A 275000-nucleotide genomic window follows, 5' to 3' on the forward strand; every position below is an offset into this window, starting at 1 on the left:
CATGTCATGCAACCTGATTAAAGTTAATTTTTTTATTTTTTTTTATTTTCACAGTGCATGACATTATGGTTAAGCATGGTTCACACGGGACGATTTTAAAATTGTCGGCCGATTTTCCAAACCTGAGAGACCCCACACACGGGGATAAAAAAATCACGGGTCTAACAGTTTTGGTCGTACAGTGTGTGGTGCGTAGCCACACGGCAAAATCAACACATCACACACGAACCGATTTGACTCCCGAGCATTCCCAGATCAGACGGGAAATCGCGCAAAATACCTCGAGATCAAACGTGACTTCAGAGTAAACAATCATGGCGGACGAAGAGGATGCAGTGGCAATAGTTTGTAGTTTGTTTTTAACCGGAAAAAAACGTTATCAGAAGAAAAGGCGATGATCTCCGACGTCCACCGGACTTTCTGGTGCGCCATGCCGCCGGCTGTTTTGATTATGTTTCCCGGTGCTTCCTCGCCGCCTCGCTTTCTGATTGGCTACACTCCACAGTCCACAGGCTGTGTGCTCTGGGGACACCACACACGAGGAGAAATCGGGCCAAATAAATCCAACATGTTGAATATCCCCGATTTGAGATCGGAGCGGTCCCGACGTCATTCCGAGCAGACGAGAGCAGCCTTAACACACCACACACGGCAGGAATATCTGATCAGATTATTTTACGATAATCGGAGCATCCTTAAGATTGTCGGAAGGAGTGAATCGGGGCTAAAATCGGCCTAATTATCCTGACGTGTGAACCAGGCTATAGTTAAAAAAATTATAAAAGCCTAATTCATTCTGTTCATCAAATAAATCGATCGAGTCTCTTCAGAAAATTTGGACTAAACCACTCAATTTATATGGATTATTTTTACGATCTCTTTATGAATTTTTTGAAGCGTGAAAGTGGTAGTTGCGTAGCTGTCAATGGAGGGACAGAAATCTCTCAGATTTCATCAATAAGATCTTCATTTGTGTTCTGAAGATGAACGAAAGTCTCACAGATTTGGAATGACATGAGGTTGAGTAATTAATGACAGAATTTTCATTTTTGGGTGAACTATCCCTTTAAAGGAGTTCATAAAACATAATTTTTACAAAGGCCTTATGTTCTGCAATGATCATCTAGTGCCTGTTTTTCCTCAATTGGATCTGTTTTAATTGCAGTTTCTGTAGTTTAGGGCAAGACAGACAATGTAGGAAACACACAGCCCAAGCAACACTAGTAGCCTATTATAGCCATTAGCCATGCTTAATTATTTACTGCTCTGGAAGGTTTAAATGTGCCTTTCAACCTGAGATAGCCTGAGAGGGCCTTCAGGCCAGGTACTACACATCACAGCAGGGTGCTCTTAATTTTATACCGCCTGTAAACTAATTCAAAACAAAACCCCACCGCATCCCATATCCCAGTGAGAGAGAAATTGAGAACCAGTTGGCACACATCGTAAGCACACAGATGCCAGCCACATCCATTTGTGTGTGTAACGTGTAACGCGTTGGCCTTCCAGCCCTAATCACCAGGGATGATGTGATCATGGGCAATAACACAAGATCCCCACAACATAATCAAAGCCCCTCTTGGGATTTTCACTATTTCTCACCCATATAAGTTTCATCTAGGGGCATTAAATTTAACAATGCCCAGTTCTTGAAGCCCTATAGAATAGAATTCAACCAATGTCACATAGAGCTGCATGATTAATCGTTAAAAATTGCGATCTCGATTCAAACACCCACACAATCTCATTCTCACTCTCCTTCCGCTGAGCCAAAGAGAGCAGTTGTCATGTCACAGTAGGGTTTGCACGACTTCTGTTTTAACTAGCAAGTCATCTAGAAAAATAATGGAATGTGGAATATTTTCCTCAAAAACCTTCATTTCTTTTTGACTGAAGAAAGAAAGACATGGGGGTGAGTAAATTAAGTGAACTAATCCTTTAAACGTGGTTGTTGGTATCTAATGGATGAACTTGTTTATTTTATCACGTGCTGTCAATCGTGGTAAAACCTCACAGTTTTATGGATAACGCCATGCTCATAATTAAGCAGAGCTCTAATCTTCTGACTGAACAAAACATTTCAGGATTCACACCTGTAAGCAGTTGCTGCTGTAAATCCCAAAAAAGTGACTGTGAACACTCAACGCAGACATAGTAAACACCTCTCCTAATTAGACCTACACTGCATAAACCTTATCTTTTGTGATAAATAATATGATTGGGTAAAAGTTCATACATAGATTAGTTACGTTTATTATTAATTCGTAAATTCTTGGTTATTATTTATCGGTAAATTAACCAAAGGGTTAATTAACTATTCAGAAATAAAAGCACTAAATTAATGGGGAAGGGGGATTAATTATTCGATCAATCGGAAAATAATCATTAGATTAATCGATTGAATCATTTGTTCCAGTCCTAGTTTGAACAGGACAATTCGAGACTCACACCTGAATGCGGTGTCACTCCCATAAATGACCGAACTGTGTGTGTGAACGTAACCATATTAAGGACTCAAATAAAGGACTGGCAACCGTATTATGTTGCCGTGGCCTATGTCGGAAAATCCACACATATAGAGCTGGTTATGTGATGCAAACATCTAAATGTTTTAGTATAGAAATCACACTTTATGGTAATAGCGAATTGAAGTCATAACACACTATTATGCAAAGAACTGTGCTGTAATACTAATTTTATAAATCATAACATTTGTGTGAAAAGTAATAATTGTTGGTGTTTTGCTGCCACTAGTGTGTGTTTAAACCGTAACCTGCAGTGAACTGTATAGGGACGTTTTTGGTGTGGTAGAGGCACGTTTTTCCAATGAGCCTGTTTCCTAAAGAAATGAAATTCAGGTTCACTATATGTTTTCAGGATTTACTTTAGTTTACTTTTCAGTTTCTTGAATTTTCTTTTTTTATTATTATTATTATTATTATTATTAGGCCTACATCAGTTACATGAAGGACAGGATCTCACTAAGGTAAAAAAAAAAAAAAATGCTTGCTTCATAAAGCGAGGCAAGGCCAATCTACTGCCATGCCAAAGAGGACAAAAAGAGGGCCTGTGGGACTTTTATAACAATAGCAATACATCACTGCTCCAATTAGCCCTATTACATGCTCAATTAAGCAGTTCACATGCATCATCTGTGCCAAATATCCGTCAACACATGTACTTGGATAAAACAGCACATAATGACTTTTAAAACATTACATTAGTGCACATTATGGCGCCATTCAGTACGACAATATTTATGGTAGTGTCACGGTGCTCTTCAGTGACAATAAAAAGATCCAGAATTCTCTGCTTTGTTTTGCCTCAAGGCAACATTACAGGTCTTTGACATAAGTATACAATAATCAAGATTTTGAAAAATAAGATTGATAACCATTTAACATCAACCCAAGGATATGATTCACGATGAAATCTTAGATATCAATACATCAGCCTACCATTTGCATACTGTATAAAATCCAACCCTGATTTGCATAGGCGTACACATCGCTCACTCTTATGATGGAAAAAGTGACATATTCTTAATTCAAGAAGCATCCCCCACTCTGCTAATATGTCATGGTGCATTCCCAAGGACCCGAACGACACAGAATGGATCTGAGCGTAGATATGGCCGCTGGGTTTCCCTCCTTCCCATTCTTTTTACTTCCCACTCGGCTTTGGGTTTTTATTAATTTTATTTAATTATCCTAAAAAAGCCCTTTTTACACCATAGCAGCGCCGCCGCCACTCCACTCCCCAAGTATGAGCTATGTAATTTAATAAAGCTCCATTAAAGCGAGGATTTGATTAAAAAATTAAGCTGCCACGATCACCCCTTCCCCCCACCCCAACTTAGGATGAGATCCAATATTTCACATTATGAATATGTCAAGCAGAAATTATCACCGCGGGACAAATTAATAAATTTCACGGGACCTCTGCGATGACACGCGTCCCCATGCGGAGGAGACGAATGTATAGAAAGTTAAAGAAAAGGAAATCTAAGTGTGAACTTCTTCCTTTATCTCAGGTGTTCCGCCTTTTTTCCGCTCTTGTCTTTCCCATCATGCTCCATGTTCAAATCTCCTCTCATAATTCCCCATTTTCCACTTCCTCCCTCACCATGGGACGACTGACTGAGTCCGAATCAAATTACTCAAATGGAAGTCAATTTTTACCTATTTGCCACGTATGACGACACTGCCCTGCAATTTCACGAGGACCTGAGTAAAGTCCGTGCTGCAACTTTTCCGGCTAAGCTTTGGAAAAACGTTCCTGTTGCCTATTGTTTATACATAGTGTAGCGACCCTTTGAAATCTCATCTGCCCCGCTGTCCAGGCAGAACAAGCACGCTGTGTGTACGCACAAAGACTCGCTGATAAAGAAAACGTGCGAGCTGTCAATTGCCATCGGTCACGAGCGAGACGGTGGGATTTTGGAAGAGAAAAAAAAAAAAAAAAACACAGTGCAGTTTAAAGTTAAATGGCATTTTTGGCATTACAGTTTTGGAGGAGAAACATAATCTGTGCAATTAATGCCTGAAAATTATAGCCTGGATCTAGTAGTGGTTTGAAGCATAAGTTATTGATTTTGAAATGAAAACCTGTACTCTTCAAGGTTAAATCCAGTCTACCCTCATTACGGCTCTGTCCTTGAGAGGGCCCACATTAGGGGCCGCAGCGAGGAGGAGAGAGGGGCTGCTTTAATGAAGGTGAATTTAATGGGATTTAATGTAGCTGGGGGCAATGGAGCAGTAGAGATAGGGTTTTAACAAAGAGCCGGGGAGCAGGGGTACAACCCAGAGAGCAGCCATTTTCCATTCTTTTTATTTATTTCACCATTCAGCCAGATGGGATGAAAGCACACCATGTCTTAGTTGTAAGTGGGTCCCGCGAGTCAGCACTTCCTCTTTGCTCTGGAGTCAAGCCGGTAAAAAAGAAACCTGGCTTTTCCACCCCTGTCATCTACACAGCCTATTGTACAGACCAATATAACATGATACGATTTTTTTTTTTTTTTAAAGGATCCGAACCTGTTCCACACACCTAACCCCTTTACCCTGAGCCGTATCTAATGATACATTCCAAAATTCTTCTTGAAGAATGCATTTAAATAATTTACGAGTCACTGATGTGAATAGACACACTCATTTTGCAACCGCTCAGCACGCCTTGGCTCCGTAAGAGCTGTGGAATAATTGTTTTTATTGTACGACCAAGTTTACTTTTCATTCCAGACGATCCACTGTCTGCTGCAGCATGGCGTAACCACTGTTTTCTTTCTTTCTTAATGTCAGACAGTGGTTATGTTGCTCATACAGTACTCATACAGAAACAACCAGTGTTGTTTTAGCATCATTGAAATATTATAGTTTCTTAATATTTTGAATTAGACAATATTTTTATATTTTCATTTTCATTTTCATATAAGTTAAAGTTTTTATAATTTTGATTTTTTTCAATTTTTTTTATTTTGTATTTTTTGTTTTTTTAAATACGTGTATATAGGTTTTATTAACTTTTAGTTTAATTAGCTTTACTTATTTTAGTACTTCAACTTCAACTAAATAAAAAAATTAAATGTTGCTTTGGCAACTAGTTGAAATAAAATAAGCATTATTATTATTATTATTATTATTATTATTATTATATTTCAGTTTATTTTTATATAAAAATAAATAAATAAAGTTTCCAAAAGTGTTTTTTTGTAGCGATGCCATAGAAGAACCTTTTTAGTTCCCCCAAGAACCTTTCAGCCAACAATTCTTAAAATAACAATTTTTTTCTTATAAAGAACATCTTTATTGCTTTATAGTTGATTTATTAAATTAAGAACCTTTTGTGCATTAGAAAAATTCCATGAATGTTAAAAGTTTTTCTCATGGAACCATTGATGCCAATAAAGAACCTTTATTTTAAAGATTTTTTTTAATTTTTTTATGGTTTCAGTTTTAGTTAACGATAATAACCCTGGATTGTACTCGTGCCTCCTGCTGCCTTTCGCAAAAGAGACTCCAGACAAGCGGCCATTCAAGGAGTTGTCAACTTTCAAACCTGCTTCCATTATTAATTATGTGTAGCTTGCATAACAACTGTTGAGGCCCCATCGGATGAGTCAAGCTGCACACTATATCGCTGAGGTCACATCTCTCTCGGCCGTGCCCTCCGCTTCTCATGTGCTTGATGAAAACAATGTGTGCTCTCTGCAAATAACTTTAAACAGCCCGCTTCTACGGTAATGCCCCATAAATATGCCCAAATCTCGAAAAGCAAAAATAATTACTTTCATACCTTGTTCTGAGGCCGTTGCACAGATTCATTTCTCTTCCCAACAGCACACACTTTTCTTTTCTAGCCTCACAAATCAGCCTCCTCCGAATGCAGGGTTGGGGTGCTTTAAAGAGCACAAACAACACATTAATTAGAACTGTCAGCGCAATGAAATTGCTCATAGATTTCTCTGTAAGGTTTCTGTAAAGTTTCATAATAATAATAACAATAATAATACCAGGCTTACAAGTAACCCATTACACATCACTTGGATTTTTACTCATATGCCTGGCAGACAGTCTAGTCTAAAAATGAATTACAGCTCATCGCCAACTTATTTGACTCACTTTCCCTTTGAGGAAAAACTCCTGAGATGAGTTCATCCAACGTGCTTATGTTGAATAATACCTCTCCGCATTTTAATCAGCAAAACACACTGTTGATGCATCACTTCACGCACGTTCTATGAATCTCAGAGGAGCCGCTCAAAAATTTTGAAGAAAACAAGTACTCTGTTGCTAAGAGGTCAAACTCCGGGTATATAATTAAAGACATACACCTAGCGCAGTGGTGGGTACGTGAAAGGCATAATTAATGTACAGGCATGCGCTTCCAACTCACTGATCCTCTGCCAAGTTCAGCATGTGTGGACATGATGCTCCAGCCAAGGGCACTGGCGTAATGATGGACGGAGCAAAGACATCGTCCAAGACACACCTTGCCCTTTAAACATTTGCCGAGCAACAGGGATCTCCGCACGACAGGGAAACCCCAAGTGTCAAAAGTCACCAAGCATCTCAAATGTGAATAGAGTAGGAGTGGAATTCGAGCCCCTGCGCAATTCAAAACCATTTCCCTTCACTCTTAAAAATAAAGGTTCTTTATTGGCATCTACAGTTCCATGAAGAACCTTTAACATCCATGGACGCTTTCCGATATTAGAGGTTCTTTATAGTGGGGAAAAAGTTATTTTGTTTAATAAAATGCTAGTGATTCGTCTATAGCATCATTGCAAAAAAAAAAAAAAAACACACACACCTTTTTGGAATCTTTATTTTTAAGAGTATTGGACTGTGAATTTTTTTGTTTATTAATAATTTATAAAATAATAGTTCAATTTAATTAAAAACTGGAACAAAAATTCTAACATAAAACAAGATCAAGTTTTATTAAAACATCAAGAAATATTTTAATTTCAGTTAAAATCACAGCTATTAAGTAAAAGAGCTGTGTAAAAGGCCTATAAAATAACTGAATATATAAAATAAAGAGAAATAAGACAATGAAAGTTTCATTACATGAAAGTACTTTTGACCCCGAGCCCCATTCTCGCAAACCTGAGCAATCCCCTCAAAAAGCAAAGTCAACATTAATTGTAAAGAAATTAGGAAACCTTGTCAAACCCGGTTAATCTTTTATCCTTACTAAACGACGGTGATCACAATAAAACAAGCTGCATTGTTCGCACATCTGCATTTTCCATTTAATCCTTGACTTTCATTGGAGCTGTCTGTAATCCCTCAAACATGACTAATGGGAAACATTAAGTACAAGTTCAGGAACAAGTGGTTTTAATTAAAAGCTGCTTCATAGAGGCCTTGAATGGCTGGAGTTTTTTTTATTTTTTTATAATTCTTCAGAGGGGCCAGCATGTGTTTTCCCTTTTATTAGCAGTTACGGACATACTCGGTCCACACAAGGTTTTGCACATTGTCTGCAGAAACTTAAAAGCCAAGCATTGCTATCTAAACCATATTTCCTTAGCGACTAAAAAAGTGAAGAATGACTGAAGGGGAAAGCTGATGTAAATGCTGGTGCAAATGGAATGAAGATGGAGCCGAGTTCAAATAGCCACATTTAGAAAATAGCACATCTTGTGGGTGAAGACTAAACAAATGGTTAAAACATGCTGAGTGGCACATCGGATGGATATGGGAGTAAAAAAGAAATAAAACAACAACATTTTTTTTTTTTTTTACTGCTTCCGACAGAGGAAATAGTTAGATCTCTGCTGGAATCTTCATGGGAAACATTCATGACCTTGTGCTGACAGCAGTTTGTTCCACCCACATGTAGTGAACTCAAGTTTATAAGAGTTAATGAACACTACTGCCATAGCAGTTTTCAGTGTGAGTGTGTGACACTTTGACCCCACATTATAAAAGCATGGTAGTCTGCATATGGGTGTAATCACACAACCAGATCATGGCCTATACTACGTGTCACGGCCTTAAAATCCCACAGATTGCATATGAAAGAGGATCGCCTTTAACTTTAATCACTGGGGATGCCGTTTGATTGGACTGGATTTGGCTATGAAACTATTTTAGTTGATAACAGCATTATATTTTGTGTTACAACTGTGATTCTACAAGCCATTTTTATTGTACTTTATACATATACTTTAAGTAAGGAGATTTTGAACAGTAATACAAAACATAGGCTAAATAAAACAGGTAACATAATCAGTTACGTAATCAGATTACTTTTTTTTAAAGTAACGACATCATATGTGAGTTAATGTTTTAAATAGGTAATGCAAGTTTCTTTGTTTTCCCATTTATTGACTGACAGCTCTCTTGTCCCCATATTGAGAGAAATCGTGAGTAAGTTCAGAGGCGCTGTGTGAACATGATGGTTATTGTAGTTCTAGACTAAGGGCCAGATTTACTGACAGCTTGCGCCAGCGCAAACCCTCTTTTGGCTTTAAAAAACTACTGTCAGGATTTACTAAAGACACGCAGTGAAAAATTAGAGCTGAACAGGTGTGGACAGTTATTTTTGCGGCTGACCTTATTGCATATGCAGTTGTGAGAGTTTCCCTTTCAGACGCAAAACTTATGGGAGGACAGTATTTAAATGAACCACACGAGGTGATTTACTACGGTTTGCGACTTTGCGCCAGTCAATTTACCAGTATTTGCACCATTATTTCAGGCCTATTTTATTATTCAAAATTATTTTATTTTAAAAAGCCTGTCTTAAACCACACGGTAATTTGCGCTGCTCTTAGATTGCGTTGGTCATTATGGAAATGATCCGGTTGCGTCTGTGTTCATTAATGTGCACGTCTTCAGTAGATCATGCACAGCATTTTCCACTCCCATCGGCGCTTTTTGGAATTGCGCTCTCGCGCTAATTTGCCGTTTAGTAAATCTGTCCCTAAATGTGAGCACAAAACCAGATTCAGTTCAGTATTCCTCAAAATGAAAAAAAAAATATTTGAAAAAACTGTGAAATGCAAACTCAGAATATTATGCAAACCTGCAATAATTATATATGTTGAATAAAACAAATACATTTATGAACCAATGTTTTTTTTCTGCTGACTGAAATTCGTCCATAAATTCAACCATATTAATGAGCAAAAATGACTTTAGATAAACATCACATTTGTTCAATTATTATTTTTATTGCTGAAGTAAGAGTGTAAAAAATTGTTTCCACTGCTTCCTATTCCAGATTGGCAGCACAGCTGTAAGATTGGTTTGAGCTGCGCCCTCTACTGCACAGGTGTGAATTTGCATTTCCTTCAGCCTGAGGCTTATTCTTTTTTTTGTCATAAATTTTCCAAACAAGAAAGCCCAGTCCAGGTGAGAAAAAGTAACGAAAAAGTAACGTAACGGATTACTTTCTAGTGGGGCTGCACGATTAATCGAAATTCAACCGCATCCGATTTGGCAAAGGCTGTGATTATTTTATGCGCAGCTTCTCAGTGAAGCACGGCTCTGTGACCAGTAGTAAATGCTCCTCCATCTGAAAGCCAGAGGACACTCTCACGCAGAAACTCCAAATATGTCACACAAGTCATTCCAGGAAATCATACTATCGCTGTAGCTGAATAAACAGAACGCTTTGATTGATTAAACATGACACAACTGCGACAATATACGGTTTATCCAACCCGATCTCACGTCAATTCGTACGTATTTTACGAGGTGGCTAATTCGTATGAATTCAAACGACCTTACTCCTACGAATTCGTACGATTTTTGCTAAATCATACATATTTTACGAGTTGCCCAATTTGTATGAATTCGTACGAATGACCTACCCCTGAGGTCAATTTGATTGAGCCAAACTGGTTTAAGCGCGATTTCATGTTAACTGTGATTTATCGTGCAGCCCTACTTTCTATAAAAAGCAACTAAGTAATGCAATTCGTTATTTTTAGGGAGTAACGCAATACTGTAACACATTACTTTTAAAAGTAACTTTCCCCAACACTGAATATTATAATAACATATTTTTGTTATATTAATTATATTATATACAATTAGTGTTTTAATACATTTATCTAATTACTTTGTATTACTATATTTTGCAGTGAAAGTAGTGTAGTGAGAACAGAGTGGATATTTTCTGTCTCCATTTTCAGCAATTTAAAAACTAGATCCATGAACCTTCACTTTGCACTATACATCACATCATCTATGGCTGTACTTGTGGCTAATTCTTCAAAATCACTTCTGAAAGTCTCACGTAATCACTTCGATCACTTAAAATTTCCAAGTCATCATATCAATCCATTGATGTACGCAGGGGCCTTTTCTTCATGCAGGTCATGGCTTTGCACTGGAATACTATGCTTTTGTCCATCTGCCCGGAATCTTCCCCTTGTGTCTGCTTAGAAATGGCGGACAGCGCTGAACGCTCAGCATGCTCGTCTGCATCTGAAGATGTCTGGAAAAGCCATTGGTCCGAGCCCATTTTTGGAGTGTGCGCTCTGAACTGCCTCCCGGACTTGGCGGTGTCCGTGACAGGTCCTCTCCTGGTGAGCTTGCTCCCATGATGAATGGCCACCTTTCTATTCTTTATTGCTCCACTAAATCATACAACTGCCATGTGTTTATAACCCATTTTTGCTGCTTTTTTTATCCCTCCTCCATTTTTGGGAATTAAACTACAGACGTCTCGGTTTTTTTTTCTAATAAGGAACATGTATACTTTTTGCATGAAGTTTGCAGTCTTCAAATGCACTTATGCAGATTCTCTTCAACAAACATCCAATAAGTATGTGCCCACATTCACTTTCATGGAAAGGTGCGGTCGGAATTGTCTGTGGATATCAGTGGGCCTCAAAACACGATCCGTCTGAAAAATCTGCAACTTCATTACTGAAATGGTACCAAATGGAACTCACAAAAACCATTAAGTCCCTTCAACTAAAACTCTTGATGCTCTAACTAATAAAGTGAATATTTGGAGTGGTTCAATTTTGTTGATAATTCAATTGTGCAGAGCTTAATGACTAGATGGTGCAATGCATCATCGTCCTGTATACCACAAAGTAATTCACATTCTACACCTCCTGGTCATGTATTTTTATGCTCAGCTTTTTTCCCATTAGCAAACTGCCTCAGTAATGATACAGTGCATTATTTCAGCTATTGCTTTTGCAGAATTAACTGAGGTCTGTATAAAATATGTAGCATGGATCTGATGCATCTCCATAGAGGATGTAATCATACTCTCTACTGCCTTATTACCTCAAGATCTGCTCATTCCAATTGTTTGCATGAACCTGAGCTTTGTAAATAGTTACGTATACATAAATATGTTACTTTCATTTTTGCAGAATTCTATAGAATTCTAAGCCTGTATTTACCTAAAAGCATACCTTCATTTGACTCCACCAAACAAACGATTTGAAAAAGCAAGAGTTTTCAAGAGTTTTGCTAGGCTGCTATATTAAGCACCAGAGATATAATTTATGTTTGGTTAATAGCCCTAGCTGCATTACGGGCAAGGTTGCGACAGCACTGAGCAACAGCCAAGTCCGATTTTGCTGCTCTCTACACTTTACCTTTCCAAACTGCACAGGCACTGACTCTGAAATACAGCTGCTCTCGCGCATCAATCATTCTTCAGTCCACACATGCAGACAGGTAGAGCTGCCTCGAGTGCACCTGTGAGGAGTAAATTCTGGTGCACTGACAGAGCCTTACACTGGCTGGACGCATTCAGATTTAAGACAGGTGAGCCACTTATTTTAGTCACTTAATGCATAGAAGAGAGCACTGCAATCTGAACCTTTTCTTGTAATGGTAAGACATGTTTTCATGCTGTTCCATCATAAAAAGGTGCATGTGGTTTTAGGTCTGGCATTTGGTCTGCTGAATGCTCTTCAAAAATCTAAGTGAGGTATTGATGTATACTCTGTACTTTGTCTCCACCTAGCGATGAAATGCAGAAACAATTTCTGGTCAGTGTTCATTACTTTAAATTTTTTTAAATTTAAATTAAAATAAAATGCATGATTATTCAGGATTAAAAAAATAAATAGCATAAATTAATACATTTCAAGCCAATAACCTAGAATTCAAACTTTTCTGAAATCATTTTTAAGTGCGAAGCAGCGATAACTTGGGGACTATGGCACACTTCTCAGCTGTGCTGTGACTGACAGGTTTTTATGAGCTATCAATCATCTAAAGCGTGGTCTGTGTGTGTTGTTGTGTGCTGAGGGAGGTCTGACCCACAGCCTAGCGTGACATTTAGAGAAGGAGCGATGCTCACCATGGAAATCCTATTACAGCAAAGCATGATGGATCTTTCTATTTTTTTTTGACTAAAAATGTAACGTGCAGCCTGACATATAATTTGTAATAATTTGTCAAAATAAAATGACTACGTTCTATCCTACTCCAATTTATTTTTATTTTATAATCTTTTCCATTTTAAATAGCTCTTTTTGGTTATTGAGCTGAACAGTGTACTATTGTAGTGTAATATTGTACACATTTCTGTAATAAATTATCTGTAAGCTATCATCAATGGAGAATTATTATCATTTTGCGAAGGGGTTTAATAGAAATATTGTTCTTAAAAAATATATTGTATAGAGCACAATATTTAAAATACATAATTAAGGAAATTTAATCAGAATGTCTTGCAATTTTGGATAGCACAGACCACTACACCTTTCAGAAATCACTGCTTTATAACTCAAGAAAATTACCCATGGGACCTGCATTTTACTATGGTCATTAAGCCTTGACCCAAATGTTTTGAAATTTGAACCAAGCTCGTTTATTTTTCAAAAATATTTCACACACGCACACAAGTACCTTCCCTCTTTACTTAAAATAGACATAAATTGTAAGATTATTACTAACACTGATGAATAAACAGTAGGGCCTATAAGGTAAGGCAGTCCCAAACTAGTTTTTGTTAATACAATAAAGGTAAGTTGGTATGAGCCACCAAAGTCATGAAAAATACAGAAAAAAAAGCACAAACTGAAAATACAGTGGAAATTTGGGTAAAGGTTAAAGCTATAATTAATAAAGTAAACCTAAATTGGTAAATTAGGTTCCCAAGTAAATTGGGATCAATATGAGTTTAGAGATTCAGGTCAAATGATTGTGAAATAATGATTATGTTAAAACATAACCAATACCATCAGATCATCTTTTCTCGTTGTTCATCTGGCTGTTATAACTCAGGTACAGCAGCCAAACAAACTCTAAAGTCAATGATTTAAGGTCAAACAGACACAGATCACCATAATGGTGACTTACAGTTTTCTCCTTCAGTGATTCTGCTTGTTAACATCAGGTGTCTTCAATGTTGGCAATAAAAAAAAATGTAAGGAATTAAGGAATTAATTTGATTAATTATTACTCAATTCTAATTTGTTAAATTTAATTAATAATATTGCTTGTAATCTGTTGCCACAATTTTATTGATTAGATATAGCGTATTCATTTTTACAGTGTACAGTTACTATTTAAAATGCACAATACTAACAAGAACGGTTAATAAAACATATGGACTGATCCTGATGAACATAATGAACATCATATGGATGCATGGTAATTCTTCCCAGCTAACACGATGTACCAGATACTTTTTGGTAATTTCGTAACTTACTAATTGACACGTAACTACAACGTTGCATGCTCGTCATTTCCTTTACTCTTTATATAAAGGCCTGGTTTCACAGACAGGGTTTAGATTAAGCCAGTATTAGGTCTTAGTTCAATTAGGACATTTAAGTCGCTTTTTTAAGCGTTCCCCTTTAACATTACTGGTGTGCATCCTGAGACAAAACAATGACAACAACATATTTTAAGATATGACAGTATAAGTTACTAACAGCTCAAACATGCATTTTAGTCTAGCCTTGTCTGTGAAACCGGAGGATAGAGAATTGGTGTACGTCTGACAGGGCAGGACAGTTTGTTTTTTCTGAGGTGAGAGACTTATTTCGTAATAATCTACAAAAATAATGTTAGAATAATGTCACTGACATAGCCTGACAAAATCTAATTTGACAGCAGATACTGAATCAGGAGTGTCAGGGTTCTGTCACTTCGGTCTAGTTAATTTCTTGGTTTTGTGACAGAGCTCTGACACTCCCTGTTTTGTCTCGTCTCTGTGTGAGTGCGCGGTTCCGAGCGCGCTCGGGCCGTGCACTCACTTGTCTACGTGCCTTGTTATATGTGCGGGGCGTGGTGTTTGGATCCCGACACGTCTGTCTGGTTAGGTTTCGGTTCTGTGTCGGGATTCGGACATCAATGCTCCGCGTGTTTGTTTTCTTTTGTGAGCGCACGGAATGAGCTTTCGCTTGTTCTCGTGCGCTCTGTCTTGTCACGTGAGCGCGCGCGGTTTCGAGTTCGCTCGAGCCGCGCGCTCTTCTGTCTGCATGTGTTTTTTCTTGTCTTGTGCTGTGTAGCACACAGCTTGTTTTTCACTGGCTGTGTGCTTTCATGTTGTCATGTTTTGTGTGAACACGTGGCTTATGAGTTTTCACTAGCTGCGTGTTCATGTCTCGTTTTGTGTTCTAGTCCTGTTTGTTGTGAGCACATGGCTTGTCATGTGTTTCCTTGTGCCATGTGCTCTCTAGTCGATTGTCTAACCCCGCCCACCTTGTTACCTGATTATTGATTCATTTTCCCCACCTGTCCTCCCTCGTTACCTGCTTTGTTTGCTCTCCCTATTTATTCTCCTTGTGTTTGCAGTCCTGTGCTGGTTCGTCGTCGTATCTATGCTGTGTGTTTCCCTGCTGTCAAGTCAAGCTGAGTCAAGTCTAGTCTGTCTTGTTTTTCCCCCTCGGGGTAGTTTTGTTTGTATTTGTTTTATTTTATGCTTAATAAAAGCCCATTTGATCTGCACGTGAGTCCTCGCTACTTCCACCTACCCAAACCCTGACACAGGAGGACTACACGTTTTACTTAAACTGCGTCTGACAGAAGAGTCAACAGCGTTCACGCACGTCTTTCAAAATTATAGACTAGCATCAGAAAAACATTTAGAATCACATTTGTTGTTGTTGTTTCTTTGACTGCACACTGATATAACTACTTTCTCTGGTTGTCAAATGTCTGTGGAACATATTCATAATTAATGTGATGAACTACACCTCTGCTATGACACTTCACATATATGGGCATGTGATCTACCAGCATCAGCTGTGCCACTTCACTGCCATTCACAAGAAGAAGAAGAAAAGAACCAAACAATATAACAAGCAAACGTAATACTACAAACTTAATGATGCAACATATCACAGAGCATGTACATTCGATGACCAATCATTCGACAGCTGCGTCATATTGATGAGATATGATCCAACATTAATATGGACGTGTGTAGAATTAGATGGGGAAAAAATAAAACCAATAAAACAAAAGATTAAACCGTTTAGATGTGAAGTGGCAGCAACCAGTGTTGCCAATTCTGCTTATTATTATTAGTGATTTTGGGCTTGTTTTTGTTTTATTATAATTTTTCAATAAGTCACAAAAAAATTCTGAAAAAAGTGGCTAAATTTATGTCTTAAGAGTTTTGAGGACAATAAATTCACCATTTTTAATCCAGTGCATTTGTCATGATGAGATGGTTGCTTGGTTCTGAAATAACTTGCATTATGGTGTTGGAGGACTTTTTTGAAAGGAACAAAAACAATGTTTTTGGCAGAACATAGAAAACTGGAACACAATTCCTTTCAAAGGGGTGTGTATGGATTCCCTACACTCTTAAACATTCTTTTTTTTTTTTTTTTTTGGTTACACATAGAATATCCATGGAATCCACCACAAGAGATTTTACACAAAAAGAAAAAAAATGGTTCTTTTAAGAACTGTTTACTGAAAGGTTGGTCTGGGAACCAAAAATGGTACTTCTATGACATCACTGCCTGACAAAACCTGGCAACACTAGCAGCAACTATTAAACAAGACCAATAGGTGTCAGAATAAATCCAAAACCAATGGTCCCATTTAGAAGAATAAGAGATAAATATAAACAAAAACTAACTGACGGCACATTTAAATATCCAAATACTTTTGGGGGGGGCACTGAATAGTTTTCTTATTGATTTAGTTGATAGCTAGGCCTAATACAATTATGGTGAAAGAGCTCAAGTTGATCTTATTTTATCACCAGCAATGTGATCCAATTTTAATGTGGCACAAGAGAAGGAATGTAACTCAATAACATGTTATCATGCTGCCTTTGATCAATAGCACCATTGACCTGATAGCAAATGTACCAAAAGGGCAAAGTTTGAAAATAAAAGCTACTGGCTTCTTTTCTCTTGAAGAAAGAAGATGGGAATCGGGCCACCAAAACACTATGCACACTTAACAAGTTCACACTACGCCTGCGATCCTGCTGTTGGCCTCTGTTCTACTCATGGTAAGGTGCGTCTTTTAAACCCAAAGCAAATAAACCAACAACACTATGCTGATACATAGCTTTATATGATTTCCCACTGAAAAGTGAGTCATGTTTACCTGACCCAGAACCCTCCCCTTTATGATTCCCTCTACACTGATAAGAGAACAGCACACATAGACATTTGGCAAAATCTCAGCCTGTCTATCAGTCTAGCTCTGATGAGTCTTGGACATTAATTACTGTTTCCTCAGTAAATCAAAGCGCTCCTTCAGTCCCTGGATGCGGGCAACGTACGGCTGAACAACGGTCTCTGGAAGACATCTATGTGATTCCAACATTTGAAGTCCATTTACAAGGAAGGGCAAAGTAATAGATCCAAGAGCACTATGATATGCAGAGGCTGAAGTGCTTACAAGCTCGGATGGACTCAAAAAGCCGCTGGGTGAAACGCTAGTGAGCTTTACAGTGTGCTGTTGATTCTCAGATACAGGCCGAATCCAGACTTTACCATGAAGATCTCTGGGACTTCACTCGACCTGAGCGTAACCGACTATGGAATAACCCTGGACCCTACATTCACCATGCTAGAGTTTGACGGTCTTCGTGTTCTCCCTGTACAAACAGGTACGTCTAACCTTTGGTCTGCTGACTCATTACCCAGTTATTGACGCAAAATAACAGTGATGAATTCTGAAGACAAGCCTTGTTCTATGCTTGGAGACCCTGTTGAAAAGGCCAGCTGGGCTAGTTAATAGTGCTGATGAACCAGCTTAACCATGTAAACCTGCATGGTCTTTCTAATGAATCAAGGAAGTCTAGCTGGTTTAGTTAGTTGGGTCACTGACTTACTGTATAAGAGCGTCCATGACAAAGTAAAGGAAATATCTTTAGAAAATTATTTAGAAATGTATTTTTTGTATTCCTGTTGGTTTCATATGGTCTTGAAAAACCTTTGTACCAATTTTAATGTATTTTAAATTACATTTTTTCAAGGTAAAATGTATCTATTATATAAATATCATGGATTATTAATGAATATCATATCAATAAAGCTTTTGGCCATCACTTGACAAGTTCATACCTGAACTAATCTTGCTTTGACATGTTAAAAAGTTCAAATATTGTTTTCATATTTTATTAAAAGGCGTATTGACCTTGACATACAGTCATGAGTGTCTTCAAGGGTTCTCTCTAGGATTCATCATTTTATGTACCACATGACTTTGAATTTTTAGAAATAATAATATAAAGAAAACTATAATATAATTATTTTAATGAGGCATTTTCTTCATTATGATATCAGGACACTTGCCCGGACATTCTTGAAATTAAATGTAAAAAAAAAAAAAAAACTATAGATTAAAAAAAAAAAACATAAGTGCCCTGCCATTGACCTATCCTGGTGCACCATATCCCAATGGCTACAGTATGGTTCTTTATGGATAGATGATCCTGGTGCACCATATCCCATTCTCGTGACCAGCTTCCAAAACACAATTTATCCTGTTGACCAGCAAAGTTGGCCTTTTCAGCAGGGGAGACTTGTTTGAATATGATTGATATTGCATTTGAGTTGCATATACACTACATGCACGGCTGACTTAAAACATAAACACAAAGATAAATGTTTAAAAGCGGTCTGTCAGCAGTTTGTATGCATGTCTGCTGCCAATGAACATGGAGAACTGTAATGCAAGCCAAGTAGAGCATGTGTTTAACCATTCTCATTTTTAAACTCTTCCATACTTGAGTGTTTAGGCCATTTGCTCACAGAGCAGAGCACTAAAAGTAACTTCACAATGACATTAGGTCCTATAGCATGAGATGCTGCTATTTCAATTACTATCTGGCCATAAGAGGACTTTTCAAAAGGCTGTACACACACCACTTCAACCTGTTCCTGCTTTCCATTATAATCTCATTTTCTATAATCATTAGAAGCGCTGCTGATTCAGATATACTGGATCCATCTTACCAAGCACACATGCGTGGGTGCCAGAAGCGTTGCAGACTCTTAATATAATATAACTGGCCTTTGAACCCAGAGGCGTTCTGTATGTTAGAGGATATTACCTCTCTGAGTGGGTATAAAGTGCAGGTTATTATTTGCATACATTAGGCTTTATTCCTGCATCGCCTAAGTGAAGATGTGACGTTCACTGGCTTGGGATGCAAACTGGTGGCAATCAAATACAGAGCCCGATTTAATGCAACACATGAGGGAATTGAATTAAATTTTAGCTAACACTGCGAAATTACCTAGGAAATAGATGTAGACGGAGTCTTTTCACTGACCCGTTTAATTAAATGGAGTTTCTCTTTCGCAAAGTAATAAGTACAGACACTCTGACTCGGAGCGGATGACCCACTGGGTTATTGGACACATTTCCTCCGCTGATTAAAAATTGCAATCATTTACATCAGGTGTCTGTACAAGGGGACTGCCAATTATCTCAATCTCAGTCTCAAATGTAGAAAAAAACTAAAAGCAATATTGTTAACTTCAACCAAAAATATAGTTAAGAAGCTAAAGTTCAGATAAGTTCAGTGTTATTGTCCCTCCCACATTAAAAAACATTAAAGTCACTATGAAAAGTAAATTTTTTTATAGAATATTGCAGTATTTAGCCGTGCACTTTTTTTTTAAATCCATGTGCCCTCGTTATCTTTAATCAAAATAACTTCCCCTCCCTCTTGCAGCAACATCTCATTTCTTCTCTGATGATGTGTTTAATAGCACAAGTGCGGGACAACCTGTCACTCACATGAGATCCACCAATCGTAAACCACAAGCATCCAATCATCCAATCAATTTCCCATGGACCCACACATTTTTTCATGTTCGAGAAGCAATTTATCTCAGATATATGTCACAATACATTAATACGCAAGACAATCGCAACTTTGGTTTCATCAACTTTAAGTAAAATTAAAATGAAATCTGCATGTATGTGACTGTACATCAATAATGAATATTTCATTTGCATAAAAAAAGGTTAAAGATCCCTGCGTTACATGAAGAAATACACAGACAAGATTAATCTGTATAGATTTGCCTTTGAGTAAAGAGCTCTAGGTGATAATTACTGATAATACACAGACAAACTTGATTAGATGGTCAAATTTAGACCACTGGATCCATTCAGTTTTCCACTTCACAGAAATTGCTACAGAAAGCCTCCAACAACCAGATACACTATTTAGCTATAAATTATAAGATATATTTTTTCCCAAAATGAAAATTCTGTCATTAATTATTCACCCTCATGTCGTTCCAAACCCGTAAGACTGTTGTTCATATTCGGAGCACAAATGAAGATCTTTTTGATGAAATCTGAGAGCTTTCTGTCCCTCCGTTGACAGCTATGCAACTACCACTTCAAAAAGTTCATGAAGAGATTGTAAAACTAATCCATGTGAATGGAGTTCAGTCCACATTTTCTGAAGAGACTCAGACGCTTATGAACAGCTTTAATTCAGATTTAATTGAACTTTTATTCAAATATAAACATTGATCAGCGAACATAAGCAGAAGCTCAACCGAACCTGCTTGACGCTTGAGAACAAACCTCATTGGTTCTTGCTGAAGCTCAAACGTGCTGCGTAACACGAGAATAAACCTCATTGGTTTTCGCGTGTCAAGCGAACATGCTTGAGCTTCGTTTATTACAACTGATGTTTGACTTGATGAATGTTTATATGTGAATAAAAGCCAATCTGTTCATCATATAAAGCGATGGTATCTCTTCAGAAAATTTGGACTAAACCGCTCAATTCATATGGATTAGTTTTACGATCTCTTTACGAACTTTTTGAAGCATGAAAGTGGCAGTTGCGTAGCTGTCAATGGAGGGACAGAAAGATCGCAGATTTCATCAAAAATATCTTCATTTGTGTTCCGAAGATCTTACGAACGAAAAGTCTTACGGGTTTGAAAAGACATGAGGGTGAGTATGACAGAATTTTCATTTATGGGTGAACTATCCCTTTAGAGAAAATCTTTTTGTTTCAATAAATAAGAAAATAGTTTTCAACTATGATGATGATAAAAAAAATAAAAAAAAATCTTGAGCAGGAAATCATCATATTAGAATGATTTCTGAAGGATCGTGTGACACTGAAGTCTGGAGTAATAATGCTGAAAATTCAGCTTTACCATCACATTTTTTAATATATTAAAAAAGAAAACAGTTATTTTAAATTGTTATAATATTTCACAATATTACTGTTTTTACAATATTACTGTTTGTTTTTGTTTTTTCTCAAACAAATGCAGCCTCGGTAAGCTTCGACTTCTTTTAAAGATTTTACAGAACCTGAACCCCAAACTTTTGAATGGTACTTTATATGTGGTTAAGATGATATTTCATACATCAAAATCTGTTTTCTCCACTCTTTTTCCAACTAAGATCCACTAATACCAGGCCATGCACCTCCATCAGTCGCAGTGCCTGCGCCGCAGCAGAGCAGCATGAATCTCTGTGCTATCTGTGCAGACAGAGCTACAGGAAAACATTATGGTGCTTCCAGCTGTGATGGCTGCAAGGGCTTCTTTAGAAGGAGTGTGCGCAAGAACCATGCCTACACATGCAGGTGAGAATTAACCTTCAGATTCATAACTGTCCGCTTTACACACTTACCATTCATTTTTAATTCATCTCTAAACCTGCTAGTGTGGTCTCTGTGAATTGATGTTGTACAAAGCAGAAAGAGAAGTAACCGATAGAAGGGTTAGAAAATTAAGATTAAGATTTCAGATACTGTTTGGTATCTGATACTTATTGAGAGCACAACGAAAGCCAGTGTGGATCACATAGACATTGGCTGTGACCCAGGCATTCACTGAATTTAAAGGGGTGGTTGAATATGATTTCACTTTTCTAACTCAAGTTAGTGTGTTATGTTGCTGTTTGACAACATCTGCAAAGTTACAACGCTCAAAGTTCAAAACAAAGGGAGATATTTTATTTTAAAGAAATTGCTTTTTAAGGACTACAACAAACTGCTGGTAGGGACTACACGACATTCCTCCCGGGTTATTGACAACATGAACCCTAAAACGTACATAAACCCCGCTCCCGGGAACACGATTTGTAGATTATTAAGACAGAATATGCTAATCAATGACTAGAAGATAACTACACATAAGCTACATAAATTCACCAACTAACCATTCAGAAATGTCACTTCTTCTTGAGGCTCTCCATCTTTCTAACTTCGATTTGAACATAAAAGGCTAAAAGTTTTTGAAATTTTCACTGCGTGTCTGTGTGAGGTAAAAGGACATGAGCTGTTGAAGCTCCGCCCTCTGTGCTGGGAGCAGCAGCTCATTTGCATTTATAGAGACAGACACAAAAACGGTGTGTTTTTGCTCACCCTCAAAAAGGGACAACTTTAACATGCTATATAAAAATATCTGTGGGGTATTTTGAGCTAAAACTTCACACACACACTCTGGGGACATCAAAGAGTTATTTTACATCTTGTTAAAAGGGCATTATACCACCCCTCTAAAGGTATACTACTATGGCCCTTTTTGCAGTAAAAAAAAAAATGCATGCATTTTGAATAAGAATGTTGTTTTGGTTGTGCTTCGGCTCTGCGTGACTGTGCGGATGAATATGGTTATCCTACTGCTCGTGCTCATTATTATTAAATGTTTACAAGTCCTAGGTTTAGATGGAAAGGATCTCAAGCTGACTAGCTGAAGATTTTACTGTACCATTAATAAAAAACAAGGTAGGGGAGAACCGGGGCGAAAGTAACGCGGGACGAAAGTAACAAAGCGATTTTCTCAGAGCCCTGACTATATTAGCATTTCAAGCTATGACAGCACGTTCAGTACGCAACCATTGACGGAGCTGCCAGATATCACGTGATTTCGTCATCGTTTCCCGCAGTTAGGTCCAGTAAGCAGTTTTCGAGTTCGATAAGTAAATTACTGAAGCGGTACTTTTTTTTCTAATTACAAGATGTGTTTTTCGTTTCATGTCAAACAGTAATGATCAATCTACATGTTATTAAGTGCTGTAACACATCCTGAAGTTTGCCTTGTTAGAGTTTTTCAGTATAAAAGTAAATCGGGTTTAAACGTCAGGAGTTCCTGTCGGGACGAAAGTAACACTTGTTACTTTTGTCCCGCTATAGTGAAAACAAGTGTTTCTTTTGTCGCGCTGCTAATGTGGTGACTTTCTCTGTGTTGCAGCATTTATTAAAACATGTTTATGTCATATTATACTAACAGAATATGGCAAGATTGAGGGTCAGTAAGACAGATAGAGGTCTGATTCAGCCAGATGTTTAAGAGAGGGCGTTCACATTTAAATCAGCTGATTTCTGTGTCACCATTCCATTTACCTTAGTCACATTTAGGTTTTAGCCATACCTTATAGCTTTTCCACCTCCACCTATGTATTTTCAGGGTTTCCATCCTGATGTTTTAATGCAGATTTTAAATTTATGCATAAAACCTTGATGGAAACATGACTATTGTTACATTATGTTGAGAATTTATATTATGGTAATTTAATTTAATTTTCATATTGTTCATGTTGAAAACACATTTTATCAAATAGATTGACATTGCCAATAAAAAAAAATATTCTAAACAATTCAAATTTGTACTGTTGGGTTATTTGAAACATTGATGAAACTGAAATTTAAAATGAAAATGTAAATTAACAATTTTTTACAAATATAAAGGCCAAAATATGTTTGCAGTTACATGTTAACAAGGTCATATACTCAGGTATATTTAGGCTAATAAAAAAAACAAAAAAAACAAGAGTAACACAAACAATCTAGCTTGTATATTGTTGTGTTACTTTTGACCCACCTGTGTGTTACTTTCGTCCCAACTGACGGGGTCGAAAGTAACATGAGCAGTCTTAAGTTCAAAGTGAAATTATACTGAAGTCCTTCTACATTTTTACAAAATACCACCTGGTATTGATAGACCACACTTGTGAGTGACTGACCACAGCAAAAATATATCTCTGTCTAAAACATCATCTTTTCAAATTATGTTTTTCTGAAAAATGGTACTTTCGCCCCTGCTCTCCCCTACTTAAAAAAAATACCAGTAACCTAGAATCATAATGATATGGCCCTTCACAATGATGCTTTACAACAAACTCTGTTGGAGAAAATGCCGTACTAACCTGTTGAGTAATAGAAATGTCATCTCCTCGTCGCTTTTACAACATTTCAAATCCCTCAGTTTTCGCCGAGCCATTGTTGATTGATTCTCGTTTTATTTCGAGCCCTGTCGCGTTCTCTCATTGCCAGCAGACTCTCCTCTGTTCGGCGTTTGTTTAAAACAGGTGATTTCCCGAAGGTTTTAGAATTAGCGTGCTTCATGTCAACCGTTTTCACCGCTGGTTGTGACAACTACGCAACTCCCACACACCATACATGGATTTCTCGGCGACGTCATCACTGCATGCGCACGCAACCAGGAGGCAGAAAAGACCCGCGGCCTTCGTACCAGAGTAACGTTAAAGGGTTTAGGGTAGGCTAGTAGCAGGTGTCGCTAAATCAAAATGCTAATTATCATGTTAGACTAAGTTAGTAATGTAACAGCCAATGTTAGCAGTGCAGCATCTATAGAGCCCGAATTTGCTTTTATATAAGTTAACCTTGTTTACGTTACTTTACGACCTGCAACATTTCATGACTTCACACATGTACGTGGCGATAATATTAAAAAACTTACTCTAAGCAATGATGAGATCTTGCCGGATCCCTACGCAATACATGACGATCTTTGGATTGTGGATGACAAGTGGCCAGCAATTGTATGGCCTGATATATATAATTATCTTATTCGAAATCCATACACTACTGTTCAAAAGTTTGGGGTTGGTAAGATTTTTATGTTTTTGAAAGCAGTCTCTTGTGCTAAAAAATTCTGTAAAACAGGAATATTATTAAATATTATTGGAACATACATTTTAAAATGCATTCAAAAAGAAAACGTGTAATTTATCAAAGCTGAATTTTCAGCATCATTACTCCAGTCTTCAGTGTCACATGATCCTTCACAAATCATTCTAATATGATGATTTGATGCTCAAGAAACATTTCTGATAATTATCAATGTTGAAAACAGTTGTGCTGCTTCTTATTTTTGTGACATTTTATTTAGGATTCTTTGATGAATAGAAAATTCAAAAGAACAGCATTTATTTGAATGTCAAATTTGCGATCTAAATAGCTGTTTGAAAAAACAAACATGTATTTTTTTCACTGTTCATATGTGGTTGAGCAGTTAAACTCTAGTATGTGCTCATGACAGCACATAATCCACCGTCAAATCTTTGATTTACAGTAAGTAACGTTATATGTGTGCAGTCATGAAATGTTGCAGGTCGTAAAGTAACGTAAACAAGGTTAACTTATATAAAAGCAAATTCGGGCTCTAGATGCTGCACTGCTAACATTGACTATTACATTACTAACTTAGTCTAACATGATAATTCATACATGCATCACAGTATGTCCGGATTTTGATTCGTAAACAGTTGGACTTTTTACATAATGTTATATTAATATGAAACACAAACAAACAGATCCAACTCTGAAATTGCAGTTTATTATTGAGTCAACAAAAAATTACAAACAATGCGAAATCTACGTTAATTACAATGTTCTTTTATTCTTTTATTACAGAACTCGGCATAACGGATAGCGTTTTTTTGCCTCCTGGATGCGCGCGCATCCGGTATTGTTTGTATACAAGAAACCCGTGTATACAAGCGTCAAAGTAGCCTGAGCAACTTCTTTCTGACGAGACACACAAGCGAATGACGCATGTGCGCAATTTCCCCACGAAAACCATCCCGTCAGGTCGATAAAATAAAAACTTATAATAGGTTTAGCATAATGAATCAGAAAACACGATTAAAAAAAATACTGATGATGTTTTGACTCCTTATTTAAATGTTGTTAATTTTGAACAAAAATGTTTCATTATAAAAAACATAATTCATAATTTAAAGAAAGCAGAATTAAAATCAATCCATAAAAATATTATTAGCATTTTCTCATTCACAAAATATAATTGACAATAATACAGATAGCATTTTTGTAGTATTTTCAGAAACATTGTATTATACATAATATATAGGCTACATTAAATTAATATTGAAATACAACCAATACAAATGGGGGTAACACTTACAATAAGGTTTAATTTGTTATTTTTTGTTAACTCCATAAGTTAACATGTAGCCTACTGAACAATAGAAAAAAGCTCAATGCATTTTAGTCTGAGACTATCTTAAATCTCATCTGTGAAACCGGGGGATAATTTGTTAACATTAGTTACTGTGCACTACATGTACAAATGATCAATTGTATTTTTAACATTAACAAAGATTAATAATTTTTTATTATTATTTTTTAAATAGCCTACATTGCTCTCTGTTTAGCTCACAAATAAGACCTTGTTTTAACGTTACTGAAGTGTATATACAATTTCTCTATATGCAATCCTATACAACAGAAGTTGATGTCAGAGCTTATAATGAAAATGTTATTTCACAGCTCCACAGGAGTTGACTGACACATTGTCTATGTCTTATATTTAAAAAACACCATCAGAAGTTGTAAGAGCATGACCTGAAGTGTTTCATTGGATCTCTTCAAATGTGAGAATTATAGCAGCCTATGTATTTCTGTCTTTCTTTGTTTAAAGGTTCAGCAGGCAGTGTGTGGTGGACAAAGACAAAAGAAACCAATGTCGATACTGCAGACTTCGAAAGTGTTTCAGAGCCGGCATGAGGAAAGAAGGTAAAAGTATGAGAAAAGTCCATTTCATTTTAGTTTATGATGCAGAGTTTAAAGGCTTTCTTCAAGGTCACAGATCTGGACTAGGCCTACATATAAACTAATTGAGTTTTTGGACTTATCCCAATACTTATGAATGTCTGCATACCTCTGTGAATTCAAGATATTGAACAATTGGGTGAGCTCAAACTATTACAATAAGGCAATTCCCAAAACCATCATATAAATTTTAATATACTCTCAAGGTGAAAAGCAAAGAAACAATATAAAAGTATCTGGGCCACTGATTAAAATCTTTAGAAAGGTATTGTTCTGCTCCATGCATGAGCCTAAGACATCTTGTTAAAGTTTCACAGTGATGGCTAATGTCCTTTGTCCTTTCCATTTATTGGAATAGAGAATGTACTGTCCGAAGGATGAAGCTGCATCCATTTAAAAAAAGTAACACAGCTCCAGAGATACAGTAACGTTGAGTGATCTACCTGATGGTATCTGAAAAGATCTAATAAATAGTACTTACTACTCTTTTTGTTTTGGGCAGGGCTGTTCTTCAGATTAATGTTGAAAAAAGGTATATAGTTAACTGTTTAAACACAATACCTGCCCTTGTAAAAAGTGCACTGTATCATAGTTTTAAAAAAGTAATTATTACAGAAATCACATGCTTTAAAATAATATATTTAAGTGCAATCTGAATGTAATGTTTTCATACACTCAACTGCATGTTAAGTGCAATAAAATGAAATGTATTCAATTATATTAAATGCGATTAAATAGTATTAAATGCAAAGTTCTTTTCCGGTGTTACACTGTGACAGTAACTGTGACAGAACTTTTAAATTAGCATTTGCTAAATTTGGACTATTTCTATTTAAAGTGCATGATCTGGCTCCATTGTTATCTGTTTTCTATAAGGAAACACTGGTAAATTGCTATCATCATTTTTCACTGATCTTGGCTTGTGTCTCTTAGCTGTTCAGAATGAGCGTGACCGTATCAGCTGTCGTAGAGAAGGCCAAGCCATGGGCACTCTCACCATTGATGTGCTGATGCAGGCAGAGGCTTTCACTCAGGTGAGCTTTCTGATCAACTTACTTTCAAAACATTCACATTTGTGAACAATATTCCTTTCTTTCAAAACACACTTTAATACCTTACAATACCTTAAATGTATTGAATAAAATGATAAAACCCTATAACCACAATTTAAGAGAGACAACGATTAGGAGGCCTCAACAACATTTTAAGGTGACCCCATGACTTAAAATGGACAAAACAAGCATGAAAATAAGCTAAAACTACAAAAAAATCAAGATATTTCTTATTTGAATTCACTTCTCAACAACTGTCTTGATGTAACATTGGTTAAAAACAATATGAACACTGAAGACCATTCATCTCCTAAAACATATGGAAATCTGAAGTTTAATTATATTAATTTTTAAATTAATTTAATTTTAATTTACAGAAACGAGGAGTGTTCACAGATTAAAATAAGATTTGAAAACAAAACTAGAACTAGAGTTCCTGAGTTGAGGCAACTAGAGTTGAGTCAAAGGCCCTGTTTACACCTGGTATTAAAGGTGAACTAAGTATCTTTTTTACCTTAACTGAACAGCTTCGGAGTCATTGGAATGGTTATATTACTTATTTCGGATTGAATGGTGGTCGTTTCGCAACCCCCTGGTGCCCGTGAGCGGAAAATCCGCACTTGCAACTTTGAGCCGGCGGGCCGCCGGCCACCGCGTCAGGAAGTATCGCGTGATTTTAGGTCTCGCGATGTAAACAATTGCTTTACGGCCAAAAGAAATCTGCTAAAATGCTGTCATTATTGCGCTCCCTCACGCTGTTCGAACCCGAATGAAGAAGACGTTTTAAAGAATGTCCCATCTGCTTTGATGCCGTTGATCTACTAGCCTCTGGTGTCTGAGAATCGCCAACGAGTTTTTACAACAGTGTTGTCAAATATCTATTCCGAAGCTGTGGGGGGAGCTCTAGAGAGAAACCTGCGAGCAAAAAGCGAGAATACAGCGAAGAAATCCCGAAACTACTGAGCCCTGCTTTAAGATGTGATTTGGTCGATCGGATCACAAGTAAATGAAAAGACACATAGGCTACCTGGTGTTTTAATCCGTCTCTTTTGTCCACTTTCAACCACTTCTGTCCTGATTTCTTCGAGGGGAGGGTCTATGTGCGGGTATGGGCTTTTTCAGATCTTTCGATCTAATCGACGAAATAAGCTCACGTAATTTACATATGAACACGACCAGAGATAACAGAAACACACACGGAGAGCCTGCTCTGACAGCCGTAAAACCACACTGAACGCGGTGAGTGTGTGTTAGAAATCAGGAATGGTGAGAGAACATTGTGTTTGATACGTTTTCCATCTTCAAACCAAACAAACAAAGTTTAAATCCCATCTGGCTAGAGCGCTTCCCATAAGGTTTATGCATTAGGTCAGTAGGTGGAGAGTAGACGGTCTTTTGTGGCTATTTAACACATTCGACTACCTCTGGGAGTGGTCGAAAGTGGACAAGCTCAAAACGTTTTAGACCCCGTTTACACCTGTATTTATTTATCATCCACTTGTGATCCGATCGACCAAAACGCATCTTAATACCAGGTGTATACCGGGCCAAAAAGGTTGAGAACCACTTATTTACCTCATACATTTTGCTTCTTGAGTTGTTTCAGCTTCAGTTTATGGTTTTATCCACTAACTGTACTTATTCTGCTATCTACAGAACCCCTCCCAGAATCTCATGAGGGACATCAACAGCAAGAAGATCGCTTGCGTGGGTGATGTGTGTGAGTCCATGAAACAGCAGCTCCTCCTCCTAGTGGAGTGGGCCAAGCGTATCCCTGAATTCTGTGAGCTATCGGTGGATGACAGGGTAGGCCTGTTCCCAACTTGTTTGATCATGAGCTATCACTTCTTGTATATGGCAGGCACCAAGTGTCTTGTATGTTGATGTGTGTGTGCAGGTGGCGCTGTTGAGGGCTCACTCTGCAGAGCACCTCATCTTAGGGGTGGCACGACGTTCACTTCCTTACAATGACATCATCCTGCTGGGTGAGTGAGTGTGTGTGTGTGTGTGTGTTTTAAGTGTTTTTTGCTATAGTTTCAGCCCGATGCAGTTATCATTTTCACATCCTGTGCCGTTGTTTAAATAGCTAATGTATTTGCACCCATCTGTGCACCCATTGATGTGCTGGTCTGAAAACGAGGTGTGATCGGGCGCATTGTTGGCACGTTGCTATTTTGAGGCAACTGAAATAGACTGCGCAATTGACCAACAAAATCCTGGTCTAAAGTCAATGGCACTGTATTTTTGGGGGTATTTAAAGGGCGCGTTAGTAATGTGCGCGGCAGTGCGCCTATAGGCGGGTCCACAACGCACGTACACTCTGCTTATTACACACACAGGGAGGCACAGCAGCATATAAACATGCCAAATATTAAAAATAAAAGTATTATAATGTAAAATATGAATATTGTGTGCATAAAGATATGGTGCAATCCAGTTTGTCCCGTAGATGGTCTGCACGCGCGCTTTAACCTCGCGCACAAGCAGATCCATTTCCTCACTAGAGAATCGTTCAGTTTTTCCACTTGCATTCCGCCATGTAAATAGCGAATCCGACAAGGCGTGAGCGCAACTGGCTTTTAAAGGGAATTGGAGATGAGACTCTGATTGGTTTATTGCACGTTACACCCAAAACACACTCATTACTCATTAAAAGAATAGGGAAAACCCTTTTAGACCATTTTTCCCGTCGTTAAACTAGCAAAAGTGGATTTGGACACACCCTAAGTGCACTTGCGCCGTGCGCTTTATACCATACGCTTAGATCGTTAAATCGTGTATATTGGGAAAAGGGTTATAAATAATTGATCAAGTTATAATCAACACATTTTCAGTACCAGAGCTATTTCTGAAATATACACCTATGTGCTTTAATGACATCATAGGAATATAATTTTTTTTTAAAGGTACAGAGCTCACAAGGTAATGCATTTGAATGACCCAAAAATGGCTACCTTGTACATGAGCATGATTTGTCATTATACTGTGTTTGTACAGGAAACGACTTCATCATACCTTTTAGAGGCACTGAGCAGGAGATGTCAAAGGTAGCATCTCGTATCTTGGAGGAGCTTGTGAGACCTCTGAAAGAGCTGAACATCACAGACACAGAATTTGTCTGTCTCAAAACCATTGTCTTCTTCGCCCCAGGTTAGTCAGGGATCATCACTTTGTTCCCAGTCAAACACACTGTCTGTGCCAGGAGCTTCTGTGCTTGTTCCTGGCACTGATTTGTTGTACTGACGTCTTTGGTTTCATGATGTTTTATGAGAATCTATTAATATCTGGGACATGCTGGTGTGGATTGTTGAGTTCTAGACTTTCCTGCCTGGAGGTCTGATTATAACAGTGGAGCCAGGCTGGTCAGTAAGAATTGCTTTGTTTAATTTACTTTGGTTTGAGCAGAGGTTGTCAATTTTTTATCTTCATGTGTTTAACATGAAAATCTAAAAGCCTGAATTTTTTAAGTCACCCTGTAGTCAATCTTTTTACCCCTTAAAACTCATCTTTGATCACCAAAATTACATATTTAAGTGTTTTTTCCTTGAAATCAAAATTCCTTCGTGCCTTAAAATAGTTTGAATGTAACTCTACACCCATGCCTCATTTAGCATACGCGGTACTATGAATATGCAAATTTGCCCCACCTCCACTCACTCACACCAGCTCAGAGATCCACTCGTTGACGATCACAAGTTGATGTGATTGGTTACAAGGTAGTTTGTGACGTCAGAAACACCATCGATTTCAAGGAGAAAAACTTATGACTTTGCACATGGTTTGTCTTAAACCATATTAAAAACTCCATATAGGCATATAAACAACATTAAAAACTTGATTTTCACCACAGGGGGACTTTAAATATATACTGTATTACAGATATTTTCTCTTTTTTTCTGGTCACACTTTATATTAGGTGTCTTTACTCTGTACTTAAAAAAAAAATTGTTACAATGAACTTATTGTGTTCTTGTTGTATTGCAAAACACTTGTGCTGCTATTGAGGTGGGATACAGGTAAGGTTAGCGGTGGTATGGGTAGGTTTAAGAGTGGGTTATTGGGTAAGGGAAGGGTCAATAGTGTAATTATAGATTAACATACAGTAGATTATAGATGTAATTATGTGCAGGTATTTTTAAATATAAGTACAATGTAAAAACATGTACACAATAAGTGCACTGTACCAAATGATTAATTTAAATGTTAGTACATAGTAGTTAAAGACACTTAATATAAAGTGGGGCCTGTTTTCCTTTCTCTACTCAAAAGTATTTTAAACAAAACACATTTTCTTAAATTTCTTAATGTAATAGGGTGTCTGTTTGCACTAAATGCAAATATCCAGCAAAGGCTATTTACACTAGCTCTGCCCACAATAAGCATCCATTTATGATTTTAATAAATATAATCATATTCACTGAATATGTTGTTATTGCATACTCTTTCGCAATGTACTGCAATATGCTGAGGTGCAAATAGTATTTGCTACTGTGTATAAATAGAATCTAACAATATTTACGCTTAGTGCAAAGAAAATACTGCTATTTTGAACGATGTAAAGTTTTTGTGCCAACATTTTGAGAACATTATTAAAGACCATATAACTCTGAAAGGATGTTCTATTAGCATTACTGGAAGAACATTTGTTCATAACTTTGAGAGAACCTTGCCAGGTCGATCTGAGAACATTCCCTGTTAGCTTGGAAACAACTGCATAAAAGAGTTGGACAGAATTCAGAACAGAAGAATTGGCTTCCTTTCAATTCATGAGTTGGAATGCATGATTTTCCCACCTTAAACCAGTTCCAGCCATTTGTCCAAAGACTTTAACAATTTGTCTGAGTTTGTTGCTCATAACAAAAGACATTCTCACAGAAATACCAACACTGCACATACAAAAATCTGTTATCCATTCCATGCTCTAAACATTTTGTTTAACACAAAACACAAAAGATCTCTCAATGAGCTTTGTTTTGCAACCCGATCTGTGTTTCAGATTGCCCTGGACTGCAGTGCGCTCAGGCAGTACGCCGACTGCGATTCCAGGCCCAGGTGCTGCTGGATGAGTCCACTAGTGAGCAGCGAGGGCGGTTTGGGGAGCTGTTGTTGTTGCTGACCACACTTCAGAGCGTGGCCTGGCAGATGGTGGAGCAGCTGCAGCTCATGCGTCTCTTGGGCAAAGCCAATGTGGACAGCCTGTTGATGGAGATGCTCCTGGGAGAAGAAGCAACCAGAGGACCTGAAGCACTGCCGGCCTCAGGTACAAAACCAAATGGGCTTTGTCCCGAAGGAAAGAACAATCATAAGTGAGATCTCTTTAATATCTAAATGATATCTTCTAGCCAGCAGTGAGAATAAATGGAGAGCATATTAAGACACTTGCTGAAGTCTCAAGCGTCCCAGATCTTTCTCCTGACAAAAGTACACCAGGAATCTCAGATTTGTCTCCATTGAGAGAGTTCCATTAATGTCGCAGACACTGGTCAGATTATCATGATATCAAAGACTGCAGTTACAAATCGAAGATCTCATTTCTCATCAAATTCTTGTGCTTAATTGTATTGAATGCACTTGTAGTGTACTTCAAATCTTAAATGTCTATTTTTTCAAACTTATTGTATTTGCATATAATATAATATTAATGAAATAAAAGGCCTTAGAGTAGGTGTACTTAGAGTAGACCTGCCTGACTGTTTCTTAACACATTTAAGTACAATTTTTAAGTGCATTTAATCAATAATAATGCCAATTTAAGTTTTACTTTGAAGTACATTTTAAATCATTAAGTTTCAATAATAATCTTTTGGGATGCTTTAAAGAAGTTTTACTAGCAGTATTTTGACCAGCAGTACTGAGTTATTCAATAGTACATTATAAGTTAATATATTTAAAATGTACTAAGTTCATGATTACAAATGTGAAAATACAAATATATTTTAAGTCACATACTTATGACATTCAAGTATATTTTAGTTTACTATAAATACACTGCACATTTCCAAGACAAAATAATTATGAAATTATAAATTTCAGCTAATTGCATTTAATATAAATTTAAACTACTATAATACATGGTCATTTGATTGCAATTAACATGCAATTAAGTGTCAGAATACATTAGCCTGTTCACACTTAAATATATTTATTTAAGAATATGTATTATTTCCATATTAAGTACTTTTTCTTTTTTTTTTAAGTATGCCACTTCTAGCTCATACTCTATGTCAAAAATGGTCTCTTCTATGTTTATTTCTCCCAAGGAATTTTAGGAGAAACATCTGAGACAAAGTTCAGTCAAAAGTCTAAGATAGCTGAGAATTTCATAAACTCCTGAACAATAAAGTGTTCCTCTAGGGTTGCCATACTGCTGATTTGGGATCTGTATATAATCTCTTGGATTTAGGTGAGCAGAGCTGGTCCTGAGACATTATGGAGAGAGTTACTGTAAACTTTTTCCAGCATAAACTTCATTGAACTCAGAGCTGGTTAAGATTCCATAGGAGATCTCAGTCCAGAGTCCATCTGTCTCAGTCTAAGCTCTCGAGCTAAAGATAAGACTCACCATTAGCGCTCTGAGGGAGTTGAGGCTCTTTCTGACTTACCTGCAGTTAAAGTATGAATGTGTTGGAAATGGAAATAAAACAGTCACTTTTCTGTCTTTCTGTAGAGTCGAATCCTGAGCCACTTATATTCAGCACAGCTACAGAGTCTGTCCTCTCCAGAGGAATACTGACGGAGCATATCCCAATGCATAACTTCACATCGGTGATCCTTCCTGTACCCTCTTGTGAGTATTGCAAGCTCGGGTAGTCCAGCTGTCAATCTTATACAGTTTAAAGGGATAGTTCACCCTAAAATCTCAATTCTGAGATCATTTAGCAACATGTCATTCCAAACCTGGATGGATTTTTGTACCTCTGGAACACAAAAGAACATATTTTGCACAATGTCCATGCTGCACTTTTCGATACAATAACAGCAGTGATCAGGAGCTGCTTACTGTTAAAAAATAATAATAATAATAAAAAAAATAATAAAAAAAAAATATATATATATATATATATATATATACAAAGATTATTGTAATACATTTTACAATAAATATTATTTCTTTCTACTTTAAAAATTCATGTTTAATTCATAGTGTTTCAAGCTGGGTTTTTTTTTGTATAATTGTATAATTGTGAAATTCACAAAGTTAGATTTATTTACTATATATGCCAATATATGGGGCCAGTATACTGTTAATATGAAGGAATTATCCATATGGACTTTTTATAGGCATTTTAGCTGTATTTTGATTGTGTTTTAGTTAAAGGAAATGTCTGTAAATCTAATGGATAATGTCCTAGCGGGAAATTACAAGTGCAGGGCCTAAAAAAACCTAACTTTTTTGCCAAGAACATTTACCGGCCATAAATATTTTTTACTAGTTTTGTTTTTGAAAAAACAGGCAGAAATAATACCATAATTGTAATACTCTCTAGTCCAATTGCCATACCACAGCTATAACTACTAGCCTGACTAATATATAATTTAAAGACAAGTGAACTGTACAATAACAGAAAATCAAGTTACAAGCAATAGCAGAAGTAAATACAATAGAATACAAATTAAATGCAGTGCTTTACACTTTTTTTTCCAAGGACTGTAGGTCTAATAGTTTTCAGGTACAGAAATTAAATAAAGAAATCAAATGTAAAATAATACTGCATATGTCAGGAAGTAGAAGCGGATTCAGTAGCGAGTGAAAAGACTGTTTCTCGAACAATAACAACAGTGGTGAATGAATGGGTCAGAATCCGAGGAGATGGCAGGTAACAGAGGCACAAGGCAGCACAGGGACGCAATGGGCAAAACCGATCCTCCGTGGGTCACCGCAGGAACGACCAGGCAGCCAGGGACTGGCCCCTCATTTGCGGTCACTCGTTTGCATTTCCTGTTTGGAATTGTGTCCCTGGCTGCCTGGTCGTTCCTGCGGTGGGCCAGGGCCAGGGCCAGGGCCAGGGCCAGGGCCAGGGCCAGGGCCAGGGCCAGGGCCAGGGCCAGGGCCAGGGCCAGGGCCAGGGCCAGGGCCAGGGCCAGGGCCAGGGCCAGGGCCAGGGCCAGGGCCAGGGCCACAAGAGAAACCAAACAATCTGACAACACAGGACGGAATACACAGACATTAAATAGCTGAGCTGACGAGCCGCAGCTGGCGCTAATGAGCTGATCAGCACAATCAGCAGAAATACCCACAAGGACACACACACAGGGAGAGAGAATGAGTCAATGAATCCATGAACCATGACAGCAAAGTCTTCACTGTATAAATGAAACAATATACCAATATACAATATCTTTCACATATATTTTAGGCCTTGTACCTTTTCCATTTTTCTACTGATTTTTTCTTACAGTGCATAAACATAGTGAATATGACTTGTGAGCAACATTACAAGTATTTTGAAGTCATTCTGTATAATAGCTCTGTGCGATCACAGCATCTCTGTTTTCAGAAAAGTATAAGACTTGAACAGCTGGAACCTGGCACTATATATTTCCCATAAATAAATCTAGTCTCTGATCAAAATACGTGATGGAACGCTGACTTATAGTCATCTTCTTATTAGTTATTCACTTTAATTCAGTTCAAGTTTATTTTTATAGTGTGTTTCACAATACATATAGTTTTTAAAGCAGCTTCACAGAAAATGCATGTTTTAATGTTACTTCATTACATATAAATTGCATTATTAATGTGACTTTTGTCTGCGGCAGGTCTTTCTGAAGATCCCCTGATACCCACACACACTGGGCCCGAGGTCTTCACACATGGACAAGCAGCAGACATGCCAACTGTACACACATGCCTTTAACCACATGTATAAAGGTTATCCAGACATGACTAACTTTATACACTTAAAGGGATAGTTCACCAAAAATGAAAATTCTGTCATCATTTACTCTCCCTCAAGTTGTTCCAAATCTGTATGAGTTTCTTTCTTCTGCTGAACACAAAATAAGATATTATGAAGAATATGGGTAACCAAACTATGGATGTCAATGGGGACCAGAAACTGTACATTTTTGGGTGAACTATCCCTTTAAGACCTTTACCTCTGATACACATGTGCATTGCACACAGAAACTAAAATTGGGGACGAGGAGTCATTGTATTTTACATATAACGAGAACTGCTTAATAATTGTGTTAAAATCTAACAGTGTTAAATTTTTAATGTGAGTGAAAAATTAACAGACAATAAAAAGCCTCCAAGCTGTATTTTGTATTGAGATCACTGGTAAATGATTGTCTAATTTATTGGAAGGTGACATGGCGCGTACATAAACATTACAATTCAACAACTCTCATGGGTTCATGGTTCAATCAGATACCAGATGTCAAACACATGAGAGTTGGTCTGTCTGGTTGGTTTCTACTTCAAAATATCACGTCTTCTTTTTTTTTCTTTTTTTTTTTCTAGACCTAAACATCTATGTTGTGTTATAATATCATGTACATTTCTCTCATTTGTTTAAAAAATTTGCAGGAAAAAAGTTTTGCTCTTTTGCTTAGACTTACGTTTAGTGAATATCAACACTATTTTTATCATATAATTTACTATGTGTAGTAATGAAACTGAATTGAAATTTGAATTTACATTTTTAAACAGGAGCTATAAAGACAAAGTTAGAAAAACAGCAAGCTTAAAAATATCAGACCAAAACGTGTACAAACATATTCACCAGAGGGCGCCAAATGCTTACTATTTTCAAAAGCTTTTCCCATGACAGGTATGCTTTCATGTTTTATTATTTGTAAAATATTTTTTAAATTGTATTATTTGTTATTTTTTTCCACGAATATACAATTAAAACAAGTAGTCACAATTTAACAAATTATGAAGTGAGTTTAACCCATAAAAAAAAAAAAAAAAACTTTACCTACAAAAACTGTACAAGGAGGATAAAACTAATCTGAACATGTGAATACCTTTAAGTAGTTTTAGATAAGTAATTTCAGATCATCACAGAGAAGGTGCATTTTACCATAATTTTTACCATCACTCCACTTCTTAAATTGCCTGTGTATGAAGTTACGGGTTATTTAAGAGCAAATCTCTGGATTTCTCCGTTCCTCAGTAGGTTAGAAACAAGTTAAAGTTGTGTTGGTCAGTATTTCAGGTGGGATAATCTGACTCATCAGCAGAAGAGGGGCTTAGTGGGCGGCTATACATCAATAAAGAGATGGAACAAGAAATATTTGCCCCCCTGGCAACAGTAGCCACAACGTGAGGATCTGTCCAAATAAGTAAGAACTACACTTGTTAACAATTATTCAATAGGACCTTCTTTGTCAAACCAATGATTTCATAAACACACAGACACACACTTGCAAAACTAATCATAGCTAATGGATGAGTAATTCTTTCATTGTGCCAAGTTTAATAAAAAAAAGAATGTCCTTACCTGTGAAGACACGTCCCCATGCAGCTAGCAAAAAAAAAAAAAAAACTGCCACCATTTTACATTGGTGTTTCCATAGGCATTGTGAATAAGATGCATTTATGCAATAATAGAATGATAAATCATGACAGGAAAACACGTCCGTGAATTCCCTGAAAACACATTTTATCACAGCAGTAAGTAGGTCACATATTTTGTCAGTGAGCAGTAATAACCTGTTGAGAGCATGTTTGTAATCCAGTTCAGATTCAGATATAATTATTCATTTCATGCTTTTAAGAGCCCTCTAAAAAAATCAGATCTACAATAAGATAAAAAATATTTGCTTTTAAAATAAAATAAATATGACGTAATTAGGCAGCACTTTAGAATACTGTCCAAGACCGCAACATAGTGTCGGCCCAGATTCGGCTCACATCTGGTATGCGTGGAATCCTCATGTACCGGATGTGGCCCGGATCTGACCCGACACTATGTTGCTGTCTGGGGTTCCATCATTGAAGGGGTGGTATAATGCCCCTTTTTACAATATGTAAAATAAGTCTCTGTTGTCCCCAGAGTGTGTATGTGAAGTTTTAGCTCAAAATACCCCACAGATAATTTTGTACACCATGTTAAAGTTGTCCCTTTTGAGTGTCAGTAAAAATGCGTAATTTTGTGTGTCTCTTTAAATACAAATGAGCTGCTGCTCCCAGCACAGAGGGCGGAGCTTGTGTGTTAGCAGCTCCGATTACTTCATGCAGACACACACTAAAATGTCAGAAACTGTTCTGCCTTTTATGTTTAAACTGGAGTCGTACAATGATGGAGAGACTCAAGAAGAAGTGATAACATGTAGAATGCAACAGGACATTTCTGAATGGTTAGTTGCTGAATTTATGCTGCTGATGTGGAGTTAACTATCTTCAAGTCATTGATTAGCATATTCTGTCATAATAATCTATAAATCGCTCGTGTGGGAACTGTTGTAAGATGCATACAGAGTGACATGCTATTGCATTTGTGTTCCTGCATCTGTAGTCCTTAAAAACAATGTAAAACTATAGTGGATTTAACATTAAAATTTAACATCTAATGTTAAAATATAACCTTCTTCCTTTATATACTTTGGTCAGTTCAAGAATTATGCAATTAAATATTTATTTTAAAGAATTAAAAGAGCAGTTTTTTGTCTATCCTTGTATTTTTGTTTGAAGTGGTCGAGGTTGATATGGGATTTAGAAAATAATTAGAAATGCAATACTTTTCAAACAGGGTAATTGGTACAGTATTCTAATTACACTTTTTTTAGAGTAACTTACCCAACACTGGTCAGAATGCATAACTACAGAATGGCTGTGAAGACTCATTTTTAGGATAAATATAATAATTTAAGATAAATATCTTAGGCTTGTGTCAACTGCAGACCTTATTTCAGGCATTCAACCAAAAACCCATAAAAAAAAACAAAAAAAACATTGACTTCAGGACGATGGAACAGGAAGTGTTAAAATGCTAACTCGTTTCTGGGTTTTGACTTACAAACACATGTCATCTCTGCAGCGCTCATTGGAGAAAGAAACTTTTTTAACCCACGTGATGTAGTTACAGCATATATAAGCAGGGGATAAATTGACCATGCTTACCTGCCAAATCTTGACCTATTGGTTTTTACCAATTTCTTTGACAAATCAAGCCTGTCATGAGTAAATATTCCCTTTTTTTGCTGTAACAATCCAAACTATCTAATATGACACCTTATATGACCCAGTATCACTCTCTGCAAGCCCTGTCATCACTTTTGAGTACAACAGCAAATAAAAAGTGTTTTTCCGTTTATTGTAAAGGTTTTATTCATTTTTTTTTGCTAAGAATGAACCACAGGTTTCATTCAAGGAGATAGAGACCTCTTTCTTCATGGCTGTACAGGGCTGCTGACTGGTGTTGAAGAGACGTTCAACATTCTCCAAGAACTTTGGGAGCTTCACTTATTTCCAGCTGGCTGCCTTTCACAACCCTTTCTCTGGGCTTTTCCATGCTGCTTCAGTCCTGTCTTTGCTGTCGTCAGAAAACAGGGTGAATAAATGACAAACCGCACACTCCCCATTAGCACAGACCGGGTCTTTCAGCATGCTGTTGGACTTATTGACCCGAAGTCTTGCTTCTGTTAAACCTGTAAAACCAGGTTTCTTGTTTTTCGGATGTTGCTGTAACTATTGGCAGAGCCAAGAGTTTCTGCTGGAAGGATAACTTGATTTCGCCACTACATTTGGCAAGTCAGTGACATTATTTATTAGTTTTAATATTAATTTCATGTAGATATCTAAAATAAATTTTTTTTTTTTTTAATCTTAAAACAGACAAGTGCCCTTTAAAATAAAAAGTTTTACTTTAAAGTACATTTAAAATCATTATGTTTTAATTAAATGTCAGGGTTATGTTCTGTTTTCTATAACCCCTTTCACACAGAGATTCCGGAAAATACACGGATAAAGTGACCCGGGATTTGATTCACACTGCCAGTGATTTGCCGGAATCAGAGAGTGCATTCACACACAAGCCGTAAAAATCCCGTAAAGACACGTGACATCGACGTGACATGTAATGTCTCAGCAGCGTCTTAAGTTTGCTTATGAGCTGTGATTTCTCTCTCGAGAAACCACGCTTGTGCATTTTTTTCTCTGATTCGATACATCATTACGACACGGCATTGATGACAGCTTTTGTTCACATAGCGCACGTTCTGGGACTGAACACGGCAATGTTACTAGGACCCTAACCCGGCATCAATCCCGGGTCGTGTTTGCGTTCACACAGAAGGCGTTCTGGCAATTTCCCGGCAATTTGCCGGGATCATCGCGCTGTCAGAAAGGGCTATATGTCTCACTGTGACCCAGCTTCTCAGCGGGTTCGTTAATTAGCTCATTAGTTCCTCTAGATGCTCTTTGTCCCGTCTCCGTCCGTGTTAAGGTGTGTTATGTCTGTTTACCTGTGAGTTTTGTAGATTAAAGATTGCTTCTGTGAATTACTCGTCTTTGTGCGCTTAATAAACACACGTGACATTAATCGTTTTTGTCATGCTTTGAAGTACACTTCTTACTTACAAAAACTCCAGTATTGCAATTGTCATGTGTCTTATACATTTTCAATAAAAGAAACACACTGATTGGTAATATCATGTTTTCATATACTGGCAATGACCATAATGATGATGACACAGTCAGAAATTAATCAGTAGTGGGAACGTCTGCAATGTAACCCTCGTTCCCTGGATGAGGGAACGGAGACTTAGTCGATCGTATGGGATAACGCCTAGTGAGCCCGATCACTCTGATTACTCTTAAAATCAAGCCAACAAGCTTTGGCAGGTGTGTAATCAACGCCCCGCCTTACCCTGCGGGTATAAACACGGAAGTGGATGCACCTACCAGTTGTTTTTCGCTGAGGAGCAGATTGTGCCCTAGTCAGCGGTGGTCCAGTAGAAGTGGCAAGGGGACTAAGTCTCCGTTCCCTCCTTCAGGGAACGAGGGTTACATTGGTAACCGAGACGTTCCCTTTCAGTCGGGTAACGTTCGACTTAGTCGATCGTATACCGACTGTATGGGATTCTCTAACACGCCACTACTACTGCCACCTTCCAGTGCCTAAACACAAAGCTGCAAGAGCCTCCGCATGGCGGACGGTCGAGCTTAGGTCAGGAAGTCACTGCTGTTCCACAGGACCACTGGGAAAGCGTACCTTGAAGGAGAGGTCTACGCTGCAAAGCCACATCTACATGAGAGTAACATGTGGAAAACACGCCTAAGCGGGTAGTACAACATATGGGATGTCATTGAGGTGGCTCCAGCCGCAGAAGGGGGGGGGAGACACAACCAGTCAATGACGGCAGAGGTGACTCTGCCGAAGGAAGATACAAGCTTACCGTAGGAAGCATGCCGTAGAGAAATACACATACGGGATCACCGTAGGGATCACAATATATGGGCCCCACCTAACACAAGTTTCACAAGCATACAAGTGATAGGACTAGTATCAGACACTCAGCCACATCTACTACCGACAGGGGGCTCGGAGGAACTCAATAGGGTTCCGTAGAATTCACCAGAGTAAATTTACGCACTTATCCAGTCCAAGGAGGGGAATGGCGTAGCAAGCCGACACTAAACTCAGGCTAAGTGAGGCTGACTTCAATGAAGGAGCCTACTAAGCCGTGAGTTCAGTACACATTAGTGTAATGTCGCACAACCCCTAACACAAAATCTGTTCAGCGAGGCACCCATGTCGACGCTTAGGAAAGAGCACACGCTCCAGATGGAGAGACTCTTAACCCAAGTGAACACGGTGCACCTTGGACTTCCACCAAGATGATGGCCACACATTCCCACGTGGGCCAACCATTGCACTGGGAACCGCCCTCCTTTCTGCTGGTCCCCTAACAGACAAGTAGTTAGTACAGTACCGAGACTTTGCATTCTGTTCTGCCACCGCAGAGCGAGAGAAGCAGAGAAAAGTCAGGGCTGGGTCTGCCTCCTCCGAGGCAGCGCTCGCAGGCTCACTATCTATTCCCATTACAGGAGAGATAGGAGCCTTGGCATATATCCAGGCCAGGGTCCCCAGCAGGAGTAGCCCTGGCCCGAATCCAGGCACACTTCGTCAACTGAAATGATGCAAGTTCCCACCTTCTGAGGAGTAAAACACAATAGGAGAACTGTTACTTAAAACAGGTTTTTAACTCGCTACCTGACTACTCAGGGGACCGAGTGCATGGCACTGGAGAAGTCTCCGAGAAGGTAAGAGCTATGCAAGAAGGATGACCCCTTGCATTGCTCAGGAACCAGACGATCAAATTGTACCCCCCTCAGAAGCCGCACCGTGACGTGCCCATGAAAACATTGTCACCCAGAAAGGTGGAGCGGAAGCCGCACCCCATGATTCTAGTGCAGGAGGGAAGTGACAAAATGACCGAACATCTCAGGGGTTCTTATTTCTAAGAACGCCAACGAACCGGTTCTACTTCGGATCACAAGCAGGCCTCCAGTATGGAGGGGGCTCACGCAGAAATATTAGTATCCATAGCTCTTTCAGAGGTAGATACTGAACCACCACAACCAAGCTGCCGTTTAGGGCTCAGTGTGGGTGCCATTGATGCCCATCTCTGAGTGACTCAGAGGAAGTCAGAAGGCTCTCGAGGAATAAGTCTAGTTGGGTCGGAACGGGGCAACTGAAGACTGTTCCATTCTGACATAGCACGCTGACGTGCAAGAAAGCTCACCGGGGAACGCCCTTAGCGTGAACCCTGGCGTCAGTTCGTTCCGATACAACCACTATCCCCAGTGAGTAGCGAAAAGATAGGGGAATACCCAAAGCAGCACGGATGACTCAGTGCAGCCCCGAGAATCCTCCCTACTGACACCTAGGGGGATGGGGTTTCCACTCTCTTATGACGTTTGCTATCATGAGGCCCTGAGGCGGCATGATTGAGCAGGCCAGAGTTCTACTGTGGAGAAACGTACCCAGCTTCAGCCCCATCGGAGGTAGTGGCAGGCGAGTTTGGACCAGCGAGGAAGCCCTTGAATTATCCTCGCTGAAAATCTAGGCGAAAAGATGCCAATGTAGTCTGACACGCCCAATTTCACTGACTACATGCGTTATACATGGCCCCTGCGCTCATGTCCCCAGATCTGGTCTAGAGTCACTGACTCGAAAACCAAAACCTGTACACGGCTAAGGGTTTAGTAGCACACCACTTGAGTGTGCTACTCTGCCACGGCCACTAGCGAATCTGGTCATAAAGTCAATGTTGAAGCGGTCAACACATGGAGGAAACCATCCAGGATGGCTGCGTCTCACACATGCCCGGGAGCCACTGAAATTAATCAGTGGGACCCTTTCTCACCCCAACACTGACCGGACATGTCCCCTGAGGAACATGTAAACCAAGTTCACCTCCAGACTAAGAAAGGTTCCTCTTTGTTTAGGAAAGGAACCCCTCTCAGTTGACCTGCGAACCCCACTGGCTATGCAGCACTCGTAGGGTAAGGACCTGTACCGAGACCTCCACCCCAGACGCCAGGCACGGGATGACCCATGTCTCACGGAAGAGTGGAGCCCAAAGTACTGATCCATTAGGTCCTTCGTTGCAACCACTGAAGGACCACAGTTTTACCTGCTGTATGAAAACTGAACGGGGGCTTTTTGTCTTCCAAAAAAAGGCCCAAACAGTAAACACAGATCCCAATGAACTCACTGTAACCTAAGTATTACAGAAACGGATCCCATAGAGACCCGTTTCCATATCGGCTGGAGGAATGGCCTCACCGCAACCCTCACCAGTGGGAAGCGATGACCACGCTCGTCACGGTACTACCTGCACACATAGTGACACAGGCAGCAGCGGACCGAACGGGAGCCAGACGAACTGAATCGCCTTAGCAGAGTCAAAAATACACAAACCAATCGAGACGATCAGGAACACTTTTCAGCGCTACAACTGACCACCCCAAAAGGCTCAGCGTACCAGACCTACTCAGAATGAGGCAACGGTTCGGAGGCAGAGACCTAGTTTCAGAGAGCCTGTAGGCGGCCAAAGACCAGGTCTGCCTCTTTAGTTAGCAGCAGAGTGCGTGAGAAGGCATGAGCGGGTCCTCGAACGCATTACTGCTAACTAATGAAGCTGAGTCTCTAGCATAAGGAAAAAAGCTGAAACAGCCAGGAACACCTCACGGCGCTACACTGGTGAATCAACAGAATTCCAGATACCATCAACCACAACTTCAGTAAACAGGGACTCTACTCGGAAGGCCCGTAGGCGGCCCGAAACTGAATCATGTGTACATGTAAGTGCACTTACCCGTTTCCCTCGTTTCAGAGGATCCCAAAATAGCGTGAGACGCCCAACCAATACCGAATCGCCATAATGAGGGCTGGTGATACAGACGTGGCTGCTACAGCTGCCTACAGCTCACCTACAGCTCACCTCTGCTAGTGCTCAGGGATAAAGAAATTTGCTCTTTCTTTGAAAATGTAGGTACAGACATACACAAACAAAGACTCCCCCCGGTCCTCAACCGAGGGGAGGGAGTGAACCGGTACCATCTCCAAGAACAAAATCCCATCCCTGGGCGGCCCACCTCACTAGCGCTTGTGCTTGTGCTTACCACCTGGCTTGGCAGCACCTGAGGTGGGCGGAGCACTACGCCTGCATCTGGATCCACGCTGAGCCCCGGGTGAAGGCTGCCGCACGTGCTCAGTGGGAGAAGAGGCGGTCGCAGGGGGACACCCTCGGCGACGGGCAGGCGGAGGATCTACCAGCAGGCCGTCGGGGAAGGATGTGCCGGATGGCCTCCGTCTGTTTCTGTACAGTGGAGAACTGTTGGGTGAAGTTCGACCGCACCCAGAAACGCACGGATGAAATGGCATCTTGAAAAAGACACACAAATCACAACCGTGTTTGCTCTTTTAGAAATCGGAGCACAGGGGAACAACCACGGCAACACTCGAAAGTGAAGCACTCACTACTTCCGCCCTCAACCGCGTCAACAAAACACTCTTACTAAGAAGAAAATGCTGTGGAAACAGCTGAAGAGAGCTTCCGTAGCTCGCGACCACCACTGCAACTGCTGTAAACACCGACACCAGAAGAGTCTTCCAGAAGAACACTGGCACACTCGTTGTATAGTTGCTCGATCAGAGACCATCAGAATGAACCGATCAGCTCCGAAACCGGGGCGTTGATTACGCACCTGCCAAAGCTTGTTGGCTTGATTTTAAGAGTAATCAGAGTGATTGGGCTCACTAGGCGTTATCCCATACAGTCGGTATACGATCGGCTAAGTCGAACGTTACCCGACTGAAAGGGAACTGGATTCAGTGCCTTAAAAAAACAGGTAAAGGGTGCATGGGTGAGTAGATTGATAAGAGTTTGAGTGGTTTCCCATTATATTAGCTAAGGTGTTTATGTTTTAATTTTCCTTGACAATTTGCTGAAAAAAAAAAATGTTTTTAATCTATTTTTGCTATAGCTTTAGGGAACGTACAGTAAATAAAATACTTCCACATTCTGCTCCTGAAACAGATTTTACAGCGATTGTGCAAATAATAGTTTGACTAACCCTGTGATTCATTACATTCCAGTCACTGTAGCTCCATCTGAGTGTATTAAAAGCAGTTTCCATAAGTTTGTCTAAGCGTGCAATTCCGGCACAGTAGCCAAAAACTGATGGAGAATAAATATGCTCATATGCTTCAGATAAACAAAAGGGCAGAAAAAAGCTGTACACGTTTAAAAACAACAAGAGTGGCAATGATGAATCAAAATGAACAAAAGCAAACTGATGCATAGACTGTAATCCAAATTATCTAATTTCTCAATAAATAAAGCATGTGGAAAACTTCAAACCACAACCCATCTTCAAAATCTTACTGCTATCCAGAACAGATGTTATCCATATCTGGATTCAGTGATCTGTCCTGGATTTTGCAGTACTGTACAGGTGTCTGCTGTTAGATCATGACATAAAGATTTACAGTGGCTTAAATCCAGTGACTGTTTTCAGAGATATCAGAAATCACTTCTGCCTCAAATCCCTCCTATAATCTTTTTCAGTGAAATGCAGCTGAATACATGTGGTGGTTCATGGATAGTTGTTGAGTACATTGTTTTTACGTGTAATAGGTGTTATATATATATACATACATTCGGAAAAAATTGGAAACGATCCATGAATTGCGATGCATCAATAAATTGTCCCAGCCCTATTAGTAAGGGCTAAGGAAGGAAACAGAAATTAAAAACCTGAAACAATGCAAACTAAACAACCATTGCTCTGTCTGAAATGGAATACTTACTATATATTATGATAAAAACAGTACACCAAAAGAATATGTCCGAATACACAGTATTCGAAAAACAGTAGGTGAAGTAGCTGGCTCTTTGGTGCAGTTATAACAACCTGGAGCTGAACACGCTCAAAACAGTGGAGATGATCGTGGACTTCAGGAGAAACCCCCCTGCACTCCCTTCACTCACCATCATGGACAGCACTGTGACTGCAGTAGAGTCATTCAGGTTCCTGGGCACCACCATCTCTCAGGATCTGAAGTGGGACACTCACATAGACTCTATTGTGAAGAAAGCCCAACAGAGACTGTACTTCCTGCGTCAGCTGAGGAAATTCAACCTGCCACAGGAGCTGCTCGTACAGTTCTACTCAGCTGTCATCCAGTCCATCCTCTGCACTTCCATCACCGTCTGGTTCGGCTCTGCTACCAAAACCGACCTCCGTAGACTACAGCGGATAGTTCAGACTGCTGAGCGAATCACTGGCACTACCCTTCCCACACTCAAAGTACTGCACTCATCCAGAGTGAGTAAAAGGGCTCGCAAAATCACTCTGGACCCGTCACACCCAGCACACTTTCTGTTTGAACTGTTACCGTCTGGTCGACGCTACAGAGCACCGAGCACAAAAACCACCAGACACAGGAACAGTTTCTTTCCCCAGGCCATCTACCTCATGAACACTTAAATGTTCCCCTACTGTGGAACAAACATGTGCAATACTTCCCTCAGACATTTCATTATAGCACCTTATAACTTTATATATATTTATAATTTATAATCTTTTATTTCTATTTTATTTTTATTTTTTTCTATTTTTTATTTATACTTATGTTACTTGTCACTTGTCTTGTCACTTTATATTGTATGTGTACTGGAAGCTACTGTCACCAAGACAAATTCCTCGTATGCGCAAGCATACTTGGCAATAAAGCTCTTTCTGATTCTGATTCTGATTCTGATTCTGAAAATTCTGCGGATGACCTACTACTTCCAAGATTCAGAAGTGCGCTTTTGATGGACACTTTACTGTCCCATGAGTCCACGGGAGAGGATTTGTGAATGGCAGTGAAGCGACGCAACTGACGCTGCAAGGTCATGTGATAATGACAAAATGGTGGATGTAGAATGTCCGGATTACATTCATACTACACATATTTATACTATATAATACATACTTTTTAACGGTCACAAAGTAAATTCAAATTCAAATTACCTACTCCGACAGTACAGACGCATATATTAAAACACGAAACTGAAACTACGTTACATTACATGTTACATGACTTCTATTGAAAGATTAAAAGTGCTGACAGATATTGCAGTCATCTTGGACCTACCGATACCTAGTGATGTGGATGCAGCATATATAGAAATACTAGCAGTCTGTCATGATTAATTTATTGAAAGTGTCCAATAACAGGGTTACTGAGTTAAAAGTGAGAAGCAAAAGTACTATAAAAGTACTAAATATATTCAGCAGGTCATGTGATCTCTACATGACAGCCCCCATGAGGAGCTCAGAGATTCACTCGTTGACAATCACAAGTTGTCGTGATTGGTTAGGCTTACAAGGTAGTTTGTGATGTACAAAAAAGGTTATATAAGCGCCTGAAAGAACCCTTTAAGATTCCATTCAGAACTTTTGGGTGTATGATGCTACTTTTTTTTGAGTACGTGTGGTTTCAGTTGTTCCTACATTCTTTCTACATTGAATTTAGAATAAATGTTAGTAAGAAACTTATTGGTGAATCATAATTTGTTCAAGAAAATGTTCATACAAGAAAAAGTTTTGTTATATTGACCCTTATATTGTTTGGGCATGGTTTATGCAAATGATTAAGCTTTGGCATGCAGTCACTCATTTAGAATGAATGTAACTTTTTACAACAACAATAAAACATTGCTGAACTTACTTAAGCTGGACTGTGACGCTATTTTTTTCTGGAAACAAAATTTGTTACATTATTTTCCTGTTATCTCAATCTGTATTGTAAAAAGTGCTGTATAAATAAAGGTGACTTGACTTAACATGTGACTAGAACACTCTAAATTTATTAACATTAGAAAGAGGTTAAGAACAAATTCATGTGCATACTATTGTTATGAAATTGGCTACTATTGTTGGAAATTGATTATTTATTTATTTTTATATTTTTCTCTACAAATATTAAATCATGCAATTATACGTGAACGAGACCCAATGTTTATCAGCTTTTTCATCATGCATTACATTTCTAAAATGTGACAAAATCCATATTGTTCTCCAAAATTGAGGTTTGGCCATTTTTCTTCAGAAACGACTGCTGGCACTTGTGTTGTGTTTGCACTTACTTTAGCCAAAACCAAAAAGCTTAACATCACTACCCACTGCAAAGCCTGCTTTCAGTTGAATATGTCTAAGAATAGTGTTTTGGTGCTATACAGACTTTATGTGAGGGCATCAAAACTAGAGCCCAAATGTCAAGACAACACTGTGGTTGAGCACAGTGGGAAAATTATTGTGTCTCTGTCTGTAATTCTTTAATCAAAGAAAAGTTGTTGGTTAAAAGCTCAAAATATCAACGCAAATATGACGACACAACCATGAAAATATAGTGATCACAGATGGGAGGAGATGCTGATTCACTAGCCAAGAACGAGAGAAGTGGGGAGAAGTAAAGTGCAGACCTGTCACTTGAAGCCAAGCATCTCAAAACCTCAGAAGCCATGGTGGAATTGGCGCCTGTCATAAGCATTCCCAGGTGCCATGGAAAGACAAGGACCAGAGCACACAGACAAAGACAGAATGGTCAGCCTGTAGCCTGGCCTGATTTTCATTAAACTCTGCTGATCCGTGTCATAAACAGCTCTGCTCTGGAGATATTCTCCACACAGACACTGTGCCCACAATAACACAACCATCACGTTCTGAAAGTCAGCTTCGAGTCTTCTAAAATAAAATACAGTTCCCTGTCTCCATCTAATTAATGTAGCTGCAGTTACCCAACAGCAATGGTATGTGATGACAAGCAAAAGGACCAGCAGAGCAATACATTTAAACCACACAGTTATTCCTAATTTTTTCGCCCACTTAAGATATGCCACTTTAAAAACAGCAGCGAGAGCACAAAACAAAAGCACCTCCCATCTGCCCATATGTTTATAACGGAGTTGCAAGCTGTCAGCTGTTTTTGCTCTGTCATAAATTACAGCAGCCTACACTGTGCAAATTAATTTATGAATTTGTGACAGAAACCAGTTTCCTTAAATTAAGCATTTGCACAGACGCTAAAGCTAATATTGGCCTCAAACTTCTTAAAAGGTCATTGCTACTCTTAATAATAGATAAATAAATAACGATCAAGCCAAAAATGGGTTGAAATAAGGAAACTATTTACTAACTCAGCCTATACCGGTTTCTGTGATGTGTTTGCAGATTAATGTTGCATTCTGTAGATTTTAAGCAAGCATTAGCAACTTGAGCATCACTATTCTTTCAACAAATCTTTCCATCTTGTGTTCCCTTGTGAAAAAAAAGAAGTACACTTTAGCATACTTTTAAAAAGAGCAGAAATAATATACTTTAAAAGAATGTACTTAAAGTGCGAACTGAAATTAAGTAGAACTTAAGTATATCTTTATGTAATTTCATAAGTCTTTGAAATAAGGTTAAAGGTGACATATTATGCCCATTTTCACAAGATGCATTATAAATCTTTGGTTTCCCCAGAATGTGTCTGTGAAATTTCAGCTCAAAATACCATCCAGATAATTTATTATAGGTTGTCAAAGTTGCCCCTTTTTGGGTGTGAGCAAAAACGCGCCAGTTTTGTGTGTGTCCCTTTAAATGCAAATGAGCTGCTTTTCCCCACCTCAGATCAGAAGACGGCCGATCCTTTTACACGATCACTCCAGCAATAACAAACGCGGATTTCACTCATCTAAAATCTCACAAATAACCAGTAGCAGAGTGCAGGAGAGACTCAGGAAGATGTTGCAACTTTTAGACACACCTGGACGTTTCTGAATGGTTAGTTGATACATTTGTGTAGTTGTTGTTGAGTTACATTGATTCATCTCATCGACTTGCATGTAGGCTACCTCATGTTTAACTTTTACACAAGTTGACACAGTTCCCTGAGGTCTTTTTAAGACAGCTGTGACATTTTTTTGTCAAATAGTGTTCAGTGCTTGTCTGTGCAGCCGACGACAGAGCAGTTTGCATGCTTTGCTCGAACTTTTGCCATTGAGTTAGAACTGATTACACTGTTGTCGCTTGTGAAAACCAAATGGCGGCTCTGTGGGTGAAAACGGGCAAATATAGGGGTGGTAATAAAAAGATCCACTTCCTACTTCAGAACGGGAGCGAAATCTGATCGGCTTATTTTTTAAATGCTTGCAGAGAAAGTGAGAGGGGGTAAAATCTCTGCGTGGCAGGGGGAGCTGCCACTCCACCTGTCACTCAACCCGTCACCGCTAGGGGCAGCTGCCACTCGACCCGTCACCGTTAAATGAGCCTGCCACTGGACCCGTCACCGTTAAATGTGCCTGCCCCGGGACCAGTCACGGATATATGTGCCTGTCTCTGGACCTTACACAATATATAAGGTGTTTTTTAAACAAAATGCAGCACGGATCCCCTGTAGCCAGCGGGAGCCAGAACGGTACGCACAATAGGTCAATATTCACCCAATATTCAACATTAACTAAATGCTTTTCACCTGCCTTGCAGCTACTACCAGGCACTCCGACTGATGCTATCAAATAGACAGTTAAACATGCATCCTGCGTTTACTTCTACTTTTATTTAGCCCATTTGCCACCTTACTTTATATTTTTTCCGCCGTTTAATCCAGAGCGCGAGTCTTGACACCTACGCGTCGCGCCAGCCACAACCTAGCGTCGCGCCTGCCTCAAGATCTCTCACTTTTTAAATCTACCAGATCTCAATTTGATGCACATGTGCAAACAGACAGCTGCAATCCTGCTCTTATTTGCCATCTTATCTTTCATTTTATTCGCTCTTTTTGTTCATAATGGAGCACGTGTGTCAGCTCCAAGCGTCTCGCCTGCCTCAAGATCTCTCACTGTTTACATGTACCAGACACTCCGATTGATGCACATATGCAAACAGACAGTGCAATCCTGTTCTTTATCTATTTGTCATCTTATAAATATTTTATTCCCTCTTTTTGTCCATAATGGAGCGCGCGTCACGTCACCTAAGCGTCGCGCCTGTCTCAAGATCTCTGACTGTTTAAATCTACCAGACACTATGATTGATGCATGTGTGCAAACAGACAGTAATGGCGCTTTTCCATTACCAGTACCAGCTCAACTCAACTCGGCTCGACTCGACTCAGCTCGGCTCGGCTCGCTTTTCGCTCCGTTTTCCATTGCAGATAGTACCTCCACAATAGTACCTGGTCTTCATAGCGACGCTGCAGGAAACTGCCGTGACTTAATCTTTTGCGAGACGCGCGAGATACACCCGCTACCCACACACACAGGACAATGGAGGAAATCGAGTGTATGCTGTTTTTGGATGTTTTTGTTTTTGTTTTTGCTGTTTTTTACTCAGGATACTCCGTCTGGCGCGTGCAATAATGATGCAGTGAATAGTGACGATTCTCTCTGACCAATCAGCAGTCTGCCGTGTTTTCATGTCACATTTTAGTATCGCCTCAGCTCGCTTAGAACCTCGCTGGAGGTGGTACGAAAACAAGTACCTGGAAGCAGGTACAGGTACAACTTTTACACAGTGGAAAACCAAACAGAGCCGAGTCGAGTCGAGTCGAGCCGAGGCGAGCTGGTACTGTGTAGTGGAAAAGCGCCATAAAATACTGCTCCATCTTATCTTATATTTTATTCGCTCTTTTTGTCCATAATGGAGCGCGCGCGTCACATCACTTTAGCGTCGCGCCTGCCTCAAGATCTCTCACGTACCAGACACTCCGATTAATGCACATGTATAAACACACAGCAAAATACTGCTCTTATCTTATATTTATTCCTCTTTAAAAAAAAAAAAATTTTAAACTCGCGCCTGCCTCAAAATCTCTCACTTTTACTGCTTGATATACTTTACTTTTATGAAGGGAAAAGCATACGAAGATTCCTCACTACATCAGTTTGTTTGTTTTATAGCTCAGGCCTATCTATTTGAATTTATTTTATTTACTTTTTTTTTTTTTGCAAATGATTGTTTTTATGGTAGATCATAATTATTAGGCTACTTGTGATAGATAATCTGATAAAGGTCTATGTAGAAATTACGGTTGTGTCAACCAAGTAATTAATGTCCTATAGCTCCCATCTTTCGCATTAGATGTTTGTGTGAAAAACTGTCAAAATAACAACTGGCAAGTGCAAAATATTGCCGTGTCCTCTCTTTTATTTGAATAATTTAGATTAATCATTAAAATGCTGTCAATTTCACACTCTAAATTCAGTATATGAGTCCATTTGTGTTGGATTTGCCGTACCGGTGTTGATTTTTTAGCTGCCACTGGTAGAGTCACCGATTGGTAAAACCCCATGCACTAATTTCTATTTATTTGAATTATTTAAATAAAATTTTGTTCTTTGCCTGAACAAGTTTTTTTGTTTGTTTTGTAGTTCTCACTGATGCAAATTCAAAGACCTCATCCTTAAATGTTGATATTGTGCAATATTCTGTAAATAAAATAAAATTAAATAGCCTATAAAACAAACAAATCGATGTAGTGAAGACTTTTCGTCTGCTTTTCAGCATGTCAATCGGAGTATCAGGCAGTAAAACAGTGGGAGATCTTGTGGCAGGTGCGACGCTATAGTGGCTGGCGCGACAAGAGCCACGAGACGTGCTCCAATTCGGGCAAAAAGAGCGAATAAAATATAAGATTATATGACAAAAAGGTAAATAAGAGCACGATTGCACTGTCTCTTTGCTCTCGTGTATCAATCGGAGTGTCTGATAGATGTAAACAGTGAGAGATCTTGTGGCAGGTGCGACGCTATAGTGGCTGGCGCGACGCTAGTAAGAGCCACGAATTCAACGCGCTCCAATTCGGGCAAAAAGAGCGAATGAAATATAAGATAAGATGACAAAAAGGTAAATAAGAGCAGGATTGCACTGTCTATGTGCTCTCGTGTATCAATCGGAGTTTCTGGTAGATGAAAACAGTGAGAGATCTTGTGGCAGGTGCAACTCTTAGGTGCCGAGACTGGTCCGTGACTGGTGGAGTGGCAGGCACGGTGACAGGCGCATATAACCGTGGCAGGTGCATATATCCGTGACTGGTCGAGTGGCAGGCGCATATAACGGTGACTGGTCGAGTGGCAGTGGCAGGCGCATATAACGGTGACTGGTCGAGTGGCAGGCGCATATAACGGTGACGGGTCGAGTGGCCGGCGCTTATAAGGGTGACGGGTCGAGTGGCAGGCGCATTTACCCCTACCGTTTACCCCTACCATTCTGGCTCCCGCTGGCTACGGGGGATGAGCGCTGCATTTTGTTTAAAAAACACCTTATATATTGTGTAAGGTCCAGAGGCAGGCGCATATATCCGTGACTGGTCCCAAGGTAGGCGCATTTAACGGTGACGGGTCCAGTGGCAGCTGCCCCTAGCGGTGACAGGTTGAGTGACAGGTGGAGTGGCAGCTCCCCCTGCCACGCAGAGATTTTACCGCTACTGGAGAAAGTCTTACCAAAACAGAGTTATTGGGTTGTCATTTTTCATTTTTTCTGTGTTGGTAGATGCACTGGGAACCCAATTATAGCACTTAAAAACAGAAAAAGTCAGATTTTCATGATATGTCCCCTTTAAAGTCTTAATGTGAACTAAAATAGATTTTACGCATATATAATAATAATTTGATATCTTTAATATAATACTTTAATATAATGGATCTACAAGTCATGTATTTAAATATGTTTGTATTTGCACGTTTGTCATGATAAAGTTGCAATTTTCAAATATATGGACTTTAAATGTAAAACTAAAAACCGTTTACACGATACCGGTTTCAGCTAAAAACAGATATTTAAAATTTATTTGTATGTGTTTTGAGCATATTGGGGGCCTGAAAATGCAAACATTTGAAAACGCATTTCAACGTTTTTGAAAACGATACTGTTATCGTCTCCGCGAATTTGTGAAAATGGTGACGTCATGCACATGCCTGTTACTGTACGTGTTCAATCTATAGGTGCATAGTTTTTCTTTACAGAGTAACATAGTAACACTGGCCTGGCACCATTATACAGCATTTTTACTCGTTTTCACAGATTCGTGTGAACAGGAATCATTTTGAACTTTTCCATTTTAAGTACATCATTGTTGTGTAAAACGCTGTCAACACATCAAAATTAGATTCTTCTTTAAGGCACAACAAAAGATTATTAAAAATACAAAGATTTAAAATGTACTCTGAAGTAAGGCCCACATTAAAACACTTTTTATAGAAAATAATAGTAGTTTTCATCTCATGTGAGTGTACACCATTCAGATGACTCTTCAGATGACTCTTGAATTTGGTGATGAAAAGACAAGGCAGATTCATCAAAGCCTATGTTTAAAACTTCTGTATTTAAACAAAGTCCATTTCTGTTTGCAATCTTTATAATAAGATGTATAACAACAAAGCACAATAGTATGCTGAGCCAGCGATTAGTCATAAAAACAAAGTCTGACATCTTGATGTACGTTAGGCCTCTCAGTAGTGTTTCAACAGTAAAGTATTAGAAGCCTTTGTATAATAACAATCTATTGTTAACCAAATATGGTTATGACATTATGAATCAGAGACTGAAAGTCTGTGTGATTAACTTGTAATGCATAATGACTTTCAGTTGTGGTCACAGTTTATCATCTTAATTAAATCCCTTGTCATGCCATTCCCTTAATGTACAGTACATCACACATCATTATCAGTTTTTGTATATGATAGCTACAAGTGGCTTTATCTAATTATATAGGTGTGATATTCTTACTTTATTGTTTGCCTTCTATCCATACTATGAATCACCCTCAATTAAGGGTTCTTTATTGGTATCTGTAGGTCTATGAAGAATATTTAAAGCGATCCTATTATTTTTTTTTACATGTTCAACTTTTACATGTTCAATGAGCTGGAAAAACCAAACTCTAGTCAGACCAATCACATCGTGTATAGAGTCGGTGGGCGGGCTTAACTTAATGACGGCAGAGTTGTGACGGTTCCACGTGAATTCCCTGCTACTTGAAACAAAGAAGAGCTGCTGCTGCTGGCGAACAGCGGCCTTTCGAATCGGCTTTGGCCGCGACTCTGGAAGACTTGGAGTTCAGCTTTTCTTTAAGAAAAGAACAAAGAACGGCACTTAAGTCATTCTTAAAAATGGAAGACGTGTTCGGAGTTTTGCCGACCAGATACGGCAAAAGTTTAATCTATCAACTGGTTCTGGTTGTAGCGCTATCCTATTGAGTGCAGAGGGAATTTGAAAGACAACCATTTATCCCACCCCTCAGATTGTATACCAATGGTGTACAATCTGTACCAATGGTGTGTTCCCAGACCCAACATCTTGATGTGGGTCTGGCTTGTCAGGCTACATTCCCGCCCAAGGTATACGCAAAATAAATGGACGAGGTCTAATTGAGTTGCATTAGTAGTGTGCTGAAACTCGTGATTATGGTAAGGGGTGTAACATTTCCCAAACGTTTAAAGTGGTTGACCAATCACAACGCACACTCGTCCAACCGACCAATCGGAGCAGATTGCGCTTTTCGGAAGGATGGGCTTCATAGAGACTGGAGTTTCTTCTTGAAACCATTGATGTCTTTATTTTTAATCGTGAATTCTTTAATTATAAAATGTTCTTCAAAATTGGTTCTTTTAAGAACTCTGAAAGGTTCTATAGGGAACCCAAAATGGTTCTTCTGTGGCATCACTGTAAAAACCTCTTTTAGAGAAGTGTTTTTGTGCAATGAAACTGGCAATACAGGCATTATAGCACATAACTCCAAATTTCACAGGGTCTGGGCAACTATCACAGCCTCCTCAGAATGCCTCGAGTTGTCATTGTCAATGTTGTTTAACAGGAGAAGCTCTTTGGACTTCCCTTTTGACTATGTTTATGGATGGCTCCCTGAATTAGTAGTATGTCTTTCTGCCGATGTTTGTCCAGAGGAAATCTAGGATCTGGGGCACTATAAATTACAAAAATGGAGCAGGGTTATTTAGGGCACATGGGCAGCTGTGTTTGATTTGACAGAGCCAGAATGTGTGTCCAGCCTTGTCTTTATTGTCTAGCTAGATCATTCACAATACCAGTATTTGCCTGGCATGAATCTCTCTTATAATGAATGATGGAGCATCCCAGTACAATGCCAAATCTGTGTAGCTTTCTCTCAAGCTTATTGTACAATTCGGACACTGATCTTTCAGTGTAGAAAATCTGAAGATGTATAACCTCCCTGCAACCCCCAGCTCACATTTTCACCCTGAACCGCACACTCACACATGGAGCCTGGCTCTCGAGGCTGAGATTTGATTGAAAATAAGGAGCAAACGGGCAAGTCTTGGCAGCCCTTGTACTTTGGCTTGAATTGAGGCCTCTAGCGCACCTGATTACATACAGAGCGACCCCAGAGGGAGAAATGTGCACAAGCAGTGAGGCCACAAGGCAGGAGAGTACTTTTCCACTCATCTGATATAACTGTGTCTGCTTGATTCTGAAAGACCACTTCTAATATTAAGCAATAACATTACATAATGTAGAATAATACAGTTAAATACAGAAGCTTTTTTCTCTCAAATGTCATTTGCAAAGTACATAAAATCTGTCATTTCTTTCTCGTGTCACATTTGTATTGCTGCCTCTGCCCAGCAGCTCATGAAAGCTTGTTTTAGAGCTCAAACAGTGAAGCCAGTTTCGGAGGGTTACATTTTAGATGTATTCTAGTACAGAATTACCTGTTTCCATTATTTTTACATCATCCGGAACTGGAAAGAAAATCTGAAAGTCTTATTTACATTATTATTGATATTAATAAATGCTCTAAATGCTCATTGTTATGTTAGTCATAACAGACAGTATTGGCTGGCATCTGTGACAATACACAGATGAGCCAAAACACTGTGACCACCTGCCTAACATGCTGTTGGTCCTCCGTGTGCTGCCAAAACAGCACTGACCCGTCAAGGCATGGACTCTACAAGACCCCTGAAGATGTCCTGTGGTCTCTGACACCAAGACAGCACATCCTTCAAGTCCTCTATGCTGTGAGGTGGAGCAGCCGTAGATCAAACTTGTTGGTAGCACATCCCACAGATGCTCAATTGGATTGAGATCTGGGGAATTCGGAGGCCAGGCCAACACCTTGAACTCTTCATCATATTCCTCAAACCATTCTTGAACAATGTGTGCAGTGTGGCAGGGTGCATTATCCTGCTTAAAGAGACCACTTTCACCAGGGAACATCATTGTCATGAAGGGGTGTACCTGGTCTGCATCAATGTTTAGATAGGGGCATGTGTCAAATTTACATCCACATGAATGGCCGGACCCAGGGTTTCCCAGCAGAACATTGCCCAGAGCATCACACTCCCTCCTCCGGCTTGTCGTCGTCCCACAGTGCAACCTGGTGACATCACTTCCCCAGGCAAATGGCACACATACACGGCCATCCACGTCATGTAAAAGAAAATGGGACTCATCAGACCAGGCGTCCTTCTTCCTATGCAGCTACACAGCAAAGTTTTGTGGCACATTCCTCCCATTGCCATTATTTTAAAAAAAAATTGACATGTACCACAGTAACCTTCTGTTGGCTCGGACCAGATGGGATAGCCTTCATCGATGAGCCTTTGCTCCACAATGGAGACAGAAGATGCTGCCAGATGTGTTTATGCAACACAAGAGTCTTTGGTGTGTGATCCGAAAGTAGCCCCGGTTCAATTACCCGGATGAGCGGACTTATAAATGGCACTAATTGACCAATAAGAATAAAGTATTTCAGAGATCTGGGATCAGTGATAATAAGCGATGTAAACACATCCACCTTTTTTTTCGCATAATTAAGTTTATTTAACAAAGTTTGTGAGGAGCACGTTCAGGTCGACTCACTCTTGACTGGTTCCTATTCCAGTCAAAGGGGGGTAGTCTGGTACGGACTTTGGAGCCCTCCCCCGGACAGCATGCCAAATAAGCATAATTTACTATATCTGATTTAATGAACGTGTAAACTCTAAGAACTATAAGAGCGGGTGCCTAGCCATTTGTACATTTAATGTGTCTGGCTACAGGTGTCATTCGCCTCCTCATTATGCTGCTTGATACTGCAAACTGGTATTTCTTACCATATTATTTGAATGTATTGTCTTAATTATAAACTCAATGTTAAAACTTTTAAAACAAGCAACTTAACACAGGAGGAATATACCTTACCTCATTATGGATTGATTTTAAATATTGTGTTGGACAATTGTGGCTCTTCAAGTCATAAAAGTTGTGAACCACTGGTTTAGAGGAAGAAAAGCTGCTGTGTAGCCTTGTGGTTAAAGCTCAATTTGTACTTTCTAAAGTACAGTTAATGTAAAGCAAGGTTTCTCAAACTCGGTCCTGAAGGGCCACTGTCCTGCACAGTTTAGCTCCAACACTGATCAAACAAACCTGAGCAAGCTAATCAATGTCTTCAGGATCACTAGAAACTCACAGCTAAGTGTGTTTGATCAGGGTTGGAGCTAAACTGTGCAGGACAGTGGCCCTTCAGGACCAAGTTTGAGAAACCCTGATGTAAAGGAACCAATTTGTTCTTTATAAGTATACCCTAATGTTTTGTAACGCACATGAGTTTTGAACTCTCATGTACTGGAGTGTGTTGGTACTCATTCAAGTTTCAGAAAAATACTTTCTGTTGTTGAGCAAGAAGAAAAATCTCACAGCACATCATCTGTCATCTAGCACAACAGCTCAGTGTGTAGCTGTCAATCTGAGTACAGAAGCTGTCGACCGATGATTCCTATTCTGTAAATAACCATTAACAAATACTACAACTCACAGCAGCGCACATTTATTTATGTCTTCAATACTGTGCTGTGGTTTATATAGGTTAAGTCAGTAGCTAAAGTGACTAACAGTCACGGATTGGGACTTTCTTAGTCAGTATTACAGTAGCTGTGTGGTTCATTGTGTTTCAGTTAAGGGATTGCAAAGATTTGGCAGCATTTGTTGGAACTTCCTAAGAATGATTTTGATTTAAAAGAGGAAGAACAAAACACAGTTAAAAAAAAAGAAAAAAAAGAGAGGAAGAACACGTCTTGTCTCTCCACAAGTGTCCTTCTCTCTTAGAGGAACGTGTTTACAACACAACCTTGCCAGATGAGTCTGTACACACTGATGTGAAACCCAAAGTCCTTGAGACTTTTGTCAACAGGTATTGGCTCTTTTACCAAAGGAGAAAAATGTACAATATGTGAAAAGTATCTCCTTTGCTTTTGTCAGACCACGCAATACAATTTTTAACTCCAAACTTTCAAAATGACATTGAAAATAGGAGCCATTACTCAAAGATTTTTAAATTACTCAAAGATGTTTAAACAAACAAACTGTAGGTCAGTATACTGCATGAAAAAGTAAAAGACAACAGTAATGTGTCAGGATGCTATAAGATGCTCTGTACAAGAGCCAGGAAAAAGGCTTAAACTGCAGGATTCTTCCGAGTAAAATGCTCTCTTCAGAGGAGATAACCATGACTTACTGTTGTGGAAAAACAAGGCAGTCAGGGGAAACATGTGTAAATCAAAATAACTCTGTAAGAACAAAATGGTCAGGGTAATACAGGGGCTAAACTGTAGTTGAAAACATTACCCCCCCCCCCCCCCCCCATTTACTGTAGTTGAGCGCTTTCTTACCCATTTCAAACTAAAATCTTTATGAACGCACAAAATAGGCCCCTGCTTTATTTCTTATTCAGAAGATTATTTTTATAAATATTTGTATAGTTGTTTTTTAATGTCCTTTGTTATATAGGCATTGGTTCTGAAATAAAGTAACATCCAAATAATTATAACATTTAAAAAAACAAAATTTCAATAAATTACTAATTAATACAAAATAATTTGAGATTTTGGTTATCATTCATTTTTATTTATAGACTAATAGCTGGACTTAAATTGTTTACTGGAATGGAAATACTGATTTAGAATCTTTTTGTATTTTATTTTATTATTTTTAGTTTTATTTATGAACAATACAGCGCAAAGAGAAGGCGTGTTCCGGCGCAAATGTTCCCTGGTGCTATTTTGCAGGTTTAGAAAACAATTATAATAGCAATCCGCCATGGAACAAGCGCGCCTGCGCTTAAATGTGAGATGACGCTGTGATTGGTTTATTTCACGTTAAGCCCAAACCACACCTATGAATAATGAAGCTACTTCAGAACAACCCATTTTAGATTTGCGTCGGGCGCAAGAGTAATTTATCCCGCCGGTATAATAGCAACAGCGCCAAAGACCCGCCCACAAAGTTACTTGCGTTTCGCGCTTGATACTTGCGTTTCAGATCGTTAAAATAGGGCCCTATAACTGTAAGTAGTAAAACACCATAAGTTCAAACCTGCACAATTTTGGTGACCAGCTTGGGTTCATTTTCATCAAAATGAATATCAACACATAAAAAGTGCTAATAGAATAGAATAGAATAGAAGCTGTTTTGGTCATGTGATATGACACTCATAGACTCACTTATAATCAAGCGTAGCGTCAGTTCTATCAGGTCACATTAGTCAACTCGCATCAGCTGACTTTTAGCTGATCCATGTCTACCTATAGGAATACGACGCCTATCACTGTATACATATATAAACTCCTTCAGTATTATCACCAGCTATCGCGTTTCTCAGGAGCTAATTACCCTCCTCCATCCCCAGCTCCTCCTCTCGTCAGTCAGGATTTGGTATTCTGATTCCCCTTGAATCAGAATAAATTCTCGAATTATGTTGTACTTTAAAATCTTGATTAATGATATCTGCAATACATTCATGTTGGTTCTGTTCTGTTTACCCTAAGGGGGGTTACTGCTGCTCGCCCTGCTCTTATCCATGCTAGACTGCATGGATGCGCAGGGAGTTCTTGCCCAGAACAGAACAGAACCACACCGCCAATCCAAACTGTATGCTAATTGTCAATCATATTTGACGATAGTGGTCCTGACAGAAATGTAGATGGCAGCATTCAATATTTACATTCTGGGTGACAAACAACAAAGAAACCTCAGAGAAAATTGACATCTATTGGAATGGATGCTGTGTCTAAACGAGTTAGAGAGACGTGAGGGATGTGGACTTCTGGAGAACTGTTTCTCTGTAAGTCGCTTCTTTGCAGCTGAAAATGCCAGTTCCAAGAATGGGGATTTTGGCTGGAACTGGAGCTGCTGCCCCCTCCTCTTTCAGCATACGTCAGCGGCTGGCCTCAATGACTCGTTGCCCATGTCAGACTGGTGTTTTTCCTCCTGGGAAATAAAAATATGAATCAACAAAGTTGGGGCACTTGAACTCTTTAAAGAGCCAGACCCTGCGACGACCAACATGTGTGCACAGACGTCACAACAAACCAGCTATATAGTTAATTTATAGTTCAGTGGAACAACAAACAGCTCAAGTTGTACCTCTTATAGTCATCTGTTTCTTGTAGTCTTCTAACTATATGCTGTTGAACAAATAAAGCCATTCACATCCTACATGGTTAGAATAAGTCAATTACAGCTTAAGGGAATATAAAACCCTTTGACTGAATTTGATTAAAAACGTTCCACGTATGGAGTTGAGTTAAACTTACATTGGGAGACAACTTGTTATAGTCTTTGTAAAAGCCATGATGTTTTAGTCTCAGTAGGAGGAAAGCAAAGTGGATACAAGCGAGTATCATGTCGTGGGCTTGTCTTTGTTTCTTAATTCCAGCACAAAAGGCCTGGAGAGACTGAGCCTCTTGTGGGGTGAGTAAACTCGCCTCACTACTAGTCTTGTCCTTTCAGTCTGGGAGAGAAACCTTTCCCAGAACCTTTCCGATCAGACTCAGGGGACTCTGTAATACGCATGTGCTAAAGTTGTACAACTCAACCGTACATTGTAAGCTTATCAAAAATAAGCAGAAAATATAACAGGGACTCATTACCTAAACCGACTGGCATTTGTGTTGGCAAGATCGGCCACCCTATACAAAGACTACGTCACAACTGCACAATCAGTGTTATGAGAAATTTTCCTTATGATTCCGGTTTAATGACGATCATAATCGTTCTTGGAATACAGTCCCTCTGATGATAAGAGGGTATTTCCAATGAGTCACACTTTGATGTGTTCATAGAAGTGTTGTTGTAACATCATATATTAAGGGTGAGTACTAAATATTAGTAGACATGTTGTGGTTTCTGTGTCTGGGTTATGTATTAGTCAAGTGTCTTACCGTTTTTTTATTTTTTTATTTTTATTAAGAAAATGGGTTTTTAATGTACTGTGCTGTGAAAATGAGATGTTTAATCAATGTTTGAGATGTTTGACCAACCAATCAATCAATCAACGAAACAATCGATCAGTGAATGAATGAATGAATAAATTATTATTAAACAATGAAAATGATAATTAAAAAAAATGTATCCCTTCTAATATTTTTTTAAAAACTAATATTTTGAAAGTTCAAATGTGTTGTGGAAAAATGCTTCCAAGCCCAAAGTTCAGAGAAAGAAGAATCTGTTCAAATGTACACGGGTGATTTTCCCCACCAGTTATTTTAACTTTAAATTTATATATACAGTATGTGTCAATTGGGTTCAAATGTTTAATGTTCGTGCAAAGATTTTTATGAAGACAAAAATTGATGGTATAATGCATTGGATTTTTCCAAATAAATGTAGTAGTGTGTGTGTTTTTAGACACATTAAATGTATATTTTATGAGATTTGCAGTACTGCAGCAAATCAGACATTTTGCTCAAACCACACTTTTACCGTAAACATTTTAACAGTAAAACATAACACAAAACACAAAGTTAAAACGGGTCCTGTTGGTACTGAGAACCATCTCCATCAAACAGTTCAGTGTTAACTCATCTCAAAGTCTTTCTGCAGAGTCGTTCTGGGTTATGCAATATCCATTAAATTAAATTTGTAAGGATGCGATGTTCTCTGAAAGGACATTTATATGGTTTTCTCTGTTTGAACTTTAATGGACGAACTTTATTTTGTACACTGACAGCAACGTTCCTTCAAACACTGCAGTGGGCCTGAAAAGAGGCCGTGCTCTGGAGGGAAGAGGTGGTATCAGAGCCTTTCAGAGCCCATCCTGCAGACGCCAACATAATCTTCTGAGACTCTCATGAGCATATGGTGGCAATAAAAGACTTGACATCCATCAAACAGCACCTCACAATAAGCCACCACACCATCAATGGTCCAAAACGTCGCTGAGATTCAGCTTGTTGTTTTAAAAATGTGTATATCAGCAGTACTGTGGGACTCTGTGCATTAGCAACGTGGTAAAATGCTATACAGGAATAGAAATCTTAAACTGTAACATATGTCTTGTCTTCCCACCATGAAAGTGTGTCATTTTGGGGAGAAAATGAGCACATTAAACTGTAAACCAAAAAACAGCATTGTGGTTAAATTGGTCCTGAACCATCGACTCGTTTTCCATATCCATCAGTCTTTGCATCATAAACGGTTTCTCCTCACTAAACAATTGAAAGCATTAAATGCATAATTTATTTACACATGAAGAATTTGATATAACCATATTTATCTTAATTATCTTTTGATATTATTCATCTGGAAATAGGGAATAGAAACATTTTGTACATTTATTAGTTCGGTGTGTATTAATCTGAATGCAATTTGCATAGTTTGGGGAAATTACATTAAATTAGTTCAAAACATTGAATGTTATGTTCATTAAAGCTATTACATGCTATTCTAAAGATTCCCCCAAAAATTATATTCATAAAAAAAAAAAAACTGAATCTCCTACAATACCAACGTCAAAAATCACCTTAATTTTCTCATAATATACATTGCAGCAATACCTCTTTTCTCACAGTGTCTGAAACGGTTCGATAAAGGATTCAGTCTTTCTAAACCCTAAATCTAAACTCTAAAGCCTACTCTCCAGTGATTGGTCAGATGGCTCAGTCTATTGTAATTGGTCTACCGCTTACAACGTGAGCCGTGAGCATGTTTATATACTGATTATATAACGTATCTGGAACATATGTGTGCATATTTTTTGGTTTTAACAGTGTGAACAAATATGTGCATATTAGTGATGGTGTTCCCAGATCTCAGGTGATTTACTGCAGCTCTTCTACACACCAGATACACACCATTTCCTTTGCTTCTGTTATTGGAGGGCCCTATGTGTCTCTAAGGCCCCTCACCTTTGACCGCTGTTATAGTATGATCCTTAAATCCTGTCTGAATGACATGCAGAAACACAAGGATGTACCTTAACCTTTCTGTACTTTAGAAGTGGCATCTGGATATCAGGATGGTTCAAAGACTGTTAATGACCACCAGGCCTAGGTAGTTTTTCTGCATCTTATTTTGAGGAAAAATCAGTGCAATTCTGTAAACCGTGTTAAGAAGAGCTGAAGTTCCCACACATTTCCCTGTGGAAATCGGAGACAAAGAACTGTGTATAGCTCTTTTTTTTTCTTGAGGAAACTGAATGTAACAGATAACATTGTATTATTTAGACTAGTTCACTGACTCTTTTATTTTTGGTCATGGAAAACCTGTAAATAAATAAAACTAATTTTTTTTCAAATGGAATATGGAGTGTGCTCAGCTCTCAAATATTTGATCAGCACTTTGTACTCTTTGTTATGTTCCAAGGCAAGTAGCCTGACATGTATTTAATGTATTTTTCTTTCAGCTTGCTTGACGCAATAAACATTTGTCCTTTTCTTTTTCTTATCTTACACATTAGAAGCTTTTTGCATAATCCTATGAATGAACTGAATCAAAATCAAAATACTGAGTCAAATCATCTAATTTAAATGAATTGAATCGAAACTCATTCTGAATCAGATTGAATCAAATCATTCTGAATTTGCAAAAATCACTTCTGAATCGAATTTAAAATTGATTTGTGAATCAAATAGATTCACTGTTTACCCAAACACTCAATTTCTGCACTTCCATGAATGCTTTCATAATGACTAACACAGTGCAAACTCAAATAAGAGTTTCAAGTAATTTTTTTGTAACTTTCTGAATAGCGTGGCATTGTGCAATAACGCCATGGCCTAATTTTTACTAGAAAGAATGATTCAGAAAGGAGGAAAGATTCTCAGTTTCCACAGACACTCCTCCAGTTGTCTGTTCTCCAGCATCACCAGACCTTATCCCCTCCTTTCTCTCATTCTCCAGAGTTCATTTTGATCAAAGAACTCATCGTTTCTGTTGAGTTCTACTTAAATCCTATGTCCTCCTCCATGACTGTCCTGGTCTATCCTACGTCTGCCAAATCATCAATCCAGCTTAAAATCGGTTTTGAAATTGGTAGACCAAAACAAAGACCAGACTTCTGGGATAAATGAATATGGCAAACATAGTACTGCAGTTCCCCTCATAGTTTTGAAAGTATGCCTTGGCTTTGCTCATCCTATTTTCCCTTTCCAAGAATCCTCACAAATACTAATGCAAATCCTGCAATAATTAAATCTCTCTTGCATGCAGAACAACAAACCTCCCTGGAGTTTTTGGGTTGTATATTCTCTTCATGTCAAATGTCTGTATTGAAATTAGTAACCCTGTGAACCTATAGTGACTGAGCTAAAAAGTTAGAAGTTGAAAACGGTTTTGTTCTGTGATTCAGACTGCTGACTGCTGCCTTCGGCTAGATTGTTTCCATCATGCACAGCATTGGCTTTATAACCAAAGCATGTGAATTAATGTCTCTGAGTCATCCCAAATGACATTTTCCAATGCTGAAGTGTCAAAAACTCAAGTCGCAAACTCAATCAAACAATCTTACAAGTAGGGCATTGCAGCTGCAGTAACACATTTGGAAAAATGTGGGACTGTTAAAGATTTTAATATACAATTTGATAACCTAACATAATAATCTCATGATCCTAAATATATGGATATTTAAGTTTGCATTTACCATTAAAGATGATGTGCATCACACGAATCACCGTTTTTGCATTTTCCAATTCATTTCACATAGCAAAAAATGCCCCATTTCGAATTGCACGCCGCCCCGGAACAGACTCATATTATTAACAAATGTCATTTCCTAGATCTTCTAGCTTTAAAACACGTGTTGTTGAGGAAGCACAAGCAACCGTGAAATGCCAGGGTAAGAACAGCTCTCTTTAATCATAGCTGAAAGATTTATGTTGTCCAAAGTAAAAGATTTCAGACCCTGATTATGACCCGTTACAGGTAATCATTAAAGTCATTCAAAACAATAATACATTCCCCTTTATCCACAAGACATTGAAATGTGGTTTGACAGTAGATTAGCCCTGTAGACTCTGGCAGAGCTTGGGTGTCTTAGGACAACACTTTTATAATAATATTTGGTGGAACAAAATAGAGAAGTATAAATCTGAAAAGCAGGAAATTGTAGCAAATGTCTCAATTTTGCTCTCATTGCTGTTTAGAAGGAGTTAAGACATTTAAGAGATCTCTTTTTTTCTGTCCTATTAATGTCATCATAAAATCATCACCACAGCAGACATGAGGTTTCTATATACACCCAACACTGTTCTTGCGCTTGTCGGTTATGTTCCAGAGAGTATCCGACCCTTTAAACAGCAAGCACTTTCAACAACAGATGTTCAATAAACACAGGTCTGAAGTGTCAGCATGTTTAAGCATTCGGAGATGCTATTATGGTAAACCTGGCAAATTCCTTCTTGTCTCCGTCATGAGGAAGACCAAATTAAAGGGCTGAACAGAATCATGTAACTAATGAAAACCCCCTGTCTACCATAATAAAAAGTTAACAAAATGTCCTCAAAACAATAATATGCAGTTTTTCGTTGTTTTTTTTTTTTTTACAGATGAGGGCATGCCATGCAAACTGTCCATGCCTTAAATAGCTTTCTTTCATCAAGTGGCAGAAGTTGTGTATAGATTTTGATTCTCATTTTAAGAGGTTGCTAAGCCAGTTTATTCTTGATAACTACCCTTGTGAAAAAGAAATGCGCTTTCTTGTATTAAATGTGCAGTTCAATTCTCCCAGCTAAACAAAAAAAATGTTCTTCGAATGTTTTGCTGACATTCCCATTATGTTATGAAAATGTTATTTCTTTTTTTTTTTTCTTGGTTAATGTGAATGTTAGAGGAAAATTACATTCTCTTATTTTTGAAAATGTTATTTCTGAATGTTTTCTGAACATTCAAAATGTCCAGTTTTTTAAAAGTCCTTACATTTACATAACTTTTAAAGAATGTTAGTGAAAGTTATGGGAACGTTCCCTGTTAGCTGGGATGTTTCTTAACACACTTAAGTACTCTTTTTAAAAAGTGCTTTTGAGTAAATTTTAAATCATTATGTTTTAATAACCTTTTATAATAAGATGTACACTTATTTTGAAGTCATGTCTAACATATTATTACAAATTGCACGTGTTATTTGATATTACATTTAAAGTTCATATATTTTAAATATACTAAATTGCAACTTTATAATTATAAATGTGTATAAAACGGATATATTTAAAGTTTTCATAGAAAATATATTTTAGTTTACCATAAACACTTCAGTACATTCAGCAGTTGCCTAAACTTTAACAATCTTTCAAAGACAATAGAAGTAGGTCAAGATAAGTGGGCCAAAATATACCCTTTAATTCAACCAACTGCATTTAACATGAATTTTAACTATATTGTCATGGATTATCAAGGATTATCTGTTTGTTTCAGTTATGGATGGTTTTATCACATGTTCTAGTTTTCAGTTACTCATTGTTTGATTATCTGTCACACATGATGTTCATTTAGTTAATTAGTCTGCTCTTGTGTTTAAGCCCTGTGTTTCTTTCACGCTTCATCTAGTTCAAGTATCCAAACTCAAAAGAGTATTTTGTTTCTTTGAGTTTGTGTTTAATAAAAGTAGCTGCTTTTCTTTATTGCTGTAGCCAGCACCTGAAAATTATAAATTTAAACATTATAAATGCAGTTTATTATATATAAATATAGCATTGTTTTTGCATTGCCTGCTGTGACTCCATCATCGGACGTCCTAAATGATTTAGCAGAGTTAGACGTGTTCCTGGGTCAGCATATTTTGTTGATCCTGGAACAACATTCCTGTCTGAAAATTTGATCCTTACCATATCCCAATCTCTAAACCTAACCCGACCCTTAACTTATCCCTATGAGGGGAATGATAAGTGAATAACACTGATATAGAAGCTCTAACCCTGGTTGTAAGCCCTAAACTTGACGTAAACTGTAGACTTGTCCCTCAAATCTGATTGGTTGATTAGAATGTTGTTCCAGGATGAACAAAGATGTTGATCCAGGAACATGTTGCACTACCTGCACCGGGCCAGAGAGTGACATAAAACATGCATCTCCATGCGCTTAGACAACCTGTTTTATAAACTGTTCAGTAAGAATGTGTTCTGGCAAAGAACCAAACTGTCACTCTCGCTGAGAACTGTTTGTCCCAGATTTTGGACAGGCCTCGTTCAGTCTAGCTCTCTTCCAACAAAGTACTTGCTTTCAGGTATTCGTACCAAGAATTCATTTTATAACATGTCGCGCATCCACCGATCACCCCGACTGAAGTCTGAATCATTTATATCGAAATATCTGTGATCTGTAAACTCCCACTATTCTTTGTACACTTAAAAAGAGACAGTATGAAGTGTCAATGGAGTATGTGATGAGTCGACCAGTGCTTGTGTGGTCTAGGGGAGTTTTTGATATGGTTCTCAACATATCCTGTTTATTGGACAGTATTTAAAAAAAGTCCAATGACCTAAATACATTTTTTTCTGAAGCAAAAGACAGACACAATCTTACTTAGTATCATAGATTTTTATAGCCTTAGTTTCAATTTGTGCAAAAAACAATTATCTTCTAGCTTTAAAAAGAAACCGAGGATATACACTGTCATCCTCTTACAATACTGACAATACTGAAAACAAAGCACAAATCTGAATATTTACACAAACCATTTTTAAAGACTGTACAAACATCATACTCAAATATATTGCTGCACTGAGGTAACCAATTCAAGAAAGTGGAAAAAGTCAAATAAAAGTAGGTGAAAAGTACAAAAGTAGTATGCTCTTCGGCCCATATTCCATATAAGAACATCTATATTTAGTCTGAATCCTGGACTCTGAACACTATACAACTAAGAAATATGCATTTAGATAAGACATACTGTAGACCGTAGTCTCTTTCCTCTCAGAGGTATGACTTTACATGCTTTCAGCGTAAGTACCTTTTTATAATGTTGCAGTATAAAAGTGGTTTAAACAAATCGATGTTCAGCCGCCACTGTTCACTTGAGAAATAAAAAATAAGTTAAACTTCCAATGAAATTGCTTTTAGCAGTAAAGTCGGACTCTGGGTTGACATTTGATTCTCAAGTGAGCACATATCATGTGTCACATTCATAAATATTTGGTTCTGTTCCACGTAATTTGCAGTTCTGAGCAGGGATTGAAGGACGCATAATAATAAATTACAAAAATGAAGGTGCCATAATGAAAGATAAACCTAAACATGCACTCAGTGACGCTGAATTCTCCCAGGACTGCACACTGTTTTAATGTTTTTGCACCTTTACCATAATGACCGAGTAGTGTTGACTCTGGAATGCTCACATGCATTATGAAGGGAAGTTCTCTTTTGCTTGGAGTTCTGCCTCCTTTTCTTTCCCATTTCTCTGCATAGCATCTGTTTGCCCAGTCCAGGTCCAACAGATCCACACTACTGTATTGTACACACTCAACTACTATCGCTATAGAGCGCAACATTTCCGGAAGTAAAATTCCCATTCATTTTCTTTACAGGGAAATTGATTTTAACAATAACAATAACTTTTATATTTACATATTTGTAATATTGTGATTCATCTTGGAAATGGTTGGTTTGGTTCATTACTGAGGTTTTCTCAGAAAAATATACTTCTCGAAGCAAAACCACACAAAAAAAGGTGTGCGGTGACTGTTGCACGCTATTCCTGCTCTGGCTTCCAAAAAAAACTGATTTGAAATAAAGCAACAACATTTTTTTAAAAACTGTACAGATTAAATACAGTGTAATCAATATGCATTTTGTATGGAAATGAGAGATTTTGCATGTATTCAAAACTAATAGAATATAATCCAAAAAATAAAACTGACTTATTTGATTTTTAAAAAACAACAATGATTTAAACCAGCACTGCTGTTAAAATACCATTTCTACCACACTGCATTTTGTTAAGAGTTGCATGTGTGGTCAAAATATTATTCACAATTGTATATAAAACCTTTGGAAGCCCATGGATTGAAATAGTTTGAGAAGACTTTAAATGTCTTTAAATGTCTCTTTCCTCCAAAAGTCAGAGAAAGATGGAAGGTTGCATTCCACTTCTGTCTTTCGAGAGTAAATCTTTTGTGTCCCGTCAGTGGCGTCTCACTCTCTAACAGCGAAGACACGGAACGAACCACCTTCTGTATTGGTTTTACTGCAAGACAGAGACAGAAAAAGAAACAATTAAAAAAACTATTTAAAAAAAACACACAATACATGCTACTTTATGAATAGACCCTTGTGCAACATATTTTTTAAAATATGCTTAAGTGCTAACTGAATGGGCACTTAATTTGATAAAAATGTTAAGTGTTATTAAATGAAAAGTGTAGTTTAAGTTTATATTACTGTAAATGCAATTATCTGAATTTTAGAGGGATTTTTTGATCCCCAAAAGTAGGACTTAAAGGGATAGTTCACCCAAAAATGAAAATTCTGTCATTATTTATTCACCCTCATGTTGTTCCAAACATGTATGACTTACTTTCTTCTGCTGAACACAAAAGAAGACATTTTGAAGAATGTTGGTAACCAAACAGTTGATATGGGCCCCATTGACTTCCATAGTATTTTATTTCCATACTATAGAAGTCAATGGGAGCCGTCTGGTTACCGACATTCTTCAAAATGTCTTCTTTTGTGAAAGAAATTCATACAGGTTTGCAACAACTTGAGGGAGAGTAAATGATGACAGAATTTTCATTTTTGGGTGAACTACCCCTTTAAGTACATCTTTATATGTGAATTCATAAGTACTTCTATTGTCTTTGAAATATGATAAATGATAAAGTTGCAATTTAGTAGAGTTAAAAATGTTTACTTCACATGTAATGTCTAATAATGTCTAATATTTCAAATGTATTTAAAAATAAAACCTTTCATTTGACATTATTACAAAGTGCACTTTTTAAAAGTGTAAGAAACAGTCGACTTTAAGTACACTAAAGTGGCGTTTTATTTCATTAATATTATCTGCAAGTATGTGGTGGGGTGGGGTGGGGTGGGGTGGGGTGGGGTGGTGGTGTGGTGGTGTGGTGGTGGCGCAGTGGATAAGACACATGCCTTTGGTGTGAGAGACCCGGGTTCGAATCCACTGTGAGACACCAATGTGTCCCTGAGCAAGACACTTAACCCCTAGTTGCTCCAGAGTGGTGGGGTAGTGGTGGGGTAGTGGTGGGGTAGTGGTGGGGTAGTGGTGGGGTGGTGGGGTAGTGGTGGGGTGGTGGGGTAGTGGTGGGGTGGTGGGGTAGTGGTGGGGTGGTGGGGTGGTGGGGTAGTGGTGGGGTGGTGGGGTGGTGGGGTGGTGGGGTAGTGGTGGGGTGGTGGGGTGGTGGGGTGGTGGGGTGGTGGTGGTGGGGTAGTGGTGGGGTGGTGGGGTGGTGGGGTGGTGGCGCAGTGGATAAGACACATGCCTTTGGTGTGAGAGACCCGGGTTCGAATCCACTGTGAGACACCAATGTGTCCCTGAGCAAGACACTTAACCCCTAGTTGCTCCAGAGGCGTGCGACCTCTGACATATATAGCAATTGTAAGTCGCTCTGGATAAAAGCGTCAGCTAAATGAATAAATGTAAATGTAAATGTAAGTACAGATTTTAAAAATGTACTTTTAAGATCTGAAGTCCACTACAAGTGCACATTCATTGAAATTAAGCACACTTCTTTTTCACAAGGAAGGACAGTCAGAAAGAAAACGATAAGAATTCAGCTTGGTCTGATCATCTTCTTAACTCTTGTAGATGTTCAATTCAAGAGTGTCAATGCCCTCTAATCGACTACAATGATTCGCGTACCCGCTAGATTCAGGTTAGCTCTGGAAACCATGACATTAACACTGGCTCAGTGCTCGTCTCGTGCTGTGGTTCCATTCAGTTTTCTTCCAGCAGCCATTATTGACTACTGCTCTTGGCCTGGCCTTGGCCTTTTCATTTATTCATAAATGGATTGGCCTTCAGGTGCTGGTGTATTGGACAGATGTGCTGTAATTATCCTTGACCGGGACCACTGAGTCAGACACCAACAACTTTTCCATCCAATGGTAATATGGAGAGCATGTGAATACTTCCCTGTTAATAAAGTTCTCACGACGGGCTGCCCCCCATTTCCCCTAGATTGCATCATATGAATAGCGTGCGGTGAGGAGAAAATCTATCCAAGCTGTCAGTGAATGGCTTTACTATGCTCAGTTTATAGGCCGGTCAAGGCAACTGTGTAAGAGGCGAGGATCGATTCCTTCGATGATGGTGTTAGATTTCATTACACTGGAGCCGATTTTGTCGATTTAAGCACTTTGCGCGCAGCATTGGAGAATAAGCAAAGAGTCCCTGTGTGGTCCATCCTCGATGAGAAACCACACCATTACTCTTTAACCACTAACGTGCCACAGGCAGATTTGGCCCATCATGGCTTTTGACCGCTGAATTGAGTTACTGAGAGAAAGCAAAGGGAAGAAACCAGAGCAGAGGTGAAGCGAGAAACAGGACGTGTACCTCTCGGACTGGATTCCATTCTTCATGGTCCCGGTGTAACTTTTCCTCTTATCCAGAGCCAGGAGGTCCACATATCCCCCGCCGGCTTTGATCACTCCAGCGTGGATAGCAGCTCGGCAGATACTGGAGCCCTGGACATGAAGAGACAAAAAGCGTATTCTTTTAGTCGGCATCCTCTCCTGTGCCATTCTCTCATAGAGAGGCTTCATTAGTAGTTCCGTTGATTGATATCATGCTTCCTCAAAGCAAACACTTGCACGTGTTATATACTACATGCACTACCGGTCAGAGTTTGGAATTTTTTGAGTTTTTGATGTTTTTGAAAGACCAGCAATGCGTGTTCTGAAATCAGCTCAGATGACAGGATTTCACAGAGAGTATGTGCCCATTATACACTACGCAACTTCCGTGAAATCTGTCAACACAAACTGCCAAAATCTTCAGATTGCTCCAACTTTTTTGCAACTGGTGTCAATACCTCTGTAAATCAAAGCAAAAAAACTGGACCAGAGTTGCAAGTACGAGCAACAGTAATAGTGATGCTTGCCATAGCACTGTGCAGCTATGTTTTTCACTCTCAATTCCACAGTCCTTGAGATGTAAACAGTCTAAAGGAGCCTAGACAAATGACATCACTTCGAGGTCTACAGTACACACACCAGCAAGGCCAGAGCTCAAGAGCTCCAGAAAAGGCAAGTTGGCCAGACGCCTGGCAGCTTCAGTGTGTGTATGAACTCTCTGGAACTTCATGTACCTACAGTTTTTATTCTTTTAACCTGGAACGTAGGTTCAATTCTGTCTGCTTCTGTCCACTAAACACTTCACTATGACCCTAGAGGTTACCCCGGTTTAAAGTAATGAATGTGCACAGCTCATCGCACACGTCTGGGTGGCATTATCTTATAATACTCATCCAATTGCTCATGCATTATAAGTGCACTTTCAATCAAAGGCTACCTTTACAAATGACCAAGTCCAAACCACTGTATAATGAGGGTTAATTAGTGCTTGCTGGAGAGCGTGCTCTGATCTGAGGCCAGCTCGACAGACGCTCAGCTTTTACAGAGGAATGTGGCCGCAACAAGGCCAAAAGGCAAGTTCATTTGAGTTCACACACCACTTAACAGCCAGGCCAGGTCTCTTCTCCGGTGAGAAAAAGACATGTGAGAGAAGCGAATTATCCAGATTGCAGAGAATCTTAAGTTTAAGTAAGAAATCATTGAATTGTTGCAAATGTAAATGTCATCTTTTCAATGAATCTAGCTGATCTATTTCACTTGGTCATTCACAAATTGGACTGATTCATCTCACAGATTCAATGATCCGGTCACAGGGTTTTCTGAATGTTTGCTAGAGAGAAGTTGTTTGAGGTTATCAGTGAATAACTAGATTTCAGTCAGGACCACTTTGAGAATGAAATTTATTGACAATCTTTGGATTTGGCGAGAGGCTTAGCCTCAAAGGTGCTCGAGCTGCCATACTAGACAGCTTGAGATACATCCTTGAGACACAAATCCCCCAAACCTTTTAATAACCAAATGTTTCTTAGCATATGTTTACAGAAGGAGATACAATGATTACATACATAGAGTGAACTTACACTGTCTAAGCTGTTCCCTAAACAGTTAAGTGTTCCATAAGGCCAAGACCTGACCTCAGGCATGCATGAGTCAGTGTAAGAGAGCTGCTCTCCAGCTCCACTCACACAGCTGCTGCTCTGTGGTCAGTCAACACTCTGGGAGAGAAATTAGTGGCGACAATGGAGCCCACCTCCACCAACTACTCCCTTAAGACTCACACAGACAATTCCCGCGGTCGACCCTCACCACAAGAGTAGCACGCTCACTTTAGCCCCATAAGTGCTTGACTACGAACGCCTGTTCTCCCTCATTTCCCATCTCTCAGCCCTGTAACGCTCACGGACAGAAGCGGGTACTCACGTCAGCGTAGATGTTGCTGCCGACCACTGGAGCCCAATATGAAGGTTCGTTTATGCAGTTAGCTTGGCAGAACACTCTGATGAGATAGAGATTAAACTGGTAAGGTGCATTAGAAAGTACTTCCAGATGACCTATTATAGAGTGTAATCTATATGGTGAGTATAACAATTCTTTGTACTATACCTTGGACAATGAGAGGTTGACGTCTTGAAGGGACAAATCTCTGCCACTGTCGTGTAGCAGTCTATTGTTTGCTCTAAAAAGGAGGAAAATACATCATTGGTGAACCAGACCTTCTCTCAAAGATAATGAAATGTTCATTATTATTAATAAAATAATATTAATATATGAATTACAATATACAGTATGTTATAAATATAATAATTACATTCATATAATACTATTAATATCAATCAATAGATCAATTATAATATTTGCCTTCACATAATAATACACTTTAGTATACTTTTAACTCAAGTCAAGTCACCTTTATGTATATTGCGCTTTATACAATACAGATTGTTTCAAATCAGCTTTACAGTGATAACAGGAAAATGATACATTTCAGCTGAAGTCATAATTGTTTAAATTTAAATTAAATGCAATTAGTTGAACTTAAAAGTGTTTTTGACCCACTTAAGTAGTACATCTTTATATGGAATTTCATAATTCTATTGACTTTGAAATATGGTCTACAGCTGAATATACTGACAAGTATTTATGGTAAACTAAAATATACTTAAATGTAATTTCTATTAAAACTTGTATGTCATGTGTTTAAATATACTAGTAATTACACATTTGTAGTTATGTGATTTAGTACGTATAAAATATAATAACTTGAAATGTAATATATCTGATTGCATGCTGAAACAATTATAAGGTCAATGAGAATATTTGCATTTACACAAGAATTATTAAGATAAAACAGTAAAAATCCTCACCTTCCACTTTTGACACCATAAATGCATTGCCAGGTTTGTATTTACTACAAACAAACGGAAAAAAATCACAGAACACAGATTAGATTTAATAACTATCAATGTGGATAATTAATTGTGGACAAACTTAATTGAAATGACTATATCATCATAACATTCAGACTACCTGAATGACTCTACGCCGTTCTTAGTTGCCTTTACAAAGAACGGGAAGCTGTCTTTTCTTGTGACGTCAACAAGGCCTCCATTGTTGTCAATTATTCCATAGTGGATTGCAGCACGGCAAATACTTGATTGCTACAATAACAGGAAGAATTTTTTTTTTTTATTAAATAAATCGAACATCATCATCAACAACAGGACAGAGTAACACTTACAACATCATAGTACAGCGTTCCCCACACTTTCCCCTTCTTATTTACACAGTTGGCTGGGCAGTTGTACCTATGAAAGAAGAAAAAGACCACCAGTAAATTTTCAGAACTTATCATCTATTAAAATCTTCAAAGAAACATCTACTTCATTCAGACTGACCTATTGCAGGTTGCACCTTTACATTTGTCCCTCATTTTTGTCTCACACTTAATAATTTGGGCTGAAAAGCAAAAATGAATACTTTAGATAAATGTACATTATTACTAAAGTTATATTATTTGAATGGTTTTAAAATATAATAAATGCTAATAATTGTTCAATTATTATTATTATTATTAATTATTTAATAATTATTCAGTTGTTTTATAATTTCAAGTAATATTATTCACACTAACCTAGATAGGTAGTTCTTGTAGTCTTGGGTGAGGAAGGTTTGGCATTTACAGGTTTTTTAGGGGAGAAAGGCTTGGACTGAGGCTTAGTTGGCGTAGTTTGAGGCTGTATCGGCTCCTGAGGCTTCTCCACCTCATTCATATCTGGAGACTCGTGACGATCAGGGACTCCTAAAAACAAAAAAAACAAAAAATTTGATTTCAATCTTTACACCTTCTTCCTATGTGGAGTAGCGTATCAAATTAATGAAAGTATAATATGCTCATGTAAGTATATATATATATTCTGTTTGTTTCATGTTTGAGGTTAAATAACACAACCTCTGCCAAAAGTGTTCTGCGTGTGTTCAGCAATTACAATATAAAGCTTACAAAATGTTTATCATAAACTGCCACTAAGACCCAGAATCTGCCCTACCAAAATATATGGTCAGGAGCTACTACTGGTTATACCTTTGTAATCATTCTTCTATCCTCATTCATCATCCTCACCTTTGTAACAGAGGTTGTCTCTGCAGCCTCCTCCATAGCTTGGTGGACACTGGGAGCAGGGGCGGCCATGTTGGTACGGGGCTTCCCCGATCCAGTTTCCCCTAGAAGAGGGCACAGGTTCAGCATGAGTTTGGAAATTACTGCAAAATCTGCACATTTGACTGAGCACTCAAAACACATTATCACACACTCTCACGGATCTCAGGACTGATTTAGGAAAACAAACCCCAGCTGCCAAATTAAATCATTAGCTTGGAAAAGAATAGCATATTCTGTCAATGTTTTCCTTTCCAAAAATCCTTCATTTACCTTTCCATTTTCCAAAGGATAAAACTTTGCTTATAGCCTCTATGTTTTGAAGGATGGAATCTTTGCTTAAAAAAAGTTTTGTTCCATATAGGATAATCATCAGGAATAGTGATTAGCCATCTGGTGTTAAGTGAATAAACATCAGCAGAAACAGCACAGTTACTGGTCTTACTTTGGCGAGTAGTTGCAGACGAGATAGATCGAGTTCTCCCAGACCTCTCCCCACACGTTCATACGTGGACACATGTGTACAGCACAGCCAACACGATTGGTTGTGGCCCAGACCAGCTGCAAACGAAGAAAAATACAGTAGTATTAGTGATGTTTGTATTCAATATTCCTAATATTGAACCTTGACATGTAAGTTGAAGCAACAACAAAAAATCCAATAGACTTACATTGAGGATGGACCCAAGCCAAGTCTAGAGCTCTTTTTACTTGAGCTAGTAAGCAACCATATACAACATGTTTATATTAGGTTTATATTAAGTGTCTTTAACTACTATAACATTTCAACTAATCATTTGATACCATGCACTTATTATGTACATACATTTGTACATAGTACTTATGGGTAACAATTTATTTTACTGTGTCATTGTTACACATGTTACATGTAGTTACTGTAGTAATAACTATAAATTATGCATAATTACATGCAATTAACCCTAAACCAAACACTCATCCTAAACCTAACCCCATAGTAAGTACATGTAGTTAATTATTATTACTCAGTACTTGAATGTATAATAACATTGTAACACAGACACCTTAAAATAAAGTGTAACCTACTTATTTTTTAATCTGTAATTAATATTTGTAGATATTACACGCCTACCCCTACCCATTAACCCACTCTTAAACCTACCCATACCACCAAACCAGTCCCTAACTTTACCCGTATCCAACCTCAATAGCAGCAAATGTGTTTTGCAATTCAACAAGAACACAATAAGTTCATTGTACCAAACAATTATTATTATTATTGACGTAATTACATAGTAGTTAAAGACACCTAATATAAAGTGGGACCAAAAAAAATATTTTAGTATGCACAAAAGATGCAGATCTCTTTGCTGTTATTGGTGTTGAAAGAATAAAAAAGACATCCATATCAGTTCCCCCCAGACCAGAGAAGGAAGTGTTCCCCAACAGGAATCGGGCTCCGTTAAGGGGCAGCAGCAGAAGATTGATGGGGCCACGGGGGCCATGAATAGAGACTGCCCTCTTTCATTCTGCACTGAAGGGCGGAAGGAGAAGCACCTCAAGTGTGACCGGGCCAGTTTCCTGAAAAACGTGTGTGATCCTTCCCTTCATCCACTCTTATCCACACAAACAAAGTAATGCCTGCGTGCAGCCCATTGAGTTGTGGTCAAGGCCCAAGCTGATTCGCTTAAACACAATAGAGTTCACTGGGTACAGTTCTGCAGCACGAGCCAAACCATTTGGCTGTGAAATGAAAGGGAAGTGCTTAGTCAGGCCTTTTTCTTTTTTCATACATACAGTTAAACCGTAGTGGGGTTGCATCCAACCCCGTCGAGCACAAGCCGAGGGAACACGTCTCAATGCTCCCTCGGGAATGCACTTCCTGTACAGGAGCAAAAAAAGAGGCCACAGGCGGTGTCGGCCATGGGACAATGATACAGCAAACTAATCAGTCTCAAAAAACACAAACTCATGTTTATCCCTGATGGATCGTTTGGCAGAGAGAAGATTGAGGGGCCCTTGCACAGCACGTGAGAGAGGAGCAGAGAGGAGGAGAATTGCTGCGTGGATTTGGCACGGATCCCCTACGACTCTGCATCTTCAAAAGAATTCGGGTCAAACAGGAAAATGATTCAGGAGTCAAGGAACGCTTTCCAGATGCTGGTGACCTGCTTTTTGAGGGCCAGCAAGCTGAGAGAATGTGGGACGAACTCATTCCAGTGAAGTAAAGTCTGAGAGGACATGAGGCCATTGCCCAACCCCTCTCTCTTTCTTGTTTTATTATTTTTTATTATTATTTTAATTCTCAATTTTCTCTGTTATTCTCTCTCAGACTTTGGTTTGCTTCTCTTTCCTACTTTTCTTTTCTTTGTGCATTTTATCTGCTTGATCTGGCATGTTCAATATGTTTTGACAGTATCAACATTCTTTTTCAAATGCCAGCATTTAAAGAAAAAGGGATAATAAGCTGTTAAGAAGTGTAGAATGAAACAGAATGAGGCCTGCAGCAAACCACTGGTTACTTACCTACAGTGAATCTAAATAGTATTTGGACATTACAAGGGATAATTCCCAAAAAATTCACCCAAAAATGAAAAATTTGTCAACTGCCCTCATGTCGTCCAAACTCAAACTTTCATGCATCTTCGAAGATATTTTTAATGAAACCTGAGAGATTTCTGTCCCTCCAATGAAAATCCAGAATTTGGCAATAAGAAATCGTATATTAATTGAGCGGTTTAATCCAAGTCTGAAGAGATGCAATCACTTTATATGATGGACAGATATAATTAGCGTATAAGCATTGATCAACAAATATACATAGAGCATCAGAATCTCATACATTACATGCTTGGTGCATGAGAAAGAACCTCAATGGACTGTCAAAGGATGGACAAAACTTATTCATCATGTGTCATTTTCGGGTGTAATTGTCCTTTTAAGATTAATTTACAAAAGCATTTTTAGGACTCGCTTAGGTGTCCAAATACATTTTGGGGCCATTATATATTACATGTGTGATACAAGACACTGTTCTGTGCCAGGTTAATGAACACCAGTGGTCAAGGCTGCACTCCATATGCTGTTTTCAATGGCACTTCTGTTTTAATGCAGGTCACACATGCTACTTATTAAACACCGCTAGTGAGGAGTAAACTCAAGCTAGCAAGTGCACACCTTCGCACGCGAGTTTTAAAATCATAAACAAGGTCATGTTGTTTAGTCTCACTGGGATAATTGTTAGCCAACTAATCTTTCTCACTCACTTGTGTGTAGTGGGTGCACATGGGTCCAGAGCAGCGCTCAGGGCACCACGGGTTGCACTCGTGCGGGTAAGGGTAGGTGTAGTCCTTCACCTCATCGTACCAGGCCTGCACATGGTAGGCAGGAGAGCGGTACCTATCAGGAAAGAGACACAATTATTTCATATGATTATGAGTATCACACCACTACTTAAACAAGGGGCAGTCGTGGCCTAATTGCAGGGGCGCAACTACCCAGTGTCAGAGGGGTATGCAGCAACAATTTTGGCAAAATGTTGAAAATAAAGTATGTTCCCAGATCTGAATGAATAATTTCAATCTCTAGAGCCTTTTTCAGGCCTGAAATCACAATTTTAGAATTCTAATATTCTAATATATCCATGTTTTCCATAACTGTGGCCATTATTAGCACCTTGCGCAACCGGTTATGATACAGGAACAGACTGATATGGTCTTTGTAAATGTGTGTGTACTCATACCTTCCCCAGTGCACTGCAAGGTTCTGCCCGATGGACTTCAGGAGGTCTTGAGGTCCATGTTCCCACTGGCATTGTTCCGCCCAATAGGTTGCCGACTTCTCCAGTTCATCATCCCAAACCTGGTCATACACACACAAGCTAAATCAAACTCCCAGCAGAACACAACAGATTCATAATTCTCACATGTTTGAACTGAGACTTTAACAAAATACTGAACATGCTGAGTTTTATTCCCAGATAATTCCCTTTGCCTTCCTCTCACTCTTCATCTTCAATATAGGACTGGGAATCAGGCCCAATACAACTAAAATATTGGTTACATGCACACACATCAGAGCTTGGCTCACTTCCATTGTAAACCCCCAGCAATTAGGGTTAAATGAGACAAATTTCCCCAGCTTATTTCTCCACCTGTAGGGAGAGAGGACTCACTTCGCCCCACAGAACAGGGTTCTTCACCTCTGAGGAACTCTCAGTAAATTTCCAACTGCATTATGGGCACAAACACTCACACATTCTGTAACCTCAGTTCTAAAGGTGCTGTTTGGGACTAAGCCACATTTCTGAAACCCTTACTTGTTCGCTGAGGCCTGGCAGCGGTTCTGAAACCCCTGCTTGTGGTAGACTCCTGTCTTTCTCAAAGGCATCAGCCCAACTACATTAACCATAAGGCCTTTCTCTTTGTATCTTTCCCTTAAAAACTCACTACATCAACATTACATTCACTTTCAATGTACCATATGCAAAGGTACACAGGGCAGAGTAATAAAGCAAGGCTGTGCTCTCAGTAGGTCCCCAGAACACCTATGATTAAAAGATGATTCCTACAAAAAAGTTTTTAAAACTCAATTTCCTACAATACTTTGCATTGGCATACAATTAATGCTGCCATCTTGTGCTATCGGAATTATCGTAAACATGAGTTTCCTAGTTAAAAATTGGACGTGAATGCCCTCTCAAGTTGTATTTACCACTGAGAAGCTCTGGGATAATTTTAATTTCCAAGTCTCTAAGAATAATCATAATTATGCGTATTGTATGTTTTATACAGTGAAATTAACCTGTATTTTAAATTCTGACAATCTAGATAGCTCGGTGACTGTTTATATGGTTGTCAATGAATGGGACGCTAAATATCATTTTGGCTTTAATATGATTTTCCCAATAAATAGGCAAGAATAAACCTGATGTCTTCCATGATTCCTGTTCTTTCCAACAACAAAGCACTTGATTGCGACGAGCTCGTACATAACTTCAGAAGTGGGAATTAGAACATTTCCGATTGCACATGAAGGCAGCATAAGGCCTTCAAAATGAGTCAGTCTTTGTCAGAATACAGCTAATGTGCAGCCAATGTCTCACCTTTGCAATTAGCTTTATGAAAAATATTATTCATTAAATAAATCAATTATATAGGTTGTGTAACAGTGTAGGAGTATCATCTACTGGTACAACATAACCAAGCTTTTGCTTCTAACTGCAACTTCAAAAAAACGTATTTTGTGTTCCACAGGAAGAATCGTACAGGCTTGGAACAACATGGCCGCGAGTAAATGGTGACAGCATTGTCGTTTTTGGGTGAACTATAACTTGTGAAATAGAAGTGCACTTAAATGTATTGAATGTGCACTTGTAACGTACTTCAAATCGTAAAAGTGTTTTATAATTTTTTTAAACTATACCTGTTGATAATATAATACTAAATAAAAGGCCGCTTAAGTGTACTTAAGAGTACATTTTCATGACTATGTTTCTTGACACATTTATTTTGATGTTTTGACAAAGATACTAAAGCACATGTAAAATATTTTATTCTAATTTTAACTGTAGTGTGTTATATATATTTATAGTTAATACATTTGAAATTGCACCATCATTACAGATGTGTTATTACAAATATATTTAAATACATCACATGCATTCAAGTAAATGACATTCAAATATATTTTAAAGGGTTACTTCACCGTTTTTTCATATTAAACTATGTTATTCCCTTAACTAAGACGAGTTGATACATACCTCTCTCGTCTCAGTGCGTGCACTAAATCGCTGTCTTGCGGCGAAACTTTGTTAGCACTTAGCTTAGTCCAGTTCATTCAATATGGGCCAAGCAGAGAAGCTACCAAACATCTCCACGTTTTCCCTATTTAAATACAGTTACTCGCTTAGTGTAACTCGACCTAGGACGGTGACACAAAACAAAACGTTGCGCTTTTCTAAGCGTGTAAAATGGATAACTATATTGTATGGCGGAATACCATAGCAAGTGCTTGGAAGCACTTCGACTTCGGCGCAGTAATATCTTCACTCGTGAAAAATCCTCTCACCGGCCCCCGCTCCCTCTAGTGAAGATATTACTGCGCCGAAGTCGAAGTGCTTCCAAGCACTTGCTATGGTATTCCGCCATACAATATAGTTATCCATTTTACACGCTTAGAAAAGCGCAACGTTTTGTTTTGTGTCACCGTCCTAGGTCGAGTTACACTAAGCGAGTAACTGTATTTAAATAGGGAAAACGTGGAGATGTTTGGTAGCTTCTCTGCTTGGCCCATATTGAATGAACTGGACCAAGCTAAGTGCTAACAAAGTTTCGCCGCAAGACAGAGCGATTTAGTGCACGCACTGAGACGAGAGAGGTATGTATCAACTCGTTTTAGTTAAGGGAATAACATAGTTTAATATGAAAAAACGGTGAAGTATCCCTTTAAGCATGAATCATGTGATGCTAAATATTATTTTGGCTTTAATAAGATTTTCCCAATAAATAGGCAAGAATAAACCAAGAATTCAAGGCAATGATTAACCATATTAGGCAATAATTACCCATATTTCAAAGACAATAGAAGTAACAAATTAACTTGCATATAATGTTGTAGTCCTCCTTAAGTGGGTCAAGAAACACTCTTAAGTTCAACTAACTGCATTTAATATAAATGAAAACCATAATACATTTTCATTTAATTGCATTTAAAATGCAGTTAAGTGTCCGAAAACGTAGGGACAAAAAAAAGGGAATCCCTTTGACACGTGCAATTTCAAGGCAGCATACAGTACCTGCCATTTTTGTCACATAACTGAATACTGTTCCAGTAATGTCACTAATCTTTGGCTCTGTTTTCTACCTGTGTCGTGACTCCTGTCTCAGCCGGCGGCTATAAGCAGCAGTGCAATTGTCTCCACAGTAAAAAGGCACCACACCACGCTGACTGCTCTGCATCCCAGTGAGTTCATCTTTTCCAGACAAGATTACACTTGTAAAAGCAATGTCTCTCCCCATGAAGCCTGTATTTGGCCCCTAAGCAGACCTAAAGATATTTACTGCACCAGAAAAAAAGATGACTGATGCTAACACAAAACGCAATTAGTATAAACCAGGGTCATTAATGCAGAACCGAGTGTCGGTTTTGTACAGCTGTGTGGTCGACATAAAAATACCTTTGCTGCAGACTAAACTCACAGCATCTCGGTTCTAAAACCAACTGAACTGTCTTGCTGTCTTCATTGACAGTTATATTCTAACGCAGCAACTGAAATAGAACCTCATTAGTGACGGCTTTGATACACTCTTCACTGGGAAACTAGACAAACTAATAGGATCTAATGTTAGCATGTTGCTAAGCTAACCCTGCTGAAAAATGCATGCTGGAATCAGCATGAGACGCTGGTTTGCTGGTCCCCAGTTTGCTGGACCAGCTATTCCAGTCCAATTTTGTTTGAGACCAGCATGACTATGCTGGTCCACCAGCTACTATACCAGGGCTAACGAGCATAATACCGCTTGGACCAATATGGAATTCATGCTTGTTTATGCTGGATCTGTCAGCAGAGAACAGAGTATTAATAAGCGTAACAACCCTTGGGGAAAAAGAAGTGTGCTTAATTGCGCTTTGTATGCTTACATGTACTTCATTTTCACAAGGTAATACATAGCACACACAGAAATGTTGGGTAAAATAATGCATTTTAAAATAGATTGAACTGTTTTTAATTGATGGTATTTATTAATGAATGAATATCAAGAATAAATCTGCCATCGTTGGTAAAAATGTACAGCTTGTCACATTCTGAGGTTTTCTTCTCAGTGTCTCTTTAGCCAAAATTAGTCAGCATAATGTTATTGCCTACATTTTGAAGCAATCTTAGTGTCTGCCGCACACTTATGATGGCGTTAAAATGCTTTCTAGATAGGTAACTCCCTAGGTTTTGGAACAGAACCTTCTGAGTTTTCAGCTCAGTTAATTTTAGTGTCTTTGTACAGACCCTTGATGTTACAGTAAATCATAATAAAGCTGGATGTGAGTAAAATGACATTCTCACCATGTACTCCATGTTGGAGGCAGTCGGGTACACCTCTCCTCTCAGCTTGTTGTGCAGTTGCAGGATCTCCTCCCTGTCCGTCCACTTGATGGCTCTGCGAGTGCGCACAGGCACTTCAGCTTTTGTGCTGTTGGGTTCCAGCTCATCCTGGTAGCGTTGCATTAACTGCCTCAGCTCCAGGGAGTCGGGAAGGAAGAGGGAAGCAGACAAGCTGGCACCCAGGAATATCAGGGCGATGGAAACGAGACTGTTCATGGCAGCGTTGATGCTTTCAGGGTCGGATCACAGTAGACTGCCTTGTGTGAGCTGGTCTTCAGTGCTCTGTTCTGGAAAATCTGGAAGGAAATATGGTTTCCATGAGGATAAGTGTTGGGAAAGTTGTTGGAGAAAACGATGGATAGTAAACACATGTCCATGTGTTTACTCAAAAAGAGAAATTAGTGCTTCAAAGAGGAATTTGCTAAATTGGCTACATTAGTCACTCTTATTGCATCCTGACTAAACATACACCACAAACAGATGAACCCAATTACAACAGAATCTGAGTTGCTATTCTGGAACTACATAAGATTCATCCATCCATGTTTTGCAGTAACTGCTCCTTTGTTTAAACTCTGCTTATCCATTAGCTGAATCTAACAAAAAGATGTCCAGGTTACATTTCACATCCAAATCAGTAAACAGGTAATTTTGCATAAAGCAAGCACAATTTTAAGATTCACTGTGATATCACTTCGGGAGGGCAAATTCTTGATTTAATTAAAGTAATAAGAATTGCACTTAATTGTCATAAGAATATGAAAATAATGTCAAAATGCAAAACATCTTAATGGTCCTAAAAGAGACAATTCCTTGTTGGTTTCTTATGATGGTGCTGTGAAATGAAAGCTTTAGCATAAGTTCTGCCAGGAAGACTCAATTGTTACGTCACTTATTACCTTCTCATCTATCCAATCGTGTTCTAATACTTGTAAGTATAAAAGATCGGTTCTTCCACATGTCTGAGTTCGCAGATGCTGACGCCTACATTCACCTCCATCCTCCCCACCACCACCAGGATGGTCCCTTCCCATTTCTCCCAGGGGGTCGGCTGCGCCCCTGCCTTCGTCTTCAGGGAGGAAATGCAGATTCCCTACCCTCGGATTGCGAGCTACGGACGGGGCCTACGCCAAAGAACTTTATATCATAATACTTGCTTGCTGGGCTGTTAATAAGTGCATACTTGTTACGTTATTTTGCCTCCCGAGTAGTTCTGGCAGAAATATGACAGACAGGAGTTTTTGATAAACAGAATTCAACCTTTTTCTTTCTGCTGAATTGACAAAACTTGCTCAGATGAAATTTGACATATATCCTCACTGGAGCAGCACTCACACGTGAGATAATGAAATGGTCCACATTGAGCCACATTAAATTAATAGTTTTTGCTCTAATTTGAAGAATGTTTATTGTTTGTCATAGTCAGTTCGCCCCAGTTTGGACAAGCCAAAGGCCTCATCATTACAGTGAAAACGATCAAAGCCCCTCCATAACAAAAACCCATTGTATTCTTTCATCACTACTCAAAAGACCAAACTACTAAGCCGGATCTCCTTTGATTAGATTTGTTAGTTTGATGGAACAGCAGGTCTGTTTGATCTCTGCATGTTCAGCATCCATCCATACGCTGAACTTTGTTTATTAAACTCATTAATATCCTGAGGTGACAGTGGGACAAAGGATAATTAATTAGCAATAAGGAGAGGAATAAATCCACACTCAAGCAGTGGTTTCACTCACACATTTATCAAAGCAGATTCTTCTCTGTCCTAGACTGACTTTCTCTGGGAATGGAATTGTCCTGGATTGGACAGTGACTGGAGGAGGTGCAAGAATGGGAGCGAAGAGCAAGTGAATTAGGGTTATTTATTGGAGGAGATAGAAGAGAAAAGTGGCCACCTCAAGCCCACACATCTAAATGCAGATGAGCCAAACACGTGAAACACCAAGCCCCAGAATCGTCCTGCTTATCAGGATTTATAGAACAATCCAAATCCCTCTCATTTTTACTTCTCACACTTTCTCACTCTCTCTGCAGAGCCTTGACATCCAGCACCAAGTCTGAGTAAACACAGGCACTGCTTCAGTTCCAGCTGCCTCCCTTTCTTTCTCTCTAGTTCACATTCACTTCTGCTCATCCCTCTCCTGGATTTTTATACTATGACAGACAGAGCAGCCAGGAAAATGCCAACCGGGCACCTAGTCCACATAAACATTGGCAGGTGGTCCATCTGCACTTTATAAGGCAAAATGCTTTTCAGTTTGTGCACATTGTGCTTTGCACAAATATTAAAGTTTAAAATGGCAAGAGATTGTTATGACAGCATGACAGTCGAACCACATGCACATTTTCCAGTTTGGCAATGTGTGCAACTAATGTCCAAAATCATGCTCAAATTGCATTTTGATACTCATCACCTGAGCTCTTAGATCTATATGCTGATAAACACTGACTATCAATGGTTCATTACCAAAAAAGGAGAAAAAAGCTCCTCTCTTGATACTGAACTTCAATTCACTAAATCCATCTAAATGCAATTAATCAAGAATGCCTATGTAAAGATACACTCTCTCTGTGATCTATCTTTTATATAATAAAAAGTCAAAAACATAGTTTACCTAGTCTGAATCTTCTCCACGAGATATTCCAGAGGTTGCTGCAGCTCAGTGTCTTGCGGCTGGAGTATTTTCCTTGAAAGTCAAACAAGTGTGAGTAGTTGAGGCCGTTTGGCAGCTGTGGACTCGGACTGACTCTGTGGAAGCAGCTCAGCTCCTTTTATAGAGAAGGAGAGGAGGGGGAGGCTGAAGAAGGCTGTGTTCTTGGCGAAACTCCGTCGCTCTGACGAACGATGTCGAGATGAAAACGCAAAGAACATAAATCATCTCAAACCTCCTCCAGAGACACAGAGGATTAGTCAACACCACACGACAGCAGAATGTTTGTCGACGAGTTATCATTTTGTAATATGTCATTAATTCTGTCAATACATTAATGGTTATATAAATGCTTACAAATATTTAACACATTTTGCTCCAGCTTTTATTTTTTTATACTTTGCACTATTATGTGTGGTAACCTGCTGTTAATTTCAATTCCCTTTTATATATATATATATATATATATATATATATATATATATATATATAAGATAATAAATACAGGTGTAATATAAATACAGGCTCTATATAAATATATATTTAAAGAAATTAATACTTTTTTTGAGCAGGGACATGGACGAGCTAGCAGGTGCTTCAGCACCCCCAAGAAAGACCAAAGCTCCCCAATAGCAACCCCAAAAATAATTTCTGGAAGCAATTACATTCAGGCTGTTTTATATGGAAGCCCTGAACCACATGGTGAAGAAAAAAAAAACTAAAACTTATCTTGTTATTTCGACATAATAAGTAATTATTTTCGACATAACATCTGTTATTTCGACATAACTCGTTATTTCGACATAATAACTCGTTATTTCAACATAATAACTCGTTATTTCAACATAATAACTTGTTATTTCAACATAATAACTTGTTATTTCAACATAATAACTCGTTATTTAGACATAATATGACATAACATTCTAATCTGCATTAAGCCACATGAAGCGTTCTTATAAGGGTTTTTTATGGGAGGAAAATGCTTGACGTGTAATTAAACACGTTAAGTGTTTTCTGGGCTCATCTGATTTGGGCTCATCTGATTCTTTTGTGCAAAGTATAGCCTACTTTATTATGATTTTAGTATCATAATGATTAATAAATGCACGCACAATTATGCGTGAACTTGATAAATGTTGCAGATATGTTTTACTATGCACAAACAATTAAATTGATCAAAAGTGACATTAAAGGCATTTGTAATGTTAAGACTTCTGTTTCAAATAAATGCTATTGTTTTAAACTGCCCTGCATATCCACCAGAGGGCACTCCTCCCGAGACCACTGTCATTCTGTCCTGGACTACACTTCCCATTACTCTCTGCCTGGAGTCATCATGCCTGATTGTTTTACCAGAGTCTCCAGCCGTCATGGATGCCATGCCAGAGTCTCCAGCCGTCATGGATGCCACGCCAGAGTCTCAAGCCGTCATGAAAGTTGCATCTGCCATGAGTCTTCTCCAGAGCCCACTCCAGCCCATAAGTCCGCTCCAAAGCTCCCACCAGCCCATGAGTCAACTCCAGAACCTGTTTCAGCCCATGAGTCCCCTTCAGAGCCCACTCCAGCCCCATGAGTCCGCTCCAGAACCTGCTTCAGCCCATGAGTCTACTCCAGAACCTGCTTCAGTCCATAAATCCACTCCAGAGCCCACTCCAGCCCCATGAGTCCGCTTCAGAACCTACTTCAGCCCATGAGTCTACTCCAGAACCTGCTTCAGTCCATAAATCCACTCCAGAGCCCACTCCAGCCCCATGAGTCCGCTCCAGAACCTGCTTCAGCCAATGAGTCTACTCCAGAGCCTGCTCCAGCCCATGACTCTACTCCAGAACCTGCTTCAGCCCATGAGTCTGCTCCAGAACCTTCTTCAGCCCATGAGTCCCCTTCAGAGCCCACTCCAGCCCATGAGTCCGCTCCACAACCTGCTTCAGCCCATGAGTCTACTCCAGAGCCTGCTCCAGCCCATGACTCTACTCCAGAACCTGCTTCAGCCCATGAGTCTGCTCCAGAACCTTCTTCAGCCCATGAGTCCCCTTCAGAGCCCACTCCAGCCAATGAGTCCGCTCCAGAACCTGCTTCAGCCCATGAGTCTGCTCCAGAGTCCACTCCACTCCATGAATCCGTTCCAAAGCCCACTCCAGCCCATGAGTCAACTCCAGATCTCGCCCCAGCCCATGAGTCCACTCCAGATCCCGCCCCAGCCCATGAGTCCGCTCCAGAACATGCTTCAGCCCATGAGTCCTCTTCAGAGCCCTCTCTAGTCCATGAGTCCGCTCCAGAACCTGCTTCAGCCCATGAGTTCACTCCAGAGCCAACTCCAGCCCATTAGTCTACTCCAGAACCTGCTTCAGCCCATGAGTCTACTCCAAAACCTGCTTCAGCCCATGAGTCTACTCCAGAACCTGCTTCAGCCCATGAGTCCCCTTCAGAGCCCACTCAAGCCCATGAGTCGGCTCCAGAACCTGCTTCAGCCCATGAGTCCACTCCAGAGCCCTCTCTAGTCCATGAGTCCGCTCCAGAACCTGCTTCAGCCCATGAGTTCACTCCAGAGCCAACTCCAGCCCATTAGTCTACTCCAGAACCTGCTTCAGCCCATGAGTCTACTCCAGAACCTGCTTCAGCCCATGAGTCCCCTTCAGAGCCCACTCAAACCCATGAGTCCACTCCAGAGCCCTCTCCAGCCCATGAGTCAGCTCCAGAACCTGCTTCAGCCCATGAGTCCACTCCAGAGCCCTCTCCAGCCCATGAGTCAGCTCCAGAACCTGCTTCAGCCCATGAGTCCACTCCAGAAACTACTTCAGTCCATAAGTTCACTCCAGAGTCCACTCCAGAGCCCGCCCCAGCCCATGAGTCCGCTCCAGAACCTGCTTCAGCCCATGAGTTCCCTTCAGAGCCCACTCGAGTCCATGAGTCCGCTCCAGAACCTGCTCCAGCCCATGAGTCTACTCCAGAACCAGCTTCGGCCCATGAGTCTGTTCCAGAACCTGCTTCAGCCCATGAGTCCACTCCAGAGCCCGCTCCAGCCCATGAGTCCGCTCCAGAACCTGCTCCAGCCCTTGAGTCCACACCACAGCCTGCTCCAGCCCATGAGTTCGTTCCAGGGCTCACTCCAGCTCAAGAGTCCCCTTCAGAGCCCACTTCTGCCCCAGACCTCTGTCCTGTGTTGGCTTTAGCCTTCATGGTTGCCACACCAGAGTCTTCAGATGTCATGGATGCCACGCCAGAGTCTTTACTTAATTCAATCTGCTCATTCACATCATTCACATGATTCTCTGTAGGGCAGAGCTGATTGGTTCCTGCTGTATCAGTAGCCAATCAGCTTGCTGCTCAACCTTCAAATACTCGGTCAGCATTTGCTGTAGCAGTTGCAATGCGCTTTCAAAAAAAACTTCCACCCTCCCCAGCTCCACCTGTATAGATTTACTACAGGTAATTCATGTACGCTATATTGTACAGCAGCAGCATGTCTTACTTGCTCACAGCAGCGTGTCGTGTATGTATTGGCAGTAGCAAGTTCTGTACTTGCTCAAAATTACATCTGGATAAATAATTGAACCATTAAATGCATGAACCATCACTGACTAATAAATTACAGTATGGCTATGTGTGTGTATGATGAAAGCAAACCTGTGCTTCTGCTCTTATTGGGTCTTTAGTTCACATCTTCAGACAATATAGTTTTATATTTTATTTGTTATATAACTTATTTGCCTTACGAAATAGGTCCAAGTGGAGCAACAAGATTACTGTTTCACTCTGTCATTACATGTTACAGATCTGTCATTAACCCTAACCCTAAATCATTCAGCAAAAAAACCCTGAAGCAACAATAGTGCATTATTGGCAACATCTATATTCTTGTCTTTACTTGTAAGCTCTAGCGTGACGTAAACATGTCAATAAAGGATATGATTTTGAAAGTCTAAAATGATACTCTGAAATGCTTTTGTCACAGAAGTCGACTACAAATCAGATGTGGCTATAAGCAAAGAAACCCGGCATGTTTGGAAAAAGCTGAGTCAGATGGATTTGCTTGATGTTTGCCCACCACCAAATATTTCACATCCTCGAATCAGGCAATATAGGGTTTAGATATTTGGCACAAGGGTGTGCAACTTTGGATCATATAAACCAGAATAGGATTAGTAACTGGCTGACAACTTCTAAATCCAAAGCATCATGAGGTTTGAAGACACCTTAACCCTATAAAGCCTTCTGTATCATATTTGATACACAAATTTTTAAGGCTTTTAGAGTATCAACATGATCAAAACTTTGCTGAAAAAATTCTTGTGCACAATCTACTACAGGGTACACCTTCTGCTGTCTGATTGATAATTTATATTTTTTAGCAAGTGAAAGGCCTTTTATATCATTCTAAAATGTCTTTTATATCATTCTAAAATGTCCACAATCAGGTCACGTCTTTTTGATTTTTTATATGGTTAGTAATATTTCAAGAAGAACACTTACTGCACTGAAGCAATTTAGGTTTACTTGATTGTACATCAAACACATCAAAATCCTTTTAAAATGTATCAAATATGATACTTCAGGCTTTTGAGAAACGTTTATTTGTTCATCTCTCATTGGATTGCATACAATTTGATTGTATGCAAAACTACAGAGCTTTGATCATAAAACTATAGCTTTTAAATATCATCTTACTAAGATATATTATTGAGACATATAGAGTGACAACTGATATTTATATGCTGATTAACATTACAAGCTATCAGAACTTCTTGGACGTATAAATATCAGTAACTGCACCAAATTGTGTATTTTTGTTCAGTTTGGGCCTCTAAATAAAATTAAGTTTTTTTTCCTCCATGAGTGAGAACTCCATATTCTCACTATATCAAACTTTAAGATCTATAAAAGGCTAATGTATCAAATATGATATTCAACAAAAAACCCATATTTTTGCCTAAATTTTTCGGACTATTATTTTATATATCAGACTTTACAGGGTTAAGATGTTATTTTCATGTAATTGCTATATATATATATAAATATAGTAATATGCAATATGTATTGGGCATTTTATTGACATTGGCATAGCGATATAGCAAAAAATCCTCATATATCAGTACAGCACAGTCAATAACTGCATTTGGTCCATCAATGTCTTGTTAATATGAAATGTTAGGACTGGCTCTAGTGATTGGTACAGTAATGCTGACCTAGCAGCCACATACTACCTTTTTCCAAACCAGACTTATTCTCTACTTTGTGTATTCAAATCCCTTTTTCTTTTATGAGAAAACTGAGCTGTGACACTCTAAAGTCCAAGCACAACAATCCCAGAACTCAGTGGTGAGAGAGGAAGCCATAATCTCAGGCTTATATAGCCGAGTTTGAGGCTCAGCCATTGACCTATTAAACATGATGTTTTTTTAATGAGGGGGGAAATACGGGGACCAGCGCATCCCATTTTGCGTCACCAGAGAAACCTTCAGTAAAAGTCAACCGTTCAAACACATTGACTGTGCTTTTTTGGCTCTCAAACGGCAAAGGGTGTCCTTGGTGGTTCCTTTTCATTGTGTTTGCACTGGCTCCTTCAGATCAAGCTGTGATTCATGGACAGCCACACATGGCAACATCACAATTGTGCATATAAAGATGTTTTATTGGCTTTCAGGAGCATAAAAACAATAACTGCGAATGATTGGTTTCTATTACGTTGACGTTTTATTCAGCAGTTTATATGTTCAGGCAAGATTTCAACAACTCCCCTAGAGAGAATTATGGTATGTTTACACGACAACGATGTATTAAAAACGGAAAAGTTTTTCCTTTACGTTTTCCACGCACAGATGACAGCGTTGTCAAAACGATCCCAATCGTTTAAAGTCGGCATGAAATCAAATTTGACAAATCTTCTTTTTATATGTAATATTGTAGTGTTTATTATAAATGATTTATCTGTGCACTTCATTATTTTTTTTAAATTCATGTACCCTTATAATCTTTAATCAAATACATTACCCTTCCCTCCCCCCTCGAAACGACCTCTCTTCTCTTTTGGTCACGTGCCATGGCGAAAGGGTGCGGCCAGAGCCGATGAGGGTGCGGCTATCGGTGTCTGTCTCGTTTCAGAAAATTTAAGAATTTTAAAATTTAGCTGCTCGTCCTCGTTTTCGTCGCCGGGCTCCTCAATAAAAAAATCCTTCATGGGAGGGTAATGGTGGGGAGTCCGGTGGAGAGAAATCCTCCACAACTGAATGTAAACTGGCATTCAAATCTGCCTCCATTTTGTTTGCAACGCCCAACCTCCAACAATCCAATCAATTCCCGAAGGACGCAATCAAGCCCCGCCCTACATTTTTTTCTAATTTCAGAAGCCGTTTCACTCGGATATACGTCACAACAAGGAAAAAATGACAATCTCAACTTCCGTTTCATGCCGACTTTAACGATTAAAATCACTGTATTCTGCTGTCAGTCCAGTAGGTGGCGATGTCACTTTGTAAAGAACACGTAATACGCATGTGCATGACGTCATTGTTTCCACAAACTCATGTTTTTGTAGTTTACATCGTTTATATACTGTCTATGGTTTACATGGAGATGATAACGTTTTTGTTTCGTTTCGGTATAGTTTTCAAAAACGTGAACTTTTGAAGCCCGTTTTCAAAAGTTTGCGTTTTCAGGCCCACAAAATGCTGTTGTTGGTGTAAACGAACAGCCAAAACGTTTTCTTGTTTTAGTTTCTGGTGTCATGTAAACGGCCCCTTAGCTTTTAGAATAGCATACTAGCACTCTATTATTTCTGCATTGAATTGTACAGTATATTGTATTTTAGTGAACATTGTACATTTACATTTTCTTTTTGCATAGAATACGTGCATGACCTAATACAATTGGCAGATCACTGGAACATTACAGTACATTTCCTAAATGAACATACAAGAACATTCATACAATGTAGCATATTACTGCTTGATACATTTTAAGATGATTATGTTTAATGTTGTTATAGCATGCATTGTGGAAAAAGAACTTTAGCATATTTTTTTACCCTTGTGCCGTGCTGAAAACCCTGACAGATGTTGTGTTCCCGTGTTGTGTATTGGATTTAATCTTTTTGCCAACTTGTTTTCTTTCAGTTAGGACAGGTTTTGTATTTCTTTTTGGATCTGTTTGATCATAGGCCTCCTTTATCTGAGCTCAATTTGTATGAGACTCTATATTATACATTTTTTGATAATATAGATTAATGATAGATTTTTAAGCAATTCTTTGTAGGCCGGTCATTTTTGATCGGGAACACCACATTTGTATAAAGGTCGAAAAAAGAATCAACAAAAATTACAAATATTCTCAAAAAATTTAGTTATACCCTGGGTGAGTAAAGTCAGTACATTTAGTGTGATAATGTAAACTAGCATTTTTGGGGAAAAGAAAATCCTCTCCGGGTCAAAATGACCCGAACACAACATGAGGGTTAAAAAAAGAAAAGAGTACTTACTATATACTTTTAAAGAATATACTTAAAGTGTGAACTGAATGTGATGTTTTCAGACACTTGATTGCATGTTAATAATTTATCGTTATATTAACTGCAGTTAGCTGAACTTGTGATTTTTTTTTAACCTATAAGCAGGACTTAATTACATCTTTATATGCAATTTCATAATTACTTATATTGTCTTTTAAATATGGTTAAAGTGTGCCGAATGTAATGACAAGCATTTATGGCAAACTAAAATATACTTTAATGTAATTTCTACTGAAACGTGTACGTCATTTGTAATGATTGATAAAATTGTAATTTAGTACATTTAAAATAAATTAACTTTTTTATATTAAATGTATATAAAATAACATTAAAATTATAATCAATTACTTTACATGTGGTTTAGTATGTTAGTCAACACATCAAAATAAGTGTACATCTTTAAAGTACTTCTGTGTAAGTGTACTTTAAAACTTCAATGTAAAACTTGTTAATTTGACATTATTACAAAGTGCACTTTTAATAGTGTACTTAAGTGTGTTAAACAGTCATTGAAGTATATCCTTTAAGTACGCTTGAGTGATCTTTCATTTCATGAATATTATATTACCCAAGTAGTAAAAAAAAATTTTTATATATATATATATAAACATTTAAGATTTGAAGAGCACAACAAGTGCAAATTCAATATGAAGAACACTTCATTTTCACAGAGCATATTTCAGTAGGCAGTATTAGCAGTCAATTCTGAGCATATTTCCACTCTGGGGTATTTATTTTCTCAAGTAACCACTAGATGGAGCTAACCTTGATTTCCACACGAAACTTCAGATTATTGCAGTTCGTGGTGATTTATAATCCTCCTTTGGCCCATGTTGATTCAATTCTGAATACCAATAATCCGTTCTGCACACAAACACTAAAGAAAAAAACTGCATTACACAAACATCCTCAGTCAGTTGTGCTGCAGGACTGCATTAGACTACATGTAATCAGTGATGGTCTGAATGTAATTCCAGTGTTTCCTCCGGCAACGATCACAGATCGCAGTCATGACCTTGACGGAGAGAAGCTTTGGTCCAGATGGCGACCGGGAGTGTGTGGAGGTCACGCTTACCTCGGCCTCATGGTCAGTTGTTTATTTGGTGAGAGCTGCAGATCCTCTATGCCCTACAATGTTTATTAGCTTCCCTTGATTTAGTGGTGCTGTTTGGAGACTCTCTCAGTGAGTAGTGAGATGAGAAGAAAACCTGCGTGATGTGAGAACACACGGCGACAGATAAATACGACCTAGGTCTCCATGAGGGCAGTGAAAATATCAAAATAGGAAGAACTACTACAGATGCATCGCACTACTAGTGGATTTAAAACTTTTTTAGCTTATTTTAATGCTTATTTTAAATAGTTTTAAGTCATCTTGAGTTCCTTCTCATTTGAGAACCACGGCACTAGATATAGAGGAGGAATAGGTGGCTGAAACCAAGGGGTTCAGTTAGCCCCTGCTGGGTAGAAGGTGTAACTACACCATTTAAATTTAGGCTACACTCAAAATTGACCATATATCCTTTAAAAAAAAATGTTTGCAAGCAACACATGATAGCAAATATGTCATTCTATTTAAATGGATCTTTATTTCTGGCTGCTTCTATTTTGGGGGCTCTTAAGGGAATAGTCCAACCAAAAATGTTGGTAACTATACAGTTTCGGTTACAATTGACTGATATTGTATGGACAAAAAGTAAAATGGAAGTCAATGGGAACCAAAACCGTTTTATCATCAACATTCTTTAAAATATATTTTATGTTCTGCAGAAGACAAACATACAGGTTTGGAATGACATCGAATTGTACCTTTAAAAGCATGAAATTGGCTCTTTTTATTTTTTACTCATGTTGCCTTTGATGATCTGGTGACTTATTTTTTTATTTGTGAAAACCATGACACTACCGTTCAAAGGTTTGGGGTAAGTAATAAATAAAAAATAATAATACTTTTATTCAGCAAGGATGCCAGCAGCCATATCACCCTGTAACCCAAGACTGGTTGCCCACTGAAGCTAAGCAGGGCTGAGCCTGGTTAGTACCTGGATGGGAGACCTCCTGAGAAAACCAGGTTGCTGCTGGAAGAGGTGTTAGTGAGGCCAGTAGGGGGTGCTCATCCTGTGGTCTGTGTGGGTCCTAACACCCCAGTGTAGTAATGGGGACACTATACTGTCAAAGAGCACCGTCCTTCGGATGAGACGTAAAACCGAGGTCCTGACTCTCTGTGGTCATTAAAAATCCCATGGCATTTCTCGTAAAGAGTAGGGGTGTAACCCCGGTGTCCTGGCCACATTCCACCCATTGGCCCTTACCAATCATGGCCTCCTAATAATCCCCTTCCATTGAACTGGCTCTATCACTCTCTCTCCTCTCTCCACCTATAGCTGGTGTGTGGTGAGCGCACTGGCGCCGTTGTACTGTGGCTGCCGTCGCATCATCCAAGTGGATGCTGCACACTGGTGGTGGTTGAGGAGAGATCCCCTGATATGATTGTAAAGCACTCTGGGTGTACAGTAGTACATATGAAAGCGCTATATAAATGCCTCATTCTATTCTTCATTCTGATGCATTAAATCAAGCAAAAGTGACAGTAAAGACCTTGATAAAAAATTGTTTTTACTTCAAACAAATGCTGTTCTTTGAACTTTCTATTCATTAAAGAATCTTGACAAAAATGTATCATGTTTCCACAAAAATATTAAGCAGCATAAAATGGTTTTCAACATTGATTAACAGAAAGATGAATAGATAAAATAAATAAATACAATTATACAAGGTTAAACATTGAACATAATCTTTGACATATATAAGACTTATGACATATATAAGGCGTTTATAGATACAGATGACTTGTCTTGACTTTTAAAACAAAGCAAATGTGGCTGTGATGACTTGTTTCCAGTCTTCGGTCTCTCATGTTCTTGCTCAGACGTGGACGGGCTCTGATCTCTCTGGTGTGGCGCTTGAGTTCCCTGTCAGGTTGGGGTTGGACTTCAGGCTTCGGGTCGAGTCTCCAGCTCAAGCCCTCCACCAAGGACAGCAAGTGTGTTCTTTCCTATCCAATACAAAGATTATATGAACAGGTCAACTCAAGAATGATTTTTCAAGAGCAGTTTTACAACAGAATTGAATTCTGTTTGCACTGATTCTGTTATTTTCCTGTTTACCATGAAGCCGCTTTGAAACACAATCTGTATTGTACAAAGCGCTATATAAATGAAGGTGACTTGACTATAACAAGAACATTACAATGAACACAAATTTGAAAATCTCACTACAAACAATCCAGAGTTGAAGACAATTGATAATAATCCTACTCTGTTACACTTCCTCACACCTGAAATCACTGATCGAGTGAATCTCCTGAACTTCTCCAATCTACAGTAGATCATTTCTAATCCACTGATGTTGTGACATCTGCTCTAAAGTGGGCCGTTTCGTTGGATCCCGGGCTAGGCACTGGCTAATCAGATCCCTGCATTCTGTACAAATGTTAATAAGGAGAAAGCTGGTTAGTCATGTGACTTGGAATCTATGAAAACAGCATCTAAAACGTGATTAATATAATGTAAAATGTTCCTTATCTTTAACTGTATATTTTCAGAGCCTTTACTGTGTGTGTGTGTGTGTGTGTGTGTGTGTGTGTGTGTGTGTGTGTGTGTGTGTGTGTGTGTGTGTGTGTGTGTGTGTGTGTGTGTGTGTGTGTGTGTGTGTGTGTGTGTGTGTGTGTGTGTGTGTGTGTGTGTGTGTGTTCACCTCTGGATAAGTTGGAATTCTGAAATGTAACTTTGGCTTCTATGATTTCTGTTCTACTGCAAAAAGGACGGGATGCTTTCACCATCTCATAAAACATCACTCCTAGAGCCCAGACATTTGCTGGGATGGCGTGGAATCTGGGTTCTGTGAAGACTTCAGGTGGGCAGTGATCCTGTATTCCTGTAAGACATTTGCACATTGTTGAGCTTTTTTTCTTAAAGCGTCACTACGTTCAGGTTTCCACACTCCCAAAATGCTCACCAACGTATACGTCGCTCTCGTAGCGCTCACTACTGAATAGCTGACCGCAGCCAAAGTCTATCAGCTTGAGGTCTAACGAGTTTCTCTTGAACAGGAAATTCTGCGCTTGAATGTCATTATGATAAACGCCATGCTCGATGCAGTGATGAACTGCCAGCACAGCCTGTCGCATGAAGACCCGTGCTACAGTTTCACGCACTTCAGGATTAAAACGAGTGATGAAGTCCGGCAAGCTCTCGCAGGGTTCGGGTAACTCCATGATGAGAGTGAATTTGCGAGGGTGTTCAAACCACTCGTAAAGTTGTATGACGTAGGGGCTTATGGGTTCTCGCCTCATCATTAGCAGCAGCGCCACTTCTGTAACGAGAGGTTCAGGATGTCCAGGCTAGAGAAAAGCAGTAGACAGAAGGTTAGCTGGCTAAAAATCAAGAGAGTTCAAAAGAGCCCTTAAAAGAGCTCAAAGTTTTTTCTTTTGTGCCTCTAGGCTTATTTGTCAATCACATTTACACCTAGTGCTTCCTATTTAGGTGTATTAACTACAGCAATCTGCACTTAAACAACTAAATACATATTCAGGTTTTGGCCGACTTACAATATCAAGATAAAGAAAGTTGTCAAACTTGCGCATCCGCTTGATGGCAACCTAAAAAAATAAATAAATAAAAAACAGTTTCAGTAACAGTATTCAAGCATCTGACCTTGCACTAAGTATTAAACCATCTGTAAATTGTTTTGAATATGTTTTGATGCACACAAAAGCAAAATGTTTGTACAATTCGGAAAGATTTACCTTTTTGCCATCAAATTTGCGTGTTCACCTGTACACACTGCCAAACGCTCCACGTCCAATCATCTCTCCCGCTTTATAGAGAGACTCAAAGGACTCTGAAAAACAAACAGAAAAATATGAGAAATATATATGAGATTGTTTTATTTAAAAAATATCAGTCCTGGTTGTGCCGAGAAAATAATATTAATATGGGGAAAATAATATGAATATTCTCTGAAAACAAGCCTTAAGATATTTTTAGTGGAAAACAAGACGGCAATACTGTTTAAAATAATGTCGGAGAAATAAGGACTGGCGATTTACCATTATTTGGCTCGACGTCGGACAGATCTGGTGCAGGTGATGATGGATCAGGATCAGGTGATGATGGATCAGGATCAGGTGATGATGGATCAGGATCAGGTGATGATGGATCAGGATCAGGTGATGATGGATCAGGATCAGGTGATGATGGATCAGGATCAGGCTCTGGCTCCAGATCTGCTGGAGGGACAAAAGGCTCCACAACATCCACAGCACAACTGTGGCAACAGCAGCAGAAAAAACCCTTCAGTCTTCCACACCCCGTAGAGGAAACGACCAATTCTTTTCCTCTTCCTTGTAGGTTTTTCTGAAATGAAGAGAAACATCTTTGATGTTAAATTAATGATATCATGACATAACTGACATTTAACTGTTAAATTCTTATCTGTAATGTTACAAATCCAAAGTAATGGAATTATATCCAAGCTACCCACCTGACTTCTCCCAAATGCCTCCATAAATGTCCCAAAATCATATTTCACAATATTAATAGTCCTTTTATTTCACAGTTTTTATTTATCACATAAGCGACTCAGTAATCCTCGGCACGACGGCCATTTGGACAATTTTGTGAGTATTTGACAATTCAAGTGCAATGAGTCAGAAATATAATTCTATTGGGGATGGAATGCTGTCTGAGAATCGTCTTTCTGTGCGCGTGTTTCTGGTGCATGTATAAATAACGTTTTTTAATAAAGTTAAGCAATCATTATTTCTAAATGTTCCCTGAACGTTCATAACGTCCAGTTTTTTCAATGTTTCAAAAATGTTTTTTCTTGGTTAAAGGAACATTATATTTTATAATTTTGCATTATGGGAACGTTACTTTTGAATGTTCTCTTAATGCTCTGAAAATTTTCCAATTCAAATATAAAAAATAAATAAATAAATAAAAATCAAAGAAAGTTTCAGCAAAATTCAGCTGAACAACAGTAAATGTGACCGGACATTAACATGCTAAAAACTTGAAGCAGTTATGCATGAAATAGCAAAATCTCTATCTGTACACTTTACACTGCCCAGTCTTATTTCAGTCTCACCTGTTGAGCTCTTGTTCACAGGAGAAGCCTCCATGGCACCCTGAGCAGTTCGGCCACTTGAAGTCTCTGTTGGCTCGACAGGAACTTGACCCGGCAGTGGATGGCACCGCCACCCTTTCATGCTGTCGGAACAGGACAAACCGCAGCCGCTGCCGCTGTCCTGTTCGCTTCGGCTCTCCGAAATATCACCACTCCACACTGCCTCTTATAATTATTTTTGTACACAGGTTATACTAGTCTCATTATTGTACAGTTATGTTTTAGACAGACTCTACTGTCTGACTTTACTGACATTAATGTGAAGAGGGGGAGAAAACAAGAAAGCTAAACTCTTAGTGCAGCCAACTTTATGGATATAAGAACTCTTTACAAGATATCTAGTTTAATCAAAAAGCATATGTAATTTATTGAAATCATGAAACTATTCATGAAACAACAATTTATTAACATTAAAAGAAAAAAGAACCATTATTAATAATTGAGCACCAATAATAATTCACAATAAATGAGCACGAAATCTGCATTTTACAATGATTTCTGAAGGCTCATGTGACATGGCCAGGTGATGAGCGATGCCTGGTTTCCTCCAGACATGATGCTCACCATTCAGGCCAAAGATTTCAATCTTTATTTCATCAGACCAGATCATTTTGTTTCTCATGGTCTGAGAGTCCTTCAGGTGCCTTTTGGCTAACTCCAGACGGGCTGTCATGTGCCTTTTACTGAGGAGTGGCTTCCGTCTGGCCACCACCATACAGGCCTGATTGGTGGAGCGCTGCAGAGATGGTTGTTCTTCTGGAAGGTTCTTCTCTCTCCACAGAGAAACGCTGGAACTCTGTCAGAGTGACCATCGGGTTCTTGGTCACCTCCCAGACTAAGGCCCTTCTCCTCCGATCGCTCAGTTTGGCCGGGCGGCCAGCTCTAGGAAGAGTCCTTGTGTTTCCAAACTTCTTCCATTTATGGATGATGGAGGTCACTGTGCTCATTGGGACCTTCAATGCTGCAGACATTTTTCTGTACCCTTCCCCAGATCTGTGCCTCGATACAATCTTGTGTCGGAGGTCTACAGACAATTCCTTGGACTTCATGCTCTGACATGCACTGTTAAAGGGATATTTCACCACTGGAAAGATGAATGTCTATTTAAATTGGGTCGTAGAAATGTGAAACTGAAAAGACAGCGTTTTATCATGAGATCCCCCTATGGGCAGGGTGAAAACATGCGGAACGAGCTCCTACTACTGGCTGTAGTCTCTCGCCTCTAGCCAAAAAAGCCTGTGATGACACTAAATTAAGATTTTTGCGCCATCCAAGTTTTTTTTCTAGACACACAATACAGAAATCTCTCGTCTCAGGGGGACATGAGGGAGGGAAGCACGGTCATTCGAAAATACTACCGGGTTTCTACTGATACAAAGCTTAATGCTAATCGGTGAAGTATCCCTTTTACTGTGGGACCTTATATAGACAGGTGTGTGCCTTTCCAAATCATGTCCAATCAACTAACTCCAATCAAGTTGTAGAAACATCTCAAGGATGATCAGTGGAAACAGGATGCACCTGAGCTCGATTTTGAGTGTCATGGCAATGGCTGTGAATACTTATGTACATGTGATTTTTTATTTTGACACTTTTTTATTTTGAATAAATTTGCAAAGATTTCAAACAAACTTCTTTCACATTGTCATTATGGGGTATTATTCGTAGAATTTTGAGGAAAATAATTAATTTAATCCATTTTGGAATAAGGAGCAAAATAACAAAATGTGGAAAAAGTGAAGCGCTGTGAATACTTTCCAGATGCACTGTATGTATGTGTGTATATATCTCAAATTAAAAAGAAAACTGAAACAAAACTAAAAGGTAATTGAAAATATGAATAAATATAATAGTTCATAAATAATAATAATAATAATAATAATAATAAAGTAACACTGCACGAAACAAAATCCCACATGAAGGCAAGTAAATGAATGACAGGATTTTAATTTAAGTAAATTATTCCTTTCAAGAGATTCCTCTTATGAACACCTAGAAAAAAAAAAGTCATTCTTTCTTTGGCATTTCTCATAGCTCAGCAATAACTTGACCACGAAGAAAGAAGAAACCACTTAGAATGGTGTTTCCAGTGAAACAGTACATTAAATACATAATGTTCATTTCAAACCGGCGTCCTAACGCCTACTACCGGAGCACTGTGCCAGGATCCACACTGTAACACGGCCATTAGAAACAATTTGTCTGTTTTGAATATGCTGTTCTCCTTGGGCTGAGGCACATGTTTGAGATTCCTGCGCACTCCAGACTCAATGCCTGCAGTTTGTTTGAGTGAGCCGGATTCAGTGCCAACGCTGGATGGGGAAAGAGGGAACTGCTCCATGTCAAATGTTAATTATGGGATGGACAGCAGCACCAAGACAATTTATTGATGTAAGAACATGTAAAAGATCTTTCCTCTTTACTAAACAGAATTCCTTTAAGGTCTGTTCAAGCAGCCAAGACAATCATGAAGTAATACTACATCATTATAAGAGCCCGCAATCAGAGCCCAATGTATAACTGTGATGGTGGGTATTCAAGTTACAAATCAGCAACAGCTTTAAAGACCCCAATGAAATCAGAGTTTTGTGGCTTTTAGTCCACGTGTTAGCTTTCAGCTAACCTTTTTTTTTTTTTTTTTTTTATCCATCCAAGGCCTTGTTTACACCTGGTATTAAGATGCGTTTTGGTAAATCGGATCACAAGTAGACGAGGGAGACACGTAACTGTTTACACCTGGTGTTTTAATACGTCTCTTTTGTCCACTTGCAACTACTTCTGTCCTGATTTCTGCGAGGGGAGGGTTTATGCATGTTTTTTGGGGGGGGGGTTTTCAGATCTTTCGATCTAATGAAAATAAGGCGGCGCAATTTACATATGACCGGAGATGACTGAAAAACATACGGAGAGCATCAGCTTTCGTTTCTTCTCCGAACGCTGAGTGTGTGTTAAAGGCCAATTTATACTTCTGCGTCGAGTGAACGCCGTAGTGTACGTCGTAGGCTACGCACGTAGGCGACGCCGTCGTGAGCATTTATACTTCTGCGAATGTCTGTGTTGCTCTGCAGTTACACAGCCGAAACGCTAGTTGGCGCGGGTGGGTTTTAATGTTCCACTGTGTTTACATTCCTCGCGGCTGTTTTGAGTTTAGGTTTCTACGAGCAATGGCGACTGAAGGACAGGAGTCATACAGATGGCTGTATTTCCGCACTTCTTCAAGCAATCTCTCGGTCACTTGGTCTATTTCCATGGCTCTTCACTGATCTTCGGAATTTAAAAATGGCGGGCGGGCGGTGCAGAGTGCAGAAGATCATTCCGGAAATGCGTAGGAGGAAACGCGATGCTATCCAGCCGACCAATCACAGATCTTGCGGTCCGCGTCGCCGCGACACGTAGTTACATTTTTGAGGAGGTGCGCGTCAGGGTACGGCGAAGGGTACGACGTATGGTACACGTCAATGCGTATGCTACGCCGTACCTTCTACGCGAACCCGACGCAGAAGTATAAATTGGCCTTTAAAAATCAGGAATGGTGAGAGAACATTGCGCTTGGTACATTTTTCGTCTTCAAACAAAACTTGGGTCTCCAGCCGACAAAGTTTAAATCACGTCTGGCTAGCGCGCTTCCCATAACATTTACGCGCTAAGTTCAGTAGACGGAGAGCAGGCCGTCTTATGTGGCTGTTTGAACACATTCGATCACACAAGCATGTACACTACGAAAGCAATCCGGCCAATGCAGGTTTTTTTTACTACCTCTGTAGACCCCGTTTACACCTGTATTTAGCGTCGTCTACTTGTGATCCGATCAACCAAATCACATGTTAATACCAGGTATAAAAAAAATACATGTTTTTAACATGATGCTGGAAATAAATCAGCTATACCATCACAGGTATAAATTACATTTTAAAAAATATTCAAATGGAAAACAACTATCTCAAATTGTAATACTATTTCACAATATTACCATTTTTACTGTATATTTGATCAAATAAATGGAGCCTTGGTGAGAAAAAGAGACCAAGATTTTCAAAAACAATTACCAACCCGTAAGTTTTGAACAGGAGTGTGTTTGCATATTTTATCAAATGTTTATAATAAATAAAACATAAAATGTGTAATTACTATATAATACTGAACTAGATACAAATCAGTTATTTTTAGGAAATGTATTATTAATTTAAGATATAAATCAGTTAAGATGTTTTGCAAAATTGTATTATAATTGTATTGTAACTAATGAATTTTGTATAGGCCTATGTGTATATATATATACACTGCTCAAAAAAATAAAGGGAACACTTTTTAATCAGAGAATATCATCAAGTCAGTTAAACTCCTGGGATATTGATCTGGTCAGTTAAGTAACAGAGGGGGTTGGTAATCAGTTTCAGCTGCTTTAGTGTTAATGACATTAACAGCAGGTCCACTAGATGGGCAACAGTGAGACAACCCCCAAAACAGGAATGGTTTTACAGGTGGAGGCCACTGAAATTTTTTTCCCTACTCATCTTTTCGGACTGTTTTTCACCAGTTTTGCATTTGGCTAGGGTCAGTGTCACTACTGGTAGCATGAGGCGATACCTGGACCCTACAGAGGTTGCGCAGGCAGTCCAGCTCCTTCAGGATGGCTCATCAATACGTGCCATTGCCAGAAGGTTTGCTGTGTCTCCCAGCACAGTCTCAAGAGCATGGAGGAGATTCCAGGAAGACAGACAGCTACTCTAGGAGAGCTGGACAGGGCCGTAGAAGGTCCTTAACCCATCAGCAGGACCGGTATCTGCTCCTTTGTGCGAGGAGGAACATGATGAGCACTGCCAGAGCCCTACAAAATGACCTCCAGCAGGCCACTGGTGTGAATGTCTCTGACCAAACAATCAGAAACAGACTTCATGAGGGTGGCCTGAGGGCCCGACGTCCTCTAGTGGGCCCCGTGCTCACTGCCCAGCACCAGGGAGCTCGATTGGCATTTCCCATTGAACACCAGAATTGGCAGGTCCGCCACTGGTGCCCTGTGGTTTTCACAAATGAGAGCAGGTTCACCCTGACCATGTGACAGACAGGAAAGGGTCTGGAGAAGCCGTGGAGAATGTTATGCTGCCTGTAACATCGTTCAGCATGACCGGTTTGGTGGTGGGTCAGTGATGGTCTGGGGAGGCATATCCATGGAGGGATGCATAGACCTCTGCAGGCTAGACAATGGCACCCTGACTGCCATTAGGTATCGGGATGAAATCCTTGGATCCATTGTCAGACCCTATGCTGGTGCAGTGGGTCCTGGGTTCCTCCTGGTGCACAACAATGCCCGGCCTCATGTGGCGAGAGCATGCAGGCAGTTCCTGGAGGATGAAGGAATGATACCATTGAAGGGCCACCACGCTCACCTGACCTACATCCAATAGAACACCTCTGGGACATTGTGTTTCGGTCCATCTGACATCACCTGGTTGCACCTCAGACTGTCCAGGAGCTCAGTGATGCGCTGGTCCAGATCTGGGAGGAAATACCCCAGGACACCATCCGTCGTCTCATTAGGAGTATGCCCCGACGTTGTCAGGCATGCATACAAGCACATGGGGGCCATACAAACTACTGAGTACCATTTTGAGTTGCTGCAATGAAATTTCAGCAAAATTGACAAGCCTGCTACATCATTTTTTCACTTAGATTTCCGGGGTGTCTTTGAATTCAATCCTCTGTAGGTTGATCATTTTCATTTCCATCAAACGATGTGGCATCCTTTCGTTCATAACACATTACCCAGTCCATATTAGTATAGATATCCAGCATCACATTTTTCCCCATTGAGATCTGATGTGTTTTCAAAGTGTTCCTTTAATTTTTTTGAGCAGTATATATATATATATATATATATATATATATATATATATATATATATATATATATATATATATATATATATATATGTCTCACAGCCCCCATACCGAATCTTAAACTGTATTATAACATTAACAAAAGAAAATAACATTTGATTACATGTGTGTGAGCAACAACCAAACCTGTGTGGAGAACCATGGATGGGAAGCTCTTTCGGCCTCCTAAATGATGAGACAGCCTTTAAGTCAAACAGTGAGGCCACGTATCCCAGAAACCGCACACTGGACCCGCAGGCAGCCAACTGAGCCACAAGAGCATGCAGAACGGTCAGACTGAGAACATAACTATGGCAGAAATGTTGAACAACACACAAAAAGAAAAGAAATTTTGAAATTCAACCTACTTTGGTTAGTAGGTTAATGCATGCTAAGGAGAATAGCAAGGATCAGTTTCTCTTTATTTTTATTGTTTGCTTGTGGTTACTCTGTACATTCCTCAGGAGAGGGGTGACATGTCGTGGAAAAGACTGTTGTTTGAACTGCCCCATTCAAAAGGCCTCAGATATATCTGCTATAGAAATAAAGCTTTGCCACTATTTATTTTTTATTTGAATGGTTGACAAAAAAAAAAAAAAAAAAAAAAAAGGCTGAAGGTCAAGGATGAGACAGCATTTAGTTTGTATTTAGCTCAATTTGCCAATGCATCAAGATCTCAGAAGACAAGGGTTAGGAAGCACAAACTGAAAAGACAAACATCATTTGAACTATACACTAGGACTTTCCCTGACCGACATACTGAAAGAAGAGAAAGAAACTGTCTCAAGGCATGAACTTTTACATGAAACCAGATTTCCACCTTGAAACAGACAAGAGAAACAAACAAGACACGATGAGCGAGTGAGTGAATCAAATATGACTTAACAGACTTCAACACAATTTAACCAACACACGTGTCGCACTCCAACAGCTTGAGGCGGTCAGGATGCAACAAAGCGAACGATGCAAATTGATTTGTTCTTTGTGTCAAAAAGTAGCGCAAACACACCAGAAATGGAACAGGGCATCAGTTAACTGTCAGAAATGTGTCGTGTCACTTCGCGCCGCATCCAGTACACAGCATCTCTGTTTATAATGGTTTCTATTTGCTTTTGCTGTGTCGCTCGCATCTCGTGTAGTGTGTCAGGAAAAGTGGTTTCCAAAAGCTCCTCCTGACGATGAGTCAGCTGAAATCAAGTCAAGTTCTTGAATGGTGCACAAGACGACATCCAAGTTTGGGAAATTGGGGGGGAAAAAAACTTAAATCGTACATTTTTATCTTCCAGCAATCATGAGGCAACAGTATCTGTTTATACAAGTTCTGTATCCTTTGGTTTTTCTTGGGGATGCATTCCTTGTGTCCTTCTGCAGATTCAAATAAACCAAATTCAAGAAGTTCATAGGGACACATGGTAAAACATGACTTGGCAACTGTAATCACGCAGTTGAAAAATGCCAACCTCTTATGTACACAATTAAATCCCAAAAACTGTAAATGAAATGACCAGAGACTGGGATTACATGCATTTGAATGAAGATTCTGACTGCAGGGATAAAATAAGCTCGTTCAGCTGGATGTGAAATTCACACACTGCATTTCTAGAGTGGAAAGATGAGTTCACACCAGCCTAACCTGTGGTCAGAGGCAGGAGTGTGTGAAGAGCTCATCTCAAAGGATCTGTTCCTGGAAGCGACGTGTTCACTTTCAACAATCGCCAACAACAAAGTGCATTTGTGGGGGCTGTCATGCACCTGATCGCTTGTGTAAAAAGTTTGGATATAACAAGTGGTAAGCCTGAAACATTCCCGGAATTTTTTTTTTGTTATTAGAGGCATATTCAGAAACAGGGTAATGAACAAGCCAACAAAGAATGTGTGCAGAGATTTTCAAACACTCATTCAAACCACTTTTATTTTACAATTTAACTCATTTGATGATTCTTTCAGCGACCAACAAAAGTTTGTAATACTCTCCGCTCAATTTACATCAGCTTTCCCTGCAAAAATCAGTGCAGAATATGCAAAAGGTCTGCATATCCTGCCTGGGACTAAGCAAATAGAGCAATTTTACTAGTAGTTATTAAATGCATAAAAATGTTCATGTCAGTGGTACTTTTATTTTGTGGAGAACAGAATTTAAGTTGACAAAGCAAAAAAGTCCAAATGAAATAAGGTCGAGCATAGTACTTGTATAACTTTATTCATTGTTGTGCTTTAACCTTGGGTAATTTCCTTTCAAAATATCAATTTAAATGGAACAGAAATTGTATGCAAATGGGGAATGAAGCAAAAAAAAAAAAAAAACTCAAAATTCAACTAAATACAATCAGGTGTAATATTGATGATGCAAGGTCTCTGAAACAGATGCAAACATGATTTGTTGTTTGTGCACATCTACTGTTGCACTTCAGGCTTCATCAGGCAGAGCTGATCTCACCTCGTAGCAACAAAGCGAATTAACTGCAGTAAGAGACACTTCTTGCTACCCATTCTGAGATGATATCCTCAGAACTGCATACGGAGCCTCAACATGCATATCCCAGGCTGACTGCTCCGAGCGGGCTAACATACAGAATGAGATGCAAACCAGATGTATCTCAACACAGCTCCCTCTCAAACTTGGCAGGAGTGGCTCAGTACTTGCTGCTCTACTGACATCAAAAGGCAGTCAGTGGACAGTGGATACACTATTCATATGATACAGAAAAAGATCAAACAGAACTAATGAAGGATGCCGAGAGGGGGACAAAAATAAATGCGAGTCAATGTTCATGATGGAGTCTCGGACATCATTTGTATCTCGCCAGCATGAATGTGTGAAACTACACAAAGCCTAAAGAACAAGAGCAATTCCCCCAGGGAGCTGATCAAGGTAACCGCCGACCCAGAGTCAAATTTTTGTGTTTTTTAATACTTTTAAAACTTAAATATCTGCAAGAAATGTGCAAACGATGCACATCCGCATTTTAATCGACCAGTTTTATATTTTAACGTGCACAAAGCTTTTGTAATCATTTATATCCTAAAGCGCATTAAAACTGTAAGATAGTCATTCTAATCCTACACCCAAAAATCACACTGAAGGTCAAACAAAGCCAATTTTAGTTTTTTTTTCTTTTCTTGTTTTGCTTTTTACCATTTCAGCACACTGCAGCACCTTCCCGCTATCTTGTTTTTTTCTCCCCATGACTCGAGTGGAATCTGAAGCATCAGGATTGAGAGAGAAATGGGGGAGAGAAGAGGTTGTTGTGGTGGTGGTAGTGGTGGAGTTGAGTGTCTTGCTTGTCGACAAACTCCTACATTGAGATCTACACAAATTTTGGTAGCTTGCTGGTGTAGGGCCACTTTGATGCTCTAGTCAAGAATTTAACCGGCTCCACTTAACTGCTGCAAATTAGGCTGACAACTCTCCTTGCTAAAAGGCAAAACACTTCATATTTTTTTCTATGCCATTTTAAAAAAGTAGATTAAACAAAACAAAAAGAAAAACAAAAAAAGAACGATTTTCTCCAGCAGTCCATCAGCCTCGACTGGTTTGAGTTCTTTCCGCGGGGATCCACTCTGGCCAGACAAGATGAGGCTGTGAACATAAGCAGTGATTCAGGTCTGTTTCTCCGAACTGGAGCGCTCTGCAGTGCTAACATTTCTCCCCTCAACTTCTCCAGACCCAAGCAAGGCCGTGTGCAAAGGGGGGAAAACACTATTACAGGAAAGTCTTTAGATACGTCTCATGTCTTTTCCTCTTCCAAAAAAGAAAGAAAGAAAAAGTTGGAAAAGCTGGCTCTCTGGAATAGCAGGGTTAAAGGAAGGGAGGACAATCGTGAAGTTGGGCAGTGTTCCTGTCGAGACACATGTTTTTTTTTGTGTGTGTGTGTGTGTGTGTGTGTGTGTGTGTGTGTGTGTGTGTGAGTGAGTGAGAGAGAGATTGTGTGGATGTCTGCATGTAAACGTATGTTTGAATGTACGTGTGCGCGCGCGCATGTGTGTGTTGTACGAGTATGGTTTCTACAGCAGGTCCAGACGCCGGTAGTACAGCAGGTAGGCAGTGCGCTCTGCAGTCTGCTTCACCACCTGATGCTGATTGATGATCTTCACCGCCTGGTCATCAATGCGCAGCCAGCCGTTCAGACCGATGTGGAAGACATCTGTAGTGTAGTGGCCACCAGTGGCACTGTTCCCATGGTGATAGACGACTGCGGGAAGATACAAAGGATTTAGCATGTACAACATTCATTTCCATTCAAATTTCCAGGGCTGGGCAAAATGTGTCAAACCTAAGACTTTGCTGCCCCTTTTATACCATGGTAGACATTTTTGTGGAGCTAAGTGAAAATTCAGTGGTGGATGCGTCCAAAACATGAGGCAGAAATATATGGCGTTTAACCATTTACAGAAGTCAAACAATGTCATAACCTCCAGCATTTCAACTGGTGTGCATATATTGGCTTTGTATAATAAAATCATATTGAATTGCAACCTAGGGTCTTTTTGTTAATCTACCCGAGGCAAACTTTCATTTAAAAGCATAATTAGGATGGAAACACCACTTTTGAGTTTGACCGTATTTTCGTTTTCGTTTTTTTAAAACAGTAAGAAGGCTCGACAACATGAAACTTTGCTTGAAGTATCACCAGGGGCTCTACACATGAACTCGAGTATTGAGAACATTGTGTACACAAAGTTTACTAAAAAGAAAGATTTTGAACAACTCACTGTAGCTGTTGTTGTTTCCGTCCACCAGCATTTTGTCAGTCAGTCTCCGAATGAGTTTAGGTTTCTACGAGCAATGGCGACTGAAGGAGTCATACAGATGGCTGTATTTCCGCACTTCTTCAAGCAATCTCGGTCACTTGGTCTATTTCCATGGCTCTTCACTGATCTTCGGAATTTAAAAATGGCGGGCGGGCGGTGCAGAGTGCAGAAGATCATTCCGGAAATGCATAGGAGGAAACGCGATGCTATCCAGCCGACCAATCACAGATCTTGCGGTCCGCGTCGCGTAGTTACATTTTTGAGGAGGTGCGCGTCAGGGTACGGCGAAGGGTACGACGTATGGTACACGTCAATGCGTATGCTACGCCGTACCTTCTACGCGCACCCGACGCAGAAGTATAAATTGGCCTTTAGTTCCAAATAAATTCCCGGATAATTAGTTTTTTCGTTAGTGAAAATCAATATTGACCTTGTATTTGAAAAAGGATCCTCATAAGAAACAATACTAAAATTCAGAGTCAGTTTATTCACATTCGGAGATCGACTATTTTTGACTGACAACATGCCGGCGGACAGAGTTTACTAAAAAGAAAGATTTTGAACAACTCACTGTAGCTGTGTACACAATGTTCTCAATGCCCGAGTTCATGTGTAGAGCCCCTGGTGATAGTTCAAGCAAAGTTTCATGTGTCGAGCCGCCTTAGTGTTTTAAAAATAGCGATTTTGATGCTTTCATAGTCGTGCCCCTAGCACTCCCATTCAAAAGGCAATTTGATCGAAAACAAAAATAGGGTCAAACTTAAAAGTGGTGTTTCCATCCTAATTATGCTTTTAAACTAAAGTTTGCCTCGGGTAGATTGACAAAAAGCCCCTAGGTTGCATTTTGGCGAGAGTTACGCTTTAAGACAGATTTAGATTTAAACCTCTACATAGAAAGTAAGTAAACTACAGTCAGAACTACATGGTATCAATAGCCCTTTAACATTCATCGTACAGTAAAAGCAGTCAAATACAGTCTTGATAGGACACATGCACTTTTTTTATTGCAGTAAAGGCTTGGCTGCCAGTAAAGTTTGGTAAACTGTAAGGAAAAGTGATATATATTGTGTGCTATATCAGTGGCAATTAAAAGAAAAGTTTAGAGACAATGGCCCTCATTTATCAATCTTGCGTAGAAACGGGCGTATATGTTGGCGTAAGATTATGCTTACACTCCTCTCATCGCCTGATTTATGAAGCTGTGCGTACCTTTGAAATCCAGGTGTACGCAATACCTGCCCTTGATAAATGCCGCGGCTGAAAACGATCGTCATTAGAATAACACGCCCCTATATATTCAAGTCTCCGCTTCCCCCACGCCCTCATTTTACGCCATGGACACACGGAAGACGGCAAAGAAGAGAAACTTCTTTGAGAAAGAGAAAGCGAAACCAGGGAAGTGGAAAGAAACAAAATTGATTTCTAGATTTTTATTATTAATGACACTTATTGTTATTTAGAAGAAGAATGTCGTTATTATTATTATTTGTATTATTAGGCTATTATTATTTAAAAGAAGAATGTCATTTTTATTATTTTGTCAGTCTGAATAATTTTGTTGGTCATTGAAAGCCTTTCATTACTGAAGCCAGTCCGTGCACACCTGCCGGGCCTAACCCTGGCCTAACCATCGTTTCAAAGAATAGTACAACGGCGAGCGCGTCGAGTATAAACGCCTCGTCCGTTTGGGGAGGTGCGCGCGCAGTCTGTGGAGACTCGCGCTGCGGAGCCAGGCGAAAGTATTTAACAAGGCTTGAAACGTCAGGTAAAGCGCACAGGCTCGCAACTGAAGGAATACATATGCCTACAAATCAAATGCTTTGGTAAAGTCACACAACTTAAACATTGAAGTCCATGTTGCACAAAAATAAACACTGAAGTTTATAATTAGCCTACTATGTTGTTTGTTTTTTTTTTTTTACAGTGGGTCATAATATATCATATCTTTTAGTTTGTCAGTGCGTTTTGTGGTGTTAGGAATTGTTTTTCTGCGCATTCCCGCACTCAAAACGTGCGTACACCACCTCCTGAGCTGGCGTAGGATTTGAGCGTGCCGTACGCCAACGTTCATATTGATAAATCTCAAAGTCACCGTGGTTTTGGGTGTACGCCAGGTGTACGCTGGGAATTTGGTGTACGCACTTTTGATAAATGAGGGCCAATGTCTCCATTTTCCACCCATACCAATGTTCAAACATGGGGAAAACAGTCAAAATAGAGGCTTAAGGGAAATGTATTGGTATGGCAACTGATGCTAGGGGTTACTGGAGAGGCTTTAGAAAGGAAAATAAACGCCTGACAGCAATTCACTCTTGGAGGCGGGGGGAAAAAGGTGAACATTTCCCACAAAGGAAGGCCATGTGTGTTTAAACAGGTCAGTGAGTCACGTGTGGTGGCAGTCAAAAGAGACAAGGCCTAACTAGTCAGCAATAGGAAGGTGCTAGAAGGACGGAGGTGTACGTCTTGACAGCTTGTTGGAAGCCAAAATAAGGGAAGGGAAGCCTGTCATGTAAGCTCATATAAACAGGATTAGTATCAAACTGTGGAAATGGTCCAAATGACAAATCACTGGCAAGGAAATGTTACACAACGCTGTATCCAACTTATTTTGCAATGCGGAAGCTATTTTCTGTGAATGTGGGATTGCCAATTCATTAGTGCCTATAGGTAAATAACTAGTAATAAGTGCAGCAAACAGTAAATCTACTTGCACTACAAACCAATTTGTTTTGTTTTTTATGATGACAATGCATTGAAATATGAAAGTTTGTATATAGACAAAGGAATAAAACAAAACATACCTGCAAAGAGCCTGTAGGTTCTTTGGCCTTTAAAAGTTTTGCCCCGCACCCCCGGTGACAAGAGATCTGAAAATCATGAACCATTTTAATATGCAGCATATTTACAGAAGGCCAACTTCAAATATTAAGACGATCCATTTGCTAGTTCTGAGAACCAGCATTAAAAAAAAAGAAACTCATTAAGAAAGTTAATATGGAATACTGATCTGAAAAGCGTCCAGATGGACTAACATGCAGACTGGCATTTAGTGACTGACATGTAGCCTACTTTCATAAGCAGGAAACCATTCAGAATAGTGAAGTCTTTATGCTCGCTCTTGTTTATTTTGTTCAGGTTCATATTTAGTGCGGGAACCTGGTCTCTTTGTCAGGAGCAGAATTGAGAGCACATGCAGAGTATTGCTCTCACACTATTTTCACAGAAATGATTTACCAACTTGGAACAATCCATTAAAAAAGAGGTTTGTGACGTGAAAATAAGGAAGAGAATAGACTAGACCTGCATAGTGCATGTGCACAAAATTATGAAAGCGTGTGGAGGATAGAGACTGCAAAGAAATACGAGCTGCTCTGAATGATCAAAGACCATTTCAGATGGGCATGACACAGATAGCCTATAGCTTTGTAAACAACTTACTTTTGCATAATTCCTAATATTAATACATTATATATATGATATATATACACACAGACACAAGTAATAGTTGAATACAGGTTACTAAACAGATAAAATGACAGGCAGTGGGATGCAGTTGGCAGAAAACAGGAATTTTCCTCCTGATGTCACCTGGTACAGAACAAGTGCAACTGAAATCATGCAATCCACAACTAACTGACTAAGTAGGTGAAGCCTCCTAAAAACAATGCGATATCAGCAGAGTGTTTCAGTGGATAAAAAGAAAAATGAAATGAGCACCTTTACTGATCTCCAGATCAACAGGGTAATCAATATTCTTGACCAGTTTTTGACATCCACCGGTCTTCTCAAAGACAAATCTTTTGAGGTGAAGCACCAGCACTGGAGGAAGCTCTTCAAGAGTCACTCTCCGGCTGATCTCAATCTAAAAGCAGAAAAAGACAAAGAGGGCAAGAAAACATTAAACATCAACACAAGTCAGTCAGAATCAAATTTAAAGTGTGTCATCTTAAATGTTTAAATACTTTCTCCTATCCCTTCAAAATAAGAAGAGCGGACCATAAGCAATTTGTACACTAAAATGTTTTGTAATTTTAACAAGAAATACTGTAAAAATGCTACAAGTAAAAACCTGTCAATTGGTTAATGGCAAATTTCCTTACTATATATTGTGAACTAATATATCTAACAGGAAATGTTGTAATTTTACAGTAAAATATTGTTAAAAGTACAGACTGAACATAACTAATTACTTGTTGTTTATTCTATGTACTTTTTATTGTGGCATTTACACAAATAATAAGATCCTGGTCATGATCTTCCAGCACGGTTTCAGCTGTGCGCTCCTATTCTATTGCACATGCTTAATCAAGACCTGTCAATCTGAGTGATCAAGAAAGATCCAAGCATGCTCCAGCTGTAAAACAATGTCAACTGGTCTCTACCCACTACACCAGTGATCCAGTTTCCATTGGTTGACCTTTCAAAAGACGTTGGAAAACACCGTCATGATCGTGACACGTTCAGATCCCGAAAGTCCTATAGCTTTAGCCAAGCAGCATGTCATGTCACTCAGTGATCTACTCATATCTTTATTTAGAGCAAGTGGTTTTGAACATGCGCAAAAACATCATAAGACAATGTGATCCGTTTTGCGAAGTTACAAACAAAAACTTTGCGCAAAAGCATTGTGTGCATTTTCATTACAAATACTTTGTATACTTTGGTCTATAACAAACAAATATGCTTGTATTCTCCTAGTTGAGACCTTTTCAACGATATGACAAGTCTATCCGTTATGTACGATGCTTTTACAGATCACAATTTCAAGTAAAGCAGTTATTTTTACTCTATGAAAACAGAGCACTTCTAGTTTGGTCATTCACTGTAATGTCAAGCTTCTAAGCTTTAGAATAACATCTATTTTTTGTTGGTTAAGTAACGTGATAGCTTGGAGGCCATTACATCAATAATGTACATTTGGGTTGTTACATCTCATGATTAATGATAAATTAATGTTTATTACATTATTACTGTGTCACATGAGAAACTGCACAATAAAATCGAGGGACAGACAGACAAACAGAAAGACAAAACAAGATGACAGCTACAGATTTGCTTACACCAGATATTAAAATCCTTCTCAGTTATGAAGGGGAGACATAGCAACAGTATAGGGTGCCAGGTCAGCAGTTCACTGAGTAACTAACTTTGACATGTCTGTGGGAAATTGTTTACAGTTAATGATTCTCACCTCTTGCTTGCTCTTAGTGGTGTAGCCCTGAACGGACTCCCGCGCCACCAGTACCTCCAGGGCCTCCTGGACTGTGCGGATCTTCTCTGATTGGATGTCCAACTGCAGCGTGAAGAAAGGCTGCAAGGTGGCCGACTCTTTTGAGCTCTGCTGGTATACCACAGATCTAAAAAACAAAAAAGTAAAATGGGATTTAGAAAAGACAGGAGTGTGACCAATTTTAGAGGTAATGAGTAAACCATTGACTCTGTTACAAGAACAAAATAAAAAGGTCAAAATCAATTTAAGAAATTGTTTAAATCACATTGCCTAGGGCAATTGTAGAAGAGAATATGCTACTATGAATCTGAAAGCCCCAAAATGTATTTCTCACAGGAAAGCAAAAGAAGGGCTAAGCTATGCAATTAAATTCTCCAACCAGGCTACCAAAGACTCCATAGCCAAACCATAGACGCAAATGCTAAGAAAAAAGCTTCATCTAATCCTTGACGCCCCCACACGTTAAGGCGTCTGCGTTTCTGCAGCCACCAAAATTAGCTGGGCTGTGGTGGTGAACCACAAGCCTTGTTATTTAGCAGTGAATTGTTTGTAATAGCTGTAGCCACATAGCTTGGAGGAGCACCAGGACAGCAGGATGGGCTGAAGATAACACCAAACTTACCAAGCACTTGTGTCATACCACAAACAATGTGAGCCAATGAAAAGGCCAAACCTGGTGCCATGGCTTTACTTTTCCACAAGTTTATTTTTCTTGCAGAAGAGCTGCACCTCTGTGGTTCACCTCTGTGGTTTGATGCGTCACAGAGGTCAGTGTCTCACACAGAAACTGTTAAGGCCCTGATATACTTCAAGCGGAATCATAGATTGAACCGGCGTGACGTCATATCGAACAAAATCAGGCCAAATCAAAGTTTGTGAGGAGTTCATTTTGAGAGTGCTCTGGGACTCCACCCACTTTGACATGGAAATCTTCACCGGTCTAATTTCCTCGGTTCAGTTTGTCGAGATCAGACTCGAGTAAAAACATGAACACACTAAAGATCTGCGTTATAATAGAAATTATAACACTGATTTTTCATGTTTGATACTGTAAAGCTGCTTGCATTTAAGCAATCTTTTGTATTAAAGTGCCACATAAACGTGAATAGACTGGACTTGGCCAAATTGCGAGATTATGCAAACATATCCACGTTGCTATGATCAGATGCTTTTTTTAACTACTGTTTTGCCACCGCTGTCACTTTATTTGTGGGTTTATTTTGAGATGAAAGCACGTAGCACATATTCATATAAATGACGCACCCAGCATCATGGGCAGCGCCTGGATGTTCGATGAACTTCTTTTTACCCCTAAGCGAAGAACAAAAAAGAACTTTGTCATGAGTATATCAGGGCCTTTAAGAGGACAATGACTCTACAGCAGTGGTTCTCAAGACTTTTCAGGTCAGGTTCCACGTTTGAAGTTATGAATACCCACATTGGAGCTTTAATACTGGGGATAACACAGAGGACCAGCCTGAGAATCACTGCTCTACAGTATCTAGAAGTAGCTGACATGGAAACATGCATTCAAAGCCTACCTGATGTGGCCACCGAATATGTCGGTGATAGGTGTGCGGATGAAATCTGCCTGCCGGGTGATGGAGGTTTTGTTTCTGGGACCGACCTGTTCCCACTCATCATCACTACCTTCTTCCTTCTCAGCAGGGTCTTCCTCCACACCAGGCTGAGACTCAGGCCCATTTGGCGTAGGGGCTTCTACTCAAAGACAGAAACAGACATCTAGTTAATATGAAGCAATCAGAAACCTGACAAATCTAGAGTGGGCAGGACACCAGCTGAGAGACAATTCTCTTGCAAACACTGCAGAAATTAGAAAGGAACATACTTTCTTCTTGTGGAGAAATAAGCTTCTTCAGTGCCAGCATTTCCTCATGCAGTCCGTTTAAAATGAAACCAAGGTACTCCTCTGCATCCTCTTGGCGACCCTGAGAGAAAGACAGAGAGATCATTAATACATGACAGACTTTACTCATCCACCACACATTACGCTACACTTACTGGATTTCAAACCAAAAGCAGTTACCAGTCAGACAATGACTAAGCTTTTAAATTAAGGTAATACTTCCAGATATACTGGCATTCAAGGCACCATATGCCTAATAAGACAACAAAATGATAATTACAGCAATGCTTATTTCTTAACAAAACTGGAATAAGAATAAATTCTCTTATATTTTATCAACTGTTGAAATCATACACTTTTAAATCTAAAAGGCATCAATGGAACCTTTCTATTGTACATTCTTTATAGTGGAAATCATATTAAAATGCATTGCGGCAAAAACACCCTTTTAGAACCCTAATTTTTATGAGTTAGGCAACAAGGGATATGCTCATCCTCCGTATACCGCCAGCTAAGCCAGCTTTGTTCAGACACGCTGTCGTTCTTCCACATCCGAAAGACTCTGTATCCACTGATTCAGCTCATTAATGGCTGAGGAATGCCATAACTGAGGGCTTTATCTTTCTGCTTTAATCTGTTCATTAGTTTCCTGACTCATTCCTGAATGTTAGTAATGTGCAGACATATACAAACAGGGATGGAACAGGAAGGTCCTGTCCTCAGGTGTGCCAAGTACTGGTGTCTATCATTCTGACCTCATTGTTCAGGTGCCAGTAATTGTGAAACTAAGTGACTAATGAATTGTTGGTGGCAATAACAACCAATCATTACCTAAACTAGATTTGTAATTGTAGTTGTTTTCCCTGTGTACCACTGGGGGCCCTCCAAAAACAGTGCTGGGGCCTTACCAAGTCCAATTAAACAATGGGCTTTATTGTAAACCGTCCAGTCTCGATGCTGCTTACCTTCTCAGAAAGGCTTGATTTGATGAGGGTGAGGAGTTTATAGATGTAGGTGGGTTCAAAAGGAACACCCACTCTAAGGTCTTTCATTATCTTCTCTCCAGCAGCTACAAGAGAAGCAGAGGATAATATAATATATAAATACACATGTGAAAAAAGGAATGTAAAGATGTTGTCCTTCATTATCTCTGGACAGACATTACCTTGCTGTTTAGCCTTGGAAGGGACAGGCATATTGCTGAACTCATTCACAAGCCGAACACTACAAGACAAAAGAGTATGGTCAAAACTATATATAAAAAAAAATTAATAAATGAACTTCCCTGCATGCAGTAAATGGAATTAAACAGCCTAACACAGTCTGTAACTAGGCTAATTCTTTAGAAAGCAGGATCTCTTTAGCTTTAGGGCCACACTCCAAATGTTTATAGCAATTTATGAATGTGGCAGCAAGCATACAATACTATAAAAAAGTGAATTTGGTCCAAAAATATCACAATAAAAATGATTGAATTTATCAAAAACTATATGCATTTGTTGTGTTTTGCACAAATTTGATTAAAGTAAACCAAAATGTTTAGTTGAGGTCAGGTCTGCACATTTCAAATGAAAGCAGCCACCCAGTTACTGCATCTGATTTGATTTATATTTTCATCTTAATTTGAAACTTTGACACAATCTAAAATATATTATCATTCATTTATTATGGACAATAAATCTGGCATCAGTGTACGAACAGATGCTTCCCATTATATAACACTTGACTTCAAAACAAAAAAATTTAAAACCTGTAATGCTTTATTCTGATTAATTACACAACTATTTCACTCTTGGCTCATCCAAAGTAGGCTATAGTTTTCTGTTTGGCATCTTGACCAGTTGACATTTCTATTGACATACCATGTAGGTCACACCACCCACCCAACTTATTCAAAAGGGGGAAAAAAATTATGGTTATTATAGATGCAGTTGCCATGATGATGATGACATCAGTGGGCCGCAAAAACATGGCTCAAGGGCCGCATGTGGTCCACGTTTTGAGTAGTAACATATTAAGATTGATCACATTAGTCCCTCTAATGCCAATAAAGTCTTAGAATAGATGATATGCTTTGACATTCCACATCATATTCATATAAACACACTGTAATAAAAATGATAGTAATATTTAGGACAGAAAAAAGCCTGAAACTTACAAGTTATCCATCATGGGTGTGGATGTGCAGGGTCTCTGAGTCTCACTTAAAAGGGGAATAGACTTCATCAAATGATACATGGGGGGACACGCAATCAGGGCCTGCAGGGTCTAAAGCTGAGAGTCAAGTGACAATAAACAAATAGGACAAGAAAGGCTTGACGATTCATTATTGTTTAAACAGCTCAATAAGACTGGATGATCTGAGGCAAAGAAAAAGGATACAGCATTGATATAGCACCAGTTTCCCTTGTTTATCAGTCCTCTTGGTTGCAAAGACACTGGTTTGTGTATCAACTTCACATTCTCAATTAATTCTGATGGATGGAAAGAAAAATAAATCATGTTTGTGAATGAAACACTAGGGAGGTGCAAAACCACATATTTTTAGGATTAACTAACAGGCGAGTTGCCCGAACAACTAGGCAGTCTTCACGAAAGCCCCGTATAGCCGCGTTTCCACCGAAATTACCCGGAAACAATTTGTACCAGGAACTTTATCCCCCAGACCTGTTGCTGTCTGCATTTCCATCGCGGTCTAAAGTACTGTGAAGATTTGGCAAATTAGTGCGGTGACATAGGACTACGTGCGACTTCTCAGCTCCCACTGGATTTCATCCTCTGCATTTAAGCTCAAAGCCTTCATTTAGACCCTGAAGTCAAACACACTGAGTACCAGCCCAAAGTCACAAGTTCCTGGGGAAAGTTCCTGTGGTGGAAACGCGGCTCATGACTAGTCTACCTGATTGTTTTTTGGGACACATTTACATGAGATCTTTCCATTCAAAAAGACATTTAACTAGATACAAAGTCTAAAGACACAAATCTAGACAACCATCATAATCAATCACTAGAAGAAATGGAAAACGATGTGATGTTCATTACTCCAACGTTGCTGATGTGACTGATGCACATGAAGCTGATTGTGGAAAAATGATGAGATTTATGTACCACGCCTAGGAAGGGAGGCTGAAATAATGCTACAGCTCCCATGGTAACGTGGAAATCTGAATTTATCATATTTTAATAGAATTAAAGTAGCATGCATAGCTGAACTAAAAAAAAATACAAAAAGCAATCCATTTATCTTTCTTTGGACAGTGGGGACATAAAAACATTTTGGAACCCATTGTACTTTTGTAATGTGATGAGAATGTCTCAGAAGTAGGAATGCACCGAAAGGAAAATTGAGCCTAAATTTGGGTGCATCCCTACTCAGAAGCTAATTTGGCTATTAAATAACATCAGAAGAAAAGGAAAGTAATTTGATTTGAAATGATGATGAATTGTACATAAGACCAGTAATGTGCATAGTCAATTTTTCGTTTCATGTTGACTTAAGTTACAGTAGCAAAAAAAAAAAGAAAAGAGAAAGACAGCTATGGTCATGTAAATCTAAATAATGTCACTAATTTAAGCTTGTATTATTGCATGTCTGTGGCTGGATAGATTTAAAACAGGCCACATCTAAAAAAAAAAAAAAGAAAAAAAAAACCTAGTACAGAAATTCATCAAAATGCATAACGGCACTCTGTAGATTTATTCTGAAAACTAAAACATACGAGGGCAGCCAATGGTCAGGAAAAGAACAGATTCATCTCCACTTAGTGCCTGTCCAAGTGTCTTACATCAGGGGAGATTAGCGCATGACAAAAGGAATGCTGATGGAAAGACACTTGTTGCAGCTTTTTTTGCACAAGTATACATGTATAATAAAAAACAGATTCACATGTTAATAAATCCTATCATTAACTGCTTTGAAGAAAAACACATCTGAAATAGTGATATAAATGCCATCAATCAAGCAGATGCTCTTCCTGTTATGCAACAGAACATGCATTTACCCAGGAGAAAAAGTCTAGAATGTTTTAGTGCCACATAAGCCAATTCTAATATCAACAGAATGTGGCCCATAATAATTTGGCAAGTCTACACAATACACCACACATCTGTTTAAAAAGTCAGATTGAAAAATTATCACCATGTCTTTTTTTTTTTTAAAAGGTCTTGCGCAAGATTTCTCATATTTGAGGAACAGCAGGGGAAACCCAGAGAAAGATTTAATGCAGTGTAGAGTCCCAGTGATTGGTTCCAAGGTCAAGAAATAATTGTAGAGGTGTGTTGAATGAACAGTAGCCATTGTAGCAAATCAACACTCAGGCTCTGGACAAGAAACCTCCCTGCTTTTGTTCTTCAGATGGAGAAACATTCTGAACATTGTTAACAATATCATGGGTAAACTAAACACAGCACCTTGGTGGGCCTTTCCTCAAAACCTGTCATGATTCATTTGAGCAACAAGTTGAGGAAATGCGGTTTTAAAAGAATTGTGAGCAAAAAGGCCTTGAAGTGATTAGGGCCCACAGAGGAGCTTATGGGTGCCGCCTACAGATCAGCAAAACAGGCTGCCGCCGCCATCTTGTGGACAGAAACATGAACCACACAGAATTAAAAAGGAATAGTTCACACTTAGATAAACATACCGGTACTTCCATTATTCACTCAATGTTCCAAACCCAAATGCTGTTATTTTCTTCAAAGTAATACAAAAGGAAAATCTTAAGAACATTTATGCAGCCCTCTTCCATATAGCAACAAGACGTAGTGACCATGTCTGTCCACCTCAAGAGACACCAAATTCAATTTGAAAGCAATCAAACAAATGATGGCAACATTCTCAGTCTATTTATCATACACCGCTATTTTATGGCTTCAGAAGATCTGAAATATAGCACACAAGATGAACGGACTGCTTTCATGGTGCTTTTTTTAAGCTTGACAGACATGGTCCCAATGAACGGTCATTGTAGGCAAAAGAGCAGCTTGAAGACTCTTTATAGTAGGGCTAGGGGGAAAAAATTTGATTTTTCGATTAATTGTTTTTTTAAATGTGGTCGATTCGATATCGTTCTTTTTTTGTACTAATTTCCTCAAACGTTGGACATAATATATGATTGACGCTAACCTTATTACTAGTCTTCTACACAAGATGCCATCCTCTTTTTTTACCTTGCACGATGTTACAACGGGGACTATGGCCTTTCATTCCGTGCTTAACATGGCGGAAGCAGGTTCAGTGTAAAAGACATTCCAGACAGTACTGCATGGTCACTAAAGTTAATAATTTTCACGTGTTTTTAAGCCTTGCCAATTTAAACATTCAAGCGCAAGACGACGTGAAATAACTCGCGTGCGATGCGTGAGAAGTTTTGTGCGCGCACAGAAAGCTGCTTCTCAGACAACGTACTAATAACAACAAGTTCTCTTTCATGCCTCCTTTGCACTTGAACAGACAAACTCACAAAAATGTACCTCAAAATGCCCGTTTAGGCGAGTATCCTAATAAACAGTTAGTTATGTCTTAAGTGAACATACACAGTTAAGAAAGAATGTGTAACAGTATATTGTATCAGTGCATTAGTCTTAAAGTGACAACAGCCTAATAAACTACGGTTAGACCTTTCAGAAATAAACTGTTAGAAGTTTTTTCATGTACATTTTTTTATTTGCATCTTTGTTCTACTGTAATTATTTGTCCCATTACTTGTAGTTTGATTATTTGTTCTTTTTTTATTAATTTCTGTTTACTTGTCTATAATAGCGTTCATAATTTATTTAGTAGTTTTAGCTGTGGTATTGAAATTATGTAAATTGCGAAATTTCACCTTATTACAATACAAAGATATATGGGTTTAAAAACAACAAAAACAAAAACTCTTTGGTGGGGCCAGTGAAAATGTTTCACTGAATCGAAACGAGATCTTGCTAATCGGAATTGAATCGGGACATATGTATCAATTCACAGTCCTACTTCAAAGACAGAAATTCATTAAGATAAATGATTATTCAGAAATTTCATTAAGATAAACGATTATTCAGAAATTTCTTTAAGATAAATCATTAAATTTAACAGATTAAAACTGATGATTTAAAGATAATATGTTAGTTAACTGACATCAGTTGGCTAATAAATGAGAAATATCTACAGAGTGAGGCCTTGATCATGTGAACCAATGATACAAAAATACTTAAAGGGGTATATTAAGGGGAAGAGGTAAAGCGATTTGTTCTAGCGCATCAAAGTAGTATGGTTGAGATTTTGTTTACCATATTTTATGTGCTTTGATCAATGTGAATAAAAGCCTAAATTAAAAGACTCTTCAGAAACCTTGGATTATATCACTTGATCCATATGGATTACATTTAACTTTTAGTGGAATGGACCTTCAATGGAGTGACAAATCTCTCCGATTTCATTAAATATCTTCATTTGTGTTTTGAAGATGAACTAAAGTCTTATAGATCTGGTACATTATGAGGGTGAGTAACCGACAGTTTTCGTTTTTTGGGTGAACCATCACTTTAGGCAAGCCAGCATTCGCTTAAAAACAGACAGTTGATTGGCATTTTTGTGCAAAACAACATTCTTTACAGTTTGGACTCGAAACCATTAACATTCTCATATCATTTTACCTGCCAATTTTGGGGCCATAGGGTCTTCAGACACAGGGACAGGGCCCTCATGCACCTCATTGACCTTTTCAGGCAACTCAGAGGCAGCTGGAGTGATCTCGACAACAGCAGGCACGCTCTTCACCTCAACATAAGCCTGAGGACCTCCAGGCAGAGGCTTGGAGTTGTGGAAGAGGCTGGCCCAGGATTTCGGAGGGTTGGCAACAGGCGCTGCAGGGGGAACAGGCGAGACTACCGGCTGAACTTCAGAGTCTAAGGAAAGAGGGGTAACAGAGGAAGAGGACTGCACCTCGCCCATTTCAGACGAGTCTTGGAGTTCATCTGCGGCTCCAGCAGCCGAGGCAGTCTCTTGCAGCCCGTTAGCCTCCCCCGAGCCCTCGGCCTCCCTCTGATCAGTAGTAGCAGGAATTGTGGTTGTGGGGGTGGCCAGAGCAGCAGCAGGGGGAAGAGGAGATGGTGGAGAGGAGCTGTGTCCTCCATTACCCAGGAGTACTGGGCTCTCTAAAGCTGGGGGTTCTGCATGTTGCTCTGCAGTCCTGCCACCCTGTGCAACCCCACTGCTCTGAGAGGACGAAGAAGAGGAAGTAGACAAAGAAGCTGCCCCGTTTCTGTCTGACAAAGAGGCAGCTCCACTCGTCAAGTCCAATGTTGAATTGTCAGGGCTTTCACAAGTCCTCTGATGGGAAAGAGGGGCGGTTTGGGGTGTGGTGGATGTTACAGAATTTGGGGGGATGAGCTCAGCCTCAGCTAGCATGTCCCCCATCATGTCCTCTGAACCCAGGAGTGAAGCATTTAAAGTATGTCCGTTAACGAGGCCTGATGCCCCCACTCCATCTGTGGCCACGCCGGTGCTGTTGGAACCCTCCAGGTAGTTGTAGTATCCTGGCGGACGTTTTTTCTTTTTCTTCCGTTGTCCCAAGCCACCCGAAACCCCATCCATGTCTGAACAGCTCTGATGGACTGAGGTCTCGGAGTCGTCGCAGCATAGGGAGTTGAAGTCGGCACCATCTGGGATATCAGCGACCGGCGTGGCTGTGGGAAAGGCCTTCTGAGATGGTTGGCAGCCTAAGATGAACTCAGGGGCCTGAGGATTAAGAGTGCTGGAGACTTTGTACAGTGAGTCTCTCACTGCCACAGGCTCTGCATTTATTACCTCATCCACACCAAACTCGATATGCTGGTAGTCCTCTCCTGCAGATCAAAACATCAGTTAGATTGATGCACATAAACAGGCTAAACCAAACTGGCATTTCTATAGTTAACTTCTCGATTTTAAATAAAAAGATACAACTTAGTTTACAGTTAGAAATCTTATTCTGATCATTCAATAAGCAATACTGAAGGCTAAAAACATGAACAATGATGATTTATTTTTTTTAGTTTTTTTTACACAATGCATCATGTAGTTATTAATCAAATACAAAGAATCTGATTTAAAAGTGGCTGTGGTACTGAACTGTGCAGAGTAAGCAGTGAAGGATAGTTTGAAGTGAATGAAAGCAGCGTTAGTGAATGCAATTACTCTGAGACTTTGGGTCTCAAAATTAGCAAAAATCAATGATACCAGAAGTCATCACGGGAACACAAGTTCCCAAGCAATGGATACATGAATAGATAAGACCACATTCTTGTTAGTATTCATTTTAGATTTTATTTTAGGACAGCATGAAGGACGAACTCATAAGCAGGTTGTAGACTGTCAAGTTCTGTTAGAGGTCCTGAAAGACGGTCCATGAAATCACATTCTTAGTCCACTCTTGAGATGTGATGGGCTTTGAGACAGAATTTCCAGAAAAGTAATATAAAAAAAAGTTTAAAAAAAAAAAGTGTCAAAAGCCTCCCATCAACTCCAAGCACTGCAGGTAGATGCATATATGCGCCAGAGAGACGCCTGGCACCTAGGCATGCAAAGCTCCAAAGATTAAATGGACAGGCAAGAATAAGTAAGGGTTTAAGGTAGATAAAGGGGAAGGTTTAGAAAGCTGTCAGTGTTTAAGACCTGAGTGTTGAGTTCTGCAACAAAAACAGAAGAGTAAGGCGCTGTGTAGTGGACCGAAAACTCACCGCAAACCTGCCGTCTCAATGATTCCGTTATGTAAGGCACAGCAGGAGTGCAGTAACCTCCTAAATAATTGATACAGATGAGGGTGAAGGTCACAACTACCTGAGAGGGCAATATGATACTGTCTCGGGAAAGATTATTAAGACTACAGAGATGGGCACGTAGCCTAAGGATGTTTATATTCAACTCATTGATGAATGAGGGCCATTCTACCAATTAATGATTCGGATGTGAATAGGACAGATGAATATTATGAATTCTGTATTTCATGTGTGAAGATGTAAGCTATGGTCAATGGATAATACATGAAAACCAATCTGTGCGCTTATGTGGGCTTAATTGTGCTAAGGATCTCATATCTGTATCTCATATCTTTATTTCTGTGTCAGTATTTGTAGGAACATTCAGGTGAGGCTTTGATCTTACCTGAGGAATGGCTGATGCAGGAGACTTTATCATTGAAGGGGGGAAGCTGATAAGAAATTAGCATGAGATCACTCAATCACATGAATTCAATAAAAGCACATACAAACAAACATTTATTCCATAACCTATACTATAAATTTAAATGCATGTTATCTAAACGGGTAACATTTGGAGTGGAAGGCCAGAGTTTAATCTGCAATGGACCACTTGCACTGAGCTTCGTGACGCACTTCCGTTCGGAAATAGTACGTCTCCCTTATTTCCGGTTATGTTTACTTTCAATGTACTGTGGTCAATGAGTTGAACAAACGGCAACTAAAATGAGTGTCCGCAATAAGATAAAAAAATATGGCAATTTTTATTGACAGGAGAAGGGATATTCTGATGTTTACTGTAGTGTTGTCAAAAGACCCGGTACTTCGGTACCAAGTCGGTACTAATTTTTTTTAAACGTCACGGTACCAGGTTTTCTCAAACCCGGTACTTGATGCGCGTGCATGCCCGAAGCGCGTGCAGTTGCGTCCTCTTCATAAAAGCGCTGATGGCGATCGGCGGCGGTGCTGCTGCTGATGTGGTGCTGATGTTTTTGCGCGTGCAGATACGTTATTTCAAATGGCGCGCGGCAAGTGCGCTCATAATAGAAGCGGCGCGCTCGCTTTTCCATGTGCGTTCATGGATGCATAGCAACGACAGACGCCACGGGAGTACAAACGCTTGTGCGAACTGCGCTCTCCATGACGACGAGGAAGTGTGACATAGGCCTATTAATTGATTTCTAGCCCTTGCATTAGCTTTACTACTAGATATATTTATGGAGATGAGAAATAAAAAGCCGTCATTAATATCAGTCCGTCAGAAAAGCAGTTCTAGTCTTATTCTTGGCTGGATAACTCTTAGCAGGTTTAAAAAGCCCTTTTAAAGTTAAATATGAATACAGTTTTGGATTAAATAAAAGTATAGTCAAGTCAAATAAAACATTTTATCTCCTGTATAGTTTGGTAATGCTACAATAAGATACCATTCATTAACATCACTTAATGCGTTATCTAACATAACACATTGAGTGAACAATATATTTTTACAACATTAATTAATGTTTGTGAATGTTATTTAATACAAAACACTTGATTGGTCATGTTTGTTCACTTCATTCATTGTGCATTAAATAATGTTAACAGAAATAATGTTAACTTTTGATTTTAAAAATGTATTTTTAAATTAACCCCTAAAGGAGAATAATTGCGACAGTAGGCCTATATAACTATTGTTTTTTTTTGTTAGGTCATTTTATCTAATGTTATCTAACAAATGGAATCTTATTGTAAAGTGTTTTTAATACTACAGTTTCCATCTTTGTGATATACACTTTAATATAATGATGTAAATTTAATCTAAATTAAGCTTTGGTACCGAAATTGGTACCGAGAACCGTGGATTTTCACTGGTATCGGTACCGAATACTGAAATTTTGGTACCGTGACAACACTAGTTTACTGTGTGCAGAATTTTCCAAACTTATCAGAACATGAAGTTTTAAATCCAACCCAAGCCGATCTGAGAAAGCAGCGGGTGTTGAAAATACGCCATTATTTCACCACAGGGTGTCAGTGTTCATCTAAACTAGTGACTGCGACGCTGAAGTGTGTGAGAACAGATGAATAACATCAGTACAAACCATAGATATCATAATAAAGGCTAGATGTCTTACAGCGGAGTCACTTCCGGCATCACCGGCGGCCATCTTGCCACAGGGAGACTGTGAATTAAGGTGAGTGATCAGCACGCACACAAATCCTCTTATCTCGCTGAAATCTTGACGGATTTACAAACGGGTTTCTTACAAACGTTATTAATGTGGCTATAATTCTTTCATATGGAAGTCCATTGTTATAATTATTCATATGTATGCAGTGTCATAACTACATCTCTGACGTTTATAACAAACCAAACCGTTTGAAAATCGGTAGAAAATTGAGCAAGTTATGGTTATTTAAAAGTACATGCACCATGTTACGAGTAAGCGAGCTCCCTGTGGCAAGATGGCCGCCGTGTGCGGACGTCGACCTCCATTGGCCAGCAGCGCGGACGAGACATCTAGCCTTTATTATATGATATCTGAGTACGAACCACGAACATTTATTTATTTGGATTAAATATTTTAATCATTCTGTGTCATTTTTCAATGTCAGTCTTTTCACTATTTACATGTTAATGCCCAAAATGCTATAATATTCAAAGTAGTTGACTGTCATTCTCCTCTACGCTGTGTACGTTATTGATTAAATAGCCTAGCCTATATAACATCGTTACAGGCAAATCGCCAGCATTCATTCATTGAACTATTATAAAAGACTGGAATAAACACCAGCGCACACAAGCAATCCTTTTAATAGTCAATTTCATTTAAAAATGTAAACCCAACAAGTATGAAATGTCAGAAAGAGAAAAAAAATTGTTAATGAGAAGACAAGCATATAGGACTGCTGCAGCTTAGTGGAAAAATATATTTAGCCTATTTATTATTCAGAATGTACAGCTGGAAAGAAAATATATTTATAGGAAATGTCAGCAGGCTCAAGATAATAAATACAGAGATCATTATCCATTGTTTTAATCAATTGGCAGCTATAAAACAGTGATAATCTGCATTCTCATGCATGTAGGTGCGCTGAACGCTCTAACCGGAAACTCCCGATATGTACTAACTAGAACGCAGAAGTAGTTGTGCAAGTAGTCCATTAGAATGGACAGCAAAGGATGAGCAATAAACAATGACTCGTGCATTTTTTGTACAGAAGAAAAGGAGGGGAAAAGGTGGATAAAGAGTATGATGGCATAACATGTAATAGGCAAGATGGCAGTGAATTTCAGTATTTGAAGTTACATTTCCCATATTCCTATGTATCAAAAGGAAAATTAAATGTAAAATTAGGCCTACCACTTCCATTTCTTATACTAGTAGTAACATTAAATATTTAAAAGGCTCAAAGAAAGATTACACTGAAAGATTATAAAGCACATTGTTAATGAAAATTCCATTTCAGATGTTGCAAATTGTGAGAACAAACACATGACAAATTACACATGATTTTCAAAATGTAATTTCCATTGCAAATCTCAAACATTCAAATTGTACAAATTATGCTAAAGTTAAACTAGGATAGAAAAAGGCAAACGCAATAAATCTTTAAGACTGCCTAACATTTCATGTGTTTTAGATGTGTTCACGTGTCATTACTTACCTCAACGTAACAGCGGGGAGTCACAAAGAACTGATTGAACTCGTCTGGACTGAACTCCCCAAAGATGTACTGTAAAAAGAAAAGAAAAGAAAAAAGTGCATAATGATTAGGTGACACTTAAAGATTGGTAAGCATTGATTTTGACTTGAACCTGTTGATTGCAAACACTTTGCAAAACCTCTTTCTAGCATTATGGCATCCTCTAAGACTGAGGTGGTTTTTTTGGCATGAGAATCAGCATTATAAATGTGTCCATAATTTAAATTCAGCCCACTTATTAAAACACAATCAAAGCTCTGTGTATGAGGGTAAATGGGGACGTGGCAGCCATTATTACCGCATGATTGCAACATCAGGTTGGGTGAAAGTAAAGAGCAAGTTGGAAAGTGATGAGTCATGCAGCATGGCAAAATGGCTCCCTCATGCCCCACTTTACAGGACAACACATTGGCAGAGAGAGAGAGAGAGACACCCTTCAAGCATTCACTTTGGACAATGTGTAACATTTTATGAGTGTGGAAAATTAAACATTACTGAATGTATTGTGAAGGTTTTTAAAATTGACAGTTACTTAGTGTGGTGTGATCAGCCTTTAGGACTAAAATACTTGGGATGAATTTAAAACGTGGATTATAATTACAACAGTTGCACTTCATTTTACAGTGCATGCACTTTCAATGCACTTACAGTGTCAGGGCTCCAGACTAACATTTGAGAGCAGTGTCACCAGTCACGCTGAGGGGGGGATTGTTAATCAGAGGCAATTAAATTACAAAAGTACTGTTGTTTTGTTTTACTAAGTGCAGTTAGTAATATTAGGCTACATGTTTATTTCTTGGAAATGAAATTGACAGTAAAGCACTGAGCTTGAGTTGAGATGCAGATAAAATTTACTTTTACACAAACAACCTAAGTTTTATAGGGAAAATTCAAATTCTACTCTTACTAAATGTACCATTGTTCTTCTATAGTATCATACTGAACTGATCGACAGCTTCATTGATTATAAAAGGAGCGCTCTTAATTTTTTTCTCTGTAATTCTTCGCAATTTGAAGTTTGTTTTTCATGAGATTTTCCTATGTCATCCTTCAGTACAAAAAGTGTTCAACTTTAACCACTTACACCATGAATGCATTTTTTTTTATGATTTCACGGCTAAGTGGCACTCTTAAAAGTAATAGCTTATAACTCTACAACAACAACAAAAACAATATAAACGAGTGCATGGTCTCATTTGAAAGAACGAGGTTCTTATGTTACATCACTGCTGAAAAAACCCTAGAAAAGTGATGCCATTTATTTATTTTGATGTTATTGATGACTATTAGAAAGTATATTGGAAGCTCATAAAATCAAGCTGCATCTGGGCCTAATATTGTGTTGATATCTCAAAGCAATCAAAATTTATGGCATTTGGAACAATGGTGACCTTTTTATCAAAAGTCCAAAAAATAAAGAGAGATCGACCAATACATAGTTTTCCCGATATTCAAGCATTTTCCCATAATCGGGTGTCAGTTTTGAAAATCGGATTCACAGATAATGGCGCCATCTTGTGGCTGTTTTGAGAATTGCGCTTAAAGACAGCCTTTAAAGCACTACTTCTGGGGAGGGATGAGTCAACAACGGTGTTCAAGGGTAAAATAACTTGCATCCCTTAATAAACTTAACAGCCACTGATGCACAAATGAGATATGCATAAATAAAACAAATGTTACATAAATGCTTGTTTGTATTTTAAAATTGGTGCTAAAAGAGACTAACTCACAGAGTCTTATAAACCAGCCATGAATGAGTGCATGTTTGAAATAAAAGCTCTGAACTTAACTCTCTCTCTGTTGTCTATGCTCATCATTAGTCTCGTGAAGTCGTGTTCATAGTGCCGTTCACTCACTGGTTTGATGATCAGATGCTTCAGCATGGCCACCGTATGTAACTTAAGATGCACTTGTTTAAAACTCCTTAAATTATATTAATGACTACTATATAACATTTATTTAGCTAATAAATGTCTAAATAATTACAGCTCTGTGGAAATTAATTATCTCCGGGAGAGATGTTGTGTAAACGCACAGATAAAAACAGCGCTCTGTCAGCAGGCATTTCACAATCTAGACAAAAACATTAATAATTCTGATAACATGCCAGATGAGATGGACTCTCATCATCCATTTTTTTTCGGACAATGTTTACGTATTCCGGCGTGTTCCATTCTCTTCACTCCGCTCAAAACGAATGCTTATTTATAGGGAGATGATAGACTCCCCTGTCATTCATGTTCTCCATTTGAAAACATTAGAGTTTGTAAATTTATTTCGACTTGTTAATACGCTGTTACAAATAAAAATGCAACAGCGGTAATGTTTAATTCAGTGTTTTATGCTTTTTTTAATTTGTTAGAATTATATATTCTATTACATAGAATATTTACATATATCCATTACCTGTTCATTTACCTTATAAAGATTTTATTTAAAAAAGACACTTTAGTGACAGTACACTTTTTTTGCACTCTTTAAGACTATTTATTGATTAGTGTGTTTTGTTTTGTATGTAAGGAGGGAGAGAAATTACAGTATTTAAAAGGCGTTAAATAAGTATTTACAAGTAGTTTGTTCAGTTCAGTACTGTTGTTATTGTCAAAAACGGAAATAAAACAAATAAATATCGGTTCTGCATATCGTTATCGGGCACATAAACATGCAAATAATTGGTATTGCTAAAAAAAAATAATAAAAAATTATTAAATATCGGTCGATATCTACAAAAAACCCTCTCCAAACAAGAGAGTTTTACTGAACTACTTGTGTAAACGCCATGGAGCATAAAAATATGTATAATTACATAGAATAAGTAACAAGTAATAAGATCTGGTTGATGAACGATGATGTTCCAGCGCTGATTCAGCTGTGTGCTCCTATTCTACGGTGCACGGTAAATCAAGACCTATCAATCAGGGCAATCGGCCCAATCCAAGCGCACTCCAGCTGTAAGACTGTCTGATTGGACTCCACACATTGTCCCAAACCACTATACCCACCCTCACCCAAGATCCAGTTTCCACTGGTTGAAGTTTCAAACGATGCTGTGTCATAATTGTGATGCATCGGATCTTGGAAGCAAGCATGTCTCGCCTCCAAATAAGCATGTCTTTTCCCTCCGTTAGGATTTTCTCAAGATCTACGTGTCATGTTATGTTGGGGCTTGTTTGAAAATAAAGACATGTTTTACTATGGTTTACTGATGTTTCGCAAATTTAAATGGCAAAACGTAACAAAAGCCTAATCTGTGTACTGTTGTGTGCATCAGCAGCAATTTTTCATACAAATACTTGCTATAGTTTGGTCACAACCTGAAACAATTATGCGTTTTGTATTCTGCTATGTGAGACCTTTTCAAAGAGATAGATATAGATATAGTTAGATATAGATATACAGACACACGATATCAGTGTTTCCCCTAGGATTTTTTTTCCGGGGGGTGGTAGAAACTACTAGTGTCGCGCAGCGGGCGTTACGGATACGTGGTGTTGTCATAGCCTTCAGAAGTTGAGTAATAAAGCTCTCTGCCAGACCTGTTTTATACCATAAAATTAAAAAGCATGTCTGATTAATTTAAATCATGAAACTTATACAACATAAAAAAAAACATCTATGAATTTTAGGGCTGGACCCGAATATTCGTTCGGTGGGTTGGTATTCGATTCGAAAATTTGACATTCGAATATTTGGTTTTTTGGGGTTGGGTTTTCACACCTGGGATCCCCCGCGAAACGTTTGTCATTCGCGCAGGCCGGCGACACACTGGCTGCGTGGTGTGTCCGGTTTTATTTCGGCTGCCATGTTAACAGGTTGGAGTTTGCACACTGCCTGCGTGAGACACAGGCGCGGCTCGAGCCACGCGGAAAACGCGTGCATGCTAAAAATAGAACCGACGCCTGTTCCAGCAACGGGAGTGTTCTGTGGCTAGAGCGCAGAACAGCGGAGTGTGTATGGACCGAAGTGCATGCCTGAGCTTGTTTTGGGTTAAGCTGCGTTGCTTTGACATTGTGGAAAATAGAATAATAGAAACAAAATGTATTAGCATTTTTACCCGTTATCATCAATCTAAATTAATCTAGTTTTTAATTTAACTTAATTTCATTTCTCTTTATTTAAATTTAGTTTTTCTTTATTTAAATTTTATTTTTCTTTATTTAAATTTCGTTTTTTTCTTTATTTAAATTTCATTTTTCTTTATTTAAATTTCATTTTTCTTTATTTAAATTTCATTTCTTTATTTAAATTTCATTTTTCTTTATTTAAATTTCATTTTTCTTTATTTAAATTTCATTTTTCTTTATTTAAATTTCATTTTTCTTTATTTAAATCTACCCTTTACTGTGTCAGTAATTTGTTAGTCAGAAAAATTAGACTACCTTAAAAATATTGCTTAATTTAACAGACCTGTGTGTGTGCGCGCGTTTAATATCACTAGTGCGTGTCCGTTCTCGGAGCAGATAAGCCCTGCCCACGTGAGGTGCGCCGCTTCCCGCTCGCGCTGTTCTGTAGTTTACTAAAAGTTTATTCATTCTGAATGTCACGTCTCACGTGTCCATCTATATTGCACCAAATGTGACACTGTACTCCCTTGTGAAGTCGATTGGATGAACGGTTCTCGAAATAATCAAAATGCAAACGGACATACAGACACAGAGATTCCTGCCTTTATTAGAGAGAGCCTACCGAATTCATTACTACCGAAGCTTCGAAGCTCAAAAAATGGTATTCGGAACAGCCCTAATGAATTTCATCTTTTTTTTCTTTTTCCTCACACAAATTCAGTATTGTGTTTATTCTGGTAATCAAATGAAAAATAAAACATGAATTTAATTTATTTTAATCATATGAAATGAAACAAACTTTGCACAATGAGCTTTACTGTTAAAATTAAAACAAAAATTGTGATTATTCCTTACAAAAATAGTTGATAATTTTTTTGTATTAGTGTTAGTATTATTATTACATTGAGACACATCTAAAAATTCTACTGTACAACAGTAATATATTTCTGTCAAGTTAAACCAAACAATTGGTTTCAAATTTTGACGGGTTGGCGTGAAGACATTTGTGTTTATGACATGAGACAGTTTCTCTCAAATGTAGGGCTGGGACGCCTACCACGGGTCTGAGCTCGTCACCACCGCAAAAACAATTAAAAAAAATAAATAAACACTGGCCTTCACATGTGTTCACGTTGTGTCTAATGACATGGATTCATTGATTATAATTAGTGTTGTCACGGTACCAAAATGTCAGTATTCGGTACCGATACCAGTGAAAATCCACGGTTCTCGGTACCAATTTCGGTACCAAAGCTTAATTTAGATTAAATTTACATAATTATATTAAAGTGTATATCACAAAGATGGAAACTGTAGTATTAAAAACACTTTACAATAAGATTCCATTTGTTAGATAACATTAGATAAAATGACCTAACAAAAAAAACAATAGTTATAGGCTATACTGTCGCAATTATTCTCCTTTAGGGGTTAATTTAAAAATACATTTTTAAAATCAAAAGTTAACATTATTTCTGTTAACATTATTTAATGCACAATGAATGACCAATCAAGTGTTTTGTATTAAATAACATTCACAAACATTAATTAATGTTGTAAAAATATATTGTTCACTCAATGTTATGTTAGATAACGCATTAAGTGATGTTAATGAATGGTATCTTATTGTAGCATTACCAAACTATACAGGAGATAAAATGTTTTATTTGACTTGACTATACTTTTATTTAATCCAAAACTGTATTCATATTTAACTTTAAAAGGGCTTTTTAAACCTGCTAAGAGTTATCCAGCCAAGAATAAGACTATAACTGCTTTTCTGACGGACTGATATTAATGACGGCTTTTTATTTCTCATCTCCATAAATATATCTAGTAGTAAAGCTAATGCAAGGGCAAGAAATCAATTAATAGGCCTATGTCACACTTCCTCGTCGTCATGGAGAGCGCAGTTCGCACAAGCGTTTGTACTCCCGTGGCGTCTGTCGTTGCTATACATCCATGAACGCACATGGAAAAGCGAGCGCGCCGCTTCTATTATGAGCGCACTTGCCGCGCGCCATTTGAAATAACGTATCTGCACGCGCAAAAACATCAGCACCACATCAGCAGCAGCACCGCCGCCGATCGCCATCAGCGCTTTTATGAAGAGGACGCAACTGCACGCGCTTCGGGCATGCACGCGCATCAAGTACCGGGTTTGAGAAAACCTGGTACCGTGACGTTTAAAAAAAAATTTGTACCGACTTGGTACCGAAGTACCGGGTCTTTTGACAACACTACTTATAATGACATGCAAAACTTATCGTCAAAAGATGGAGCAAATCCGACCTTTCGCAAGTTGGGGAGCGCAATGTTCCATGACACATAATAACATTCCATTCGTAGGCTATTGACTATAACCCCTTATTTACACTCTGTGGCGCGATACGGCTGCGACGCGGCTACCGGTGCTGATCGCGCCCACTCTAGTCAATGCTTGTGTTTACACCAGCCACGACGCGGCGTTTCAGAAGCGTCTCTCCGCGCCGCTTCGCTAAATATAGGCGCCTAGTCTATTTTCGGCGGACGCCGCGTCCAAGCCGCACCAAAAAAATAAATAAATAAATAATTTTCAAAATAAACACCCTGTGCAGACTCCCAATTATATTGCAAATGTCTTATAGCCTATAATTTGAAGCCCCAAAAGCAGGACCTCAGCTTTTAATTGCGCGTGCTTATTTAACACAATTCTCTCACGTGAAGGTTTGTCAACCCTCGCAGAGTCGCAGCAAGTGCACAGCACCAGAGAGTAATCTTGACGGCACTTGCAAGAAAATGGATAAGTAGGCTACATAATCAAATTCACAAATATTACACCATTTAAACATTATTAAAAATACATAGGCTACTGAGTTACTAAAACAATCTTTGTCAAAGAATACACTTGTATGTTCACAGTTTTTGTTTCCATTTGTTTAATTTCAAGATCTGAGGTGAATTATCCATTGTTGCTTGCTTTTACAGCTACAAAGCTGGAGCACTAAATGATATTCAAAGTCACATTGCATGCTTTTAACATTAAATAAAGCACATAAACAGTACCTGAGATTATCATTGCCATGTTTGTTCCAGAAAAAAAAAACTGTGGGGAGGGGGGTTGAGGTTTAAAGCGGTTTACCGCTATACCGCGGTAATTTCTTGCTTTTCAACCGCGGTAAGAAAAAATCCATACCGTCCCAGCCCTACTCAAATGAAGCGGTTAAATGTTTAAAAAGTGCAGAGCGGATCTAGAGTCTGGAGCTAAAGTTCATGCATTCGTGTATAAAACATCATAGGCAAAAAACAGCGCGAGCATCACACGTGCTTCAGTGTGTGTGACGGCTCTGGTCTACACCATTCATCCACATGCAGGATTATTATTTAAATAGTCTTTTTGAGGTTTAATATTCACACACACTAGTCTATTGCGATTTGATTTCAAGTAGAGAGAGAGAGAGAGAGAGAGAGAGAGAGAGAGAGAGAGAGAGAGAGAGAGAGAGAGAGAGAGAGAGAGAGAGAGAGAGAGAGAGAGAGAGAGAGAGAGAGAGAGAGAGAGAGAGAGAGAGAGAGAGAGAGAGAGAGAGAGAGAGAGAGAGAGAGAGAGAGAGAGAGAGAGAGAGAGAGAGAGAGAGAGAGAGGGTTTGTGAAATTACATCTCGCAGAAAGTTCTCTGTATAAAAAAAATCTGTATAGATTAATTTACTCATACAACCTACATGGTAAAGTGAATAAATGTTTGCTGAAATTTCCCACATTATAAGAGCGAGACCTGCGAGAGTGATTAAAATTATGCACAAAACCCGCAATCCGCCACCGAAATTCTAGCCCTGCTTAATACATGGCGTCTGGTCATATAATGGTCAGACTAGGGATGCGCGGTATACCGGTACTGCAAAAATACCGGTATATATTATATTTCAAACGGTACAATATCATAATTTTGCTCAATTCGGTATTTGATGCGCTGCTGTTTCGAAGTTCACCGCTAGGCGGCAGTGCGCTACCCAAACTGACGCGGGTCACGCAAAACCGGCAAACGTGACAACGGAGGAACACGATGGATCAAACAGATGAAGCTCATTCTACACATACTGTCTATGATTCTACACGCCCGAAATTAATAAATAAAGAGAGCAGTAGGAGTGAAATATAGCATTACTTTGCTTACAAAAGTAATGAGAAAGGTGAAGCAACAGACCTCAATGCACCACTCTACAAACGCTGCTTTAAATTAGCCACGGGAGGCAACACAGTCTGGCTAAGCACTTGTCACTTGCTCATCCTGACTTGTTCAAAGAGTTCAGAGATCGACAGGTGAGCATCATTCAACTGATTTAATTTAGACTTCTATTCACAACACTGATCAGCGCACATACATAAGAGCATATCAATTAAATATCATACGGTAAACACGAAAGCTCAAATGTGCTTGCATGACACGCTAGAACCAATGAAGTTTAGGTCTCATAATTTTTGCACATTCAAACAATCATATATTAATTGAATTTGAATGAATAAAGAGATTAGTAATATTCATTTTAGTATTAGTGCTAGTAAAATTGCTAGTGTGGCGACCCCTAGGAATCAGCCGAGAGAGAAAGAGTAATAGTAGTAATATGGATATTAGGCTACTAATATGAATGTTAGAATAACACTTTACAATTAAGCTACATTTGTCAACATTCATTAGGTAACCTGACCTAACAGTATTTTATAACATGTATTAATCTAGATCAATCAGTAATTATTATTTAAATATACTAATACATGTTTAGCATGTTAACATTAGCCTACTTAATGCAATGCATTAAACTAATATGAACCCAAACAGTACTCAAACCAAGATGAATAAATGCTATGAATGTTGATAATTCTCTGTTGACAGCTAATGGTTAACATGTCATTTCATTATTCTATTATTATTCTATATTAATTTATTATTATAGATATTAACCTATTTTAATTGTATCATTTCAGGTTTTTTCTTTTCTTTCCAAAATCAAAATTTAACCTAGGCTACTGTATGTTCCCTGACTGTTTTTTTTTAATTTATTTTTAATTTTTTACATTTTGATACTTTTTGTTTGCATATTCGGTACTGCAGAGTTTCAAGCAGTGTTTTTTAATAAAATAGTTTCAATTCACTTAAATTTTGAGGCCGGTTATTTGTCACCTGTGGTATCGATTTAGTATCGATACCGAGGTATTAGGTTCTGGTATCGTACCGAAACCAAAATTGTGGTATCGAGCCATCCCTAGGTCAGACCATCCAGTAGATAACCTGCTTCCTCTGTAAAGGCTATAATTACCTTAATCCTACAAGCACTAGCAGTTTAACTAAAAGACTCTTGCACTTAGTTAAGACTAATCACTACACTGACTAACCAAATAAAAAATAAAAAAAGCTTATAATAAACTTAGGGGAACTTTAGGGGAACTGAAAGCGTCAGTTGAAAACAAGGCACAGCAAACGTGCACATAATAGCCCTTCACATTCACAACTAGCTGCATAAAAAGGAGAGCAAGAAAAAAAAGAAACTGCAGTTCAAGCACATGTAACCGCTTGTAAATTAGCGACCTACACTGCTGAAACGGCACCACAAGGGACAAACAGCAAGCAGTAATCCAATGGCCTGTGGATGGCGAGTACAATCACAACAGAAAGAATGTGTCTTTGCCCATTTTCCACAGGCGTGCCACACGTACCACACTAAGCTCCCCATCGCTGTTCATTTGGACAGGGGATTACCACAAATTAGCCATCTCAACCCTGTACAGTACGAGTAAATCACTCGCATATGCGACTAAATGATAAATAATGTCTATCATTAGCCATTGGCTAATAAGTTCTTAGATTTTACTCGCCTGTGTGTGTGTGTGTGTGTGTGTGTGTGTGTGTGTGTGTGTTAGAGGCTAAGAGTAAGTTTAGCATAGATATATTTACTCGCTCTGAGCGCTTGAGAGTTTTGCTCTTCGTCAAGCGATCTGTACTATTTCTAATGAACTAATGTGAAGGTGCACGACTCGCCGGCGCTTTGCCTGTTCCTGTTCTTGTAACACTGAAGTTTAACAAGATGCTTGTCAGAATACGCTAAATGTAAATACTCGCGGGACTTTCTAATATTTACAGATAAGGATATAGCCACTGACATGTTTTCCTCAGCACATAACTTGCATTCTGAGGCATTAAACAACTTAAAAAAAAAAATGCATGTCAAAGCACGAGAGGGCAAGACGCAGTAAACACTTATTCACTACCGTCAAGCGACATGATTGGCTGATGGTTTCTGAGAACAGCGTGCAGACGCGACTAGTCTAATCAAATTTGTTGTCGATTTTTCTCACTATCGATAATAATCGATTATGTTGATTAGTTGTTGCAGCCCTACATCAAAAGAAAATTCACAGAAAAAAAAAATAGGACGATCGCAACTTCTGTTTCATGCTGACTTTAACATGACAATTTTTTTTTTTTTTATCTTAGTCAAATCTTATCTTCCAGTACATTCAAGTGATAAAACACATTTATAAAGAAAGCAAGAGCTACAGAATGTGCACATTGGTTTTATGTAAAATGTGTCAAACAAACCCCACAGATAAGGACCAGCCAGGCGAGTAACTGGATTTTCTGGTTTCAGCCCTTAAGTGCATAACTAGTTCTGACATCACCATAAACAACCATTTCCACATTCAAATGGTTTTTGATATGGCCTCTCTTAGCATGGTATGGCGAGACCTTTATATTGCTCAGACCAGCAATATAATGAGAATGGCAATGCAGGTCAAGCAACTAATCAAATTGGCTATACAACCAATTACTGAATCACCATATTTACATTTGCTTCAATGCTTCTTTAGAGCAACAAATCTCCAACCATACAAAACTTACATCATTTGAAACATACTTGCAGTGGTAGCCGGGCGGAAAATCCTCCTATTATCCATGGCACAAAAATGGTCTACTACATGTGACAAACAACAAATAAAGTGTGACTTTTAACAATGTTTTGATAATGAAATTCATTTTGATTACATATATTATGCATTGAAAATTAGGTTTTAAAATGTATTGATATTACAGCATTTAAATGGTAGAGTTCTCCTTGCTTTGTCAAAATGTCTCTCTGTGAATGGGACACTTGGAACTATGCTTCTTTTAAACTTTGACCTGCTGCCGAACTTGACCTGAACTTTCTCCCTCAGCACTCGCACTACTATGCCAACAGCATCACTGAACAACTGGAACAGAGAACAAGCTTGAATCTTAGTTTTGTCTCTGCATTTCGTTTCATTGTTGACCTCTATTGTAATTTCACGTCAAATTAAGTGAGACATAATAAAGGCTGTTGCATTTACTCATTGCCATTTCAGGCTAAACACTAATGCTGGCTAAGTTACCTGTAGTGCCATCTTCCCTTCCTCATTTAAAAAAAAAAGCATTTTCTTAAAATATCTTTGAATACTCATATCTGCTGAGCAAATGCATGAAAAATGTGTACTCTAACCTTAGCTATAGTTAGTAGTCTTTGTCTTTCTAACTGCCATAGTTTTAGAAAATTATAATAACCTTGATACTAGTTAGGCTTGCTGCGATAGTCGGTGTTGAGCCACAACACTGGTTACATCAGTTGCCCACCGCGGCACCACCCCCACCGTCGTTTTGTTTTTGTTATAGTAATAAAATCGTTTAGTTCAGTTAGAGAACAGACACTAGAAGTAAAAACTGAACGTCTCTGCTTAAAGCGTGAGCCGAACGAGAAACGCAGGAGTCAGATTTCACCTGACCTCACCCATTTGGCCTCACTCTTGACTGACAAGATGACGGTGGAAGATTTGGTTTCAAAGCAAAATGTAAAAGCGCCTATATAAGCGAGTTTGTCATTGTCCTGTTTTGTTTTTCCATTTAGAATAATAGACAAATGAACCCACCATTCAAGCAATCCGCACCCCGAATTGACGCTCAAAGAAAAACTAAAATGTGCATGGTCGCACAGGCATTAATAACAGTGCGCGGAGCGAGCAGAACAGCACAAGCGTTTTCGGTTCATATCTATGGAAGCTCAACTTCCATAGGAATTAATTAAAAACGCTTGCTATGCACCGCTAGAATGAATGCCAGTGCGGACGTGCGCATTTTACTTTCACCTTCAAATTAGTGATTTAAAAGCCCTTGCCGGTGATAGCGGTATTACTGGCGGGAAAATCTAGGCTATACATTGAATAATGTGTCAAATAATGTTCTTAGTTTTTTCTTCCTGTGGGGGAGCATCCCAGCAAGAAATTACAATAGTTTACTATGAATTAAACAGAAATTAACTTAAATAGTTTGTGTAACCAAAAAAACAAAAAACAAAAAGAAAAAAACCCACAATGTGACAATTATAAACAAGCCCGAAATACTCCGGGACTCTTATTTTGAAATGTCTATACCATTGCGGGATGATCCTTCAAATGATCCCCTTGCAGTCTGAAACACTGTTGCGTGGGCCTGTAGAACGCACAACAACACTGCCTTCTGACATTGCAAAATGCAGCGCTCTTTTTTTTTAATGAAATCATAGCCTTTTGAAGTTTAATCATATTAGGTTGTATCGCGATTTATCCATCCCCCGAATATAGGACATCTTAAAATGATCATTAAGACATTTGTTTTATCATTTCATCTATTGAAGACTTGGCACAGTTTAACCCCTTAAACCCTGAGGCCATTTTTGGAGTTTTTTGTCTGAGTGACACACAAAAAAGTAAAGACTCATAACTTCAAAACTATAGAGAGGAGAGTCAAAAGGTAGATATCATTTGTTAGGAAACTTTTTATATTTTTAGAAAATATAAATTTTTATTACTTTTGGACAATCTAATGCTGAGAAAATGCTGATAAAAGACAAAAATATTAATATAATTTTTTAATAATTTACATATCTTTCTTATTTGAAATGCAATAATTCAGGAAGGAAATACGGTGGCAAAATAATTCTTTTTTTGTGATGTTCCCCTATGTGTGGTCTGCGTCTGGATCGTTATTTTATGATGATAGCATAAAGTAATCCAAAGTTACAGCACTTGGAACAAAGGGAGCCTTTTTGTTAAGTCCTCACACATTTGGAAGGCAATAAAAAAAATGAGTTTTCTTAGTGACATACACAAAACTAAAGACTCATAACTTCAAAACTATAGCAAGGAGATTCTAAAGGTAGGTATCGTTTGAAAGAACACTTTTCAAATTTTTTGAAAATATACATTACATTACATTTGGACATTCTCCTGCCGAGAAACTGCTGATAAAAGACAAAAAATATATATAATTTTTATAATGATAATGCATATCTTTCTTATTTGACATGGAATAACTCAGGAAGGAAATAAGGTAGAAGGAAAATTCTTTTTTGGGGAAGTCCCTCTATATATGAGCTGCATCTGGATAAAATTTTGTGGTGATTGGATAAAGCAATCAAAAGTTATAGCATTTGGAACCAAGATAGCCTTTTTGTTGAGACCTTGACGCCCCCTCATGGGCATTTTTAAAATTGTTTCACCATGAAGAAAATCTTGTCATAAAAGCAATAGATTAAGTAAATTTTGGGCTCATTTGAATTGTATTAATATGCTGTAAAAAATTAAGTGCAATTTTCAATGATTTTTGAATGTTTCATGAGATGTATGATGTTTTTGACACATTGCAGTACATAGTACAAAAAACTATTTTATAGATTATGAAAAAAAATATTCTATTTATCAACAAATAACTCCGCAGTACTTAGGAGTTTTTCGAATTGGCTACATTCACTGTAAAGTTCAGACTCTAAGCTTTCAAATGACACCAATTTTGTTTGAATCAAGGCAATATTTTGGAAAAATATGATAATTAATATTTTCGCAGCTAGGTGGCGCCTGTGGGGCGTCTACGGGCGGTACACTCCGGTTGAGAGAGACTAGTCAGCACTCGTTCAGAGTTGATCGAAGTGGTTGGATGCATTAAAAAGCTGAGATTCTAAGCTTTAATATGATACATATTTTGTGTTATTCCACGTTTGAAATCGAGCACGGATGGTTCCGGGAAAACTGGAAAACACTTTGCACCCCGGGAGGATGAGAGACTTGTTTTTTAGCCAAGTATGCATCACTTCGTGAGGAATATCTCGTGATCAAAGCAATGGATTATGTTGTGTTTGGGCTCTTTGTAATCGTGAGAATCTGCTGTCAATAAAGATGTGTGATTTTTCACAATCCATGCATGTTTCATTGAGTTATGAGCTGAAACGTCACATCAAAACAACATCGCATCACTGCTATTGCTACTTCATAGATCCGCCTGTGGAATTTTTTGTGTTAGAACGCCATAAGGAATATATTTAGATCTGAGTGATGGATTATGGCGAGTTTGGGCTCTTTTTAATCTTAACAATCTGCTGTAAATAATGATGTGCCATTTTCCACAATTGATGCATGCTTCATTGAGTTATGAGTTAAAACGCGACAAGTGCTACATCTATAATAAACGCTCTATGCGCGCCGGTGGTGGTTCGTGTGTTACAACTCCCACGAGGAATATCTTTAGATCTGAGTGATGGATTTTGCTGAGTTTGGGCTCTTTTTAATCGTGAGAGTCTGCTGAAAATAATGATGTGCATTTTTCTACGATCTGTGCATGCTTTGTGAAGTTATAAGTGAAAACCAAACGCGAGTGCTTCATGAGTATATACTAGGATAGGCGCGTCTGAGGTATTGTTTGTTTTAGAACGCCATGAGGAAATATCTTTAGATCTGATTGATGGAATATATTAAGTTTGGGCTCTTTGTAATCGTGAGCTCCTGCTGTAAATAACGATGTATAATTTTTCATGATCGGCGAATGTTTCATGAAGATACGAGTAAAAAGGCCAAGTCTAAGCTACCTTGCTAGGCTACGTGAATCAGTGGATTTTTTGTGGTTTAGAACTCCATGAGGATTATCTTTAGTTCTGAGTGATGGATTATGTTGAGTTTGGACTCTTTTTAATTGTAAGCATCTGCTGTAAATAATGATGTGTCATTTTCCACAATTGGAGCATGTTTCATGAAGTTACAAGCGGAAATGTGTCTAAAATGCAGCATCCATATATGGTTTACACATGGGTCTCTTAAGGGGTTATTTTACAAAAACCTTGCTCAAGTTTATTAAAAACCCTGGAACAATTATGCTTGTTGTATTCTACTCATTGAGACCTTTCAAATGACATATGACACAGGACTATCTGAGCTGTATGATGTTTTTGACATATTGCAGTATGTGGTACAAAAAAGTAGTTTATAAATTATGAAAACATTTTTTTTCTATTTATCAGCAAATAACTCAGCACTACATTGGAGTTTATCAAATTGGCTACATTCATTGTAAATTTCAGACTCTAAGCTTTCAAATGACATCTATTTTAAGTTGATCCAGGTAATATTTTTGAAAAAAAATTATGATTATTAATTTTGCAGCTAGGTGGCGCCTGCGGCGGGTACACTCGTATTTAGTGGAATAACTCTGCAATCATTAGAAGTTGATCGAAGTAATTAGATGCATTAAAAAGCTGAGATTCTAAGCTTTAAAATGATACCTATTTTGTGTTGTTCCATTCAGTGGTTGCTTAGTAATTTGATTATGAATATTTTTCATGGGGTGGCGTCCCGCCGGCGGGACGCTTAGGGTTTAAGGGGTTAAGAAATCTTGAAAAAAAAAAAAAAAAAACAATTAAGAAACAAAAAAAATTGTTTTATTCGCACACATGCTCCCAAGTACATTTTAATTCGCACACATGTAGGACTGAAGGCTGAAGTGAATTACAAGGACATTCGCGGGCTTCATTTCACAGGATATGCGCTTGGAGAAATGCGCACTTTGCTTGTTGTTACGCTTGCCAGTGTGTGGTCTTGCCCGCCGGTGTTTTCCTCACAAATGCTCTACGAAAGCATCATTTGTCGTTTGGAATGCAGTGGGCTTTATATATTAAAAATATGAAACTCACTGACAGAGGGTTGCTTTCAATTTCAAATGCTGACATGCGCTTTGTGAAGTCCTCACGCATGCGGCTGTGCGTGACTCAGTAAGTGGTTAATTATACGTGCGTCTCAAAATACATTAATTTCGCATCATTAAAAGCAAACAAAGTCAGTTATGTCTTAAGGGATTAAACAGACAGGAAAAACCACATCTTATATTTCACAAGAGATCTGTGCATTAGTGTGAACGCAGCTTATCGGATCTCCCACTGTCTATGATGTCATCAGTAATAATAAAACAACAGTAAAGATGAGAAAGAGAAAAAACACTCACGGCTCTTGAAAACTTTCCGATACTGAAAGCACTCTTTGTTTAATGCTTGTAATGTTTTTTTGTTCCACTTTATTATTTACTTGCTTTTATGTTTTGAAGCTATATTAGTTTATATAGGCTATTTAAAATTTCTTAACATGCAATAGTTTTAATAAGAAATTTAAATGTGTAATTATTTAAAAAAAAAAAAACATATGTAATTAAAGTTATAGGCATTAATTAGTTAAAAGTTATGTAGTTATTTTAGGTTTTATTAATAAAAAAAATAATAAAAAAATAAAAAAGTAATCAAGAATCGTTATTGTTCAGAATAGGATTGCGACTACCAGAATTGTAATCGGATCGTGAGGTGCCTAAAGACTGCCACTCCTACTATACTCCTACTATATAATTTATTTCTTGTCTGTTGAATAATACAGAAGATAAAGAGATTTATTAAAAAATAAAATAAAAAAGATTTTTCAGAATTGTTTAGCCCTAGAAACGTATAAAACGAGGCAAGATTTTCCACTAGTTAATTGATCAAAAAAATATTCACTAAATATACCTGCGCAGCATATATACCTGTATACAGCAGGAGATTATCAAAGTTTTACTTTTGTGCTCCCAGCCACATGTTCAGCCATGGCATTTCAACTGGGGTGCCATCATCCCAGATGCCAGCTCACTGAACTTCTAAAGCAGATGTCATCATACTTGGAGAGTGCCCATCAGCTGCCTGCATTTTCATTTTCATCTATAACAGGCTACAACTGAGGGATATGCTCTAAACTTGGCACATCATGAACTGCCCCACCCATAAATGCAATACATCCAACTTCTATTTTCAGGTGTTTCTTTCATTCTAGGAATAGCCTTCAAATTCTCCTCACATATTCAATACAACATGGCCCAATCCTTGTTGACAGTGTTTTGCATAGTCTGTCACTGAACATTAACAGACACATCGGCTCACCAAGCTTTGTAACGGCTGAAAGTGAGGCCAATGCCAAGGGAATCTGAGGCTAGCGAGCTGTATGCATGTCAAGCATGGACTTGAGTAAGTTGGAAACTATTGTTTACGTGATGTGGGATTCCAACAAGACTGTAAATTTATTCTAAATCACAGTTAACAACTTCTGTTTGACATTTGTTACAGTTACAGTTAGGCGACATAAACCAGTCTGGTTAAAAATACTGCAGTGGTGCATATTAGTGGTAAAACGATATGGGAATTGGTTGATGGCGAGATCTCAGAGAGCAGGGGTGGCCGATGGCTGATATAAAGCCAATATACCTCACAGCATTTAATTTAGACAACATGCAGCAATTAAATTTGACACATTTACTAAATTATAAATAACTTAAATGAGTCAATAAGAAATATGAGCATGATAAACACTTAAACAACTTAATTCTGTAATCCTATAATAGTAGCTATTGCACAAATTTAAAAAAGAAAATTGCCCATGCGAATTGGGAATCATTCTCTTGAATAAAGACTAAATAACGCTAATTTTACAAACACCACACATTGCATGTTAATTTGACATAGCGGCAAATCATGCCCAGATCCAATTTACAAGGACAAACTGCCATGCATTTTATACAGGCTACAAATACACACTCCAGATCTAATTGCTGGATTGGATTCACTAAAGTGAGGTTCTAGGTAGTAAATATTTATTAAATACTAAGACAAATTATGTAAATGTATTAGGGATGCACCGATCCACATTTTTTCACTTCCGATCCGATCCCGATACCTGAATTTGGATATCGGCCGATACCGATACTATTCCGATACCAGAGCTGTGTTTGCTTTAATATTATTATTATCATTATTGTTTATTTTATATGATGCTGAAATAAACTCCTCTCAACAGGCAAGTATGATATGTAGGCCTACATATTTATGCATGTGTGGTAAGTATAAGGTCAGAAAAGGAAGTCAGAAAAACAGTAAATCCTGTTAACAGGAAAAATCCATTTCTGAAAACAAATATGCAACTGTAGGTCATGTCAATATTTATTACATTCCCAAAATGTCAAATACTTGAGTCTTGAAATATAAGAAAAGTGCAAGTGTAAACATCTTACACACACACACTATCTAAAGGGTGATCCTCGCTCCGATGCTGTAACTCTCTTGATGAATGCTCGATCAACATCAGCCATGTGCAAACAGACAAGCGGATTTCGCCTCAGACGCGCGTCAATTTCGCTTCAAACTTTTGCTTTTTACGAGCGTCAATTTCGCTCTGGGCGCGCGAATGGATTCAAAATATTCAAGCGTCCAACTAGACGCGGCAGACGCGAATTTGACGCGCTATTCGCGTTTGGTGTGAACGCACAGTAACGTGGTGCTTTTTTAAATGTTTGATTGCATTCGTTGTGTTGTACGACGCGAGGGAGCTTCAACGAGCTCTGAATTACGGCTTTGCAAACATTGCATTTTGCTGTCTTGCTCTGCAGTGTATCCAGTGTGAAAAATTTCCACACAGCGGCCGCAAACTGCGGAATGGATTTCCTGAGCGGTGGCGTGTCTCATAACTCTGTGTCTCATTGAGCCGCGCCTCCGTTCAGGAAATCCATTCCGCAGTTTGCAGCCAGCTAGCAGACTAGCCGGCGGGAATCACTTTTGGAGTCATTTCAGCAGACAACGTTAAAGCGCAGACATGACTCAAGGATATCGGATATCTCCGCAGGTTGGATCGGGAAAATCCGATACGTGAATTACGCTGGTATCGGTCCCGATACCGATACTGGATCGGATCGGCCCCATCCCTAAAATGTATACTTGCTGAAGTATTGCTACAGTATAGGGCCATTCCATGTCATAAGTCGCACGGGTATATTTGTGGCAATAGCCAACAATACCATTGTATTGTTAAAAATTATCAAAAATCATTAGGATATTAAGCAAAGATCATGTTCCATGAAGATATTTTGTAAATTTCCTACCGTAAATATATAAAACACATTTTTGTGAGTGGATGCAGCACAATCACGAACATTAAAAAACAACTTTAAAGGCGATTTTCTCAATGCTTCAATTTTTTAGCACCCTCAGATTCCAGATTTTGTATCACAGCCAAATATTGTCCTATCCTGACAAACAATACATCTATGGAAAGCTTAATTATTCAGCTTTCAGATGATGTATAAATCTCAGTTTAAAAAAAATGTACCCATGTGACTAGTTTTGTGGTCCAGGGTCAGAAATCAACCAAATTTCAGAAACTTCCCCAGCTCAAATTGTTTTATTTTGTTCACATTTTTTCAGGTGAATGACAAACAAATAGTGATGCCAAAATATTGAATGTCAAAAGGCCAAAAGATGGGTCACATTCCACATAGCTGAAACTTCTTCCTTTAAAGAGGAATGTCTAAAGAACAAATAATGTTGAAACTAGAAATGCATCTTTTGTCCCTCTATCAAAACAACTGCACAGAACATTCCTGTCCGAGTACCATAAATATTTTTCCCTCAAGTTTGCGCGCCTGTAACTCAAGAAGTATTAAAGATATCTTAATATGATTTTACATTCTGGTTCTTAGCAAACTTTTCTTTTGCCATGTTTCAATAAACATCCAAGACATTTTATTTCTTTGGCTTTCTTCATTTATGTTTTTCACCAGAAAAGAGATTAACAAAATTAAAAATTTGAGCCATGGACCTCTGAGTTGACACGAGATGACCTTATAGAGAATGGGAACATGACATCAGCAGTGCAATGCATTCTGGGACCTAAGGACACAGACAATACAGTAGAGACAGAGTAGTAGTGGAGGTAGACATTACAGTTTACAGTATACTGCTGAAAAACACATTAGAATGGCGAATGCTTGCTATGTTATGAACTGCCATATCCGCTTGGGATATCCGATCCGATTCCGGGAGTCACGATCCGATTCCAAAACTAATCTTGATCAACTTTTTTTTTCATATTTAATTTACAGTCTTGAAAATATTAAAGTCGGCATGAAACGGAAGTTGAGATTGTCATTTTTTTCCTTGTTGTGACGTATATCCGAGTGAAACGGCTTCTGAAATTAGAAAAAAAATTTAGGGCGGGGCTTGATTTCGTCCTTCGGGAATTGATTGGATCGTTGGAGGTTGGGCGTTGCAAACAAAATGGAGGCAGATTTGAATGCCAGTTTACATTCAGTTGTGGAGGATTTCTCTCCACCGGACTCCCCACCGTTACCCTCCCATGAAGTATTTTTTTATTGAGGAGCCCGGTGACGAGAACGAGGACGAGCAGCTACATTTTCAGGCAGGAATCAGCCCATATTTATATGAGCCTCCCGCGAACCAAGATGAGTCAAGTCAAGTTATCAGTCAAGTTCACCATCGAGAGCATCTCGACGTGTCCGATAAGTAAATAACTAGATTTAGATAAGATAGATAGCCTACCATTCAGACACGTCGAGATGCTCTCAAGGGTGAACTTGACTGATAACTTGACTTGACTCAAAACGAGACAGACACCGATCGCCGCACCCTCATCGGCTCTGACCGCACCCTTTCGCCATGGCACGTGACCGAAAGAGAAGAGAGGTCGTTTCGAGGGGGGAGGGAAGGGTAATGTATTTGATTAAAGATTATAAGGTAAATTTAAAAAAAATAATGAAGTGCACAGATAAATCATTTATAATAAACACTACAATATTACATATAAAAAGAAGATTTGTCAAATTTGATTTCATGCCGACTTTAAAGGGATATTTCACCGCTGGAAAAATGAATGTGTATTTAAATTGGGTCATTTATGTAGTAGAAATGTGAAATTATTTTAGAAGTTGGTGCCTTCTAGACTGAGAAAAGCCAGAAAATGTATTTTGCCTCATGTGGATGAAAGACAACAACTCCCAGAATGCACTTGTTCGCTGCCCTATGAGGCCACTCCCAAGCCACGCCTACCGGTTACAGAGGGCAGTATCGGAAGAAATTATACAACTAGGCTACTGGTCGACTCGAAACTGAAAAGACGGCGTTTTATCGTGAGATCCCCCTATGTGCGGGTTGAAAACATGCAGAACTAGCTCCTCCTACTGGCTGTAGTCTCTCGCCTCTGGACAAAAAAAGCCTCCGATGACGCAAAATGACGATTTTTGCGTCATCTGAGGGTTTTTTTTCCCAGACACACAATACAGAAATCTCTCGTCTCAGGGGGACATGAGGGAGGGAAGCACAGTCATTCGAAAATACTACCGGGTTTCTACTGATACAAAGCTTAATGCTAATCGGTGAAATATCCCTTTAACTTTTATTATTATTATGATTATTAGTATTACACATGTCATTTTAAGTACTTTTTACAAATTAAAAATATAAATTAAAACAATTTTGTTAAGAATTTTAAACTAATATAGCTTCAAAACATGTAGCCTAGTAAACAGCAAACAGTAGTAAACAATAAAAAGGAACAGACACACATTACAAGCAATTAACAGAGTGCTTTCAGTATTTAAGAGTATCTGAATGTTTTCCATTCAAGAGCTGTGAGTGATTTTTACTTGAACAGTTTTGTCTAATTAATTAGAACTGTTCAAGTAAATTAATGAAGACGAAGAATGGTAAGTCTGACATCTGTACAAAAAAAAAAAAGTCCAGATACTGTCAAAACAAGACTTTTTTGCTTTAATTCCCCCAAAAATGGCCAAATATCAGCCGACCACTAGTGAATATACTTAGCAAAAAACAACTTTGCTATGAACATCGCTGTAACAGAATACATGTGAATAACAAAATGTAACATTAGAATTATACAGAACTATGAATATGCCAAAGTAAAATAGAAAATAACAAGATCCTTCATGTTTACATGAATACTGACAGGAAGCCTGACTAAGCAAAACACTTTGACAGGACCTCGTGCTTTATGCATCTATATTGTCTATTACAACACAAGCATAATCCATTAACCAAAAATACCCATAACTTGACATTTAAGAAACCGACCATATTTCAACCCAATACAATGTAGCGCTACAAGCCATCCAACTTTATGAAAGTGGCAAACTTGAAGATCGCACATTGTTATATACATATGACAGCCCGATTCAGAACATTACACACAATTGGGATGCATTTTAATATGCAGGACTTTACATTAAGGACAACACAGTATCGTTCACCATGTGGCTAACAGTTAAGCTACAATGATGTAGCATCTACATCGTGCCTCGTTTAAAGTTAGCTGACTTCAAAACCAGTCTGAAGCGCATGGAAATACAGTATAATGTTGACGAGCTGTCATCGAAAATGTAATGGATGCCATGTGCTCAATAAACAAACGAAAAATTCAAACGCAAGAGTATGAATGAGGTTGAAGACAGGAAGCGATACCGCCCCCAATCAACAGGCCTATTTCACTACATTAGCCACACGACACGACTATTTCAACTTGCTTTAACTCAAGACACTTAATGGAAGCGATTCATACCCTCTTACTGTATTTAGTGGAGTGTGATAGACATGCAATATCCGACAGAAATGTCGCCATAAGCGCGGTATGTTCACAGTGAGGGAAAACGTTCGTCGGCTAATGACCGTTATTAAATGAGCACGCGCGCGTGGCCAGGCCGCTGCAGCAGCGCGAGCGAGTGGGCCACACACAAACTCATGGCCGAAAACCTCACACTCAGCGCAAAGCCATACACGCGGCCCTCGTGACAGCTTAATATCGTTCGTAAAGCGTGCTTGTGGAGCTCGCCTGAGTGTGAGCTAGCTGACAGAAAGTGAGTGGTTCTGAATAAGCGCGTGAGGCCTGCAGCCATGCTGCTGATTCAATGAGCTCGCGCGCGCACACCTCACACTCCGACAGAAAGTGCAGCACAGGACAAAACACCCACTCTGAATGATATTATGATCTAAAATGCAACATTTTGTTGTACGTTTCAGAAGTGTTTTCCTACCTGGTTACTGTGCGAGGCCATGCTCCCGGTGAGATTTCTCCACAATCACAAGATGAATGTTCTCTCGGGGGGAAAAGGGGTGAGGTGAGTTTGTAGTACTTGGTATTACCAATAAACGCCTACTGTGACATGGTTTCCATTTTGCTATGGTTTGTCATTCAGAGGTTTTACTCAGGTTCAGTGCCACTACTCCAGCATATCACGCCGTTTCCCCCACCGTCGCCGCCATCTTTATCTCGCGCCTGTGTGTGTGCTGCCAGTGGCTCGCTCGCGCGCGCACCCTTCTCAACGAGCTCGTGTGCGTGCGCCGCGCGTTGACGTCCAACCTGGAGGGTGGGCGCGCCAAAATGACGTACAAATTCAAACTTGCACTAGTTTACTGTAACCATTTTTTTATATATATAATATATTTCTATAAAGGTACAGCTAATACTTAAATGAATTAGAATCTCAGCCTACTTTTCCACATTTCTTTAATGATGCATTTCTCAAATCTCTTAGGTTCATTAAAAACAAGAAAAGTAACAGATTCTTGAAATATTATGAGGATTTATTTGGTAATGCCACTGATGCATAATGTTTCTGTATGTGTTTATTTGTGTTATTTTATTTGTATTTTTTTTCTCTCTTTTTCTTATTTTGTTTGTGAAACTTTACATATATTTGATGTAATTTCATTCCTGTAGAGGTTCTATCTGTTTATGTCTGCTTACTGCTTGGTACATAATAAAAAATAAAAATAAAACTGTAAGCATTTTTATATTAAATATGGGAAATATGGGGGGTTCTGGACTTATTGATAACTATATTATAATATTTTGTTAATTATTTTAATATTTAGTTTTTTTTATATTTTTATTTATAAAATAAATCTTTTTAATTTATATTTGTATCTAAGCCCTTGTTATATTGTTGAGTAAGTTGATTGCAAATTAAATGCCATCTTGTTTTTTTTATAAAAATCTGGTTTTCTTATTTATAAAAAATATATTTTTAATATAATTTTTATTTATTCATTTACAATTTTTTTTACAATTAAAAAAAACAAAAAAAACATTAAATCGCTAAAGGCCATTATACAAAAAAACCAACCAAAAGAGTCTTTACTGTCAATACCCATGGTTTCACACAGTAAGAGCATACGAGTTACTGAGAATGAAGCTGTTTAGTTTGTAGTCCTAAAATCTTGGTTGTTTTTGACATTAATAAAATAAGGTCTGTGGTTAATATGTTGCTAACAATTTTGTACATGAGGACTACATCTACCACAAGAATGTAAGTTTACATGCATGATTAACTGGACAACAGGTGTTCTTATGTACTTGGTTAGCAACTTACAGATTTAACTAACACAGTGGCTTCAAAACTCACTCTAAGGTATGTCATTTATCTTTCAGCATAAGGTATGTCATTTATCTTTCAGGAAAATAAATGAAGGTTTGAACCATTATTGAGTGTTTATTTTCATCTGCCAGACCTGGCATATTAGTATTATATAGTGACATAATTTAGTGATGATGTAAACAAATGGTGAATCGTTTTGAATCTGTGTGTGTGTGTGTGTGTGTGTGTGTGTGTGTGTGTGTGTGTGTGTGTGTGTGTGTGTGTGTGTGTGTGTGTGTGTGTGTGTGTGTGTGTGTGTGTGTGTGTGTGTGTGTGTGTGTGTGTGTGTGTGTGTGTGTGTGTGTGTGTGTGTGTGTGTGTGTGTGTGTGTGTGTGTGTGTGTGTGTGTGTGTGTGTGTGTGTGTGTGTGTGTGTGTGTTTAATCGGTTGATTGAAACGAACTGTCAGAACAATTTTACTGAAAATAATCTGACATCCCATTACTATTTGTATAATGTTTTTTCTTCTTTTTTTTTATTTATGATAAAAGCATACATAATAAAGAAGAAAGAAGAATACATTTTACAAATATAAATATTAAAAAGTTAAGAAAATATCATAAAGATGACACAGTGAGGTTTTTAAGGGCTCTGGGGTTGTCCAGCTGGGATTTAAGAAATTATTTACAGAAAATTAAAAGGCTTAGCACCATTTGTTCAACTCATTAAATTAAACAACACAACTCTTCCAGGTTGGCATAAATGAGGTCATGACTGAACAGCTGTGTTGGTGAACAGAAAAAGATGTGCTCGCTTTCACACTCTTCTTTGAAGATAAAGCTAAATACATAATAATAGTAATATTAATAGTAATTGAAATAGCTCAGCGCAAAAAATGTTTCAAGTGGTTTTCCCAAATTCAACTGAAAATGCAACTTTGAATGACTTTTGCAGTCTCAAAATTATTCAAACCCTTCATGGCAAGCATCTTAAGTATTTAGAACACACTTTTGCTGTTATGACCAGCTGCAAACGAGATGTATAACCAGACACCAGCTTCTGGCAGCGTTTCTGAGGAATCTGAGCCCGTTCCTCATGAGCAATGGCCACCAGGTCAGTAATATTCTTGGGTTTACGTGCTGCAACCGCCTTCTTCAAATCCCACCAGAGATTTTCTATGAGCTTCAAGTCAGGTGACTGATGGCCACTGTAGAATGGAAGGTCCAATGACGCCCAAGCTTCAGCTTCCTCACTGACGGCATGACGTTTTCTCATAGGGTTTCCGGATACTTCAATGAATCCATCTTGCCTTCCACACGCTGCAGGTTTCAAGTTCCAGAGGATACAAAGCAGCCCCAGAGCATCACCGAGCCTATGGTGCCTTCCTCCAGACATACCGCTTATCCATAGGGCGCGAAAAGTTCCAGTTTTTGTTAATTGCTCCACAGACCAGAATCCCACAACTTCTGTGGCTTATTTATATGATTTTGAGCACTTTTCTTGTGCTTTTGGGTCAGTAGTGGTGTACGTCTTGGAGTTCTGGCATGTGTTTATTACGTGCCTTACTGTGCAAGCTGAAACCTGATGGCCTGTTCTTTTGCAGTCAATCAAGGGTTTTTCTGAGCCTTCTCAGAAATCTGGTTGCAGCTGTTGATAGCTTCCTTTTTCTGCCCCGTACAATTAGTGGAACCACTGTTCCTTGAACTTTGATCTTGCAAATTATGCTTCCAGCGGTGTCGCTAGGAACATTTAGTGCCTTCGCTATCTTTTTGTATCCCGTTCCTTGTTTGTGAAGGGTGATGATATCTTCCCTTAACTTTTCTGGCCATTCTTTTGACTTTCCCATATTTCTAACATGCAGTCAAACGTGACACTCAACAAGCTTATAGCCAGGGGTGCGTTTCCCAAAAGCATCGTTAGCCAAATATGGCCGCAAGTTCCGTATTATATATTTTATAAGTTCAGCATAGTTCAATGAGTCGGTGTTTCCCAAAAACATAGTTCTAACGAACATTCGCAAACAGCATCGCAAAGTTGTGTGGTTGGAACGACAGCTCTCGAGCTGTGGTTAGAAGCATAGTTTCTTGTTTGCATGACATGTGGACTCAATAAATCATTATCTTGAGCAAAATAAGCAAGCCGACATTCAGTATAATCAGTATCTTTTATTCAGAATACATACAAATGTAATTTACATCTTTTAGTTTGTCAAGAGATTTAAATCACCGATTTATGAAGAGTTCGCATGTGCGAACGTGAGAAATAACAGAGAAAAATATGAGATAGTCCTCAGATGCCATATCTGTAATTTATAGCAAAACATCTAGCATTAATTCAATTTCAAACAGATTCATTAAAAGAGGTTATTACTCCACCACCTGCGTGACATCATTTACCAACGTGGTTGATCTACCGATTTGCGACAATACGGTTTCGGGAAACAGTCGTGACTAGCAAGTTGATTTCTTCAACGATGCATCGTACTATGGTAGTAAAGCAGCGAGTTACGCCGTTGTACGGGAAACGCACCCCAGTTCAGATATTTCATGTGTTCTTGCTCAAGCACACCTGGTGAAACTAATGAAGCCCTTGATGAAGACAATACCTGTTTGGCAGATTTGTGCTGGTGAGGGATTTTATTCAGGGGGTTGGATAATTTTTAGACTGCATTTTCAGTTGAATTTGGGGAAACCACTTGAAAAAAAATGTATGTTGAGGTTTTCAATTACTTTTATTTGATTTGTTCATTGCAAACAGCGAAAAGTCTTTAAATGTTGCCAACAAACCTGATTTGCAATGGGGGTTGAAACATTTCGATTACAACTGTATACACACACATTAGATATTCATTATCATCTAGCCTATCTATACTGTAGTTTTGTTGTATTATTATATTGTGCGCAGAACCTTTGGATATTTTAAAATTGTATGGATTCACTGATCTTTAGTAGAGATCAGTGTATAGATTCCCTATTGGATAGGCTACTGTTGTATTTAAACTTTACCCTGACTACGTACATTTAGACCTAGTTTCAAAGACAGGGCTTAGACTAAACCAGGATTAGGCCTTAGTTTAATTAGGGAATTTAAGTCGCTTTTATTAACGTGCCATAGAAAAAACATTACTGGTCTGCATCTTGAGACAAAACAGTGGCACTGACATATTTTAAGATATGTCAGTGCAAGTTGCTTTCAGTAATAACAGCTCAATAATGCATTTTAGTCTGGGACTAGATTTACAGTAAGCCTTGTCTGTGAAACCGGAGGATAGCCTAGTTTGAATTTGCGAGTTGTTAACGATTAAATTACTAACTACATATTCCTTCTCAATGAAAGACATAAGGCTTGTTTGACTTGAATCGGCGCTGCACAGACCAATCGGTGAGTGACATTAAAGTACCGCGAGAGCGATTACAGAGCGACGGCTCATATGCTTTTGAATCGATGTCATAAACCGATCGGTCTGTGCAGCGCCGGTTCAAGTCGATCAAGCCTATTGGCTATTTCAAGCACCGGTTGCTTTAATAAAATATAGGCTAAAACTATAATCGCCATTCAAAACCCGAGGGTCAACCATGTCGGATAGTAGCCAATAGGCTAGCCTAAAGCGATCACCAACAGACTCACTTTTTCGCCTAATATAGTATCCTAATGCAATTTCAGATGGAGCCATATTTCAGCACACCGTTTCAAGTTGATCACAGTGACGTCATGATGACGCATCTGTGAGGGCGGATTGAGAGTCAGACAGGTTTCACAGGTGTGCAGCACCGCAACAATAACACCAGAGAACTGAACGAAACTCAGACAAATCACTGCTTATTTCGGACATTTTTTTGTAAAAGGTAGGCTCCAGGTTCATTAATTGCTTTGTTACTGAGTTACATGTAAGATTTTCGTTACCTAGTACGGTTTATTTTGGTGATTTGATTCAAGAAATTAGACCATCTTGTTCCCTATACGGAAAGACTAAGTAAAACGTTTACTTTACTTTATTTTTTAGAAGTAATACGATTAAACCGAACAATATTTTTAGATCAGATATACTTGAATAAATATATAAAACCACCACAACTAGCTCATCAACAACAGTTAAATAATGTAACACCGATGTCTTGTGTGTTGGTTTCATTATCCGGGGACTTTATATTCACGTGAACGTGCATCATGTAACTTGTGAAATAGGCTAGGCTACTAACAGGGAACGTTCCCACAACTTTCACTAATGTTCTGTAAAGATTATTTAAATGTTAAGATAAAACGTTCTTTGTATAGGCTAATATTTATAGAACGTTCATGTATCATTATTAATAACTTCTCATGATGTTGAGAGAAACGTTCTTAGAACAACGTTATTGGAACATCTTTATGATGTTTTTACTTGATTTACCTAAAATTCTCATAATGTTAAGAGAAAACGTTCTGAGAACATTTTAGAACATCCTCATGATGTTATTAGTACTTATTAAATGAATGTTAAACTTCTTGAAATATTACAAATAGATGTTTAGAGAATGTTTTATTGTAAGTAAAAAGTGAGGTTATGAATAACGTTCTAATCATGACAAGAAAACTGGACATTTCAGCATTTTAGAAACATTGCAAATCACTGTTCCCACAACATAAATTTGTTAGCTGGGTTCTCATTTCTTAGGCAATGCCAGAATCAAACCGGCATCATCACACAAGGGACAAAGACTACTCTGGTCGAGACAGGAATGATGAAGGGGGACGCGAGCACAGACAGGACAGGAGATACAGAGAGGACAGAAGAACTCCTGATGGAGACGACAGATCACGAAGCCACCGGGAGAAAAGAGATGCTGACACACACAGGGACCCTCGTGTGTACGAGGCCACCCGGCATCATAGTCAGGGAGTGTAAGGAATGATTTTGATGTGCTCTTTCTCACCTACAAAAATAGTTCTGTTCTGAAACATGCAAAACTGTGCATGCGTTCTGTGACTTTCTGCCCTGATGTTTTAATATTTTCTACAGGCCCAGTTACACTGAGACTTTACCTTCATACTATGAAGACAGTGAATCATATCATCATACAGGGGCACTTTACACCCTAAAATACATTACAACAAGCAGAGGTAAATTCATTTTTTAACTAATTATGTTTGCTTCAACCTGCTTTGTTTTGTTTTTTTCTAACCAGTTAGTGTCATACTGGGCTTTTGCCTGTCACTTTTATTATAGTGTAAAATTGTGATTTAAAAAAAAAAAATTTTAATGGATTAAAATGTTAGTATGTATTTATTTACACATTGGGTTGGTTGATTTTTTTAATGTTTTTGAAAGAATTCTTATGCTCACCAAGGCAGCATTAATTTGATCAAAAATACAGTAAAATAAGTAATATTGAACGCGTCTAAAATTTTATTTATTCCTGTGAAGACAAAGCTGAATTTTCAGCATCATTACTCCAGTCTTCAATGTCACATGATCCTTCAAAAATCATTCTAATATGCTGATTTGCTGCTCAAGAAACATTTTCTATTATTATCAATGTTGAAAACAGTTGTGAAAATCGTGGTCATTTTTCAGGATTCTTTGATGAATAGAAACTTGAAAAGAACAGCATTTATTTGAAATAAGTCTTTTGTAACATTATAAACAGTGTTGGGGAAAGTTATTTTTTAAACAACAACAGTGTTACAAACAATATTGCGTTATTACCTAAAAGAAAGTTATTTTTTGTGTTAATTTTTCTCACCTGGGCTGGGCATGCTTGTTTGTTTTATAATAACAAAACAATTTATTTATTTTTTTTGGCAAATGTCAAAGTCCTTTCAAACCAAAGGTGAAACGACTCAGGAGAAGAAAGTTCAACACTCTTACTTGAGCAATAAAAACAAAAAAAAGAAACGCAAATGTTATATTTAACCAGTCATTTTTGCTTATGGTTCAATTGGGTCATCGAAGGTCAGCAGCAAAGACATCGGTTAATAAAGTATGATTCAATTATGTATTATTTAACATTAATTATTGCAGTTTTGCTAAATTTCACTTTTTTTATTCATATTGAGGAATACTGAGTCTGTTTTGTGCAAGTGAGATGAGTAAATGCTCACATTTAGTCTAGAACCACAATAACCATCACGTTCACACAACGCCTACTTGTAATGTGTAACCAACACTGATTATAAATGTCTTTAATGTCACATTTGTTAAATTAAACTATTCATTTCTTTATTGACCCTAAATAGTATTTATGAAATACATTTTAATGTGCAAATGTTCATGTCCTGTAGGCATCTGTCAGGTCATGGAATTCTTCTTAAGCTTGTTGATCGTCATCTGTGCCGGAGTGAACCATAGTAACTCGGGCAGGTATCGGGATATCGCCAGCTTAGGCGGTCTGTACCAGTACTATTACGGAGGAGCCAACGCATTCACAGGAGCCGAGGCGCAGAAGGTCCAGCAGCTCGACGACCAGTTCTACCAACTCAAACTGCCCCCTTACGTCTACAGCATGGCATGCGGCGGGGCGTTGATGCTTTATGCTGGTGCCTTGCTGGCCCTCGGAGTGTTTCGCATGCCCTACCGTTTCCCCCCTCTGCTGCTGGCTGAAGCCCTGTTGGATGCGCTCATAGGTCTTGGTTTCATTCCCGCCATCGCTTTCTACTTCATAAAGCTGCAGGAGATCTACAACAACTCCATTTGTAAAGAGAGGGAAGCGATGTACAGCAGCAAAGGTCACCGAGGATTTGAATGCAATCTCAACGGGGCAGACATTGCCGGAGGGTTGTTTGGTGTTCTGGGGATTATTATTTTCCCCATCAGTGCAGTGTTGGCCATCAGAGGCTTCAGAAGTGTGCTGAAGATGAAGCGGAGGCCGGCTGAAGACAACAACCTCTGAGTGTTACGCCATTTCATGAATGTGGGAATCACAGATCTCACTCCCATGTAAATGCTTTGGTTAGTATTTTTACAACATCTGAAGGATATATATTTTTTCATTTTTATGCTTTTTTTTTTTTTTTTTTTGATTGATTCATTTTATTATCAAGGACTTTTGCACATTTTTATACTTTTATATAAAAAACATTTGGTAGCAATTTGCTGAAAGCCATTTTAATGCATTAATTATGCATTGTAATGCACCTATGGTCTCATGAATAGTTGTGACTACAGTTATATATACATTATAATACTTATCCGTTTATTGAACACACATTTAGAAAGTATAATGCATTAAAGCATTTATTAAATTTCAGATGCCACAAGGAATCTGCTAATATTATAATTAGTGCAGTCAAATCAATTATCACGATTAATCGCATCTAAGTTTGTGTTTATATAATGTGTGTATATATACATATTTGTGTGTCTGTGTATTACATAAACGTATGTTAGATGCGATTAATCGATCTGACAGCACTAATTATAATGCATTTTAACTTTGGTTACAAGTATTTATGAAAAGATATAATGCATTGTAATGCACATTGTGAATACCTTTATAATGCATTATGCATAAAAGCTTTAATTAAAATGTTACCATACTTTTTTTTCCCCCCTCCATATAATCATCAAAGACTCATCATTAGATTAATCAATTAGAAATAAACAATATTTTACATTAAATTACACAAAATGAATTCTACGTTATATACTGCATATTCATTGGTGAATTGTCTACCTTTGGTGCCACAGTTTGTATCTGCTGAAAATCATTTGTTTTTCTTTTTATATGTGCATCTATTATAAGGAATATTAAAGTATTTTAAAACAAATGTGCAAATACATCTGATAAAGAACTTCTGTGAGATCAAAGACGCATGTTTCACAGTAAAAATTTTATTGCTACTTGGCTGAAAAGTCAATTAAAAATACAGCTTTCTGCTCAAAACTAAGCATAGCAGCATCTGAAATGAAACGATGAGCCAGAACCCACTCTAAAAGTCCCAAGAAGAAGTACAGTCCTAGCTGACAGACAGCAAAAGTGCTCGCGTTTAGTCCTTTTACGAAATCAGTAAAACAACTCGAATGGTCTCCTAAACTAAAAACAATTAAATAATTTAACACAATGAAAATATTCAGCAGTGTACTGCATGTTAAAATAGAAACTTAAAAATAGAATATACATTATGCTTCAGATATTAAAACAATTTTGTTATAAACAAAAGTTAATATTTTATACAAATAATCACATGATAATATATTCTTTATATTATATATTTATATTCATTTATATAGGGCATGCTTCTCACATTAAATACATGAATAATTAGTCTCTTCAAAGATAGTACCTTGATGGGTGACGGTTTACCATTAGATTCTGCACTGGAGGACCTATAAATTTGCATGAACGATGAAGTACAAAAATAAACCTCAGCTTCTTGGCATTGAGAGGAAATATTAAAGCATCTCTTAAAAACAAAATGTACATAAATTATGACAAGATCAAGCTTTGGTCACATGTCAAACAACAGGAACTTCATCTTAAATCTCGGATGTCCAGAACGAACCATGATTATGTGCAAAAAGGTCAATGAATACGCCAGATAAAGATGCGTTGTTGCATTGGAAAGAAAATATTGTCTCTGTCAGGGTAAAACCTCAATCACACGTTTCATGTACCTACAGAAACTCTCACACTGCGCACATTTACAAACTGATTTGAGACAAATGCTTTCTTTGTTGAAAATACAGAGGATGAAGCACGTTTCGTCGAGTCACAAAGCAGAAACATACTGTATTGTTGAATTAGGTGAAGACAAGTGCAAATATGATCACTGTTTCAGTCAAGTTTCTTGAACACTCCCCCTTCTGTCAATGGTCAGACAAACAGATAGCCACACCCCCAAGCTCACGCCATTGGTTGAGACTGGTTTCCGTGTCAGGCAAAAGCACAAAGCACACACTAGAATCCAGAATGTTTACACTTTATGTGGGAATCAACCTATAAATGGATTGTTTATACAGTAATTCAGCTGGGATAGGAGGAAGTATCTTAAAAAGAAAACATCCAAAATTGCTTGTGTGATCATATTTTTAATTTCTAAATCACGCCTGTGTTTTAAAATGTTCCTTTTGTTCTGCATGAGTGTTCCTAGAAGAGTTATAAAATCAGAGAAAGTTCAAGAGAATTCAATAATGTGCTGAACCTGAAAAACAAAAACAAAAAAACGCTTTCTCTAACTTTTATGTTCAGTTTGAATATAAACATGATCGAGATAATGTTCTAGTGCAATGCCCAACTAAGACACCGCTAACACACTGGCATACAAATCATTCTAATCACATTAAAAAAAAAGAATACTTCGTGCTCCATAATAGAACATTAGAACCCCCAAATGTCCTGGACCTATAAAGTTCAAATATAATAACAAAAAAATCCCAATATTTAATGTGAGCAGGGATGTTCTGTGCTTTGTGTTCTTCCTGTAAAGGTACGGTTCACCCTACAATGGAAATGATGCCGTAATTTACTAATGTTGTTCCAAACTTGTATGACGTTCTTTATTCTGTTGAACATAGAAGATATTTTGAGAAAAGTGTTTGTTGTCCATACAATGGAAGTCAATGGTAACCAAAACTGTTTGGTTACCAACAAGAAAGTCATGCATAGGTTTGTAACGACATGATGAGGGAGAGAGTATTGTAATGATTACAGAATTTTTATTTTTGGATGAACTATAGGAAGAATAACCTCTGCCCTTCCATTTAACTGATGAATATAAACCTTATGGGTATTTGAATATAACGCATAGGAAAACGGCATTTGGCTAACTCAAGAGTTTCACCTCAGCATCTTTTGGCCAGGAGAACAGATCGCAAATGTTTAGTGGATCTAAGGGTATGCTTACACAACAACGATATACTAAAAACGGAAAAGTTTTTCCTTTGCGTTTTTCGCATATCAGACAACAAAACAATCCGCGAAAAACACTTAAAAAAAAAAAACTGTATTCTGCTGCCAGTGGTCGGCGATGTCACTGTAAAGAAACACTACACGCCTATAGACTGAACACGTAATACACTTGTGCGTGACGTCGCGTTTTTGTAGTTTACATGGAGACGATAACAGTATCGTTTTCAAAAACTTGCACTTTGAAACCTCGTTTTCAAAAGGTTGTGTTTTCGGGCCCACGAAACGGCATTGTTGTGTAAAAAACACGTCCAAAAAGTTTTCTGTTTTTAGTTGAAAACGGTGTCGTGTAAACGGACCCTAAAATATAACATTTGTCCATGTGGCAAAGCAACTAGCTTAGTTGCCTAGGCTGAAGAAACAATAGAAACAATATATTCTATTCATCAACAGAGCACTGCACTTGACAGCCACAGACTTACACAAATTTATGGATTTTCCCATTTTAATAATTTCAGATTGACAATCTAATTGGACTTGTATGATTGTTGCATATATCACTTTTAATGATGCAGATATGCATCATGTCGTAGGGCTATAGAGGGTTTAAGGTGCTCATAAGCAGCATGATTTGCAGTATCCATGACATTTGTTTGAAAAATTACTTGCCATTTCTGTTTCCTTAAAAGAATAAAGCACTGCAGGGGATGAAGCGGTTCTATAGCTAATAACAGAGTTAGACTACATCCTTCTAACAAAGCAAGCCGTCAAATGCTTGAACTCTGCCTCTTAGCACAGTATGAATCAGCATGTTGTGCCTCAATAACCTCATCTCTCCTCTCAAACAAACATAAGAAATGACATATTTTAGGGGTTGTAACAGAAAGAATACCTACTTTCCGAAAGAGGCTATAAATCACAGCCTAGTGTTGATTTTATAAGCATTTCAACAAATAGCTAAAATGCTATTCTTAAATATGTCTATTTATATAGATTCTCTGAGCTATGTACAAAGTGCTTATACAGTGTAAAACTCTTTTACTTTATATGATTGTACAACAATAATTGATGCACTTAAAGGTATAGCGGAGGATGTTTTACTTCCTGGTGGGTAACCTATACTATTGGTCCTCCTAATTGTCAATCATTCTGGTGAATCAATCAAACTTTTAAAAAAGTGGAGAGGGCGGGTCTTATCTAAAATTTGGAAAGATCCTCCGCTATACCTTTAAGCATACAGCTCTAAATGATTTAGGGAGTCTACGTATCAATTTCCAGCAAAATGTACTTGACATTTTTGAACGCGAAAAAAAAAGGGGGATCGAAATATAAACACTAAAGAAATTTGAGGGAAAACCTGCTTTATGACCATTAAATAAAAAAAAAAAATAAAAAACATGAGTCATCCACGCCACTGGCTTCAGCTCTTTAGCACCCGAGGGACGGATGAAATACTCAAAATAACTTACCTACCTTCAAATACCACTACTACATCTTTTGGCACAAGAGCTACAGTTTTAGGCCTGTAGGCAATTAAAATGAACACCAGAAATGACTCTCTAATGCTTGCAGAAAAGTTAATGGCAGTAAAAGGTTGATTCAAAATCTTCTTGGATGTTAAATACCGGGATCCAGATTAGTTACATGGTGGCCTTTTCTCACAGCAAACACAAATCGGTATGCAAATTTGGCACAAAGAGCATTTACCAGCTGACCATGAAGAATATTAATTTAAAAAAAAGAAGAAAAACACTCAAAATGTCTGCCATAATGGAAATATTTGACAAAATGAATATTTTGAATCTCGAGATGAAAAGGCTTAAACATAATATCTGAGCATACAAATGTACTTGAGCTCATTTTCAAGTTGAACGTTTCATGGATGATCAAATTCAAGTACTGGATTTTTTAATATCATGCCAATGCTGACATTTTCTTTTCTTTTTTTACCAGATGCGATTTATACATTTTAATTATTGTTTCCCTTGCACACCTGTGTAAAGACAGTTTCTAATGAATTATGAGAGTGCACCTAATAAATAATAAATAATATAATAAAACCGAGTGGGTTTTAGATAACATCACTAAATTTAATATCTTAAAATTAACAGTGGGATTTGCACTTGATTTTCCCTAATTTTAATTCCCTAATTCTTTATTAATATATTTATTTTTAAAAGGTTTGAAATGTATTAATGAATTGCAACAACAACAAAAAATTACTTGCAGGGAAAATCCTGAAAGAAACGTTGTTGTTTCCAATAAACACCACTAGATGTCTCCTCAAACCACAGGCACAGTGTTTTACTGCACAGAATTCCTTGATACTGTGATTGTGGCAATTACAAACTCAAATGACCCCATATGCAATAATACTTCTTTTTCCTCTGGTCCCCATATTAAAATAAAACAAAACTCTAACCAGCATGTTTCCTTATACGTACCATGCATGGCTAAAATAGAGCACACACACACACACCGCACAATACGTGATATCATAAGCCCTGTGCCTCTCATACAAAAAAAATGTCAGCTGTTCACTTTTTTCCTTGATAATGAGATGAGAAAATATCCCCAAACTCACTCAGAACAGCAAAACCACACTACTACAAAGACCCAATGATATTTTCATGGCTCGAGACTTTATAGTATGAGCTCTGTCATGTAGTCATGGCACACTCGAAACTTCAAGTACAACCCGAGACAGCTCAAGTTATGATTTCAGACAGAGTTATGAGGTCTTTCTGCTCCCCAATTGACCGTAGCCATAAAGGTGTGACAATGCTTCCACTGAGTATTGGATGTACTAAGGAGTAGAGGTTTTTGTCTCCATCTCACTCTGACCTCCATCACTAGGCTGATTCCCTCTCCAGGTAAATCTGTCAGGGCTTGAACGTTACGTTGGGTGCATTGTACTCTTCTATCGCGCAGAGTGTTCCAGAGACCCCCATGGCTTTGTCTGGGAGATCCCGTATGCATACAAGTGAGGAGATCAGGGGAGGTGGCGAAAGCTCTGGTCTTTTTCAACAATACATCTTTTCACAAGTACTCTTTTTCCATGAAATGGAGCGGGATGTTACCAGCAGGTCAGATGGGGGAAGAGATCCTTTTGACCCTCAGAAATATTCCTCACGGACTTCAAAAGTGCAGATTACTGACTAGTTTCCACTATGGGAAGGTAGAAGAACAAAACTGCACGTACACCAGAACAGTAAAGGCTCTCAGAACCTCAACCATGGTCAAGAGGCACTTTTCTCATCTTTTGGTCTCAGTTTAGCTGATAGTATCTTTCCACCAGAAGGCAAATGTGATCATTGAAGCCTACTTAAGCCTGTGACCTTTGATATAAAGGGCGAATGTCGAAATTAACTCGCGCATGGTGATGAATGAGGTACTCTAGCTCCATGCTGTGGTATTTGGTCAGGAATAGCCCATGTATTTCCTCAATCAAAGACCTCAATCTTCATGATTTCATCGGTCCTGACATTTGCACCCATTTCCACCCTTCGGAGGTGGCTATGCCACTGCAGATCAGCTCAGGAATGCACATGCAGGGACCCACACGTGATGAAGGTGCTAAATAAGAACTGGAATATCTCGAAGGCAGGAAGTGCGTGCTAGCCTCTTAGATGTGGCACTATGATGCGGAGATGCTCCAACGGTGCGGCCCGCTTGCACCCACTATAGAGCCGTGTCATAGACATCCTGTTGCAGGACGGTGGTGGGGTGGAGACCGGGGACGGTGGGGTGAGGATGGTCCCAGTTGGGGTCTCTTGTTGAGGGCGGTGTTGAAGGAGGCGGTGGCCCGGGAACCACAGGACTCTGGCCTCTCAGCTGCTCCCGCACATCCTGCTCCAGACTAGGCGGTATAATTAACTGGTCTTCTGGGTCTTGCTGGGCTGGTGCAGCAAAATATCCCGATTTCTTTTTAGGGGCCTCGAGTGCTACTTCAATGATGTTGTGGCTATCCTCCAGAGCCACTACCGAGCCATTGGAGAGCTTCTTCCCGAAGAGGCTGGAGGTGGACGGAGATTTCTTCAGATCCGAGATCTCTCGCCCACATACAGCCAGTAGGCAGCCGTTGGTGGCAGAAACCACAACACTGTTTTGCCGACGCATTTTGCTGTTGGGATAGTCCGAGCCCCTCAAATCGTGGCGGCCGTCCAGGTCCTTGGGACTTTCGGGTGGTCCAGAGCGCAGCTGAAAAGCACAGCAGTGAATGTCCACCTCCACCTCTAGCTTACTCCCGTTTGAGATGACACCTTCTAAAGGAGCCTCATCGTCGCTGTCGAGCCCATTGTCTGAATGGTTGCTGGAGAAAGTGGCGCTGGAAGGTTGGCGCTGGAACAGAGCCGGGTGCGCCCCTGGCCCCAGACTTGCCAGCGGCCCCGTGTTACACAAGGTGGCAGCAGGATGAAGACTACAGCGACGCTCGGGACGAGCTGTTGGTCCTGAAGAGGGGTGCTCATCCGAGGCAGTGGACCCAGCCTCGCTGCCCACTTCTGAGGCTGACATCTCGCTGTTGAACTCTGAGGCAATGCCGCTGCTAGATGATGGTGTGGCTGGGTCACCAGGGGAGACAGAGATCGGTAAAGGTGTCGGGGCAGGTGGTCCTCGGGATTCTGCGGTCAAGAGAGGAGGCTCACACGTACAGCTGTCTTCTCCGATATGCAAAGCCACCACTACTGCTCCAACATTATCCCGGCACCCATAGCTCTGTGCCAGCGTGCAGAGCTTTTTGGCAGCAGCGCGAGGGTCTCTGACAGCTAACACAGTGCTCACTGCCTCCTGGTAGGAAACCTTCTGGAAGAGTGCTTTGTTTCCTAGGATCAGGAACTCATCCTGGGAACACAAAGGCTCTGTGTGCACCCAGGGTTTGGGAAGGACCCAAGGAAACAGGTAGGAACAGCCAAGTAACCGTGAGCAGCATGTCACCCCACTCACCTTGTTATCCTAAAGCACAAAAGAGCCAAATGATTAAAGACCCAAATAAGCTTTTACTTCTCACTCAAGCACATCTAGACAAAATTAAGCATCAGCCAGTTAACTTGCTGGTATGAACTGAGATAGAGTCAATACCTCAGTGATAATAGCTTTAGCCAGTTTGACACGCTCCATCTCCTCAGCGCTCTGTTCTAGGCTGAAAACTTTCGAGAGTGCAAGAGGTTGCCCACCACGACACAGTACAGCCTGGCAGGTGCCTACGTTGGCCACAGTGAGGCTAAAGTAGCTGCCAGGCTCGGAGGACTCATGATGGATGTAACAAAGTAGAGCAGAGGCACCTAGCTTCTGGCCTGCCATGCCAAGTTTCCTGCAAACATGCACAAGAGAACAAGAGAAATGCATTTATTATTCATATAACCAAAAATCGAAGGCTGTTTGTGAACTATAGTGTGTTCAAGTCGTATTTACAAGTTTAGAGTCCAGAGTTTCCAAGTTGGAGGCATGAGGCTAAATATGGCAGATGCAGTATTTTTGTTGGCTGCAATTTGTTCATTTTCAATCAAACTAGCTAAGTTACATGTACAAAATACAATAGTATTGTACAATTACAATATATACATATTACATGTTATATATTATAAAATGAATCAGTATACAGGACTTTCATGAGTTGAATTAAAAAAGGAAAAATACACCTGATGTGCATTCTTCATCGTTTTGTAGAAGTAGAGTTAAAAAAATTTGCTGTATTTTTGTAGAAAAGGTACATTGCCATTTGCTCCAACCAAAGTCATTTGAACGCACCTGACATTGTAGTTACAACTTCCCAAATCGTAAATATGATCTTACCAGGAAGACTTCAGTCTTCAATCTTGAAACGTGAAACTGTGTCAATCTCGTATCAATCATGTGAATCATATTTTCATATATATTATTCATTTGAATGTACATTACCTGCTTTCTGGAAAGCATTACAAAAATAAGGGATACTGTACAGTCAGACATTAATGCAAAGTGGACCCTGACGCAAAGTGGTGGGGTCTTGTATGACTATACATTATCCCACCATTACATGACTACTTACCAAATAAATAAATGGACATGAAACTAAAATGACTTATGCAAGAAGAAAGAGATCACAGAGTAACACAAGAAAGTAGCACAGTGCAAGCACAATGGTCGATTATATAGTTTAGTGGTCATTATACAAATATATTTGAATGCAACATGTCATGTCATGTCTGACCAATCAGAATCAAGTATTCAAGAGAGCTACTGTATATAATAATGTTTGTTCATCACTTAGAAATTCATACTAAGTGACAAGCTATCAGGTGTTATAAATTATTGTACAAGCAAGGTGAAGCATACAAAAAGTCAAATCATGCTTAATCAAAAAATGTGTGTGCAAAACACACCTATGAGAGGTAAGGAAAGTGTTGCACATGTATACACTATCCACACTGGAGTGCTGTATCTCCTCTGCCAATACATCTCCCATGGTGCACTGCAGTAACCTGGAAACTTCCTCATTACGGTCACCATCAAAAATCCCATAAGCAGCCTCTGGACTGTCCCCGAAGCGATCCACAGCCAGCACAGACACACACAATCTGAAGGTAAAACACAAGATTTCAATGGAACAAATGCTCTTCATGACAACAACACCCATCACATTACAAACACATTTCATTGACTGGTAATGGATACTCCTATATAGGTACATACACAAACTCACTCTACCTGACAAACACACAAAAGTGGCCCCCCTTGGTGGATATAGAGTACAGAAAGAGGATTCGATATTTGAGACTGACTGCTTTGAAACTGTGGAGGTAATGCCCTTCGCAGGGGGAGCCAAGCACACTGATGTCACATTAAACATGTAGAAACAAGATCTTTAAGCCTATGGGAAGCATTCTGCATTTAAACCAGCCCCCCTGCTGTGTCTTGTCCCCTAGTAACGAAATCTTCTGCGAAAACCAATGCTATGATTATTCTGAGAATGCCAGCTATTTTATGCCACATTTCTAATATGGCAAAATATCTGGGGCCAGATTCCTGAAAAATGTAAAAAAAATCCTGGGGCTGGATTCGTGCAAATTACCATAATAATTATAAGCATGCACCCTATTTTTGTTGAGACTGGCTTGACGGAAGTTCAACACTCTGCATCCTTTTTTAAAGGGGTAGTTCACGCAAAAATGAAAATTCTGTCATCATTTACTCACCCTAGAGTTGTTCCAAACCTGTATGAGTTTCTTTCTTCTGTTGAACACAAAATAAGATATTTTAAAGAATGTTAGCATTCAAACAGTTGACGGTTGCCATTGACTTCCATAGTAGGAAAAAAATACAATGGAAGTCAATGGGTGCCGTCAACTGTCTGGTTACCAACATTCTTTAAAATATCTTCTTTTGTGTTCAACAGAAGAAAGAAACTCATACAGGTTTGGAACAAATCGAGGGTGAGTAAATTATGACAGAATTCAAATTTTTGGGTGAACTCTCCCCTATCTTATTTTTGAATTCCGAAAAAAATTCATGTCTTGCAAAATTATGCTTACTTTTGCACATCCATAGGAATATGTATTATATATGTAGCTAGTCTTATGTTATAAAGCTTCACATTTGAAATGTGAAACGTACCTCTGGTGTGAGTGAGTGGAGGCGGGGCTAATTTGTATATTCATAGAACCGCATATACTAAACGAGGCAAGGGTGTAGAGTTACATGGCATTTTAAGGCATGAAAAAACATTTAAATATGTAATTTTGGTGATCAAAGATGAGTTTTAATGGATTAAATGATTGACTACAGGGGGACTTTAAGAATATTTCAGCCCCTGATTCACTATGGCTAAAAAAACAACCACTTGGACAGGAAAGGTTTGTCTGAATGGCATACAAAACAACCAACCTAATTTTTTGTTTTGTTTTTCCGCAACATTTAAGAACTAGATAATAAGTATTTGATTAGACCGCAATGGACAAAAAAAAATAAATAAAAATTATGCCTTCAGACCCTGAAGTCTCAATGCAGCCAATATATCCTCAATATATAATAGAGAATTGGAGATTGAGGATGGCATTCTGGAGCTTCCTTTAACCAGACACACTCATTCTTTCCAAATCTTTGACTCTCATGTCTCCAGATGTTGCTCACTTGTTTCTTTGACCACACATTTCCGCGTAACCATGATCCCAAAGGTTGGACGTGCCCTGTGCGTCTCCTGTTGTCACGGCTGGCTTCTGGTCCAGCTTCAATGTACTTATGTGACTGGAAGAGAGAAGGACACAGACAAGTGGGAGAGATAAAAACTTAGAACAATTCTCCACCTGGGTCTGAGATCATCATCTGCTTAATGAGTGTTTGTAGCACCTCACCTGAAGAGGTTGAGCGTTTTATGCTCCAACATGAGGCTACTGTTGCCGGTCAGGTCCAGCTCTTGCAGTGTGGAAGGCATAGAGTCTGACAACAGGATTTCCGTCTGCTCATTACAGCTCACATCTACCAGCTACACAAAGAACAGCATACTTCACGTGAAACGTTAAATATAACATAATGCGTGTAACAAACAACAGCCCAAAACAAAGAATATTTGGTTGGATTTGGGGACAAAAACAATTACATTTTGCCAGACTTAAAGGGCACCTATTATGCAAAATTCACTTTTACATGGTGTTTGAACATAAATGTGTGTTGGCAGTGTGTGAGCAAAACCACCCTAGAATGATAAAAATCCACCCAGTGGTTTTTTTACAATCTCAATAAATCATAAGCACTGTCTCAGAATGAGCTGTTCTCAGATTCAGCGCAATGTGACGTATAATTGCGCAGGCCCCTCCCACGACTGTTGATTGACACTTCAGTTTGAGCATAGACCCGTCCTGAGTGAGCTGGACACAGTCCGCCATTGTTCGACGCTTGAGCAGCTGTAGACAAGAATATCTCCTAAGCGATTGAGGTGTTTTGTTGTTGGATGATGTCAGACTGAACATATCAGTCTTCATTTACTCTCGTTCTTACTCGAGGATGGATCTGTACCAACTGTTCGTGATCCAGATTACACTCTCCGGAGCGACAGGCCTAACGTTACTGACCACGGCAGAAATGAAAGTGAGAGCGCGCACTTTATGACAGCTCATCGAATAGTTTTACGGATTTACAGTGTACCAGTTTATTAAGCACAGACTGAAAAGGTGTGTATATATTTGTTTGCTGTTAGTTGTAACGAGTGTTTTGTGTACTTCGCTGTGTATGTTCCATGATAATGAAAGGGAGAGAGAGAGAGTTTATGGATGCTCACTTTAATGCTCACATCTTATACTGTTTATTCAGCTCTTACAGTGATTCTCTGGAGTAAAACTAACGCTTCATCTTTTGTGTGATGTACAATAAACTTAATTGAACTCATCAGTATATTTTGGTCATCATTCGGACGAGGTCTGCTACAGCAGGCTTGTATTAATAGTGGATAAAAGCAGATGACAAATAAGTTATAACCATAATTAAGCTAAACTATACCTGTTTAATCTCCATACAGTATATATTCTCTGGCTCTGTGGGCATTATTGTTCGACTCTGAGTCAAAATGAACACGCTACTGAGAGTTTCTGTTTTGATATTATCAGATGAGATTGTCCTGACTGAAGCGCGAGCTCGCGAGGCTCCGCCCCCTTGGCCGGCAGCAGCAGTTAATTTGCATTTAAAGGGATACACACTGAAACAGCGCGTTTTTCTGAGCCCCAAAAAATGACAATTTAAACATGCTGTAAAAAAATATCTGTTGGGTATTTTGAGCTAAAACTTCACATACATACTCTGGGGACATCAGAGACTTATTTTACATCTTGTGAAAAGGGTCATAATAGGTGCCCTTTAACTAAGTTTTTATATATTTTATATATTATAAATATTGGAAAAAAAACAATTTATAAAAGTATAAATCACAATAAATATCAAAATGATACATGCAAACCTTAAATATAAAATAGAAAGATTAAATCTAAATCAATTTAGAGAAATTTAAGTTTAGAAGTTCTGTGAAGCATCACTATTTTGCATGTTTTTACCATTTCTATGTAGATTTAGCATTTAATTCTAATAATATATTACAATAGAAAACAGTTCTTTCAAATTGTAATAATATTTCACGGTTACACTTTATTTTTAAGGTGTCATTGTTACAATGTAATTATACATTTAAGTACTGAGTAATAATAATTGACAACATGTACTTACTATCGGATTAGGATTTGGTTGAGGGTTAGTTGCATGTGATTATGCATAATTTACTGTTATTACTTTATGTGACATATGTAACAAGGACACTGTAAAATAAAGTGTTACCTATTTCACAATCAACTAAATGCAGCCTTGGGTAGCATATGAGACTTCTTTCAAAAACATTTAAAAAAATCTTAATTATTCCAAACTTTTGACCGGTAGTGTATGTAAATTTTATATATGTCTATTTAAGACTTGCATTTAAAACTTGGATTTTAATATTTTTTAATATATGTCGTTTTTTTCAAACATTTGCATATCAACCATAATTGATCTCTATAAACATTGATGATACCTAATAAACAATTTTTTTTGTGACCTAATTTGCACTAATTGTCTATCCATACATTTAAAATCGGATATTTTTTCTGCTTTCCATTTGTTCCTGCCACCTGTTGACACTGTGGTTGACCCTTTAGATCCTTTACAATATTTATGGCCAGGCTTTCACATGCCCTGGTCATCATATGTCACCCAAACGCACACTGACCTTGATCTCGGGGAGGCTGAGGACCTCTGGGAACACGCTGATATGGTTGGAGTGGGCGATGAGGGTGTGCAGTCTCTTGCAGCTGGACACAGTGGAGGGGATCGTTTTCAGCTTGTTCCCACTCAGATTCAACTCCTCCAGTACCTCCAGTTTACTGAGTTTGCTGAAAACAGAACAAAGGGGGATTTATACAGATCTTTCTTGAATGATGTAGATGGAAATATACTAGTTCAAGGTGTCAGTGAAGTATAGGTACCTAGCAGGGAAGGACAGCAGTTGGTTATAAGCCATATGCAAGACCCGCAGGTTCTGATGTCCCACCAGTAGAGCAGCGCAGTTCTCATTCAGGTTGTTTCCTGTGAGATAGAGTTCCTGCAGGGTGCTGAGGCTCTCCTCTGATTGGCTGCTCGGCGGGATTGTCTCCAGTGCATTGGCAGACACATTCAGATACTTTAAACTAGTAGACGAGAAGAAAAAGGAAAGGCAATTTGGTGAATATTGCTTTTTGTTTCATTTAAACAGCAATGTTGATCAAACAAAACATCATCTTGGATATAACCAAAGCCTCTGAGCTGCAGTACATCTTTCAGCATTAGAGATGCTTAATGGCTGACAAGTAAATTAACCCACAGGAAATGGAAGAGCTGCGAGCGCTTCTGGCTCATATTACTGTGTCTCATTGAGCCATATCTTCCTTTACACATCCAGTCTGTGTAGAAGCATGTCAGTTACTTTATGCACTTATACTGTGTATATACAGTGTTGGGCTCGTTACTCAAAAAAAATAATATATATATACAGTACCAGTCAAAAGTTTGGAAACGTTACTATTTTTAATGTTTTTGAAAGAAGTCTCTTATGCTCATCAAGCCTGCAGTAAAACAAAAAAAAAACAAAAAAAAACACAGTAATATTAGGAAATATTATTACAATTTAAAATAATGGTTCTCTTTTTTAATATACTTTAAAATGTAATTTATTTTTGTGATGCAAAGCTGAATTTTCATCAGCAAGTACTCCAGTCTTTGGTGTCTTATGATCCTTCAGAAATCATTCTAATATGCTGATTTATGATCAATGTTGGAAACAGTTGTGCTGCTTAATATTTTTTTTATAACCTGAGATACTTTTTTCAGGATTATTTGATGAATAAAAAGTTTAAAAGAACTGTATTTATTTAGAATAGAAATCTTTTGTAACAATATACACTACCGTTCAAAAGTTTGGGAACAATAACAATTTTTTTTTTAAGAAATTAGTACTTTAATTCAACAAGGATGCGTTAAATTGATAAAAGGTGATGGTAACGATTTATATTGTTAGAAATGTTTTTATTTTGAATAAATGCTGTTTTAATGAATAAATGCTGTTAACGTTTTACTCAATGAATCCTGAAAAAAGTATTCCAAAAAAATATATTAAACAGCACAACTGTTTCCATCATTGATAATAACTGAGTATCAAATCATCATATTAGAATGATTTCTGAAGGATCATAAGATTTATATTATTAGAAAATATTTTTTTTATTTTGAATAAATGCAGTTCTTTTTAACCTTTTATTCATCAAATATATTAGGCAGCAGAACTGTGTCCAACACTCATAATACATCAGAATATTAGAATGATTTCTAAAGGATCATGTGATAGACTGGATGTCACATGTGACACAGAAGACTGGAGTAATGATCCTGAAAATTCAGCTTTGCATCACAGAAATAAATTATAATTTAAAGTATAATAAATTGAAAACCAATTATTTTAAATTGTAAAAATATATCACAATATTACATTTTTTTTTCTGTATTTTTGATCAAATAAATGCAGGCTTGATGAGCTGAAGAAACTTCTTTCAAAAACATTAAAAATAGTAATGTTTCCAAACTTTTGGCCTGTACTGCATATATATATTATTCATTACTCCTTTAAAAAGTAATATTATCATTTTAAAAGTAATATTAACTTCCTGGCAACAGAAATGTGTTACACTACTAGTTATATTAGTTTTCCATTACACCCTACAGAAGTGGAAATTGCGTATTTTCTCCTCAAAATTCTGACTTTGCATATGCACCTCTTTGTGAATGTTAGGGTAGCCTATATTTAAATTATATTTATAGCCTATATTTAAATATCCCGCCTTTTTTGGCAGAGGCTGTTTACACTAACTCCGCCCACTGACACCTGGTTGGGCCAGATAAAATGACGGAAGACGCTGCATTGCCAACAGTAGCAGAAGTGTAGGGGTAAAGCGGTGGGGCAGAACATTTTTACGCAAATCGACCCGAGTTCGAATGCGTCTTTTGCCGAACTCGCTCTACTCCTTTTCCCCCCCATCACATCTCAGATCAGAAAGGTATTTATTTTTGAAAAAATTAAGAAAATATTCGAAAAGTGGAAATAAAGTGTCTAACGTGTGTTTAATAATAAAATATTTATTGGTTATGGTAAAGAGTGGGTCTAGGGAGGGCTTTACTGTCCCAATAAGGCGGCATCCATTTAATAATTTTAATAAATATAATAATTTACACTGTTATTATTGCACACCATTTAAATGTACAACAACACTGTGGTGCAAATTATATCTGCCACTATATTTACCAGTTATAAATAGCATCTAAATACTATTTAAACTTATTGCAAAGAAAATACTCCTATTTTTAAATAGTGTAAATACAATCTATCGCTATTAGCACTTAATGCAAATAGCCGCTGCCTTAAATTATTTATATTGTATAACTTAAGACAGAATCATAATTTCTATTCATTTTCCACTGAATTATGTCTCCCTGTGTTTTCACTTCCCGCAATTGCTGTAATGATTCAAGAGGAAAACCAAATAATTAATAACCCGCCTGTCTCTTCCGATGACAAACTTCCACTACACTTACGCATTCTGTTCCACATATACCAAAGGAACGTTTCTACACATTAAAAAACATGAAGCTAATAAACATACAATTACAACAGCATATGATTTGTATGTGATTTTCATGTGATTTGGGCTATTTTTATAAGAAGAAAACATGTTTACTTGAGAAATGCTACGCAGGTGTAGCGATTAGCTTAATCTTAAATGCTACAAATAACATATTTTTGCCTCCTCATATGACCAAATTCCACATTAGATCGCAATCAGAAGTTATCACAAGCACTCGATGGTGGTTTACAGTGAGTTTTTGGTAAAAGCGTAGTATTAATCTAAAATATGATAGTGTAGCTTGATGCTAATTGTAGCAATAATTCACCTGTTACTCAGATACGATTATATTTCATGATGTATTTTGACAAAAGAATTCATGTATGGTCGTAAGAAATTTTTTTGTTTTGTTTTCTTGAAATTTTTTGGATAATAGGTGGGCATGATGTATATCTTATAAAAAATATAAATCAAAATATTAAATATATTTATGGCCGAGTGAGCAGAAACAAAAATTAAATATGCTCATGCATCTTTTTTAAATTGAAATATTTAGTTAAACACTACTCTTACTTATTATGTTTACAACCAATGTGATGTGTATATATATATACACACACACACACACACACACACACACACACACATATATATATATAAATGTATATATTGAATTAGCAGTAAATTAAGGGATGATTTTCATTTTTGGGAACTATTCCTTTAATTCTATTTTTCCCACGAGTCTGATAAACACTGCTCTGATTAAATTATAAATTACATAATCTGATATTTAATTTAAAAGATTTTGCCCAATTGAATAACTTCAAATATATCTGGATTAACTTTTTGTTAGTAGCTTGACTCTAGTTTAACTACTTTGAAACTGTAGCTACAAGTTATTTAAAGTAGCTTCTGCAACTCCGAGTATATATATCTGTAATATCTTCTGCAGATAATATATATAGCGAAAGAGAAGTTTCCAGAGAATTCCCTGGTTTGATAAGTTCCAGTAAAAGGCTAGGAGGTCTAATGAAGAGCTCAAGCAGCAGGGCTAAAGGTCCACAGAGCAGAGAGAGACACAGCTGCAGCTAGCACTGCACCTGTCACATGAAGAAATTGCAAGAAAAAGAGGAAAAACATTAGGACAACGGGGGGAGAGAGAGAGAGAGAGAGAGAGAGAGAGAGAGAGAGAGAGAGAGAGAGAGAGAGAGAGAAAGCACAGCCCAGAGAGTAAGAGGGACAGAGAGAGGACAGAAGGAGGGAGTGACCTACTTTAAGGCCTTGTAGAAGAAGCTCTCTGGCAGTTCTCGCAGCTTGTTGTGCTGCAGGTCGAGTGTTTCCAGTGGGATGTGGTCAAGCAGGTCAGCCAGTCTCTCCAACCTATTGTTTCCAGCCAGCAGTTTACGCAGACTCAGACTGCTAAGAAGTCTGAAAGCAAGGAGGGATAGAGAAAGAACGAGATGAGAGAAAAAAACACTGTGACACTGTCAACATATTCAGTCTTAAATGAGGGTAGAAACTCAAAAAAGCATCAAAGCCTAGACACCTTCAAAGGAATATTTTGTCCAATAATTAAAATTCCAACTACTTATTCATCATCATTTAATTCCAAACTCATTTGCTATATTTTGTTTCTGCGGAATAAAAAAGGAGATTTTAAAAAATATATATTTTGAAAAAGAAAATATGGTGGGGATCAATTTGCGTTTGTTTTTTTTTTATAAAAATTGTGATTGAGATGTAATATGCAATTTTTATAAATAAATAAAAGGTTACTGGAGGTTTGCTGCGCTTGTTCGCAGGGCTGTAGAATTTGTCCCAAACTTTTGCGATTATATCAATATGTACTAATAAAAATTTTACTCTAAAATAAAATTAATATTACTACATTCAAATAATAAACAAAATAAAGAAATATTACTATTGTAATAATTCAGTGTGAAATAAAAAAAAAGTTTCAATACAACAACTGTAAAAATATTCATTTATAAATTTTCAAACGATAAACCATCAAGCTTTTATTTCGGCAAAAGATCACATGGAGCTCTTAAATCTTGTCTTTTGCTTAACAACAAATGTTCGACTCGCATTTAGAAAGAACACAATGCCTCGCTGCATTTGAGAGTTGCACTAAGCCATATCACAATTTCGGTTTCATTTCGATTAATCATGCAGCCCTAATATACATATACAACTAAAAGACTTCTGAAGCCAAACAATAGGGAAATTACTCACTTAAATATAATTAAAACAATTATTTACACCTATAATTTGACCAGGTTTGACATTAGGTTCTTGTATTTGTTGTAACCAAAAACTGGCAAGCTAGATTGATATTTGACAGCTGTAACTAAAGATTTTCAGTAAACATGTTTTTGTTTACTCACGATATAAGGAAACCACAGTACGAATTTGCAATGACACGAGGCTGAGTACATAACAACCGAATTCTCCTTTAAGATGAACTATTTCTTTAAAACCCCAACACAGCATTTTCATGCGAGGCAAAGAGTGCAACACTCACAGTCTCAAATGGGACACAAACTTCAAGCCGCATATTATCTCATTTGTGCACGGCTTTTAGCTCTTTCAGATGCAAATGCCGGAATGTTAATGTGGAATTAGCTGTGAAATGGTGCTTTCATCTGCTTGGCGTTTACATCACTCTGCTTTGAGACAGCAGAGTGGCCACATCAAGCGTCTGCTGATGAACGCTGTCCCATTTCTATTCAGATCCACCGTCTGGCCAGAGAGTCGCTTAACTGACATCATTCAAATCAAACGGGCAATTTTTGTTGAATAAATAAGTACAAAATGCTGACATTAAGATTCTGAGATGGGGGAGCAGTAGGACATTTTCTTTTTAGAGGGAAAATGCAAATGCAGTTTTATGAGGGTCTGAACACACACACACACACACACACACACACAAATGCGCGCACCTGGCTGGGAGCTCAGACAGCAGATTATGGGAGACGTCCAGCACCTCAATCTTCCTGCTGTCACACACCCAGTCTGGCAGGTATTCCAGGAGATTCCTGCAGGAGGGAAGTGAATTAACTCCTGGCTAATTACATGAGAGCATTAGCGTTGTACAAGAATGTGCGAGGTAAAGGACGTGACTGCTGCGCATTGAGCCTCTTGTAAATGAGCTGATGAACATTTGGTACCATTTGCATTGCATTACAAATGTTGTAGTGCAAGTACACTAATAAGTACAGAGCAGCGTTATTTTAGTATTATTTATCTTATTATAGTCTTTAATATTATATGAATTAGCTTTTATTAAAACATTTTTTAGTTATGTTTCAGTAATTGAGTTATGCACTTCTGGACCAATGGTCCAAAATGCTGCTGTTTAGTTTGTGCAGCATTTTTCTATTTAGTCTGGGCAGAAAGAATGACTTGGTGCTGGAAATTGTCGCAACTGATTAGGATACGGTATGCACACATTACAGAATGTTCATTATATGCTTACCTTGATAGGTCCATATGTGTTAGTTGGTTGGGAACAGGGTAGATGTTCACCGTGGCCAGACCTAAGAAAAATAACACAGTGATTATGATAATAATATAATGAAAATGTCTGTAAATCTTTTGGCGTCGAACATTTCTATTTGCACTCACGGTTGTTATTGGCGTGGAGTGTGCGCAGAGTGAAGCCGCTGAGCGTCAGGGATCCCAGCTGGTTTCGCTGACACTGCAGCGTCTCCAGACTGCAGAACGCGCTCAGGTCTAGAGAGGTCAACTGGTTGTCTCTCAGGTCGAGCTGGGTGAGATGTTTTACAGGCTCCAGAGTTTCACTTTTAACACAGCGGAGGCCGTTTAACCTACAAACAAAAAGACAGTCAGCTGCAAAGAATCCAAACAGCAAAAAGAAGTGAAGAATATAAACAGCAAAAATGCTGTATGTTGGTGGACAAAGAAATAAACATAATAACAGATGGAAGAGTGGAGCTCCAAGACACTGAACATTGAGAATATGTCCATGTTATCTTATATTAATAAATAGTTACATTTTAAGGTCAGTAAAAATGTTTGTACTGTACAATATCTTTTGCTTGTGCAAACAAAAAAAGCTACATTGCTTATGTAATAATGCAAATAATTCAATAATATTAAATATTATTATAATAAAAATTGTTCGAATGATAAGCACAAATTAACTAGTTAAAAAAAACATTCACTGATTCATTTGAGTCATGAAGGTCAAATGAGAACGCTTTAGATTCTAGAGAGCATTTGATTGGATTGAAAATCTGATGAGAAGCTAAAGTGCAGAGTGATGTCATCAAAATCATTTATCCATATTGGTGGAAGCGTGAGAATGTAAGTTTTGAATGCTTATATCTTCTAAATGTGAATTTTGTCATTGTTTTGGAGCACACTAGCTTATACACTGAACAAAATGATAAACGCAACACTTTTGTTTTTGCCCCCATTTTTCATGAGCTGAACTCAAAGATCTAAGACTTTTTCTATGTACACAAAAGGCCTATTTATCTCAAATAATGTTCACAAATCTGTCTAAATCTGTGTTAGTGAGCACTTCTCCTTTGCCGAGATAATCCATCCACCTCACAGGTGTGGCATATCAAGATGCTGATTAGACAGAATGATTATTGCACAGGTGTGTCTTAGGCTGGCCACAATAAAAGGCCACTTGTTTGATTTGTAAACAATATTTCAGAGAAATAGGCCTTTTGTGTACATAGAAAAAGTCTTAGAAAAAAGGCAAAAACAAAAGTGTTGCGTTTATAATTTTGTTCAGTATAGATAACAGTAAGGCTAACATATTCATACTAAAAGCCCCAAAAAACTTTCGTTTAACCGAACGGCTACCCGTTACGAGAGACGCCACACAGTTCGCTAATGACTATCACATCCAAATGATAAGGGCATTAAAATCTTTCTGTTTCTCGCAGCCCCCCATGAACTCAAATTCCCACTCACATCTGCTGTTTGCACACTTTCTGCCCGTGAGATCGGTGTATGTGAGTGTCAAGTGCAGTGGGATAATCCATCAGAAAAACTCTGAGCTTGTTCAGGTGACAGACGCCTCCCTCTTTCCCGTTTCAGACCGCGCGCAAGTTCCCACCACAGCTCAGCTCTGGCTGGATTTCTAATCCACAGCAGGTGCAGTCAGGACCCAGAAAATCCACAAACCTCAGTCTGTTTCACTCAGGTGAGTCACAGACTGTGAGCTGTGATCAAAACCACAGGCTGTTTAAAAATGACTTTATGAGAAGAGCAAATGTGACTTTGTTAGCGACAGGGCAGTCTAAACCTCAGACGACCGGTCCACAGACCGCCCACAGTCCGTTTACTAACCGTCTGATGCATTTTGCACTCAAAAATAGCAAACGCAGACCAAAATCAACATTTCCATCCTTTTATGAAATTGAAAGCAGGGGCACGCAGATTATGATTTATGTTATGATGATATGTTATGTTAACAAGGGTTGATACAATAACGCTTTTGAAGATAAAATAAGATTAAATAAATCACTCGATTTGTCAGTTTTCCAGATTAGTGACATCAAATATTTGTTGTTGGAAGAACTTTCACTACTGTTCAAAAGTTTGGGGTTGATTAGATTTTTTTCCAAAATATTTTTTTTTTAAAGAAGTCTCTTATGCTCATCAAGGCATTTATTTGATCACAAATACAATAAAAAGTAATATTAATGTGAAATATTATTGCAGTTTAAAATAATTGTATTCAAATATATTTAAAAAATGTCAGCATCATTACTCCAGTCTTCAGTGTCACATGATCCTTCAGAAATCATTTTAATATGCTGATTTGCTGCTCAAGGAACATTTCATATTGTTATAAATGTTGAACACAGTTGTGCTACTTAATATTTAATATTCTTAATAATTTATTTTGAAAGAACGTTCAAAAGAATAGCGTTTATTTGAAATAGATGTTTTTAAATAAAATGATAAATGTCTTTACTGTCACTTTTGATCAATTGAATGCATCCTTGTTTAATAAGCTTAATTTAAAATATGAAAAAAACCTTCCTGACCCCAAACTTTTGAACTGTCCCCTTGCACACTGAGTCCGAAATTCGCATCCGAAATTTTCGCACGTTAAAAAATAAATACGACCTCACGTTGTGTCAATCACGCTTGCACACTGCCTCCGAAACTTTCGTCCGTTATAAAACAATTCGGATCAGGTTCGATTTTCTGCGTTTTTCGCATCCGTAGCAAGCATTTTGAATGGTGTTTTGACAGTTCAGAGCCACCAAATCACGAATACGAAACAACGCATACGAAAATTTCGGACTCAGTGTGCAAGGGCCTTAACTCTAATTTCCACATTTCGTTATCAGTGGAGAATGCCAGGTCATTCTTTTTTTTTTCTTTTTTTTTTAGCACCTATTATCTATTTTTGTGGTGTGATTCAAAAACAGCAAACCGTGGCTGGATGCTTCATGTGTCAAGACAGATGGGCATTTTTTTTGCCAGAATAATCTACAAAGAGGCCCAGATTTGAATGCTGAAGTCTGGCTGCGTGAGACTAGCGACAGGGCCACCTGTGAGAACAAATAGAGCTGTGCTGCTGTCAACTCTGTGATTTACTGATAGGTGATCTTATTACATTACTATTGTATATTGATCCTGCATTATGCATAAAGTCTGAGCTGAGAGTAATAACATACTGACAGGTGACAGACAGAAGAGAGAGAGAACGAAGGAACAGAAGGAGCCCGACAGTATGACGCACAAAGATAGATAGATAGAGAGAGAGAGAGAAAGAGGAAGATGTTTCTAATAGCTCACCGTAAATCAATACTCTTAATGTGACTCATTCGTAGCAGACTGCACAGATTCAGAGTCTCCACCCTGTTCCCAGCCATCGCCAGCTTGTCCAGGGCACAGAGCCGCTCCACCACGACGGGGATGTGAGGAAAACCGTTGAAGGAAAGTCCCAAGCTGCAGAGCTGCACGAGGCTGCCCAGCTCCTCTGGAAGAGAATCCAAGCGATTCCCATCCAAACACAGTGTCTGTAAGCTGAAGAGATAATAGTCTATGAATTCACAGCCAAACAGACTCGCTTTTAAGATATGGGAAACGACATGGGATGTGGTTACTATTAAAAATGCTGGTTTGTCAATACTGTTTATTTGTTAATATTTATAGCTTTGGGGGTTTAATAGTAAATAGCCTATTAGTAAATAAAGATTTACACAAAATTAAAAAAAATTAAATAATCAACAACATATTTTTATTACATAAATGGAAAACTTTCTTGGCTTTACCATCTTTTTAATTGCTTTATCCTTGCCCCAGATCCCAACCTTTTGTCCACAATAGTGGACTACAATACCACTTACAGTTATGCAATATTATAACTATATTTCTTATGCGAACCATATTTCTTATGTGCATATATGCTATTATTAATAAATGTAATTGTTTATTGAACACTGGTGTCTTTTTTGTTCATATTTCTATGTCTAAAAACATCTCCCCCTTAACTGTGGTAAAATGACCAGAATGCATTATATTTATATATAAGAATTAATGGCCTCTCATAGAATCTTGCTTTAATAAATGAACATATATGAATGACAATATAATATAATATGATGTAATATAATGTAACTGTAACGTACATGTTCTGTTTTATTTTTTTTCTTCACTCTGTTCCTGTTTTTCTGAGTTCTTAGTTAGCTTCCCCGTTTGTTCATTTGTTTCCTTAGTCCCTAATTTCCACACACCTGTTCTGTTTCTATTTGATTATGTTCTCTGTGTACTTAAACCCTGAGTTCTGTCTGTTCATTGTTCCTTCAGTTTAACGTGGTTGTGTCAATTTATTTCTCCTACAATCTCCTGTGTATTCCCAGTTCAGATTTAATAAAGATGATTTTTGTTCCTGAATTCCTGCATTATGCGCTTCAGTACAGTCACAGCCATTAGCTATTTCCCCATTCGCCTGCATGTTTGAGTTCTCATTAGTCTCCTAAGTTACTGATTGATTAGTTATTCTGTTCAGCTTTGTCCTGATTACTTTCCTTTGTTTGCCTCATGCATTTATACCCTGAGTTTCTGTCTGTTCCTTTGTCCGTTCTCGTTTATTCAAATGGCCACAACTACCCGTTATAGAGGGACGGACCCTGATATTGAGTATATTTAATCAAAATAGACTTACCAGTGGTGAACCTCCTCCACCTCCCCGAAACGAGGAATTTGATGGAGTATTTGGGCTGGATACTCCAGCATGAAGGACTTCCCCTTACAGCCCACGACCCAGAGCACAACCAGCAATCACCCTGCCGCGATCCAAGAGCCATCACTCCTGAGCCTCAAAACGTGTCTGACCAGATGCGAGTGCCTGCAACGTCGCCCGTCCTCTATAATTCTCCTGTGCTTCCAGTATGCCCTCCCAGCCTTCCTCTCCCACCTCCTCTTCAGACCTCAGCCTGTCCCTCTGACCAGTTTCCGATGTCCCTCGTCAGCCCCTCGGCCTCTCCACTACCTCCTCTCTGTGGTGTGGATCCAACTCAGGACAGCCGTTTACCAGTGCCGCCTGAATGTATGGATCCCCTGGCTCCGCCTCCAGCCGTTGTTCCTGCTGCTCAACCTCGTCCTGTCGTCCAGGCTCCTCCGCTCCTCTCTTCCTCAGCTCCACCAGGAACTATCGACCTTTTGGCTCCACCGGGTTCCCTCGATCCTCTGGCTCCACCTTGGTCGGATGTCGCCGCAACAACGCCAAGGACTTACGAGTCATCCACTATGCTCCGTCTCTCCACCCCTACGGCTCCGTCTGGCTCCACCCTACCGCTGGTTCCGCCTCTGCCCTCAGTCGCCCTGTCAGTCCTCCGGTACTCTGGCTCCCCCTCAGGGGATCATTGCTGCTGCTCCATCGTGGCCTCCGAAGCCCGCAATCTTTCTCTGGACCCTCTATTCTTCGTCTGCACGTTGGGCTCCTCCACCACTGACTCCGTCATCATCCATCGTTCCTATGGGGTCATGGCTCCTCCCTCCTTCGACTCATCCAGGCTGAGCTCTGGGCTCACATTGGCCCACGTCTGATCCTAGTTCCTCCTTTGCGCCTCCCACCGCCTGTGGCTGTTTCTGCCTGTATCTGCATCATAGGCCAGCCCTTCACCTGCTCCTTATCCTCCTCCAGAGCTCCCGCCCTCCCTCCTCAGTTGGACCCTACGCCACAAGGACATGCCACGAGGACACGCCTCTCCATAGGGGGGCGTTGTCACATTCACGTTCAGTTTCTGTTGGTTATTTCCCTGTTTGCCTGCCTGTTTGAGTTCTCATTAGTCTCAGTTACTGATTGATTAGTTATTCTGTTCAGCTGTGTCCTGATTAATTCCCTTTTTTGCCTCATGCATTTATACCCTGAGTTTCTGTCTGTTCCTTTGTCTGTTCTCATTTATACAAGTGGCTGTGTATTCTGATTCTCCTGAGTTTTCCTAAGTGTTATATTAAAAGATAATATAATATAATATAGCCTGATGCTGATAATTTTAAGGACACTAATATTGACAGATATGGTCAGCACTATCCAGTAAGATTCCACTGCAGGCTTCCTACATGCTCAGAGCACCTCATATAAGCTGAGCAGAGAGCAGTAAAACTAGGCTGATTTTTATGCTTGATTTAATCTGGTAATGTAATATGCACGGCTGAACTTCATGCATTTTACTGGCTCATTTTGAGGGAGAAAAAGAATTTCGCTTGACAGGCTCTTTGGTACCACACTGACTGTAATTGCAGGAGCAGTGGTGCTATAAAGCACTGAATAATTTAAATACAATCATGCAAATCAAAGGATTATTTAGATTATAACCCATAATCACACTCATTATATTGTGCAATGTTTTTAAAATGACCTACAAGGTCCTACATTTTTGCACTTACAAAAGTTGAGCTGATTACAAAAAGAGAGGCCATTTTGGCAATAACAAAAAGGATCAGTGACTTCAGAAATGTAACTAAACAAGCACATATTTTCTCTTTTAGATCAGCTACAAAAATAGCAACAAACAAACAACACCATATTATTTGCAGGTTAAAATCTGCCCAAAAGAGCAGCCGCAGATGGTGTGTTGTGCACAGTAAAGTCGTGTAATGTGCGCTGACCTCTGGAGGTTGTCGATGTGGGCCGGGATCGCAGTGAGACCATTGCAGGACAGATAGAGCTCTGTCAGTGTCAGGATCTCACACACCGACTCCGGGAATACGCCCAGGCCATTGTGAGAAAGGTTCAAGCTCTTCAGCTGGGCAAATCTGCGGAAATATTCAGTGCTCTTAATGGACAAGGTTATTTCCTGATGATAAGACTCTATCATAAGACATGAGAAACACTTATGCATAATGGACTTACAACAAATGCATTTAGAGAGCAAGCCGTTAGAAGAAGCCTGCCTAACTGTTTCTCTAAATGTACAGTATCTCACAAAAGTGAGTACACCCCTCACATTTCAGCAAACATTTTTGTATATCTTCTCAAGGGAACATACTATAGAAATGAAACTTGGATAGATTTTAGAGTAGTCAATGTGCTGCTTGTATAGCAGTATATATTTACTGTCCTCTGAAAATAACTCAACATACAGCCATTATTGTCAAAATAGCTGGCAACAAAAGTAAGTACGTAAGTAAGTAAGTGATAATAGCTGTATGTCGTTTAACCATGCAAAGCCACATGTCCTATTTATCATTTTCATGTTTTTGTCTGCTTGACAGGACCATACAAATTTGTGTATCTTGTATTAGATACTGACCACTGGATGTTCAACATGGCACCTCATGGCAAAGAGCTCTCTAAGGATTTGAGAATTAGAATTGTTGCTCTCCACAAAGATGGCCTTAGGCTATAAGAAGATTGGTAACACCCTGAAACCGAGTTACAGTACAGGCCAGGGTCATACAGAGGTTTTCCAAGACGGGTTCCACTTGGAACAGGTCTCGCGAGGGTCAGTCAAAGAAGTTGAGTCCTCATGCTGTGCGTCAGGTACAGAAGCTGGCTTCAAAAAACAGACGCATGATCGTGCCAGCATTGCTTTAAAGGTTGCAGAAGCGGAAGGTCAGCTTGTCAGTGCTCAGACCATACACTGCAACAAGTCGGTTTGCATGGCCGTCGTCCCAGAAGGAAGCCTCTTCTGAAGCTGGCTCACAAGAAAGCCCGCAAACAGTTTGCTGAAAGCAACCTGTCCAAGAGCATGAATTACTGGAACCATGTCCTGTGGTCTGATGAGACCAATATAAACTTGTGTGGCTCAGATGGTGTCCAGAATGTGTGGCGACGCCCTGGTGAGGAGTACCAAGAAAATTGTGTCTTGCCTACAGTCGAGCATGGTGATGGTAGCATCATGGTCTGGGGCTGCATGAGTGCTGCTGGTACTTCATTGAGGGAAACATGGATTCCAACATGTACTGTGACATTCTGAAGCAGAACATGATGCCCTCCCTTCAGAAACTTGGACGAACGGCATGATAACGACGCCAAACACACTGCCAAGATGACAACTGCCTTGCTGAGGAAGCTGAAGGTGAAGGAGTAGCCAAGTATGTCTCCAGACCTGAACCCTATTGAGCACCTGTGGGGCATCCTCAAGCAGAAGGTGGAGAAGCACCATGTGTCTAACATCCATCAGCTACATGATGTCATTATGGAGGAGTGGAAGAGCGCCCCAGCAACAGCCTGTGCAGCTCTGGTGAACTCCATGCCCAGGAGGATTAAGGCAGTGCTAGATAACAATGGTGCTCACACAAAATATTGACACTTTTGACACAGTTTTGAGATGTTCACTTAGGGTGCACTCACTTTTGTTGCCAGCTATTTTGACAATAATGGCCGTGTGTTGAGTTATTTTCAGAGGACAGTAAATATATACTGCTCCTATACAAGCATCACAATGACCACTCTAAAATATATCCAAGATTCATTTCTATAGTATTGTCCCTTGAGAAGATATACTAAAATGTTTGCTGAAATGTGAGGGGTGTACTCACTTTTGTGAGATACTGTATATAAGGCAAGCAACTGTTAAAAATCACCATTGTAACCGTACAGCAAACACATAACCATACGAGGTGTCAATCAGTGAATCCTCAAACGTGGTATTTCCATGGTAAATTTCTATAAAGGAGCTCCCTGGAGACAAATTAAGTAAAGAGACATGTGCAATGGAGATGTCCGACAGTTTTGATCCAAATGTAGACAATATGTCTTCTGGAAGACCAATTTAGTAGTCATCTTTATTATCCCATGGGGAGACTTTCAGTGAATTTTGCGGGCATGACAAAAGGACAAGAAAAACCATCAAACATCAAACACCTTCTATAAATATTACAAATCAAAATATGTAATCTGCCATATAAAATTAATCTCTTCATTATTACATGTTCAAGTCATAAAATCATAAAAATTTAAGTAAGATATCAGAAAAATGTCAGTTAAAATAATCAAAAATGAATACTTTTATTCAGCAAGGACACTTTAAATTCACAATAATTATTTAAAATAAATTAAATAAAGTTTATTAAAGAATCCTAAAGAAAAAGTACATCACAATTTCCACAAAAAATATTAGGCAACATGACTGTTTTAAATATTGATTATAATAATAAGAATTTGAGCATCAATATATTACAATGATTTCTGAAGGATCATGTGACACTGAAGACTGGAGTAATGATGCTGAAAATTCAGCTTTGCGTCATAAGAATAAATTACATTTTAATATATATTAAAATAGAAAACAGTTATTTTAAATTGTAATAATATTTCATAATATTGCTGTTTTTATGTTGTTTCTATTTTTGATCAAATAAATGTAGCCTTGGTAAGCATAAGAGACTGCTTTCAAAAACATAAAATCTTACAAACTTCCCATTTCTTTTTTATTATCAATGTTGAAAACAGTTGTGCTGCTTAATATTTTTGTGGAAAACATGATACATTTTACAGGATTCTCTGATGAATAGAAAGTTGAAAAGAACAGCATTTATTTGAAAATTTAATATTTTTGTCACATTATAAATCAATGTCTTTACTGTCACTCTTGATCAATTCATTGTGTCCTTGCTGAATAAAAGCATTAATTTCTCTTTAAAAAAAAAAAAAGAAAAAAAAAAAGCGTACTAACTAATAAAATAACCACTCACAGTATAAATGACTTTTACTCCCAAAGTATCTTTCCAACATTGTTTTATTGGCATGCGTGTGTGTGTGTGTGTGTGTGTGTGTGTGTGTGTGTGTGTGTGTGTGTGTGCGCACATTTTTGCTGCTATAACAGTTTAATTTCCCTTTGAGGATTAATAAAGTAGTATGATATCATATTGTATCGTATTGTATCATATCGTTTCAAACTAAATGACATCATTGCATGCTCTTCCTGGTCTCTCCTGCCCAGTTTCCCACACTCCTGTTTCCTTTAACTGGCTCAATGGCTTTTGTATCCTTGTTACCACAGGCAAATGACGCTGTCAGACGGGGCTCTTCATGGACGAATGACTGCCAAAGAGCGCTCATCCAGCCCAGAGCAACCGCCTGACACGACAAACACCCCTGAGCGAGGCATCTTGCAGCGACACAAAAATTTCTATAGCACGAAACCTAAATATCAGAGGCTGTGGCTATATGTGGATGTGCATGTTAAGAATGAGCCAGTCAATGACTGTTGTGGTTGGGAGGTAAAGCAATGACACAGCCGAGAAGGTGGCAGCCTGAATCAGAACATACGCTGAGCTCTCGCCTCTCACACACACACACACACACACACACACATCCACATCACCCCACCACCACCATCATCCTACGCATCCTGCACCACCCACAGTTACTAAATATATGTCACAGCTGAGATGAGCAGAGAGAGAGAGAGAGAGAGAGAGAGAGAGAGAGAGAGAGAGAGAGAGAGAAAAGACCAGAAAGGAGAGACATAATGGAGCAAGCATGTGTGAAAGCTCTCTGTGAAAGTAGTAACATGGCAGAGAAGCTTCTTACATGAGGCCAAAATGTCTGGGTTATATATATATATATATTTCCCTCCAAAATCAACAAGAACTACTGTATCATATTTAATACACACATTTCTAAGGCCTCTAAATTATCAACATGATCAAAACCTGTTGTACACAATCTGCTACATGCCTTCTGTTGTCTGATCGGTAGTTTATACTTTTTTAGCAAGTTAAAGCCCTTTAGTATAATTCTAAAAATGTCTACCTTTATATAATCAGTACTGTTTTTATATTGTTTGTTCATGTTCATTCACAGTGCATTAACTAATGTTAACAAACACATTTTGATTTTAATAATGTAATAGCAAATGTTGAAATGAGAATTGGATAGAAGTATTCATTCTTATTTCATGTCAACCTTAATACATACATTAAAAGCTTGATTTTCACCACAGGGGGACTTTAAAGAGTTAACTAATGTTAACTAATGAAACCTTATTGTACAGTGTTACTGTAATATTTCAAGATAAACACTTAATGGACTGAAAAAACGTTAAAATACTTGATTATACAGCGTTTTTTTTTTTTTTTTTTATGTTAAAATGTGAGTATCAAATATGATACACCAACGTTTATTTGTTCACCTCTTGTATTGCACTGCATTATATGGTTTGCTTCCTACAATAAAAACTACAGAGCCTTGATCAGAAACTATAAGCATTTAAATATTATCTTAAGACAGATATAAAGTGACAACTGATATTTGTAAAGCTTTATAACAATAAAACAGACTACTGACATAAAATGCATATATTACAATTGACCAAAATTTTTTGGCAATATAAATATCAGCACCAAATTGCATATTTTTGCCAAATTTGGGAATCTGAATAATCTTGAGCTACACATATGCACATTTAAAAAAAAAAAAAAATTATAGGTTTAATAAACTATAAAAAAATATTCACAAAAATATCCGTAAAATAATTTTTCTCTTGATTTTGGAGTGAAATATGACCAGAACAGAATCTTTTGCATGACGAAATACACATGGCCCATTTACTGCTGTGTCCAATGGCCCATCTAATGATAACCATACCGATTTAAACACCACTAATCATAGTTACTGATTAACATGCGATAGCATCATCCCCTCTATAAGTTCCCATTTCGTGATGCTCTTATTGCTTGTGTTTCCACAGAAGCGGCTGTCATTGACATAAGTGCATGTACAGAATAAATAGCTCTTCTCCGTGTGCATGGCAGCGCAACAAGAGACCGCATCCCAACGGAAACAACAGCCTAAATTTATGCACAAGTTTGTAATTATGTAAAGAGCATTGAAGAAAGGTATTTTTCTGAAGTACATCTGGCAGGAAAACAGAAATGATAGCTCTGTTCTAAATCCTAGAGCTTCTTTTCTGTCCACAATCTACATACAGCAGCCAAACCATCTAAAGCTGAATCCTGTAAATTCACCTGTTGAAGTTGATGAGTCCTCCAGGGCCGTCCAGCCTCACGAAGTTGTGCCGTAGGTTGAGGTGTGTGACGTCCTGGCAGTAGAAGAGATACTCGGGCACTTCCTCCAGACTGTAGCAGGATAAATCCACCAGACTTATAGTCTGAGACACCACCTACATGACAATGTGGAAACACACGCCTCATCAACATGATCAGCATTCTGCTGCAGCCTATACAAATCCAATGATCTCATAATGGTAATATCAAAATAAGGTTAGGCATGACATAAAACCTTAGGAAAATCAATGTATTTGCAAGGCGTTTGACAAGAATGGTTCATTGCTTGAATAAAATGGTGGAACAATGATAAAAGACAACCAATGTTACGCAAACAAAATAGTTAATGACATTAAATATGAATACAAATATATTAATATAAATGAACATAACCAGTAAATTAACAAATAACAATTTAATAAACATAATAACTATGTTATAAATAAGCTGAGATGTTATAGTGAGAACTCGATATTATATATAATATGCCCGAAAATCGTATGTGTGTGTGTGCACATATATATATATATATATATATACAGTATATATATATATATATATATATATATATATATATATATATATATATATATACAGTATATATACAGTGTATATATGAAGAGTTCAGATGCAAAAGCCTCTAAGTGCCATCTGAAATTTTCTTCTAGAATGATCATTTTTATCAAGTTCGTATATTTAAGTTCAATAATTTCACCTAAATGGCAATGAAAATTACCTATTAATTGTAATTTAAGTGAAATTACTTAACTTAAATATACAAGCTTTATAAAAATGATCATTCTAGAAGAAAATTTCAGATGGCACTTAGAGGCTTTTGCATCTGAACTCTTCATATATATATATATATATATATATATATATATATATATATATATATATATATTACACATACATATATATGCACACACATACGATTTTTACTATGTTTAAAAGAAGTCTCTTCTGCTCACCAAGGCTGCATTTATTTGATTAAAAATACAAATATATATATTTTTTGTTGTATTTTTATAAAAAAATAAAATAAATAAAATGCAGCCTTGGTGAGCAGAAGAGTCTTCTTTTAAACACATTAAAAATCTTTTGTACGGCAGCATATACAGTATATATATACTGTATATGCTGCTGTACAAAATATTTTTTATAAAGTCTGACATATAAAATAAAAGTAAAAAATATCTTAAAAGAAAGGAACAGGAACCCTTAGACAATATATATATATATATATATATATATATATATATATATATATATATATATATATATATATATAGGAACAGGAACCCTTAGACAATATATATATATATATATAGGAACAGGAACCCTCTAAGGCTTTCTTTTAAGATATTTTTGACTTTTATTTTATATGTCAGACTTTACAGGGTTAATAATAAGAATTACAAAAACATTTTCGTCAAGAAATATTTTACTAGCCTAAATGTAGGCTGTTTACAGTCGCCAATCTATACAGCAATTACTTTATAATTTGTTTTATCATTTATGTTAAAACACGGCTTATTCGATCAGATTTTAAAAGTGCAAAAACACTGCTTGAGAACGGCTGAAGAGTTCAGTGGTGACATCATTCAGGCACTGCCGCATGAGCCAAACTCGCATCAGTGAAATGAAGCACACTGTCATTACGTCACTGGAACAGAATCTGAGCGTGCTGGTTCATTCACCGTGGGACGGACTAATGTGTAGGGTCAATGACGTCATGCTCAGATTTGTGTGTCTACGTCTATTAATTCATTTTAAAAACATGTTAATAAAATGCAATTCATACAGATATTTACCAGATTCATTTACATTTCATTCATTCATTCATTCATTCATTCATTCATTCATTCATTCATTCATTCATTCATTCATTCATTCATTCATTCATTCATTCATTCATTCATTTACCAGAATACAGGCCTTATGATTAACATGCTTTCAATTTCTAAACTAAAATTAGTTGCCAGGCATTTAGTCATTTAGTCAAAACAAGAAAAATAAGAAGTCAATAGGAAGCTGAAAAAGACAGTCGCATGTGAAACAGATATAGTTTGGCATAATCTTTATTATTATTATTTTTTATTTTTTTTAAAGAAAAAGAAATATTAAACGTAGTAAAGCATTTATGGTTTAAAATATTACTAATGTTACCACAAATAAATGTGGTAAATTATTTTTTGCATATATTATGAATCTTCAAAGCATTTTTGCTTCAAAATGTAACTAATATTACCAAAACACACACTAAACATTAATAATGATATTTGAAAAAAAATGAAAATTGCTTTCAGAAATGTATTCAAGGTGTAAGGAAAATATGTTATTGGAACAATATATAGGAAAAAAATATACTATGGAAGTCAATGAGACCAGAAACTGTCTGGTTACTGACATTCTTCTAAATATCTTCCTTTCTGTTCAGCAGAAGAAAGAAATTCATAAAGGATTGAAACAACATGAGGGTGAGTATATGATGACAGAATTTTCATTTTAAAGTGGAGTATCCCTTTAATAGTCACACCACTTGACATTTTCAAAGTTACTGCACATTTGCAAATGATTTTTAAATATTATTTTTTATTGCCACTGACCCCTAGATCACTGGTGCTATTTAGGTAATATTTATGAATTAGCTATATATATATATATATATTTTTTTTTTTTTTTTTTTTTTTTTTTTTACAATTTAAAAATTGTAAAAAGAAAACTTAAGCTTAAACTTCAACTTTATCAGTTCATGAAAATGATTGTTAGGAAATTTAGCTTTAGTCAACAATGATTTGGACTGGATTGAAAGGCTCTTTTATTACTGAGCCAGTCAGACCTCACAGCACAGCGGCTGTAGTGATGCACATTAAGCACACACACACACACACACACACACACACACACAAACGCTCTGTTTCTCATCTATCATGCCACCTCAAACAGCCTGTTACCTCAGGATCACCCTCACACACAGTCGTTCAGAGCGCGTTTTGCATAATTCAGGAAGTTTCTGGTGTAGTGGAGTTAGCTGTGATCTCCAGAGATGGTCAGACCTCATTAGACTCCAGACACGCAGCCAGAGTTTGGAATGCCAATTAATTGGTGATTAAGACAAATGAGGACTAACAGAACACAGGGAAGCCGAACAAAAAAGAAACACAAAGAAAAGTTCGGGACAATAAACGTGTGTGTTTAAAACACAAGACAGCTGTTTCAGCTGTTCACTTCAGGCGGTCGGTACGGTGTGTCCCTCCGTACCCAAAATACAAACACGTACAATCTGTGAGGGGGATTTATTGGAAAAGCGATAGAAGAGAAAACTCTGATCCGCTGCTGAATCACTGTGGGTTTCCTAATGAAATCTTAATGCATGTCTAGATTAGATAAAGCACATCACTCACTTTAGAAGCCTGCCGATGCCAGCGCTGGTAGTCGGCCAGCGTGTCGAAGTTAACGTAGTAGGTCTGGGCCTGCGGGCCGGCGGAGCTGAACATCAGACAGTGCTGTCTCCTCTTCACCTCTTCCACCTGAGCCAAGAAACGAGCATGTCAACTCTGTGGGTCATGAAGACACTAAACACTTATGAACCTTGGCAAAAGTTAACCTATCAGTAAATCCAGCACTCACTCTATCAACCTAAATATTTTTTTTCTCTGATATTACAGAAATAATACACTTAAAGGGAAAGTTCACCCAAAAATGAAAGTTGTCATCATTTACTCGCCCTCATGTTGTTCCAAACCTGTATGAGTTTCTAAATTCTGTTGAACACAAAAGAAGATATTTTAAAGAATATTGGAAACCAGACAGTTGACGGCACCCATTGATTTTTTTTTTCTACTATGGAAGTCAATGGGTGCCGACGTGCCGTCTACAGTCTGGTTACTAACATTCTTCAAAATATCTTCTTTTGTGTTCAACAGAAGAAAGAAACTCATACAGGTTTGGAACAACATGAGGGTGAGTAAATGATGACAGAATTTTCATTTTTGGGTGAACTATCCTTTTAAGTGAAAACTCAATGTTTCAAATGTATTATACTTTACATTTATATTAAATGCAATTAGTTGAACGTTTTGTGACCCACTTAAGTAGGACTTAAGCACATCTTTATTTAATTTCGTAATTACTTCTATTGTCTTTTAACTATGTGTACTGCCGAATGTATTGACAAGCATTTATGGCAAACTAAAATATACTTTAATGTAATTTACATTGAATCTTGTCGTCCTAGGTCACATATCTGAATATGTAAGTAATTATGAATTTGCAATTTAGTACATTTAGGGTGTACATTTGTAGTTCGGTTCACTTATAGTTTGGTTATAGTTGTAGTTCGGTTCTACACTCGGTATGTGTAGTTCAGTGTAGTTCAAAAACAAAACAAAACTTTTAGTCCTTGTCCGCTTAGATTGGATTCCAACCTGATTGGCCGGCTGTTATTACACATATTTTGCAACGGAACTTACCAAATAATGCTGTGTTCTGGGTTAAATGCCTACATATGATGGAATATTGACCAGATGAGAACTCATGAAGAGTTCATCTTCTCAGTTCTCGCGCATGAGTCGTGGCGCTCTCGTGAACTCACGTCAGAGGCCCACACAGAAGAAAATGAATAGTTGAATAAAGTCGTTATTTTAGTTTTTTTGCGCACAAAAAGTATTCTCGTCGCTTGATAAACTGAAGGTTGAGCCATTATAGTCACTTGGACTATTTTAATGATGTTTTTACTAACTTTTCTGGGCCGGCAGAATGAAATTGCCTAGAAGTCTATGAAGGAGTGAGTCAGCTCTCATATTTCATCAAAAATATCTTAATTTGTGTTCCGAAGACGAATGAAAGTCTTACGGGTTTGGAACAACATGAGGGTGAGTAATTACTGACAGAATTTTCATTTTTGGGTGAACTAACCCTTTAAGTGCACTTTTTTTTCATTATTATCAAGTCCAGTTTTTTGTAAATATTAATTTAAAGGTATAGCGGAGGATGTTTTACTTCCTGGTGGGTAGTCTAAACCAGAGCCATAGAGAGAGAGAGTTGCGACACTCCCATAGACCTCCGTTGTAAATAATGGCGGCGCTTTTAACCGCCTACTTCCGGGATTATGAAGATCGGAATAGTTCCAAACACTGTCATTTGGGCGTTGGACACCATTCACTTACATTGCTGCGCGTCGAGTTGTTCCAGAGTTAAGTTGCCGAAATATCGACCTCTTTTGAATTGTCAACTGTCTATATTGTATCAGAGGCCCTTTGCGATGCTTATACTGGTCTTCATTTGTACATGCACAGCGTAATTATTTATATTTTATGTTGGTTGTTTCAACCAATTTTCAAGCACTGCCTGCTAGCTAACGTTAGTTAGCTAGCGCGACTTCGTCAGCTAAGAGTTCGGTAATGAATCGCTACCACCTTTATAGCAACTTTTATTTTATTTTATTTTTTGGGATATACTAACTTTTCATTATGTTATTATTGTCTTGAGTGAAGCGGCTTGTGAGAACAATGCTGGACCTTTAGGATTGTTATGGCCATCACCAGTCCTGTCTGTTTCATGGATCACCTGCCCCTGGTTTTTGTTTTTCTTGTTCACACACACAAGCACACATTTTTGTTGTCTGTCATTGTTTAATAAAAAATATTTTATTTGAAAACCTTCATTTGTATCAGCCATGCTTAAATTCGTTTTTAATCTGTTATAGTTTTGATAATGTGTATGGCCTTAATCTTAAAATAATATTCTTAGTCTTAACATGATCATGTTTCACGTTATGGTCCTGGGGATGGCCACTTTCATCAGAAGAAGTGAGCTAGCTTCTAAGCGAATTCTGAACGGACCGCCACGGCAGACCTCTTTGCGTGATCACGAAGGTAGGCTAATGGCTGAATCAAAATTTATAAGCAAAATCACGGGAATCAATAGCCTAATACAGCCCAGTTGTGCTAAAATAAATATCATGAGACGTCCATCATCAGATGAATGATATGGAAAAGTTAAGTTAGAGCCGCTAAAGCCAGTGCTACTACCCATGCGAACATGAACACTAAGCTTTTCCCTCCAAAAATATAGCCTAAAACTTATCTCCAAATGCAAAACTGACATTAACAAAATGCAATAATGCAATAACAGCTGAAAAAGTACTTGGGTGTGTGTTTTATTTTATATTTACCGTTCAATAATGCAATCGCTGCTGTCTGTCCCATAGAAGAACATGACAGCCAGCGTACGTTTTGGAATTATTGGGGCTTACATGAACCACGTGACAGCCATAGCGGCGACATCAAAGAGTGTCGCAACTCTCTCTCTCTATGGCTCTGCTCTAAACTATTGGTCCTCCTAATTGTCAATCATTCTGGTGAATCAATCAAACTTTTCAAAAAGTGGAGAGGGCGGGTCTTATCTAAAATTTGGAAAGATCCTCCGCTATACCTTTAAGATTTGAAGTACACTATCAGTGCATACTCAATACTATTAGCACTCTTCTCTTCCCACAAGAGTAACGCATAACTAGAAGTTTCTCCTCCAGTTCTGCTTCCAAAAGATGATTTTGAAATTCACAACTCCAGTAACAAACATTAATTTTGACAGAAGAATTCATGTAAGTGCTTTAACAAAAACACATTTCTGCTTTTAAACCCTCTGGGCTGCTTGAATACTAGACATCATATTGAAGTGTATTACTGTAAATTGAAACTGAAATGACTGCGAGCTGAAAGTATTGCCTGTGGTAATCAACAGCATGACACACATACTGTACTGTCCATTTACATGAAGCCGAAAACCTAGAATATTAATTTAAAGTCACCATGAAATAAAAACTGAGAATTCTTGTTTTTATGGAATATTGTTTATAATAAATGATTAATCCGTGCACATCGTTATTTTTTTAAATCCATGTGCCCTCATAATCTTTAATCAAAACAACTTGCAGCGACATCTTTTCTTTGATGATGCGTTTACTGGTGTGAGGGCGGGACAACCTTTCACTCACATGAGATTCACCAATAGCAAACCAGAACCATCCAACCATTCTTCCAGGATTGGAATTGATTTTCGTTTCCCAGAGATATACATCACAATAGGGAAGAAAAGACTATTGCAACTTCTGTTTCATGCCGACTTTAACTAAAGCCTGATTGGCATTTGTCCTTCTCTCTCCCTTCCCTCCTCATCCTCATTCATTCACAGCTGTGTTGATGCATCTGCTCTCTGTTATCTGTTCTCGGATCCTGATGTGTGTGTGGGTGTCTGTGAACCCCTACCTTTCCCCCGACCAGGGGTAGGATGTGCATCTTGCCAGTCAGGCTGTCCTTGACAGAGGCCACTATAAGACAGGTCCCGCAGAGGATGACCTGCCGCTCGGCCCATTTATGGAGCTGTGTCTTTCCCTTCCTGACGCTGAACACGCCCTTCAGAAGAGTCCGCTCCTGCTGGTCTGCGTTCACCGGTTTCTCTGTAAGGACACACACACAGACACAGACCAATCAACCCACTGCCACTCACAGTACAGATTGCACTTCTCAAACTAAACGGGTATATTTTACCATGCAGAAGTCGATGCCACAATGCAAAGGTGATCTGTGTGGTTGTCAACATGATTCTTTCTGTGCGTTTGCTGGGTTGATTTGTGTTTTGGGTCAATGATGTGATGTTTGTTTGAGCGCTCTCTGAGCCTCAAAGGTTTCTATGTACAGTGTGTTTTACAAGCATTGTGAATGGCAGCCAATCACAATCATATCTGTTGAGTGCGTGAATGCAATTACCTATCAGAGGTGTTAGTCAGTTAGTCAGTCAGAATCCGCTTAACACCGCTGAAAACCCCACTTAAAGGTAGGGTTGAAACTTTATTCACATCCTGATAGCAATCAATAACTGAAGTGGTCTACACATTAAAACATATATCTCATGTAGAAGTCTCAGGATGAAAAAGGTTGGAATAAAATGATACAATGTCCTATCTGCCTGTCAACATTTGTATTTCCATACCTCCACGCATCTGCTCGCGCAGACATCACACGTCATCAGCACGTTCTGTAAGGCTATGAAGAGTTGTAGACAGACAGTCACCGAGCACCACAAACAAACAGCAGCCGCCTTTTACAGTTCCTCCTGAACCAAAACAACGATCTAAAGGCCCGTACACACCGGAACGAATATCGGCAGGCGTTATTCGCCAGCGTTTTTCAACATGTTTTTTGTGTTCACACCCAAGCGTTTTTCGCTGACGATGAGCCGAGTGAACATGCAAATTCATTCCCTGACATTAGATGGCGCTTAATGTAAAACAGAAATACAATACCACTCCATAACAGTCTATACTCTGCAATACCACTCCATAACAGTCTATACTCTGCAATACCACTCCATAACAGTCTATACTCTGCAATACCACTCCATAACAGAAATACAATACCACTCCATAACAGTCTATACTCTGCAATACCACTCCATAACAGAAATACAATACCACTCCATAACAGTCTATACTCTGCAATACCACTCCATAACAGAAATACAATACCACTCCATAACAGTCTATACTCTGCAATACCACTCCATAACAGCTCTACATTCATCTTGCCTTGCATCTTCCTCGTCATTTCTTCCCGGCAGTGTCTGTCTATGGGCAGTGTAGACGCTACTTGGCGTATATCTTCTTCGCTGTTACGTATGTGTGCTCGGCAAGACTGTTTTGTGTTTGAGCGCCCCCAAGTTGTGTTTTACTGTAACTTCAGAGGCTCCAGACACGTGAGCAAAAGCGCCAATCTCATTGGTCGGATAGTTTTTGACGCGGTGCGTCAAACCAAAAAAACGAACCCAAGGCGTTTAAAAAAAAATTACGCTTTTACGCATGACGTTTTTCGCGTCGGTGTGCACACTCACATTGGCACCCTTTGTTTAGTCACGAGGCGTTAAACGTCGGCGAATATCGCGCGCGAAATTCGTCCCGGTGTGTACGGGCCTTTAAGCTGCGTTCACGTCATGTCGTAACAGTAATTAAGCAATGGCAACGTTCTACGTTCTCAGCATGACGTTCTATCCGGAGCTGTTCACGTCCTCAGACTCGGATTTATGCATTTCTATGTCAACACTATCAATGCCAAAATGAATCTGCAGCAGTCAGGTGGTACAAGTAAGAGCTCTGTAAGTTGTTTACATGTATTATTATTGTAATGTTATGTGCTTTGAGACATGAGGTAATTTAATTACATCTCTCATCTCGTAACGCTTTGAAGACTATGCCGTTCATGTGCTTTAAAGGAGGCGTGGCTTTGGAGACGCTCTGAAGGGAAGGTGGGATCTCATGCTATCAAAGCTAGCTTGCTATTGCTAGCCTCTCCGAAATTGCCATTCCTACCTTTAACAATTGACAGGACAAAATGAGGATTTTTTTTTTTTTTTAAGTACTTAATTCAACAGTTTTTGCATTGGTACAGAAATTTTACTGGTATTGGTACCAACTACTGAAATTTTGATACCGTGACAACACTAGTCTGAAGTAATTTTGCATACTAGTGTATGCACATGACAGAACTTCCTAAGGAGCAACTGTCTGAACATCCCACACACATAAACACCCACACACCCACACACACACGTACACATTCATTCATGTGCTAATGAAGACCATATGTAGTGTGAAGTGCAAGCTCGCTGTGGGACGGAAACAGGGTTAATAGGGCTGGCGGTAAACCATGTCACATGTATTGGTCAGCTCATAGTCATACACGTACACACATACACTCTCCATGGGCAGCAACAAGTATGAAGTAGAAAAAGATAGTAATATCTTACATGCAGACAGGCCATCAGATGGCTCAATCATTAACCAGTGTAACTTGTAATTGTAGAACAACTCGATGGTGATTGAATGTTTCCGAGCATTAGAAACAAGACATTTTGCAATCGTTATGCAGTTGTTGTTAACCAATCACATTAGATCTAAAATTGAGTGTAAACTTCACCAAATTTGTTAATTTCGGAGAGAAATTCGGAGTGAGGAATCTCATTCCTCTTAATGGTGAAGTATGTAACATTCTGGATATTAAAATACTGTCTCCTATTCCAACTTAATATGCTTGGTTAATATTAAACCATGCGTAGGTTGACCTCCTGAAGACTGGTATGACACTGTGATGCTTTCAAAACATTGTTCTGTTTGAGTTGCCCGACATATCAACTTCTGACTCGAGCGCTAGCGTGAGTTTGACTGGAAATGCCTGTAATAAGTTGTTTAGAGGAACTAGCCATGCTTAATGAATACTGTGCACATTATGCAGTACATACTGTGTACTTCCTACCAGTGGCGTAGGCAGAAATTGTATTTTGGGCGGGCCAGTGAAAAAGTGAGTGGGCCTATAGTTTTTCCTAGAAAAAAAATGACTTAAATAATAATTAAACCTTAGAGATTAGAAAAAAAGAATAGACAAACTGCAAAAACAGTTACACCTTTATTTTGCAATATTCGGCAAAGGCAATAACAAAACACTGTCTAATCATCATGTTCAACCAACAGAGCTCCGTAAAGGCTGGACAAACCACCAGCAATAAGGGTGCAGAAGCGATGGCGGAGCAACATATTGAACGCGAACACCAACTTTTGTTGAATTTAGGAGAAATATACAGACGCAAATAGACAAAATGTAGTAAAATAAAGACCAAAATGTGTATTTTGGACTTTTTTTCACCACAAGTCTGAAAGAAGGCATTGAAGACAAATAGCCAAAAATCTCAAAATTGACCAGTGAAAAAACCCCCGATGTTTTTGCCTGCCGTGTCTCGCCTTAAATCACTTCACGGGCAAAAATTAAGGAAATTAGTTAAACAACAGGCTTACCTTTGTTGTTTTCATTCTACAAAACAAGATGCAAGTGCCTGGGTTTAGTGTTGAAAACAGAAATGGTCTCATCATAGTCCAAAGAGTCACAGAGTTCTTTTTTCAAATAACTTTTTGGCTAAAAAGCAGCTACCAAAATTAGCCCAGAGAGTCTATAGCAACCATAGCAACCAATTACGTTCCGGAGAGAGGGTTTATACAACTTGCTTCAACAGTTCCATTTTATTCGGAAAACAAATTAAACACACACACACACACCAGTCAACAATAAATCAGGTTTATATTCATATATTTTCTTAAATACATTTGAATAATAAAAAGAAACTAAAAATGTATTTTGATCAAATTTGCCTGGGCGGGCCAGTGAGTAATGTGGGCGGGCCAGTGCCACCCTGGCCCATTACTGGCTACGCGCCTGCTTCCTACTATCTTTTGTAAAAATTGTATGTGACACAGTATTCTACATTTCAATTTCAGTAATCTTCATTTCAATTTACCAAACACGATTTTAATAGTTTTAGTTAACAATAACAACATTGACTAAAGAAGAAAATCATTTGTTTTGTGAAATAAGTAAATGAAATAAGCAGTGCTTTATGTTTTTCAGTATTCAGGTACAGACATTAAATAATCAAATGTAAAATAACACCGTATTCATGGTATAAATTAAATATAATTAATTAATTAATACCATTTATCTTTGTTAAAGATCTTTTAGTGCTGTCACTTTAAGATGAATGCACAGATCCAACATAATGTTACGCATCCATTTTCTTTCTCAATTGTTTACAACACATAACCGACTGCGTTTACAAGGATACTCGCCAAGATGGGCTTTTTGACTTGATTTTGCACGCACGTGTTCGTGACGAGACTTAGAAACGATGATAAACTTTAACTCTATTAGGGTTAAACTTTGCAATTAATCCGCGAATCACATCAACTACGATCTCTGCACATCCTGCAATGTGTCTATCACGGATGTGCACATCGCGATATCGATGCTAAAACAATATATCGTGCAGCCCTACTTGGCAATATTTTGTGATACACAGAGAAAGAGTACAGCTTAATTTGGTAGAAACCCACACAAATAAACAATGAAATTGGGCAGAAATGCTTTAGAAATACAGCTCAAACTATAGTTGAACACCTCGAAAGACTGTGCTCCAGATGTTCCAGTTAGCCTGATGATTTAGTCAGGCTTTTGTCACATTAAACTTGCTTTGCTCCATCTAATTACATAACATACTCCTCTTCAGCTCCTCTGAAGGTGACATCAAAAACGAGGACCCGGCTCGGATATGGGCAATACTCTCAGGCTTACTGCCGGTCAGACTAGCACAAAGGGTAGACGACGACTCTTCTTCCCTTACATCCTTCTATAACCTATAACTTCACGGGGAGCAGTGTGAGTGCTAATACAGAGAGACTGTCTCAAGAGACTAACCACTCGCTGATGGCTCTTTGTTGAAGCTCTTTTGAGATGAGGGTCAGCGGATCAGACTCGGTGAGGGGATATGCTGTCTGGAAAGCTGCTGAGGAACAACAGACAGCGCTGACAGCCTGAGTGAGGCAGGACTCACTGTCTGATCACTGACAGCTCCAGCTCTGCTGAAGGACCATGGAGGGGCATTTCTGTGTGGGCGCCAGAGGCCAAATCCAGAATGAAAGCTCTATGAGAAAATATATATATAGAGAATATTTATGATATATTTGCAATGAGTTTCAGTAACAATATACGTGATGGTTTTAGGGATGCACCATATATTGCCATCATATCAGTTATTGGGCTGAATCTGGCCATTTTAGCGGTATTGGTCGATAGTATTTATATATAAATTATATATATAATGTTTTTATATATATATACACACTCTAAACAAAAATGGTGCTAAATAGCACTAAAAGTGGTTCATTGGCTTGTAATCATAGGGGAACCACTTTAAGTGCCATATAGCACCTACCTTTGTCAAATGGTGCTATGTAGAACCATAAGAGGTGCCATATAGCACCTTAACCACCCCAAAGAACCGCTAAAGAACCGCTGAAGAACCAAACTGGGCTTAACAGGTTCTTTAAATGGTAGTGGTGCTATACAGCACCTTAACCACCGCAAAGAACCCCTGAAGAACCGCTGAAGAACCATTTTTTTTTAGTGTGTATATATGATGTAATTCATATAAATTGTTCATATTTTTTATTTATAATTCATTCAGATAAGATAATATGGAATTTTAATATGACCCATTTATCAGTTATTGCTGATAAATTAAAATTATAGTTGGCTGATTATCACTGCTTACCTATTTAAAATGCTTTAGCAAAAATGAATAAAATAAAAAAGTATTTATATATGCACATTTTTTTTGTATTTATATTTTTAACCAAATTTCTTGCTCATTTTAGTGAAAAACATGCCCTTTTTATTTTACACTAGATTTTGACTATTTTCCATCTTGCTTTAAACATTTTAAACATGCTTTAAAATCTATCTAGATTACAATTCCTTAATAAATAATAACAAATACATAAATAAACAGATATTAAATTTCATTTTTTTTTAAAGATAACTTCCAAAATCACCACCCTGCTGTCACGTGCACAGACACAGAAACGTGCAATGACACCAGATCTACATCAACAAACCCATTTCCATCCAACATCTAAGAAAAGTAAAAGCCAGCCTAGTCAGCAGACTTCTGACCGCACATCTCTGCTCATTCTGCTGGATGACCACCTCCATGAGTCATAGGAATCAGTGACACGAGAGCTAATCACACACCAATGCCAAAGTGCTGACGCCAAATGAAACACCACCACAAAACACACACCACACCAACTAACCAATAACCTTCAGGCCAGTGGGAGAAGGCACTGGGATAGTTCCAGGATGACCAACACAAGATCCAGCCCAAAAGAGAGACAGAGTAAACTCACAGAGGAATAATTTAGCAAATGGGTCATTGCTGAAACGGCTCACTTCAAATACATCAGTATTAAGAGAAAAGATTGCCGCGACTGTGGCTGGGATGAATCCAGACTTTAAAGTGCCCCATTATGATTTTTATCGAATATTACCTTTCATGCAGTGTGTAATATAGATGTTTGTGAATGTAAAACTTCTGCAAAGTTTCAAAGATCAAATGTTATTGTCTTAAAAGTTAAAAAGTCTTAATGGTCCTAAAATTATATACATATAATTTCTTTTTTTAGCACCTGAATCATAAGATTCGTAGTAAGTCAGTTCAAAGCAGAATATTTTCAGTGTTTCCACACCAGAAACTAAAGCAGACGGGTGAACATGGACACATTTCTTGATTCACCTGAAACAAATGTCACGCCATATGATCGCACTCCCGTCATTCAACCGGAGGTGCTAGTAAATCACATGACCCATGACATACGAGTGACTGTACAATCATCAAACACAGATGAGTCTATTCTAGCATGCTAAATCCCAGTGAGCTCAGCTGTCTGACATCATAGTCAGCCGAGTGAGCTGGAAAAACACGGAAAGAGAGTCTGCAACTGTACAACCCACAAGACCACAGATATGAAATAGACTTTCCTCCTGAATCTCCACTAATAGAACAAGAGTGTGACTGAGTGATAATGCACTGAGATACATTAGAGGCCAACATGATATGCTTTCGATGTGGTACACAAGCGCTCAATTACATGGAGGAATCCTCCGTAATTGTAGGAGAACCGTCTGTCTGAGAGCAGATGAAAGCCTTCAGTCGTGGAAGCAGGACCCCTAAAAGTCCTCCAATCAGGCCTTGCAAGCAAGTCTTCAGCACTAGAGTGGCTGCCAAACAGCAAAGATGTGGCTCGCCCACACTGGAAAAGCCTCCAGTAAAGCGATTCATCCTAGTCTCTGGTCTTCATGCCTCCAGCTGATATTACACTTGATGATGCTGTTACTAGTCCTGCCATGGGAGAAAGAGTGACAGAGACTCATGAAACCCCTCATTTTTGCACGGTCAGTAAAAGGAGGAGGTTTGAAACGCTCCGCCAAGTGTAAATGCATCTGGATGTTCAGGCCACATTCATAAACTTCAGTCCTCCCAAACGGAAACTTCAGAAGATAGAGTCAAAAAAAAAAAAAAAAAAAAGAAGGCCTAAATTTTAGATGTATGTATTTGAATTACACAGTTAAAAAAAAAACTAAACAACCATTTAAATTCTTTTTTAAATATTACCCTTCATGCAGTGTGTAATATCGCTGTTTGTCCATGTAAAAGGTCTGCAAAGTTTCAAAGATCAAAGTGCATGTCAAATAAGGTTATTGTCTCCTAAAAGAAAGAAGCGATTGTGAAACGAATCGTCTCATTTCCTATTACTAACCTACGTAACAATTTAACAAATTTGCATAATGCCAGCCTATGGTCTTCACTGGCTGCCTAAGAATGACGTTTACTTTGCCCCTCAAACACTGTAGTTGTAGCTGAAGACTGGAAGGGTTTGGTTCATGTTGTCGACATGTCGAGAAGATGCTGTTTTCTGGGCTACGAAAGCAAATCCACTTTGCATGCACTTCAAAAGCATGAGGACTCATTAGGGGTGTAACGGTTCACAAAATTCACGGTTCGGTTCGATACGATACACTTGTGTCACGGTTCGGTTCGGTACGGTTCGGTACATTTTCGATACAGCAAAAAGAAAGAAATGCCAGAGAAATTTCCTTGATTTAATTTTTTTATTCTTTTTTTTATTAAAACTAACATCATAAAGTATGATATTTTTTTACTTTGAGCAATTCTAGAGCTATAATTGACTCTTCTTAGGAGCATATAAAACAAAACAGCTCCTTGGGAAAAATGAAATGTAATATAGTAGTAGTTATAAACAAAGGTTTATTTTAGTTCAGATTAACATTTGAGGGCAGCAATTGTATTCATAATGGGTCTCATTCATGAAACATTCGTAAATATACGAGTAAATATGTGAGTGATTTGCACGTAAAGAGACATTCCCGAAAATTCTTCTCCTCATTCACAAATACTTCGTAAACGTCAGATTTGATAGTGAAATGTGTGTGTGGGTTAATGAATTCCAATCAGTCATAAATGGGACGCGCGCGTGCACGCTCATTCTCAATTACCATAAATCCCGCCCATTAAAACTGACTGACAACTATATATGGGCATCATATTATGACACGAAACGAAGGATTTCAACATGTCTTCTCAAAAGCGAATGAAGAAGAGAAATTTCTCAGATGCAGAAATTGATTGTTTTATTATCAGAAGTTCATTCAAAACGCCACATTTTATTTTCAAGCGTACATAGTGGCGTATCAGGTCCTAAAAAAAAGGATTTTTTAGATAATAATGCTTTTACCTAAATGCTTTAGGTAAAAATGCTTGGCAGCATATTACAGATGCATTTAATGGAGTTTCATCTAATCGAACAGTCCCAGAAGTGAAAAGAAAATGGTTCGACATGAAGCTTGACTGCAACACTTGTGACTTGCGGAAAAAATAAATAAATGAATAAACAGCTTGAATATAAAAATAAATAAAAAAATAAAAGACTTGCGGACTTGTGTTCCGTTTGCAGATGCTATTACTGCCTCTCGTAATAAAAGTAAAAAGAAAAACCGTATGTAATTACTATATATAATATTTTTTCAAAATGCTGTGTAAATACCGATTAAGCTGAATTAAAATGCAGCCTTATTAATGAGCAAAACGTTCGGATGTTAAACGCACTATTTACGCGTGGCTGGGAGCAGGTGTAGGTTTCTTTCGTACCAACTAACATTTGGAAAACACGAACATTTTAGTGAATCCGAAAATTTACGCTAGAACCACTTTACACACGATTTACACAAAAATTCGTTCTGCTCGTGTTTCATGAATGAGACCCAATGTCAAAATAAAACCGACGTAATGTTACTTGAAGGCATTATAGCCAATTATTCCTGCCAAACTTCCATGTTTGCAGTTAGTGTTACTACAGTAAATCCATGGTGAATGTTGCTGATCTGTGGACACTGGATAGTTCATTTATGGCACAATGTTTCTTCCAGGTTTCCACGTCAGCGCTGTTTGATCCGTTAATAACGGAGAAATGTGAATGTTTCTCACTAGATCTCGCAGCGATGTTATTACTTCTGTGGCGAATTCCAATGCTTTCTTTACTGGATCTCTTATTAGCGCTGTGTAGTAGCAGTGCATGATCACGATCGGCTCGCGCTGCACTGATAAACGGTCCTTCAACCACACAATAACGAGCAGTTTCGTTCTGCTTGCATTACGTTTGCCATTTGATGTTGGGCAATGTTGTGGTCGCGCCGGCGTCTCTTACATTATGAGCGTGCCTACATTTGAAATAACGAAATTTTGGTCGGCAGGAAAAAAGGTCCAACGAACCGTACGGTTCAATACGAATACGTGTATCGTTACTGCCCTAGGACTCATTGATACGGAAAAAACAACGTCATAGTATCACTTTTATCACCGTTTATCAAGCACTGAGGAAGATCCAGAGCTGAACTTCAGATATGATCATAGGGGTTTCGTTTCCGACACGCGCTGTAAGCGTTAGACCAATCACCACAGACTGGGCCATCTGACCAATCAGGGCAGAGTAGGCTCTTGGGAAGGAAGGGTTTAGAGAGACCGAATCATCGAACGAACTGTTTCAGACTCTTAGAGAAATGAGGTGATGTGCAATGTATATTAGGCATTCAAAACAAAATAAGGAAACTTTAAAATAGCATAGGGGCACTTTGTTCATCATCAATAAATTAAATTTGTTTCAATCTCTACTAAACTAATTGAATATTGCTTGTTCTACATCATATTCATACTTTTAAACGTAAAAAATATTTTCCCCACAATGAACAGATTTGTGCTGATTCGAAGCAATTTGAATAAATGCATTTTGAAAACATGATTATTTACATAAAATTAAATATATCCAAATAAAAGACAAAAGACGCAGCTTTCAGATGCAATTTCAGCTGTTACGGGATCGAACGCACAGGATTGTGGGATATCAAAAGCAGCGAAGTATACATCTATGCTGCCTTCAAAAATCAATCAGATAAAGGTATCTCTGTTGACAGGATGTGACACTAGAATCATTAGCATGCAAGCATGACACCAGGAGACAAATGCAACAGCTACTTTCAAACCAGGAAAATTATTAGGCCTATTCGCAAACCAATACTTCTGATTGTCTGGAAAAGCACCTGTCTCATGAATATTACTAAGAGTTCCTGCTGACATACAGTATATGTTGAAATCTAGTGTGAATACATTACATTCACTTGATTTCAACCCCACAAAATATAGTCTTAACACAAAATAAGCTAAAAAATAAAAATACAATATAAATCACATGCACCTTAAAATGAAAACTACCTTGACTTCCATTATGTACAACAAGACCATATGCATCACCTCAAAAAAAAAAGTGCTTTAGTGCTTTATGAGCCTTTAAAGAAACAAATGAACCTTTAAAATCACATTCTCTTTACAAAATTCTGACAAAAACATTTTATTTCTTCAATGAGTTTCAGCATGGACTGGCTTCAAAGAGTTTGGCCTCCATCAAAGAACAAAGTCTCGAAATGATCTGACTCCTGCAGAGTTCAGAAATAACATCCCCCGTATAGACCAAAGATGAATAGGTCCGCTTGTTTAAACGATATAACATAGCATAGATTAAGCCTGCTCGCGGGGGGGGGGACCAGTAGGGGCGGAAATACAGGTTTACTCAGGGCTCAGCTAAGAGCAGCATGAAGCCCCGCTAATAACAAACATATAACAAAAGTGATGGACTTTGACTGAGAAATCTGTTAGTGGCATTTTCATCAGGAGTCTTTATGAGGAAAATGAATACTGACCCTGTTTAACCCTCTGAGTCTGGTGCTGTTTTTGATCGAAACATTTTACGTTTCGTTTTGAATTTTTTACTTCATCGGAATGGTAGGAAACTTGGCAAAAGGTTTCAGCACTTACTATGTGAACACACAAAAAAATCATGGACATGATTTGAAAAGGTTAAATGGCCCAAAAAAAAAAATGTTTGCGATAATAAATGACCGCTTTGGAAACGAATTGGAAGCGAAATTCATCTAGTGGAAACGTGTGGTACTGCGCCCAAACAAGCACATTTTTTGAGATATCAACCTCAAATTTGGATCAACTTGTTTAGACTTATGGTTTTAGAGTAGAACATGTTTTGGAAAATATAGAGGCTATTTCATATAAAATTAAAAAATATATATTTATATTTCATAATAAACTTAAATATATTTTTTTCAGTTTCACTTTTTTCACTTCAATAATCTTCCAACTGTCTTCTTTAAAATATACCAAACTTAAGTCTGTGATCCAAAGCATTCAAGATTCATGACAGTTTAAGTTGTAAATTTAATTTTCAGGTCTATGTTAAAAAAGTGATTAACAAGTAATAAATGGATCGTAACTATTCCATCAATATAATTTAGTACCATAAAATCCTCTAAAAATACGAAATGTTAAATTAAAAACATTATCGAACTAAAATAGTACATTAATTTCATTGAAATAAAAAACAAATCTGCTACATGAGTAGCATTATGTCAAGCATGCAGCTGAAATGTGACAAATATAGTATATCACATTAATGTCACATGTTAAATATACACATGCTGACACTAATATCTGTAAGTGTTACTTCCTATTTCCTGCAACTGCATTCAAATGAATGTATTAGTTCATCACAAAAGACTGATCTCAATAACGAAGACATAACAAATACATTATTAACAAGCTACACATTTGTTTCCAAATGGATTGTATGCCCTCTCTGATTTGTCTCAATTCATTCACCAGACCACAGATTCAACAATGCACACTGACAAAAAGAGCCAAAAAGTATCATAATAGATTTTTGAACACACAGTATATCATGTAAATATGAATATAACTCAGATTTCCAAAACAGGAAGAAAAAAATGAAAGAAATGAGCAAAACATGGTCTGAATACGTCTGCATGTGCTCTAGACAGGTCTCAGCCCACGATTCTCCGTCTACTTCCTGAACATTACCTCTGAAAGTTAAGGCTCCTCGCAGATCAATACCTTATTAGTGGCTAAATCCAGCAGCACAGATGATTTATTTTTGTAAAGCCACAGCAACAGCCAGCGGATGCCATTTCAAGAGGAAATTTGGTGCAGAAGTAGTAGAGCTGGACGATTAACCGTTAAAAGATCGAGATCTCGATTTAAACACCCACACAATCTTATTCCTAAATGCCAAAAGATTCGACTGTGCCTATAAAACCTTTAAAAAGTATGATCACAGCGAACATTCAAATTTGCATTTTTGCTGTCACTATAATGTAGTACATGTAGTTATGCAAGTACTACATAACTACATCAGCAGTTATGTAGGCTAATGGGAATGAATCAGCGTCGCAGTCTTTTCAAAAACACAGTATCATTATTTAGTACTGGGATGAAAGTTTATAGTTCAGATATAAAACACTGATGTCTATGATAGCAATTGAAAGTAACGTCAAATGAAGATCGCATCAATTACATCGTTACACCAGTAGGTGGCGACAAGTGACTGTTACATTTATTAGTCATCGAATCATTCGTTCAAGAGATTCATTCAAAAATGATGATTCATCCAGTAATGAATCAAGTGAAGTCTTTATGAGTGAGTCATTGAATCATTAATTCATTCAATGACTGTAGTAACCTCTAGTAAATCACATGTTATTTTGTTTAGCTGTCTATTTAGAATCATGATCTCTATTTTTAACCAAAACATTGTGATTCTCAATTTATCCAGAATCGTGCAGCTCTAAAAAAAGGAGAAGTAAGGACTACAAAGAAACACCCAACCACGCAGGACCAGTCCAGTACTCAGGGTCAGTTTTTGCCTACAGTGTCTCTTGAGTCAGCATTTAGCGATGTTCACTCCCTCAGATTGTTCCATGACCACAGCAGGATTTTTTTTAAAGAGGGAGAGGACTGAGGAAACTGACTAATGTGTTTTCTGTAATCAAACACTCTATAAATAAGCTCTTCAGAATTTTAAGAACATCCGTGCACAAGAATACAACATTTAAAGAGGCCATATGTTGAAAAACTCTTTGTGTTCTTATTAATCGTTGCATTTGATGTCAATGAAAGAACATTGAAAACTCAAAAAAAAAAAAAAGACCATCTACTGAAAAACAAGCCGCAGTAACAACTTATCAACTCTCTGATATCAGAAACCCTGAGCGTTAACATGTGACTTCATTTGCAGGCTAGTGACGGCTCTTTGGTGTTCAGCAACGTGGCAGTCCACTCAGTGACATAATAAGAAAGAGGTAGTACAGTATCTAATGAGCATGGCCTGGTACAGATTTCACAATTTGATTCGATTTACAAGCTCTCAATTTGATTTGATAGAATATTGATTCATTTAAAAGTATTTCAACTAGACTCTCTTACACTACAAATGAAGGTTCCAAAAGGGGGTTTTCGTAGCGATGTCATAAAAGAACCATTTTGGTTCCATAAAGAACTTTCATTGAACAGTTCTTAAAATAACCTTGAAGAACATTTTAATCATCTTAAGAAATGTTTTTCACCATAAAGAAGCTTTTGTGGAATGGAAAGGTTCCCCATGGATGTTGAAGCGAACCATAGATGCCAATAATACACTTTATATTTAAGAGTGTAAACAAATCTTTCTCAACTAATGCTGAAAATAGGGGACCCTGTCCGCTAATATTCAAGGCTAAAATTAACAACAGAGCTCAAATTATTAAATTCAGCTGCGGATAATAAATACTCATAAAAACTAATATTGTAACCACATTTATTTGAACTTTCTAATGATATCTTTATGATTCTACTTCCAAGATGTTGTTAAAAATAAACATTCAAACGCTGGCTGTCATAAATACTAAATTTATTGAAATGTATTAAATTAAGACCTTGCTAACAGGTAAAAAAAACAAAGAATATGTAATATAGTGTATCTTTTTAGCTAAATTCTCTCCTCTAAAGAGTTAAAAAAAAAAATGTTATAGCTAACTATCAAGCTATCCACATTGAATGGCTTTCCTGAGGTAAATGTAGCATTTCGTGACATACACACTAAAAAAAAAAATGGTTCTTCAGCGGTTCTTTGCGGTGGTTAAGGTGCTATATAGCACCACTACCATTTAAAGAACCTGTTAAGCCCAGTTTGGTTCTTCAGCGGTTCTTTAGCGGTTCTTTGGGGTGGTTAAGGTGCTATATGGCACCTCTTATGGTTCTACATAGCACCATTTGACAAAGGTAGGTGCTATATGGCACTTAAAGTGGTTCCCCTATGATTACAAGCCAATGAACCACTTTTAGTGCTATTTAGCACCATTTTTGTTTAGAGTGTGATATTAGTTTATGTTTAGTAGGCTACTAAAAATAGTAGTAAAGAGGAAGATACTAAGGAGGAAGTGCCATTTTAACTAATCTGTCACAGCATGTTAAAGAGCGTCAAAGTGACATTTATCGTTTAAATTTCATGAAACAATTGACAGAATTTGAAAGCTGAGACTTTGTTTTATAACAAAGTAATATGGGGTTAGAATTGTTGCATTATTCCAAATAAATAGTCCAATTATTTGCAGATTTGTCTGTACGTCTTGACGCTAGAAGTGTTTTAAAATCCACAAATGCATGCAGGGATCTACAAATGCACAGGAAGAGATTCACAAAGGTCAGGCAGAGTTGTGTTTGTGACAAATCAAATTTTTTGGAAATATTTTTTTATGTGCAAATCTCATTTTTATTTATTTGTGAATTTTATTCATTTCTGTGAATCACTTTACATTTATTTGTGAATTCAATCTATTTATTTTGAGTAATGCAACAATTCTAACCCCATGAAGTAAACCTAAAGTTTTAGTGATTATTGGTTGGGAGAGCTTTATTTGCACATCAACTGAAAACAGAATAGACAATCATAATTTGACCTGCAAGATCAATCTTTTAATGTCAAAACATAACCAACACCACCTGATCAACTTTTCTCTTTGTTCATCTGAGAGTTACAACTCAGATACAACAGCCAAACAAAATCTAAAGTTAATGATTTAAGGGTCAAGAGCCCAACTAAAGCGAACACCGATCACCATAACGGTGTCTTAAAAAAAATTCTCCTTTGGTGATTCTGCTTGTTAACATCAGGTGTCTTCAATAATGATCAATCATCACTCAATGAATCACTTAATTAGCTCATTACCTTTAACACTCTTGAGTGTTAATTTAACACTCATATTTGAACACTTTAACACTCTTGAGTCTGGAGCCATATCAACTCCCAGGAGAGTTCATTTAACACTGGAGATTTTGCTGTGTGGGATTAAAGAATCAAGAGGTTTGTTAAAATGAAGATCAATTCAAATCAAGAATTCACTCTCTGCAATTCATAACTAATTTACGTTTCGGCGAATTGGTGGCTATCTGCATGCATGCTTGCTTTTTTTTTTTTATAAAAAAAAGAAAGAACCCATACGAATCACATTGTATGGATTCATACGAAATGGTTTTCTCATGAGATGAGTGTTTGTCTGTAACGAACGATAACCATAATGATAATTATGTGGCATTCACACAAACGCGCACTTAAGTTCTGTCTGTCGTTTTAAATGCTCAAGCTCTTTAAAGCAGGATGGATTCTGATTGGCTGTCAATGTTTTTAGCGTTCATCAGCTGAAAAAATGTATTGTGAAAGTGTTTCCAACAATATCGTTTCTCTGTGCCATTATCATTATAGTTGTGGCATGGACTCTGCTATTCTTTTAAATTTAGAACGATTTTTAAAACGATTGCCCTGTTTCACAGACAAGGCTTAAGTCTCATGCTTAAATGCATGTTTAAGATGTTTTAACTGAAAGCTACATGCAATTACATATCTTAAAATATGTCAGTGCCACTGTTTTGTCTCAGGATGCACAGCAATAATGCTTTTTTTCCTAAGGCAAGTTTAACAAAAACTACTTAAATGTCCTAATTTAACTAGGGCCTTAATCCTGGCTTAGTCTAAGCCCTGTCTGTGAAACCAGGCCTATATCTTAATTGTTAGTTATTGTCTTTGGTGTGAACGGGCCTTTACTCAGGTCAGGAGTTTTTACCACAAAACGAGTGGCCAAATCTGGCCAGCACTTAAGCCACCAGCCTGAACTCACTGTGAGGACAGCAATCTCTCTCTCTTTCTCTCTTCCTTGATTTATCTAGGCATTTGAAGAGCTCCAATGAAGAGTCCAAAAGTCCAGCTGCCACTCAACTGCGATTTCCACCAACGGGCCAACTAACACCTTTGCTGAAACGAGATATTCCTGAGATACTGAGGCACAACTGTAAAATTTATGACATCATTTAAGACATTTTACAACATCACAGATAGCATTTGACATGATCAGGACTGGAACGGTTTACAACTAAGAGCTGATACTACTGTTAACTTGCATAATTTCTCTCCAATAATTAGTATTGTATCACTCTTTCATTGCACAGTAGTTCAATATGACACTGATTCAGGGATACGGACATGCTCACTCACACAAAATATGCATTCATACTGTATTTAACACATCACTATCACTGAATCTCTCGCGTATTAGTGGAAATCACAATGGATGATACATTATTACCGCAATACCCTGTTGATATTGTTATTGCAAGGAGCTTTCTGATTTTTAGCAGCTTCGCTGTACCTTGAACCTCTGCTGCGAACAATTACACAATGATACACCTTACAAGGATAAAGGCAATTTCACCACTGACACCACTGACACCTCAAATTCACTCTGCTCTACATCTGTGATTGTCTACGCACTATTTATTCTGCTACATAACATGTAAATCATATTCATCACACTGGCTGCTTCAGTGTCGAAATATATAGTATATTGTATCAATTCAACACAAGAGAGAATTCTTTCACACACAGTATGAGTTGCAGTCTGACACGTTTCTCCACCCCCGTTTGATTGACAGGACACCGATTGTAAGCCCTGATCATTAGCTGTTTTTTAACAACCGATGGACGATAGTGAAAATAATTTATTTTATCGGCCGATACATTAGTGCATCCCTAGTTTAAATTTATGTTTGCAATTAACTGAACTTTAAAGAGATTTTGATCCACTTAAGTAGGACTTAAGTCAACTTTATATGTAATTTCAGAATTGCTTCCATTTTTTTTGAAATATGGTTAAAATGTACTGGCAGGTATTTATGGTAAACTAAAATATACTTTAATGTAATTTCTATTGAAACTTTTATGTCATAAATATATTTGTAACTACACATTTGGAATGATGAAGATGCAATTTAGCACATTTAAAATCTATTAAAAGTAATATCGAAAAAAGGTCCTTGCACACAGAGTCCGAAATTTTCATATATCGTTTTTTTCGTATTCGTCATTCGCTGGCTCTGAATTGTCAAAACACCATTCAAAATACTTGCTACGAATTCGAAAAACGCAGAAAATCGAACCCGATCCGAATTTTTTTTATGACGGACGAAAGTTTCGGTTTTAAAGTTTAAACGTTTATTTTTTTTACATTTCAGACTCAGAAGTGTGCAAGGACCATAACACTTTTAAAAAGTATTTAAATGTGTTAAGAAACAGTCATGAAAGTCTTAGTTCTAATTATTAATTATTTAAATATATAATTTTTATTAAGTTTTAATAATATTATATTATCTGCAAGAAGTTTTTTTTTATTTACTTAAGATTTGAAGTACACTACAAGTGCACATTCAATACACTTGAACACAAAGAATATCATATCCACATAATTGTTTTAAACCAAAAGAAATTAAAAGTACTTTTCATAAAAATTCTGTAAACTCACATTTGTTCTATTTGTTATATCATGGAGGCCGTCTAGTTGAGATCAAATACAATACAATGTTTATTTATAAAGCACAATTTAAAAACAACCGAAGTTGACCAAAGAGCTGTACACAAAAAATAATATATATATATATATAAATATAAAGGTAATAATATTAATATTAGAATAAAACACAAGCTGTAAAATAGGTGTAACATATGAAAGTAAAATCATAAAACAGCAAGTCAAGATATATTAAACGCCAAAGAAAATAAATGAGTCTTAAGAGTAGACTTAAAGGTAGATAAAGTTGGGGCAGTTCTGATATGAACCGGGAGACTATTCCATAGTTTAGGGCCGATGACAGAAAAGGCACGATCACCTCTATTTTTTAGTCTTGTCCAATTAACCAGCGTCTGTCATAACCTGACCTTCGCATGTTTGTTTATAAAATATTTTTGTTAATTTCATAATGATTTTGCTATCAATAACACTGAACTACTCTTAGCTGTATTTATTTACCACATTTAACAATGTTCAAATCTAAACTGCACCACATTTCCACAGATTTTCAACCTAATCAGCGCATAAAACGCACCCATAAAATCAATCTGGGCCTGATCATGGGTAACAATAGGGTCTGTGAATTATGAAGCTCTAAATATTTATAATAAATAATAATAATAATAATATTACTGAATGAGAGTGGATCATTCAGCACCTACAGGTGTGCTAACATGGTCATGATCACAAATAGATTTTAATTTATTCTCATATGAGAACAAAAACAGTCATTTCAAACGAAGTGCAATTTGTTATACCCATGAAACTGTAAAGCCTTGCCATGTAAAATAAACACAAGTAAAAATCAATAGTTGGCATCAGTAGACAATGCAACATTGTGATAAAGTACTATAATAAAACTATTCGATATTGATCGTCCTCCTCACCTCTGAGATGTAGGGAAGGTTGTTTGGAGGGTTTAGGACAGTGAACACACAGAACTCTATTCCGCTAGTCTCACCTGTCCCCGGAGTCACAGTGTACAAATGAGGAGGATGCAGGTCATCTGTTCAGTCTCCGTGGCTATATATCAGGCGGACGTGCAGGACTGTACCTCACCACTACGCCCCTGACAGGACCTGAGGATGAGAAATGGTATGTCTCCGTTCCTCGGCGGCCCTGACAGATGGGCATTTACTCACTGCCCCGGACCAAGGGGAGCCGTGGGTTACTCAGGCCCAGAGAGAGTCTGCGTCTAACAGCCACTGCTTAAAAACACTCAGGAAGGACATTATGGAGGACACATTCCATATGCAAGGAATTTTCATTTCAATTTTGATAAAGCTTTCTATTATTTAATGCGCATAATAATACGCACGATTATTATTACAGCTCATGCTTAAGGTTAGGTACAGTATCTGAACCAATGTTATTTACTGTATATATGAAGGTAAGGTAAGGAGTGGGTGTGAGAGAGAGGAGGGGAGCGGTAACAACCAGGACCGGCAGCGTGTGATGAGGCACACCTGAATCTAATGGAGCCTCCTCACCGCCGCTGTTAAATATCAAGCGTGGCGTCAGTTCTCGCAGGTCCTGTTAGCTCGCATCAGAGGACTCTCAGCTGATCCACGTCTATCTATAGGTATACGACACCTATCACAGCATCCATATATAAGCTCCACAATATTATCAGCAGCTATCGCGTTTCTCAGGAGCTAATTACCCTCCTCCATCCCCAGCTCCTCCTCTCGTCCAGTCAGGATATGGCATTCTGATTCCCCTTTGAATCAGACTAAATTCTCGAAATATGTTGTACATTAAAATATTTAATAATGATATCTGCAATACATTTATGTTGTTCTGTTCTGTTTACCCTAAGGGGGGTTATTGCTGCTCTTCCTGCTCTTATCCATGCCAGGCTTGCCCTGAACAGAACCACACCACCAATCCAAACTGTATGCTAATTGTCAATCGTATTTGACGATAGTGGTCCTGACAGAAACGGAGTGCGCCGCTCCTCGAGAGGTCGGTCTCTTTTCCCAGTGCATGCATGCTGGGGTCCTCGAGGGTCCAGGAAGGGAAGCATGGAGGGATTCCCAGACCACCATATGGACTGAGTCGCCGGACCCGTGGTCCAGATGGGAAGCAGACGTTTTGGCCGACAGGTTAGGATGCCGGGCCGCCACTCCCTCTCGTCGTGGCCTCAGGGAAGATGAGCTGCTGAGGACAAGCCACTACCTCTCGTGCCCAGGACCAGAGAGGGGAGCGCGTGTGGCCACCGGACCCCAAACCCTTGCCTAGACCCATCTGTACTGAACACTGCCCCTCCTTTACGATACCCCGGCACGACAAAGACAACAGATCCCCTGTTTATTTGGACACTTCATTCCCTTTTTGGACATAAAGTCCCCCTGTAGTCAATAGTTGTATCCCTTAAAACTCATCTTTGATCACCAAAATTATATATATATTTAAAAGTTTTTTCCAATTCCTATCCTAAAATTCGACATGCCTTAAAATAGCTTGAATGCAACTCTACACCCTTGCCTCATTTAGTATACGCGGTTCGATGAATATGGAAATGAGCCCCGCCTCCACTCACTCATACCAGCTCAGAGATCCACTCGTGGTTACAAGGTAGTTTGTGACGTCAGAAACACCAGCGATTTCAAACCGCGTTTTTGAGACTGTCTTTGGTTCACTGCAGTTTTAAGGAGAAAATACTTGACTTGTGCATTTGTACATGGTTTGTCTTAAAGCATATTAAAAACACCACATAGACATATAAACAAAATTAAAAACTTTTCCGAAGCCTATCCGAGGCTTGACGCCACACCCATTGTGTCTGTCTTTGCTCCTCTTGTCATATATATACACAAACACATGCACATACTGTACACACACACACACATACATACACAGCCCAGCCCCCCCAAAAAAAGGTTGCCGTTTGGATTTAAATAGCCAAATGCTTAAGAGTCTGCGACTGGATCATTATTGCAGTGATTATTATGTTTCTAGCATGTTAAATGTGTTAAGACACATCATGGCCATACTCCAGTCAAGGATGACAACGTCAAGGTTCATCAGGCTCAAATTGTGAAAAAATGGTTGGGAGGGAGCATAAAGAATCATTTTTACACATGAATTGGCCCATAAATTCATTGAAAGTCTTTGGGATGTGCTGGAGGAGATTTTACAGAGTGCTGGACCAAAAATGTATGAATCTCTTGATGAAAATAACATCACATTTATTTCCATCAAGAGGTGCATCAATATTTGGTATTGATATACATTGACATAAATGCATGTAATTATGGTGTGTGTGTGTAATTATAGAGAAAAATAAGAGGTAAATAAATATTAAAAAGTGTTTTCTATTTGTATTGAGTGGTTACTCAGGTTTTCATTCTTGACAGAGATTGGCAGTAAAAAAAAAAAAAAGTATGATGGTATTACAATGGATATCTGGACTGTTTTGGACATGCCATGGTCTGTGTTGTTATGATTTAATGCCAAAGCTACCGCATTGTGTAAACAGTACTTTTTTTTATAAGAACTAGAAGGAGGAAAAACACATTTTGCTGATGCTTTTTTCAATCTTGCTCTGCAACCTCAAACAACCTATCACATCATCAGAAATAGGTTTGTACATGATGGATACTGGAACAAAAGCATAATTGGCATCCTTTGTGTGACTGTAGAGAAAGAGCTAGAATCCCCTCAACACTGATGTTGACACACACTGATGCCTAACATGAGAAAACAGCCCATTATTCGTTCCAAAGCTGTCAAACCAAAGAGAGAATAGGGAAAAGCGTTGTATATGAAAACACAGATTTGAGCCCTTAGAGTAGTATTCGCACTGAGAATGGCAGGCAGAAACGGTACACGAGCATCCCTCTCACGCGGATACGACGGCTAAAAAAAACCCACGACTTAAAGAGTTTGCTCTGTAAAGCCAGCAAACTGTTCACAAAGCTCTGGGATTTTGGCCCGGTCAACAGAGCTAGCAGTGGCAGCGTTCAGGCTGAAACCGGCCCACAACTCACCACTGTAGAAGCGGATCATGCAGCTGAGGTCCGAGTTGGCGGCTTCCTGCTGGACACGGAGCGGGTCTTCATAGCCCATAGCAGTCAGGTATTCATAGACCATCTGAAGAGGACGCTCGGAGGGGTCCAGCCTCCTGCAAACAGGAGGAGACGCTAGTCAGACATGAGAACAAACTAAAATACAGTGTTCGAAAACATAAAGTGGCATATACTCAAATAAACTTCAGACATACATACACTACCGTTCAGAAGTTTGGTGTCAGTAAAGCTCTTATATGTGAATAAAAGACTAAATTAAATCTGTTCATCATATAAAGTGATCAAGTCTATTTAGAAATTTGGACTAAACCACTCAATTCATATGGATTAGTTTTACGATCTCTTCATGAACTTTTGAATTGTCAAAGTGGTAGTTGCGTAGCTGTCAATGGACGGACAGAAAGATCTCAGATTTCATCAGAAAGATCTTGATTTGTAGCCTGGGAAAACCAAGACAACTTCCGGCAAATTTAGATTTGCTCTGCAAGTAGTCTGGCAAAGAGCTCATTCAAGCCCATTTCTAATCCCTCGAAATCGCGGCACCAATCAGAAACGTTGGGGCGGGCTTTACGCGATGACGATCGCTCTGATTGGTTTTAGGTCTATCCAATTGAGCGACGTCCGTTGGTGAAGCGCAGCAACTTTTAAATGCATATTAAAATTGCAAACACATGAGGACAGTCTCCATGAAAGACCCACTGGCAGATGAACGTGCTACTACATTTCTCTCCGAAACGGTAGGAAATGAAATTAGATTTAATACAGGATTTTAACTGTGACAAGATGATTGACAGGGCAGTTTACGTGACAGGATGCGCGTGACAGATCCGTCCGATAAAGATGACGAAGTAGTATGTCCCAAAGCTTGCCTACTTTTTTGCTACACATTCAAAAGTAAATACCTTTTCTTCACAAAAAGAGTACATACTTTTATGGCGTAGTGTAACTTAGGCGAATTGGGACGCAGCATATGGCTTTACACGATGACGATCGCTCTGATTGGTTTTAGGTCTGTCCAATTGTGCCCAGAGGCATTTGAGCGACGTCCGTTGGTGACGCACCTTTGGAAATGAGTTATTAATGAAGCTTTGCCAGACCATAACTCAGTTACTACTGAGAATGGTCTGGTTTTAACCAGGCTACTTCATTTGTGTTCTGAAGATGAACGGAAGTCTTACGGGTTTGGAACGGCATGAGGGTGAGTAACTAATGACAGAATTTTCATTTTTGGGTGAACTAACCCTTTAAAGCCACAAAACCCCATCTTTGCTGAGGTTTCCAAATATGGACAGACTGGTACACATTATATGTTAAAGGTTTCACAGGTGGTATATAATGTTTATGGCACAATATTCACTAAGTAGTACGCAAGTATTGAACATCGGTGATGAGTGTGCAAATTTCCATGTGGGCCAACACACGACCCAGTGAGAGTATCCTAGCTCTTAACAAGCGTGATAACACACAGGTGTTTCGATTTAAGATCAGACTCTATCCTAACATCCTCCAGCAGTGACTCTCCCTCAGAGCTGGGTGTTTTCCCAGCCCGGCAGACAGATAATATATCCCAATCCAGAGGGATCACGTCTAGTCCAACTCAATATCTCAACATTCATTAAAGCGCTGAAGTGAAAGAACACCAAGCTCATGGCGTCTGACAATATTCCCTTTAAACAAAGCAAACAATCAGTCTGCTGATCTGTTTCGATGATCTGTTCGTGATGTGACGGCATCCTGCTTTTTATTAAAACCTGTCTGGCCTCATATTAGTCCACCTTTCGCAGCGCCGCCGCCTTTCTCTCCCTGATTAAATCGTCATCTCATTCCAAAGCTCTTATCCTGTTAAATAAAATAGTTTCACTTCACAATAAGGTCTCATTATTTACAACGACAACGACATACTAAAAATGGAAGTTTTTCCTTTGCGTTTTTGAAAAGTTTCTTGCATAGACGGCAACGTTGCCAAAACGATCCCCCGTTCACACGGATCTGAGAAAACGACAAAAAATGCTGCATTCTGCTGCCAGGCCAGTAGATGGCGATGTCACTTTGTAAAGAAACTACGCATATACTATAGACTCAACACGTAATACGCATGCGCATGATGTTACGGTTTCACAAATTACCGTTTTTGTAGTTTACCGTGAGACGATAACGGTATCTTTTTCAAAAACGAAACCCATTTTCAAAAGTTTGCGTTTTCAGGCGCCTGAAACGTCGCTGTCGTGTAAACGAACGGCCAAAACACATAAAAAGTTTTCAGTGTTTGGTTGAATATGATGTCGCGTAAACACCCCCTTAGTTAATGCATTAACTTACATTACAAATTGCGCAGCCCTACAAACAAGTACAGTGAAACTTGAGCTTTAAAAAAAGAAAAAAAAAGAAGAAAAGTTTATCAGGATTTTTCATGGAACTTTAAAAAAACAAAACAAAAAAAACATTGAAAATATAATAAGGAATTTGCAGTCCAAGCCAATAATGTTTTGTACACAACCAAATAAGTCTTCAATATTTTTGGGTTAATTTTCCTGGAAGAGAAAGTGTGATTTTAAATGAAATAATAGGAGTATAATTGCATGTAGATGACCTTAAAGCCACAAAACCCCATTTTTAATGAGGTTTCCAATAACAGTAATTCATTGTCCAAGCCCCATAATCGTCCAATTGCGCAGCGCCGCCACCTTTCTCTCCCTGATTAAATCGTCATCTCATTCCACCGTTCTAATCCAGTTAACGGCTCCTCGTTGCTCTGAAGCAGATAAACCAGCGGACAGTGCAAATCCGCGACCCATAGCCTGGCACTACCAGAATGCAGCTGCTCTGACCCACATGCTTGCCAACAGACCTATCAGATGTCCTCGTGTTAAAGCAGAGCAGGGGTCCGTCTGAGGCCCCGCACCTTCACGCTGAAGCCCGATTCAGCTTTCCTCTTTGCTTTTAGAGGCAGAGTGCAGCTGACAAGGACATTTTAGAGATTTAATGCTTTCTTGCTGCTTACCTGAAGTGAAATAAATAGCAGACCTGAGTAGAAAGCACACACACACACACACATCAGCAGATGTCCCTGTGAGCTGCCCTAATGTGCAGCCTCCTCACAGCTAATTCAGCTTAGCTGCCTGGCTTTACCTCGGCTCAGGGCTGGACTGCTTCCTGCGAAATGATGTGATTTCAGTCATCTCAGCCGCAGCCCAGTCATTCCCAGGAGGGCAGAGAGAGGGGAAAGCATGACTTGCTTTTCTCTCTTTGTCAGGCACACCTTAAAAACCACCACAGACACTACAGACGACACGCACCCTGAGAAAAGCACAAGCCCGCCTCGAGAGCGCGGGGAGTGTTGCAAACGCATGTATATTCCTTTGTTTTGCTGTTATCTTGCAAAGCCGCTATTGCTAATGTTCATAATTTAGGGTTAAAGGTCTTTGCACACTGAGTCCAAAATTTTCGTGTGCGTTTTTTCGTATTCATCATTCGGTGGCTCTGAATTGTCAAAACACCTCTCAAAATGCTCGCTACGGATGCGAAAAAACGCAGAAAGAGATCGAGCACAGATGTCGTTGTAGTTATCATTCTTGGTGTGAACAGGCCTTTAGGGGGGTTTCAAAATGTGGAAATCCAGATTTTAGTTAATTAGGGATAGTTCACACTAAAATGAAAACTTTTAACCCTGTATGACGTTCTTTGTTCTGTGGATGTGGAAAAATGTCTGTTGTTTCGTCCATAAGGGAAGCCAGTGGTCACCAAAACTGTTTGGTTACCAACATTCTTCAATATCTTCACTCGTATTGTGCACAAGAAAGTAAATTATGTAGAGAATTTTCATTTTTGGGTGAACGGTCCCTTTGAAAATCTCTGCTTTATCTAGGAACGGGAAAACATGACTTGCTAATAGCTATTGCTTTCGAGGAGATTGCTTATATTCTTGAGGGCAGAATATAAACAAATAAATCCTCTAAAAGATCCACATTTAAAACTTTCAGGAGTACACTAGCATATCCACCTCATGTTTCAACGTGGAAGTTAGTTATTTTCTGTGAATGTGCGATACGACTGAATTATTAGCAGCATAGTGCAGTAAAACTATCTGAACTACAAACAAGCGTGTTTTTGGTTACAATCATAATTAATTAAATAAATTAAAGGGGCTATATGTAGAATACAGAAACCCTTGTTTTTAGCGACACCGGTGGCCGTTAAGTGAACTGCAGCCAGAAACATACCGCTCGTGCACACATATAACGTAGTAGAGAGTTTGTTCGTGGCAAAGTTCTTTTTCGTTTTTCGCTTAGGAGTAAAAAGAAGTTGCAAATACCTTTGCAGCGACACACTATTAACGAACATCCTGACGCCGTCCACGCTACTGAGAGCAACGTTTAGATGAATATGTAGCCTAAATATGTGCTGCTCGCTTTCCTCTCAAGAAAAAAAAGAAAAAAGGAAAAAAGTGGTGAGAAAGCAGCAGTTAAGAAAGCATCCGATCGTAGCGATGTGGATGTGTTTACACCAGCTCTACAATTCACCGGCATCATGTCGACAGACGAGGTTATTAACATTACACTGTTATGATAATTTGATTATAAAGTATATTTGAGACTATAGACTATATAGATCTGGCTATGTGAGACAGACAATTATGTTGATATAAAAACTGCCTTGTGTGCAACTTAAATGTTTGTACTACTCAGTTTTAGCTATTTGAGTGTTGATGATTAAATAAGTTTAATTAATTAATTATTAATTAATTATTTCTTTTGGGTTTCGTTTTCGGCCAAGCGTAATCTGAATTTTTGTTTTTTGTTTCGACCCAGAATTTTTATTTCAGTGCATCCCTAATATTTTCACTGTTACTATTCCATAAACACAGAGATGAGTCAGGCTTCAAAAATAAACCATCAGCAAGACATAAATAGAAAGTAAAACATCATGCTGTACTTTCTATTTATGTCTCTTGTGAATCAATGTAAATAATTGCCGTTTTTAAAAACTGACAGAGCACCCGACACTGAACATCAAATGTCACAGATCTTCCTCTTCCTGTCAATATGTCATGACCTTTTTATTGCATCAGTTGGCTTGTTGATATTTTCACTGAAAAATGTATATTGTTAAAATGTTATTTAAATTCTTTATCTTTACAAAAAAAAAGCTAAAACAAAAAACTTATTAGGATTTCAATCTGAAATGCAGATATGATGTCACCCCATGATAGCTATACATTCTCACTCACACTTAACGATGACATAATGGTCATTTGTTTATAATTTTTTATTATAATTTCCATGTTCTAAAGTCTTTTTTCCACAAACCTCGTCTGTGTTAGTCGGCTAGATCTATTAAAAACAACATCATCACAGGAAATTAAATCGTCACAGGAAACCAAATGTTTAAGTCTGCAATGTATGGCACAAAAACAAATATTTATGAACAATGAAGACATAACCTTAAAGAGCACTTATGACGGGTATACTTTAAAAGAATATACAGTACTAAAGTACGAATGAAATGTTTGTGGACACTTAATTGTTGATTTCATTTAAATGAATAGTATTATAGTTTAAATTTATATGAAATTTAGGCCTGGAAGACAGAGTTTATATTAAGCCTTAGTTCAATTAGGACATTTAAGTAGCTTTCATATACATGCCTTAGAAAAAAGCATTACTGATGTGCATCTTGAGATGAAACAATGGCACTGACATATGTTTTAAGATATGTCAGAACAAGTTGCTTTCAGTTAAACAGCTCAAACATGCATTTTAGTCTGAGACTAGCTTAAGCCATGTCTGTGAAACCGGGGTTTGAGTTTCTTGACCCACTTAAGTAGGACTTCAGTGCATCTATATACGCAATTACATAATTATTTAATATTATCCATTATTATTTAATTCATTGTCTTTGAAATATGGTTAAAGTTCACTGCTGAATGTACTGACAAGCATTTATAGTGAACTAAAAATATACTTGAAAATCATTTCTATTAGAACTTGTATGTCATGTATTTAAATATATTTGTAATTACAGAGAAAATAATATCGTTGGAATCACTTTCAGAACGATTTTTTTCCAGCTGATCAACAATAAAAATATTGACAGCCAATTAAAGAGTTTAAATCGAGCATTAAAAGCGAATAAACAGAACAATATTGTGAGTTAGTTATCGTCTTGAACCCTTGGTGTGAAAGGGCCTTAAAGGGATAGTTCACTTTGAAATACATTTTTGGTATGTTTTAGCTTACCTCAAGGGCATCCAAGATGTAGGTGTCTTTTTGATCTGATCTGACGTGTGCGCAGACTGGTGCATAGATATATACACACTAGATGTCGCCTTGTCTACGGCAGTTTATTGGAACGAATGTCTTTAAGGCGACATCTAGTGTGTATATATCTATGGACCAGTCTGCGCACACGTCAGATCAGATCACTTGGACGTGGCTGTGTATAAGAGGTAAAAACGATATAAATACTGTTAGTTTTCTCACACAAACCGCTTGTTTCGTGTCTTAGGCCATCAATGTGTACTTACGATGGGGAATTGTTTAATTTGGACGACAGGGAATTGTTTTAATTTGGACTCTGTGCTTGTGTTTTGAAGTGGTGACCACAGACCTGCATTATATGACTGACAAACAAGAACGGTTTGACCTAAAAATATCAAAATTGAAACTACTGCGGAAAAAAAGACACCTACATCTTGGATGCCCTTGAGGTAAGCTAAAACATACCAAAAATTTATTTCAAAGTGAACTATCCCTTTAATGGGATAGTTCACCCAAAAATAAAAATGCTATCATCATTTACTCACCCTCAAGTTGTTCTAAACCTGTATAAATTACTTTCTTCTGTTGAACACAAAACATATTTTGAAGAATGCAACCAGAGAGTTGCTGGTCCCCATTAGGACCGCCCAGGGGCCGTCTGACTGACATGTAAAGCAACCAATCACAGTTCGTTATGTTTAGAGGTGTGAAAATGTAATGTTGATGTCCCTATAAATAACAGATCGGTGTGTAAAACCCTTGGAAGTATTTTAAAGAGTCTATGCCGCGAACATTACATACTTCACATACTTTTGTAAATCCAGCATTTAGTTGCTCCTGATAAGCGCTCATTGTCACAGTTATTTTTCCATGAGGGGGTTTGGCACCACAGCATCTTTGTTTTCAAGTGGACCGTTAAAAAACGCGACACCTGTAGAATCCAACCAATCAGATGACAATCTCGAAAATCCTGAAGTGTTTTCAGTTAAATGCATCAGACATTCAGCCAGCGGTCATTGAGCGTGACGTCTGAGACTGAGACTAGTCCCCGTTGACTTCCATAGTATGAAAAAAAAAAATACTATGGAAGAAAATGGAGACCAGAAACTGTCTGGTTACCAACATTCTTCAAAATATCTTCTTTTAAGTTCCACAGAAGACAGAGTAGCTATCCCTTTAAGACACTAGCTCTCTCATCCTTCCATTATCCTTACTGTTGAACCCCGAGATAAGACAAACAGGTTCATAACGACGTTATTTTGGAGGATCATTAACATTTATAATATAAAGAGGAGCAAATAAATGGCTAATCCTACAACTCATGTCGCCAGTCATTTGTAAACAATGAGCCTGTGATATTCACATTGTCATTTCAGATAAAGCCCCTGAACTCTGTGTCTGGCCCGACTGTTCCACAGCGCGAGTCTGATAAGGATCATTATCGAGATGAGACCACGTCTAGCCAGAAAATGACTGTGTGTGTGTGTTACCTGATTAAGTCCCCGTGCAGCTGCAGGTAGAGACCCTGCACGTCTCTCTGAGCACACAGCTCTTCAGCGGTGGTGTTGGTGGAGCACAGCACCAGCTTCAGGTCTGGCTGAGGGGTGGTGGAGGTCTGGGGGCCCGATGGTGGAGGCTGAGGCTCCGAGGCCCCGTAGAGGCACACACACCCTCGATGAGCGTCACCCTTCAGCCAGTCCCGCTCGCGAGAGCCGAACCGCGTCTTCCGGGTCACGCAGCCTCGACTGCCATTCCTCTTCATGTTACGCTGTGGAAGAGAGTCTTGATTAGATGCTGCTTGTGTCTGTGAAATTATGCCCTTCTAGAAATAAGGCCAAATAAAGTGTTTTAGAGCACAAATCAGTCTTTGGAAACCATCCCTTGGTAACCACAAGTTGGTGGCTGTCGGGACTCCACCCTGTAACACAGAGCCTGTCTGAGAGACATCAGGTTTTGTTTTCAGTTGCAGAGAACTACGGCAGCCCAAATATTTACCCAGGGCACAAACGCCCTGGAGAGATGTGCGAGTCGAGATTATTTCGGAGACGCCATGCCATTAGTCCGCCTGGTGGAATAATTTTCACTTAATTTAAGTGAGCACTAACTTCAGCAGCACAGGGTGTGCAAAACAACACTGAACCTTTCAATGCAAGGACAAAACAAAACAAAAGAAAGTCATACAGGTTTGGAACAACCGGTTAAAATAATAATAATAATAATACATAGAAGAAGATGATGAAATTATGTTATGTTTATTGATTTTTATTGATTTCTTTGTAATAATAATAATTATTATTATTATTATTATTATTATTGAGCAACATAATAACAATAATATATTTTTTATTGATTTATTTGTAATGATTATTATAATTAATAATAAGAATAATTACTATTATTATTATTAATATTATTATTATTTAACCAGTTGTTCTAAACCTGTATGACTTTCTTCTGTCTATTGTAATAATAATAATAATTATTATTATTATTATTATAAATTTTTATTGATTTATTTGTAATGATAATTAAAATAATTTATTATAATAATAATAATAATAATTATTATTATTGATAATAAAACTATGTTGTTTATTTATTGATTTATGTGCAATAATAATAATAATAATAACCACCATTATTATTATTATTATTTATTCAATACCAGTTATTCCAAACCTGTAAGACATTATCTCCTCTGTCAAACATAGGAATAATAATAATAAATAGTGTTTTAATATTTAAAATAACTGTCTATTTAATGTTTTAATACTTATTTTTAACACTCCGAAGTAATCCAATAGATATTCATATTTTTGGTTACACTTTGTTTTAAGGTGTCATTGTTACAGTGTAATTATATATTTATGTACTTACCATTGGATTAGGATTTGGTTGAGGGTTATTGCATGTAATTATGCATAATTTATTTTTATTACTATGGTAAGTACATGTAACAAGGACACTGTAAAATAAAGTGTTACCATTTTTTTTATTTTTTTTTTCAGGTAAAAAAATAAAATCGATTTAACCCCCAAATCATACTGAGATTATTTTGTCCTACATCGTTTAAAATTAATAATAATAATAATAATAATAAACTTCTTTAAAAAAAATTAAAAATAAAAACTCTCTCCACTTCAGTAATTGTTAGTTAAAGGTATAGCGGAGGATGTTTTACTTCCTGGTGGGTAGTCTAAACTATTGGTCCTCCTAATTGTCAATCATTCTGGTGAATCAATCAAACTTTTCAAAAAGTGGAGAGGGCGGGTCTTATCTAAAATTTGGAAAGATCCTCCGCTATACCTTTAAAGTTTTTTATTCTATTAAACTATAAGACTCAAAATTATATCATTAAAATATATCAATTAGGGATGTTCATTTCGGATTTTTTAACCGACAAGATTATGTTAAATTAGAATTAAATTAAATTAGAATGGATGAGTGTCAGTAGTTTACATGGACCCTAATAATCCGATTGTAATCAGACTATCACAGTCAGAATAAATAAGTCACATGTGAAGGATGGTGTTTTCAACGCGAATATGGAAAAATGCTAAATGAGAGAGGCTTTGTGAGCCCAACGCCGGTTTCTGTTTCGCTTTAAATTAATTCGTTTTGGCTTAACATATAGCTACTTATATTTTTCATTCTTGTTCTGTTCTGAGAAGCCTACCGTTAAATTTAAAGGATTTGTTGTGGAGTGAGGGAAACTAAAATAGCTGTTTATAATCTTTGTAAACATTTAGCATTTTTCTGATTGTAACAAAATGAGATACTGCTTCTTTTTTTAAATCACTTTTCGCCATTTATTGGAAATTTCCGTCATTTATGAGACAACGCTTGGCATACACTTTTAATAGTTACTTAAAAACATAGTCATGAAAGTGCACTCTATTAAAGTACACTTAAGTGGTCTTTTATTTCATCAATATTATTTGCAATAACAGTTCATTTTTAAGTAGGCCTACACATTCAATTCATTTACGCACACTTATTTCTCAAAAGGGCAGTATAGGCTGATGGTCAATCAACAAAATCTTCACTGAACTGACTGAATCAATCAGAGTTTTGTCAGATATAGGCTAGCTTTAAGAAATACATGATAAAACAGCTTGCCATACTCAATACGCGTTAAGGTTAAGTAGAACTAGACTAGTTTTCAGTTTACATTTGTCAACGCAACAGTCAGGGCGCGATTTGCTGAAAAACAGACCAAACTCTTCCATCTGACGCAGGTGTATATACACCGAGATAGTAGCAATTACAAAAAGCGCCCTGTGTGTGTGTGTGTGTGTGTGTGTGTGTGTGTGTCTGTGAACGCCCCCTAACAGGTTACAGGCGTTATACAGAAACTATTCTGATACAGCCAATAAAACATCAAGTGATAACATTCTCTATAAACCGACATGGCATTACTAATCCAGAACATATATTACCACAGGCTGTCCCACAAAACCTAGTGAACCGCCTAGATAGACAGCAACACTGGGCATCATAGGCGCGTTAGGAGCCCGCTCAGCACACAGATAACGCGCCTATGATGCCCAAATATATGCTGTCTAGGCAGGGAGCTCGCTAGGTTTTGAGACACGGCGGCGTGTGAAAGTGTTATAGAGATAATTGCTGATGCAGTTCACGGATTCACGCGTACTTTGGCCCTGGTGCCTAACAGCAATAATGCTGCGACCTAAATAGAGCTGGAGCTGGTACCTTTAAAACGCGTATTCCTGTTCCTGCTCGGGCTGTCGGTGCGGTGGCTCGGTCATGCAGCGCCGGGTTCAGCGCTGCTCCTCTGCCCGCCCGGCCATCCTCCACATCAGCTGCATTTCTCCGCTCCGTGTCGGCACTCTGGAGGAGCGACCGCGCTGTGCTTTTCTCGTCCTTCATTTCGCCTACATTTGACGTTTTTCAGCACATAAATCCAGATGTAGAAAAGCCACTGGCGAGTGATAAATTCCAGTACAGGAGGCGGTAGAAAAAGCCCATCCTGATTTGATGAGACGCCATAGTGGGACTGAAGCTCACGGCTGTCAAATAAACCCAATCAATAAACATAAGGGGGCGGCGCTACTTATTATTCATAGACACCTCTCATCCTGTACTTCCGGTACTAAATTATTCATGAGGACACTTAAAGTCCCCATGAAATCAAAATGGAAGTTTTTTGGGGGCTTTTAGTATGAATATTTTAAGCCTTACTGTTATCTGCAAGATAGTTTGCTCCAAAACAATGACAAAAATCGCATTTAGAAGATTTTGATGACATCACTCTGCACTTCAGCTTCTCATCAGATTTTCTATCCAATCAAAAGCTCTCTAGAGTGTAAAGCATCCCGCCTCCTACATTATAAATAGATTCTAAAGCTGGGGCTAAAATCGGTCACTTGTTCACACATTTACTATTCTCTATATGGTGAATTAGCCTGACTACGTCAGACTTCGTACTTCCGCTCAATTTAATTTCGCTTCTGTACTCAGTCTGAGACAGCGTCATAGCTTTCCGTTTTCCTCCGGCCTGAAAACAGCCGGGCCAATCAACGAACAGAGGGCGGGCTGAGAGCCGTGACGTAGACGCTGATTGTACCGTGGATGCATAGATTTACTTCACATAATCTGCAAAAGTCGTTCACAGCCATGTTCACTCCGGTGTTTCGCTCGATGGTTTTTGTTTTCGCATCATACGTGTGTTTACAGTGGAAGTTAGATGCGGCTGAGCATGCGCATAACACACGCCATAACCAAACGTTATGTGATTGGCTTACGGGTAACCAATGATTTTAAACTTCAGACAAGCGCCCCCCCGCGAGAGAGAAAACACTTCTCTATTATGCCATTCCAGACTCTGTCTACGAAGCAAAGCGAAGTAGCAGAGTTTGGTATTACCAGGCTAATGGTGAATGACACTTAGTGCACTATATAGACCTTATGTAGCCCCGCCCCTTTTCAGCGCTGCGCTCGTTGTCTTTTGTCTTCCAGTCTGTATTTTCACAGCGATCTTGCGTATTTATGAATGAACGGCTCGTTATAAAATCTTCCCGGTCTACTGACATTTGTTAAGACATCTGCTTTAAACATTACAGCCCTCATGATAACTTTCGTTAACTTTATATTAAGTAAATCCACTTCAAAAAACGAATTACTCCTGGACAGCAGCGCCATAGAAATATACAGAGCGACTGCAAAAACGGAAGTTCAAAGACAATATTCTAAAGATGGCGGCGCCCTCGTTTCTGGATTCAGACAGTGTAAGTATGCTTTCCATTGGGGCAATGAAGTCTGGTTTAATGTTAGTGTCACGTGAACAGCGCACACAGTTTGCTCCGGTCCAGAGACACGATAGCACAGAGTGCATCATATGCGCGAGTCTGCGCTTACCAGAAAATGTATCGGACCCGTTTGAATTCTGCACTGAATGGTATATTTTAAAGCAATATTGAGGAGATTAGGAGGACTGCGACTTTAGAGAATTTAACGGCTCTGGCTGAGCTGTGATCTAAACTAAACGCTATTGGCTATTTTAAAAAAGGGGAGGAGCTGTTCAAAATGTCCTGCCCTGTCTTCCTGTTTCAGTGGAAATTACGTCAACATATTAAATAATGCTGTGTGTTTCAAGGCACAGTGGGCCTTTAAGCTAAAACTGGTTATTTGAAATTGATCGTATTAAGGGGTCGATTAGCCACAGTTTATTATCAGTCACATTTTATTCAGAATTCAGCACAGATTGAACTGAATACGCAGATAGCCAGAAGAGGAAAAACAAACAACAAACGATGATTGTAGACCATAATATCTATTTAGTTCCTATTGTAAGAGTTTCTGATAAACATTGAAATTACACTTCCTTCATCAGTTTGTATTGTTAAAAGATTATCAGGTCTGTAAATCTGAGATTTGGAGTCATACTCTCTTATCGAGAATCACTGAACTGAACTCTGCTACCCATACTGGAATGATTAGCTCTTGTGAAATGGTTAAACTTTAAACTCAACATGTAGCACGCTATAAATCACAGTCATATTGAGATACATTTTTACGTTAAGTCTGTGATGGTAAAAACGAAGTTGGGGTCACATGAGGAAGACCAGGAAGAAATGAGAATTGACGCTTACCAGGAGTTTGATAATAAATGAGTTGAGGAATTTATGGGTGTTCCTTCAACTGTTAGCACTTTAAAAGGATAGTTCACCCAAAAATGTACATTCTGTCATCATTTACTCACCCTCGAGTTAAGCAAAACCTGTATTTTGAAGGATTTTGGTAACCAAACAGTTGCTGGTCCCCATTGACTTCCATAATCAAGTAAATTGGGCCCATCAACTGTACCCATTTTCTTCAAAATATTCTCAAAAAGAAATTCATACAGGTTTGGAACAGCTGGACCTGGTACCCAAAGAGCCTGAAATGACACATGCGACATGTAATGAGTGAAAGAAAGAATGAATGCAAAATTAAGGTAAATGTGAGCAGAACATTTATATTGTGCATCATTTCCAGTCAAGCTCTAATTCTGTTGTCCATATGTTGGACATTGGAGGACAAACTTAGTTGTTAATGAAAGAAATTCCATGTTTAAAGGTAGTACAAATGCTGAGATGGAGACAGACAGGTGATCACATAACTATAGTAAAATTATATATAGCCTAAATATTTAATAATTAAGATAAAACGAAAGGCTTCTAATCCATGAAGTGTCAAGGGTCATTTTTTGTTTGAGGTAGGCCTATGAGAGAATTGAATAGTTTAAATCAGTAGGCCTAGTGCTCAACTGGTTGATCCAATTGTGTGTACCGTCTACCTTTACTTAACATACACATTGTAAGAATAGGCTATTTCTGATGAATAAACAATATAAGGTAAGGCTATTAAATAAAATTCCAAACTATTTTTGTTAAATTTAGTAAGTTGGTATGAGCCATCACAGTCATTTACAAAATAACACAAAATGAAAATAATGGGATTGCCAATATGGCATTTTGGGATTACGGGAACAACAGTTGCATGGTAAATGCACAATAAAATGACTTACTGTGTAATAAAACATATGGACATTGATCTTGATGAACAGAATGAACATCATCGCTATTAAATCCTTCCCAGTTGACACGCGAAGTACCGACTACGTAATGTATTGGAACTTTTCGGTAATTTAATGATTAATTAACTACGTAGGCCTAACTACAACATTGCATACTCGTAGTTTCTTTTGCGCTTTATTTATAATGAAGTGACGTACAGCGCGCGCCGCCGCATTTGCGCGCGGAATTGAAGAGTGCGCGCGCTATGGGTGACAGGACAGGGAAGTTCATAATTCTGAGGCGAGAGACTTTTTTATTAAGAAATTAACGTTAGAATCAAGACACTTGACATCGTCTCAACTGAACTGACTGCAGATACTGAATGAAGACAACGCATTTTCCCTCAGGCACTCTGAATGGAAAATAATACGTTGCTTTTTAATTTTTAATTTTTACATATATACAGAACTGCAGTCTGCTCAGCAGAATATTAGAGAGTAAAGAAGATGAAACACAATAGAATATGAAATGTTATTGTATAATTCAGTCTCCATTTGACAGGACATCAGGAGTAATTGTTTTGCCTCGGCTTCCATGACATGAGCTATTGCAGTTTTAAAGTTGAACACAAGAGGGTGACAGCAGATCCCGTTTCCAAACTCAAACTAGATCATCCAGAATGGTGCTTCACAGATTCTGTTCAGTTACAACTGAAGAAAAACATTTATTTCCAAAGCACAACAACAGACATCAAGTTTGACTGTTTTATTATTTCATTTGATCATTTTCTCCAGCCCAAAGACATTAATACACAGCATAAGTCTAAAATATCCCATGTCATTTTCATCCATCACAAATTCTTTTCAGTCCCAACACTCATTCCTCGAGGACATGGGACTGTGATTCAGTTCAGCATGTCAGACTCATTGGGGTCATCCGGCCATCCTGCACAAGGTCAGATGTGGTTGAATAGCAAGTGTAAAATATCTGAGAAGGGCATGTATAGATACACTTCAAAAACAACCTATACCTTTACAGATTACAAAGGGATTCTGATGGAGAAGGCAATCGTCCAAGCATGTGATACAGTGTCCACCTGGTCAAACGGTTACACCCAAACAAATGATGCTCACTTCCCCCTGACCACTTCCAGCACACAGAAAATCTGCTTCTCAATGAAGATTAATGGAGAATCAACAGCATATTTCCAAATCTACAAAGGTCTGTGCATGTATCGCAAGATATAGTGAATAGTGATGACTTAAGAATTGAAACTTAGCTTGCATTACCTCAGGAAGTTTACATAAAGAGTAGAAATGACAATATTTACATGTTTTTTTCACATGCGGCTGCAAAAAAAAAAATCATTGTTTGGTGTTGGGAAACTTGCTGAGAGACTTGGCAAGTTTACAGATGGATATTTCACCCTCTTCACACAATCACCTTTGCCTGACAAAGTAGTGTAAAAAGCAGCATGACTGGGAAAAAGTTGTGTTTTGAAACTTCTTGCGCAGTGCAATTTCATAGCGGTTTACTATTGTTATGCACCTCACGACTGCAGGCCGCCGTTTAATGTACCACCCCCGCATTAAGTTCACTCAAGAGTCATCGAAACACTCAGGGATTTGGCCATGATTTCACACCAGGGCATTTTATCTGAAGCCGTGCCTCAACTCCATGTGCTTCAAAAAGACTGTTTGGGAGTATTGGTCAGATGTGCGAGTCTAAAAACCCGTGGAAATACCGGTAATGTGGTTTATGGGAACAATGAACTTTGGATTTAAGCTTACCGCCACATATCAATGTTACTATAAAGAGGTCTGAAGGTAGTTCACGTTATTCAAAACCTGTATGACTTTCTTCTGTGGAAAAGAAAGTTGAAAAACACCTCCATACAATGAAAATCAATAGGGTCCAATGTGGTTTTGGACTCAATCTTCAAAACATCTCGCGTACCACACAAGTCAGTCAGTCAGTCATACAGGTTTGGAACAACATGAGGGTGAGCAAATAATGACAATTTTTATTTTTTGGGGTGAACTACCCCTTTAAATCACATTATTATATCTGAATAACTGGGAAGAACATGAGAAAGAAATGAGCTCCAGGCCACCATATCGAGAGGAGAAATTACATCTGTGTCTATATGCAGCATTTCATTCCTTCAGTAGTACATGACTGCGATACACATCTACCGTCTAACTCCAGATCGTGTGCACATTACACCCCCCTAACTTGAACGTCATAGGTCTTCAAATGGGATTTTTATTTGATTTGATCTTTTTTTATGCGTTTTACAATTATATACAATATACAGGCAGCACATAGTACATTTTCTTTCCAATAAACAATCAATCAATCAAACAGGTAAGTTGTTAAATTAGACTATTTTCTGAAGGAGAGCTTCAAACATTATACACTGTGCAGTACTGAAAGGAAGTCTTAGAAAATGGGATCTTAAAAAGGGATGAAAAGAACAAGCCGATGCATCTTAAAAGCCCTCAGTACTGTATGTACAGGAAAAGCCAGGAAATCGAAAGAATCGCAACAAAAGACAGACAAAGCAGCTAATAGGATCAAGTCGTTTTTCTCCATATACATAACATTGCTAAAATATATTTCCCAAGCCCAAAAGAACACCTTGATTTGGTCACCAGACTTGGCGAATGTAATTACGCAAAGTGATGAAGACAAAAAAAATTGAAGAGCAGCGAGAGATGACGTGAGGGTGCGGACGCTAAGGGTTTCCACCGAGCATTTCAATGACTTGAAGAAGCAGTAAGTACTCTTTCAAGTTGACAAAGACAACAACAAAAAAAGAAGACAATGTGAGGTATATTCAAGTTAATGTTGCGAACTGCCTTTGGAAGCTGCGAGAAGAGACACGAACTAACACACGCTGACAGTACGCACTTGATATTTGAGTTAAGATGCCCTCTGAATGAGAACTCGAATGAAATGACAGCAAAACAAACAAAAAAAAAGTCCTCTACTCTTCAAACATCACGTTCTTGCTCTTCCTGTAACGATAACCGCTCATCTCGCAGACGTCTGAGGGTTTTCTTTTTAACCGTTTATGACAAAGGCACATCGCTTCAAATCAGGCAATAATTCTGAACTTCAAATCACTGCAGAAAGTCAAAACAACAAAAAGAAAACAAAAAGTCCATTCAGTGCATATAACTACATTCAGGAAGGCCTTATATTCATAGTCTATATTTACAGCATCTATGCTGACCATAACTTTCTTACACATCGCAGGGCCTCTATTTGTGTTAATTTACTGAAAAAAAAAACCAATTTCAGTTTTAAGATCACGCTGTCCAGCTACATTTTTTAATAGGATCCAATCTTTAAGGATTGTGCTAAAATCAAACTTCTTTAGTGTAGGCTATTTTCAATCTATATAAATGCATTTCAATATTTAAAAAAACAAAAACGACACAAGAACACACCATCTGTGATGAGTAGAGGCAAACAAACTAACTATAATATGCCAAATTAAGGGTTTTGGGGGAAATGAGTCCAGCTTTGATGATGCATAACTACTGGGTGATGTAATGCATACAGACAGACAGTAACAAGCAACACTCTCAAACTCCCATCTTCTCATCCACTAAACACAACTCCAGTTTACCTCGAATGGAAAAGCTCCAGTTTCATTGTCAAAGACAAAAAGCTGTCCTGCTTAAAAAGAATAAATCACGACTCAAGTGATGATTCACGTGATGAAGGTTAAGCACTTCTGGACAGATCTGTTAGTGTGAACATTACAGCTGGCAGACACTGTCCCGAACGTTGTTTCCAGAGCATTCATCTGGTATACTTTATTATAGGACATTAGATCAACCTTACACGAAAATTAAGAAATGCCATGTACAATGAACGATAATTTAAGGCGACAACCCATTTTCCTCTTGATTCTGAAATGCTTAAGGTGCAAATGTTCAGACTTTGCAATTTATTCAGTATGTTATTTTTTTTTTTTCTCCTTAAAATAAACCAAACCCATTAACAAGATTAAAAACATGGAAAATTCAAACAAAACAGACAGATCAAACAAGCAGCTCCTTTGTATAGTGGCCACGAGTGACGTTTTTTTCCCCCAGTGTACGGGCCCTGGGCGGCAGGGTGAGCCGGAGTGTGGGACGAGTGCACTACAGTGAGAGGATAAGTGAGAGTGCACAACGTTAAGTGCAAGTGTGAGAATGGACATTTTGCACTAATCCCGAAGCAGAGAGAAAGGACAGACGGGCAAAAAAAAAACAAATGAAAAGATATGCATTCAGATATTTGTGATTTTTCTTCATCATTGTCGCTGTAATCGTCATCATCATTAGTCTTCATACCATCAACTCTTGACTGTGTCAGGAAGATTCCGCTGCTTCCCATGCAACCCCAGGGCAGCGATCTGTGGTGATGTCACGGGGATCATTTGGGAATGGGGAGGGGACATCTTTCCCATAGTTCCCTTGCTGGGGGGGGAGGTGGGGGTCTTTAAGATTGAGAAGGGTAGCAAATCACTGCCAGGACTGAGGGGGGAAATTGTTGACCTCGGCCAGGTCTTGTACAGGAGAGCCTTTGTGAGTGTATGTCAGCTTGATCCGCATTCGCAACTGTTGCTAAAACAAAAGAGGAAGTCAGGCACATGCGGAAGCAGATGTGTGCAATTCTATAATATGCAAATATCAGTCACAGAGATATGGGCTGGGATCTAATTTATTTTTCTGATAAAAATTGAGACCTTCAGGTTTGCTGTACTTGTTTGTATTATATATGACTATATAATAATAGCCTGATAATAATAAAAATGGTTTATTACTAAATAAAAAGAAACAATTGAAATAAGAAATATTATTATTGTAATTTCATTGTAAAATTAAATCAAGCATTTAAGAAAAACAACTATTTTATAGTACTAATATTTCTTCATTCACAGTCTTTACAATTTGATAACTGCGTGATTTTGTTTTTAATCCGATAAATCATGCAGTCCTGGGAAAAACACTGACTTTAGCACAACTAGCCTGATCAGATTGTTCTCACACATTTGATTTCAAACTCTAAAAACCAACGTCTCACTGGCTTTCAGTATTAACCTTCATTTACATTGTTGCTGGACAGAGGGAGGGCGTTAACATTGATCGAAACTTTTCCTCTGTAAATGCAAAACCACATGTGCTGTTGTGGTGGTTGTGTTGCAGTGTTTTTCTAGGGTGCTCCTAGACTTATGACACAGCCTAAGGCCCCGTCCACACTACTGCGTTTTAGTTTAGAAACGGAGAATTAAAACGAATACGATCTCCGTCCACACCAGCGTTTTAGCTGCGTATTAGAATTGATCTCCGTCCACATTAAAACGACTGAAAACGCGGATCACGTGACCATTCACCAACACTGGGCATGCGCGTGCCGATGTAAACACAACTTCATTGATAAAATGATCCCACCATGCGCTGGTTCTTCCCGGGTTAACCCAAACCCGACGCTCCATGTACGGTCGGTACCGCCGCTGCACACGGGAATTGTCACAGATCGCTCGAATAATAGCTTGCCTCCGGCGCATGTAGGCAGTTATAGCATTGTAAAATGCAGAATTTACTTGCACAACAGCTGCTAGCAAAGCTATACGCCATGACTGATGACACCCAATCATAGAGCCGAGCGTGAGCCTCTACTACGTCATCGTTTCTAAAGTCCTCCGTTTTGACCCGTCCACACTAAAACGCCCTCCGGAGATTCAAAACGAAAAACGGGTCAGCAGCGTTTCTAAACTTCTCCGTTTTGGGTCTCCGTTTTTGCCGTTTTAGTGTGGACGGGAGGTGCAAACGTAGCAAAAGGTCTCCGTTTTTAAACGAAAACGCAGTAGTGTGGACGGGGCCTAAAAGGAACAATTACACATTCACAGGGTAAAGTCACTCCATGAATTCGAATTCAATTTTGATTGTTTGCACAGAACTCGTAATCTTATATAACCAAATCATGACAGGGAATCTGAGAAAAATTACTAATCAAGGGTGAGATTTCAGAAAAACATTTGGTAGGTGTGACACCCTTGACCCGATTTGAATCAGCCAGTGAGACGCCACCTTAAACCATCAAAGTCACTGAGATGTGACATTTCCTCCTATTCTTAAACCAAGATAAATAATGGCTGCCACAGGCTTTTTAAAGCAAACTTTCAACTTCAGGGTACAATTATCTACTTTTACTCAACACTGATCAGACTTCTGAAGCCGTTTCAGGACAAATGACTGACTACTGTAATAGGAAGCAAAGCGTGGCCTGGGCTCACAGCAATGTTTTACCTTTTGTGGGTTGAGAACCCTGATGACCTGCGTGACGCTTCCCTGGTTGACTGCAGGAACTACATTACTGCTGGGGGACAGAAGCTGCAGCTGGAATGTCTAAAAACACAAACAAACGTTTTAAGTATTTGGCTGAAGCAAAAATTACCAACATATGCTTGCACAACTATATTCCAATATTAAAAGGAATTTGGTCATATTCCGACTGAATGCACCACTTTCAAGCATTAACCTGACTGCAGGGCATATGCAGAGTTTTAAAATTAAATGTAAGACTTTTTTGCTTTGGACGGACTTTTCCCTCCCCATGCCTGGGATGGCCCTACATATCACCAATCCCATACAATCTCAACAGGGCTTTTCACACTGCGCTTAACCCGGTGTCATTCTAAGCCCTGCTTTTAACCCCAGGAAAGTTCACACTTTTATTTTAGAAGTGGGGTTAGCACCACTTTTTACCCGGGGTTAAGAAAACCTGAGTGAATTAAGACTTTTGTTATTCCATTTAAGATATTTAAAGGTACAGAGTAAGCAATTTCTGAGAAACGCTGTTGAAAATTTAAATCAACACGTAAAAGTATTCTGTGAATATTTGCTAGATGTTTGTTTTGAGTGCAAAAAAAAAAAAAAAAAAAAAGTCCTAGCTGTATAAATAGGTGAAAAAACCCCCCCCGAAGTGGATCGACAGTAGAGGGCGTATACTCTCATAATGGGGAAAGAGAGTGTGAGTGAGTGGGACATTTGTAGAAAGAGATGGCTAAAACATTACCAAAGAAGAAAAGGTCAGAGGACTATAACTGGAAGAAGGGTTACAATCAGACAAGAGAGATGCAGGATGACCTGAAAACAGACGACGAGGTTTCTTTGTTTCTGCTCTATCCGTGAGTAACATTGTTTATTTGCCATGTTTCACAGAACAAAGATATGCTGTTGCATCAAAGCTGATTTATCCATACTTGTGTGAGCTATCTGATGCGGAAGCTGTTAGTGTTTGCCTGTGTTGCATGGCATGTTCACTATTTTTAGGATTTTGAATAATTATCTGGGTTAGCCAACTAGGGTTCTCTATAAACAGTACAACTAGAGGAAAAAAAACAAAAACGTACAAACCTTTGGTACTGCAGCCTGGAACACAAAGTCTGTCATGTCAGCCTCGGTGGAGTTGGTGGCGTGGATGGTGATAACTGCAATATTGGGATTGGGGTTGGCCCTCTCGAATGTGAACTCAATTTTCAGACCATTTTTGTTGTACGCCGTCATTGGCGGAATGCCTGCAAGAAAGAAACGGATATGATAATTGCATTGCCCTATTTTGCATTAATAATTATGATGAAATTTAATGTAAGCTCACCCGCTGCAATGTCATTGAAAAGGGGTTGCGAAGAGAGACCATCCAAAAGGAAAGGGGGCTGGGACATGGGTACAGAGGGAGCAGGGGTGGGGGTTGGACCACCTAAGGAGTGAGAAGGAACACAATAGGTGTGAGTAGGGTTTCACCCAAAAATAAAAATGACTGGTGAAGGAAAGTCATTTGGGTTTGGACCAAATTGAGGATGAGTAAATCACTAGAGCAGATTCAGTACAATTATTTTGTGTGTAACTCTCAAATAAATCTACACAGAGAACCCTGACAGTTGGTATATAATAATATTTAAGGTTAAAATTAACAACTGATTTGTATAAACATTTAAATGGCAAAAAAAAGGCAGTTTTTCTAATAATAGGTTTATAATAATTTAATGAGAAGATAGTTTTATTACTTTTTTTGAAATATATATATTTAAACAGTGGGTGCAAAAAATATTTCATGACAGATTAATTCAAACATACATTACATATTAAAGGGTTAGTTCACCCAAAAATGAAAAGTATGTCATTAATGACTCACCCACATGTCACTCCAAACCCGTAAGACCTCCGTTTCTCTTCTGAAGACATCTTAAGATATTTATGATTTATTCCGAGTGCTTTCTGTCCCTCCATTGAAAGTCAATGGACGGTATACAGTTCACGTCCATAAAGGTAATAAAGACATCATCAAAGTAGTCCATGTGACATCAGTGGGTTAGTTAGAATGTTTTGAAGCATCGAAAATACATTTTGGTCCAAAATTAACAAAAACTACGACTTTATTCATACACCGTGCTTCTCCCTCAGACTGTAACCGAAGCTCGGGCGCACCAGATAACACGTCAGCAGCGTCAATGTGGACTCGTGAACGCGGATGGAAAACAGACCGGAAGAGAATACAATGTTGAATAAAGTCGTAGTTTTTGTTAATTTTGGACCAAAATGTATTTTCGATGCTTCAAAACATTCCAACTAACCCACTGATGTCACATGGACTACTTTGATGATGGCTTCATTACCTTTATGGACGTGAACAGTATACCGTCCATTGACTTTCAATGGAGGGACAGAAAGCACTCGGAATAAATCTAAAATATCTTAAGATGTCTTCAGAAGAGAAACGGAGGTCTTACGGGTTTGGAGTGACGTGGGTGAGTCATTAATGACAATTTTCATTTTTGGGTGAACTAACCCTTTAAAGAACAGGTTAAATAAAAATATAATGAATATGTAATACAGAGCAAATATTTAGCACAACACTCCTCTCTGGAGTTTGTTTTTCTGTAGTTGAAACACGGATTGAGGCATGATACATTTCGATGTTTCACTGTATCTTTCAACACACCTTCTGATGTTCATTCATGTTTATTTCATGCTATAACTAGTGGAGAGGAAGAGATGATCGGTTCACATTGTCTGAATTTCGATCACATTGTCTTACAGAATTTGTAAGCTGAGAATATGTTTTATATAAAAAGTAACAAAGCTTATTGTGGCGCGCTACAAATAAAGTTTAGTAAAGTTTTGTTCACACATCAACTGAAAACAGCATAGACTAAAAGATCAATGCTTGGAATTTAAGTAAGGGATAATGTATAGTAAGGCGGTTGTTATAGCGAATAACAACCCACGACAGGCTGAACAGGTCTTGAATCAGCCTGAAGGGGTTGTTATTCGTTATACATTATCCCGCTTATTACATGGCTACCTACAAAATAAATCAATAATTTGACAAAATATTGATTTAAAAAGGAGTTTCTTGATTTAAAAACGATTGTATTGCTTCCGCTAAAGAAAATAGTCCGTTCCGCGTCCATAGCAACGCTGTTTTTCATGGCAACGGTGTGTTATCAAGAAATAACAGACCGCATTCTACATTGGAATTCAACCAAGCCATGTAATAAGAATTGATATCAGTTCATCAAAATGAGAATAGAGCCCTATAAATAAGAAATGTTTATTTTTGGGTGAACTGCTACTTTAAGGACTAAATGACAACACTAAAGTCAGTGCTCTAAACATGGAGAGACAGGAATGGCAGGATGTGAATTTGGTACAGAACAGCAGAAGTGTACCTGTCAGAGAAAGGTCGCCCAGCAGGTCCAGCAGTTCTCCTCCAGCTGATGCAGGCTTTGTGGGAACAGTGGTTTGGATAACAGGTACCACATCATTACCTCCGAGTAGATCTAATAAATCATTTGCCTGAAAAACAGGAAACGGACCATTAGCTTAAATATTTCACAATGGCTACATATCCCTCTTTATCTGCTCAACCGTACCGGAGAGATTGTTTTATTATTCTAGTACAGAGGTTCTCAACCCATTGCTAATGGCTCCATCGGGCTACACATTTTGGATATCTCTCTTATCTAGCACACATGATTCATCTCATCAGATCGTTACTGGAGCACTCAGTGAACTAAACTGCCACTGTGTTTGAGTTGCCAAACAGCAGCATGAGGAATGAATTAAATGAAGAATGGACTTATTACCCGTAGATGAGGTAAACTATATGGACAAAAGTATTGGGACACCTGACCATTACACCAACAGGGACTTTAATGACATCACATTCTAAATACATAGACATTAATTTGGAGTCTGTGACTTTACTTTGCTGCTATTCCTAATCACTTCCATTTCCCAATAATACAAAGTTGTCCATGGAAACTACAATTTTACAAACTGACTTATTGCAAAGGGCTAGGTGCTTGATTTTATACAACTGTGGCAATGGGTTTGATTGAAACCCCTGAATTCAAGAATTAAGAGGTGTCCCATTACTTTTGTCCATATAGTGTATGTTATTTTTAGTGTTTATTCTTTCCCAGACACATTACATTCACCATGTTGTCAGCCTTTTGACTCCATTCTTTGACCCATAACATACTAACCACAACAAAAATAACTTGCTCAACTATTGTTCTGTAAGTACAATTTAACGGCTTTCTTGGTGCCTACAATACTCACATTTGTGCTTCCCCGCTCACAGCTCTCTGCAAACTTTTTTTTCTAATCTGACAACCCCTCATCTCCCATGGCATAGTGAAATAGCCAATAAATTGTGTGTCATGTATACTGGTTTTTCAGTATCTACTTGTTTGACATTGTTTTTGCTTGTGTATGAGGGAAGTACACATATTCAGAGGCTGAGTACGCCGTCAGATTATTGAGTTGCCAAAAATTTGCATTGGGTTGGACTGCTCTAGAAAACTCACCTGACTGGCTGGTTGAGGGATGCTGGGCAGGTGTTTTGTGTCCAGTATGGTTGATTCTGTTTCCCCATTGGTCTGCACAATCTCTGCTGGGCCGTTGGAGGCCGTTTTCTCCATGATAGGCATTCGCTCTAGTAATGCAGGTCTTTCATGGGAAAGATAAAGAGATAGGGTGAGGACAAGAAACAAGAGCTAGGGGTGAACCATCAAATATAAAAAGTGACTGGCTGTTGAAATTGAGACAAACATGAGTCTGGAACTGTAGGTGATCTTTTACCTCATGTGATCATATTTTTTGAAAAGTGCATTATATTCCACAGCTCTCTGCTGCAGCTCCACGTCTATGCTGCTGCCATATATTGAGACCACTTTTTTGATTCGACTGCGGGGCAAAATGAAAATAAATGGAAGATCATTGCCTCATCCGTTTGGGGACACAAACTCATTTCAAGAAAATATATCCCTGTATCAAAAGTCTGAGTCTGAGCCAGAACAAGTATGCTTACTTCACACTGCTGAAACGGGTGGATAGCTTCATGATGGCAGTCAGGGAATAACCTCTCGTGACAGGGGTGGACAAGTTAGAAACGAGGAGACCTTCTAAAACATCCAGGACCTCGTCTTCAGAAACCTTTCAGATGAAATCAGAATGATACAATTGTTCTGCCGTTAAAATAACTGTGCATGTGTAGTTTGAAGTGTCCATGGAGGCATTTACCTGAATAGGTTCCTCTTCCTCACACTGGCCTGAGACCAAAAGGTCTCCATATTCTCCTATGCACCAGGATGCCACCTGTACTAGAGGTTGCTATAGGAAGAAAAGTTTGAGTTAGTTCACACAGACATAATTCTCATTATCATTTAATCATACAATTGTCATTCCAAACCCGCATGACTTAAATTCTGTGTAAACTTTTTTTCTGTATGTTTCACAGAAGTAACACCACGGATCCACGCATGTACAGCTGGCTAATTAGAGTTCTGTAAACCAAGTCTGTATAAAAGGTGTTTGTTGTGTTTCAACTAGTTTGGAGGACGGCATTGAAGAGCAAGGCATTGCTGCAAGTGCTCTAAGGTGAGAGTGCGTCTTTAGAGAGCATCATATTTTTGCTGAGATTGACGAAAGGCTGTAAAAGAAAGGCTGTGCAGAAAGCCCTTATATTAAGATATGCGTACAAACACAAAATGGTCCATAGTGAATGAGGCTCAAAGTCAAAATGGGGCCTGATACTTTCAAGCTTAAAAATGGTTTACATTTCACTCTGTTGTTCATACAAAGCTACTGTATGACTTCAGAATAATTTAGGCACACAAGTTGCATAATCTTTTTTTAATAGTTCTCTGTCATTATATTCACTTTGAAATTACCAATTAAAAGTCAAATGAAGAAAAAACAGTGTTAAGATGATTCTAACCTGAGAGATGTCATCCAGGAGGGCTTTGTAGAGTCTCTGTACAGTGTAGGCATGCATCTCTACACTATTCGTAATGAGCTGAATGAGGTTGGGCACAGAGTCATCCCGGACGTAACTCCCTGCCTATAAAAGCAGACACAACAAGGGCATCAATTCACTTTGCCACCAAGAGGGAGCCGTTTCATACATTTCCACCTCAGAAAATGTGGTTTTGGACCCGAACAAATGGCCCTGGGTTTGAACCAGGAACTGCTAACTTCAGGCCAGAGGGCAGGATCATTTCTGTAACAAATAACTGCAACTCAATCAGGAAAGACTACTGCAAAACTAGACCGAATCAAATTATAGTGGATGTTAAAATGTCCTCAAAACTCATAAGATATTGTGTGTGATTACTTGTGGGCAGGTTATGTCATAATTTTTCTCAAGTAAAACTGATTCTGAAAGAGGTCTGCAGATTCCCCGGCCAAGCACTGGCTTCAGCTTGAGTATCGAAATCATTTTGGTGGAACAAGGGTATCACACGACACACACACACACACACGTCAAAAACGCATTACCAAGGCTAAGATTAAGTATAGTAACCAAGGCTATTCAGCGATAACAGGATTATTCTTTACAGTCTACAGTCAATATCATCAGCACCACTGTTAAAAATATTGTCTATTCAACAGCATACTTTAAAGTCGGCAATAAATGAAAATTCACCCTATTTTCTAAATGCGTTTTATAGATGTTATTGGAATGATTCCTCCGTTCATGTTTATTTATTTTTTACCATCATTTTTTGTAAAAATGTCATCTTACTGTCATTGCGACAGACTTGTATTCAAGACTTCTCCAATCATTTAGTCTTCTTAAACCCCAACCTTACCCACATATCAACATCCAATCAACAAACGATGCATAGAACCAAGTTCCCATTCTGCAGTTTAACTTTTTTTTAATAATCTATTTCGCCTGGGTGTACATCACAATAAAGGAAAAAAGGCCTATCGATCGATATTTCCATTAAATCGCAACTTTAAATTTACATCAAGTGGTAAACTGAAATATTCATGAATGTGATCTAGTTTAATAATAAGAGTAAATTCAAGCAGAATATAGTGTACAAAAATTAGAGATATTTACCGTTGTCAAAACCCTCATAATGGTGTCTATGTGCCATCTTTTGGAGGGCGCATACCTGCAACAAACAAGTGTTAGTCATTTCTGCAAGCCAGTAGACTAAAGCTCACAGACTAAAATATTAAATCAAGTCACTAAAACAAAAAAGCATAAGTAAAACCCTTTAAATTCCACTTAACCAAACTCCTTTTAGTACTGTCAGATAAAAAGTGTCAACAGAGTCAACTTCTGCCGATGGATCACTCATTTTATCATCACACAGTCATGAGTCACTTCACAAGTCACTTGAACAACTCAAGAAAACCTCTTTGCTTTTCAAGGGCTTGGTTATTGAATTTGATTGGATCCACTTAACTAAGCTTTTATAATATTTAAAAAACCTCTAACAACAGTCTTCAGACTTTTCAAAAGGGCTACAAGGACGTGCAACACGACTGCTGCGAATCCACTCTCTCAATACGGGAAATGATGGCACTTCCTCTCAAATGATTTGTGCTTCACATGATTTACGTTTTCACAATAAACAGCCTTACTTCTCAGCAGCCAGAAAGATCCCTGATGCGCAGTCTGCTTTGAAATCAGGGTCACAGGAGTCCAGGAAATACAGAAGTTCTTTCATCATGCCCCGGATGTTGTTGCCGTTGACCAGGGCGAAGCTCAGCTCCATTGCACGCCTGTGGAAGGACAAGTGTAAGCAGCAGGACTCATCCTCTTAAGCCATAACTGATATAAAATCCATACAGCCTGCACATAATTTACCGTTTAATGGACACATCAAGGTCTTTCAAGCAGTCCACAATAGTGCTTCGATGTCTCTGCACAGCATTGTGATCAGTCTGCACGGTCTTCAGTAGAGATGTCAATGCCACGTATCTGATCAGGGAGAGTAATAATGTCAAAGCCCTATCATTTTGACAATCGAGTCTAGTGTGAACGGCACATGAAATTAGCTTTTTCAGTCCACAATAAAGCTGTAGTCAGAGACAATGAGATCATCAATGCAACAATCAGACGATGGATCACTCAATATCTTCATCACGGAACAGCAATTTTGGAATATAACACTTTGGTCAAAAGTCACAGACAAAACTAAACATACCTGATGTTTTTGTCATTGTTGAGAAGAAAACGTCCCAGAATGTTAATTGCTAAAACCTGTAATGAAATAAACAAAAGAATTTAATAATTTTCTGCAGATACCAGGGTTCCAGACTGCATGTTGTGACCTCTTTTCTTACTGGTGCGAGTAAATTTTGTTAGAGTTCGCACTGGTGCAACCACTACGTTGCCCAACTGATAAGAGCTGCCATTTCTGGCACATATGAAAAACATCAAACGAAATTATGAGAAACAGTAATTAATTGCTTAGCTGGGGCCGACCTTGATCACGCAACACCGTTACACAGCGCTGGGAGATCCAGTGAGAAAGCATTTGAATTCACCTCAGTATTAATCACATCACCGCAAGATTTAGTGAGAAGCACTTGAATTTGGCGGAGAATTCTCTGTTATAAACCATATCAGATCAAATAGTGTTGATTATAGTTATAGAAGGCTTTTCAGTCCACAAATCACCAATTATTCACCATGGGTTTAATGTAGTAACTCTAACTGTAAACATGGTATTGTGGCAGAAATAGTCGAATGTTTTTACATTATTCATTTAAAGGTTTGTACAACCCTTTAAAGGTGATATTCAAGCATTTTTCAAGGACTGTTAAGTGCTTCACACTTTTTCCAGTTATTTTTAATGTGATAACACAATTTTTTTTTTATCTTTCTCTAAAAATTTGTTGTAAATAAAAGTTTTTTGTTTTTTTTCCATCTCAACTCAAGCACATTGCTTTACTGTCAAAAATGCATTTCCAAGAAGTAAACACAATATTATTAGTTACTGCAAAAGTCATTTTATGAATAATTTACCTTTATGATTAAAAATCCCCCCACCCCCCCAGACGCTACCGAATCAGGAGCTGGTGCCACCGTCTGTAGAACGTAGTGGCACCGGTGACACTGTTCTGACATGTTAGTCTGGAGCCCTGAGACACCCTTTGAATATCAAGACATTTTGACAATCCACTCAGATTTCTGAGCAACACTCACCCTTAGTCCACTCTCTGATTTGATGTCCATAATAGTAAGAACAGTTTCGTAGAGGATAGCATTGCCTACATTTTTACTCGTCTCTGTGTTCGTTGCAACCTATTAAAAAATAATTTGATGGGAAATCTTTAGAAGGTAGAAAGGAAAAGGTATGTGGTTATAAAGTGGATCAAAACATACTGCTTACCTGTGCAAGAATGTCATTCATAGCTTCACTAGAATCATCATCACCCTTTCCCAGAATTCTCAGTAGCCTCAATATCCGCACCTTAAAAATGCCAAGAGACACAAAGTGAACCATTGTGTTAGCGTATAAAGAACAGATATCACCTCAATTGTAAAAACTGACTAAAGGACCACTCTAAAAATCTATTTTGTGGATCTGACCAAACAATGGACTTGAGATACATTACAGACTGTAATTCACATCAATGGAAACATTAAAGGTGCTGCAAGAGATTTTATGAAATGGCACTCAGGAAATATTCCTATTACATGACATATCACTGAAACTGTCATGTCTCGGTGACTACCCTAGGTTCTGTAAATGGGGTACAGCTAATCAGAAAACTTACAGGCACTTTCTTCCAGTCAATTATTCTGCATGTTCATAGATCAGTCCATATAAGGGAAGCAGGAAGTTGAGAGCCAAGTCATGGGAGTGTGCAATTTCCTCTAAACTGTCTTTGCAGGGCGGGGTTTTAGAACGAGGGGGCGTGTCAAATTGTAATTCTGCCAGAAGTTCCAGAACAGCCGATTTCACTTACGGCACTTTTAAACACAGCAACATAGACAGGAGATGATGTGTCTTTACCTGCAGGAAAGGGTCACTGATGCCGGACACATCATGCTCAGGGGAGTAGCCTGACATGATCAGATTCTTCAGGATTCTTACAAGTTGTGGAACCAGCTAGAAAAAAAAAAAAAAAAGTGGGAGAAAAAAAGGGTCACAGCAGCAGATTTTAAAACAGGACAGCACATAAAAAGTCCGTAAGTGTCAATACAAGTAGGCACCCTGAGTTGATCATCTTCCAATAGATTGGTTTCACTATGCATTTAATTAATGATGTTTAAGACATGGATACCATGTCAGTGTTTTTTGCAATTGTTTGGCACTTTTCCTGTTTATTAATATAATCCTCATTAATTTTGGAAATGTCTCCATTTTATTTGTGCCCCCACTATAATGTACATATTGGAAAAACCACAACCCAATAGTGACCGTATGAAAGAGAACCATTAAAATTAATCTAAAGGTAAACGCAGGACAAGTGAAAATGTATATGAGGTCTACGTAATCCTGCATAAAAACAAAAAACACTTAAATGACGACAATTGCAAAATAAACAGTACATCAAAACCAAAAAATTGGACTACATCTACAGTGACGATGAGGATGAGTCTGTTTTGTTTTCTTTAAGAGCATGCACCAGCTATGAAACCAGAATGTCCTCTTACCTTTTCATTCTAATACAATGCAGGAATTGTAACAAAGACAAATGACAGAAAAAATATGAAGTAGATGTTAGGGGGGAATTGGAAAAAAGTCACTTTCAGAGAAGAGCTTAACATAATGCTACAGTTATGAGCATGAGAGGTGGGCGTGCTGGCACAGTAGATCTGGCTGGGGGTGGGAAGAGTAGAAGCAGATATACAGAGGAAGAACCCTTATTCATCATCTCCCAGTGAGATAAACACACCTGCAGCTAAATCTAGGACAAGCATCCAGATTTCAGTCAAAGGACTACAGTCTCATTTTAGTAGTCATGTCAACGCTATCAGCAACAGATAAGAGTGTTTGTCTCAGAGTGGCTGATGTGGTGCATAAACAGTTTTAGAGGTGACTGGTGAAGGTCAAGGCATGAACGCTTGCTATGTACCTTCCTGAAGTGAGAGAGCATGTCAGGACTTCGCTCACACATTTCAGTGAGCAGAACAACAGATGTGTGGAGAACTCCTGCAGAAAACACAGAACAATACATTGATTTCTTTTATGTAACTCATAAGCAACCCAAAACACTTCGTTTACATTATGAAAGTGAACAACAAACTGACATTCTGCTGTTGTTGTTTAATGTGAAAGACTGATTTAAATCTGAATGTATGAACAAAAGACATTCAAATTAACTAGTTTCGTAACAATAAAAAGCTAAAGTCTGCCATTTCTGAACTGGGGACTGATAATAAGACAAAAAATAATAATAATACTGATTTCTGTAATTTTGTTTGATTCTGTTCATTGAGGACGATAGTGGAGTTTGATTTTGAAAGTAAGAGATGGATAAGTAATGGAAAATGATATTGAGGACAGAGTAAATAACTAAATGCTAAACTAAACACTAAAGATCACCAATTTAAACAAAGTGAGCTTCAAATATTTTCATTAGAAAAAAAACGCCCTGACAGAAATTGCTATTTTTTTTACATTTAACAAATTGGCAGCATTCACTCATATCAAAGTTCACCCCTCCATATACACTAAATTGTAATCTCGCAAATTAAAGAAAAGAAACGGTCATTTTAATTCAACATGCATTAATGTATCCAACGTATTAACGCATACATGATGAGAATGTATTAGTAGGAATGATCTATCTGTTTATTCATTTCAATGACTATAAAATGAGACCTATGGGAAAGTTTAAGGAGCAGAGCTCTCACCATGATTTTTCTCGCTGAGCAGGTTTTTTGTTGCTGGCAGGAACATCTCCATCAGCTCTGGGACTTTGCGGATGACGTGAACCGCACACAGTGCTGCCTGAGGGCAAAGAGATCATGTCAAATCCGTTCGCACATTCAGAGCTCGACATCCAACTGGACATGAAGTCCATGTTCAGCTGTGAAGGAGTGTGAAATACCTTTTTCCTCAGATAGGAGTTTGACGTTTTGAGGAGTTTCTCCACTTCTCCAGCTAAGTCACGGCACATTTCAGATGAGCCCATGCAGCCCAGGGTGCACAAGGCCAGTCCCTGCACATACTGTGTACTGTGGTTCAAGTCACTGCAGAGAGAACATAAGGAATGTATAAAATCATTTAAGTCAGTGATTATTAACCGCAATTCAAAAATGGGTCGCAGAAGGCAAGAAATAAAAACAAACAACGCAAATAAAAGGGGAAAACGCTTCCCATATCTTGATGTCAAATGCTACGCATCCAATCAAATTATTTTTTTGGGTGGAAATTCATCTGGTAAAAAAACGACTGCATCTAAGCAACCAAAGTCATTAATTTATAAATGAGATTATATAGGCAACATGAGAAGAAAAAAACTATTCAAGGTTTATAAAAAATAAATAGAAAATTCCTGTAGTTCAATAGAGCATGGTGTTAGCAACCATGGTCATGGGTTTAATTCCCAGGCATTGCATAAACTGATCAAAATGTATACCTGGAATGCAATGCAAGTCACTCTGGATAAAAGCCAAAAGCATAAAACATGTTTCATGCTACAAACTACAATGTGAATTATTGGCTGCTGAGAGCATTAAAATACCAGATTCAAGAAACGTTTAGAAACCAAAATTGTACATTTTCCTATTCAGCCTCAGTTGTGGCATCACGTTGGGTTGCCACTTGATGTTTAATGTAAAATCTGATTTCTGAAGAAAGAGATAATGATAATAACTTAGGGTGCTGGTTTTTATTTTATTTCATTTTTTAGAACTGATATAATACTATATGGAAAAGAAAGAGATGCCATTTAAAAAAGCCATCAAACTCAGGAAGCAGCTTCCAATCATCCAGCACTTTACGCTCTCCACCTACAACGGTCATATTAAACTCCCACCCATCACACAGCCAGTTGTGATTGATGGAAGTGTTGAGACAAGATGAGATCCTCTGCTCACTCACTTCTTGATGCAGTTTGTCATTAAGAGATGGACGTCCTGCCTCTCATCCAGGAGCAGCATGGCTCCCAGGTATCCTATCCGTTTGTCTGTGAACTTCTGTGATGCAATCAGTTTCAGGCACTCCAGCTGAAAATGAGATTTTGCCCATCAAACACTGCAAAATTCTGTCTGGTTAAAGTGGGTTAAAGATTCCAATGATGACCCTGTAATTTCTGAAACACTGTTTTCTCACCTGGCCAAAGTGTGCTGGGTAGCCCAACATGTGCATATAAAGCAGCTTAGCCACATTTCTACAGCGGTATGTGTTGTCCTCTTCTCTAAAGGAGGACCTAATGGCAGCACACTCTTTCTGGATCATCTCTCGCTCCTCCGCCTGGGTTCGGGCCGTCCGGATTGTCCGGATCAGCTCCCGCAGTCTGATCGGAGCTGGCATCCTCTGTAATGAAAGCACAATGTCAGCCAATGCAATGTCACAGTAGCTCCTATATGTGCCACAAAGACAAATGAAGATTTACACCATTTTTACATTTGCCAGAGCAACGTGAGATCTTATGATCATAAGATTTTGACAGCAAGCAACACAATTTCACACTAAACCCCTCTCTGAAAAGTTGCACCGTTAAATTTGAAATTACTCGATTCTACGATGCATCGCGATGCAGACGAGGACGATTCGGTATCGGTTCAGCAATAGACCATAACCGATTATAATGTACTGACGCTTTTCTGATGTCATTTGTCGCGGTAGCATACAATGGCAGAGGGAGGCGAGACACGAGTGCGAGAAAATTAAAAATGCTCCAACTACTTTAAAAGCCTACATCTGGGCACATTTCGGCTTTTATGAACAACCTGGTAAGCCCGACCTGCAGAAGACACGCGCTGTGTGCGCTCATGTCACGCACAAATAGAATATGTAGGAGGTAATGCCACTAACGTGATAAACCACGTTAGCCGTTTTCACCCCGAGCTGTTAACGCCTGGCAGAGTCTGACTCTCTTTAGAGTAAGCGGATGAGCCCCAACGTCACCTGAATCCACAGCCAAAAACAAATCATCCAGCCGCCCTAATAATTTTCTCTGATTTAAGTATCCGCACCCGATGGTCAAATTACAATTATTCTGTGTTGTTACACGTGATTATAAATGGATGATCGTCACCTTCAACAGCGGACTCGGCAACGGTTCTTTAATGGTAACATAATACACTGATTAATGAGCGCTGCTTTTAAAGTAACATTTCTTTAAAACTAAATTTATTTGAAACATTTTCCTTTTCTTAATGGCATAAACAAGCTTTACTCCCTTGAAACTTAAACTGGAATGTCACTGTGACTTCCCGAACAGGGCGCGCGCACACACACACATCACTTTTGAAGTAAACTTGAAAATTGAGTATGCAGTGCATCGTGATATCAAATTGAACTGAATCGATGACATGATAATCGTAATCGAACCGAACCGTGAGATCAGTGTAGGTTTACACCCCTACTTTCAAGCATCACTTCTACAGATCTACTCATTCAGGCCGACTTTTTTTTAGCGAATGTGTTGTATCTGTTGTCCGTCTGCTTTGTTTTTAAAATGTTGTTACAATAACACAACTTGAAAATGTATCTAGAGTTCCCAGCATTTGGTTTCATTCCTTTTAGTTAGTCTTCTATAAAAGCTCCCTAAGAAATGAGTCCAGATGAATCTAAAACCAGCCTAATTATACAGGGTGTTCTTAAGTCCAATCATTCAGGCAATCCACTAGTTGATTGTTAAAATATGCACTTTTGTGCATCCCCATTTAATACATAAAGAAACCGGACTCAGACATCAAGCTTAATATATGATCTTTCCGCTTATATAACTCATGCTTTTCTCATGATATTAACCAGTAAATGATCTTTAATAGATTTTTTAATAGTGCAACCGGTTGTCTAAATGAAGCGTTACCATGATAATGATGTAAATGGGGAAATCGCTCCTGCACTGCAAGATGAATTAAGCACAACACCCTAGAGCGCTCTCTTGATCAGTCGTTCTGCAGAGCTCTAAGAATCCCAAAAGACGCCCGGCATCTCATTATTGACTAGCACATGAGGTGAGCTTTTCTATGGGAACAGTCAGTCTGGAAAAGGCAGACATCAGAGTATGGCCATAATCAGCTACATCAGCCAATGAGACACAAGCAGGTGGAATCACATGTGAAATTCCATTCCTTCAACAGAATCAGGTTTCAATCCACTGGAGGGCAGGCTGATTAAAAATTAAAAGCGAGCACAAACAAAACTGGTAAGATTACATGACTGCCTATGCAGGAGCCTATTTCTACAGCATTCAACAGTAATCCAGTTCTAACACAAACATCTGGAGCGAACAAAACAAAAAAAGGGCGATGGAAAGAAGCTTTGACTTCACAGGAAAGGGGATATTATGCAATTGACCGTTCGCAAAGAGTTACCTTTAGTTACTGTTGCTATGTCTGACAAGCCATGCCGCTCTCATGCCACACATCATGTTCTCACACAGAGTGAAAAATACATTGCGTAGGAAAGAGGACACTGACAACGCGCCGACAGAACAGGTTTCTTTTGACATGAAAAAGTCTCAACTTTGGTCATTTTTAAAGAAATTTAAACAAATACCGTTTTGTGGCTCTTTAATGTGTCGTGACAAATCGCTGTAGAGCCTCGGTTACATCTGCTCGTGAACCGATCATCTCTTCCTTCTAGTTGATTTATAGCTTCAAATTAACCTGAATGAACATCAGAAGGAATGCTGTTTCAACCGCTGAAAGACGTCAGTACACACCGTTTTTCAAGTTCAAATCCTCCAACGTTAATCTACTAACTGTCTTGACTGCTTTGACAAAATGGAGGATTCGGCAGATTATGATTGGTCAGATCGCCTGTCAATCAAACTCGAAACCTGCGAAGGGTCACATTTACACCTACCAAACACAGGAAAAAGCTGATCTTCAGCTCATAAACAGTGAGAATTGGAGTGATATTAGCATGGAGGGAGTGAAATTGGGCTGCTAATAGAAAGAGAAGGCTCATTTTTCAGAAAACCTCTCTGGATTGTTGTAGGAAGGCGTCGTAGGATCTGCAGTGACAGCTTTGTGGCAAAAAGAGCAGTTAAATATATGAATGTGGATCATATAAACAGACATCATGACTCATGCTGCAGACTGAGGTTGAATGGACATGGCATTACAGTACTTTCACCTCACACACCGAGCAGCTCCTCTCAACACAGTGATGGAGTGTATGCATAGTGTAAGGTCACCTTGTAATTACATGTAAGTTGCAAAAGTAAGTAATCAGTGGCACCAGAAAGACAGAGCACTTCAAGTGGTTTACTGCTCTGATAATGCACATTAATCACACCAGGAGATCCATCTCACACACACACAGAGTTAATATTCCTCCCTTCCTCCATGCAGAGATGAGAGCTGCTTTTGGCTCTCCATCACAGAGAAACCCCGCACTTGAATCTGTTAGCATGTAGCACCTAATTAAGCCGCTCGAGCCAGAAAGGAACTACAGTAATTACTTGCTAAACAATGACATTCTCCGCATCTCTCTGCAGAAAAACAGAAGATACGTTCGTGAATGGATGGACAGTGCAAAGAAGTGCATTTAATGACAAATGCACAATGTCATTGTCCAATTAAGCATGAAATGATAAAAGTAAAGTGTTATTTTAAGGAAAAAAACATGCAGTGGCCTTTATCTTAAGTTCACCGTTTAGCTAAAAACACTGATATTTTTGTTCTGGTTTTCAAAAGAGAAATTCAAAGAAAGAAATGTAGGCCTATATCTACAAAAAAATCTATAATTTTGCCATCATTTTTATTTCCCTTATCATCATCGGTTGGTTGGTTGGTTAGTATTTTAATGCCATGCCAGGTTATTTGCCAATTTCCATGGCAAGTAACAAGTTCAAATACTATAAAAGAGCTTATTTAACATTTATCTCACAGGAACACTAATCTCTACAACGTTAACTTTAAATAACTATCTTCAGAAATATGAATCAGAAATTAGAAAGTGTGTGTAAGGCTGGGCAAGGCTTACCTTCCCGGCAAAACAGATTTTTTTTTGCGCTCTGAAGAACGTCAAAGGTTTCTGTTTACAATGTGTTTTTGCAGGGTTGAGCAATGTAGCCAATCACAAACATATCTGTTGATTTCATGAACGCAATGGCCAATCAGAGATGTTTAAGTTAGCACTGAAAAACAAATCTGGCATTTTGAGTCGTGAGTGGATTCAGAGTGCAAATAGCCTCTCATTAAAACAAACAAGTCAGTTTCATTTATTGTAACATAACTTTGTGAGATTGCGATGAACAATGACGAGTGATCTTTTTAGTGAAAAGGGAGCGTTCGTTGCACGCTCTCTGCCATGCCAAATCCCACGTACAGTATGTAATCTGTTAAAATGAACAATGCTTTGTAAACGTAGATGCTTTCACAAATAATGTATTGGCAGAGTTTATGCTGGGATGTGTAGGTTGTGCATTTATAAACGGCTATATTTTGGCTATATTTATAAATGACTATCACCCGGAGATCCGTCGCCTTCAACTATTTTTAATTGTGAGTATGCTCAAAGTCTTTGTTACACTTTAAATATGCTACATGAGTACATATTGAAGTTGCTATTTGGTATATTGATTTTATTATTATTGTGTTGGAGGAAATGAAAAGCTTTCGTAACTCGCGCTTACAAAGTATATAGCCAAATGGGTTTTGGTGTATTGTAGGATGGACTATCTTGTGTTTTGGTGTGGTTTAAATTATAGATCTTAGTGTATTTCAGTAATAATAAATCCAGGATGTTGTTTTGGTGAATGTCTGTTTTTCAGATTTCAACGTTTTTGTGACGTTTTAAAATGAAATGAAGGGAAAGTATATATATCTTAGGTCCTGTGACCATTTCACCATTTTTAAACACCTTTGTCTTCACTAGTTAATTTTAAATGGCCTTGCGGGGTGGTCAATTAGTTTTTAAAAGTGAAAATACTCATTGTTTCTCAATTAATATGAGGTCATAAAAGCTGGATGCATAATAATTTTATATTATATATATATATATATATATATATAAATAAACTTAGCATTTAGGTATGAGTGGGGTTAATGTAATTTGACCTAAGAACAAAAAAGGCTTTCAAATTTGGAGTGACAACTTGCTGACAAGACTTTCAGGGTGTTAAAATGAGCACTGACAGACATGTGTTCATTTAAATATTAGTCAAAACAGGCACGAATGGGTGAATTTGTGTAAACACTAAGTAAATAGAGCCAAAACGCCTCAAAATGACTGTTTTTAACAAAAAGATAATCAAACCAGCGTCCCAGCTATCAACTTTTTTCCCCCTCTTCAATAAGCTCAAGCAATACGTAACTAGCCTCTTGTATTATGTCAGATGCCTTCACACAGTTCTTGGTCTTCTGCCAGTTTGATGAAAGCCAAGTCTTTTTTCTTTGAGGAAGGGATGCTTCAATTCTAAGTGCCTCTTCAGCTTACTTGGCACTATGTTAGCATTAGCAAACTTCTCTATGCAGATGACATGCTTGCAGGCTAAGGGCAATTAGCAGCCTCGGCTTAACTAAAGCTGCAAACGCGTCTGCTCTCATAACTTCTGGTTGGGGTGTATCTCTGCATAGGCAATTTGCCTATTCGAATCAAATCAATTAATGAACTGCATCAAAATGATAAAGTGTGCATATATTTATCATTTTAAGTGCCAATCCAATACAATGAGTTACAAAGAAATGCAAAAATTGCATTTGAAAATTGATACATCCACTGCTTTAAATGTGTAGTGAATGTTTTCACTATTTAAGCAGATGAATTGTGCAAGTCAAGTTCATTGTACAGGTTTCATACAAACACAAGGCATCATAGGTTGTTATACCATTAATATAAGCACAGCTAAAGGGTGTGATTAGGCATGACATGTAGGCTAGTGGATGTGGAACGCTACATTTAACAATCAGAAGTCAAGCCTGGAACTACCCCATTATATAACAGGTAGTGATTTGACAGTCAATAATAAAAAATTTCATAATTTACTCACCCTTATGCACTTCTCAACCTGAGCACAAAATACATCTAATTGTTTAACTTTTTTCTAAATATTTTTTGTTTCTCCCAGACAAATTACAAGTTTGGAACAACATGAGGGTGAGCAATAGGATGGACATTTTTGTAAATGTTTCATTTCGAGTACTGATAGGTCTCAAAAACGAGTACTCGGGGCGGGGAGTGTCTGAAAAATATTTTCAAAACACCCTTACGAAAATGAATGTTGAAAAATAAAAATATGGCATGAAACAAGTCTATCAAAATATGAAAAAATGATTAGAAATATAAAACAAGTAGATTATGAATAATGCATCAATGTTTTTGAAAAAGAAACATCAGGAATAGCTGTGTGAGGTGAAGCTGAAGAATGAATGAACACCAGTAAACTCATTGCCCATTCTATATGACACACCCTATGAGATTAATCAAATATTTATTTTATTTATTTAACAGGGACAATGCACAATATATACTGTACCAGATTTAGCAAAAACCTAATTCACATCTGCAGTCCCTGCAACCACTTTCAAATCCATGGTTTCACTTTATTTTGCCTACCTAGCTTACTGTCCTAACGCGAACCAATCAGACTTCGGGTACCGTCCAAAATGCTAGCAATAACCAATCAGAAAAAAAATTACATATTTTTTAAAAGCCACAGAGATGATCGATCATGAAAGCGATGATCACTGTCATGTCCGAGTACTTGTGCTCATCCCTAGTGAGTAAATGACAGAATTTTCAATTTTGGCTGAATTAACACTATGGCTATATAGTAGATTGAGGTTGCAGTAAGAGGTTTCACAACTAGAGTTACTCAGAAAACTCAATTGCTTTGTGCACTGAACAGCACATAAGGACATATTGCTGCTGGTGGACTGTGGAATTGGTGGAATTATTGCTGCTTTGGATAAAAAGTGAACTGTAAAGTGATGAAGATAAAAGTAGTAGAACAAACAATCTCTGTGTTGCACGGGACTATGATGGACCAACATCAAAAGATTTGGCTGCCTTTTCACTCCTAAGCCCTCTTCTGCCCCTGTACATAGTTTGCACAGTGAAGATGAAAGTTAGTCCTACTCCTGAATATGATGCCGTTTAGGCAGATCAATCAAGGGAAAAAGTGCGAGTCAAATAAAAGTGCTTCTGCTTCCTATTCCCAGTACAGCTCCTGCCATTGAGATACGCTGGCTTCAAAATGTAATGGCAGTCTGCGTTCAAGAGAGAGAGAAACATGATGGGTTTTCCTCATCTAAAGAGCTGGCACACAAACATGGTGAATCATTGCAGTGTATAAGCCTTAATGCTACAGATCCTCAGCTTCATCACGACAGCTAATGATTCAGCATCCAGTATCGTGACATCAGTACTGCCATAACCTTAACAGAGGAACTTCCCTTTATGGGGAATAAGAAAGCATGACTACACACACCTAGCCACTTAATCATGTGATGCATTATGATCCACCTTGACAGAGAGAGGAAGAATGCCATTCAAAGAAACTGTTCAAAATAATGCAGGACTGCAGGACTTTTTAAGCAACCTTTCTTTGTACAGGGGAACCGCTTATAGTTCCAGGTTGACCTCACTGTTCAGAAGCCAAACTGGGTACAATAGAGGGCTTAAGGTGACCCTAGGTGGGGAAGCTTTATACTTCAAGAGCAAAATACTTTCTCCGTGGTCAGCCTTACGTGACCATACGTCCCAGACCTGGGATAAAAAGAGTATTGTTCCACTGTGGGTCTCCTGCCAAAGGCATATAACTGCAAACTTGGGGAGACTCTGGTAAACTGGTGATGTTAAGAGTTCTGTTGCACTGGGGAAGCCTTTCAGCTTTGAATAGACAGTTTAAGGGCCCTTTCTCACCTACCTTGTTTTCTGACTTTTCAGTTTGATCCGAATCAAAATTACAGGTGTGAAACCTCCCCCGGACCAGACGAAATTTGGTCAGATGAAAAGAGGTAGTCTCGGTCTGGATCAAACTGAACAAAGGTTTGGTTCGTTTCTAGTGTGAAAGCATTTTCTGTATGGTTCGGACTTTCAGACCATTTACAGGAAGTTACGGTGGTTCTCGCAGGATTGCTTGCAGTCTTCTGCAGTTGGTGCTGCAGGCAGTAATGGCGTAACAATAACAGTATAGTGGCAACGATATGCGTCTGTTCATTCATTCTTGTCAAAGTTACCCGCCGAATTGACAACATGCTGACATCAGACGCACGTCCGTTTACAAACCAATCAATGTCATGATGCAGCCCACATAGATGATGACGCAAGCATGTCATGTAAAGTTCTTTAGTGCGCTCGCATAATTGCAATGTGAAACCAAAACTAACCGAATGTATCAAATGTATCAAAACATGAACTTTGGTTCGGACCTTGATGCGGACTTTCAGGTGTGAAAACGCCGAAGAGTTTGCTGATAAAATCTGACTCTAGAATTCAATCTGTTTAGCTAAATGACAAGAATCGGCCAAAACCACAAAAACGGTTGTATTCCGGCACGTGTTACAATAATATTTTACCATATGTACTAATCTGGGACAATAACATGATAATCCAAGAACCTAAAGGTATATGTTGTAGCTATATGGTAATATTGTGCCAGATTATGATAATGACAACATGAACATCATTTTTCTAAATCATTTAAACTGTGAGCCTAAGAGAGCTGAATTCAGGTAACAAGACCAAATATAATGATCTCGGTTTCAACATATAGCCGAGCTAGGTTTTATCTCACACCTGCCTCCAGAGAGTCACGTCTGATCACATGGAAGCTGTGCTTAGCAACCAGGAGAAGAGCAAAAAAAAAAAAGGCAAACCCCCAAGGAGACGACCTGGAGAACAAGTTTCAATAAGCAGTGCTTAAAAACCAAATAGAAATGGTATCACCAAATCAGTTTAAGGAAGAAGATATATGGCAAACAGACTTTCAGAACAGTTTTAAACAGTGACAGAAAAGTTCATTTCACCAAAAAAAAGTTTCAGTCACTAAATTTGGGTAATTGGACTCAGTATGCCGTTCAAGCTGTTGCATTCTCAGGTGATAAACCAGTGGAATTAAAGTTCTTCGGCAACGAGCTTCAGCTTCATTTTTGGTCATGGTGAAGTGCGCCCACACTGCTGATATGTCTACATGAAATCCACATGGTGAGCACAAAATAGACATTAACGGAGTCAAAATGCATCAACGGAGAAGCACTGACTGTTAAAATCAATGATTCAGCCCTTCAAAACGATTTTGGCTGAAACCAAAATTTCAGTGCATCACTAGTTACTAGTAATTAAGTAGCAAAGCATAACCAGACTGAATTGATGCTAGTTACTAATGGAATAAGTACTAGCATCTAATAAATATTTGCACATGAAATTGAAAAAGATACTAGTAGATTATTTGGTAGTAATAATAAATAAATAAATAAAAATACTAGTAGCATCAATATACTAGTAACATACCGCTGCTGGAGGCCTGCCCCAGTAAACCAGTGCTGCTTTGGATAAAGGTCTACAGTAACGTTATGAAGATAAAAGTATGAGAACAAACAAACCAAATGTTTAAGTGTGGGACTCTTATCAACATTTGAAAAGGATACTAATTCAATGTAAAGAATGGCAAAAACGGCTTGCGCTGTCCATTATTTTACAGTATAAAAAAAAAACTGTCAACTCCACTGATGAGAATCTCATCTTATGATGAGTTGCACTCATCCGAAGATCTGGAACTCTCTGCACTTTTAAAGCAGTTGTTATTTAAAATACCTGATGAATAAACTCGTGATTGGACACATTTATTGAATAACGTCCAGTCAAATGTAAACAAACTTCCTGGTGTTATGGACACCACTATCTTTTATACTGTCAGTATGGTTACCCGATTTACAATACAGTTTTGACTATCATTCAGATATATATTCAAGCAACCACTTTAATCTGCTGAATGAACATTTCAAGACTCACACACCTGTAAGCAAATGCTGTTGTAGATCAAAAATAGTGACCGTGAACAGCAATCATGGACATTTAATTCTTAGCATTTTATTTATGTTGGGCTTTTTTTCCATTTGTAAATTAAATATTTTGATAAGGAAAATGTTTGAATGCAACGTTTTGAAAGATTCATGGAGAAGTTGTGGCTATTTTTAAGTATAAATAAAATGTATAAACTATAATCACTGGCTTCCAGAGTTCCGGCCGAAGATTGAACTCGGACCCTGACGTATTGACGACTGCGGAAGCGCAGAGGATAGAGCAAAACAAAACACCAGTCAAAAATTTGTCTAAAGTCTAAAACGAGAATTAAAAAAAAAGAAATGTCGTCGGAGTTTAATTTAGTCGGAAATGTCGGAGTAGCTTAAGTCTGATGCCCTGCCCTGTTGAAGCGCAAAAGGAGTCGACTCTCACCTAAGCTTACGCTACTCCTACATCCTATGTCACACGTCAGGTCAAAGGTCACTCTTCCGCCAGAAATCGGCTTGGGTATGGCTGAAACCGAAAGCTAGTGATTATAGTTTATAAAGTTATAAATATGGATATTTTTCTTACAAAAATGCATCCGTTCACTTCAGAAGGCCTTTAATAACCCCCTGGAGCCGTATGGCTTACTTTTACGAGGGGTGGAGGCTTTTTTGGGCTTCAAAATATCTAGTACCATTCACTCCCATTATAAAGCTGGGAAGAACCAGGATATTTTTTGGCAGAAAGAGGCAAGTCATACACACCTAGGATGGCGTGAGGGTGAGTAGATTGTGGGATAATTTTTGGGAGAACTAAACCTTTAATAGTCTAATAATAGATTGAAAATTAATTCTTAGTTGCAACCTTTAAATTATTCATTAACCAAAAAAAAAAAAAAAAAACGGACAAAAGAAAACTCTTGGCGTGGACAGAGAATGCAAATCTAAGCCAGGAATCATGCAAACTGCAGCAGTGACTGGGAGGACACGTTTACAGACGATCACTTCCTTTATTTCTGTAACCTTACTCCACAATCACAATGAAGAGATGCCAACACGTCATTCATATGCACCACAAGCAAACGGGTGTAAAGATATGAGAGAGACAACACTTTAAACAGCATTAACAACATACTATAGAGTAAGTTACAACATCAAGAACGATTTCACATCTCTCTCAAAACCACCTGGTGACTAAACAAGTCTAAAACACACACAAGTGGCATCATACACCTCGTATTCTTGACCTTTACCACTACTTCATTTCCACCCTGACTGTTTTATTTGTCGTATTCAGAGAAATTGTTTAAGGTTATGTTTCTAGACCCATCCCCTTGCGCTATAACGTCAAGCCATTAGTGCTAAGCTAAATGATAAACACTGAGATGAAACGACATTACGCTATGGTTAAAAAACGGGTACATTTCAGTGCTTTTCACGAATATTATCACTCCTTACTAAGTATTAAGTACCGCTGTTATTCCTTCGTAATGTCGGTGAATGAAGTGCTGCGTGTCCGTTGCTAACTGACTGGAATCTCGTCAGGCCTCAAATTGAGCGTCGGTTTGACGGAGGATTAAACACACACCTCTACTTTAAACCAACTGAAACGTTCATAAACTACAGTGTAATTGGAATTTCACGCCTTGTAGCGGAACGTCGTTGTGGAAATACAGCGAGAATGATAGTTTAGTGAGCGGCGACCGTTAGCGCTCGAGCGTATGACAGCGTCCCGGTGCACGCGCAGAGCGCCGCCACCGAGCGAGAGGCTCGCGAGCTGCTTTAGCTTTAGCCTGTGCGCTCCACTTCCTATGCAGAACAGAGTCAAAACTAGCTAACCCGAATAAAACCGAGCGGCTTGACAGCTCAGAACGTACAAGTCGTAAATGAAATCGTTTAAACTGTTAAAATAAGGTTCGACTCACCAGCCGTTACGATACCAGAAAACAAGTGCAATCTTCTCAATCGACGGAAGGAGGAACGGACCAGACATTCAAAATGGCGGCGGTCCCAGCCTCAGCACTTCTACCGCAGGCGGAAGGTTACATGACTGATGTTCAGAACTTCAAATGCGGATGTAAGAAGGCGCGACCTGCTCTCGTAGTAAATCTATTATTATGGGGACAGAAATTCTTTGAAATGTCAAAAAATACTCCCAACGTTAAATCTCATATACATGCTTTTCTATGGCTTTTAGTTTTTATTATAATGTTATTTTTTATTTATAAATAAGCTCTGTTAGTAAAGGATGCTGTGAACTAGGGTTTCTGAGTATTGACAACATTTATTAGCGTTTTCAAGTAGCCTATTATAAAGAGAATAGAAATAAAGAATGCGTTTTGCATAGATGTGGTTTATTATCAAGTAATATAACAATATATATATATATATATATATATATATATATATATATATATATATATATATATATATATATATATATATATACCCAACGATATAAATCCCAAGCTGTGCTCACTGGGAAACTCGTGAGACTGTGCCCATTTTCACTCATATTATGTCAAACGAGTACAGTTGTATTTTAACGCGATCTACGTGTCAGCTCGGCGGATGACTTGAGAGTCGTGCTGCGGTCTCACCTCACCTCGTGGCAGTCAGTGATGACGTCAGCGTGCAATGTTGTGGCACTTCCTTTGGGAGTCACTGAACTGGTTCTCTTTAGTAAGCCAGGGGTCGTTTGGTCGACCTGACGAGGAATTTTGTGGTGAAGTATTGCAGCATGTCATTTCCAAAGTCAAATAACTGGCTTTTATATTGTTACGGCAATAAAAGCCAAAGCAAATTATCCAGATATTATCTAGAATATATTGACTTTCTAGTAAAGTCACCATGAAATCAAAATGTATGTATATATATATATATATATATATATATATATATATATATATATATACATATAGGTATATATATATATATATATATATATATATATATACTACCGTTCAAAAGTTTGGGGTCAGTAAGATTTTTAATGTTTTTAAAAGAAGTATCTTCTGCTCACCAAGGCTGCATTTATTTGATTAAAAATACAAACAAAAAACGTAATATTGTAACATATTATTCCAATTTAAAACAGCTGTTTTTTATGTGAATATACAGTAAAGTGTAATTTATTCCTGTGATCAAAGCTGAATTTTAAGCATCATTACTCCAGTCTTCAGTGTCACATGATCCTTCAGAAATCATTCTAATATGATGATTTGATGCTCAAGAAACATTTATGATTATTATCAATTTACAATTTTTATTTATCAAGTTACAGTAAAGACATTTATAATGTTAGAAAATATTCTATTTTAAATAAATGCTGTTCTTTTGAACTTTCTATTCATCAAAGAATTTTGAAAAAAAATTGTTCACAACTGTTTTCAACATTGATAATAATAATGAATGTTTCTTGAGCATCAAATCATCATATTAGAATGATTTGTGAAGGATCATGTGACACTGAAGACTGGAGTAATGATGCTGAAAATTCAGCTTTGACCACAGGAATAAATTACAGTTTAAAATATATTAAAATAGAAAACAGTCATTTTAAATTGTCATAATATTTCACAATATTACTGTTTTTTTTTTTTATCAGATAAATGCAGCCTTGGTGAGCAGAATATACTTCTTTTAAAAACATAAAAAAATCTTACTGACCCCAAACTTTTGAACGGTAGTGTGTGTGTATATATATATATATACTGTATATGTTTTTTTATGGAATAAGCCTATTGCAGTATTTATTATAAATGATTTATCCGTACACATCATTTATTTTAAATCCATAATATTCAAAATAACTTGCAGTGACATCTCTCTGATGAAGGGGGTGCGAGGATGGGGCAATAACCTGTCACTCACATAAGATCCACAAATAGCAAACCACAGCATCCAATCAATTCCCCATGGACAAAATTAAGTGCTGCCCTACATTTGTGCTTGTTCGTTTCACCTGGATATACGTCACAATCTGGAAGAAAAGACTATAGCAACTTCTGTTTCGTGCTGATTTTAAGTTACGTGTTTTTCAATTATTAATAATACATGTATAAACGTGAATTCAATTCAGGTTTTTTTTGTATAGCATTTTTTGTATATAATTATTATAATTACATTATTATTATAATAACACAAATATATTTAATTATATAAAACTATATTTAATGTTCTCTCAACTATATTTCTCAAAACAGTAAGTTCAGATCTAGTTCCTTGTTCACATCACATTTTAAAAAGTTTCAAATTACACATTTTGGCAAGTGTGCAGAATTGTCTAGAATTTGCACGGTAACTCGCTCCTGATTCTCAGTAAAACTGTCATAATAACTCTTAAACATTCTTTCATCATGTGAGCAATCACATGCAAAATGATCCATTCAATTATCAAAATCTGACAGACATACAAGTCTATTTCATAAATATCTATGGCATGGAATATTTTCTGTTTACATGTACAGTAACACATTGCTAAAACATACCGTGTCACAAAACAAAAATGCAACAATATATCGTGGATATGGTTTAATCTATAGTGTATAGTTTACCCAAAATGAAAAATACTGTGTGAGAAATAATTCAGGTTTACAGAGTTTAAGTGTCAGTTCTGCATTAAAATATAATGTATAATAATACAATGGAGGAATATTTGCCAAATGTCTTCTGTTACCAGTAAAAACTGGCCTACATTATTTTAAATACATCTAGTCAGTGACAGAGTGCAGGCATATTCGTTCTGTATTTTCAGCTTCAGAATCATGAATATTTTTGTTCTGGTGTCACCGTCGTCCTGTGCATTGGGTTAACTTATCAGCACCAAGTCCAAGTATTCATTTCCACAACAGATGTAATACCAAATTTAGCATTTTAATCAACAGTAACATTTTTGTTAACCTTTTACCATGTCTTGGAGTATCAAAATAATATCATAAAAAGGTCAGTATCGTGATATATCGAATCGTAACATGAGGATATCGTTACACTCCTATCAAATATCTATTTTATATCCCTAATTATTGCAAATGCAATACAAGGATTACTGCATATCCATTTTGATCAAACAATTACATATATATTAAAAAGTATACTATACAAAATATTTGATATTATTCTGAATAGATAGATAGATAGATAGATAGATAGATAGATGTTTTAATGGAGTAGGCCACATTTATATAGCCTATAACTGAAGAAAAACGGCATTGTCCTCCACATCAATGTACGTGTATCCCACAATGCGTCTCGTTGTTTCTTTTAGAAACCAAACAGGCTTAAAAACATAGAAAGGA

The 275000-nt window shown here is 38.3% G+C and overlaps 8 protein-coding genes and 2 long non-coding RNA genes across 16 annotated transcripts in view; 5 read left to right on the top strand and 5 right to left on the bottom strand.

Annotated features, from left to right (window-relative positions):
- Positions 1-17065: 17065 nt before the first annotated feature.
- hnf4b (hepatic nuclear factor 4, beta) lies at positions 17066-37056 on the top strand. The gene is made up of 10 exons (XM_082161326.1): positions 17066-17523; positions 21309-21492; positions 26597-26691; positions 27661-27761; positions 29436-29585; positions 29677-29764; positions 30777-30929; positions 32776-33039; positions 34447-34566; positions 36540-37056. The coding sequence occupies exons 1-10, from the start codon at positions 17409-17411 to the stop codon at positions 36635-36637; spliced, it is 1368 nt and encodes a 455-aa protein (XP_082017452.1). The 5' UTR covers positions 17066-17408; the 3' UTR covers positions 36638-37056.
- A 32970-nt stretch (positions 37057-70026) lies between these two features.
- Positions 70027-89050, bottom strand: crispld2 (cysteine-rich secretory protein LCCL domain containing 2). The gene is made up of 15 exons (XM_082161325.1): positions 88893-89050; positions 86235-86569; positions 81918-82036; positions 81442-81574; positions 78642-78757; positions 78161-78261; positions 77672-77839; positions 77436-77496; positions 77279-77345; positions 77068-77198; positions 76905-76948; positions 76144-76216; positions 75961-76036; positions 74021-74151; positions 70027-71686 (listed from the first exon to the last, which is right to left on the bottom strand). Exons 2-15 carry the CDS (start codon positions 86487-86489, stop codon positions 71635-71637), a joined length of 1527 nt encoding a protein of 508 aa, XP_082017451.1. The 5' UTR covers positions 86490-86569; positions 88893-89050; the 3' UTR covers positions 70027-71634.
- A 10045-nt stretch (positions 89051-99095) lies between these two features.
- LOC309492386 (serine/threonine-protein kinase pim-2-like) lies at positions 99096-102697 on the bottom strand. The gene is made up of 7 exons (XM_082161340.1): positions 102583-102697; positions 101543-101849; positions 101240-101334; positions 101042-101092; positions 100450-100834; positions 100189-100368; positions 99096-99487 (listed from the first exon to the last, which is right to left on the bottom strand). Exons 4-7 carry the CDS (start codon positions 101075-101077, stop codon positions 99426-99428), a joined length of 663 nt encoding a protein of 220 aa, XP_082017466.1. The 5' UTR covers positions 101078-101092; positions 101240-101334; positions 101543-101849; positions 102583-102697; the 3' UTR covers positions 99096-99425.
- A 2889-nt stretch (positions 102698-105586) lies between these two features.
- On the top strand, positions 105587-114721 carry LOC309492394. The gene is made up of 2 exons (XR_014203528.1): positions 105587-105688; positions 113254-114721. It is a non-coding gene; the product is annotated as an uncharacterized lncRNA (long non-coding RNA).
- Positions 110672-156275, bottom strand: usp10 (ubiquitin specific peptidase 10). 3 transcript variants are annotated; one of them, XM_082161304.1, is made up of 16 exons: positions 155996-156275; positions 132707-132775; positions 129465-129510; positions 129041-129100; positions 126977-128167; positions 122729-122820; positions 122505-122614; positions 121512-121570; positions 121312-121415; positions 120329-120428; positions 120021-120198; positions 119743-119790; positions 118441-118606; positions 116967-117111; positions 116051-116116; positions 110672-112690 (listed from the first exon to the last, which is right to left on the bottom strand). In XM_082161304.1, exons 1-16 carry the CDS (start codon positions 156014-156016, stop codon positions 112503-112505), a joined length of 2643 nt encoding a protein of 880 aa, XP_082017430.1. In that variant the 5' UTR covers positions 156017-156275; the 3' UTR covers positions 110672-112502. The 3 variants fall into 3 exon arrangements, with proteins under 3 accessions (XP_082017430.1, XP_082017432.1, XP_082017431.1); XM_082161306.1 differs by lacking the exon at positions 129041-129100; XM_082161305.1 differs by lacking the exon at positions 119743-119790 and having other exon boundaries at positions 155996-156272.
- Positions 138405-144989, top strand: LOC309492392. 2 transcript variants are annotated; one of them, XR_014203525.1, is made up of 3 exons: positions 138405-140233; positions 140400-140650; positions 142051-144989. It is a non-coding gene; the product is annotated as an uncharacterized lncRNA (long non-coding RNA). The 2 variants fall into 2 exon arrangements; XR_014203526.1 differs by having other exon boundaries at positions 140406-140650.
- A 4736-nt stretch (positions 156276-161011) lies between the features above and the next one.
- On the top strand, positions 161012-165063 carry marveld3 (MARVEL domain containing 3). 2 transcript variants are annotated; one of them, XM_082161333.1, is made up of 4 exons: positions 161012-161162; positions 161972-162198; positions 162317-162417; positions 163579-165063. In XM_082161333.1, the coding sequence occupies exons 2-4, from the start codon at positions 161975-161977 to the stop codon at positions 164184-164186; spliced, it is 933 nt and encodes a 310-aa protein (XP_082017459.1). In that variant the 5' UTR covers positions 161012-161162; positions 161972-161974; the 3' UTR covers positions 164187-165063. The 2 variants fall into 2 exon arrangements, with proteins under 2 accessions (XP_082017459.1, XP_082017460.1); XM_082161334.1 differs by having other exon boundaries at positions 161034-161162; positions 161953-162198.
- A 44-nt stretch (positions 165064-165107) lies between these two features.
- phlpp2 (PH domain and leucine rich repeat protein phosphatase 2) lies at positions 165108-237329 on the bottom strand. The gene is made up of 19 exons (XM_082161300.1): positions 236993-237329; positions 233770-234047; positions 225984-226117; positions 203518-203708; positions 199654-199779; positions 196208-196362; positions 190901-191047; positions 187580-187810; positions 184412-184614; positions 184263-184323; positions 183727-183822; positions 182057-182212; positions 178121-178321; positions 177865-178027; positions 175472-175602; positions 175251-175364; positions 173504-173698; positions 172221-172452; positions 165108-172094 (listed from the first exon to the last, which is right to left on the bottom strand). The coding sequence occupies exons 1-19, from the start codon at positions 237167-237169 to the stop codon at positions 170823-170825; spliced, it is 4263 nt and encodes a 1420-aa protein (XP_082017426.1). The 5' UTR covers positions 237170-237329; the 3' UTR covers positions 165108-170822.
- Positions 237330-241047: 3718 nt separating this feature from the next.
- Positions 241048-271769, bottom strand: ap1g1 (adaptor related protein complex 1 subunit gamma 1). 2 transcript variants are annotated; one of them, XM_082161308.1, is made up of 23 exons: positions 271629-271769; positions 259901-260104; positions 259670-259794; positions 258675-258816; positions 258478-258574; positions 257697-257773; positions 256631-256726; positions 256004-256084; positions 255817-255915; positions 254813-254868; positions 254473-254586; positions 254247-254387; positions 253717-253771; positions 252586-252708; positions 251889-251978; positions 251677-251801; positions 251448-251552; positions 251174-251315; positions 250031-250157; positions 247957-248058; positions 247716-247876; positions 246606-246704; positions 241048-244913 (listed from the first exon to the last, which is right to left on the bottom strand). In XM_082161308.1, the coding sequence occupies exons 2-23, from the start codon at positions 260099-260101 to the stop codon at positions 244818-244820; spliced, it is 2454 nt and encodes an 817-aa protein (XP_082017434.1). In that variant the 5' UTR covers positions 260102-260104; positions 271629-271769; the 3' UTR covers positions 241048-244817. The 2 variants fall into 2 exon arrangements, with proteins under 2 accessions (XP_082017434.1, XP_082017433.1); XM_082161307.1 differs by having other exon boundaries at positions 241048-244919.
- A 2225-nt stretch (positions 271770-273994) lies between these two features.
- znf821 (zinc finger protein 821) overlaps positions 273995-275000 on the top strand; it is a 17505-nt gene continuing 16499 nt past the window's right edge. Inside the window, exon 1 of one of the 2 annotated variants that reach the window (XM_082161327.1) lies at positions 273995-275000. This exon is cut by the window's right edge and continues 961 nt beyond it. The gene's annotated coding sequence lies outside the window, so the exon portion shown is untranslated. The other variant, XM_082161328.1, reaches the window with a different exon arrangement.

This window comes from Leuciscus leuciscus (genome assembly GCF_965113295.1).
Source record: "Leuciscus leuciscus genome assembly, chromosome: 2".
NCBI lineage: Eukaryota > Metazoa > Chordata > Actinopteri > Cypriniformes > Leuciscidae > Leuciscus > Leuciscus leuciscus.

Excerpts from the sequence above, each read along its gene's own strand:
- phlpp2 (XM_082161300.1), bottom strand. The coding sequence starts at position 237,169 with ATGAAGGACGAGAAAAGCACAGCGCGGTCGCTCCTCCAGAGTGCCGAC. Across the intron at positions 203,709-225,983 it reads CATGATCCGCTTCTACAGTG|AGAAACCGGTGAACGCAGAC; the intron begins GTGAGTTGTGGG and ends GTGTCCTTACAG. Across the intron at positions 187,811-190,900 it reads CACATCGACAACCTCCAGAG|CTTACAGACACTGTGTTTGG; the intron begins GTCAGCGCACAT and ends TTATCTCTTCAG.
- crispld2 (XM_082161325.1), bottom strand. The coding sequence starts at position 86,489 with ATGAACAGTCTCGTTTCCATCGCCCTGATATTCCTGGGTGCCAGCTTG. Across the intron at positions 77,346-77,435 it reads AAAGGTGCAACCTGCAATAG|GTACAACTGCCCAGCCAACT; the intron begins GTCAGTCTGAAT and ends CTTCTTTCATAG. Across the intron at positions 71,687-74,020 it reads AATGGAATCCAGTCCGAGAG|TAAAACCAATACAGAAGGTG; the intron begins GTACACGTCCTG and ends TCTGTCTTGCAG.
- marveld3 (XM_082161333.1), top strand. The coding sequence starts at position 161,975 with ATGCCAGAATCAAACCGGCATCATCACACAAGGGACAAAGACTACTCT. Across the intron at positions 162,199-162,316 it reads CGGCATCATAGTCAGGGAGT|GCCCAGTTACACTGAGACTT; the intron begins GTAAGGAATGAT and ends TATTTTCTACAG. Across the intron at positions 162,418-163,578 it reads ATACATTACAACAAGCAGAG|GCATCTGTCAGGTCATGGAA; the intron begins GTAAATTCATTT and ends CATGTCCTGTAG.
- LOC309492386 (XM_082161340.1), bottom strand. The coding sequence starts at position 101,077 with ATGCGCAAGTTTGACAACTTTCTTTATCTTGATATT. Across the intron at positions 100,369-100,449 it reads CGAGAGCGACGTATACGTTG|GAATACAGGATCACTGCCCA; the intron begins GTGAGCATTTTG and ends AATGTCTTACAG. Across the intron at positions 99,488-100,188 it reads GAATTCCAACTTATCCAGAG|GAAAGAACACACTTGCTGTC; the intron begins GTGAACACACAC and ends TGTATTGGATAG.
- usp10 (XM_082161304.1), bottom strand. The coding sequence starts at position 156,016 with ATGGCCTCGCACAGTAACCAG. Across the intron at positions 120,199-120,328 it reads TATTTCTCCACAAGAAGAAA|AAGCCCCTACGCCAAATGGG; the intron begins GTATGTTCCTTT and ends GTCTTTGAGTAG. Across the intron at positions 117,112-118,440 it reads CCACTAAGAGCAAGCAAGAG|ATTGAGATCAGCCGGAGAGT; the intron begins GTGAGAATCATT and ends TTCTGCTTTTAG.
- hnf4b (XM_082161326.1), top strand. The coding sequence starts at position 17,409 with ATGAAGATCTCTGGGACTTCACTCGACCTGAGCGTAACCGACTATGGA. Across the intron at positions 26,692-27,660 it reads AGCCGGCATGAGGAAAGAAG|CTGTTCAGAATGAGCGTGAC; the intron begins GTAAAAGTATGA and ends TGTGTCTCTTAG. Across the intron at positions 29,765-30,776 it reads CAATGACATCATCCTGCTGG|GAAACGACTTCATCATACCT; the intron begins GTGAGTGAGTGT and ends GTGTTTGTACAG.
- ap1g1 (XM_082161307.1), bottom strand. The coding sequence starts at position 260,101 with ATGCCAGCTCCGATCAGACTGCGGGAGCTGATCCGGACAATCCGGACG. Across the intron at positions 256,727-257,696 it reads TGCTCTCTCACTTCAGGAAG|CTGGTTCCACAACTTGTAAG; the intron begins GTACATAGCAAG and ends TTTTTTTTCTAG. Across the intron at positions 254,869-255,816 it reads AATCAGAGAGTGGACTAAGG|GTTTTAGCAATTAACATTCT; the intron begins GTGAGTGTTGCT and ends ATTTCATTACAG.